Genomic DNA, 274,342 nt, shown 5'->3' with positions numbered 1-274,342 from the left:
AGGCCTGCAAAGAAACTGCGTTTCAGAGGCCTTTGGAAGAGATGTTCCCACTAGGCTGTAAGAGCACTGTGCAGAGCGAGTTCTTTCTTAGCTTCCCAAAGAGCTGGAAGCAAGATGCTGTGGGGCCCAACTCGCCCTTTGGAAAGAAGCCTGCACGTTGTGCCTTTCAGCTCTAGGGCAAAGTAGCACACCCAGAGCAGAAGTCCTACTTCAGACAGATCAGGCCTGCAAAGAAACTGCGTTTCACAGGCCTTTGTCAGAGATGTTCCCCGTAGGCTGTAAGAGCACTGTGCAGAGCGAGTTGTTTCTTAGCTTCCCAAAGAGCTGGAAGCAAGATGCTGTGGGGCCCAACTCGCCCTTTGGAAAGAAGCCTGCACGTTGTGCCTTTCAGCTCTAGGGCAAAGTAGCACACCCAGAGCAGAAGTCCTACTTCAGACAGATCAGGCCTGCAAAGAAACTGCGTTTCACAGGCCTTTGTCAGAGATGTTCCCCGTAGGCTGTAAGAGCACTGTGCAGAGCGAGTTGTTTCTTAGCTTCCCAAAGAGCTGGAAGCAAGATGCTGTGGGGCCCAACTCGCCCTTCGGAAAGAAGCCTGCACGTTGTGCCTTTCAGCTCTAGGGCAAAGTAGCACACCCAGAGCAGAAGTCCTACTTCAGCCAGATCAGGCCTGCAAAGAAACTGCGTTTCACAGGCCTTTGGAAGAGATGTTCCCGGTAGGCTGTAAGAGCACTGTGCAGAGCGAGTTGTTTCTTAGCTTCCCAAAGAGCTGGAAGCAAGATGCTGTGGGGCCCAACTCGCCCTTTGGAAAGAAGCCTGCACGTTGTGCCTTTCAGCTCTAGGGCAAAGTAGCACGCCCAGAGCAGAAGTCCTACTTCAGCCAGATCAGGCCTGCAAAGAAACTGCGTTTCACAGGCCTTTGGAAGACATGTTCCCGGTAGGCTGTAAGAGCACTGTGCAGAGCAAGTTGTTTCTTAGCTTCCCAAAGAGCTGGAAGCAAGATGCTGTGGGGCCCAACTCGCCCTTTGGAAAGGAGCCTGCACGTTGTGCCTTTCACCTGTAGGGCAAAGTAGCAGACCCAGAGCAGAAGTCCTACTTCACCCAGATCAGGCCTGCAAAGAAACTGCGTTTCACAGGCCTTTGGAAGAGATGTTCCCACTAGGCTGTAAGAGCACTGTGCAGAGCGAGTTGTTTCTTAGCTTCCCAAAGATCTGGAAGCAAGATGCTGTGGGGCCCAACTCGCCCTTTGGAAAGAAGCCTGCACGTTGTGCCTTTCAGCTCTAGGGCAAAGTAGCACACCCAGAGCAGAAGTCCTACTTCAGCCAGATCAGGCCTGCAAAGAAACTGCGTTTCACAGGCCTTTGGAAGAGATGTTCCCACTAGGCTGTAAGAGCACTGTGCAGAGCGAGTTGTTTCTTAGCTTCCCAAAGAGCTGGAAGCAAGATGCTGTGGGGCCCAACTCGCCCTTTGGAAAGAAGCCTGCACGTTGTGCCTTTCAGCTCTAGGGCAAAGTAGCACACCCAGAGCAGAAGTCCTACTTCAGCCAGATCAGGCCTGCAAAGAAACTGCGTTTCACAGGCCTTTGTCAGAGATGTTCCCCGTAGGCTGTAAGAGCACTGTGCAGAGCGAGTTGTTTCTTAGCTTCCCAAAGAGCTGGAAGCAAGATGCTGTGGGGCCCAACTCGCCCTTTGGAAAGAAGCCTGCACGTTGTGCCTTTCAGCTCTAGGGCAAAGTAGCACGCCCAGAGCAGAAGTCCTACTTCAGCCAGATCAGGCCTGCAAAGAAACTGCGTTTCACAGGCCTTTGTCAGAGATGTTCCCCGTAGGCTGTAAGAGCACTGTGCAGAGCGAGTTGTTTCTTAGCTTCCCAAAGAGCTGGAAGCAAGATGCTGTGGGGCCCAACTCGCCCTTTGGAAAGAAGCCTGCACGTTGTGCCTTTCAGCTCTAGGGCAAAGTAGCACGCCCAGAGCAGAAGTCCTACTTCAGCCAGATCAGGCCTGCAAAGAAACTGCGTTTCACAGGCCTTTGTCAGAGATGTTCCCCGTAGGCTGTAAGAGCACTGTGCAGAGCGAGTTGTTTCTTAGCTTCCCAAAGAGCTGGAAGCAAGATGCTGTGGGGCCCAACTCGCCCTTTGGAAAGAAGCCTGCACGTTGTGCCTTTCAGCTCTAGGGCAAAGTAGCACACCCAGAGCAGAAGTCCTACTTCAGCCAGATCAGGCCTGCAAAGAAACTGCGTTTCACTGGCCTTTGGAAGAGATCTTCCCGGTAGGCTGTAAGAGCACTGTGCAGAGCGAGTTGTTTCTTAGCTTCCCAAAGAGCTGGAAGCAAGATGCTGTGGGGCCCAACTCGCCCTTTGGAAAGAAGCCTGCACGTTGTGCCTTTCACCTCTAGGGCAAAGTAGCACACCCAGAGCAGAAGTCCTACTTCAGCCAGATCAGGCCTGCAAAGAAACTGCGTTTCACAGGCCTTTGGAAGAGATGTTCCCGGTAGGCTGTAAGAGCACTGTGCAGAGCGAGTTGTTTCTTAGCTTCCCAAAGAGCTGGAAGCAAGATGCTGTGGGGCCCAACTCGCCCTTTGGAAAGAAGCCTGCACGTTGTGCCTTTCAGCTCTAGGGCAAAGTAGCACACCCAGAGCAGAAGTCCTACTTCAGCCAGATCAGGCCTGCAAAGAAACTGCGTTTCACAGGCCTTTGGAAGAGATGTTCCCCGTAGGCTGTAAGAGCACTGTGCAGAGCGAGTTGTTTCTTAGCTTCCCAAAGAGCTGGAAGCAAGATGCTGTGGGGCCCAACTCGCCCTTTGGAAAGAAGCCTGCACGTTGTGCCTTTCAGCTCTAGGGCAAAGTAGCACACCCAGAGCAGAAGTCCTACTTCAGCCAGCTCAGGCCTGCAAAGAAACTGCGTTGCACAGGCCTTTGGAAGAGATGTTCCCGGTAGGCTGTAAGAGCACTGTGCAGAGCGAGTTGTTTCTTAGCTTCCCAAAGAGCTGGAAGCAAGATGCTGTGGGGCCCAACTCGCCCTTTGGAAAGAAGCCTGCACGTTGTGCCTTTCAGCTCTAGGGCAAAGTAGCACACCCAGAGCAGAAGTCCTACTTCAGCCAGATCGGGCCTGCAAAGAAACTGCGTTTCACAGGCCTTTGGAAGAGATGTTCCCACTAGGCTGTAAGAGCACTGTGCAGAGCGAGTTGTTTCTTAGCTTCCCAAAGAGCTGGAAGCAAGATGCTGTGGGGCCCAACTCGCCCTTTGGAAAGAAGCCTGCAAGTTGCGCCTTTCAGCTCTAGGGCAAAGTAGCACACCCAGAGCAGAAGTCCTACTTCAGCCAGATCAGGCCTGCAAAGAAACTGCGTTTCACAGGCCTTTGGAAGAGATGTTCCCACTAGGCTGTAAGAGCACTGTGCAGAGCGAGTTGTTTCTTAGCTTCCCAAAGAGCTGGAAGCAAGATGCTGTGGGGCCCAACTCGCCCTTTGGAAAGAAGCCTGCATGTTGTGCCTTTCAGCTTTAGGGCAAAGTAGCACACCCAGAGCAGAAGTCCTACTTCAGCCAGATCAGGCCTGCAAAGAAACTGCGTTTCACAGGCCTTTGGAAGAGATGTTCCCCGTAGGCTGTAAGAGCACTGTGCAGAGCGAGTTGTTTCTTAGCTTCCCAAAGAGCTGGAAGCAAGATGCTGTGGGGCCCAACTCGCCCTTTGGAAAGAAGCCTGCACGTTGTGCCTTTCAGCTCTAGGGCAAAGTAGCACACCCAGAGCAGAAGTCCTACTTCAGCCAGATCAGGCCTGCAAAGAAACTGCGTTTCACAGGCCTTTGGAAGAGATGTTCCCCGTAGGCTGTAAGAGCACTGTGCAGAGCGAGTTGTTTCTTAGCTTCCCAAAGAGCTGGAAGCAAGATGCTGTGGGGCCCAACTCGCCCTTTGGAAAGAAGCCTGCACGTTGTGCCTTTCAGCTCTAGGGCAAAGCAGCACACCCAGAGCAGAAGTCCTACTTCAGCCAGATCGGGCCTGCAAAGAAACTGCGTTTCACAGGCCTTTGGAAGAGATCTTCCCACTAGGCTGTAAGAGCACTGTGCAGAGCGAGTTGTTTCTCAGCTTCCCAAAGAGCTGGAAGCAAGATGCTGTGGGGCCCAACTCGCCCTTTGGAAAGAAGCCTGCACGTTGTGCCTTTCAGCTCTAGGGCAAAGTAGCACACCCAGAGCAGAAGTCCTACTTCAGCCAGATCAGGCCTGCAAAGAAACTGCGTTTCACAGGCCTTTGGAAGAGATTTTCCCCGTAGGCTGTAAGAGCGCTGTGCAGAGCGAGTTGTTTCTTAGATTCCCAAAGAGCTGGAAGCAAGATGCTGTGGGGCCCAACTCGCCCTTTGGAAAGAAGCCTGCACGTTGTGCCTTTCAGCTCTAGGGCAAAGTAGCACACCCAGAGCAGAAGTCCTACTTCAGCCAGATCGGGCCTGCAAAGAAACTGCGTTTCACAGGCCTTTGGAAGAGATGTTCCCACTAGGCTGTAAGAGCACTGTGCAGAGCGAGTTGTTTCTTAGCTTCCCAAAGAGCTGGAAGCAAGATGCTATGGGGCCCAACTCGCCCTTTGGAAAGAAGCCTGCACGTTGTGCCTTTCAGCTCTAGGGCAAAGTAGCACACCCAGAGCAGAAGTCCTACTTCAGCCAGATCGGGCCTGCAAAGAAACTGCGTTTCACAGGCCTTTGGAAGAGATGTTCCCACTAGGCTGTAAGAGCACTGTGCAGAGCGAGTTGTTTCTTAGCTTCCCAAAGAGCTGGAAGCAAGATGCTGTGGGGCCCAACTCGCCCTTTGGAAAGAAGCCTGCAAGTTGCGCCATTCAGCTCTAGGGCAAAGTAGCACACCCAGAGCAGAAGTCCTACTTCAGCCAGATCAGGCCTGCAAAGAAACTGCGTTTCAGAGGCCTTTGGAAGAGATGTTCCCACTAGGCTGTAAGAGCACTGTGCAGAGCGAGTTCTTTCTTAGCTTCCCAAAGAGCTGGAAGCAAGATGCTGTGGGGCCCAACTCGCCCTTTGGAAAGAAGCCTGCACGTTGTGCCTTTCAGCTCTAGGGCAAAGTAGCACACCCAGAGCAGAAGTCCTACTTCAGACAGATCAGGCCTGCAAAGAAACTGCGTTTCACAGGCCTTTGTCAGAGATGTTCCCCGTAGGCTGTAAGAGCACTGTGCAGAGCGAGTTGTTTCTTAGCTTCCCAAAGAGCTGGAAGCAAGATGCTGTGGGGCCCAACTCGCCCTTTGGAAAGAAGCCTGCACGTTGTGCCTTTCAGCTCTAGGGCAAAGTAGCACACCCAGAGCAGAAGTCCTACTTCAGACAGATCAGGCCTGCAAAGAAACTGCGTTTCACAGGCCTTTGTCAGAGATGTTCCCCGTAGGCTGTAAGAGCACTGTGCAGAGCGAGTTGTTTCTTAGCTTCCCAAAGAGCTGGAAGCAAGATGCTGTGGGGCCCAACTCGCCCTTCGGAAAGAAGCCTGCACGTTGTGCCTTTCAGCTCTAGGGCAAAGTAGCACACCCAGAGCAGAAGTCCTACTTCAGCCAGATCAGGCCTGCAAAGAAACTGCGTTTCACAGGCCTTTGGAAGAGATGTTCCCGGTAGGCTGTAAGAGCACTGTGCAGAGCGAGTTGTTTCTTAGCTTCCCAAAGAGCTGGAAGCAAGATGCTGTGGGGCCCAACTCGCCCTTTGGAAAGAAGCCTGCACGTTGTGCCTTTCAGCTCTAGGGCAAAGTAGCACGCCCAGAGCAGAAGTCCTACTTCAGCCAGATCAGGCCTGCAAAGAAACTGCGTTTCACAGGCCTTTGGAAGACATGTTCCCGGTAGGCTGTAAGAGCACTGTGCAGAGCAAGTTGTTTCTTAGCTTCCCAAAGAGCTGGAAGCAAGATGCTGTGGGGCCCAACTCGCCCTTTGGAAAGGAGCCTGCACGTTGTGCCTTTCACCTGTAGGGCAAAGTAGCAGACCCAGAGCAGAAGTCCTACTTCACCCAGATCAGGCCTGCAAAGAAACTGCGTTTCACAGGCCTTTGGAAGAGATGTTCCCACTAGGCTGTAAGAGCACTGTGCAGAGCGAGTTGTTTCTTAGCTTCCCAAAGATCTGGAAGCAAGATGCTGTGGGGCCCAACTCGCCCTTTGGAAAGAAGCCTGCACGTTGTGCCTTTCAGCTCTAGGGCAAAGTAGCACACCCAGAGCAGAAGTCCTACTTCAGCCAGATCAGGCCTGCAAAGAAACTGCGTTTCACAGGCCTTTGGAAGAGATGTTCCCACTAGGCTGTAAGAGCACTGTGCAGAGCGAGTTGTTTCTTAGCTTCCCAAAGAGCTGGAAGCAAGATGCTGTGGGGCCCAACTCGCCCTTTGGAAAGAAGCCTGCACGTTGTGCCTTTCAGCTCTAGGGCAAAGTAGCACACCCAGAGCAGAAGTCCTACTTCAGCCAGATCAGGCCTGCAAAGAAACTGCGTTTCACAGGCCTTTGGAAGAGATGTTCCCGGTAGGCTGTAAGAGCACTGTGCAGAGCGAGTTGTTTCTTAGCTTCCCAAAGAGCTGGAAGCAAGATGCTGTGGGGCCCAACTCGCCCTTTGGAAAGAAGCCTGCAAGTTGCGCCATTCAGCTCTAGGGCAAAGTAGCACACCCAGAGCAGAAGTCCTACTTCAGCCAGATCAGGCCTGCAAAGAAACTGCGTTTCAGAGGCCTTTGGAAGAGATGTTCCCACTAGGCTGTAAGAGCACTGTGCAGAGCGAGTTGTTTCTTAGCTTCCCAAAGAGCTGGAAGCAAGATGCTGTGGGGCCCAACTCGCCCTTTGGAAAGAAGCCTGCACGTTGTGCCTTTCAGCTCTAGGGCAAAGTAGCACACCCAGAGCAGAAGTCCTACTTCAGACAGATCAGGCCTGCAAAGAAACTGCGTTTCACAGGCCTTTGTCAGAGATGTTCCCCGTAGGCTGTAAGAGCACTGTGCAGAGCGAGTTGTTTCTTAGCTTCCCAAAGAGCTGGAAGCAAGATGCTGTGGGGCCCAACTCGCCCTTTGGAAAGAAGCCTGCACGTTGTGCCTTTCAGCTCTAGGGCAAAGTAGCACACCCAGAGCAGAAGTCCTACTTCAGCCAGATCAGGCCTGCAAAGAAACTGCGTTTCACAGGCCTTTGTCAGAGATGTTCCCCGTAGGCTGTAAGAGCACTGTGCAGAGCGAGTTGTTTCTTAGCTTCCCAAAGAGCTGGAAGCAAGATGCTGTGGGGCCCAACTCGCCCTTTGGAAAGAAGCCTGCACGTTGTGCCTTTCAGCTCTAGGGCAAAGTAGCACGCCCAGAGCAGAAGTCCTACTTCAGCCAGATCAGGCCTGCAAAGAAACTGCGTTTCACAGGCCTTTGGAAGAGATGTTCCCGGTAGGCTGTAAGAGCACTGTGCAGAGCGAGTTGTTTCTTAGCTTCCCAAAGAGCTGGAAGCAAGATGCTGTGGGGCCCAACTCGCCCTTTGGAAAGAAGCCTGCAAGTTGCGCCATTCAGCTCTAGGGCAAAGTAGCACACCCAGAGCAGAAGTCCTACTTCAGCCAGATCAGGCCTGCAAAGAAACTGCGTTTCAGAGGCCTTTGGAAGAGATGTTCCCACTAGGCTGTAAGAGCACTGTGCAGAGCGAGTTGTTTCTTAGCTTCCCAAAGATCTGGAAGCAAGATGCTGTGGGGCCCAACTCGCCCTTTGGAAAGAAGCCTGCACGTTGTGCCTTTCAGCTCTAGGGCAAAGTAGCACACCCAGAGCAGAAGTCCTACTTCAGCCAGATCAGGCCTGCAAAGAAACTGCGTTTCACAGGCCTTTGGAAGAGATGTTCCCACTAGGCTGTAAGAGCACTGTGCAGAGCGAGTTGTTTCTTAGCTTCCCAAAGAGCTGGAAGCAAGATGCTGTGGGGCCCAACTCGCCCTTTGGAAAGAAGCCTGCACGTTGTGCCTTTCAGCTCTAGGGCAAAGTAGCACACCCAGAGCAGAAGTCCTACTTCAGCCAGATCAGGCCTGCAAAGAAACTGCGTTTCACAGGCCTTTGGAAGAGATGTTCCCGGTAGGCTGTAAGAGCACTGTGCAGAGCGAGTTGTTTCTTAGCTTCCCAAAGAGCTGGAAGCAAGATGCTGTGGGGCCCAACTCGCCCTTTGGAAAGAAGCCTGCAAGTTGCGCCATTCAGCTCTAGGGCAAAGTAGCACACCCAGAGCAGAAGTCCTACTTCAGCCAGATCAGGCCTGCAAAGAAACTGCGTTTCAGAGGCCTTTGGAAGAGATGTTCCCACTAGGCTGTAAGAGCACTGTGCAGAGCGAGTTGTTTCTTAGCTTCCCAAAGAGCTGGAAGCAAGATGCTGTGGGGCCCAACTCGCCCTTTGGAAAGAAGCCTGCACGTTGTGCCTTTCAGCTCTAGGGCAAAGTAGCACACCCAGAGCAGAAGTCCTACTTCAGACAGATCAGGCCTGCAAAGAAACTGCGTTTCACAGGCCTTTGTCAGAGATGTTCCCCGTAGGCTGTAAGAGCACTGTGCAGAGCGAGTTGTTTCTTAGCTTCCCAAAGAGCTGGAAGCAAGATGCTGTGGGGCCCAACTCGCCCTTTGGAAAGAAGCCTGCACGTTGTGCCTTTCAGCTCTAGGGCAAAGTAGCACACCCAGAGCAGAAGTCCTACTTCAGCCAGATCAGGCCTGCAAAGAAACTGCGTTTCACAGGCCTTTGTCAGAGATGTTCCCCGTAGGCTGTAAGAGCACTGTGCAGAGCGAGTTGTTTCTTAGCTTCCCAAAGAGCTGGAAGCAAGATGCTGTGGGGCCCAACTCGCCCTTTGGAAAGAAGCCTGCACGTTGTGCCTTTCAGCTCTAGGGCAAAGTAGCACGCCCAGAGCAGAAGTCCTACTTCAGCCAGATCAGGCCTGCAAAGAAACTGCGTTTCACAGGCCTTTGGAAGAGATGTTCCCGGTAGGCTGTAAGAGCACTGTGCAGAGCGAGTTGTTTCTTAGCTTCCCAAAGAGCTGGAAGCAAGATGCTGTGGGGCCCAACTCGCCCTTTGGAAAGAAGCCTGCAAGTTGCGCCATTCAGCTCTAGGGCAAAGTAGCACACCCAGAGCAGAAGTCCTACTTCAGCCAGATCAGGCCTGCAAAGAAACTGCGTTTCAGAGGCCTTTGGAAGAGATGTTCCCACTAGGCTGTAAGAGCACTGTGCAGAGCGAGTTCTTTCTTAGCTTCCCAAAGAGCTGGAAGCAAGATGCTGTGGGGCCCAACTCGCCCTTTGGAAAGAAGCCTGCACGTTGTGCCTTTCAGCTCTAGGGCAAAGTAGCACACCCAGAGCAGAAGTCCTACTTCAGCCAGATCAGGCCTGCAAAGAAACTGCGTTTCACAGGCCTTTGTCACAGATGTTCCCCGTAGGCTGTAAGAGCACTGTGCAGAGCGAGTTGTTTCTTAGCTTCCCAAAGAGCTGGAAGCAAGATGCTGTGGGGCCCAACTCGCCCTTTGGAAAGAAGCCTGCACGTTGTGCCTTTCAGCTCTAGGGCAAAGTAGCACACCCAGAGCAGAAGTCCTACTTCAGCCAGATCAGGCCTGCAAAGAAACTGCGTTTCACAGGCCTTTGTCAGAGATGTTCCCCGTAGGCTGTAAGAGCACTGTGCAGAGCGAGTTGTTTCTTAGCTTCCCAAAGAGCTGGAAGCAAGATGCTGTGGGGCCCAACTCGCCCTTTGGAAAGAAGCCTGCACGTTGTGCCTTTCAGCTCTAGGGCAAAGTAGCACACCCAGAGCAGAAGTCCTACTTCAGCCAGATCAGGCCTGCAAAGAAACTGCGTTTCACTGGCCTTTGGAAGAGATCTTCCCGGTAGGCTGTAAGAGCACTGTGCAGAGCGAGTTGTTTCTTAGCTTCCCAAAGAGCTGGAAGCAAGATGCTGTGGGGCCCAACTCGCCCTTTGGAAAGAAGCCTGCACGTTGTGCCTTTCACCTCTAGGGCAAAGTAGCACACCCAGAGCAGAAGTCCTACTTCAGCCAGATCAGGCCTGCAAAGAAACTGCGTTTCACAGGCCTTTGGAAGAGATGTTCCCGGTAGGCTGTAAGAGCACTGTGCAGAGCGAGTTGTTTCTTAGCTTCCCAAAGAGCTGGAAGCAAGATGCTGTGGGGCCCAACTCGCCCTTTGGAAAGAAGCCTGCACGTTGTGCCTTTCAGCTCTAGGGCAAAGTAGCACACCCAGAGCAGAAGTCCTACTTCAGCCAGATCAGGCCTGCAAAGAAACTGCGTTTCACAGGCCTTTGGAAGAGATGTTCCCCGTAGGCTGTAAGAGCACTGTGCAGAGCGAGTTGTTTCTTAGCTTCCCAAAGAGCTGGAAGCAAGATGCTGTGGGGCCCAACTCGCCCTTTGGAAAGAAGCCTGCACGTTGTGCCTTTCAGCTCTAGGGCAAAGTAGCACACCCAGAGCAGAAGTCCTACTTCAGCCAGATCAGGCCTGCAAAGAAACTGCGTTGCACAGGCCTTTGGAAGAGATGTTCCCGGTAGGCTGTAAGAGCACTGTGCAGAGCGAGTTGTTTCTTAGCTTCCCAAAGAGCTGGAAGCAAGATGCTGTGGGGCCCAACTCGCCCTTTGGAAAGAAGCCTGCACGTTGTGCCTTTCAGCTCTAGGGCAAAGTAGCACACCCAGAGCAGAAGTCCTACTTCAGCCAGATCGGGCCTGCAAAGAAACTGCGTTTCACAGGCCTTTGGAAGAGATGTTCCCACTAGGCTGTAAGAGCACTGTGCAGAGCGAGTTGTTTCTTAGCTTCCCAAAGAGCTGGAAGCAAGATGCTGTGGGGCCCAACTCGCCCTTTGGAAAGAAGCCTGCAAGTTGCGCCTTTCAGCTCTAGGGCAAAGTAGCACACCCAGAGCAGAAGTCCTACTTCAGCCAGATCAGGCCTGCAAAGAAACTGCGTTTCACAGGCCTTTGGAAGAGATGTTCCCACTAGGCTGTAAGAGCACTGTGCAGAGCGAGTTGTTTCTTAGCTTCCCAAAGAGCTGGAAGCAAGATGCTGTGGGGCCCAACTCGCCCTTTGGAAAGAAGCCTGCACGTTGTGCCTTTCAGCTTTAGGGCAAAGTAGCACACCCAGAGCAGAAGTCCTACTTCAGCCAGATCAGGCCTGCAAAGAAACTGCGTTTCACAGGCCTTTGGAAGAGATGTTCCCCGTAGGCTGTAAGAGCACTGTGCAGAGCGAGTTGTTTCTTAGCTTCCCAAAGAGCTGGAAGCAAGATGCTGTGGGGCCCAACTCGCCCTTTGGAAAGAAGCCTGCACGTTGTGCCTTTCAGCTCTAGGGCAAAGTAGCACACCCAGAGCAGAAGTCCTACTTCAGCCAGATCAGGCCTGCAAAGAAACTGCGTTTCACAGGCCTTTGGAAGAGATGTTCCCCGTAGGCTGTAAGAGCACTGTGCAGAGCGAGTTGTTTCTTAGCTTCCCAAAGAGCTGGAAGCAAGATGCTGTGGGGCCCAACTCGCCCTTTGGAAAGAAGCCTGCACGTTGTGCCTTTCAGCTCTAGGGCAAAGTAGCACACCCAGAGCAGAAGTCCTACTTCAGCCAGATCGGGCCTGCAAAGAAACTGCGTTTCACAGGCCTTTGGAAGAGATGTTCCCACTAGGCTGTAAGAGCACTGTGCAGAGCGAGTTGTTTCTTAGCTTCCCAAAGAGCTGGAAGCAAGATGCTGTGGGGCCCAACTCGCCCTTTGGAAAGAAGCCTGCAAGTTGCGCCATTCAGCTCTAGGGCAAAGTAGCACACCCAGAGCAGAAGTCCTACTTCAGCCAGATCAGGCCTGCAAAGAAACTGCGTTTCAGAGGCCTTTGGAAGAGATGTTCCCACTAGGCTGTAAGAGCACTGTGCAGAGCGAGTTGTTTCTTAGCTTCCCAAAGAGCTGGAAGCAAGATGCTGTGGGGCCCAACTCGCCCTTTGGAAAGAAGCCTGCACGTTGTGCCTTTCAGCTCTAGGGCAAAGTAGCACACCCAGAGCAGAAGTCCTACTTCAGCCAGATCAGGCCTGCAAAGAAACTGCGTTTCACTGGCCTTTGGAAGAGATGTTCCCGGTAGGCTGTAAGAGCACTGTGCAGAGCGAGTTGTTTCTTAGCTTCCCAAAGAGCTGGAAGCAAGATGCTGTGGGGCCCAACTCGCCCTTTGGAAAGAAGCCTGCACGTTGTGCCTTTCACCTCTAGGGCAAAGTAGCACACCCAGAGCAGAAGTCCTACTTCAGCCAGATCAGGCCTGCAAAGAAACTGCGTTTCACAGGCCTTTGGAAGAGATGTTCCCGGTAGGCTGTAAGAGCACTGTGCAGAGCGAGTTGTTTCTTAGCTTCCCAAAGAGCTGGAAGCAAGATGCTGTGGGGCCCAACTCGCCCTTTGGAAAGAAGCCTGCACGTTGTGCCTTTCAGCTCTAGGGCAAAGTAGCACACCCAGAGCAGAAGTCCTACTTCAGCCAGATCAGGCCTGCAAAGAAACTGCGTTTCACAGGCCTTTGGAAGAGATGTTCCCCGTAGGCTGTAAGAGCACTGTGCAGAGCGAGTTGTTTCTTAGCTTCCCAAAGAGCTGGAAGCAAGATGCTGTGGGGCCCAACTCGCCCTTTGGAAAGAAGCCTGCACGTTGTGCCTTTCAGCTCTAGGGCAAAGTAGCACACCCAGAGCAGAAGTCCTACTTCAGCCAGATCAGGCCTGCAAAGAAACTGCGTTGCACAGGCCTTTGGAAGAGATGTTCCCGGTAGGCTGTAAGAGCACTGTGCAGAGCGAGTTGTTTCTTAGCTTCCCAAAGAGCTGGAAGCAAGATGCTGTGGGGCCCAACTCGCCCTTTGGAAAGAAGCCTGCACGTTGTGCCTTTCAGCTCTAGGGCAAAGTAGCACACCCAGAGCAGAAGTCCTACTTCAGCCAGATCGGGCCTGCAAAGAAACTGCGTTTCACAGGCCTTTGGAAGAGATGTTCCCACTAGGCTGTAAGAGCACTGTGCAGAGCGAGTTGTTTCTTAGCTTCCCAAAGAGCTGGAAGCAAGATGCTGTGGGGCCCAACTCGCCCTTTGGAAAGAAGCCTGCAAGTTGCGCCTTTCAGCTCTAGGGCAAAGTAGCACACCCAGAGCAGAAGTCCTACTTCAGCCAGATCAGGCCTGCAAAGAAACTGCGTTTCACAGGCCTTTGGAAGAGATGTTCCCACTAGGCTGTAAGAGCACTGTGCAGAGCGAGTTGTTTCTTAGCTTCCCAAAGAGCTGGAAGCAAGATGCTGTGGGGCCCAACTCGCCCTTTGGAAAGAAGCCTGCACGTTGTGCCTTTCAGCTTTAGGGCAAAGTAGCACACCCAGAGCAGAAGTCCTACTTCAGCCAGATCAGGCCTGCAAAGAAACTGCGTTTCACAGGCCTTTGGAAGAGATGTTCCCCGTAGGCTGTAAGAGCACTGTGCAGAGCGAGTTGTTTCTTAGCTTCCCAAAGAGCTGGAAGCAAGATGCTGTGGGGCCCAACTCGCCCTTTGGAAAGAAGCCTGCACGTTGTGCCTTTCAGCTCTAGGGCAAAGTAGCACACCCAGAGCAGAAGTCCTACTTCAGCCAGATCAGGCCTGCAAAGAAACTGCGTTTCACAGGCCTTTGGAAGAGATGTTCCCCGTAGGCTGTAAGAGCACTGTGCAGAGCGAGTTGTTTCTTAGCTTCCCAAAGAGCTGGAAGCAAGATGCTGTGGGGCCCAACTCGCCCTTTGGAAAGAAGCCTGCACGTTGTGCCTTTCAGCTCTAGGGCAAAGTAGCACACCCAGAGCAGAAGTCCTACTTCAGCCAGATCGGGCCTGCAAAGAAACTGCGTTTCACAGGCCTTTGGAAGAGATGTTCCCACTAGGCTGTAAGAGCACTGTGCAGAGCGAGTTGTTTCTTAGCTTCCCAAAGAGCTGGAAGCAAGATGCTGTGGGGCCCAACTCGCCCTTTGGAAAGAAGCCTGCAAGTTGCGCCATTCAGCTCTAGGGCAAAGTAGCACACCCAGAGCAGAAGTCCTACTTCAGCCAGATCAGGCCTGCAAAGAAACTGCGTTTCAGAGGCCTTTGGAAGAGATGTTCCCACTAGGCTGTAAGAGCACTGTGCAGAGCGAGTTGTTTCTTAGCTTCCCAAAGAGCTGGAAGCAAGATGCTGTGGGGCCCAACTCGCCCTTTGGAAAGAAGCCTGCACGTTGTGCCTTTCAGCTCTAGGGCAAAGTAGCACACCCAGAGCAGAAGTCCTACTTCAGCCAGATCAGGCCTGCAAAGAAACTGCGTTTCACAGGCCTTTGGAAGAGATCTTCCCGGTAGGCTGTAAGAGCGCTGTGCAGAGCGAGTTGTTTCTTAGCTTCCCAAAGAGCTGGAAGCAAGATGCTGTGGGGCCCAACTCGCCCTTTGGAAAGAAGCCTGCACGTTGTGCCTTTCACCTCTAGGGCAAAGTAGCACACCCAGAGCAGAAGTCCTACTTCAGCCAGATCAGGCCTGCAAAGAAACTGCGTTTCACAGGCCTTTGGAAGAGATGTTCCCCATAGGCTGTAAGAGCACTGTGCAGAGCGAGTTGTTTCTTAGCTTCCCAAAGAGCTGGAAGCAAGATGCTGTGGGGTCCAACTCGCCCTTTGGAAAGAAACCTGCACGTTGTGCCTTTCAGCTCTAGGGCAAAGTAGCACACCCAGAGCAGAAGTCCTACTTCAGCCAGATCGGGCCTGCAAAGAAACTGCGTTTCACAGACCTTTGGAAGAGATGTTCCCCGTAGGCTGTAAGAGCACTGTGCAGAGCGAGTTGTTTCTTAGCTTCCCAAAGAGCTGGAAGCAAGATGCTGTGGGGCCCAACTCGCCCTTTGGAAAGAAGCCTGCACGTTGTGCCTTTCAGCTCTAGGGCAAAGTAGCACACCCAGAGCAGAAGTCCTACTTCAGCCAGATCAGGCCTGCAAAGAAACTGCGTTGCACAGGCCTTTGGAAGAGATGTTCCCGGTAGGCTGTAAGAGCACTGTGCAGAGCGAGTTGTTTCTTAGCTTCCCAAAGAGCTGGAAGCAAGATGCTGTGGGGCCCAACTCGCCCTTTGGAAAGGAGCGTGCACGTTGTGCCTTTCACCTCTAGGGCAAAGTAGCAGACCCAGAGCAGAAGTCCTACTTCAGCCAGATCAGGCCTGCAAAGAAACTGCGTTTCACAGGCCTTTGGAAGAGATGTTCCCATTAGGCTGTAAGAGCACTGTGCACAGCGAGTTGTTTCTTAGCTTCCCAAAGAGCTGGAAGCAAGATGCTGTGGGGCCCAACTCGCCCTTTGGAAAGAAGCCTGCACGTTGTGCCTTTCAGCTCTAGGGCAAAGTAGCACACCCAGAGCAGAAGTCCTACTTCAGCCAGATCAGGCCTGCAAAGAAACTGCGTTTCACAGGCCTTTGTCAGAGATGTTCCCCATAGGCTGTAAGAGCACTGTGCAGAGCGAGTTGTTTCTTAGCTTCCCAAAGAGCTGGAAGCAAGATGCTGTGGGGCCCAACACGCCCTTTGGAAAGAAGCCTGCACGTTGTGCCTTTCAGCTCTAGGGCAAAGTAGCACACCCAGAGCAGAAGTCCTACTTCAGCCAGATCGGGCCTGCAAAGAAACTGCGTTTCACAGGCCTTTGGAAGAGATGTTCCCGGAAGGCTGTAAGAGCACTGTGCAGAGCGAGTTGTTTCTTAGCTTCCCAAAGAGCTGGAAGCAAGATGCTGTGGGGCCCAACTCGCCCTTTGGAAAGAAGCCTGCACGTTGTGCCTTTCAGCTCTAGGGCAAAGTAGCACACCCAGAGCAGAAGTCCTACTTCAGCCAGATCAGGCCTGCAAAGAAACTGCGTTTCACTGGCCTTTGGAAGAGATCTTCCCGGTAGGCTGTAAGAGCACTGTGCAGAGCGAGTTGTTTCGTAGCTTCCCAAAGAGCTGGAAGCAAGATGCTGTGGGGCCCAACTCGCCCTTTGGAAAGAAGCCTGCACGTTGTGCCTTTCACCTCTAGGGCAAAGTAGCACACCCAGAGCAGAAGTCCTACTTCAGCCAGATCAGGCCTGCAAAGAAACTGCGTTTCACAGGCCTTTGGAAGAGATGTTCCCCATAGGCTGTAAGAGCACTGTGCAGAGCGAGTTGTTTCTTAGCTTCCCAAAGAGCTGGAAGCAAGATGCTGTGGGGCCCAACTCGCCCTTTGGAAAGAAGCCTGCACGTTGTGCCTTTCAGCTCTAGGGCAAAGTAGCACACCCAGAGCAGAAGTCCTACTTCAGCCAGATCAGGCCTGCAAAGAAACTGCGTTTCACAGGCCTTTGGAAGAGATGTTTCCGGTAGGCTGTAAGAGCACTGTGCAGAGCGAGTTGTTTCTTAGCTTCCCAAAGAGCTGGAAGCAAGATGCTGTGGGGCCCAACTCGCCCTTTGGAAAGAAGCCTGCACGTTGTGCCTTTCAGCTCTAGGGCAAAGTAGCACGCCCAGAGCAGAAGTCCTACTTCAGCCAGATCAGGCCTGCAAAGAAACTGCGTTTCACAGGCCTTTGGAAGAGATGTTCCCACTACACTGTAAGAGCACTGTGAAGAGCGAGTTGTTTCTTAGCTTTCCAAAGAGCTGGAAGCAAGATGCTGTGGGGCCCAACTCGCCCTTTGGAAAGAAGCCTGCACGTTGTGCCTTTCAGCTCTAGGGCAAAGTAGCACACCCAGAGCAGAAGTCCTACTTCAGCCAGATCAGGCCTGCAAAGAAACTGCGTTTCACAGGCCTTTGGAAGACATGTTCCCGGTAGGCTGTAAGAGCACTGTGCAGAGCAAGTTGTTTCTTAGCTTCCCAAAGAGCTGGAAGCAAGATGCTGTGGGGCCCAACTCGCCCTTTGGAAAGGAGCCTGCACGTTGTGCCTTTCACCTGTAGGGCAAAGTAGCAGACCCAGAGCAGAAGTCCTACTTCACCCAGATCAGGCCTGCAAAGAAACTGCGTTTCACAGGCCTTTGGAAGAGATGTTCCCACTAGGCTGTAAGAGCACTGTGCAGAGCGAGTTGTTTCTTAGCTTCCCAAAGATCTGGAAGCAAGATGCTGTGGGGCCCAACTCGCCCTTTGGAAAGAAGCCTGCACGTTGTGCCTTTCAGCTCTAGGGCAAAGTAGCACACCCAGAGCAGAAGTCCTACTTCAGCCAGATCAGGCCTGCAAAGAAACTGCGTTTCACAGGCCTTTGGAAGAGATGTTCCCACTAGGCTGTAAGAGCACTGTGCAGAGCGAGTTGTTTCTTAGCTTCCCAAAGAGCTGGAAGCAAGATGCTGTGGGGCCCAACTCGCCCTTTGGAAAGAAGCCTGCACGTTGTGCCTTTCAGCTCTAGGGCAAAGTAGCACACCCAGAGCAGAAGTCCTACTTCAGCCAGATCAGGCCTGCAAAGAAACTGCGTTTCACAGGCCTTTGGAAGAGATGTTCCCGGTAGGCTGTAAGAGCACTGTGCAGAGCGAGTTGTTTCTTAGCTTCCCAAAGAGCTGGAAGCAAGATGCTGTGGGGCCCAACTCGCCCTTTGGAAAGAAGCCTGCACGTTGTGCCTTTCAGCTCTAGGGCAAAGTAGCACACCCAGAGCAGAAGTCCTACTTCAGCCAGATCGGGCCTGCAAAGAAACTGCGTTTCACAGGCCTTTGGAAGAGATGTTCCCACTAGGCTGTAAGAGCACTGTGCAGAGCGAGTTGTTTCTTAGCTTCCCAAAGAGCTGGAAGCAAGATGCTGTGGGGCCCAACTCGCCCTTTGGAAAGAAGCCTGCACGTTGTGCCTTTCAGCTCTAGGGCAAAGTAGCACACCCAGAGCAGAAGTCCTACTTCAGCCAGATCGGGCCTGCAAAGAAACTGCGTTTCACAGGCCTTTGGAAGAGATGTTCCCACTAGGCTGTAAGAGCACTGTGCAGAGCGAGTTGTTTCTTAGCTTCCCAAAGAGCTGGAAGCAAGATGCTGTGGGGCCCAACTCGCCCTTTGGAAAGAAGCCTGCAAGTTGCGCCATTCAGCTCTAGGGCAAAGTAGCACACCCAGAGCAGAAGTCCTACTTCAGCCAGATCAGGCCTGCAAAGAAACTGCGTTTCAGAGGCCTTTGGAAGAGATGTTCCCACTAGGCTGTAAGAGCACTGTGCAGAGCGAGTTCTTTCTTAGCTTCCCAAAGAGCTGGAAGCAAGATGCTGTGGGGCCCAACTCGCCCTTTGGAAAGAAGCCTGCACGTTGTGCCTTTCAGCTCTAGGGCAAAGTAGCACACCCAGAGCAGAAGTCCTACTTCAGACAGATCAGGCCTGCAAAGAAACTGCGTTTCACAGGCCTTTGTCACAGATGTTCCCCGTAGGCTGTAAGAGCACTGTGCAGAGCGAGTTGTTTCTTAGCTTCCCAAAGAGCTGGAAGCAAGATGCTGTGGGGCCCAACTCGCCCTTTGGAAAGAAGCCTGCACGTTGTGCCTTTCAGCTCTAGGGCAAAGTAGCACACCCAGAGCAGAAGTCCTACTTCAGCCAGATCAGGCCTGCAAAGAAACTGCGTTTCACAGGCCTTTGTCAGAGATGTTCCCCGTAGGCTGTAAGAGCACTGTGCAGAGCGAGTTGTTTCTTAGCTTCCCAAAGAGCTGGAAGCAAGATGCTGTGGGGCCCAACTCGCCCTTTGGAAAGAAGCCTGCACGTTGTGCCTTTCAGCTCTAGGGCAAAGTAGCACACCCAGAGCAGAAGTCCTACTTCAGCCAGATCAGGCCTGCAAAGAAACTGCGTTTCACTGGCCTTTGGAAGAGATCTTCCCGGTAGGCTGTAAGAGCACTGTGCAGAGCGAGTTGTTTCTTAGCTTCCCAAAGAGCTGGAAGCAAGATGCTGTGGGGCCCAACTCGCCCTTTGGAAAGAAGCCTGCACGTTGTGCCTTTCACCTCTAGGGCAAAGTAGCACACCCAGAGCAGAAGTCCTACTTCAGCCAGATCAGGCCTGCAAAGAAACTGCGTTTCACAGGCCTTTGGAAGAGATGTTCCCGGTAGGCTGTAAGAGCACTGTGCAGAGCGAGTTGTTTCTTAGCTTCCCAAAGAGCTGGAAGCAAGATGCTGTGGGGCCCAACTCGCCCTTTGGAAAGAAGCCTGCACGTTGTGCCTTTCAGCTCTAGGGCAAAGTAGCACACCCAGAGCAGAAGTCCTACTTCAGCCAGATCAGGCCTGCAAAGAAACTGCGTTTCACAGGCCTTTGGAAGAGATGTTCCCCGTAGGCTGTAAGAGCACTGTGCAGAGCGAGTTGTTTCTTAGCTTCCCAAAGAGCTGGAAGCAAGATGCTGTGGGGCCCAACTCGCCCTTTGGAAAGAAGCCTGCACGTTGTGCCTTTCAGCTCTAGGGCAAAGTAGCACACCCAGAGCAGAAGTCCTACTTCAGCCAGATCAGGCCTGCAAAGAAACTGCGTTGCACAGGCCTTTGGAAGAGATGTTCCCGGTAGGCTGTAAGAGCACTGTGCAGAGCGAGTTGTTTCTTAGCTTCCCAAAGAGCTGGAAGCAAGATGCTGTGGGGCCCAACTCGCCCTTTGGAAAGAAGCCTGCACGTTGTGCCTTTCAGCTCTAGGGCAAAGTAGCACACCCAGAGCAGAAGTCCTACTTCAGCCAGATCGGGCCTGCAAAGAAACTGCGTTTCACAGGCCTTTGGAAGAGATGTTCCCACTAGGCTGTAAGAGCACTGTGCAGAGCGAGTTGTTTCTTAGCTTCCCAAAGAGCTGGAAGCAAGATGCTGTGGGGCCCAACTCGCCCTTTGGAAAGAAGCCTGCACGTTGCGCCTTTCAGCTCTAGGGCAAAGTAGCACACCCAGAGCAGAAGTCCTACTTCAGCCAGATCAGGCCTGCAAAGAAACTGCGTTTCACAGGCCTATGGAAGAGATGTTCCCACTAGGCTGTAAGAGCACTGTGCAGAGCGAGTTGTTTCTTAGCTTCCCAAAGAGCTGGAAGCAAGATGCTGTGGGGCCCAACTCGCCCTTTGGAAAGAAGCCTGCACGTTGTGCCTTTCAGCTCTAGGGCAAAGTAGCACACCCAGAGCAGAAGTCCTACTTCAGCCAGATCAGGCCTGCAAAGAAACTGCGTTTCACAGGCCTTTGGAAGAGATGTTCCCCGTAGGCTGTAAGAGCACTGTGCAGAGCGAGTTGTTTCTTAGCTTCCCAAAGAGCTGGAAGCAAGATGCTGTGGGGCCCAACTCACCCTTTGGAAAGAAGCCTGCACGTTGTGCCTTTCAGCTCTAGGGCAAAGTAGCACACCCAGAGCAGAAGTCCTACTTCAGCCAGATCAGGCCTGCAAAGAAACTGCGTTTCAGAGGCCTTTGGAAGAGATGTTCCCACTAGGCTGTAAGAGCACTGTGCAGAGCGAGTTCTTTCTTAGCTTCCCAAAGAGCTGGAAGCAAGATGCTGTGGGGCCCAACTCGCCCTTTGGAAAGAAGCCTGCACGTTGTGCCTTTCAGCTCTAGGGCAAAGTAGCACACCCAGAGCAGAAGTCCTACTTCAGACAGATCAGGCCTGCAAAGAAACTGCGTTTCACAGGCCTTTGTCAGAGATGTTCCCCGTAGGCTGTAAGAGCACTGTGCAGAGCGAGTTGTTTCTTAGCTTCCCAAAGAGCTGGAAGCAAGATGCTGTGGGGCCCAACTCGCCCTTTGGAAAGAAGCCTGCACGTTGCGCCTTTCAGCTCTAGGGCAAAGTAGCACACCCAGAGCAGAAGTCCTACTTCAGCCAGATCAGGCCTGCAAAGAAACTGCGTTTCACAGGCCTTTGGAAGAGATGTTCCCCGTAGGCTGTAAGAGCACTGTGCAGAGCGAGTTGTTTCTTAGCTTCCCAAAGAGCTGGAAGCAAGATGCTGTGGGGCCCAACTCGCCCTTTGGAAAGAAGCCTGCACGTTGTGCCTTTCAGCTCTAGGGCAAAGTAGCACACCCAGAGCAGAAGTCCTACTTCAGCCAGATCGGGCCTGCAAAGAAACTGCGTTTCACAGGCCTTTGGAAGAGATGTTCCCACTAGGCTGTAAGAGCACTGTGCAGAGCGAGTTGTTTCTTAGCTTCCCAAAGAGCTGGAAGCAAGATGCTGTGGGGCCCAACTCGCCCTTTGGAAAGAAGCCTGCACGTTGTGCCTTTCAGCTCTAGGGCAAAGTAGCACACCCAGAGCAGAAGTCCTACTTCAGCCAGATCAGGCCTGCAAAGAAACTGCGTTTCACAGGCCTTTGGAAGAGATGTTCCCCGTAGGCTGTAAGAGCACTGTGCAGAGCGAGTTGTTTCTTAGCTTCCCAAAGAGCTGGAAGCAAGATGCTGTGGGGCCCAACTCGCCCTTTGGAAAGAAGCCTGCACGTTGTGCCTTTCAGCTCTAGGGCAAAGTAGCACACCCAGAGCAGAAGTCCTACTTCAGCCAGATCAGGCCTGCAAAGAAACTGCGTTGCACAGGCCTTTGGAAGAGATGTTCCCGGTAGGCTGTAAGAGCACTGTGCAGAGCGAGTTGTTTCTTAGCTTCCCAAAGAGCTGGAAGCAAGATGCTGTGGGGCCCAACTCGCCCTTTGGAAAGAAGCCTGCACGTTGTGCCTTTCAGCTCTAGGGCAAAGTAGCACACCCAGAGCAGAAGTCCTACTTCAGCCAGATCGGGCCTGCAAAGAAACTGCGTTTCACAGGCCTTTGGAAGAGATGTTCCCACTAGGCTGTAAGAGCACTGTGCAGAGCGAGTTGTTTCTTAGCTTCCCAAAGAGCTGGAAGCAAGATGCTGTGGGGCCCAACTCGCCCTTTGGAAAGAAGCCTGCAAGTTGCGCCTTTCAGCTCTAGGGCAAAGTAGCACACCCAGAGCAGAAGTCCTACTTCAGCCAGATCAGGCCTGCAAAGAAACTGCGTTTCACAGGCCTTTGGAAGAGATGTTCCCACTAGGCTGTAAGAGCACTGTGCAGAGCGAGTTGTTTCTTAGCTTCCCAAAGAGCTGGAAGCAAGATGCTGTGGGGCCCAACTCGCCCTTTGGAAAGAAGCCTGCACGTTGTGCCTTTCAGCTTTAGGGCAAAGTAGCACACCCAGAGCAGAAGTCCTACTTCAGCCAGATCAGGCCTGCAAAGAAACTGCGTTTCACAGGCCTTTGGAAGAGATGTTCCCCGTAGGCTGTAAGAGCACTGTGCAGAGCGAGTTGTTTCTTAGCTTCCCAAAGAGCTGGAAGCAAGATGCTGTGGGGCCCAACTCGCCCTTTGGAAAGAAGCCTGCACGTTGTGCCTTTCAGCTCTAGGGCAAAGTAGCACACCCAGAGCAGAAGTCCTACTTCAGCCAGATCAGGCCTGCAAAGAAACTGCGTTTCACAGGCCTTTGGAAGAGATGTTCCCCGTAGGCTGTAAGAGCACTGTGCAGAGCGAGTTGTTTCTTAGCTTCCCAAAGAGCTGGAAGCAAGATGCTGTGGGGCCCAACTCGCCCTTTGGAAAGAAGCCTGCACGTTGTGCCTTTCAGCTCTAGGGCAAAGTAGCACACCCAGAGCAGAAGTCCTACTTCAGCCAGATCGGGCCTGCAAAGAAACTGCGTTTCACAGGCCTTTGGAAGAGATGTTCCCACTAGGCTGTAAGAGCACTGTGCAGAGCGAGTTGTTTCTTAGCTTCCCAAAGAGCTGGAAGCAAGATGCTGTGGGGCCCAACTCGCCCTTTGGAAAGAAGCCTGCAAGTTGCGCCATTCAGCTCTAGGGCAAAGTAGCACACCCAGAGCAGAAGTCCTACTTCAGCCAGATCAGGCCTGCAAAGAAACTGCGTTTCACAGGCCTTTGGAAGAGATGTTCCCGGTAGGCTGTAAGAGCACTGTGCAGAGCGAGTTGTTTCTTAGCTTCCCAAAGAGCTGGAAGCAAGATGCTGTGGGGCCCAACTCGCCCTTTGGAAAGAAGCCTGCACGTTGTGCCTTTCAGCTCTAGGGCAAAGTAGCACACCCAGAGCAGAAGTCCTACTTCAGCCAGATCAGGCCTGCAAAGAAACTGCGTTTCACAGGCCTTTGGAAGAGATGTTCCCCGTAGGCTGTAAGAGCACTGTGCAGAGCGAGTTGTTTCTTAGCTTCCCAAAGAGCTGGAAGCAAGATGCTGTGGGGCCCAACTCACCCTTTGGAAAGAAGCCTGCACGTTGTGCCTTTCAGCTCTAGGGCAAAGTAGCACACCCAGAGCAGAAGTCCTACTTCAGCCAGATCAGGCCTGCAAAGAAACTGCGTTTCAGAGGCCTTTGGAAGAGATGTTCCCACTAGGCTGTAAGAGCACTGTGCAGAGCGAGTTCTTTCTTAGCTTCCCAAAGAGCTGGAAGCAAGATGCTGTGGGGCCCAACTCGCCCTTTGGAAAGAAGCCTGCACGTTGTGCCTTTCAGCTCTAGGGCAAAGTAGCACACCCAGAGCAGAAGTCCTACTTCAGACAGATCAGGCCTGCAAAGAAACTGCGTTTCACAGGCCTTTGTCAGAGATGTTCCCCGTAGGCTGTAAGAGCACTGTGCAGAGCGAGTTGTTTCTTAGCTTCCCAAAGAGCTGGAAGCAAGATGCTGTGGGGCCCAACTCGCCCTTTGGAAAGAAGCCTGCACGTTGCGCCTTTCAGCTCTAGGGCAAAGTAGCACACCCAGAGCAGAAGTCCTACTTCAGCCAGATCAGGCCTGCAAAGAAACTGCGTTTCACAGGCCTTTGGAAGAGATGTTCCCCGTAGGCTGTAAGAGCACTGTGCAGAGCGAGTTGTTTCTTAGCTTCCCAAAGAGCTGGAAGCAAGATGCTGTGGGGCCCAACTCGCCCTTTGGAAAGAAGCCTGCACGTTGTGCCTTTCAGCTCTAGGGCAAAGTAGCACACCCAGAGCAGAAGTCCTACTTCAGCCAGATCAGGCCTGCAAAGAAACTGCGTTTCACAGGCCTTTGGAAGAGATGTTCCCACTAGGCTGTAAGAGCACTGTGCAGAGCGAGTTGTTTCTTAGCTTCCCAAAGAGCTGGAAGCAAGATGCTGTGGGGCCCAACTCGCCCTTTGGAAAGAAGCCTGCACGTTGTGCCTTTCAGCTCTAGGGCAAAGTAGCACACCCAGAGCAGAAGTCCTACTTCAGCCAGATCAGGCCTGCAAAGAAACTGCCTTTCACAGGCCTTTGGAAGAGATGTTCCCCGTAGGCTGTAAGAGCACTGTGCAGAGCGAGTTGTTTCTTAGCTTCCCAAAGAGCTGGAAGCAAGATGCTGTGGGGCCCAACTCGCCCTTTGGAAAGAAGCCTGCACGTTGTGCCTTTCAGCTCTAGGGCAAAGTAGCACACCCAGAGCAGAAGTCCTACTTCAGCCAGATCAGGCCTGCAAAGAAACTGCGTTTCACAGGCCTTTGTCAGAGATGTTCCCGGTAGGCTGTAAGAGCACTGTGCAGAGCGAGTTGTTTCTTAGCTTCCCAAAGAGCTGGAAGCAAGATGCTGTGGGGCCCAACTCGCCCTTTGGAAAGAAGCCTGCACGTTGTGCCTTTCAGCTCTAGGGCAAAGTAGCACACCCAGAGCAGAAGTCCTACTTCAGCCAGATCAGGCCTGCAAAGAAACTGCGTTTCACTGGCCTTTGGAAGAGATCTTCCCGGTAGGCTGTAAGAGCACTGTGCAGAGCGAGTTGTTTCTTAGCTTCCCAAAGAGCTGGAAGCAAGATGCTGTGGGGCCCAACTCGCCCTTTGGAAAGAAGCCTGCACGTTGTGCCTTTCACCTCTAGGGCAAAGTAGCACACCCAGAGCAGAAGTCCTACTTCAGCCAGATCAGGCCTGCAAAGAAACTGCGTTTCACAGGCCTTTGGAAGAGATGTTCCCGGTAGGCTGTAAGAGCACTGTGCAGAGCGAGTTGTTTCTTAGCTTCCCAAAGAGCTGGAAGCAAGATGCTGTGGGGCCCAACTCGCCCTTTGGAAAGAAGCCTGCACGTTGTGCCTTTCAGCTCTAGGGCAAAGTAGCACACCCAGAGCAGAAGTCCTACTTCAGCCAGATCAGGCCTGCAAAGAAACTGCCTTTCACAGGCCTTTGGAAGAGATGTTCCCCGTAGGCTGTAAGAGCACTGTGCAGAGCGAGTTGTTTCTTAGCTTCCCAAAGAGCTGGAAGCAAGATGCTGTGGGGCCCAACTCGCCCTTTGGAAAGAAGCCTGCACGTTGTGCCTTTCAGCTCTAGGGCAAAGTAGCACACCCAGAGCAGAAGTCCTACTTCAGCCAGCTCAGGCCTGCAAAGAAACTGCGTTGCACAGGCCTTTGGAAGAGATGTTCCCGGTAGGCTGTAAGAGCACTGTGCAGAGCGAGTTGTTTCTTAGCTTCCCAAAGAGCTGGAAGCAAGATGCTGTGGGGCCCAACTCGCCCTTTGGAAAGAAGCCTGCACGTTGTGCCTTTCAGCTCTAGGGCAAAGTAGCACACCCAGAGCAGAAGTCCTACTTCAGCCAGATCGGGCCTGCAAAGAAACTGCGTTTCACAGGCCTTTGGAAGAGATGTTCCCACTAGGCTGTAAGAGCACTGTGCAGAGCGAGTTGTTTCTTAGCTTCCCAAAGAGCTGGAAGCAAGATGCTGTGGGGCCCAACTCGCCCTTTGGAAAGAAGCCTGCAAGTTGCGCCTTTCAGCTCTAGGGCAAAGTAGCACACCCAGAGCAGAAGTCCTACTTCAGCCAGATCAGGCCTGCAAAGAAACTGCGTTTCACAGGCCTTTGGAAGAGATGTTCCCACTAGGCTGTAAGAGCACTGTGCAGAGCGAGTTGTTTCTTAGCTTCCCAAAGAGCTGGAAGCAAGATGCTGTGGGGCCCAACTCGCCCTTTGGAAAGAAGCCTGCATGTTGTGCCTTTCAGCTTTAGGGCAAAGTAGCACACCCAGAGCAGAAGTCCTACTTCAGCCAGATCAGGCCTGCAAAGAAACTGCGTTTCACAGGCCTTTGGAAGAGATGTTCCCCGTAGGCTGTAAGAGCACTGTGCAGAGCGAGTTGTTTCTTAGCTTCCCAAAGAGCTGGAAGCAAGATGCTGTGGGGCCCAACTCGCCCTTTGGAAAGAAGCCTGCACGTTGTGCCTTTCAGCTCTAGGGCAAAGTAGCACACCCAGAGCAGAAGTCCTACTTCAGCCAGATCAGGCCTGCAAAGAAACTGCGTTTCACAGGCCTTTGGAAGAGATGTTCCCCGTAGGCTGTAAGAGCACTGTGCAGAGCGAGTTGTTTCTTAGCTTCCCAAAGAGCTGGAAGCAAGATTCTGTGGGGCCCAACTCGCCCTTTGGAAAGAAGCCTCCACGTTGTGCCTTTCAGCTCTAGGGCAAAGCAGCACACCCAGAGCAGAAGTCCTACTTCAGCCAGATCGGGCCTGCAAAGAAACTGCGTTTCACAGGCCTTTGGAAGAGATGTTCCCCGTAGGCTGTAAGAGCACTGTGCAGAGCGAGTTGTTTCTCAGCTTCCCAAAGAGCTGGAAGCAAGATGCTGTGGGGCCCAACTCGCCCTTTGGAAAGAAGCCTGCACGTTGTGCCTTTCAGCTCTAGGGCAAAGTAGCACACCCAGAGCAGAAGTCCTACTTCAGCCAGATCAGGCCTGCAAAGAAACTGCGTTTCACAGGCCTTTGGAAGAGATTTTCCCCGTAGGCTGTAAGAGCGCTGTGCAGAGCGAGTTGTTTCTTAGATTCCCAAAGAGCTGGAAGCAAGATGCTGTGGGGCCCAACTCGCCCTTTGGAAAGAAGCCTGCACGTTGTGCCTTTCAGCTCTAGGGCAAAGTAGCACACCCAGAGCAGAAGTCCTACTTCAGCCAGATCGGGCCTGCAAAGAAACTGCGTTTCACAGGCCTTTGGAAGAGATGTTCCCACTAGGCTGTAAGAGCACTGTGCAGAGCGAGTTGTTTCTTAGCTTCCCAAAGAGCTGGAAGCAAGATGCTGTGGGGCCCAACTCGCCCTTTGGAAAGAAGCCTGCACGTTGTGCCTTTCAGCTCTAGGGCAAAGTAGCACACCCAGAGCAGAAGTCCTACTTCAGCCAGATCGGGCCTGCAAAGAAACTGCGTTTCACAGGCCTTTGGAAGAGATGTTCCCACTAGGCTGTAAGAGCACTGTGCAGAGCGAGTTGTTTCTTAGCTTCCCAAAGAGCTGGAAGCAAGATGCTGTGGGGCCCAACTCGCCCTTTGGAAAGAAGCCTGCAAGTTGCGCCATTCAGCTCTAGGGCAAAGTAGCACACCCAGAGCAGAAGTCCTACTTCAGCCAGATCAGGCCTGCAAAGAAACTGCGTTTCAGAGGCCTTTGGAAGAGATGTTCCCACTAGGCTGTAAGAGCACTGTGCAGAGCGAGTTCTTTCTTAGCTTCCCAAAGAGCTGGAAGCAAGATGCTGTGGGGCCCAACTCGCCCTTTGGAAAGAAGCCTGCACGTTGTGCCTTTCAGCTCTAGGGCAAAGTAGCACACCCAGAGCAGAAGTCCTACTTCAGACAGATCAGGCCTGCAAAGAAACTGCGTTTCACAGGCCTTTGTCAGAGATGTTCCCCGTAGGCTGTAAGAGCACTGTGCAGAGCGAGTTGTTTCTTAGCTTCCCAAAGAGCTGGAAGCAAGATGCTGTGGGGCCCAACTCGCCCTTTGGAAAGAAGCCTGCACGTTGTGCCTTTCAGCTCTAGGGCAAAGTAGCACACCCAGAGCAGAAGTCCTACTTCAGACAGATCAGGCCTGCAAAGAAACTGCGTTTCACAGGCCTTTGTCAGAGATGTTCCCCGTAGGCTGTAAGAGCACTGTGCAGAGCGAGTTGTTTCTTAGCTTCCCAAAGAGCTGGAAGCAAGATGCTGTGGGGCCCAACTCGCCCTTTGGAAAGAAGCCTGCACGTTGCGCCTTTCAGCTCTAGGGCAAAGTAGCACACCCAGAGCAGAAGTCCTACTTCAGCCAGATCAGGCCTGCAAAGAAACTGCGTTTCACAGGCCTTTGGAAGAGATGTTCCCCGTAGGCTGTAAGAGCACTGTGCAGAGCGAGTTGTTTCTTAGCTTCCCAAAGAGCTGGAAGCAAGATGCTGTGGGGCCCAACTCGCCCTTTGGAAAGAAGCCTGCACGTTGTGCCTTTCAGCTCTAGGGCAAAGTAGCACACCCAGAGCAGAAGTCCTACTTCAGCCAGATCAGGCCTGCAAAGAAACTGCGTTTCACAGGCCTTTGTCCGAGATGTTCCCCGTAGGCTGTAAGAGCACTGTGCAGAGCGAGTTGTTTCTTAGCTTCCCAAAGAGCTGGAAGCAAGATGCTGTGGGGCCCAACTCGCCCTTTGGAAAGAAGCCTGCACGTTGTGCCTTTCAGCTCTAGGGCAAAGTAGCACACCCAGAGCAGAAGTCCTACTTCAGCCAGATCAGGCCTGCAAAGAAACTGCGTTTCACTGGCCTTTGGAAGAGATCTTCCCGGTAGGCTGTAAGAGCACTGTGCAGAGCGAGTTGTTTCGTAGCTTCCCAAAGAGCTGGAAGCAAGATGCTGTGGGGCCCAACTCGCCCTTTGGAAAGAAGCCTGCACGTTGTGCCTTTCAGCTCTAGGGCAAAGCAGCACACCCAGAGCAGAAGTCCTACTTCAGCCAGATCAGGCCTGCAAAGAAACTGCGTTTCACAGGCCTTGGGAAGAGATGTTCCCGGTAGGCTGTAAGAGCACTGTGCAGAGCGAGTTGTTTCTTAGCTTCCCAAAGAGCTGGAAGCAAGATGCTGTGGGGCCCAACTCGCCCTTTGGAAAGAAGCCTGCACGTTGTGCCTTTCAGCTCTAGGGCAAAGTAGCACACCCAGAGCAGAAGTCCTACTTCAGCCAGATCAGGCCTGCAAAGAAACTGCGTTTCACAGGCCTTTGGAAGAGATGTTCCCCGTAGGCTGTAAGAGCACTGTGCAGAGCGAGTTGTTTCTTAGCTTCCCAAAGAGCTGGAAGCAAGATGCTGTGGGGCCCAACTCGCCCTTTGGAAAGAAGCCTGCACGTTGTGCCTTTCAGCTCTAGGGCAAAGTAGCACACCCAGAGCAGAAGTCCTACTTCAGCCAGATCAGGCCTGCAAAGAAACTGCGTTGCACAGGCCTTTGGAAGAGATGTTCCCGGTAGGCTGTAAGAGCACTGTGCAGAGCGAGTTGTTTCTTAGCTTCCCAAAGAGCTGGAAGCAAGATGCTGTGGGGCCCAACTCGCCCTTTGGAAAGAAGCCTGCACGTTGTGCCTTTCAGCTCTAGGGCAAAGTAGCACACCCAGAGCAGAAGTCCTACTTCAGCCAGATCGGGCCTGCAAAGAAACTGCGTTTCACAGGCCTTTGGAAGAGATGTTCCCACTAGGCTGTAAGAGCACTGTGCAGAGCGAGTTGTTTCTTAGCTTCCCAAAGAGCTGGAAGCAAGATGCTGTGGGGCCCAACTCGCCCTTTGGAAAGAAGCCTGCACGTTGTGCCTTTCAGCTCTAGGGCAAAGTAGCACACCCAGAGCAGAAGTCCTACTTCAGCCAGATCAGGCCTGCAAAGAAACTGCGTTTCACAGGCCTTTGGAAGAGATGTTCCCGGTAGGCTGTAAGAGCACTGTGCAGAGCGAGTTGTTTCTTAGCTTCCCAAAGAGCTGGAAGCAAGATGCTGTGGGGCCCAACTCGCCCTTTGGAAAGAAGCCTGCACGTTGTGCCTTTCAGCTCTAGGGCAAAGTATCACACCCAGAGCAGAAGTCCTACTTCAGCCAGATGAGGCCTGCAAAGAAACTGCGTTTCACAGGCCTTTGGAAGAGATGTTCCCCGTAGGCTGTAAGAGCACTGTGCAGAGCGAGTTGTTTCTTAGCTTCCCAAAGAGCTGGAAGCAAGATGCTGTGGGGCCCAACTCGCCCTTTGGAAAGAAGCCTGCACGTTGCGCCTTTCAGCTCTAGGGCAAAGTAGTACACCCAGAGCAGAAGTTCTACTTCAGCCAGATCAGGCCTGCAAAGAAACTGCGTTTCACAGGCCTTTGGAAGAGATGTTCCCCGTAGGCTGTAAGAGCGCTGTGCAGAGCGAGTTGTTTCTTAGCTTCCCAAAGAGCTGGAAGCAAGATGCTGTGGGGCCCAACTCGCCCTTTGGAAAGAAGCCTGCACGTTGTGCCTTTCAGCTCTAGGGCAAAGTAGCACGCTGAGAGCAGAAGTCCTACTTCAGCCAGATCAGGCCTGCAAAGAAACTGCGTTTCACAGGCCTTTGGAAGAGATGTTCCCGGTAGGCTGTAAGAGCACTGGGCAGAGCGAGTTGTTTCTTAGCTTCCCAAAGAGCTGGAAGCAAGATGCTGTGGGGCCCAACTCGCCCTTTGGAAAGAAGCCTGCACGTTGTGCCTTTCAGCTCTAGGGCAAAGTAGCACACCCAGAGCAGAAGTCCTACTTCAGCCAGATCAGGCCTGCAAAGAAACTGCGTTTCACAGGCCTTTGGAAGACATGTTCCCGGTAGGCTGTAAGAGCACTGTGCAGAGCGAGTTGTTTCTTAGCTTCCCAAAGAGCTGGAAGCAAGATGCTGTGGGGCCCAACTCGCCCTTTGGAAAGAAGCCTGCACGTTGTGCCTTTCAGCTCTAGGGCAAAGTAGCACACCCAGAGCAGAAGTCCTACTTCAGCCAGATCAGGCCTGCAAAGAAACTGCGTTTCACAGGCCTTTGGAAGAGATGTTCCCCGTAGGCTGTAAGAGCACTGTGCAGAGCGAGTTGTTTCTTAGCTTCCCAAAGAGCTGGAAGCAAGATGCTGTGGGGCCCAACTCGCCCTTTGGAAAGATGCCTGCACGTTGTGCCTTTCAGCTCTAGGGCAAAGTAGCACACCCAGAGCAGAAGTCCTACTTCAGCAAGATCAGGCCTGCAAAGAAACTGCGTTTCACAGGCCTTTGGAAGAGATGTTCCCCGTAGGCTGTAAGAGCACTGTGCAGAGCGAGTTGTTTCTTAGCTTCCCAAAGAGCTGGAAGCAAGATGCTGTGGGGCCCAACTCGCCCTTTGGAAAGAAGCCTGCACGTTGTGCCTTTCAGCTCTAGGGCAAAGCAGCGCACCCAGAGCAGAAGTCCTACTTCAGCCAGATCGGGCCTGCAAAGAAACTGCGTTTCACAGGCCTTTGGAAGAGATGTTCCCACTAGGCTGTAAGAGCACTGTGCAGAGCGAGTTGTTTCTCAGCTTCCCAAAGAGCTGGAAGCAAGATGCTGTGGGGCCCAACTCGCCCTTTGGAAAGAAGCCTGCACGTTGTGCCTTTCAGCTCTAGGGCAAAGTAGCACACCCAGAGCAGAAGTCCTACTTCAGCCAGCTCAGGCCTGCAAAGAAACTGCGTTTCACAGGCCTTTGGAAGAGATGTTCCCGGTAGGCTGTAAGAGCACTGGGCAGAGCGAGTTGTTTCTTAGCTTCCCAAAGAGCTGGAAGCAAGATGCTGTGGGGCCCAACTCGCCCTTTGGAAAGAAGCCTGCACGTTGTGCCTTTCAGCTCTAGAGCAAAGTAGCACACCCAGAGCAGAAGTCCTACTTCAGCCAGATCAGGCCTGCAAAGAAACTGCATTTCACAGGCCTTTGGAAGAGATGTTCCCACTAGGCTGTAAGAGCACTGTGCAGAGCGAGTTGTTTCTTAGCTTCCCAAAGAGCTGGAAGCAAGATGCTGTGGGGCCCAACTCGCCCTTTGGAAAGAAGCCTGCACGTTGCGCCTTTCAGCTCTAGGGCAAAGTAGCACACCCAGAGCAGAAGTCCTACTTCAGCCAGATCAGGCCTGCAAAGAAACTGCGTTTCACAGGCCTTTGGAAGAGATGTTCCCCGTAGGCTGTAAGAGCGCTGTGCAGAGCGAGTTGTTTCTTAGATTCCCAAAGAGCTGGAAGCAAGATGCTGTGGGGCCCAACTCGCCCTTTGGAAAGAAGCCTGCACGTTGTGCCTTTCAGCTCCAGGGCAAAGTAGCACACCCAGAGCAGAAGTCCTACTTCAGCCAGATCAGGCCTGCAAAGAAACTGCGTTTCACAGGCCTTTGGAAGAGATGTTCCCACTAGGCTGTAAGAGCACTGTGCAGAGCGAGTTGTTTCTTAGCTTCCCAAAGAGCTGGAAGCAAGATGCCGTGCGGCCCAACTCGCCCTTTGGAAAGAAGCCTGCACGTTGTGCCTTTCAGCTCTAGGGCAAAGTAGCACACCCAGAGCAGAAGTGCTACTTCAGCCAGATCAGGCCTGCAAAGAAACTGCGTTTCACAGGCCTTTGGAAGTGATGTTCCCACTAGGCTGTAAGAGCACTGTGCAGAGCGAGTTGTTTCTTAGCTTCCCAAATAGCTGGAAGCAAGATGCTGTGGGGCCCAACCCGCCCTTTGGAAAGAAGCCTGCACGTTGTGCCTTTCAGCTCTAGGGCAAAGTAGCACACCCAGAGCAGAAGTGCTACTTCAGCCAGATCAGGCCTGCAAAGAAACTGCGTTTCACAGGCCTTTGGAAGAGATGTTCCCACTAGGCTGTAAGAGCACTGTGCAGAGCGAGTTGTTTCTTAGCTTCCCAAAGAGCTGGAAGCAAGATGCTGTGGGGCCCAACTCGCCCTTTGGAAAGAAGCCTGCACGTTGTGCCTTTCAGCTCTAGGGCAAAGTAGCACACCCAGAGCAGAAGTCCTACTTCAGCCAGATCAGGCCTGCAAAGAAACTGTGTTTCACAGGCCTTTGGAAGAGATGTTCCCACTAGGCTGTAAGAGCACTGTGCAGAGCGAGTTGTTTCTTAGCTTCCCAAAGAGCTGGAAGCAAGATGCTGTGGGGCCCAACTCGCCCTTTGGAAAGAAGCCTGCACGTTGTGCCTTTCAGCTCTAGGGCAAAGTAGCACACCCATAGCAGAAGTCCTACGTCAGCCAGATCAGGCCTGCAAAGAAACTGCGTTTCACAGGCCTTTGGAAGAGATGTTCCCACTAGGCTGTAAGAGCACTGTGCAGAGCGAGTTGTTTCTTAGCTTCCCAAAGAGCTGGAAGCAAGATGCTGTGGGGCCCAACTCGCCCTTTGGAAAGAAGCCTGCACGTTGTGCCTTTCAGCTCTAGGGCAAAGTAGCACACCCAGAGCAGAAGTCCTACTTCAGCCAGATCAGGCCTGCAAAGAAACTGCGTTTCACAGGCCTTTGGAAGAGATGTTCCCGGTAGGCTGTAAGAGCACTGTGCAGAGCGAGTAGTTTCTTAGCTTCCCAAAGAGCTGGAAGCAAGATGCTGTGGGGCCCAACGCGCCCTTTGGAAAGAAGCCCGCACGTTGTGCCTTTCAGCTCTAGGGCAAAGTAGCACACCCAGAGCAGAAGTGCTACTTCAGCCAGATCAGGCCTGCAAAGAAACTGCGTTTCACAGGCCTTTGGAAGACATGTTCCCACTAGGCTGTAAGAGCACTGTGCAGAGCGAGTTGTTTCTTAGCTTCCCAAAGAGCTGGAAGCAAGATGCCGTGCGGCCCAACTCGCCCTTTGGAAAGAAGCCTGCACGTTGTGCCTTTCAGCTCTATGGCAAAGTAGCACACCCAGAGCAGAAGTGCTACTTCAGCCAGATCAGGCCTGCAAAGAAACTGCGTTTCACAGGCCTTTGGAAGTGATGTTCCCAATAGGCTGTAAGAGCACTGTGCAGAGCGAGTTGTTTCTTAGCTTCCCAAAGAGCTGGAAGCAAGATGCTGTGAGGCCCAACTCGCCCTTTGGAAAGAAGCCTGCACGTTGTGCCTTTCAGCTCTAGGGCAAAGTAGCACACCCAGAGCAGAAGTCCTACTTCAGCCAGATCAGGCCTGCAAAGAAACTGCGTCTCACAGGCCTTTGGAAGAGATGTTCCCAATAGGCTGTAAGAGCACTGTGCAGAGCGAGTTGTTTCTTAGCTTCCCAAAGAGCTGGAAGCAAGATGCTGTGGGGCCCAACTCGCCCTTTGGAAAGAAGCCTGCACGTTGTGCCTTTCAGCTCTAGGGCAAAGTAGCACACCCAGAGCAGAAGTGCTACTTCAGCCAGATCAGGCCTGCAAAGAAACTGCGTTTCACAGGCCTTTGGAAGAGATGTTCCCGGTAGGCTGTAAGAGCACTGTGCAGAGCGAGTTGTTTCTTAGCTTCCCAAAGAGCTGGAAGCAAGATGCTGTGGGGCCCAACTCGCCCTTTGGAAAGAAGCCTGCACGTTGTGCCTTTCAGCTCTAGGGCAAAGTAGCACACCCAGAGCAGAAGTGCTACTTCAGCCAGATCAGGCCGGCAAAGAAACTGCGTTTCACAGGCCTTTGGAAGAGATGTTCCCACTAGGCTGTAAGAGCACTGTGCAGAGCGAGTTGTTTCTTAGCTTCCCAAAGAGCTGGAAGCAAGATGCTGTGGGGCCCAACTCGCCCTTTGGAAAGAAGCCTGCACGTTGTGCCTTTCAGCTCTAGGGCAAAGTAGCACACCCAGAGCAGAAGTGCTACTTCAGCCAGATCAGGCCTGCAAAGAAACTGCGTTTCACAGGCCTTTGGAAGACATGTTCTCAGTAGGCTGTAAGAGCACTGTGCAGAGCGAGTTGTTTCTTAGCTTCCCAAAGAGCTGGAAGCAAGATGCCGTGGGGCCCAACTCGCCCTTTGGAAAGAAGCCTGCACGTTGTGCCTTTCAGCTCTAGGGCAAAGTAGCACACCCAGAGCAGAAGTGCTACTTCAGCCAGATCAGGCCGGCAAAGAAACTGCGTTTCACAGGCCTTTGGAAGAGATGTTCCCACTAGGCTGTAAGAGCACTGTGCAGAGCGAGTTGTTTCTTAGCTTCCCAAAGAGCTGGAAGCAAGATGCTGTGGGGCCCAACTCGCCCTTTGCAAAGAAGCCTGCACGTTGTGCCTTTCAGCTCTAGGGCAAAGTAGCACACCCAGAGCAGAAGTGCTACTTCAGCCAGATCAGGCCTGCAAAGAAACTGCGTCTCACAGGCCTTTGGAAGTGATGTTCCCAATAGGCTGTAAGAGCACTGTGCAGAGCGAGTTGTTTCTTAGCTTCCCAAAGAGCTGGAAGCAAGATGCTGTGAGGCCCAACTCGCCCTTTGGAAAGAAGCCTGCACGTTTTGCCTTTCAGCTCTAGGGCAAAGTAGCACACCCAGAGCAGAAGTCCTACTTCAGCCAGATCAGGCCTGCAAAGAAACTGCGTTTCACAGGCCTTTGGAAGAGATGTTCCCACTAGGCTGTAAGAGCACTGTGCAGAGCGAGTTGTTTCTTAGCTTCCCAAAGAGCTGGAAGCAAGATGCTGTGGGGCCCAACTCGCCCTTTGGAAAGAAGCCTGCACGTTGTGCCTTTCAGCTCTAGGGCAAAGTAGCACACCCAGAGCAGAAGTGCTACTTCAGCCAGATCAGGCCTGCAAAGAAACTGCGTTTCACAGGCCTTTGGAAGAGATGTTCCTGGTAGGCTGTAAGAGCACTGTGCAGAGCGAGTTGTTTCTTAGCTTCCCAAAGAGCTGGAAGCAAGATGCTGTGGGGCCCAACTCGCCCTTTGGAAAGAAGCCTGCACGTTGTGCCTTTCAGCTCTAGGGCAAAGTAGCACACCCAGAGCAGAAGTGCTACTTCAGCCAGATCAGGCCTGCAAAGAAACTGCGTTTCACAGGCCTTTGGTAGAGATGTTCCTGGTAGGCTGTAAGAGCACTGTGCAGAGCGAGTTTTTTCTTAGCTTCCCAAAGAGCTGGAAGCAAGATGCTGTGAGGCCCAACTAGCCCTTTGGAAAGAAGCCTGCACGTTGTGCCTTTCAGCTCTAGGGCAAAGTAGCACACCCAGAGCAGAAGTCCTACTTCAGCCAGATAAGGCCTGCAAAGAAACTGCGTTTCACAGGCCTTTGGAAGTGATGTTCCCACTAGGCTGTAAGAGAACTGTGCAGAGCGAGTTGTTTCTTAGCTTCCCAAAGAGCTGGAAGCAAGATGCTGTGGGGCCCAACTCGCCCTTTGGAAAGAAGCCTGCACGTTGTGCCTTTCAGCTCTAGGGCAAAGTAGCACACCCAGAGCAGAAGTGCTACTTCAGCCAGATCAGGCCTGCAAAGAAACTGTGTTTCACAGGCCTTTGGAAGAGATGTTCCCACTAGGCTGTAAGAGCACTGTGCAGAGCGAGTTGTTTCTTAGCTTCCCAAAGAGCTGGAAGCAAGATGCTGTGGGGCCCAACTCGCCCTTTGGAAAGAAGCCTGCACGTTGTGCCTTTCAGCTCTAGGGCAAAGTAGCACACCAAGAGCAGAAGTCCTACTTCAGCCAGATCAGGCCTGCAAAGAAACTGCGTTTCACAGGCCTTTGGAAGAGATGTTCCCACTAGGCTGTAAGAGCACTGTGCAGAGCGAGTTGTTTATTAGCTTCCCAAAGAGCTTTAAGCAAGATGCTGTGGGGCCCAACTCGCCCTTTGGAAAGAAGCCTGCACGTTGTGCCTTTCAGCTCTAGGGCAAACTAGCACACCCAGAGCAGAAGTCCTACTTCAGCCAGATCAGGCCTGCAAAGAAACTACGTTTCACAGGCCTTTGGAAGACATGTTCCCGGTAGGCTGTAAGAGCACTGTGCAGAGCGAGTTGTTTCTTAGCTTCCCAAAGAGCTGGAAGCAAGATGCTGTGGGGCCCAACTCGCCCTTTGGAAAGAAGCCAGCACGTTGTGCCTTTCAGCTCTAGGGCAAAGTAGCACACCCAGAGCAGAAGTCCTACTTCAGCCAAATCAGGCCTGCAAAGAAACTGCGTTTCACAGGCCTTTGGAAGAGATGTTCCCGGTAGGCTGTAAGAGCACTGTGCAGAGCGAGTAGTTTCTTAGCTTCCCAAAGAGCTGGAAGCAAGATGCTGTGGGGCCCAACGCGCCCTTTGGAAAGAAGCCCGCACGTTGTGCCTTTCAGCTCTAGGGCAAAGTAGCACACCCAGAGCAGAAGTGCTACTTCAGCCAGATCAGGCCTGCAAAGAAACTGCGTTTCACAGGCCTTTGGAAGAGATGTTCCCGGTCGGCTGTAAGAGCACTGTGCAGAGCGAGTTGTTTATTAGCTTCCCAAAGAGCTGGAAGCAAGATGCTGTGGGGCCCAACTCGCCCTTTGGAAAGAAGCCTGCACGTTGTGCCTTTCAGCTCTAGGGCCAAGTAGCACACCCAGAGCAGAAGTCCTACTTCAGCCAGATCAGGCCTGCAAAGAAACTGCGTTTCACAGGCCTTTGTAAGAGATGTTCCCGGTAGGCTGTAAGAGCACTGTGCAGAGCGAGTAGTTTCTTGGCTTCCCAAAGAGCTGGAAGCAAGATGCTGTGAGGCCCAACGCGCCGTTTGGAAAGAAGCCTGCACGTTGTGCCTTTCAGCTCTAGGGCAAGGTAGCACACCCAGAGCAGAAGTGCTACTTCAGCCAGATCAGGCCTGCAAAGAAACTGCGTTTCACAGGCCTTTGGAAGAGATGTTCCCGGTAGGCTGTAAGAGCACTGTGCAGAGCGAGTTGTTTCTTAGCTTCCCAAAGAGCTGGAAGCAAGATGCTGTGGGGCCCAACTCGCCCTTTGGAAAGAAGCCTGCACGTTGTGCCTTTCAGCTCTAGGGCAAAGTAGCACACCCAGAGCAGAAGTGCTACTTCAGCCAGATCAGGCCTGCAAAGAAACTGCATTTCACAGGCCTTTGGAAGAGATGTTCCCACTAGGCTGTAAGAGCACTGTGCAGAGCGAGTTGTTTTTTAGCTTCCCAAAGAGCTGGAAGCAAGATGCCGTGGGGCCCAACTCGCCCTTTGGAAAGAAGCCTGCACGTTGTGCCTTTCAGCTCTAGGGCAAAGTAGCACACCCAGAGCAGAAGTGCTACTTCAGCCAGATCAGGCCTGCAAAGAAACTGCGTTTCACAGGCCTTTGGAAGAGATGTTCCCGGTAGGCTGTAAGAGCACTGTGCAGAGCGAGTTGTTTCTTAGCTTCCCAAAGAGCTGGAAGCAAGATGCTGTGGGGCCCAACTCGCCCTTTGGAAAGAAGCCTGCACGTTGTGCCTTTCAGCTCTAGGGCAAAGTAGCACACCCAGAGCAGAAGTCCTACTTCACCCAGATCACGCCTGCAAAGAAACTGCGTTTCACAGGCCTTTGGAAGAGATGTTCCCACTAGGCTGTAAGAGCACTGTGCAGAGCGAGTTGTTTCTTAGCTTCCCAAAGAGCTGGAAGCAAGATGCTGTAGGGCCCAACTCGCCCTTCGGAAAGAAGCCTGCACGTTGTGCCTTTCAGCTCTAGGGCAAAGTAGCACACCCAGAGCAGAAGTGCTACTTCAGCCAGATCAGGCCTGCAAAGAAACTGCGTTTCACAGGCCTTTGGAAGTGATGTTCCCACTAGGCTGTAAGAGCACTGTGCAGAGCGAGTTGTTTCTTAGCTTCCCAAATAGCTGGAAGCAAGATGCTGTGGGGCCCAACCCGCCCTTTGGAAAGAAGCCTGCACGTTGTGCCTTTCAGCTCTAGGGCAAAGTAGCACACCCATAGCAGAAGTGCTACTTCAGCCAGATCAGGCCTGCAAAGAAACTGCGTTTCACAGGCCTTTGGAAGAGATGTTCCCACTAGGCTGTAAGAGCACTGTGCAGAGCGAGTTGTTTCTTAGCTTCCCAAAGAGCTGGAAGCAAGATGCTGTGGGGCCCAACTCGCCCTTTGGAAAGAAGCCTGCACGTTGTGCCTTTCAGCTCTAGGGCAAAGTAGCACACCCAGAGCAGAAGTCCTACTTCAGCCAAATCAGGCCTGCAAAGAAACTGCGTCTCACAGGCCTTTGGAAGAGATGTTCCCACTAGGCTGTAAGAGCACTGTGCAGAGCGAGTTGTTTCTTAGCTTCCCAAAGAGCTGGAAGCAAGATGCTGTGGGGCCCAACTCGCCCTTTGGAAAGAAGCCTGCACGTTGTGCCTTTCAGCTCTAGGGCAAAGTAGCACACCCAGAGCAGAAGTGCTACTTCAGCCAGATCAGGCCTTCAAAGAAACTGCGTTTCACAGGCCTTTGGAAGACATGTTCCCAATAGGCTGTAAGAGCACTGTGCAGAGCGAGTTGTTTCTTAGCTTCCCAAAGAGCTGGAAGCAAGATGCTGTGGGGCCCAACTCGCCCTTTGGAAAGAAGCCTGCACGTTGTGCCTTTCAGCTCCAGGGCAAAGTAGCACACCCAGAGCAGAAGTCCTACTTCAGCCAGATCAGGCCTGCAAAGAAACTGCGTTTCACAGGCCTTTGGAAGAGATGTTCCCACTAGGCTGTAAGAGCACTGTGCAGAGCGAGTTGTTTCTTAGCTTCCCAAAGAGCTGGAAGCAAGATGCCGTGCGGCCCAACTCGCCCTTTGGAAAGAAGCCTGCACGTTGTGCCTTTCAGCTCTAGGGCAAAGTAGCACACCCAGAGCAGAAGTGCTACTTCAGCCAGATCAGGCCTGCAAAGAAACTGCGTTTCACAGGCCTTTGGAAGTGATGTTCCCACTAGGCTGTAAGAGCACTGTGCAGAGCGAGTTGTTTCTTAGCTTCCCAAATAGCTGGAAGCAAGATGCTGTGGGGCCCAACCCGCCCTTTGGAAAGAAGCCTGCACGTTGTGCCTTTCAGCTCTAGGGCAAAGTAGCACACCCAGAGCAGAAGTGCTACTTCAGCCAGATCAGGCCTGCAAAGAAACTGCGTTTCACAGGCCTTTGGAAGAGATGTTCCCACTAGGCTGTAAGAGCACTGTGCAGAGCGAGTTGTTTCTTAGCTTCCCAAAGAGCTGGAAGCAAGATGCTGTGGGGCCCAACTCGCCCTTTGGAAAGAAGCCTGCACGTTGTGCCTTTCAGCTCTAGGGCAAAGTAGCACACCCAGAGCAGAAGTCCTACTTCAGCCAGATCAGGCCTGCAAAGAAACTGTGTTTCACAGGCCTTTGGAAGAGATGTTCCCACTAGGCTGTAAGAGCACTGTGCAGAGCGAGTTGTTTCTTAGCTTCCCAAAGAGCTGGAAGCAAGATGCTGTGGGGCCCAACTCGCCCTTTGGAAAGAAGCCTGCACGTTGTGCCTTTCAGCTCTAGGGCAAAGTAGCACACCCATAGCAGAAGTCCTACGTCAGCCAGATCAGGCCTGCAAAGAAACTGCGTTTCACAGGCCTTTGGAAGAGATGTTCCCACTAGGCTGTAAGAGCACTGTGCAGAGCGAGTTGTTTCTTAGCTTCCCAAAGAGCTGGAAGCAAGATGCTGTGGGGCCCAACTCGCCCTTTGGAAAGAAGCCTGCACGTTGTGCCTTTCAGCTCTAGGGCAAAGTAGCACACCCAGAGCAGAAGTCCTACTTCAGCCAGATCAGGCCTGCAAAGAAACTGCGTTTCACAGGCCTTTGGAAGAGATGTTCCCGGTAGGCTGTAAGAGCACTGTGCAGAGCGAGTAGTTTCTTAGCTTCCCAAAGAGCTGGAAGCAAGATGCTGTGGGGCCCAACGCGCCCTTTGGAAAGAAGCCCGCACGTTGTGCCTTTCAGCTCTAGGGCAAAGTAGCACACCCAGAGCAGAAGTGCTACTTCAGCCAGATCAGGCCTGCAAAGAAACTGCGTTTCACAGGCCTTTGGAAGAGATGTTCCCGGTAGGCTGTAAGAGCACTGTGCAGAGCGAGTTGTTTCTTAGCTTCCCAAAGAGCTGGAAGCAAGATGCTGTGGGGCCCAACTCGCCCTTTGGAAAGAAGCCTGCACGTTGTGCCTTTCAGCTCTAGGGCCAAGTAGCACACCCAGAGCAGAAGTGCTACTTCAGCCAGATCAGGCCTGCAAAGAAACTGCGTTTCACAGGCCTTTGGAAGAGATGTTCCCACTAGGCTGTAAGAGCACTGTGCAGAGCGAGTTGTTTCTTAGCTTCCCAAAGAGCTGGAAGCAAGATGCTGTGGGGCCCAACTCGCCCTTTGGAAAGAAGCCTGCACGTTGTGCCTTTCAGCTCTAGGGCAAAGTAGCACACCCAGAGCAGAAGTGCTACTTCAGCCAGATCAGGCCTGCAAAGAAACTGCGTTTCACAGGCCTTTGGAAGAGATGTTCCCACTAGGCTGTAAGAGCACTGTGCAGAGCGAGTTGTTTCTTAGCTTCCCAAAGAGCTGGAAGCAAGATGCTGTGGGGCCCAACTCGCCCTTTGGAAAGAAGCCTGCACGTTGTGCCTTTCAGCTCTAGGGCAAAGTAGCACACCCAGAGCAGAAGTGCTACTTCAGCCAGATCAGGCCTGCAAAGAAACTGCGTTTCACAGGCCTTTGGAAGAGATGTTCCCGGTAGGCTGTAAGAGCACTGTGCAGAGCGAGTAGTTTCTTAGCTTCCCAAAGAGCTGGAAGCAAGATGCTGTGGGGCCCAACGCGCCCTTTGGAAAGAAGCCCGCACGTTGTGCCTTTCAGCTCTAGGGCAAAGTAGCACACCCAGAGCAGAAGTGCTACTTCAGCCAGATCAGGCCTGCAAAGAAACTGCGTTTCACAGGCCTTTGGAAGAGATGTTCCTGGTAGGCTGTAAGAGCACTGTGCAGAGCGAGTTGTTTCTTAGCTTCCCAAAGAGCTGGAAGCAAGATGCTGTGAGGCCCAACTAGCCCTTTGGAAAGAAGCCTGCACGTTGTGCCTTTCAGCTCTAGGGCAAAGTAGCACACCCAGAGCAGAAGTGCTACTTCAGCCAGATCAGGCCTGCAAAGAAACTGCGTTTCACAGGCCTTTGGAAGAGATGTTCCTGGTAGGCTGTAAGAGCACTGTGCAGAGCGAGTTGTTTCTTAGCTTCCCAAAGAGCTGGAAGCAAGATGCTGTGAGGCCCAACTAGCCCTTTGGAAAGAAGCCTGCACGTTGTGCCTTTCAGCTCTAGGGCAAAGTAGCACACCCAGAGCAGAAGTGCTACTTCAGCCAGATCAGGCCTGCAAAGAAACTGCGTTTCACAGGCCTTTGGAAGAGATGTTCCCACTAGGCTGTAAGAGCACTGTGCAGAGCGAGTTGTTTCTTAGCTTCCCAAAGAGCTGGAAGCAAGATGCTGTGGGGCCCAACGCGCCCTTTGGAAAGAAGCCTGCACGTTGTGCCTTTCAGCTCTAGGGCAAAGTAGCACACCCAGAGCAGAAGTCCTACTTCAGCCAGATCAGGCCTGCAAAGAAACTGCGTTTCACAGGCCTTTGGAAGACATGTTCCCACTAGGCTGTAAGAGCACTGTGCAGAGCGAGTTGTTTCTTAGCTTCCCAAAGAGCTGGAAGCAAGATGCTGTGGGGCCCAACTCGAGCTTTGGAAAGAAGCCTGCACGTTGTGCCTTTCAGCTCTAGGGCAAAGTAGCACACCCAGAGCAGAAGTCCTACTTCAGCCAGATCAGGCCTGCAAAGAAACTGCGTTTCACAGGCCTTTGGAAGAGATGTTCCCGGTAGGCTGTAAGAGCACTGTGCAGAGCGAGTTGTTTCTTAGCTTCCCAAAGAGCTGGAAGCAAGATGCTGTGGGGCCCAACTCGAGCTTTGGAAAGAAGCCTGCACGTTGTGCCTTTCAGCTCTAGGGCAAAGTAGCACACCCAGAGCAGAAGTCCTACTTCAGCCAGATCAGGCCTGCAAAGAAACTGCGTCTCACAGGCCTTTGGAAGAGATGTTCCCGGTAGGCTGTAAGAGCACTGTGCAGAGCGAGTTGTTTCTTAGCTTCCCAAAGAGCTGGAAGCAAGATGCCGTGGGGCCCAACTCGCCCTTTGGAAAGAAGCCTGCACGTTGTGCCTTTCAGCTCTAGGGCAAAGTAGCACACCCAGAGCAGAAGTGCTACTTCAGCCAGATCAGGCCTGCAAAGAAACTGCGTTTCACAGGCCTTTGGAAGAGATGTTCCCGGTAGGCTGTAAGAGCACTGTGCAGAGCGAGTTGTTTCTTAGCTTCCCAAAGAGCTGGAAGCAAGATGCTGTGGGGCCCAACTAGCCCTTTGGAAAGAACCCTGCACGTTGTGCCTTTCAGCTCTAGGGCAAAGTAGCACACCCAGAGCAGAAGTCCTACTTCAGCCAGATCAGGCCTGCAAAGAAACTGCGTTTCACAGGCCTTTGGAAGAGATGTTCCCACTAGGCTGTAAGAGCACTGTGCAGAGCGAGTTGTTTCTTAGCTTCCCAAAGAGCTGGAAGCAAGATGCTGTGGGGCGCAACTCGCCCTTTGGAAAGAAGCCAGCACGTTGTGCCTTTCAGCTCTAGGGCAAAGTAGCACACCCAGAGCAGAAGTGCTACTTCAGCCAGATCAGGCCTGCAAAGAAACTGCGTTTCACAGGCCTTTGGAAGAGATGTTCCCACTAGGCTGTAAGAGCACAGTGCAGAGCGAGTTGTTTCTTAGCTTCCCAAAGAGCTGGAAGCAAGATGCCGTGCGGCCCAACTCGCCCTTTGGAAAGAAGCCTGCACGTTGTGCCTTTCAGCTCTATGGCAAAGTAGCACACCCAGAGCAGAAGTGCTACTTCAGCCAGATCAGGCCTGCAAAGAAACTGCGTTTCACAGGCCTTTGGAAGTGATGTTCCCAATAGGCTGTAAGAGCACTGTGCAGAGCGAGTTGTTTCTTAGCTTCCCAAAGAGCTGGAAGCAAGATGCTGTGAGGCCCAACTCGCCCTTTGGAAAGAAGCCTGCACGTTGTGCCTTTCAGCTCTAGGGCAAAGTAGCACACCCAGAGCAGAAGTCCTACTTCAGCCAGATCAGGCCTGCAAAGAAACTGCGTCTCACAGGCCTTTGGAAGAGATGTTCCCAATAGGCTGTAAGAGCACTGTGCAGAGCGAGTTGTTTCTTAGCTTCCCAAAGAGCTGGAAGCAAGATGCTGTGGGGCCCAACTCGCCCTTTGGAAAGAAGCCTGCACGTTGTGCCTTTCAGCTCTAGGGCAAAGTAGCACACCCAGAGCAGAAGTGCTACTTCAGCCAGATCAGGCCTGCAAAGAAACTGCGTTTCACAGGCCTTTGGAAGAGATGTTCCCGGTAGGCTGTAAGAGCACTGTGCAGAGCGAGTTGTTTCTTAGCTTCCCAAAGAGCTGGAAGCAAGATGCTGTGGGGCCCAACTCGCCCTTTGGAAAGAAGCCTGCACGTTGTGCCTTTCAGCTCTAGGGCAAAGTAGCACACCCAGAGCAGAAGTGCTACTTCAGCCAGATCAGGCCGGCAAAGAAACTGCGTTTCACAGGCCTTTGGAAGAGATGTTCCCACTAGGCTGTAAGAGCACTGTGCAGAGCGAGTTGTTTCTTAGCTTCCCAAAGAGCTGGAAGCAAGATGCTGTGGGGCCCAACTCGCCCTTTGGAAAGAAGCCTGCACGTTGTGCCTTTCAGCTCTAGGGCAAAGTAGCACACCCAGAGCAGAAGTGCTACTTCAGCCAGATCAGGCCTGCAAAGAAACTGCGTTTCACAGGCCTTTGGAAGACATGTTCTCAGTAGGCTGTAAGAGCACTGTGCAGAGCGAGTTGTTTCTTAGCTTCCCAAAGAGCTGGAAGCAAGATGCCGTGGGGCCCAACTCGCCCTTTGGAAAGAAGCCTGCACGTTGTGCCTTTCAGCTCTAGGGCAAAGTAGCACACCCAGAGCAGAAGTGCTACTTCAGCCAGATCAGGCCGGCAAAGAAACTGCGTTTCACAGGCCTTTGGAAGAGATGTTCCCACTAGGCTGTAAGAGCACTGTGCAGAGCGAGTTGTTTCTTAGCTTCCCAAAGAGCTGGAAGCAAGATGCTGTGGGGCCCAACTCGCCCTTTGCAAAGAAGCCTGCACGTTGTGCCTTTCAGCTCTAGGGCAAAGTAGCACACCCAGAGCAGAAGTGCTACTTCAGCCAGATCAGGCCTGCAAAGAAACTGCGTCTCACAGGCCTTTGGAAGTGATGTTCCCAATAGGCTGTAAGAGCACTGTGCAGAGCGAGTTGTTTCTTAGCTTCCCAAAGAGCTGGAAGCAAGATGCTGTGAGGCCCAACTCGCCCTTTGGAAAGAAGCCTGCACGTTGTGCCTTTCAGCTCTAGGGCAAAGTAGCACACCCAGAGCAGAAGTCCTACTTCAGCCAGATCAGGCCTGCAGAGAAACTGCGTTTCACAGGCCTTTGGAAGAGATGTTCCCACTAGGCTGTAAGAGCACTGTGCAGAGCGAGTTGTTTCTTAGCTTCCCAAAGAGCTGGAAGCAAGATGCTGTGGGGCCCAACTCGCCCTTTGGAAAGAAGCCTGCACGTTGTGCCTTTCAGCTCTAGGGCAAAGTAGCACACCCAGAGCAGAAGTGCTACTTCAGCCAGATCAGGCCTGCAAAGAAACTGCGTTTCACAGGCCTTTGGAAGAGATGTTCCTGGTAGGCTGTAAGAGCACTGTGCAGAGCGAGTTGTTTCTTAGCTTCCCAAAGAGCTGGAAGCAAGATGCTGTGGGGCCCAACTCGCCCTTTGGAAAGAAGCCTGCACGTTGTGCCTTTCAGCTCTAGGGCAAAGTAGCACACCCAGAGCAGAAGTGCTACTTCAGCCAGATCAGGCCTGCAAAGAAACTGCGTTTCACAGGCCTTTGGAAGAGATGTTCCTGGTAGGCTGTAAGAGCACTGTGCAGAGCGAGTTGTTTCTTAGCTTCCCAAAGAGCTGGAAGCAAGATGCTGTGAGGCCCAACTAGCCCTTTGGAAAGAAGCCTGCACGTTGTGCCTTTCAGCTCTAGGGCAAAGTAGCACACCCAGAGCAGAAGTCCTACTTCAGCCAGATAAGGCCTGCAAAGAAACTGCGTTTCACAGGCCTTTGGAAGTGATGTTCCCACTAGGCTGTAAGAGAACTGTGCAGAGCGAGTTGTTTCTTAGCTTCCCAAAGAGCTGGAAGCAAGATGCTGTGGGGCCCAACTCGCCCTTTGGAAAGAAGCCTGCACGTTGTGCCTTTCAGCTCTAGGGCAAAGTAGCACACCCAGAGCAGAAGTCCTACTTCAGCCAGATCAGGCCTGCAAAGAAACTGTGTTTCACAGGCCTTTGGAAGAGATGTTCCCACTAGGCTGTAAGAGCACTGTGCAGAGCGAGTTGTTTCTTAGCTTCCCAAAGAGCTGGAAGCAAGATGCTGTGGGGCCCAACTCGCCCTTTGGAAAGAAGCCTGCACGTTGTGCCTTTCAGCTCTAGGGCAAAGTAGCACACCAAGAGCAGAAGTCCTACTTCAGCCAGATCAGGCCTGCAAAGAAACTGCGTTTCACAGGCCTTTGGAAGAGATGTTCCCACTAGGCTGTAAGAGCACTGTGCAGAGCGAGTTGTTTCTTAGCTTCCCAAAGAGCTGGAAGCAAGATGCTGTGGGGCCCAACTCGAGCTTTGGAAAGAAGCCTGCACGTTGTGCCTTTCAGCTCTAGGGCAAAGTAGCACACCCAGAGCAGAAGTCCTACTTCAGCCAGATCAGGCCTGCAAAGAAACTGCGTTTCACAGGCCTTTGGAAGAGATGTTCCCGGTAGGCTGTAAGAGCACTGTGCAGAGCGAGTTGTTTCTTAGCTTCCCAAAGAGCTGGAAGCAAGATGCCGTGGGGCCCAACTCGCCCTTTGGAAAGAAGCCTGCACGTTGTACCTTTCAGCTCTAGGGCAAAGTAGCACACCCAGAGCAGAAGTGCTACTTCAGCCAGATCAGGCCTGCAAAGAAACTGCGTTTCACAGGCCTTTGGAAGTGATGTTCCCACTAGGCTGTAAGAGCACTGTGCAGAGCGAGTTGTTTCTTAGCTTCCCAAAGAGCTGGAAGCAAGATGCTGTGGGGCCCAACTCGCCCTTTGGAAAGAAGCCTGCACGTTGTGCCTTTCAGCTCTATGGCAAAGTAGCACACCCAGAGCAGAAGTGCTACTTCAGCCAGATCAGGCCTGCAAAGAGACTGCGTTTCACAGGCCTTTGGAAGAGATGTTCCCACTAGGCTGTAAGAGCGCTGTGCAGAGCGAGTTGTTTCTTAGCTTCCCAAAGAGCTGGAAGCAAGATGCTGTGGGGCCCAACTCGCCCTTTGGAAAGAAGCCTGCACGTTGTGCCTTTCAGCACTAGGGCAAAGTAGCACACCCAGAGCAGAAGTCCTACTTCAGCCAGACCAGGCCTGCAAAGAAACTGCGTTTCACAGGCCTTTGGAAGAGATGCTCCCACTAGGCTGTAAGAGCACTGTGCAGAGCGAGTTGTTTCTTAGCTTCCCAAAGAGCTGGAAGCAAGATGCTGTGGGGCCCAACTCGCCCTTTGGAAAGAAGCCTGCACGTTGTGCCTTTCAGCTCTAGGGCAAAGTAGCACACCCAGAGCAGAAGTGCTACTTCAGCCAGATCAGGCCTGCAAAGAAACTGCGTTTCACAGGCCTTTGGAAGACATGTTCTCAGTAGGCTGTAAGAGCACTGTGCAGAGCGAGTTGTTTCTTAGCTTCCCAAAGAGCTGGAAGCAAGATGCCGTGGGGCCCAACTCGCCCTTTGGAAAGAAGCCTGCTCGTTGTGCCTTTCAGCTCTAGGGCAAAGTAGCACACCCAGAGCAGAAGTGCTACTTCAGCCAGATCAGGCCGGCAAAGAAACTGCGTTTCACAGGCCTTTGGAAGAGATGTTCCCACTAGGCTGTAAGAGCACTGTGCAGAGCGAGTTGTTTCTTAGCTTCCCAAAGAGCTGGAAGCAAGATGCTGTGGGGCCCAACTCGCCCTTTGCAAAGAAGCCTGCACGTTGTGCCTTTCAGCTCTAGGGCAAAGTAGCACACCCAGAGCAGAAGTGCTACTTCAGCCAGATCAGGCCTGCAAAGAAACTGCGTCTCACAGGCCTTTGGAAGTGATGTTCCCAATAGGCTGTAAGAGCACTGTGCAGAGCGAGTTGTTTCTTAGCTTCCCAAAGAGCTGGAAGCAAGATGCTGTGAGGCCCAACTCACCCTTTGGAAAGAAGCCTGCACGTTTTGCCTTTCAGCTCTAGGGCAAAGTAGCACACCCAGAGCAGAAGTCCTACTTCAGCCAGATCAGGCCTGCAAAGAAACTGCGTTTCACAGGCCTTTGGAAGAGATGTTCCCACTAGGCTGTAAGAGCACTGTGCAGAGCGAGTTGTTTCTTAGCTTCCCAAAGAGCTGGAAGCAAGATGCTGTGGGGCCCAACTCGCCCTTTGGAAAGAAGCCTGCACGTTGTGCCTTTCAGCTCTAGGGCAAAGTAGCACACCCAGAGCAGAAGTGCTACTTCAGCCAGATCAGGCCTGCAAAGAAACTGCGTTTCACAGGCCTTTGGAAGAGATGTTCCTGGTAGGCTGTAAGAGCACTGTGCAGAGCGAGTTGTTTCTTAGCTTCCCAAAGAGCTGGAAGCAAGATGCTGTGGGGCCCAACTCGCCCTTTGGAAAGAAGCCTGCACGTTGTGCCTTTCAGCTCTAGGGCAAAGTAGCACACCCAGAGCAGAAGTCCTACTTCAGCCAGATCAGGCCGGCAAAGAAACTGCGTTTCACAGGCCTTTGGAAGAGATGTTCCCACTAGGCTGTAAGAGCACTGTGCAGAGCGAGTTGTTTCTTAGCTTCCCAAAGAGCTGGAAGCAAGATGCTGTGGGGCGCAACTCGCCCTTTGGAAAGAAGCCTGCACGTTGTGCCTTTCAGCTCTAGGGCAAAGTAGCACACCCAGAGCAGAAGTGCTACTTCAGCCAGATCAGGCCTGCAAAGAAACTGCGTTTCACAGGCCTTTGGAAGACATGTTCTCAGTAGGCTGTAAGAGCACTGTGCAGAGCGAGTTGTTTCTTAGCTTCCCAAAGAGCTGGAAGCAAGATGCCGTGGGGCCCAACTCGCCCTTTGGAAAGAAGCCTGCTCGTTGTGCCTTTCAGCTCTAGGGCAAAGTAGCACACCCAGAGCAGAAGTCCTACTTCAGCCAGATCAGGCCGGCAAAGAAACTGCGTTTCACAGGCCTTTGGAAGAGATGTTCCCACTAGGCTGTAAGAGCACTGTGCAGAGCGAGTTGTTTCTTAGCTTCCCAAAGAGCTGGAAGCAAGATGCTGTGGGGCCCAACTCGCCCTTTGCAAAGAAGCCTGCACGTTGTGCCTTTCAGCTCTAGGGCAAAGTAGCACACCCAGAGCAGAAGTGCTACTTCAGCCAGATCAGGCCTGCAAAGAAACTGCGTCTCACAGGCCTTTGGAAGTGATGTTCCCAATAGGCTGTAAGAGCACTGTGCAGAGCGAGTTGTTTCTTAGCTTCCCAAAGAGCTGGAAGCAAGATGCTGTGAGGCCCAACTCACCCTTTGGAAAGAAGCCTGCACGTTTTGCCTTTCAGCTCTAGGGCAAAGTAGCACACCCAGAGCAGAAGTCCTACTTCAGCCAGATCAGGCCTGCAAAGAAACTGCGTTTCACAGGCCTTTGGAAGAGATGTTCCCACTAGGCTGTAAGAGCACTGTGCAGAGCGAGTTGTTTCTTAGCTTCCCAAAGAGCTGGAAGCAAGATGCTGTGGGGCCCAACTCGCCCTTTGGAAAGAAGCCTGCACGTTGTGCCTTTCAGCTCTAGGGCAAAGTAGCACACCCAGAGCAGAAGTGCTACTTCAGCCAGATCAGGCCTGTAAAGAAACTGCGTTTCACAGGCCTTTGGAAGAGATGTTCCTGGTAGGCTGTAAGAGCACTGTGCAGAGCGAGTTGTTTCTTAGCTTCCCAAAGAGCTGGAAGCAAGATGCTGTGGGGCCCAACTCGCCCTTTGGAAAGAAGCCTGCACGTTGTGCCTTTCAGCTCTAGGGCAAAGTAGCACACCCAGAGCAGAAGTGCTACTTCAGCCAGATCAGGCCTGCAAAGAAACTGCGTTTCACAGGCCTTTGGAAGAGATGTTCCTGGTAGGCTGTAAGAGCACTGTGCAGAGCGAGTTGTTTCTTAGCTTCCCAAAGAGCTGGAAGCAAGATGCTGTGAGGCCCAACTAGCCCTTTGGAAAGAAGCCTGCACGTTGTGCCTTTCAGCTCTAGGGCAAAGTAGCACACCCAGAGCAGAAGTCCTACTTCAGCCAGATAAGGCCTGCAAAGAAACTGCGTTTCACAGGCCTTTGGAAGTGATGTTCCCACTAGGCTGTAAGAGAACTGTGCAGAGCGAGTTGTTTCTTAGCTTCCCAAAGAGCTGGAAGCAAGATGCTGTGGGGCCCAACTCGCCCTTTGGAAAGAAGCCTGCACGTTGTGCCTTTCAGCTCTATGGCAAAGTAGCACACCCAGAGCAGAAGTGCTACTTCAGCCAGATCAGGCCTGCAAAGAGACTGCGTTTCACAGGCCTTTGGAAGAGATGTTCCCACTAGGCTGTAAGAGCACTGTGCAGAGCGAGTTGTTTCTTAGCTTCCCAAAGAGCTGGAAGCAAGATGCTGTGGGGCCCAACTCGCCCTTTGGAAAGAAGCCTGCACGTTGTGCCTTTCAGCACTAGGGCAAAGTAGCACACCCAGAGCAGAAGTCCTACTTCAGCCAGACCAGGCCTGCAAAGAAACTGCGTTTCACAGGCCTTTGGAAGAGATGTTCCCACTAGGCTGTAAGAGCACTGTGCAGAGCGAGTTGTTTCTTAGCTTCCCAAAGAGCTGGAAGCAAGATGCTGTGGGGCCCAACTCGCCCTTTGGAAAGAAGCCAGCACGTTGTGCCTTTCAGCTCTAGGGCAAAGTAGCACACCCAGAGCAGAAGTCCTACTTCAGCCATATCAGGCCTGCAAAGAAACTGCGTTTCACAGGCCTTTGGAAGAGATGTTCCCGGTAGGCTGTAAGAGCACTGTGCAGAGCGAGTAGTTTCTTAGCTTCCCAAAGAGCTGGAAGCAAGATGCTGTGGGGCCCAACGCGCCCTTTGGAAAGAAGCCTGCACGTTGTGCCTTTCAGCTCTAGGGCAAAGTAGCACACCCAGAGCAGAAGTGCTACTTCAGCCAGATCAGGCCTGCAAAGAAACTGCGTTTCACAGGCCTTTGGAAGAGATGTTCCCGGTAGGCTGTAAGAGCACTGTGCAGAGCGAGTTGTTTCTTAGCTTCCCAAAGAGCTGGAAGCAAGATGCTGTGGGGCCCAACTCGCCCTTTGGAAAGAAGCCTGCACGTTGTGCCTTTCAGCTCTAGGGCAAAGTAGCACACCCAGAGCAGAAGTGCTACTTCAGCCAGATCAGGCCTGCAAAGAAACTGCATTTCACAGGCCTTTGGAAGAGATGTTCCCACTAGGCTGTAAGAGCACTGTGCAGAGCGAGTTGTTTCTTAGCTTCCCAAAGAGCTGGAAGCAAGATGCTGTGGGGCCCAACTCGCCCTTTGGAAAGAAGCCTGCACGTTGTGCCTTTCAGCTCTAGGGCAAAGTAGCACACCCAGAGCAGAAGTCCTACTTCAGCCAGATCAGGCCGGCAAAGAAACTGCGTTTCACAGGCCTTTGGAAGAGATGTTCCCACTAGGCTGTAAGAGCACTGTGCAGAGCGAGTTGTTTCTTAGCTTCCCAAAGAGCTGGAAGCAAGATGCTGTGGGGCCCAACTCGCCCTTTGGAAAGAAGCCTGCACGTTGTGCCTTTCAGCTCTAGGGCAAAGTAGCACACCCAGAGCAGAAGTCCTACTTCAGCCAGATCAGGCCTGCAAAGAAACTGCGTTTCACAGGCCTTTGGAAGAGATGTTCCCGGTAGGCTGTAAGAGCACTGTGCAGAGCGAGTTGTTTCTTAGCTTCCCAAAGAGCTGGAAGCAAGATGCTGTGGGGCCCAACTCGCTCTTTGGAAAGAAGCCTGCGCGTTCTGCCTTTCAGCTCTAGGGCAATGGAGCACACCCAGAGCAGAAGTGCTACTTCAGCCAGATCAGGCCTGCAAAGAAACTGCGTTTCACAGGCCTTTGGAAGAGATGTTCCCGGTAGGCTGTAAGAGCACTGTGCAGAGCGACTTGTTTCTTAGCTTCCCAAAGAGCTGGAAGCAAGATGCTGTTGGTCCCAACTCGCCCTTTGGAAAGAAGCCTGCACGTTGTGCCTTTCAGCTCTAGGGCAATGTAGCACACCCAGAGCAGAAGTTCTACTTCACCCAGATCAGTTCTGCATAGAAACTGCGTTTCACAGGATTTGTAAGAGATGTTCCCGGTAGGCTGTAAGAGCACTGTGCAGAGCGAGTTGTTTCTTATCTGCCCAAGGAGCTGGAAGCTGGACGCTGAGGGACTTGTGTCCCCTTGTAGAAACAAGGCAGAACTTTGTTCCTTGCAGCTCTAGGCCCATGTAGGCACGGCAGAGCAGAAGTTCTTCTTCCGCGAGATCAGGCCTGGAAGAAACTGCGTTTCACAGGCCTTTTTAAGACTCGTTCCCTGCAGGCTGCAAAACACCAGTGCAAAGCAAGTTGTTTCTTAGCTGCCCAAAGAGCTGGAAGTCCCACGCTGTGGGGCCTGTCTGCCCGTGAGGACACAAGGCAGGACTTTGTGCCTTGCAGCTCTAGGCCCATGTAGGACACGGCAGCGCAGAAGTTCGCCTTCAGCGAGATCAGCCCTGGGAAGAAACTGCGTTTCACAGGCCTTTGTGAGACATGTTCCAGGGAGGCTGGAAGAGCCCTGTGCAGAGCAAGTTGTTTCTTAGCTGCCCAAGAGCTGGAAGCAGGTTGCTGAGTGACTAGTCTCCCCTTGGGGAAACAAGGCAGAACTTTGTGCCTTGCAGCTCTAGGGCCATGTAGGACACGGCAGAGCAGAAGTACTACTTCAGCCATATCAGGGCTGGGAAGAAACTGCCTTTCACAGTCCTTTGTAAGACATGTTCCCGGTAGGGTGTAAGAGCCCTATGCAGAGCGAGTTGTTTCTTAGCTTCCCAAAGAGCTGGAAGCAAGATGCTGTGGGGCCCAACTCGCCCTTTGGAAAGAAGCCTGCACGTTGTGCCTTTCAGCTCTAGGGCAATGTAGCACACCCAGAGCAGAAGTCCTACTTCAGCCAGATCAGGCCTGCCAATAAACTGCATTTCACAGACCTTGGTAACAGATGTTCCAGGTAGGTTGTAAGAACACTGGGCAGAGCCAGTAGTTTCTTAGCTACCCAAAGAGCTGGAAGCAAGATGCTTTGGGGCCTCTCTACCCCTTTGCAAGGAAGCCAGCACTTTGGGCATGGCAGCTCTATGCCAATGCAGCACACCCAGTGCAGAAGTTCTGCTTCAGTCAGATCAGGCCTACCAAGAAATTGCGTTTCACAGGCCTTTGTAAGATATCTTGCCGGTAGGCTGTAAAACACCAATGCAGAGCGAGTTGTTGCCTAGCTGCACAAAGAGCTGGTAGCTGGATGCTGAGGGTCTAGTCTCCCCTTGGGGAAGCAAGGCAGGACTTTGTGCCTTGGAGCTCTAGGCCCATGTAGGACACGGCAGAGCAGAAGTTCTACTTCAGCAAGATAAGTCCTGGGAAGAAACTGCATTTCGCAGGCCTTTGTAAGACTCGATCCCTGTAGGCTGTAAAACACCAGTGCAGAGCAAGTTGTTTCTCAGCTGTCCAAAGAGCTGGAAGCCCCATGCTGTGGGGCCTGTCTGCCCTTGAGGACGCAAGGCAGGAACTTGTGCCTTGCAGCTCTAGGCCCATGTAGGACAGGGCAGAGCAGAAGTTCTACTTCAGCAAGATCAGGCCTGGGAAGAAACTGCGTTACACAGGCCTTTGTAAGACTCGTTCCCTGTAGGCTGTAAAACACCGGTGCACAGCAAGTTGTTTCTTAACTGCCCAAAGAGCTGGAAGCCCCACGCAGTGGGGCCTGTCTCCCCTTGGGGAAACAAGGCTGGACTTTGTGCCTTGCAGCTCTAGGCCCATGTAGGACACGGCAGAGCAGAAGTACTACTTCAGCCATATCAGGGCTGGGAAGAAACTGCCTTTCACAGGCCTTTGTAAGACATGTGCCCAGTAGGGTGTAAGAGCCCTATGCAGAGCGAGTTGTTTCTTAGCTTCCCAAAGAGCTGGAAGCAAGATGCTGTGGGGCCCAACTCGCCCTTTGGAAAGAAGCCTGCGCGTTCTGCCTTTCAGCTCTAGGGCAATGGAGCACACCCAGAGCAGAAGTGCTACTTCAGCCAGATCAGGCCTGCAAAGAAACTGCGTTTCACAGGCCTTTGGAAGAGATGTTCCCGGTAGGCTGTAAGAGCACTGTGCAGAGCGACTTGTTTCTTAGCTTCCCAAAGAGCTGGAAGCAAGATGCTGTGGGTCCCAACTCGCCCTTTGGAAAGAAGCCTGCACGTTGTGCCTTTCAGCTCTAGGGCAATGTAGCACACCCAGAGCAGAAGTTCTACTTCACCCAGATCAGTTCTGCATAGAAACTGCGTTTCACAGGATTTGTAAGAGATGTTCCCGGTAGGCTGTAAGAGCACTGTGCAGAGCGAGTTGTTTCTTATCTGCCCAAGGAGCTGGAAGCTGGACGCTGAGGGACTTGTGTCCCCTTGTAGAAACAAGGCAGAACTTTGTTCCTTGCAGCTCTAGGCCCATGTAGGCACGGCAGAGCAGAAGTTCTTCTTCCGCGAGATCAGGCCTGGAAGAAACTGCGTTTCACAGGCCTTTTTAAGACTCGTTCCCTGCAGGCTGCAAAACACCAGTGCAAAGCAAGTTGTTTCTTAGCTGCCCAAAGAGCTGGAAGTCCCACGCTGTGGGGCCTGTCTGCCCGTGAGGACACAAGGCAGGACTTTGTGCCTTGCAGCTCTAGGCCCATGTAGGACATGGCAGCGCAGAAGTTCGCCTTCAGCGAGATCAGCCCTGGGAAGAAACTGCGTTTCACAGGCCTTTGTGAGACATGTTCCAGGGAGGCTGGAAGAGCCCTGTGCAGAGCAAGTTGTTTCTTAGCTGCCCAAGAGCTGGAAGCAGGTTGCTGAGTGACTAGTCTCCCCTTGGGGAAACAAGGCAGAACTTTGTGCCTTGCAGCTCTAGGGCCATGTAGGACACGGCAGAGCAGAAGTACTACTTCAGCCATATCAGGGCTGGGAAGAAACTGCCTTTCACAGTCCTTTGTAAGACATGTTCGCGGTAGGGTGTAAGAGCCCTATGCAGAGCGAGTTGTTTCTTAGCTTCCCAAAGAGCTGGAAGCAAGATGCTGTGGGGCCCAACTCGCCCTTTGGAAAGAAGCCTGCGCGTTCTGCCTTTCAGCTCTAGGGCAATGGAGCACACCCAGAGCAGAAGTTCTACTTCAGCCAGATCAGGCCTGCAAAGAAACTGCGTTTCACAGGCCTTTGCAAGAGATGTTCCCGGTCGGCTGTAAGAGCACTGTGCAGAGCGAGTTGTTTCTTAGCTTCCCAAAGAGCTGGAAGCAAGATGCCGTGGGGCCCAACTCGCCCTTTGGAAAGAAGCCTGCACGTTGTGCCTTTCAGCTCTAGGGCAAAGTAGCACACCCAGAGCAGAAGTGCTACTTCAGCCAGATCAGGCCTGCAAAGAAACTGCGTTTCACAGGCCTTTGGAAGAGATGTTCCCGGTAGGCTGTAAGAGCACTGTGCAGAGCGAGTTGTTTCTTAGCTTCCCAAAGAGCTGGAAGCAAGATGCTGTGGGGCCCAACTCGCCCTTTGGAAAGAAGCCTGCACGTTGTGCCTTTCAGCTCTAGGGCAAAGTAGCACACCCAGAGCAGAAGTCCTACTTCAGCCAGATCAGGCCGGCAAAGAAACTGCGTTTCACAGGCCTTTGGAAGAGATGTTCCCACTAGGCTGTAAGAGCACTGTGCAGAGCGAGTTGTTTCTTAGCTTCCCAAAGAGCTGGAAGCAAGATGCTGTGGGGCGCAACTCGCCCTTTGGAAAGAAGCCTGCACGTTGTGCCTTTCAGCTCTAGGGCAAAGTAGCACACCCAGAGCAGAAGTGCTACTTCAGCCAGATCAGGCCTGCAAAGAAACTGCGTTTCACAGGCCTTTGGAAGACATGTTCTCAGTAGGCTGTAAGAGCACTGTGCAGAGCGAGTTGTTTCTTAGCTTCCCAAAGAGCTGGAAGCAAGATGCCGTGGGGCCCAACTCGCCCTTTGGAAAGAAGCCTGCTCGTTGTGCCTTTCAGCTCTAGGGCAAAGTAGCACACCCAGAGCAGAAGTCCTACTTCAGCCAGATCAGGCCGGCAAAGAAACTGCGTTTCACAGGCCTTTGGAAGAGATGTTCCCACTAGGCTGTAAGAGCACTGTGCAGAGCGAGTTGTTTCTTAGCTTCCCAAAGAGCTGGAAGCAAGATGCTGTGGGGCCCAACTCGCCCTTTGCAAAGAAGCCTGCACGTTGTGCCTTTCAGCTCTAGGGCAAAGTAGCACACCCAGAGCAGAAGTGCTACTTCAGCCAGATCAGGCCTGCAAAGAAACTGCGTCTCACAGGCCTTTGGAAGTGATGTTCCCAATAGGCTGTAAGAGCACTGTGCAGAGCGAGTTGTTTCTTAGCTTCCCAAAGAGCTGGAAGCAAGATGCTGTGAGGCCCAACTCACCCTTTGGAAAGAAGCCTGCACGTTTTGCCTTTCAGCTCTAGGGCAAAGTAGCACACCCAGAGCAGAAGTCCTACTTCAGCCAGATCAGGCCTGCAAAGAAACTGCGTTTCACAGGCCTTTGGAAGAGATGTTCCCACTAGGCTGTAAGAGCACTGTGCAGAGCGAGTTGTTTCTTAGCTTCCCAAAGAGCTGGAAGCAAGATGCTGTGGGGCCCAACTCGCCCTTTGGAAAGAAGCCTGCACGTTGTGCCTTTCAGCTCTAGGGCAAAGTAGCACACCCAGAGCAGAAGTGCTACTTCAGCCAGATCAGGCCTGTAAAGAAACTGCGTTTCACAGGCCTTTGGAAGAGATGTTCCTGGTAGGCTGTAAGAGCACTGTGCAGAGCGAGTTGTTTCTTAGCTTCCCAAAGAGCTGGAAGCAAGATGCTGTGGGGCCCAACTCGCCCTTTGGAAAGAAGCCTGCACGTTGTGCCTTTCAGCTCTAGGGCAAAGTAGCACACCCAGAGCAGAAGTGCTACTTCAGCCAGATCAGGCCTGCAAAGAAACTGCGTTTCACAGGCCTTTGGAAGAGATGTTCCTGGTAGGCTGTAAGAGCACTGTGCAGAGCGAGTTGTTTCTTAGCTTCCCAAAGAGCTGGAAGCAAGATGCTGTGAGGCCCAACTAGCCCTTTGGAAAGAAGCCTGCACGTTGTGCCTTTCAGCTCTAGGGCAAAGTAGCACACCCAGAGCAGAAGTCCTACTTCAGCCAGATAAGGCCTGCAAAGAAACTGCGTTTCACAGGCCTTTGGAAGTGATGTTCCCACTAGGCTGTAAGAGAACTGTGCAGAGCGAGTTGTTTCTTAGCTTCCCAAAGAGCTGGAAGCAAGATGCTGTGGGGCCCAACTCGCCCTTTGGAAAGAAGCCTGCACGTTGTGCCTTTCAGCTCTATGGCAAAGTAGCACACCCAGAGCAGAAGTGCTACTTCAGCCAGATCAGGCCTGCAAAGAGACTGCGTTTCACAGGCCTTTGGAAGAGATGTTCCCACTAGGCTGTAAGAGCACTGTGCAGAGCGAGTTGTTTCTTAGCTTCCCAAAGAGCTGGAAGCAAGATGCTGTGGGGCCCAACTCGCCCTTTGGAAAGAAGCCTGCACGTTGTGCCTTTCAGCACTAGGGCAAAGTAGCACACCCAGAGCAGAAGTCCTACTTCAGCCAGACCAGGCCTGCAAAGAAACTGCGTTTCACAGGCCTTTGGAAGAGATGTTCCCACTAGGCTGTAAGAGCACTGTGCAGAGCGAGTTGTTTCTTAGCTTCCCAAAGAGCTGGAAGCAAGATGCTGTGGGGCCCAACTCGCCCTTTGGAAAGAAGCCAGCACGTTGTGCCTTTCAGCTCTAGGGCAAAGTAGCACACCCAGAGCAGAAGTCCTACTTCAGCCATATCAGGCCTGCAAAGAAACTGCGTTTCACAGGCCTTTGGAAGAGATGTTCCCGGTAGGCTGTAAGAGCACTGTGCAGAGCGAGTAGTTTCTTAGCTTCCCAAAGAGCTGGAAGCAAGATGCTGTGGGGCCCAACGCGCCCTTTGGAAAGAAGCCTGCACGTTGTGCCTTTCAGCTCTAGGGCAAAGTAGCACACCCAGAGCAGAAGTGCTACTTCAGCCAGATCAGGCCTGCAAAGAAACTGCGTTTCACAGGCCTTTGGAAGAGATGTTCCCGGTAGGCTGTAAGAGCACTGTGCAGAGCGAGTTGTTTCTTAGCTTCCCAAAGAGCTGGAAGCAAGATGCTGTGGGGCCCAACTCGCCCTTTGGAAAGAAGCCTGCACGTTGTGCCTTTCAGCTCTAGGGCAAAGTAGCACACCCAGAGCAGAAGTGCTACTTCAGCCAGATCAGGCCTGCAAAGAAACTGCATTTCACAGGCCTTTGGAAGAGATGTTCCCACTAGGCTGTAAGAGCACTGTGCAGAGCGAGTTGTTTCTTAGCTTCCCAAAGAGCTGGAAGCAAGATGCTGTGGGGCCCAACTCGCCCTTTGGAAAGAAGCCTGCACGTTGTGCCTTTCAGCTCTAGGGCAAAGTAGCACACCCAGAGCAGAAGTCCTACTTCAGCCAGATCAGGCCGGCAAAGAAACTGCGTTTCACAGGCCTTTGGAAGAGATGTTCCCACTAGGCTGTAAGAGCACTGTGCAGAGCGAGTTGTTTCTTAGCTTCCCAAAGAGCTGGAAGCAAGATGCTGTGGGGCCCAACTCGCCCTTTGGAAAGAAGCCTGCACGTTGTGCCTTTCAGCTCTAGGGCAAAGTAGCACACCCAGAGCAGAAGTCCTACTTCAGCCAGATCAGGCCTGCAAAGAAACTGCGTTTCACAGGCCTTTGGAAGAGATGTTCCCGGTAGGCTGTAAGAGCACTGTGCAGAGCGAGTTGTTTCTTAGCTTCCCAAAGAGCTGGAAGCAAGATGCTGTGGGGCCCAACTCGCTCTTTGGAAAGAAGCCTGCGCGTTCTGCCTTTCAGCTCTAGGGCAATGGAGCACACCCAGAGCAGAAGTGCTACTTCAGCCAGATCAGGCCTGCAAAGAAACTGCGTTTCACAGGCCTTTGGAAGAGATGTTCCCGGTAGGCTGTAAGAGCACTGTGCAGAGCGACTTGTTTCTTAGCTTCCCAAAGAGCTGGAAGCAAGATGCTGTGGGTCCCAACTCGCCCTTTGGAAAGAAGCCTGCACGTTGTGCCTTTCAGCTCTAGGGCAATGTAGCACACCCAGAGCAGAAGTTCTACTTCACCCAGATCAGTTCTGCATAGAAACTGCGTTTCACAGGATTTGTAAGAGATGTTCCCGGTAGGCTGTAAGAGCACTGTGCAGAGCGAGTTGTTTCTTATCTGCCCAAGGAGCTGGAAGCTGGACGCTGAGGGACTTGTGTCCCCTTGTAGAAACAAGGCAGAACTTTGTTCCTTGCAGCTCTAGGCCCATGTAGGCACGGCAGAGCAGAAGTTCTTCTTCCGCGAGATCAGGCCTGGAAGAAACTGCGTTTCACAGGCCTTTTTAAGACTCGTTCCCTGCAGGCTGCAAAACACCAGTGCAAAGCAAGTTGTTTCTTAGCTGCCCAAAGAGCTGGAAGTCCCACGCTGTGGGGCCTGTCTGCCCGTGAGGACACAAGGCAGGACTTTGTGCCTTGCAGCTCTAGGCCCATGTAGGACACGGCAGCGCAGAAGTTCGCCTTCAGCGAGATCAGCCCTGGGAAGAAACTGCGTTTCACAGGCCTTTGTGAGACATGTTCCAGGGAGGCTGGAAGAGCCCTGTGCAGAGCAAGTTGTTTCTTAGCTGCCCAAGAGCTGGAAGCAGGTTGCTGAGTGACTAGTCTCCCCTTGGGGAAACAAGGCAGAACTTTGTGCCTTGCAGCTCTAGGGCCATGTAGGACACGGCAGAGCAGAAGTACTACTTCAGCCATATCAGGGCTGGGAAGAAACTGCCTTTCACAGTCCTTTGTAAGACATGTTCCCGGTAGGGTGTAAGAGCCCTATGCAGAGCGAGTTGTTTCTTAGCTTCCCAAAGAGCTGGAAGCAAGATGCTGTGGGGCCCAACTCGCCCTTTGGAAAGAAGCCTGCACGTTGTGCCTTTCAGCTCTAGGGCAATGTAGCACACCCAGAGCAGAAGTCCTACTTCAGCCAGATCAGGCCTGCCAATAAACTGCATTTCACAGACCTTGGTAACAGATGTTCCAGGTAGGTTGTAAGAACACTGGGCAGAGCCAGTAGTTTCTTAGCTACCCAAAGAGCTGGAAGCAAGATGCTTTGGGGCCTCTCTACCCCTTTGCAAGGAAGCCAGCACTTTGGGCATGGCAGCTCTATGCCAATGCAGCACACCCAGTGCAGAAGTTCTGCTTCAGTCAGATCAGGCCTACCAAGAAATTGCGTTTCACAGGCCTTTGTAAGATATCTTGCCGGTAGGCTGTAAAACACCAATGCAGAGCGAGTTGTTGCCTAGCTGCACAAAGAGCTGGTAGCTGGATGCTGAGGGTCTAGTCTCCCCTTGGGGAAGCAAGGCAGGACTTTGTGCCTTGGAGCTCTAGGCCCATGTAGGACACGGCAGAGCAGAAGTTCTACTTCAGCAAGATAAGTCCTGGGAAGAAACTGCATTTCGCAGGCCTTTGTAAGACTCGATCCCTGTAGGCTGTAAAACACCAGTGCAGAGCAAGTTGTTTCTCAGCTGTCCAAAGAGCTGGAAGCCCCATGCTGTGGGGCCTGTCTGCCCTTGAGGACGCAAGGCAGGAACTTGTGCCTTGCAGCTCTAGGCCCATGTAGGACAGGGCAGAGCAGAAGTTCTACTTCAGCAAGATCAGGCCTGGGAAGAAACTGCGTTACACAGGCCTTTGTAAGACTCGTTCCCTGTAGGCTGTAAAACACCGGTGCACAGCAAGTTGTTTCTTAACTGCCCAAAGAGCTGGAAGCCCCACGCAGTGGGGCCTGTCTCCCCTTGGGGAAACAAGGCTGGACTTTGTGCCTTGCAGCTCTAGGCCCATGTAGGACATGGCAGAGCAGAAGTACTACTTCAGCCATATCAGGGCTGGGAAGAAACTGCCTTTCACAGGCCTTTGTAAGACATGTGCCCAGTAGGGTGTAAGAGCCCTATGCAGAGCGAGTTGTTTCTTAGCTTCCCAAAGAGCTGGAAGCAAGATGCTGTGGGGCCCAACTCGCCCTTTGGAAAGAAGCCTGCACGTTGTGCCTTTCAGCTCTAGGGCAAAGTAGCACACCCAGAGCAGAAGTGCTACTTCAGCCAGATCAGGCCTGCAAAGAAACTGCATTTCACAGGCCTTTGGAAGAGATGTTCCCACTAGGCTGTAAGAGCACTGTGCAGAGCGAGTTGTTTCTTAGCTTCCCAAAGAGCTGGAAGCAAGATGCTGTGGGGCCCAACTCGCCCTTTGGAAAGAAGCCTGCACGTTGTGCCTTTCAGCTCTAGGGCAAAGTAGCACACCCAGAGCAGAAGTCCTACTTCAGCCAGATCAGGCCGGCAAAGAAACTGCGTTTCACAGGCCTTTGGAAGAGATGTTCCCACTAGGCTGTAAGAGCACTGTGCAGAGCGAGTTGTTTCTTAGCTTCCCAAAGAGCTGGAAGCAAGATGCTGTGGGGCCCAACTCGCCCTTTGGAAAGAAGCCTGCACGTTGTGCCTTTCAGCTCTAGGGCAAAGTAGCACACCCAGAGCAGAAGTCCTACTTCAGCCAGATCAGGCCTGCAAAGAAACTGCGTTTCACAGGCCTTTGGAAGAGATGTTCCCGGTAGGCTGTAAGAGCACTGTGCAGAGCGAGTTGTTTCTTAGCTTCCCAAAGAGCTGGAAGCAAGATGCTGTGGGGCCCAACTCGCTCTTTGGAAAGAAGCCTGCGCGTTCTGCCTTTCAGCTCTAGGGCAATGGAGCACACCCAGAGCAGAAGTGCTACTTCAGCCAGATCAGGCCTGCAAAGAAACTGCGTTTCACAGGCCTTTGGAAGAGATGTTCCCGGTAGGCTGTAAGAGCACTGTGCAGAGCGACTTGTTTCTTAGCTTCCCAAAGAGCTGGAAGCAAGATGCTGTGGGTCCCAACTCGCCCTTTGGAAAGAAGCCTGCACGTTGTGCCTTTCAGCTCTAGGGCAATGTAGCACACCCAGAGCAGAAGTTCTACTTCACCCAGATCAGTTCTGCATAGAAACTGCGTTTCACAGGATTTGTAAGAGATGTTCCCGGTAGGCTGTAAGAGCACTGTGCAGAGCGAGTTGTTTCTTATCTGCCCAAGGAGCTGGAAGCTGGACGCTGAGGGACTTGTGTCCCCTTGTAGAAACAAGGCAGAACTTTGTTCCTTGCAGCTCTAGGCCCATGTAGGCACGGCAGAGCAGAAGTTCTTCTTCCGCGAGATCAGGCCTGGAAGAAACTGCGTTTCACAGGCCTTTTTAAGACTCGTTCCCTGCAGGCTGCAAAACACCAGTGCAAAGCAAGTTGTTTCTTAGCTGCCCAAAGAGCTGGAAGTCCCACGCTGTGGGGCCTGTCTGCCCGTGAGGACACAAGGCAGGACTTTGTGCCTTGCAGCTCTAGGCCCATGTAGGACACGGCAGCGCAGAAGTTCGCCTTCAGCGAGATCAGCCCTGGGAAGAAACTGCGTTTCACAGGCCTTTGTGAGACATGTTCCAGGGAGGCTGGAAGAGCCCTGTGCAGAGCAAGTTGTTTCTTAGCTGCCCAAGAGCTGGAAGCAGGTTGCTGAGTGACTAGTCTCCCCTTGGGGAAACAAGGCAGAACTTTGTGCCTTGCAGCTCTAGGGCCATGTAGGACACGGCAGAGCAGAAGTACTACTTCAGCCATATCAGGGCTGGGAAGAAACTGCCTTTCACAGTCCTTTGTAAGACATGTTCCCGGTAGGGTGTAAGAGCCCTATGCAGAGCGAGTTGTTTCTTAGCTTCCCAAAGAGCTGGAAGCAAGATGCTGTGGGGCCCAACTCGCCCTTTGGAAAGAAGCCTGCACGTTGTGCCTTTCAGCTCTAGGGCAATGTAGCACACCCAGAGCAGAAGTCCTACTTCAGCCAGATCAGGCCTGCCAATAAACTGCATTTCACAGACCTTGGTAACAGATGTTCCAGGTAGGTTGTAAGAACACTGGGCAGAGCCAGTAGTTTCTTAGCTACCCAAAGAGCTGGAAGCAAGATGCTTTGGGGCCTCTCTACCCCTTTGCAAGGAAGCCAGCACTTTGGGCATGGCAGCTCTATGCCAATGCAGCACACCCAGTGCAGAAGTTCTGCTTCAGTCAGATCAGGCCTACCAAGAAATTGCGTTTCACAGGCCTTTGTAAGATATCTTGCCGGTAGGCTGTAAAACACCAATGCAGAGCGAGTTGTTGCCTAGCTGCACAAAGAGCTGGTAGCTGGATGCTGAGGGTCTAGTCTCCCCTTGGGGAAGCAAGGCAGGACTTTGTGCCTTGGAGCTCTAGGCCCATGTAGGACACGGCAGAGCAGAAGTTCTACTTCAGCAAGATAAGTCCTGGGAAGAAACTGCATTTCGCAGGCCTTTGTAAGACTCGATCCCTGTAGGCTGTAAAACACCAGTGCAGAGCAAGTTGTTTCTCAGCTGTCCAAAGAGCTGGAAGCCCCATGCTGTGGGGCCTGTCTGCCCTTGAGGACGCAAGGCAGGAACTTGTGCCTTGCAGCTCTAGGCCCATGTAGGACAGGGCAGAGCAGAAGTTCTACTTCAGCAAGATCAGGCCTGGGAAGAAACTGCGTTACACAGGCCTTTGTAAGACTCGTTCCCTGTAGGCTGTAAAACACCGGTGCACAGCAAGTTGTTTCTTAACTGCCCAAAGAGCTGGAAGCCCCACGCAGTGGGGCCTGTCTCCCCTTGGGGAAACAAGGCTGGACTTTGTGCCTTGCAGCTCTAGGCCCATGTAGGACATGGCAGAGCAGAAGTACTACTTCAGCCATATCAGGGCTGGGAAGAAACTGCCTTTCACAGGCCTTTGTAAGACATGTGCCCAGTAGGGTGTAAGAGCCCTATGCAGAGCGAGTTGTTTCTTAGCTTCCCAAAGAGCTGGAAGCAAGATGCTGTGGGGCCCAACTCGCCCTTTGGAAAGAAGCCTGCGCGTTCTGCCTTTCAGCTCTAGGGCAATGGAGCACACCCAGAGCAGAAGTGCTACTTCAGCCAGATCAGGCCTGCAAAGAAACTGCGTTTCACAGGCCTTTGGAAGAGATGTTCCCGGTAGGCTGTAAGAGCACTGTGCAGAGCGACTTGTTTCTTAGCTTCCCAAAGAGCTGGAAGCAAGATGCTGTGGGTCCCAACTCGCCCTTTGGAAAGAAGCCTGCACGTTGTGCCTTTCAGCTCTAGGGCAATGTAGCACACCCAGAGCAGAAGTTCTACTTCACCCAGATCAGTTCTGCATAGAAACTGCGTTTCACAGGATTTGTAAGAGATGTTCCCGGTAGGCTGTAAGAGCACTGTGCAGAGCGAGTTGTTTCTTATCTGCCCAAGGAGCTGGAAGCTGGACGCTGAGGGACTTGTGTCCCCTTGTAGAAACAAGGCAGAACTTTGTTCCTTGCAGCTCTAGGCCCATGTAGGCACGGCAGAGCAGAAGTTCTTCTTCCGCGAGATCAGGCCTGGAAGAAACTGCGTTTCACAGGCCTTTTTAAGACTCGTTCCCTGCAGGCTGCAAAACACCAGTGCAAAGCAAGTTGTTTCTTAGCTGCCCAAAGAGCTGGAAGTCCCACGCTGTGGGGCCTGTCTGCCCGTGAGGACACAAGGCAGGACTTTGTGCCTTGCAGCTCTAGGCCCATGTAGGACATGGCAGCGCAGAAGTTCGCCTTCAGCGAGATCAGCCCTGGGAAGAAACTGCGTTTCACAGGCCTTTGTGAGACATGTTCCAGGGAGGCTGGAAGAGCCCTGTGCAGAGCAAGTTGTTTCTTAGCTGCCCAAGAGCTGGAAGCAGGTTGCTGAGTGACTAGTCTCCCCTTGGGGAAACAAGGCAGAACTTTGTGCCTTGCAGCTCTAGGGCCATGTAGGACACGGCAGAGCAGAAGTACTACTTCAGCCATATCAGGGCTGGGAAGAAACTGCCTTTCACAGTCCTTTGTAAGACATGTTCGCGGTAGGGTGTAAGAGCCCTATGCAGAGCGAGTTGTTTCTTAGCTTCCCAAAGAGCTGGAAGCAAGATGCTGTGGGGCCCAACTCGCCCTTTGGAAAGAAGCCTGCGCGTTCTGCCTTTCAGCTCTAGGGCAATGGAGCACACCCAGAGCAGAAGTTCTACTTCAGCCAGATCAGGCCTGCAAAGAAACTGCATTTCACAGGCCTTTGCAAGAGATGTTCCCGGTCGGCTGTAAGAGCACTGTGCAGAGCGAGTTGTTTCTTAGCTTCCCAAAGAGCTGGAAGCAAGATGCCGTGGGGCCCAACTCGCCCTTTGGAAAGAAGCCTGCACGTTGTGCCTTTCAGCTCTAGGGCAAAGTAGCACACCCAGAGCAGAAGTGCTACTTCAGCCAGATCAGGCCGGCAAAGAAACTGCGTTTCACAGGCCTTTGGAAGAGATGTTCCCGGTAGGCTGTAAGAGCACTGTGCAGAGCGAGTTGTTTCTTAGCTTCCCAAAGAGCTGGAAGCAAGATGCTGTGGGGCCCAACTCGCCCTTTGGAAAGAAGCCTGCACGTTGTGCCTTTCAGCTCTAGGGCAAAGTAGCACACCCAGAGCAGAAGTCCTACTTCAGCCAGATCACGCCTGCAAAGAAACTGCGTTTCACAGGCCTTTGGAAGAGATGTTCCCACTAGGCTGTAAGAGCACTGTGCAGAGCGAGTTGTTTCTTAGCTTCCCAAAGAGCTGGAAGCAAGATGCTGTGGGGCCCAACTCGCCCTTTGGAAAGAAGCCTGCACGTTGTGCCTTTCAGCTCTAGGGCAAAGTAGCACACCCAGAGCAGAAGTCCTACTTCACCCAGATCAGGCCTGCAAAGAAACTGCGTTTCAAAGGCCTTTGGAAGTGATGTTCCCCGTAGGCTGTAAGAGCACTGTGCAGAGCGAGTTGTTTATTAGCTTCCCAAAGAGCTTTAAGCAAGATGCTGTGGGGCCCAACTCGCCCTTTGGAAAGAAGCCTGCACGTTGTGCCTTTCAGCTCTAGGGCAAACTAGCACACCCAGAGCAGAAGTCCTACTTCAGCCAGATCAGGCCTGCAAAGAAACTGCGTTTCACAGGCCTTTGGAAGACATGTTCCCGGTAGGCTGTAAGAGCCCTGTGCAGAGCGAGTTGTTTCTTAGCTTCCCAAAGAGCTGGAAGCAAGATGCTGTGGGGCCCAACTCGCCCTTTGGAAAGAAGCCAGCACGTTGTGCCTTTCAGCTCTAGGGCAAAGTAGCACACCCAGAGCAGAAGTCCTACTTCAGCCATATCAGGCCTGCAAAGAAACTGCGTTTCACAGGCCTTTGGAAGAGATGTTCCCGGTAGGCTGCAAGAGCACTGTGCAGAGCGAGTAGTTTCTTAGCTTCCCAAAGAGCTGGAAGCAAGATGCTGTGGGGCCCAACGCGCCCTTTGGAAAGAAGCCTGCACGTTGTGCCTTTCAGCTCTAGGGCAAAGTAGCACACCCAGAGCAGAAGTGCTACTTCAGCCAGATCAGGCCTGCAAAGAAACTGCGTTTCACAGGCCTTTGGAAGAGATGTTCCCGGTAGGCTGTAAGAGCACTGTGCAGAGCGAGTTGTTTCTTAGCTTCCCAAAGAGCTGGAAGCAAGATGCTGTGGGGCCCAACTCGCCCTTTGGAAAGAAGCCTGCACGTTGTGCCTTTCAGCTCTAGGGCAAAGTAGCACACCCAGAGCAGAAGTCCTACTTCAGCCAGATCAGGCCTGCAAAGAAACTGCATTTCACAGGCCTTTGGAAGAGATGTTCCCACTAGGCTGTAAGAGCACTGTGCAGAGCGAGTTGTTTCTTAGCTTCCCAAAGAGCTGGAAGCAAGATGCTGTGGGGCCCAACTCGCCCTTTGGAAAGAAGCCTGCACGTTGTGCCTTTCAGCTCTAGGGCAATGGAGCACAGCCAGAGCAGAAGTCCTACTTCAGCCAGATCAGGCCTGCAAAGAAACTGCGTTTCACAGTCCTTTGTAAGACATGTTCCTGGTAGGCTGTAAGAGCCCTATGCAGAGCGAGTTGTTTCTTAGCTGCCGAAACAGCTGGATGCTAGACTTGAGGGACTTGTCTACCCTTGTGGAATCAAGGCAGGAGTTTGTGCCTTGCAGCTCTAGCGCCATGTAGGACCCGGCAGAGCAGAAGTTCTACTTCAGCCAGATCAGGGCTGGGAAGAAACTGCGTTTCACAGGCCTTTGTAAGACTCGTTCCCTGTAGGCTGTAAAACACCAGTGCAGAGCAAGTTGTTTCTTAGCTGCCCAAAAAGGTGGAAGCCCCACGCTGTGGGGCCTGTCTGCCCTTGAGGAGTCAAGGCAGGACTTTGAGCCTTGCAACTCTAGGCCGATGTAGGACACGGCATAGCAGCAGTTCTACCTCAGCGAGATAAGCCCTGCAAGGAAACTGTATTTCTCAGGCCTTTGCAAGAGATGTTCCCGGTTGGCTGTAAGAGAGGTCTGCAGAGCGAGTTGTTTCTTAGCTTACCAAAGAGCTGGAAGCAAGATGCTTTGGGGCCCAACTCGCCCTTTGGAAAGAAGACTGTGGGTTGTGCCTTTCAGCTCCAGGGCAATGTAGCACACCCAGAGCAGAATTTCTACTTCAGCCAGATGAGGCCTGCAAAGAAACTGCGTTTCACAGGCCTTTGTAAGAGATGTTCCCGGTAGGCTGTAAGAGCCCTGTGCAGAGCGAGTTGTTTCTTAGCTTCCCAAAGAGCTGGAAGCAAGATGCTTTGGGGCCCAACTCGCTCTTTGGAAAGAAGACTGCGGGAAGTGCCTTTCAGCTCTAGGGCAATGTAGCACACCCAAAGCAGAAGTCCTACTTGAGCCAGATGAGGCCGGCAAAGAAACTGCGTTACACAGGCCTTTGGAAGGGATGTTCCCGGTAGGCTGTAAGAGCATTGAGCAGAGCGAGTTGTTACTTAGCTTCCCAAAGAGCTGGAAGCAAGATGCCGTGGGGCCCAACTCGCCCTTTGGAAAGAAGCCTGCACGTTGTGCCTTTCAGCTCTAGGGCAATGTAGCACACCCAGAGCAGAAGTCCTACTTCAGCCAGATGAGGCCGGCAATGAAACTGTGTTTCACAGGCCTTTGGAAGAGATGTTCCCGGTAGGCTGTAAGAGAGGTGTGTAGAGCGAGTTGTTCCTTAGCTTCCCAAAGTGCTGGAAGCAAGATGCTGTGGGACCCAACTCGCTCTTTGGAAAGAAGCCTGCACGTTGTGCCTTTCAGCTCTAGGGCAATGTAGCACACCCAGAGCAGAAGTCCTACTTCAGCCAGATCAGGCCTGCCAATAAACTGCATTTCACAGACCTTGGTAACAGATGTTCCAGGTAGGTTGTAAGAACACTGGGCAGAGCCAGTAGTTTCTTAGCTACCCAAAGAGCTGGAAGCAAGATGCTTTGGGGCCTCTCTACCCCTTTGCAAGGAAGCCAGCACTTTGGGCATGGCAGCTCTATGCCAATGCAGCACACCCAGTGCAGAAGTTCTGCTTCAGTCAGATCAGGCCTACCAAGAAATTGCGTTTCACAGGCCTTTGTAAGATATCTTGCCGGTAGGCTGTAAAACACCAATGCAGAGCGAGTTGTTGCCTAGCTGCACAAAGAGCTGGTAGCTGGATGCTGAGGGTCTAGTCTCCCCTTGGGGAAGCAAGGCAGGACTTTGTGCCTTGGAGCTCTAGGCCCATGTAGGACACGGCAGAGCAGAAGTTCTACTTCAGCAAGATAAGTCCTGGGAAGAAACTGCATTTCGCAGGCCTTTGTAAGACTCGATCCCTGTAGGCTGTAAAACACCAGTGCAGAGCAAGTTGTTTCTCAGCTGTCCAAAGAGCTGGAAGCCCCATGCTGTGGGGCCTGTCTGCCCTTGAGGACGCAAGGCAGGAACTTGTGCCTTGCAGCTCTAGGCCCATGTAGGACAGGGCAGAGCAGAAGTTCTACTTCAGCAAGATCAGGCCTGGGAAGAAACTGCGTTACACAGGCCTTTGTAAGACTCGTTCCCTGTAGGCTGTAAAACACCGGTGCACAGCAAGTTGTTTCTTAACTGCCCAAAGAGCTGGAAGCCCCACGCAGTGGGGCCTGTCTCCCCTTGGGGAAACAAGGCTGGACTTTGTGCCTTGCAGCTCTAGGCCCATGTAGGACACGGCAGAGCAGAAGTACTACTTCAGCCATATCAGGGCTGGGAAGAAACTGCCTTTCACAGGCCTTTGTAAGACATGTGCCCAGTAGGGTGTAAGAGCCCTATGCAGAGCGAGTTGTTTCTTAGCTTCCCAAAGAGCTGGAAGCAAGATGCTGTGGGGCCCAACTCGCCCTTTGGAAAGAAGCCTGCGCGTTCTGCCTTTCAGCTCTAGGGCAATGGAGCACACCCAGAGCAGAAGTGCTACTTCAGCCAGATCAGGCCTGCAAAGAAACTGCGTTTCACAGGCCTTTGGAAGAGATGTTCCCGGTAGGCTGTAAGAGCACTGTGCAGAGCGACTTGTTTCTTAGCTTCCCAAAGAGCTGGAAGCAAGATGCTGTGGGTCCCAACTCGCCCTTTGGAAAGAAGCCTGCACGTTGTGCCTTTCAGCTCTAGGGCAATGTAGCACACCCAGAGCAGAAGTTCTACTTCACCCAGATCAGTTCTGCATAGAAACTGCGTTTCACAGGATTTGTAAGAGATGTTCCCGGTAGGCTGTAAGAGCACTGTGCAGAGCGAGTTGTTTCTTATCTGCCCAAGGAGCTGGAAGCTGGACGCTGAGGGACTTGTGTCCCCTTGTAGAAACAAGGCAGAACTTTGTTCCTTGCAGCTCTAGGCCCATGTAGGCACGGCAGAGCAGAAGTTCTTCTTCCGCGAGATCAGGCCTGGAAGAAACTGCGTTTCACAGGCCTTTTTAAGACTCGTTCCCTGCAGGCTGCAAAACACCAGTGCAAAGCAAGTTGTTTCTTAGCTGCCCAAAGAGCTGGAAGTCCCACGCTGTGGGGCCTGTCTGCCCGTGAGGACACAAGGCAGGACTTTGTGCCTTGCAGCTCTAGGCCCATGTAGGACACGGCAGCGCAGAAGTTCGCCTTCAGCGAGATCAGCCCTGGGAAGAAACTGCGTTTCACAGGCCTTTGTGAGACATGTTCCAGGGAGGCTGGAAGAGCCCTGTGCAGAGCAAGTTGTTTCTTAGCTGCCCAAGAGCTGGAAGCAGGTTGCTGAGTGACTAGTCTCCCCTTGGGGAAACAAGGCAGAACTTTGTGCCTTGCAGCTCTAGGGCCATGTAGGACACGGCAGAGCAGAAGTACTACTTCAGCCATATCAGGGCTGGGAAGAAACTGCCTTTCACAGTCCTTTGTAAGACATGTTCCCGGTAGGGTGTAAGAGCCCTATGCAGAGCGAGTTATTTCTTAGCTTCCCAAAGAGCTGGAAGCAAGATGCTGTGGGGCCACACTCGTCCTTTGGAAAGAAGCCTGCGCGTTGTGCCTTTCAGCTCTAGGGCAATGGAGCACACCCAGAGCAGAAGTTCTACTTCAGCCAGATCAGGCCTGCAAAGAAACTGCGTTTCACAGGCCTTTGCAAGAGATGTTCCCGGTCGGCTGTAAGAGCACTGTGCAGAGCGAGTTGTTTCTTAGCTTCCCAAAGAGCTGGAAGCAAGATGCCGTGGGGCCCAACTCGCCCTTTGGAAAGAAGCCTGCACGTTGTGCCTTTCAGCTCTAGGGCTATGTAGCACACCCAGAGCAGAAGTCCTACTTCAGCCAGATGAGGCCGGCAATGAAACTGTGTTTCACAGGCCTTTGGAAGAGATGTTCCCGGTAGGCTGTAAGAGAGGTGTGTAGAGCGAGTTGTTCCTTAGCTTCCCAAAGTGCTGGAAGCAAGATGCTGTGGGACCCAACTCGCTCTTTGGAAAGAAGCCTGCACGTTGTGCCTTTCAGCTCTAGGGCAATGTAGCACACCCAGAGCAGAAGTCCTACTTCAGCCAGATCAGGCCTGCCAATAAACTGCATTTCACAGACCTTGGTAACAGATGTTCCAGGTAGGTTGTAAGAACACTGGGCAGAGCCAGTAGTTTCTTAGCTACCCAAAGAGCTGGAAGCAAGATGCTTTGGGGCCTCTCTACCCCTTTGCAAGGAAGCCAGCACTTTGGGCATGGCAGCTCTATGCCAATGCAGCACACCCAGTGCAGAAGTTCTGCTTCAGTCAGATCAGGCCTACCAAGAAATTGCGTTTCACAGGCCTTTGTAAGATATCTTGCCGGTAGGCTGTAAAACACCAATGCAGAGCGAGTTGTTGCCTAGCTGCACAAAGAGCTGGTAGCTGGATGCTGAGGGTCTAGTCTCCCCTTGGGGAAGCAAGGCAGGACTTTGTGCCTTGGAGCTCTAGGCCCATGTAGGACACGGCAGAGCAGAAGTTCTACTTCAGCAAGATAAGTCCTGGGAAGAAACTGCATTTCGCAGGCCTTTGTAAGACTCGATCCCTGTAGGCTGTAAAACACCAGTGCAGAGCAAGTTGTTTCTCAGCTGTCCAAAGAGCTGGAAGCCCCATGCTGTGGGGCCTGTCTGCCCTTGAGGACGCAAGGCAGGAACTTGTGCCTTGCAGCTCTAGGCCCATGTAGGACAGGGCAGAGCAGAAGTTCTACTTCAGCAAGATCAGGCCTGGGAAGAAACTGCGTTACACAGGCCTTTGTAAGACTCGTTCCCTGTAGGCTGTAAAACACCGGTGCACAGCAAGTTGTTTCTTAACTGCCCAAAGAGCTGGAAGCCCCACGCAGTGGGGCCTGTCTCCCCTTGGGGAAACAAGGCTGGACTTTGTGCCTTGCAGCTCTAGGCCCATGTAGGACACGGCAGAGCAGAAGTACTACTTCAGCCATATCAGGGCTGGGAAGAAACTGCCTTTCACAGGCCTTTGTAAGACATGTGCCCAGTAGGGTGTAAGAGCCCTATGCAGAGCGAGTTGTTTCTTAGCTTCCCAAAGAGCTGGAAGCAAGATGCTGTGGGGCCCAACTCGCCCTTTGGAAAGAAGCCTGCGCGTTCTGCCTTTCAGCTCTAGGGCAATGGAGCACACCCAGAGCAGAAGTGCTACTTCAGCCAGATCAGGCCTGCAAAGAAACTGCGTTTCACAGGCCTTTGGAAGAGATGTTCCCGGTAGGCTGTAAGAGCACTGTGCAGAGCGACTTGTTTCTTAGCTTCCCAAAGAGCTGGAAGCAAGATGCTGTGGGTCCCAACTCGCCCTTTGGAAAGAAGCCTGCACGTTGTGCCTTTCAGCTCTAGGGCAATGTAGCACACCCAGAGCAGAAGTTCTACTTCACCCAGATCAGTTCTGCATAGAAACTGCGTTTCACAGGATTTGTAAGAGATGTTCCCGGTAGGCTGTAAGAGCACTGTGCAGAGCGAGTTGTTTCTTATCTGCCCAAGGAGCTGGAAGCTGGACGCTGAGGGACTTGTGTCCCCTTGTAGAAACAAGGCAGAACTTTGTTCCTTGCAGCTCTAGGCCCATGTAGGCACGGCAGAGCAGAAGTTCTTCTTCCGCGAGATCAGGCCTGGAAGAAACTGCGTTTCACAGGCCTTTTTAAGACTCGTTCCCTGCAGGCTGCAAAACACCAGTGCAAAGCAAGTTGTTTCTTAGCTGCCCAAAGAGCTGGAAGTCCCACGCTGTGGGGCCTGTCTGCCCGTGAGGACACAAGGCAGGACTTTGTGCCTTGCAGCTCTAGGCCCATGTAGGACACGGCAGCGCAGAAGTTCGCCTTCAGCGAGATCAGCCCTGGGAAGAAACTGCGTTTCACAGGCCTTTGTGAGACATGTTCCAGGGAGGCTGGAAGAGCCCTGTGCAGAGCAAGTTGTTTCTTAGCTGCCCAAGAGCTGGAAGCAGGTTGCTGAGTGACTAGTCTCCCCTTGGGGAAACAAGGCAGAACTTTGTGCCTTGCAGCTCTAGGGCCATGTAGGACACGGCAGAGCAGAAGTACTACTTCAGCCATATCAGGGCTGGGAAGAAACTGCCTTTCACAGTCCTTTGTAAGACATGTTCCCGGTAGGGTGTAAGAGCCCTATGCAGAGCGAGTTATTTCTTAGCTTCCCAAAGAGCTGGAAGCAAGATGCTGTGGGGCCACACTCGTCCTTTGGAAAGAAGCCTGCGCGTTGTGCCTTTCAGCTCTAGGGCAATGGAGCACACCCAGAGCAGAAGTTCTACTTCAGCCAGATCAGGCCTGCAAAGAAACTGCGTTTCACAGGCCTTTGCAAGAGATGTTCCCGGTCGGCTGTAAGAGCACTGTGCAGAGCGAGTTGTTTCTTAGCTTCCCAAAGAGCTGGAAGCAAGATGCCGTGGGGCCCAACTCGCCCTTTGGAAAGAAGCCTGCACGTTGTGCCTTTCAGCTCTAGGGCTATGTAGCACACCCAGAGCAGAAGTCCTACTTCAGCCAGATGAGGCCGGCAATGAAACTGTGTTTCACAGGCCTTTGGAAGAGATGTTCCCGGTAGGCTGTAAGAGAGGTGTGTAGAGCGAGTTGTTCCTTAGCTTCCCAAAGTGCTGGAAGCAAGATGCTGTGGGACCCAACTCGCTCTTTGGAAAGAAGCCTGCACGTTGTGCCTTTCAGCTCTAGGGCAATGTAGCACACCCAGAGCAGAAGTCCTACTTCAGCCAGATCAGGCCTGCCAATAAACTGCATTTCACAGACCTTGGTAACAGATGTTCCAGGTAGGTTGTAAGAACACTGGGCAGAGCCAGTAGTTTCTTAGCTACCCAAAGAGCTGGAAGCAAGATGCTTTGGGGCCTCTCTACCCCTTTGCAAGGAAGCCAGCACTTTGGGCATGGCAGCTCTATGCCAATGCAGCACACCCAGTGCAGAAGTTCTGCTTCAGTCAGATCAGGCCTACCAAGAAATTGCGTTTCACAGGCCTTTGTAAGATATCTTGCCGGTAGGCTGTAAAACACCAATGCAGAGCGAGTTGTTGCCTAGCTGCACAAAGAGCTGGTAGCTGGATGCTGAGGGTCTAGTCTCCCCTTGGGGAAGCAAGGCAGGACTTTGTGCCTTGGAGCTCTAGGCCCATGTAGGACACGGCAGAGCAGAAGTTCTACTTCAGCAAGATAAGTCCTGGGAAGAAACTGCATTTCGCAGGCCTTTGTAAGACTCGATCCCTGTAGGCTGTAAAACACCAGTGCAGAGCAAGTTGTTTCTCAGCTGTCCAAAGAGCTGGAAGCCCCATGCTGTGGGGCCTGTCTGCCCTTGAGGACGCAAGGCAGGAACTTGTGCCTTGCAGCTCTAGGCCCATGTAGGACAGGGCAGAGCAGAAGTTCTACTTCAGCAAGATCAGGCCTGGGAAGAAACTGCGTTACACAGGCCTTTGTAAGACTCGTTCCCTGTAGGCTGTAAAACACCGGTGCACAGCAAGTTGTTTCTTAACTGCCCAAAGAGCTGGAAGCCCCACGCAGTGGGGCCTGTCTCCCCTTGGGGAAACAAGGCTGGACTTTGTGCCTTGCAGCTCTAGGCCCATGTAGGACACGGCAGAGCAGAAGTACTACTTCAGCCATATCAGGGCTGGGAAGAAACTGCCTTTCACAGGCCTTTGTAAGACATGTGCCCAGTAGGGTGTAAGAGCCCTATGCAGAGCGAGTTGTTTCTTAGCTTCCCAAAGAGCTGGAAGCAAGATGCTGTGGGGCCCAACTCGCCCTTTGGAAAGAAGCCTGCGCGTTCTGCCTTTCAGCTCTAGGGCAATGGAGCACACCCAGAGCAGAAGTGCTACTTCAGCCAGATCAGGCCTGCAAAGAAACTGCGTTTCACAGGCCTTTGGAAGAGATGTTCCCGGTAGGCTGTAAGAGCACTGTGCAGAGCGACTTGTTTCTTAGCTTCCCAAAGAGCTGGAAGCAAGATGCTGTGGGTCCCAACTCGCCCTTTGGAAAGAAGCCTGCACGTTGTGCCTTTCAGCTCTAGGGCAATGTAGCACACCCAGAGCAGAAGTTCTACTTCACCCAGATCAGTTCTGCATAGAAACTGCGTTTCACAGGATTTGTAAGAGATGTTCCCGGTAGGCTGTAAGAGCACTGTGCAGAGCGAGTTGTTTCTTATCTGCCCAAGGAGCTGGAAGCTGGACGCTGAGGGACTTGTGTCCCCTTGTAGAAACAAGGCAGAACTTTGTTCCTTGCAGCTCTAGGCCCATGTAGGCACGGCAGAGCAGAAGTTCTTCTTCCGCGAGATCAGGCCTGGAAGAAACTGCGTTTCACAGGCCTTTTTAAGACTCGTTCCCTGCAGGCTGCAAAACACCAGTGCAAAGCAAGTTGTTTCTTAGCTGCCCAAAGAGCTGGAAGTCCCACGCTGTGGGGCCTGTCTGCCCGTGAGGACACAAGGCAGGACTTTGTGCCTTGCAGCTCTAGGCCCATGTAGGACACGGCAGCGCAGAAGTTCGCCTTCAGCGAGATCAGCCCTGGGAAGAAACTGCGTTTCACAGGCCTTTGTGAGACATGTTCCAGGGAGGCTGGAAGAGCCCTGTGCAGAGCAAGTTGTTTCTTAGCTGCCCAAGAGCTGGAAGCAGGTTGCTGAGTGACTAGTCTCCCCTTGGGGAAACAAGGCAGAACTTTGTGCCTTGCAGCTCTAGGGCCATGTAGGACACGGCAGAGCAGAAGTACTACTTCAGCCATATCAGGGCTGGGAAGAAACTGCCTTTCACAGTCCTTTGTAAGACATGTTCGCGGTAGGGTGTAAGAGCCCTATGCAGAGCGAGTTGTTTCTTAGCTTCCCAAAGAGCTGGAAGCAAGATGCTGTGGGGCCACACTCGTCCTTTGGAAAGAAGCCTGCGCGTTCTGCCTTTCAGCTCTAGGGCAATGGAGCACACCCAGAGCAGAAGTTCTACTTCAGCCAGATCAGGCCTGCAAAGAAACTGCGTTTCACAGGCCTTTGCAAGAGATGTTCCCGGTCGGCTGTAAGAGCACTGTGCAGAGCGAGTTGTTTCTTAGCTTCCCAAAGAGCTGGAAGCAAGATGCCGTGGGGCCCAACTCGCCCTTTGGAAAGAAGCCTGCACGTTGTGCCTTTCAGCTCTAGGGCTATGTAGCACACCCAGAGCAGAAGTCCTACTTCAGCCAGATGAGGCCGGCAATGAAACTGTGTTTCACAGGCCTTTGGAAGAGATGTTCCCGGTAGGCTGTAAGAGAGGTGTGTAGAGCGAGTTGTTCCTTAGCTTCCCAAAGTGCTGGAAGCAAGATGCTGTGGGACCCAACTCGCTCTTTGGAAAGAAGCCTGCACGTTGTGCCTTTCAGCTCTAGGGCAATGTAGCACACCCAGAGCAGAAGTCCTACTTCAGCCAGATCAGGCCTGCCAATAAACTGCATTTCACAGACCTTGGTAACAGATGTTCCAGGTAGGTTGTAAGAACACTGGGCAGAGCCAGTAGTTTCTTAGCTACCCAAAGAGCTGGAAGCAAGATGCTTTGGGGCCTCTCTACCCCTTTGCAAGGAAGCCAGCACTTTGGGCATGGCAGCTCTATGCCAATGCAGCACACCCAGTGCAGAAGTTCTGCTTCAGTCAGATCAGGCCTACCAAGAAATTGCGTTTCACAGGCCTTTGTAAGATATCTTGCCGGTAGGCTGTAAAACACCAATGCAGAGCGAGTTGTTGCCTAGCTGCACAAAGAGCTGGTAGCTGGATGCTGAGGGTCTAGTCTCCCCTTGGGGAAGCAAGGCAGGACTTTGTGCCTTGGAGCTCTAGGCCCATGTAGGACACGGCAGAGCAGAAGTTCTACTTCAGCAAGATAAGTCCTGGGAAGAAACTGCATTTCGCAGGCCTTTGTAAGACTCGATCCCTGTAGGCTGTAAAACACCAGTGCAGAGCAAGTTGTTTCTCAGCTGTCCAAAGAGCTGGAAGCCCCATGCTGTGGGGCCTGTCTGCCCTTGAGGACGCAAGGCAGGAACTTGTGCCTTGCAGCTCTAGGCCCATGTAGGACAGGGCAGAGCAGAAGTTCTACTTCAGCAAGATCAGGCCTGGGAAGAAACTGCGTTACACAGGCCTTTGTAAGACTCGTTCCCTGTAGGCTGTAAAACACCGGTGCACAGCAAGTTGTTTCTTAACTGCCCAAAGAGCTGGAAGCCCCACGCAGTGGGGCCTGTCTCCCCTTGGGGAAACAAGGCTGGACTTTGTGCCTTGCAGCTCTAGGCCCATGTAGGACACGGCAGAGCAGAAGTACTACTTCAGCCATATCAGGGCTGGGAAGAAACTGCCTTTCACAGGCCTTTGTAAGACATGTGCCCAGTAGGGTGTAAGAGCCCTATGCAGAGCGAGTTGTTTCTTAGCTTCCCAAAGAGCTGGAAGCAAGATGCTGTGGGGCCCAACTCGCCCTTTGGAAAGAAGCCTGCGCGTTCTGCCTTTCAGCTCTAGGGCAATGGAGCACACCCAGAGCAGAAGTGCTACTTCAGCCAGATCAGGCCTGCAAAGAAACTGCGTTTCACAGGCCTTTGGAAGAGATGTTCCCGGTAGGCTGTAAGAGCACTGTGCAGAGCGACTTGTTTCTTAGCTTCCCAAAGAGCTGGAAGCAAGATGCTGTGGGTCCCAACTCGCCCTTTGGAAAGAAGCCTGCACGTTGTGCCTTTCAGCTCTAGGGCAATGTAGCACACCCAGAGCAGAAGTTCTACTTCACCCAGATCAGTTCTGCATAGAAACTGCGTTTCACAGGATTTGTAAGAGATGTTCCCGGTAGGCTGTAAGAGCACTGTGCAGAGCGAGTTGTTTCTTATCTGCCCAAGGAGCTGGAAGCTGGACGCTGAGGGACTTGTGTCCCCTTGTAGAAACAAGGCAGAACTTTGTTCCTTGCAGCTCTAGGCCCATGTAGGCACGGCAGAGCAGAAGTTCTTCTTCCGCGAGATCAGGCCTGGAAGAAACTGCGTTTCACAGGCCTTTTTAAGACTCGTTCCCTGCAGGCTGCAAAACACCAGTGCAAAGCAAGTTGTTTCTTAGCTGCCCAAAGAGCTGGAAGTCCCACGCTGTGGGGCCTGTCTGCCCGTGAGGACACAAGGCAGGACTTTGTGCCTTGCAGCTCTAGGCCCATGTAGGACACGGCAGCGCAGAAGTTCGCCTTCAGCGAGATCAGCCCTGGGAAGAAACTGCGTTTCACAGGCCTTTGTGAGACATGTTCCAGGGAGGCTGGAAGAGCCCTGTGCAGAGCAAGTTGTTTCTTAGCTGCCCAAGAGCTGGAAGCAGGTTGCTGAGTGACTAGTCTCCCCTTGGGGAAACAAGGCAGAACTTTGTGCCTTGCAGCTCTAGGGCCATGTAGGACACGGCAGAGCAGAAGTACTACTTCAGCCATATCAGGGCTGGGAAGAAACTGCCTTTCACAGTCCTTTGTAAGACATGTTCCCGGTAGGGTGTAAGAGCCCTATGCAGAGCGAGTTATTTCTTAGCTTCCCAAAGAGCTGGAAGCAAGATGCTGTGGGGCCACACTCGTCCTTTGGAAAGAAGCCTGCGCGTTGTGCCTTTCAGCTCTAGGGCAATGGAGCACACCCAGAGCAGAAGTTCTACTTCAGCCAGATCAGGCCTGCAAAGAAACTGCGTTTCACAGGCCTTTGCAAGAGATGTTCCCGGTCGGCTGTAAGAGCACTGTGCAGAGCGAGTTGTTTCTTAGCTTCCCAAAGAGCTGGAAGCAAGATGCCGTGGGGCCCAACTCGCCCTTTGGAAAGAAGCCTGCACGTTGTGCCTTTCAGCTCTAGGGCTATGTAGCACACCCAGAGCAGAAGTCCTACTTCAGCCAGATGAGGCCGGCAATGAAACTGTGTTTCACAGGCCTTTGGAAGAGATGTTCCCGGTAGGCTGTAAGAGAGGTGTGTAGAGCGAGTTGTTCCTTAGCTTCCCAAAGTGCTGGAAGCAAGATGCTGTGGGACCCAACTCGCTCTTTGGAAAGAAGCCTGCACGTTGTGCCTTTCAGCTCTAGGGCAATGTAGCACACCCAGAGCAGAAGTCCTACTTCAGCCAGATCAGGCCTGCCAATAAACTGCATTTCACAGACCTTGGTAACAGATGTTCCAGGTAGGTTGTAAGAACACTGGGCAGAGCCAGTAGTTTCTTAGCTACCCAAAGAGCTGGAAGCAAGATGCTTTGGGGCCTCTCTACCCCTTTGCAAGGAAGCCAGCACTTTGGGCATGGCAGCTCTATGCCAATGCAGCACACCCAGTGCAGAAGTTCTGCTTCAGTCAGATCAGGCCTACCAAGAAATTGCGTTTCACAGGCCTTTGTAAGATATCTTGCCGGTAGGCTGTAAAACACCAATGCAGAGCGAGTTGTTGCCTAGCTGCACAAAGAGCTGGTAGCTGGATGCTGAGGGTCTAGTCTCCCCTTGGGGAAGCAAGGCAGGACTTTGTGCCTTGGAGCTCTAGGCCCATGTAGGACACGGCAGAGCAGAAGTTCTACTTCAGCAAGATAAGTCCTGGGAAGAAACTGCATTTCGCAGGCCTTTGTAAGACTCGATCCCTGTAGGCTGTAAAACACCAGTGCAGAGCAAGTTGTTTCTCAGCTGTCCAAAGAGCTGGAAGCCCCATGCTGTGGGGCCTGTCTGCCCTTGAGGACGCAAGGCAGGAACTTGTGCCTTGCAGCTCTAGGCCCATGTAGGACAGGGCAGAGCAGAAGTTCTACTTCAGCAAGATCAGGCCTGGGAAGAAACTGCGTTACACAGGCCTTTGTAAGACTCGTTCCCTGTAGGCTGTAAAACACCGGTGCACAGCAAGTTGTTTCTTAACTGCCCAAAGAGCTGGAAGCCCCACGCAGTGGGGCCTGTCTCCCCTTGGGGAAACAAGGCTGGACTTTGTGCCTTGCAGCTCTAGGCCCATGTAGGACACGGCAGAGCAGAAGTACTACTTCAGCCATATCAGGGCTGGGAAGAAACTGCCTTTCACAGGCCTTTGTAAGACATGTGCCCAGTAGGGTGTAAGAGCCCTATGCAGAGCGAGTTGTTTCTTAGCTTCCCAAAGAGCTGGAAGCAAGATGCTGTGGGGCCCAACTCGCCCTTTGGAAAGAAGCCTGCGCGTTCTGCCTTTCAGCTCTAGGGCAATGGAGCACACCCAGAGCAGAAGTGCTACTTCAGCCAGATCAGGCCTGCAAAGAAACTGCGTTTCACAGGCCTTTGGAAGAGATGTTCCCGGTAGGCTGTAAGAGCACTGTGCAGAGCGACTTGTTTCTTAGCTTCCCAAAGAGCTGGAAGCAAGATGCTGTGGGTCCCAACTCGCCCTTTGGAAAGAAGCCTGCACGTTGTGCCTTTCAGCTCTAGGGCAATGTAGCACACCCAGAGCAGAAGTTCTACTTCACCCAGATCAGTTCTGCATAGAAACTGCGTTTCACAGGATTTGTAAGAGATGTTCCCGGTAGGCTGTAAGAGCACTGTGCAGAGCGAGTTGTTTCTTATCTGCCCAAGGAGCTGGAAGCTGGACGCTGAGGGACTTGTGTCCCCTTGTAGAAACAAGGCAGAACTTTGTTCCTTGCAGCTCTAGGCCCATGTAGGCACGGCAGAGCAGAAGTTCTTCTTCCGCGAGATCAGGCCTGGAAGAAACTGCGTTTCACAGGCCTTTTTAAGACTCGTTCCCTGCAGGCTGCAAAACACCAGTGCAAAGCAAGTTGTTTCTTAGCTGCCCAAAGAGCTGGAAGTCCCACGCTGTGGGGCCTGTCTGCCCGTGAGGACACAAGGCAGGACTTTGTGCCTTGCAGCTCTAGGCCCATGTAGGACACGGCAGCGCAGAAGTTCGCCTTCAGCGAGATCAGCCCTGGGAAGAAACTGCGTTTCACAGGCCTTTGTGAGACATGTTCCAGGGAGGCTGGAAGAGCCCTGTGCAGAGCAAGTTGTTTCTTAGCTGCCCAAGAGCTGGAAGCAGGTTGCTGAGTGACTAGTCTCCCCTTGGGGAAACAAGGCAGAACTTTGTGCCTTGCAGCTCTAGGGCCATGTAGGACACGGCAGAGCAGAAGTACTACTTCAGCCATATCAGGGCTGGGAAGAAACTGCCTTTCACAGTCCTTTGTAAGACATGTTCCCGGTAGGGTGTAAGAGCCCTATGCAGAGCGAGTTATTTCTTAGCTTCCCAAAGAGCTGGAAGCAAGATGCTGTGGGGCCACACTCGTCCTTTGGAAAGAAGCCTGCGCGTTGTGCCTTTCAGCTCTAGGGCAATGGAGCACACCCAGAGCAGAAGTTCTACTTCAGCCAGATCAGGCCTGCAAAGAAACTGCGTTTCACAGGCCTTTGCAAGAGATGTTCCCGGTCGGCTGTAAGAGCACTGTGCAGAGCGAGTTGTTTCTTAGCTTCCCAAAGAGCTGGAAGCAAGATGCCGTGGGGCCCAACTCGCCCTTTGGAAAGAAGCCTGCACGTTGTGCCTTTCAGCTCTAGGGCTATGTAGCACACCCAGAGCAGAAGTCCTACTTCAGCCAGATGAGGCCGGCAATGAAACTGTGTTTCACAGGCCTTTGGAAGAGATGTTCCCGGTAGGCTGTAAGAGAGGTGTGTAGAGCGAGTTGTTCCTTAGCTTCCCAAAGTGCTGGAAGCAAGATGCTGTGGGACCCAACTCGCTCTTTGGAAAGAAGCCTGCACGTTGTGCCTTTCAGCTCTAGGGCAATGTAGCACACCCAGAGCAGAAGTCCTACTTCAGCCAGATCAGGCCTGCCAATAAACTGCATTTCACAGACCTTGGTAACAGATGTTCCAGGTAGGTTGTAAGAACACTGGGCAGAGCCAGTAGTTTCTTAGCTACCCAAAGAGCTGGAAGCAAGATGCTTTGGGGCCTCTCTACCCCTTTGCAAGGAAGCCAGCACTTTGGGCATGGCAGCTCTATGCCAATGCAGCACACCCAGTGCAGAAGTTCTGCTTCAGTCAGATCAGGCCTACCAAGAAATTGCGTTTCACAGGCCTTTGTAAGATATCTTGCCGGTAGGCTGTAAAACACCAATGCAGAGCGAGTTGTTGCCTAGCTGCACAAAGAGCTGGTAGCTGGATGCTGAGGGTCTAGTCTCCCCTTGGGGAAGCAAGGCAGGACTTTGTGCCTTGGAGCTCTAGGCCCATGTAGGACACGGCAGAGCAGAAGTTCTACTTCAGCAAGATAAGTCCTGGGAAGAAACTGCATTTCGCAGGCCTTTGTAAGACTCGATCCCTGTAGGCTGTAAAACACCAGTGCAGAGCAAGTTGTTTCTCAGCTGTCCAAAGAGCTGGAAGCCCCATGCTGTGGGGCCTGTCTGCCCTTGAGGACGCAAGGCAGGAACTTGTGCCTTGCAGCTCTAGGCCCATGTAGGACAGGGCAGAGCAGAAGTTCTACTTCAGCAAGATCAGGCCTGGGAAGAAACTGCGTTACACAGGCCTTTGTAAGACTCGTTCCCTGTAGGCTGTAAAACACCGGTGCACAGCAAGTTGTTTCTTAACTGCCCAAAGAGCTGGAAGCCCCACGCAGTGGGGCCTGTCTCCCCTTGGGGAAACAAGGCTGGACTTTGTGCCTTGCAGCTCTAGGCCCATGTAGGACACGGCAGAGCAGAAGTACTACTTCAGCCATATCAGGGCTGGGAAGAAACTGCCTTTCACAGGCCTTTGTAAGACATGTGCCCAGTAGGGTGTAAGAGCCCTATGCAGAGCGAGTTGTTTCTTAGCTTCCCAAAGAGCTGGAAGCAAGATGCTGTGGGGCCCAACTCGCCCTTTGGAAAGAAGCCTGCGCGTTCTGCCTTTCAGCTCTAGGGCAATGGAGCACACCCAGAGCAGAAGTGCTACTTCAGCCAGATCAGGCCTGCAAAGAAACTGCGTTTCACAGGCCTTTGGAAGAGATGTTCCCGGTAGGCTGTAAGAGCACTGTGCAGAGCGACTTGTTTCTTAGCTTCCCAAAGAGCTGGAAGCAAGATGCTGTGGGTCCCAACTCGCCCTTTGGAAAGAAGCCTGCACGTTGTGCCTTTCAGCTCTAGGGCAATGTAGCACACCCAGAGCAGAAGTTCTACTTCACCCAGATCAGTTCTGCATAGAAACTGCGTTTCACAGGATTTGTAAGAGATGTTCCCGGTAGGCTGTAAGAGCACTGTGCAGAGCGAGTTGTTTCTTATCTGCCCAAGGAGCTGGAAGCTGGACGCTGAGGGACTTGTGTCCCCTTGTAGAAACAAGGCAGAACTTTGTTCCTTGCAGCTCTAGGCCCATGTAGGCACGGCAGAGCAGAAGTTCTTCTTCCGCGAGATCAGGCCTGGAAGAAACTGCGTTTCACAGGCCTTTTTAAGACTCGTTCCCTGCAGGCTGCAAAACACCAGTGCAAAGCAAGTTGTTTCTTAGCTGCCCAAAGAGCTGGAAGTCCCACGCTGTGGGGCCTGTCTGCCCGTGAGGACACAAGGCAGGACTTTGTGCCTTGCAGCTCTAGGCCCATGTAGGACACGGCAGCGCAGAAGTTCGCCTTCAGCGAGATCAGCCCTGGGAAGAAACTGCGTTTCACAGGCCTTTGTGAGACATGTTCCAGGGAGGCTGGAAGAGCCCTGTGCAGAGCAAGTTGTTTCTTAGCTGCCCAAGAGCTGGAAGCAGGTTGCTGAGTGACTAGTCTCCCCTTGGGGAAACAAGGCAGAACTTTGTGCCTTGCAGCTCTAGGGCCATGTAGGACACGGCAGAGCAGAAGTACTACTTCAGCCATATCAGGGCTGGGAAGAAACTGCCTTTCACAGTCCTTTGTAAGACATGTTCCCGGTAGGGTGTAAGAGCCCTATGCAGAGCGAGTTATTTCTTAGCTTCCCAAAGAGCTGGAAGCAAGATGCTGTGGGGCCACACTCGTCCTTTGGAAAGAAGCCTGCGCGTTGTGCCTTTCAGCTCTAGGGCAATGGAGCACACCCAGAGCAGAAGTTCTACTTCAGCCAGATCAGGCCTGCAAAGAAACTGCGTTTCACAGGCCTTTGCAAGAGATGTTCCCGGTCGGCTGTAAGAGCACTGTGCAGAGCGAGTTGTTTCTTAGCTTCCCAAAGAGCTGGAAGCAAGATGCCGTGGGGCCCAACTCGCCCTTTGGAAAGAAGCCTGCACGTTGTGCCTTTCAGCTCTAGGGCTATGTAGCACACCCAGAGCAGAAGTCCTACTTCAGCCAGATGAGGCCGGCAATGAAACTGTGTTTCACAGGCCTTTGGAAGAGATGTTCCCGGTAGGCTGTAAGAGAGGTGTGTAGAGCGAGTTGTTCCTTAGCTTCCCAAAGTGCTGGAAGCAAGATGCTGTGGGACCCAACTCGCTCTTTGGAAAGAAGCCTGCACGTTGTGCCTTTCAGCTCTAGGGCAATGTAGCACACCCAGAGCAGAAGTCCTACTTCAGCCAGATCAGGCCTGCCAATAAACTGCATTTCACAGACCTTGGTAACAGATGTTCCAGGTAGGTTGTAAGAACACTGGGCAGAGCCAGTAGTTTCTTAGCTACCCAAAGAGCTGGAAGCAAGATGCTTTGGGGCCTCTCTACCCCTTTGCAAGGAAGCCAGCACTTTGGGCATGGCAGCTCTATGCCAATGCAGCACACCCAGTGCAGAAGTTCTGCTTCAGTCAGATCAGGCCTACCAAGAAATTGCGTTTCACAGGCCTTTGTAAGATATCTTGCCGGTAGGCTGTAAAACACCAATGCAGAGCGAGTTGTTGCCTAGCTGCACAAAGAGCTGGTAGCTGGATGCTGAGGGTCTAGTCTCCCCTTGGGGAAGCAAGGCAGGACTTTGTGCCTTGGAGCTCTAGGCCCATGTAGGACACGGCAGAGCAGAAGTTCTACTTCAGCAAGATAAGTCCTGGGAAGAAACTGCATTTCGCAGGCCTTTGTAAGACTCGATCCCTGTAGGCTGTAAAACACCAGTGCAGAGCAAGTTGTTTCTCAGCTGTCCAAAGAGCTGGAAGCCCCATGCTGTGGGGCCTGTCTGCCCTTGAGGACGCAAGGCAGGAACTTGTGCCTTGCAGCTCTAGGCCCATGTAGGACAGGGCAGAGCAGAAGTTCTACTTCAGCAAGATCAGGCCTGGGAAGAAACTGCGTTACACAGGCCTTTGTAAGACTCGTTCCCTGTAGGCTGTAAAACACCGGTGCACAGCAAGTTGTTTCTTAACTGCCCAAAGAGCTGGAAGCCCCACGCAGTGGGGCCTGTCTCCCCTTGGGGAAACAAGGCTGGACTTTGTGCCTTGCAGCTCTAGGCCCATGTAGGACACGGCAGAGCAGAAGTACTACTTCAGCCATATCAGGGCTGGGAAGAAACTGCCTTTCACAGGCCTTTGTAAGACATGTGCCCAGTAGGGTGTAAGAGCCCTATGCAGAGCGAGTTGTTTCTTAGCTTCCCAAAGAGCTGGAAGCAAGATGCTGTGGGGCCCAACTCGCCCTTTGGAAAGAAGCCTGCGCGTTCTGCCTTTCAGCTCTAGGGCAATGGAGCACACCCAGAGCAGAAGTGCTACTTCAGCCAGATCAGGCCTGCAAAGAAACTGCGTTTCACAGGCCTTTGGAAGAGATGTTCCCGGTAGGCTGTAAGAGCACTGTGCAGAGCGACTTGTTTCTTAGCTTCCCAAAGAGCTGGAAGCAAGATGCTGTGGGTCCCAACTCGCCCTTTGGAAAGAAGCCTGCACGTTGTGCCTTTCAGCTCTAGGGCAATGTAGCACACCCAGAGCAGAAGTTCTACTTCACCCAGATCAGTTCTGCATAGAAACTGCGTTTCACAGGATTTGTAAGAGATGTTCCCGGTAGGCTGTAAGAGCACTGTGCAGAGCGAGTTGTTTCTTATCTGCCCAAGGAGCTGGAAGCTGGACGCTGAGGGACTTGTGTCCCCTTGTAGAAACAAGGCAGAACTTTGTTCCTTGCAGCTCTAGGCCCATGTAGGCACGGCAGAGCAGAAGTTCTTCTTCCGCGAGATCAGGCCTGGAAGAAACTGCGTTTCACAGGCCTTTTTAAGACTCGTTCCCTGCAGGCTGCAAAACACCAGTGCAAAGCAAGTTGTTTCTTAGCTGCCCAAAGAGCTGGAAGTCCCACGCTGTGGGGCCTGTCTGCCCGTGAGGACACAAGGCAGGACTTTGTGCCTTGCAGCTCTAGGCCCATGTAGGACACGGCAGCGCAGAAGTTCGCCTTCAGCGAGATCAGCCCTGGGAAGAAACTGCGTTTCACAGGCCTTTGTGAGACATGTTCCAGGGAGGCTGGAAGAGCCCTGTGCAGAGCAAGTTGTTTCTTAGCTGCCCAAGAGCTGGAAGCAGGTTGCTGAGTGACTAGTCTCCCCTTGGGGAAACAAGGCAGAACTTTGTGCCTTGCAGCTCTAGGGCCATGTAGGACACGGCAGAGCAGAAGTACTACTTCAGCCATATCAAGGCTGGGAAGAAACTGCCTTTCACAGTCCTTTGTAAGACATGTTCGCGGTAGGGTGTAAGAGCCCTATGCAGAGCGAGTTGTTTCTTAGCTTCCCAAAGAGCTGGAAGCAAGATGCTGTGGGGCCCAACTCGCCCTTTGGAAAGAAGCCTGCGCGTTCTGCCTTTCAGCTCTAGGGCAATGGAGCACACCCAGAGCAGAAGTGCTACTTCAGCCACATCAGGCCTGCAAAGAAACTGCGTTTCACAGGCCTTTGGAAGAGATGTTCCCGGTAGGCTGTAAGAGCACTGTGCAGAGCGACTTGTTTCTTAGCTTCCCAAAGAGCTGGAAGCAAGATGCTGTGGGTCCCAACTCGCCCTTTGGAAAGAAGCCTGCACGTTGTGCCTTTCAGCTCTAGGGCAATGTAGCACACCCAGAGCAGAAGTTCTACTTCTCCCAGATCAGTTCTGCATAGAAACTGCGTTTCACAGGATTTGTAAGAGATGTTCCCGGTAGGCTGTAAGAGCACTGTGCAGAGCGAGTTGTTTCTTATCTGCCCAAGGAGCTGGAAGCTGGACGCTGAGGGACTTGTGTCCCCTTGTAGAAACAAGGCAGAACTTTGTTCCTTGCAGCTCTAGGCCCATGTAGGCACGGCAGAGCAGAAGTTCTTCTTCCGCGAGATCAGGCCTGGAAGAAACTGCGTTTCACAGGCCTTTTTAAGACTCGTTCCCTGCAGGCTGCAAAACACCAGTGCAAAGCAAGTTGTTTCTTAGCTGCCCAAAGAGCTGGAAGTCCCACGCTGTGGGGCCTGTCTGCCCGTGAGGACACAAGGCAGGACTTTGTGCCTTGCAGCTCTAGGCCCATGTAGGACACGGCAGTGCAGAAGTTCGCCTTCAGCGAGATCAGCCCTGGGAAGAAACTGCGTTTCACAGGCCTTTGTGAGACATGTTCCATGGAGGCTGGAAGAGCCCTGTGCAGAGCAAGTTGTTTCTTAGCTGCCCAAGAGCTGGAAGCAGGTTGCTGAGTGACTAGTCTCCCCTTGGGGAAACAAGGCAGAACTTTGTGCCTTGCAGCTCTAGGGCCATGTAGGACACGGCAGAGCAGAAGTACTACTTCAGCCATATCAGGGCTGGGAAGAAACTGCCTTTCACAGTCCTTTGTAAGACATGTTCCCGGTAGGGTGTAAGAGCCCTATGCAGAGCGAGTTATTTCTTAGCTTCCCAAAGAGCTGGAAGCAAGATGCTGTGGGGCCACACTCGTCCTTTGGAAAGAAGCCTGCGCGTTGTGCCTTTCAGCTCTAGGGCAATGGAGCACACCCAGAGCAGAAGTTCTACTTCAGCCAGATCAGGCCTGCAAAGAAACTGCGTTTCACAGGCCTTTGCAAGAGATGTTCCCGGTCGGCTGTAAGAGCACTGTGCAGAGCGAGTTGTTTCTTAGCTTCCCAAAGAGCTGGAAGCAAGATGCTGTGGGGCCCAACTCGCCCTTTGGAAATAAGTCTGCACGTTGTGCCTTTCAGCTCTACGGCAAAGTAGCACACTCCGGGTAGAAGTCCTACTTCAGCCACATCAAGCCTGCAAAGAAACTGCGTTTCACATGCCTTTGGAAGGGATGTTCCCGGTAGGCTGTAAGAGCATTGAGCAGAGCGAGTTGTTTCTTAGCTTCCCAAAGAGCTGGAAGCAAGATGCTGTGGGGCCCAACTCGCCCTTTGGAAAGAAGCCTGCACGTTGTGCCTTTCAGCTCTAGGGCAAAGTAGCACAGCCAGAGCAGAAGTCCTACTTCAGCCAGATCAGGCCTGCAAAGAAACTGCGTTTCACAGGCCTTTGGAAGAGATGTTCCCGGTAGGCTGTAAGTGCACTGTGCAGAGCGAGTTGTTTCTTAGGTTCCCAAAGAGCTGGAAGCAAGATGCTGTGGGGCCCAACTCGCCCTTTGGAAATAAGTCTGCATGTTGTGCCTTTCAGCTCTACGGCAAAGTAGCACACTCCGGGTAGAAGTCCTACTTCAGCCACATCAAGCCTGCAAAGAAACTGCGTTTCACAGGCCTTTGGAAGAGATGTTCCCGGTAGGCTGTAAGAGCACTGTGCAGAGCGAGTTGTTTCTTAGCTTCCCAAAGAGCTGGAAGCAAGATGCTGTGGGGCCCAACTCGCCCTTTGGAAAGAAGGCTGCACGTTGTGCCTTTCAGCTCTAGGGCAAAGTAGCACACCCAGAGCAGAAGTCCTACTTCAGCCAGATCAGGCCTGCAAAGAAACTGCGTTTCACAGGCCTTTGCAAGAGATGTTCCCGGTCGGCTGTAAGAGCACTGTGCAGAGCGAGTTGTTTCTTAGCTTCCCAAAGAGCTGGAAGCAAGATGCTGTGGGGCCCAACTCGCCCTTTGGAAAGAAGCCTGCACGTTGTGACTTTCAGCTCTAGGGCAATGTAGCATACCCAGAGCAGAAGTCCTACTTCAGCCAGATCAGGCCTGCAAAGAAACTGCATTTCACAGGCCTTTGGAAGGGATGTTCCCAGTAGGCTGTAAGAGCATTGAGCAGAGCGAGTTGTTTCTTAGCTTCCCAAAGAGCTGGAAGCAAGATGCTGTGGGGCCCAACTCACCCTTTGGAAAGAAGCCTGCACGTTGTGCCTTTCAGCTCTAGGGCAATGTAGCACACCCAGAGCAGAAGTCCTACTTGAGCCAGATCAGGCCTGCAAAGAAACTGCGTTTCACAGGCCTTTGGAAGGGATGTTCCCGGTAGGCTGTAAGAGCATTGAGCAGAGCGAGTTGTGTTTAGCTTCCCAAAGAGCTGGAAGCAAGATGCTGTGGGGCCCAACTCGCCCTTTGGAAAGAAGCCTGCACGTTGTGCCTTTCAGCTCTAGGGCAATGGAGCACAGCCAGAGCAGAAGTCCTACTTCAGCCAGATCAGGCCTGCAAAGAAACTGCGTTTCACAGGCCTTTGGAAGAGATGCTCCCGGTAGGCTGTAAGAGCACTGTGCAGAGCGAGTTGTTTCTTAGCTTCCCAAAGTGCTGGAAGCAAGATGCTGTGGGACCCAACTCGCTCTTTGGAAAGAAGCCTGCACGTTGTGCCTTTCAGCTCTAGGGCAATGTAGCACACCCAGTGCAGAAGTTCTACTTCACCCAGATCAGTTCTGCATAGAAACTGCGTTTCACAGGATTTGTAAGAGATGTTCCCGGTAGGCTGTAAGAGCACTGTGCAGAGCGAGTTGTTTCTTATCTGCCCAAGGAGCTGGAAGCTGGACGCTGAGGGACTTGTGTCCCCTTGTAGAAACAAGGCAGAACTTTGTTCCTTGCAGCTCTAGGCCCATGTAGGCACGGCAGAGCAGAAGTTCTTCTTCCGCGAGATCAGGCCTGGAAGAAACTGCGTTTCACAGGCCTTTTTAAGACTCGTTCCCTGCAGGCTGCAAAACACCAGTGCAAAGCAAGTTGTTTCTTAGCTGCCCAAAGAGCTGGAAGTCCCACGCTGTGGGGCCTGTCTGCCCGTGAGGACACAAGGCCGGACTTTGTGCCTTGCAGCTCTAGGCCCATGTAGGACACAGCAGCGCAGAAGTTCGCCTTCAGCGAGATCAGCCCTGGGAAGAAACTGCGTTTCACAGGCCTTTGTGAGACATGTTCCAGGGAGGCTGGAAGAGTCCTGTGCAGAGCAAGTTGTTTCTTAGCTGCCCAAGAGCTGGAAGCAGGTTGCTGAGTGACTAGTCTCCCCATGGGGAAACAAGGCAGAACTTTGTGCCTTGCAGCTCTAGGGCCATGTAGGACACGGTAGAGCAGAAGTACTACTTCAGCCATATCAGGGCTGGGAAGAAACTGCCTTTCACAGTCCTTTGTAAGACATGTTCCCGGTAGGGTGTAAGAGCCCTATGCAGAGCGAGTTATTTCTTAGCTTCCCAAAGAGCTGGAAGCAAGATGCTGTGGGTCCCAACTCGCCCTTTGGAAAGAAGCCTGCACGTTGTGCCTTTCAGCTCTAGGGCAATGTAGCACACCCAGAGCAGAAGTTCTACTTCTCCCAGATCAGTTCTGCATAGAAACTGCGTTTCACAGGATTTGTAAGAGATGTTCCCGGTAGGCTGTAAGAGCACTGTGCAGAGCGAGTTGTTTCTTATCTGCCCAAGGAGCTGGAAGCTGGACGCTGAGGGACTTGTGTCCCCTTGTAGAAACAAGGCAGAACTTTGTTCCTTGCAGCTCTAGGCCCATGTAGGCACGGCAGAGCAGAAGTTCTTCTTCCGCGAGATCAGGCCTGGAAGAAACTGCGTTTCACAGGCCTTTTTAAGACTCGTTCCCTGCAGGCTGCAAAACACCAGTGCAAAGCAAGTTGTTTCTTAGCTGCCCAAAGAGCTGGAAGTCCCACGCTGTGGGGCCTGTCTGCCCGTGAGGACACAAGGCAGGACTTTGTGCCTTGCAGCTCTAGGCCCATGTAGGACACGGCAGTGCAGAAGTTCGCCTTCAGCGAGATCAGCCCTGGGAAGAAACTGCGTTTCACAGGCCTTTGTGAGACATGTTCCAGGGAGGCTGGAAGAGCCCTGTGCAGAGCAAGTTGTTTCTTAGCTGCCCAAGAGCTGGAAGCAGGTTGCTGAGTGACTAGTCTCCCCTTGGGGAAACAAGGCAGAACTTTGTGCCTTGCAGCTCTAGGGCCATGTAGGACACGGCAGAGCAGAAGTACTACTTCAGCCATATCAGGGCTGGGAAGAAACTGCCTTTCACAGTCCTTTGTAAGACATGTTCCCGGTAGGGTGTAAGAGCCCTATGCAGAGCGAGTTATTTCTTAGCTTCCCAAAGAGCTGGAAGCAAGATGCTGTGGGGCCACACTCGTCCTTTGGAAAGAAGCCTGCGCGTTGTGCCTTTCAGCTCTAGGGCAATGGAGCACACCCAGAGCAGAAGTTCTACTTCAGCCAGATCAGGCCTGCAAAGAAACTGCGTTTCACAGGCCTTTGCAAGAGATGTTCCCGGTCGGCTGTAAGAGCACTGTGCAGAGCGAGTTGTTTCTTAGCTTCCCAAAGAGCTGGAAGCAAGATGCTGTGGGGCCCAACTCGCCCTTTGGAAATAAGTCTGCACGTTGTGCCTTTCAGCTCTACGGCAAAGTAGCACACTCCGGGTAGAAGTCCTACTTCAGCCACATCAAGCCTGCAAAGAAACTGCGTTTCACATGCCTTTGGAAGGGATGTTCCCGGTAGGCTGTAAGAGCATTGAGCAGAGCGAGTTGTTTCTTAGCTTCCCAAAGAGCTGGAAGCAAGATGCTGTGGGGCCCAACTCGCCCTTTGGAAAGAAGCCTGCACGTTGTGCCTTTCAGCTCTAGGGCAAAGTAGCACAGCCAGAGCAGAAGTCCTACTTCAGCCAGATCAGGCCTGCAAAGAAACTGCGTTTCACAGGCCTTTGGAAGAGATGTTCCCGGTAGGCTGTAAGTGCACTGTGCAGAGCGAGTTGTTTCTTAGGTTCCCAAAGAGCTGGAAGCAAGATGCTGTGGGGCCCAACTCGCCCTTTGGAAATAAGTCTGCATGTTGTGCCTTTCAGCTCTACGGCAAAGTAGCACACTCCGGGTAGAAGTCCTACTTCAGCCACATCAAGCCTGCAAAGAAACTGCGTTTCACAGGCCTTTGGAAGAGATGTTCCCGGTAGGCTGTAAGAGCACTGTGCAGAGCGAGTTGTTTCTTAGCTTCCCAAAGAGCTGGAAGCAAGATGCTGTGGGGCCCAACTCGCCCTTTGGAAAGAAGGCTGCACGTTGTGCCTTTCAGCTCTAGGGCAAAGTAGCACACCCAGAGCAGAAGTCCTACTTCAGCCAGATCAGGCCTGCAAAGAAACTGCGTTTCACAGGCCTTTGCAAGAGATGTTCCCGGTCGGCTGTAAGAGCACTGTGCAGAGCGAGTTGTTTCTTAGCTTCCCAAAGAGCTGGAAGCAAGATGCTGTGGGGCCCAACTCGCCCTTTGGAAAGAAGCCTGCACGTTGTGACTTTCAGCTCTAGGGCAATGTAGCATACCCAGAGCAGAAGTCCTACTTCAGCCAGATCAGGCCTGCAAAGAAACTGCATTTCACAGGCCTTTGGAAGGGATGTTCCCAGTAGGCTGTAAGAGCATTGAGCAGAGCGAGTTGTTTCTTAGCTTCCCAAAGAGCTGGAAGCAAGATGCTGTGGGGCCCAACTCACCCTTTGGAAAGAAGCCTGCACGTTGTGCCTTTCAGCTCTAGGGCAATGTAGCACACCCAGAGCAGAAGTCCTACTTGAGCCAGATCAGGCCTGCAAAGAAACTGCGTTTCACAGGCCTTTGGAAGGGATGTTCCCGGTAGGCTGTAAGAGCATTGAGCAGAGCGAGTTGTGTTTAGCTTCCCAAAGAGCTGGAAGCAAGATGCTGTGGGGCCCAACTCGCCCTTTGGAAAGAAGCCTGCACGTTGTGCCTTTCAGCTCTAGGGCAATGGAGCACAGCCAGAGCAGAAGTCCTACTTCAGCCAGATCAGGCCTGCAAAGAAACTGCGTTTCACAGGCCTTTGGAAGAGATGCTCCCGGTAGGCTGTAAGAGCACTGTGCAGAGCGAGTTGTTTCTTAGCTTCCCAAAGTGCTGGAAGCAAGATGCTGTGGGACCCAACTCGCTCTTTGGAAAGAAGCCTGCACGTTGTGCCTTTCAGCTCTAGGGCAATGTAGCACACCCAGTGCAGAAGTTCTACTTCACCCAGATCAGTTCTGCATAGAAACTGCGTTTCACAGGATTTGTAAGAGATGTTCCCGGTAGGCTGTAAGAGCACTGTGCAGAGCGAGTTGTTTCTTATCTGCCCAAGGAGCTGGAAGCTGGACGCTGAGGGACTTGTGTCCCCTTGTAGAAACAAGGCAGAACTTTGTTCCTTGCAGCTCTAGGCCCATGTAGGCACGGCAGAGCAGAAGTTCTTCTTCCGCGAGATCAGGCCTGGAAGAAACTGCGTTTCACAGGCCTTTTTAAGACTCGTTCCCTGCAGGCTGCAAAACACCAGTGCAAAGCAAGTTGTTTCTTAGCTGCCCAAAGAGCTGGAAGTCCCACGCTGTGGGGCCTGTCTGCCCGTGAGGACACAAGGCCGGACTTTGTGCCTTGCAGCTCTAGGCCCATGTAGGACACAGCAGCGCAGAAGTTCGCCTTCAGCGAGATCAGCCCTGGGAAGAAACTGCGTTTCACAGGCCTTTGTGAGACATGTTCCAGGGAGGCTGGAAGAGTCCTGTGCAGAGCAAGTTGTTTCTTAGCTGCCCAAGAGCTGGAAGCAGGTTGCTGAGTGACTAGTCTCCCCATGGGGAAACAAGGCAGAACTTTGTGCCTTGCAGCTCTAGGGCCATGTAGGACACGGTAGAGCAGAAGTACTACTTCAGCCATATCAGGGCTGGGAAGAAACTGCCTTTCACAGTCCTTTGTAAGACATGTTCCCGGTAGGGTGTAAGAGCCCTATGCAGAGCGAGTTATTTCTTAGCTTCCCAAAGAGCTGGAAGCAAGATGCTGTGGGTCCCAACTCGCCCTTTGGAAAGAAGCCTGCACGTTGTGCCTTTCAGCTCTAGGGCAATGTAGCACACCCAGAGCAGAAGTTCTACTTCTCCCAGATCAGTTCTGCATAGAAACTGCGTTTCACAGGATTTGTAAGAGATGTTCCCGGTAGGCTGTAAGAGCACTGTGCAGAGCGAGTTGTTTCTTATCTGCCCAAGGAGCTGGAAGCTGGACGCTGAGGGACTTGTGTCCCCTTGTAGAAACAAGGCAGAACTTTGTTCCTTGCAGCTCTAGGCCCATGTAGGCACGGCAGAGCAGAAGTTCTTCTTCCGCGAGATCAGGCCTGGAAGAAACTGCGTTTCACAGGCCTTTTTAAGACTCGTTCCCTGCAGGCTGCAAAACACCAGTGCAAAGCAAGTTGTTTCTTAGCTGCCCAAAGAGCTGGAAGTCCCACGCTGTGGGGCCTGTCTGCCCGTGAGGACACAAGGCAGGACTTTGTGCCTTGCAGCTCTAGGCCCATGTAGGACACGGCAGTGCAGAAGTTCGCCTTCAGCGAGATCAGCCCTGGGAAGAAACTGCGTTTCACAGGCCTTTGTGAGACATGTTCCAGGGAGGCTGGAAGAGCCCTGTGCAGAGCAAGTTGTTTCTTAGCTGCCCAAGAGCTGGAAGCAGGTTGCTGAGTGACTAGTCTCCCCTTGGGGAAACAAGGCAGAACTTTGTGCCTTGCAGCTCTAGGGCCATGTAGGACACGGCAGAGCAGAAGTACTACTTCAGCCATATCAGGGCTGGGAAGAAACTGCCTTTCACAGTCCTTTGTAAGACATGTTCCCGGTAGGGTGTAAGAGCCCTATGCAGAGCGAGTTATTTCTTAGCTTCCCAAAGAGCTGGAAGCAAGATGCTGTGGGGCCACACTCGTCCTTTGGAAAGAAGCCTGCGCGTTGTGCCTTTCAGCTCTAGGGCAATGGAGCACACCCAGAGCAGAAGTTCTACTTCAGCCAGATCAGGCCTGCAAAGAAACTGCGTTTCACAGGCCTTTGCAAGAGATGTTCCCGGTCGGCTGTAAGAGCACTGTGCAGAGCGAGTTGTTTCTTAGCTTCCCAAAGAGCTGGAAGCAAGATGCTGTGGGGCCCAACTCGCCCTTTGGAAATAAGTCTGCACGTTGTGCCTTTCAGCTCTACGGCAAAGTAGCACACTCCGGGTAGAAGTCCTACTTCAGCCACATCAAGCCTGCAAAGAAACTGCGTTTCACATGCCTTTGGAAGGGATGTTCCCGGTAGGCTGTAAGAGCATTGAGCAGAGCGAGTTGTTTCTTAGCTTCCCAAAGAGCTGGAAGCAAGATGCTGTGGGGCCCAACTCGCCCTTTGGAAAGAAGCCTGCACGTTGTGCCTTTCAGCTCTAGGGCAAAGTAGCACAGCCAGAGCAGAAGTCCTACTTCAGCCAGATCAGGCCTGCAAAGAAACTGCGTTTCACAGGCCTTTGGAAGAGATGTTCCCGGTAGGCTGTAAGTGCACTGTGCAGAGCGAGTTGTTTCTTAGGTTCCCAAAGAGCTGGAAGCAAGATGCTGTGGGGCCCAACTCGCCCTTTGGAAATAAGTCTGCATGTTGTGCCTTTCAGCTCTACGGCAAAGTAGCACACTCCGGGTAGAAGTCCTACTTCAGCCACATCAAGCCTGCAAAGAAACTGCGTTTCACAGGCCTTTGGAAGAGATGTTCCCGGTAGGCTGTAAGAGCACTGTGCAGAGCGAGTTGTTTCTTAGCTTCCCAAAGAGCTGGAAGCAAGATGCTGTGGGGCCCAACTCGCCCTTTGGAAAGAAGGCTGCACGTTGTGCCTTTCAGCTCTAGGGCAAAGTAGCACACCCAGAGCAGAAGTCCTACTTCAGCCAGATCAGGCCTGCAAAGAAACTGCGTTTCACAGGCCTTTGCAAGAGATGTTCCCGGTCGGCTGTAAGAGCACTGTGCAGAGCGAGTTGTTTCTTAGCTTCCCAAAGAGCTGGAAGCAAGATGCTGTGGGGCCCAACTCGCCCTTTGGAAAGAAGCCTGCACGTTGTGACTTTCAGCACTAGGGCAATGTAGCATACCCAGAGCAGAAGTCCTACTTCAGCCAGATCAGGCCTGCAAAGAAACTGCATTTCACAGGCCTTTGGAAGGGATGTTCCCAGTAGGCTGTAAGAGCATTGAGCAGAGCGAGTTGTTTCTTAGCTTCCCAAAGAGCTGGAAGCAAGATGCTGTGGGGCCCAACTCACCCTTTGGAAAGAAGCCTGCACGTTGTGCCTTTCAGCTCTAGGGCAATGTAGCACACCCAGAGCAGAAGTCCTACTTGAGCCAGATCAGGCCTGCAAAGAAACTGCGTTTCACAGGCCTTTGGAAGGGATGTTCCCGGTAGGCTGTAAGAGCATTGAGCAGAGCGAGTTGTGTTTAGCTTCCCAAAGAGCTGGAAGCAAGATGCTGTGGGGCCCAACTCGCCCTTTGGAAAGAAGCCTGCACGTTGTGCCTTTCAGCTCTAGGGCAATGGAGCACAGCCAGAGCAGAAGTCCTACTTCAGCCAGATCAGGCCTGCAAAGAAACTGCGTTTCACAGGCCTTTGGAAGAGATGCTCCCGGTAGGCTGTAAGAGCACTGTGCAGAGCGAGTTGTTTCTTAGCTTCCCAAAGTGCTGGAAGCAAGATGCTGTGGGACCCAACTCGCTCTTTGGAAAGAAGCCTGCACGTTGTGCCTTTCAGCTCTAGGGCAATGTAGCACACCCAGTGCAGAAGTTCTACTTCACCCAGATCAGTTCTGCATAGAAACTGCGTTTCACAGGATTTGTAAGAGATGTTCCCGGTAGGCTGTAAGAGCACTGTGCAGAGCGAGTTGTTTCTTATCTGCCCAAGGAGCTGGAAGCTGGACGCTGAGGGACTTGTGTCCCCTTGTAGAAACAAGGCAGAACTTTGTTCCTTGCAGCTCTAGGCCCATGTAGGCACGGCAGAGCAGAAGTTCTTCTTCCGCGAGATCAGGCCTGGAAGAAACTGCGTTTCACAGGCCTTTTTAAGACTCGTTCCCTGCAGGCTGCAAAACACCAGTGCAAAGCAAGTTGTTTCTTAGCTGCCCAAAGAGCTGGAAGTCCCACGCTGTGGGGCCTGTCTGCCCGTGAGGACACAAGGCCGGACTTTGTGCCTTGCAGCTCTAGGCCCATGTAGGACACAGCAGCGCAGAAGTTCGCCTTCAGCGAGATCAGCCCTGGGAAGAAACTGCGTTTCACAGGCCTTTGTGAGACATGTTCCAGGGAGGCTGGAAGAGTCCTGTGCAGAGCAAGTTGTTTCTTAGCTGCCCAAGAGCTGGAAGCAGGTTGCTGAGTGACTAGTCTCCCCATGGGGAAACAAGGCAGAACTTTGTGCCTTGCAGCTCTAGGGCCATGTAGGACACGGTAGAGCAGAAGTACTACTTCAGCCATATCAGGGCTGGGAAGAAACTGCCTTTCACAGTCCTTTGTAAGACATGTTCCCGGTAGGGTGTAAGAGCCCTATGCAGAGCGAGTTATTTCTTAGCTTCCCAAAGAGCTGGAAGCAAGATGCTGTGGGGCCACACTTGTCCTTTGGAAAGAAGCCTGCGCGTTGTGCCTTTCAGCTCTAGGGCAATGGAGCACACCCAGAGCAGAAGTCCTACTTCAGCCAGATCAGGCCTGCAAAGAAACTGCGTTTCACAGGCCTTTGGAAGAGATGTTCCCGGTAGGCTGTAAGAGCACTGAGCAGAGCGAGTTGTTTCTTAGCTTCCCAAAGAGCTGGAAGCAAGATGCTGTGAGGCCCAACTCGCCCTTTGGAAAGAAGCCTGCACGTTGTGCCTTTCATCTCTAGGGCAATGTAGCACACCCAGAGCAGAAGTCCTACTTCAGCCAGATCAGGCCTGCAAAGAAACTGCAGTTCACAGGCCTTTGGAAGAGATCTTCCAGGTAGGCTGGAAGAGCCCTGTGCACAGCAAGCTGTTTCTTAGCTGCTCCAAGAGCTGGAAGCTGGACGCTGGGTACTAGTCTCTCCTTGGGGAAACAAGGCAGGACTTTGTGCCTTGCATCTCTAGGGCCATGTTGCACACGGCAGAGCAGAAGTTCTGCTTCAGCCAGATCAGGGCTGGGAAGAAACTGCGTTTCACAGGCCTTTGTAAGACTCGTTCCCTGTAGGCTGTAAAACACCAGTGCAGAGCAAGTTGTTTCTTACCTGCCCAAAGAGCTGGAAGCCCCACGCTGTGGGGCCTGTCTGCCCTTGAGGAGTCAAGGCAGGACTTTGAGCCTTGCAACTCTAGGCCGATGTAGGACACGGCATAGCAGCAGTTCTACCTCAGCGAGATAAGCCCTGCAAGGAAACTGTATTTCTCAGGCCTTTGCAAGAGATGTTCCCGGTTGGCTGTAAGAGAGGTCTGCAGAGCGAGTTGTTTCTTAGCTTCCCAAAGAACTGGAAGCAAGATGCTGTGGGGCCCAACTCGCCCTTTGGAAAGAAGCCTGCACGTTGTGACTTTCCGCTCTAGGGCAATGTAGCATACCCAGAGCAGAAGTCCTACTTCAGCCAGATCAGGCCTGCAAAGAAACTGCATTTCACAGGCCTTTGGAAGGGATGCTCCCGGTAGGCTGTAAGAGCATTGAGCAGAGCGAGTTGTTTCTTAGCTTCCCAAAGAGCTGGAAGCAAGATGCTGTGGGGCCCAACTCACCCTTTGGAAAGAAGCCTGCACGTTGTGCCTTTCAGCTCTAGGGCAATGTAGCACACCCAGAGCAGAAGTCCTACTTGAGCCAGATCAGGCCTGCAAAGAAACTGCGTTTCACAGGCCTTTGGAAGGGATGTTCCCGGTAGGCTGTAAGAGCATTGAGCAGAGCGAGTTGTGTTTAGCTTCCCAAAGAGCTGGAAGCAAGATGCTGTGGGGCCCAACTCGCCCTTTGGAAAGAAGCCTGCACGTTGTGCCTTTCAGCTCTAGGGCAATGGAGCACAGCCAGAGCAGAAGTCCTACTTCAGCCAGATCAGGCCTGCAAAGAAACTGCGTTTCACAGGCCTTTGGAAGAGATGCTCCCGGTAGGCTGTAAGAGCACTGTGCAGAGCGACTTGTTTCTTAGCTTCCCAAAGAGCTGGAAGCAAGATGCTGTGGGTCCCAACTCGCCCTTTGGAAAGAAGCCTGCACGTTGTGCCTTTCAGCTCTAGGGCAATGTAGCACACCCAGAGCAGAAGTTCTACTTCTCCCAGATCAGTTCTGCATAGAAACTGCGTTTCACAGGATTTGTAAGAGATGTTCCCGGTAGGCTGTAAGAGCACTGTGCAGAGCGAGTTGTTTCTTATCTGCCCAAGGAGCTGGAAGCTGGACGCTGAGGGACTTGTGTCCCCTTGTAGAAACAAGGCAGAACTTTGTTCCTTGCAGCTCTAGGCCCATGTAGGCACGGCAGAGCAGAAGTTCTTCTTCCGCGAGATCAGGCCTGGAAGAAACTGCGTTTCACAGGCCTTTTTAAGACTCGTTCCCTGCAGGCTGCAAAACACCAGTGCAAAGCAAGTTGTTTCTTAGCTGCCCAAAGAGCTGGAAGTCCCACGCTGTGGGGCCTGTCTGCCCGTGAGGACACAAGGCAGGACTTTGTGCCTTGCAGCTCTAGGCCCATGTAGGACACGGCAGTGCAGAAGTTCGCCTTCAGCGAGATCAGCCCTGGGAAGAAACTGCGTTTCACAGGCCTTTGTGAGACATGTTCCAGGGAGGCTGGAAGAGCCCTGTGCAGAGCAAGTTGTTTCTTAGCTGCCCAAGAGCTGGAAGCAGGTTGCTGAGTGACTAGTCTCCCCTTGGGGAAACAAGGCAGAACTTTGTGCCTTGCAGCTCTAGGGCCATGTAGGACACGGCAGAGCAGAAGTACTACTTCAGCCATATCAGGGCTGGGAAGAAACTGCCTTTCACAGTCCTTTGTAAGACATGTTCCCGGTAGGGTGTAAGAGCCCTATGCAGAGCGAGTTATTTCTTAGCTTCCCAAAGAGCTGGAAGCAAGATGCTGTGGGGCCACACTCGTCCTTTGGAAAGAAGCCTGCGCGTTGTGCCTTTCAGCTCTAGGGCAATGGAGCACACCCAGAGCAGAAGTTCTACTTCAGCCAGATCAGGCCTGCAAAGAAACTGCGTTTCACAGGCCTTTGCAAGAGATGTTCCCGGTCGGCTGTAAGAGCACTGTGCAGAGCGAGTTGTTTCTTAGCTTCCCAAAGAGCTGGAAGCAAGATGCTGTGGGGCCCAACTCGCCCTTTGGAAATAAGTCTGCATGTTGTGCCTTTCAGCTCTACGGCAAAGTAGCACACTCCGGGTAGAAGTCCTACTTCAGCCACATCAAGCCTGCAAAGAAACTGCGTTTCACATGCCTTTGGAAGGGATGTTCCCGGTAGGCTGTAAGAGCATTGAGCAGAGCGAGTTGTTTCTTAGCTTCCCAAAGAGCTGGAAGCAAGATGCTGTGGGGCCCAACTCGCCCTTTGGAAAGAAGCCTGCACGTTGTGCCTTTCAGCTCTAGGGCAAAGTAGCACACCCAGAGCAGAAGTCCTACTTCACCCAGATCACGCCTGCAAAGAAACTGCGTTTCACAGGCCTTTGGAAGAGATGTTCCCACTAGGCTGTAAGAGCACTGTGCAGAGCGAGTTGTTTCTTAGCTTCCCAAAGAGCTGGAAGCAAGATGCTGTAGGGCCCAACTCGCCCTTCGGAAAGAAGCCTGCACGTTGTGCCTTTCAGCTCTAGGGCAAAGTAGCACACCCAGAGCAGAAGTGCTACTTCAGCCAGATCAGGCCTGCAAAGAAACTGCGTTTCACAGGCCTTTGGAAGTGATGTTCCCACTAGGCTGTAAGAGCACTGTGCAGAGCGAGTTGTTTCTTAGCTTCCCAAATAGCTGGAAGCAAGATGCTGTGGGGCCCAACCCGCCCTTTGGAAAGAAGCCTGCACGTTGTGCCTTTCAGCTCTAGGGCAAAGTAGCACACCCATAGCAGAAGTCCTACGTCAGCCAGATCAGGCCTGCAAAGAAACTGCGTTTCACAGGCCTTTGGAAGAGATGTTCCCACTAGGCTGTAAGAGCACTGTGCAGAGCGAGTTGTTTCTTAGCTTCCCAAAGAGCTGGAAGCAAGATGCTGTGGGGCCCAACTCGCCCTTTGGAAAGAAGCCTGCACGTTGTGCCTTTCAGCTCTAGGGCAAAGTAGCACACCCAGAGCAGAAGTCCTACTTCAGCCAGATCAGGCCTGCAAAGAAACTGCGTCTCACAGGCCTTTGGAAGAGATGTTCCCACTAGGCTGTAAGAGCACTGTGCAGAGCGAGTTGTTTCTTAGCTTCCCAAAGAGCTGGAAGCAAGATGCTGTGGGGCCCAACTCGCCCTTTGGAAAGAAGCCTGCACGTTGTGCCTTTCAGCTCTAGGGCAAAGTAGCACACCCAGAGCAGAAGTGCTACTTCAGCCAGATCAGGCCTTCAAAGAAACTGCGTTTCACAGGCCTTTGGAAGACATGTTCCCAATAGGCTGTAAGAGCACTGTGCAGAGCGAGTTGTTTCTTAGCTTCCCAAAGAGCTGGAAGCAAGATGCTGTGGGGCCCAACTCGCCCTTTGGAAAGAAGCCTGCACGTTGTGCCTTTCAGCTCCAGGGCAAAGTAGCACACCCAGAGCAGAAGTCCTACTTCAGCCAGATCAGGCCTGCAAAGAAACTGCGTTTCACAGGCCTTTGGAAGAGATGTTCCCACTAGGCTGTAAGAGCACTGTGCAGAGCGAGTTGTTTCTTAGCTTCCCAAAGAGCTGGAAGCAAGATGCCGTGCGGCCCAACTCGCCCTTTGGAAAGAAGCCTGCACGTTGTGCCTTTCAGCTCTAGGGCAAAGTAGCACACCCAGAGCAGAAGTGCTACTTCAGCCAGATCAGGCCTGCAAAGAAACTGCGTTTCACAGGCCTTTGGAAGTGATGTTCCCACTAGGCTGTAAGAGCACTGTGCAGAGCGAGTTGTTTCTTAGCTTCCCAAATAGCTGGAAGCAAGATGCTGTGGGGCCCAACCCGCCCTTTGGAAAGAAGCCTGCACGTTGTGCCTTTCAGCTCTAGGGCAAAGTAGCACACCCAGAGCAGAAGTGCTACTTCAGCCAGATCAGGCCTGCAAAGAAACTGCGTTTCACAGGCCTTTGGAAGAGATGTTCCCACTAGGCTGTAAGAGCACTGTGCAGAGCGAGTTGTTTCTTAGCTTCCCAAAGAGCTGGAAGCAAGATGCTGTGGGGCCCAACTCGCCCTTTGGAAAGAAGCCTGCACGTTGTGCCTTTCAGCTCTAGGGCAAAGTAGCACACCCAGAGCAGAAGTCCTACTTCAGCCAGATCAGGCCTGCAAAGAAACTGTGTTTCACAGGCCTTTGGAAGAGATGTTCCCACTAGGCTGTAAGAGCACTGTGCAGAGCGAGTTGTTTCTTAGCTTCCCAAAGAGCTGGAAGCAAGATGCTGTGGGGCCCAACTCGCCCTTTGGAAAGAAGCCTGCACGTTGTGCCTTTCAGCTCTAGGGCAAAGTAGCACACCCAGAGCAGAAGTCCTACGTCAGCCAGATCAGGCCTGCAAAGAAACTGCGTTTCACAGGCCTTTGGAAGAGATGTTCCCACTAGGCTGTAAGAGCACTGTGCAGAGCGAGTTGTTTCTTAGCTTCCCAAAGAGCTGGAAGCAAGATGCTGTGGGGCCCAACTCGCCCTTTGGAAAGAAGCCTGCACGTTGTGCCTTTCAGCTCTAGGGCAAAGTAGCACACCCAGAGCAGAAGTCCTACTTCAGCCAGATCAGGCCTGCAAAGAAACTGCGTTTCACAGGCCTTTGGAAGAGATGTTCCCGGTAGGCTGTAAGAGCACTGTGCAGAGCGAGTAGTTTCTTAGCTTCCCAAAGAGCTGGAAGCAAGATGCTGTGGGGCCCAACGCGCCCTTTGGAAAGAAGCCCGCACGTTGTGCCTTTCAGCTCTAGGGCAAAGTAGCACACCCAGAGCAGAAGTGCTACTTCAGCCAGATCAGGCCTGCAAAGAAACTGCGTTTCACAGGCCTTTGGAAGAGATGTTCCCGGTAGGCTGTAAGAGCACTGTGCAGAGCGAGTTGTTTCTTAGCTTCCCAAAGAGCTGGAAGCAAGATGCTGTGGGGCCCAACTCGCCCTTTGGAAAGAAGCCTGCACGTTGTGCCTTTCAGCTCTAGGGCCAAGTAGCACACCCAGAGCAGAAGTGCTACTTCAGCCAGATCAGGCCTGCAAAGAAACTGCGTTTCACAGGCCTTTGGAAGAGATGTTCCCACTAGGCTGTAAGAGCACTGTGCAGAGCGAGTTGTTTCTTAGCTTCCCAAAGAGCTGGAAGCAAGATGCTGTGGGGCCCAACTCGCCCTTTGGAAAGAAGCCTGCACGTTGTGCCTTTCAGCTCTAGGGCAAAGTAGCACACCCAGAGCAGAAGTGCTACTTCAGCCAGATCAGGCCTGCAAAGAAACTGCGTTTCACAGGCCTTTGGAAGAGATGTTCCCACTAGGCTGTAAGAGCACTGTGCAGAGCGAGTTGTTTCTTAGCTTCCCAAAGAGCTGGAAGCAAGATGCTGTGGGGCCCAACTCGCCCTTTGGAAAGAAGCCTGCACGTTGTGCCTTTCAGCTCTAGGGCAAAGTAGCACACCCAGAGCAGAAGTGCTACTTCAGCCAGATCAGGCCTGCAAAGAAACTGCGTTTCACAGGCCTTTGGAAGAGATGTTCCCGGTAGGCTGTAAGAGCACTGTGCAGAGCGAGTAGTTTCTTAGCTTCCCAAAGAGCTGGAAGCAAGATGCTGTGGGGCCCAACGCGCCCTTTGGAAAGAAGCCCGCACGTTGTGCCTTTCAGCTCTAGGGCAAAGTAGCACACCCAGAGCAGAAGTGCTACTTCAGCCAGATCAGGCCTGCAAAGAAACTGCGTTTCACAGGCCTTTGGAAGAGATGTTCCTGGTAGGCTGTAAGAGCACTGTGCAGAGCGAGTTGTTTCTTAGCTTCCCAAAGAGCTGGAAGCAAGATGCTGTGAGGCCCAACTAGCCCTTTGGAAAGAAGCCTGCACGTTGTGCCTTTCAGCTCTAGGGCAAAGTAGCACACCCAGAGCAGAAGTGCTACTTCAGCCAGATCAGGCCTGCAAAGAAACTGCGTTTCCCAGGCCTTTGGAAGAGATGTTCCTGGTAGGCTGTAAGAGCACTGTGCAGAGCGAGTTGTTTCTTAGCTTCCCAAAGAGCTGGAAGCAAGATGCTGTGAGGCCCAACTAGCCCTTTGGAAAGAAGCCTGCACGTTGTGCCTTTCAGCTCTAGGGCAAAGTAGCACACCCAGAGCAGAAGTGCTACTTCAGCCAGATCAGGCCTGCAAAGAAACTGCGTTTCACAGGCCTTTGGAAGAGATGTTCCCACTAGGCTGTAAGAGCACTGTGCAGAGCGAGTTGTTTCTTAGCTTCCCAAAGAGCTGGAAGCAAGATGCTGTGGGGCCCAACGCGCCCTTTGGAAAGAAGCCTGCACGTTGTGCCTTTCAGCTCTAGGGCAAAGTAGCACACCCAGAGCAGAAGTCCTACTTCAGCCAGATCAGGCCTGCAAAGAAACTGCGTTTCACAGGCCTTTGGAAGACATGTTCCCACTAGGCTGTAAGAGCACTGTGCAGAGCGAGTTGTTTCTTAGCTTCCCAAAGAGCTGGAAGCAAGATGCTGTGGGGCCCAACTCGAGCTTTGGAAAGAAGCCTGCACGTTGTGCCTTTCAGCTCTAGGGCAAAGTAGCACACCCAGAGCAGAAGTCCTACTTCAGCCAGATCAGGCCTGCAAAGAAACTGCGTTTCACAGGCCTTTGGAAGAGATGTTCCCGGTAGGCTGTAAGAGCACTGTGCAGAGCGAGTTGTTTCTTAGCTTCCCAAAGAGCTGGAAGCAAGATGCTGTGGGGCCCAACTCGAGCTTTGGAAAGAAGCCTGCACGTTGTGCCTTTCAGCTCTAGGGCAAAGTAGCACACCCAGAGCAGAAGTCCTACTTCAGCCAGATCAGGCCTGCAAAGAAACTGCGTCTCACAGGCCTTTGGAAGAGATGTTCCCGGTAGGCTGTAAGAGCACTGTGCAGAGCGAGTTGTTTCTTAGCTTCCCAAAGAGCTGGAAGCAAGATGCCGTGGGGCCCAACTCGCCCTTTGGAAAGAAGCCTGCACGTTGTGCCTTTCAGCTCTAGGGCAAAGTAGCACACCCAGAGCAGAAGTGCTACTTCAGCCAGATCAGGCCTGCAAAGAAACTGCGTTTCACAGGCCTTTGGAAGAGATGTTCCCGGTAGGCTGTAAGAGCACTGTGCAGAGCGAGTTGTTTCTTAGCTTCCCAAAGAGCTGGAAGCAAGATGCTGTGGGGCCCAACTAGCCCTTTGGAAAGAAGCCTGCACGTTGTGCCTTTCAGCTCTAGGGCAAAGTAGCACACCCAGAGCAGAAGTCCTACTTCAGCCAGATCAGGCCTGCAAAGAAACTGCGTTTCACAGGCCTTTGGAAGAGATGTTCCCACTAGGCTGTAAGAGCACTGTGCAGAGCGAGTTGTTTCTTAGCTTCCCAAAGAGCTGGAAGCAAGATGCTGTGGGGCGCAACTCGCCCTTTGGAAAGAAGCCAGCACGTTGTGCCTTTCAGCTCTAGGGCAAAGTAGCACACCCAGAGCAGAAGTGCTACTTCAGCCAGATCAGGCCTGCAAAGAAACTGCGTTTCACAGGCCTTTGGAAGAGATGTTCCCACTAGGCTGTAAGAGCACAGTGCAGAGCGAGTTGTTTCTTAGCTTCCCAAAGAGCTGGAAGCAAGATGCCGTGCGGCCCAACTCGCCCTTTGGAAAGAAGCCTGCACGTTGTGCCTTTCAGCTCTATGGCAAAGTAGCACACCCAGAGCAGAAGTGCTACTTCAGCCAGATCAGGCCTGCAAAGAAACTGCGTTTCACAGGCCTTTGGAAGTGATGTTCCCAATAGGCTGTAAGAGCACTGTGCAGAGCGAGTTGTTTCTTAGCTTCCCAAAGAGCTGGAAGCAAGATGCTGTGAGGCCCAACTCGCCCTTTGGAAAGAAGCCTGCACGTTGTGCCTTTCAGCTCTAGGGCAAAGTAGCACACCCAGAGCAGAAGTCCTACTTCAGCCAGATCAGGCCTGCAAAGAAACTGCGTCTCACAGGCCTTTGGAAGAGATGTTCCCAATAGGCTGTAAGAGCACTGTGCAGAGCGAGTTGTTTCTTAGCTTCCCAAAGAGCTGGAAGCAAGATGCTGTGGGGCCCAACTCGCCCTTTGGAAAGAAGCCTGCACGTTGTGCCTTTCAGCTCTAGGGCAAAGTAGCACACCCAGAGCAGAAGTGCTACTTCAGCCAGATCAGGCCTGCAAAGAAACTGCGTTTCACAGGCCTTTGGAAGAGATGTTCCCGGTAGGCTGTAAGAGCACTGTGCAGAGCGAGTTGTTTCTTAGCTTCCCAAAGAGCTGGAAGCAAGATGCTGTGGGGCCCAACTCGCCCTTTGGAAAGAAGCCTGCACGTTGTGCCTTTCAGCTCTAGGGCAAAGTAGCACACCCAGAGCAGAAGTGCTACTTCAGCCAGATCAGGCCGGCAAAGAAACTGCGTTTCACAGGCCTTTGGAAGAGATGTTCCCACTAGGCTGTAAGAGCACTGTGCAGAGCGAGTTGTTTCTTAGCTTCCCAAAGAGCTGGAAGCAAGATGCTGTGGGGCCCAACTCGCCCTTTGGAAAGAAGCCTGCACGTTGTGCCTTTCAGCTCTAGGGCAAAGTAGCACACCCAGAGCAGAAGTGCTACTTCAGCCAGATCAGGCCTGCAAAGAAACTGCGTTTCACAGGCCTTTGGAAGACATGTTCTCAGTAGGCTGTAAGAGCACTGTGCAGAGCGAGTTGTTTCTTAGCTTCCCAAAGAGCTGGAAGCAAGATGCCGTGGGGCCCAACTCGCCCTTTGGAAAGAAGCCTGCACGTTGTGCCTTTCAGCTCTAGGGCAAAGTAGCACACCCAGAGCAGAAGTGCTACTTCAGCCAGATCAGGCCGGCAAAGAAACTGCGTTTCACAGGCCTTTGGAAGAGATGTTCCCACTAGGCTGTAAGAGCACTGTGCAGAGCGAGTTGTTTCTTAGCTTCCCAAAGAGCTGGAAGCAAGATGCTGTGGGGCCCAACTCGCCCTTTGCAAAGAAGCCTGCACGTTGTGCCTTTCAGCTCTAGGGCAAAGTAGCACACCCAGAGCAGAAGTGCTACTTCAGCCAGATCAGGCCTGCAAAGAAACTGCGTCTCACAGGCCTTTGGAAGTGATGTTCCCAATAGGCTGTAAGAGCACTGTGCAGAGCGAGTTGTTTCTTAGCTTCCCAAAGAGCTGGAAGCAAGATGCTGTGAGGCCCAACTCACCCTTTGGAAAGAAGCCTGCACGTTTTGCCTTTCAGCTCTAGGGCAAAGTAGCACACCCAGAGCAGAAGTCCTACTTCAGCCAGATCAGGCCTGCAAAGAAACTGCGTTTCACAGGCCTTTGGAAGAGATGTTCCCACTAGGCTGTAAGAGCACTGTGCAGAGCGAGTTGTTTCTTAGCTTCCCAAAGAGCTGGAAGCAAGATGCTGTGGGGCCCAACTCGCCCTTTGGAAAGAAGCCTGCACGTTGTGCCTTTCAGCTCTAGGGCAAAGTAGCACACCCAGAGCAGAAGTGCTACTTCAGCCAGATCAGGCCTGCAAAGAAACTGCGTTTCACAGGCCTTTGGAAGAGATGTTCCTGGTAGGCTGTAAGAGCACTGTGCAGAGCGAGTTGTTTCTTAGCTTCCCAAAGAGCTGGAAGCAAGATGCTGTGGGGCCCAACTCGCCCTTTGGAAAGAAGCCTGCACGTTGTGCCTTTCAGCTCTAGGGCAAAGTAGCACACCCAGAGCAGAAGTGCTACTTCAGCCAGATCAGGCCTGCAAAGAAACTGCGTTTCACAGGCCTTTGGAAGAGATGTTCCTGGTAGGCTGTAAGAGCACTGTGCAGAGCGAGTTGTTTCTTAGCTTCCCAAAGAGCTGGAAGCAAGATGCTGTGAGGCCCAACTAGCCCTTTGGAAAGAAGCCTGCACGTTGTGCCTTTCAGCTCTAGGGCAAAGTAGCACACCCAGAGCAGAAGTCCTACTTCAGCCAGATAAGGCCTGCAAAGAAACTGCGTTTCACAGGCCTTTGGAAGTGATGTTCCCACTAGGCTGTAAGAGAACTGTGCAGAGCGAGTTGTTTCTTAGCTTCCCAAAGAGCTGGAAGCAAGATGCTGTGGGGCCCAACTCGCCCTTTGGAAAGAAGCCTGCACGTTGTGCCTTTCAGCTCTAGGGCAAAGTAGCACACCCAGAGCAGAAGTCCTACTTCAGCCAGATCAGGCCTGCAAAGAAACTGTGTTTCACAGGCCTTTGGAAGAGATGTTCCCACTAGGCTGTAAGAGCACTGTGCAGAGCGAGTTGTTTCTTAGCTTCCCAAAGAGCTGGAAGCAAGATGCTGTGGGGCCCAACTCGCCCTTTGGAAAGAAGCCTGCACGTTGTGCCTTTCAGCTCTATGGCAAAGTAGCACACCCAGAGCAGAAGTGCTACTTCAGCCAGATCAGGCCTGCAAAGAGACTGCGTTTCACAGGCCTTTGGAAGAGATGTTCCCACAAGGCTGTAAGAGCGCTGTGCAGAGCGAGTTGTTTCTTAGCTTCCCAAAGAGCTGGAAGCAAGATGCTGTGGGGCCCAACTCGCCCTTTGGAAAGAAGCCTGCACGTTGTGCCTTTCAGCTCTAGGGCAAAGTAGCACACCCAGAGCAGAAGTGCTACTTCAGCCAGATCAGGCCTGCAAAGAAACTGCGTTTCACAGGCCTTTGGAAGAGATGTTCCCAATAGGCTGTAAGAGCACTGTGCAGAGCGAGTTGTTTCTTAGCTTCCCAAAGAGCTGGAAGCAAGATGCTGTGAGGCCCAACTCACCCTTTGGAAAGAAGCCTGCACGTTTTGCCTTTCAGCTCTAGGGCAAAGTAGCACACCCAGAGCAGAAGTCCTACTTCAGCCAGATCAGGCCTGCAAAGAAACTGCGTTTCACAGGCCTTTGGAAGAGATGTTCCCACTAGGCTGTAAGAGCACTGTGCAGAGCGAGTTGTTTCTTAGCTTCCCAAAGAGCTGGAAGCAAGATGCTGTGGGGCCCAACTCGCCCTTTGGAAAGAAGCCTGCACGTTGTGCCTTTCAGCTCTAGGGCAAAGTAGCACACCCAGAGCAGAAGTGCTACTTCAGCCAGATCAGGCCTGCAAAGAAACTGCGTTTCACAGGCCTTTGGAAGAGATGTTCCTGGTAGGCTGTAAGAGCACTGTGCAGAGCGAGTTGTTTCTTAGCTTCCCAAAGAGCTGGAAGCAAGATGCTGTGGGGCCCAACTCGCCCTTTGGAAAGAAGCCTGCACGTTGTGCCTTTCAGCTCTAGGGCAAAGTAGCACACCCAGAGCAGAAGTGCTACTTCAGCCAGATCAGGCCTGCAAAGAAACTGCGTTTCACAGGCCTTTGGAAGAGATGTTCCTGGTAGGCTGTAAGAGCACTGTGCAGAGCGAGTTGTTTCTTAGCTTCCCAAAGAGCTGGAAGCAAGATGCTGTGGGGCCCAACTCGCCCTTTGGAAAGAAGCCTGCACGTTGTGCCTTTCAGCTCTAGGGCAAAGTAGCACACCCAGAGCAGAAGTGCTACTTCAGCCAGATCAGGCCTGCAAAGAAACTGCGTTTCACAGGCCTTTGGAAGAGATGTTCCTGGTAGGCTGTAAGAGCACTGTGCAGAGCGAGTTGTTTCTTAGCTTCCCAAAGAGCTGGAAGCAAGATGCTGTGAGGCCCAACTAGCCCTTTGGAAAGAAGCCTGCACGTTGTGCCTTTCAGCTCTAGGGCAAAGTAGCACACCCAGAGCAGAAGTCCTACTTCAGCCAGATAAGGCCTGCAAAGAAACTGCGTTTCACAGGCCTTTGGAAGTGATGTTCCCACTAGGCTGTAAGAGAACTGTGCAGAGCGAGTTGTTTCTTAGCTTCCCAAAGAGCTGGAAGCAAGATGCTGTGGGGCCCAACTCGCCCTTTGGAAAGAAGCCTGCACGTTGTGCCTTTCAGCTCTAGGGCAAAGTAGCACACCCAGAGCAGAAGTCCTACTTCAGCCAGATCAGGCCTGCAAAGAAACTGTGTTTCACAGGCCTTTGGAAGAGATGTTCCCACTAGGCTGTAAGAGCACTGTGCAGAGCGAGTTGTTTCTTAGCTTCCCAAAGAGCTGGAAGCAAGATGCTGTGGGGCCCAACTCGCCCTTTGGAAAGAAGCCTGCACGTTGTGCCTTTCAGCTCTATGGCAAAGTAGCACACCCAGAGCAGAAGTGCTACTTCAGCCAGATCAGGCCTGCAAAGAGACTGCGTTTCACAGGCCTTTGGAAGAGATGTTCCCACAAGGCTGTAAGAGCGCTGTGCAGAGCGAGTTGTTTCTTAGCTTCCCAAAGAGCTGGAAGCAAGATGCTGTGGGGCCCAACTCGCCCTTTGGAAAGAAGCCTGCACGTTGTGCCTTTCAGCTCTAGGGCAAAGTAGCACACCCAGAGCAGAAGTGCTACTTCAGCCAGATCAGGCCTGCAAAGAAACTGCGTTTCACAGGCCTTTGGAAGAGATGTTCCCAATAGGCTGTAAGAGCACTGTGCAGAGCGAGTTGTTTCTTAGCTTCCCAAAGAGCTGGAAGCAAGATGCTGTGAGGCCCAACTCACCCTTTGGAAAGAAGCCTGCACGTTTTGCCTTTCAGCTCTAGGGCAAAGTAGCACACCCAGAGCAGAAGTCCTACTTCAGCCAGATCAGGCCTGCAAAGAAACTGCGTTTCACAGGCCTTTGGAAGAGATGTTCCCACTAGGCTGTAAGAGCACTGTGCAGAGCGAGTTGTTTCTTAGCTTCCCAAAGAGCTGGAAGCAAGATGCTGTGGGGCCCAACTCGCCCTTTGGAAAGAAGCCTGCACGTTGTGCCTTTCAGCTCTAGGGCAAAGTAGCACACCCAGAGCAGAAGTGCTACTTCAGCCAGATCAGGCCTGCAAAGAAACTGCGTTTCACAGGCCTTTGGAAGAGATGTTCCTGGTAGGCTGTAAGAGCACTGTGCAGAGCGAGTTGTTTCTTAGCTTCCCAAAGAGCTGGAAGCAAGATGCTGTGGGGCCCAACTCGCCCTTTGGAAAGAAGCCTGCACGTTGTGCCTTTCAGCTCTAGGGCAAAGTAGCACACCCAGAGCAGAAGTGCTACTTCAGCCAGATCAGGCCTGCAAAGAAACTGCGTTTCACAGGCCTTTGGAAGAGATGTTCCTGGTAGGCTGTAAGAGCACTGTGCAGAGCGAGTTGTTTCTTAGCTTCCCAAAGAGCTGGAAGCAAGATGCTGTGAGGCCCAACTAGCCCTTTGGAAAGAAGCCTGCACGTTGTGCCTTTCAGCTCTAGGGCAAAGTAGCACACCCAGAGCAGAAGTCCTACTTCAGCCAGATAAGGCCTGCAAAGAAACTGCGTTTCACAGGCCTTTGGAAGTGATGTTCCCACTAGGCTGTAAGAGAACTGTGCAGAGCGAGTTGTTTCTTAGCTTCCCAAAGAGCTGGAAGCAAGATGCTGTGGGGCCCAACTCGCCCTTTGGAAAGAAGCCTGCACGTTGTGCCTTTCAGCTCTAGGGCAAAGTAGCACACCCAGAGCAGAAGTCCTACTTCAGCCAGATCAGGCCTGCAAAGAAACTGTGTTTCACAGGCCTTTGGAAGAGATGTTCCCACTAGGCTGTAAGAGCACTGTGCAGAGCGAGTTGTTTCTTAGCTTCCCAAAGAGCTGGAAGCAAGATGCTGTGGGGCCCAACTCGCCCTTTGGAAAGAAGCCTGCACGTTGTGCCTTTCAGCTCTAGGGCAAAGTAGCACACCAAGAGCAGAAGTCCTACTTCAGCCAGATCAGGCCTGCAAAGAAACTGCGTTTCACAGGCCTTTGGAAGAGATGTTCCCACTAGGCTGTAAGAGCACTGTGCAGAGCGAGTTGTTTCTTAGCTTCCCAAAGAGCTGGAAGCAAGATGCTGTGGGGCCCAACTCGAGCTTTGGAAAGAAGCCTGCACGTTGTGCCTTTCAGCTCTAGGGCAAAGTAGCACACCCAGAGCAGAAGTCCTACTTCAGCCAGATCAGGCCTGCAAAGAAACTGCGTTTCACAGGCCTTTGGAAGAGATGTTCCCGGTAGGCTGTAAGAGCACTGTGCAGAGCGAGTTGTTTCTTAGCTTCCCAAAGAGCTGGAAGCAAGATGCCGTGGGGCCCAACTCGCCCTTTGGAAAGAAGCCTGCACGTTGTACCTTTCAGCTCTAGGGCAAAGTAGCACACCCAGAGCAGAAGTGCTACTTCAGCCAGATCAGGCCTGCAAAGAAACTGCGTTTCACAGGCCTTTGGAAGTGATGTTCCCACTAGGCTGTAAGAGCACTGTGCAGAGCGAGTTGTTTCTTAGCTTCCCAAAGAGCTGGAAGCAAGATGCTGTGGGGCCCAACTCGCCCTTTGGAAAGAAGCCTGCACGTTGTGCCTTTCAGCTCTATGGCAAAGTAGCACACCCAGAGCAGAAGTGCTACTTCAGCCAGATCAGGCCTGCAAAGAGACTGCGTTTCACAGGCCTTTGGAAGAGATGTTCCCACTAGGCTGTAAGAGCGCTGTGCAGAGCGAGTTGTTTCTTAGCTTCCCAAAGAGCTGGAAGCAAGATGCTGTGGGGCCCAACTCGCCCTTTGGAAAGAAGCCTGCACGTTGTGCCTTTCAGCACTAGGGCAAAGTAGCACACCCAGAGCAGAAGTCCTACTTCAGCCAGACCAGGCCTGCAAAGAAACTGCGTTTCACAGGCCTTTGGAAGAGATGCTCCCACTAGGCTGTAAGAGCACTGTGCAGAGCGAGTTGTTTCTTAGCTTCCCAAAGAGCTGGAAGCAAGATGCTGTGGGGCCCAACTCGCCCTTTGGAAAGAAGCCTGCACGTTGTGCCTTTCAGCTCTAGGGCAAAGTAGCACACCCAGAGCAGAAGTGCTACTTCAGCCAGATCAGGCCTGCAAAGAAACTGCGTTTCACAGGCCTTTGGAAGACATGTTCCCACTAGGCTGTAAGAGCACTGTGCAGAGCGAGTTGTTTCTTAGCTTCCCAAAGAGCTGGAAGCAAGATGCTGTGGGGCCCAACTCGCCCTTTGGAAAGAAGCCTGCACGTTGTGCCTTTCAGCTCTAGGGCAAAGTAGCACACCCAGAGCAGAAGTCCTACTTCAGCCAGATCAGGCCTGCAAAGAAACTGTGTTTCACAGGCCTTTGGAAGAGATGTTCCCACTAGGCTGTAAGAGCACTGTGCAGAGCGAGTTGTTTCTTAGCTTCCCAAAGAGCTGGAAGCAAGATGCTGTGGGGCCCAACTCGCCCTTTGGAAAGAAGCCTGCACGTTGTGCCTTTCAGCTCTAGGGCAAAGTAGCACACCCAGAGCAGAAGTCCTACGTCAGCCAGATCAGGCCTGCAAAGAAACTGCGTTTCACAGGCCTTTGGAAGAGATGTTCCCACTAGGCTGTAAGAGCACTGTGCAGAGCGAGTTGTTTCTTAGCTTCCCAAAGAGCTGGAAGCAAGATGCTGTGGGGCCCAACTCGCCCTTTGGAAAGAAGCCTGCACGTTGTGCCTTTAAGCTCTAGGGCAAAGTAGCACACCCAGAGCAGAAGTCCTACTTCAGCCAGATCAGGCCTGCAAAGAAACTGCGTTTCACAGGCCTTTGGAAGAGATGTTCCCGGTAGGCTGTAAGAGCACTGTGCAGAGCGAGTAGTTTCTTAGCTTCCCAAAGAGCTGGAAGCAAGATGCTGTGGGGCCCAACTCGCCCTTTGGAAAGAAGCCCGCACGTTGTGCCTTTCAGCTCTAGGGCAAAGTAGCACACCCAGAGCAGAAGTGCTACTTCAGCCAGATCAGGCCTGCAAAGAAACTGCGTTTCACAGGCCTTTGGAAGAGATGTTCCCGGTAGGCTGTAAGAGCACTGTGCAGAGCGAGTTGTTTCTTAGCTTCCCAAAGAGCTGGAAGCAAGATGCTGTGGGGCCCAACTCGCCCTTTGGAAAGAAGCCTGCACGTTGTGCCTTTCAGCTCTAGGGCCAAGTAGCACACCCAGAGCAGAAGTGCTACTTCAGCCAGATCAGGCCTGCAAAGAAACTGCGTTTCACAGGCCTTTGGAAGAGATGTTCCCACTAGGCTGTAAGAGCACTGTGCAGAGCGAGTTGTTTCTTAGCTTCCCAAAGAGCTGGAAGCAAGATGCTGTGGGGCCCAACTCGCCCTTTGGAAAGAAGCCTGCACGTTGTGCCTTTCAGCTCTAGGGCAAAGTAGCACACCCAGAGCAGAAGTGCTACTTCAGCCAGATCAGGCCTGCAAAGAAACTGCGTCTCACAGGCCTTTGGAAGAGATGTTCCCACTAGGCTGTAAGAGCACTGTGCAGAGCGAGTTGTTTCTTAGCTTCCCAAAGAGCTGGAAGCAAGATGCTGTGGGGCCCAACTCGCCCTTTGGAAAGAAGCCTGCACGTTGTGCCTTTCAGCTCTAGGGCAAAGTAGCACACCCAGAGCAGAAGTGCTACTTCAGCCAGATCAGGCCTGCAAAGAAACTGCGTTTCACAGGCCTTTGGAAGAGATGTTCCCGGTAGGCTGTAAGAGCACTGTGCAGAGCGAGTAGTTTCTTAGCTTCCCAAAGAGCTGGAAGCAAGATGCTGTGGGGCCCAACGCGCCCTTTGGAAAGAAGCCCGCACGTTGTGCCTTTCAGCTCTAGGGCAAAGTAGCACACCCAGAGCAGAAGTGCTACTTCAGCCAGATCAGGCCTGCAAAGAAACTGCGTTTCACAGGCCTTTGGAAGAGATGTTCCTGGTAGGCTGTAAGAGCACTGTGCAGAGTGAGTTGTTTCTTAGCTTCCCAAAGAGCTGGAAGCAAGATGCTGTGAGGCCCAACTAGCCCTTTGGAAAGAAGCCTGCACGTTGTGCCTTTCAGCTCTAGGGCAAAGTAGCACACCCAGAGCAGAAGTGCTACTTCAGCCAGATCAGGCCTGCAAAGAAACTGCGTTTCACAGGCCTTTGGAAGAGATGTTCCTGGTAGGCTGTAAGAGCACTGTGCAGAGCGAGTTGTTTCTTAGCTTCCCAAAGAGCTGGAAGCAAGATGCTGTGAGGCCCAACTAGCCCTTTGGAAAGAAGCCTGCACGTTGTGCCTTTCAGCTCTAGGGCAAAGTAGCACACCCAGAGCAGAAGTGCTACTTCAGCCAGATCAGGCCTGCAAAGAAACTGCGTTTCACAGGCCTTTGGAAGAGATGTTCCCACTAGGCTGTAAGAGCACTGTGCAGAGCGAGTTGTTTCTTAGCTTCCCAAAGAGCTGGAAGCAAGATGCTGTGGGGCCCAACGCGCCCTTTGGAAAGAAGCCTGCACGTTGTGCCTTTCAGCTCTAGGGCAAAGTAGCACACCCAGAGCAGAAGTCCTACTTCAGCCAGATCAGGCCTGCAAAGAAACTGCGTTTCACAGGCCTTTGGAAGACATGTTCCCACTAGGCTGTAAGAGCACTGTGCAGAGCGAGTTGTTTCTTAGCTTCCCAAAGAGCTGGAAGCAAGATGCTGTGGGGCCCAACTCGAGCTTTGGAAAGAAGCCTGCACGTTGTGCCTTTCAGCTCTAGGGCAAAGTAGCACACCCAGAGCAGAAGTCCTACTTCAGCCAGATCAGGCCTGCAAAGAAACTGCGTTTCACAGGCCTTTGGAAGAGATGTTCCCGGTAGGCTGTAAGAGCACTGTGCAGAGCGAGTTGTTTCTTAGCTTCCCAAAGAGCTGGAAGCAAGATGCTGTGGGGCCCAACTCGAGCTTTGGAAAGAAGCCTGCACGTTGTGCCTTTCAGCTCTAGGGCAAAGTAGCACACCCAGAGCAGAAGTCCTACTTCAGCCAGATCAGGCCTGCAAAGAAACTGCGTCTCACAGGCCTTTGGAAGAGATGTTCCCGGTAGGCTGTAAGAGCACTGTGCAGAGCGAGTTGTTTCTTAGCTTCCCAAAGAGCTGGAAGCAAGATGCCGTGGGGCCCAACTCGCCCTTTGGAAAGAAGCCTGCACGTTGTGCCTTTCAGCTCTAGGGCAAAGTAGCACACCCAGAGCAGAAGTGCTACTTCAGCCAGATCAGGCCTGCAAAGAAACTGCGTTTCACAGGCCTTTGGAAGAGATGTTCCCGGTAGGCTGTAAGAGCACTGTGCAGAGCGAGTTGTTTCTTAGCTTCCCAAAGAGCTGGAAGCAAGATGCTGTGGGGCCCAACTAGCCCTTTGGAAAGAAGCCTGCACGTTGTGCCTTTCAGCTCTAGGGCAAAGTAGCACACCCAGAGCAGAAGTCCTACTTCAGCCAGATCAGGCCTGCAAAGAAACTGCGTTTCACAGGCCTTTGGAAGAGATGTTCCCACTAGGCTGTAAGAGCACTGTGCAGAGCGAGTTGTTTCTTAGCTTCCCAAAGAGCTGGAAGCAAGATGCTGTGGGGCGCAACTCGCCCTTTGGAAAGAAGCCAGCACGTTGTGCCTTTCAGCTCTAGGGCAAAGTAGCACACCCAGAGCAGAAGTGCTACTTCAGCCAGATCAGGCCTGCAAAGAAACTGCGTTTCACAGGCCTTTGGAAGAGATGTTCCCACTAGGCTGTAAGAGCACAGTGCAGAGCGAGTTGTTTCTTAGCTTCCCAAAGAGCTGGAAGCAAGATGCCGTGCGGCCCAACTCGCCCTTTGGAAAGAAGCCTGCACGTTGTGCCTTTCAGCTCTAGGGCAATGTAGCACACCCAGAGCAGAAGTTCTACTTCACCCAGATCAGTTCTGCATAGAAACTGCGTTTCACAGGATTTGTAAGAGATGTTCCCGGTAGGCTGTAAGAGCACTGTGCAGAGCGAGTTGTTTCTTATCTGCCCAAGGAGCTGGAAGCTGGACGCTGAGGGACTTGTGTCCCCTTGTAGAAACAAGGCAGAACTTTGTTCCTTGCAGCTCTAGGCCCATGTAGGCACGGCAGAGCAGAAGTTCTTCTTCCGCGAGATCAGGCCTGGAAGAAACTGCGTTTCACAGGCCTTTTTAAGACTCGTTCCCTGCAGGCTGCAAAACACCAGTGCAAAGCAAGTTGTTTCTTAGCTGCCCAAAGAGCTGGAAGTCCCACGCTGTGGGGCCTGTCTGCCCGTGAGGACACAAGGCAGGACTTTGTGCCTTGCAGCTCTAGGCCCATGTAGGACACGGCAGCGCAGAAGTTCGCCTTCAGCGAGATCAGCCCTGGGAAGAAACTGCGTTTCACAGGCCTTTGTGAGACATGTTCCAGGGAGGCTGGAAGAGCCCTGTGCAGAGCAAGTTGTTTCTTAGCTGCCCAAGAGCTGGAAGCAGGTTGCTGAGTGACTAGTCTCCCCTTGGGGAAACAAGGCAGAACTTTGTGCCTTGCAGCTCTAGGGCCATGTAGGACACGGCAGAGCAGAAGTACTACTTCAGCCATATCAGGGCTGGGAAGAAACTGCCTTTCACAGTCCTTTGTAAGACATGTTCCCGGTAGGGTGTAAGAGCCCTATGCAGAGCGAGTTATTTCTTAGCTTCCCAAAGAGCTGGAAGCAAGATGCTGTGGGGCCACACTCGTCCTTTGGAAAGAAGCCTGCGCGTTGTGCCTTTCAGCTCTAGGGCAATGGAGCACACCCAGAGCAGAAGTTCTACTTCAGCCAGATCAGGCCTGCAAAGAAACTGCGTTTCACAGGCCTTTGCAAGAGATGTTCCCGGTCGGCTGTAAGAGCACTGTGCAGAGCGAGTTGTTTCTTAGCTTCCCAAAGAGCTGGAAGCAAGATGCCGTGGGGCCCAACTCGCCCTTTGGAAAGAAGCCTGCACGTTGTGCCTTTCAGCTCTAGGGCTATGTAGCACACCCAGAGCAGAAGTCCTACTTCAGCCAGATGAGGCCGGCAATGAAACTGTGTTTCACAGGCCTTTGGAAGAGATGTTCCCGGTAGGCTGTAAGAGAGGTGTGTAGAGCGAGTTGTTCCTTAGCTTCCCAAAGTGCTGGAAGCAAGATGCTGTGGGACCCAACTCGCTCTTTGGAAAGAAGCCTGCACGTTGTGCCTTTCAGCTCTAGGGCAATGTAGCACACCCAGAGCAGAAGTCCTACTTCAGCCAGATCAGGCCTGCCAATAAACTGCATTTCACAGACCTTGGTAACAGATGTTCCAGGTAGGTTGTAAGAACACTGGGCAGAGCCAGTAGTTTCTTAGCTACCCAAAGAGCTGGAAGCAAGATGCTTTGGGGCCTCTCTACCCCTTTGCAAGGAAGCCAGCACTTTGGGCATGGCAGCTCTATGCCAATGCAGCACACCCAGTGCAGAAGTTCTGCTTCAGTCAGATCAGGCCTACCAAGAAATTGCGTTTCACAGGCCTTTGTAAGATATCTTGCCGGTAGGCTGTAAAACACCAATGCAGAGCGAGTTGTTGCCTAGCTGCACAAAGAGCTGGTAGCTGGATGCTGAGGGTCTAGTCTCCCCTTGGGGAAGCAAGGCAGGACTTTGTGCCTTGGAGCTCTAGGCCCATGTAGGACACGGCAGAGCAGAAGTTCTACTTCAGCAAGATAAGTCCTGGGAAGAAACTGCATTTCACAGGCCTTTGTAAGACATGTGCCCAGTAGGGTGTAAGAGCCCTATGCAGAGCGAGTTGTTTCTTAGCTTCCCAAAGAGCTGGAAGCAAGATGCTGTGGGGCCCAACTCGCCCTTTGGAAAGAAGCCTGCGCGTTCTGCCTTTCAGCTCTAGGGCAATGGAGCACACCCAGAGCAGAAGTGCTACTTCAGCCAGATCAGGCCTGCAAAGAAACTGCGTTTCACAGGCCTTTGGAAGAGATGTTCCCGGTAGGCTGTAAGAGCACTGTGCAGAGCGACTTGTTTCTTAGCTTCCCAAAGAGCTGGAAGCAAGATGCTGTGGGTCCCAACTCGCCCTTTGGAAAGAAGCCTGCACGTTGTGCCTTTCAGCTCTAGGGCAATGTAGCACACCCAGAGCAGAAGTTCTACTTCACCCAGATCAGTTCTGCATAGAAACTGCGTTTCACAGGATTTGTAAGAGATGTTCCCGGTAGGCTGTAAGAGCACTGTGCAGAGCGAGTTGTTTCTTATCTGCCCAAGGAGCTGGAAGCTGGACGCTGAGGGACTTGTGTCCCCTTGTAGAAACAAGGCAGAACTTTGTTCCTTGCAGCTCTAGGCCCATGTAGGCACGGCAGAGCAGAAGTTCTTCTTCCGCGAGATCAGGCCTGGAAGAAACTGCGTTTCACAGGCCTTTTTAAGACTCGTTCCCTGCAGGCTGCAAAACACCAGTGCAAAGCAAGTTGTTTCTTAGCTGCCCAAAGAGCTGGAAGTCCCACGCTGTGGGGCCTGTCTGCCCGTGAGGACACAAGGCAGGACTTTGTGCCTTGCAGCTCTAGGCCCATGTAGGACACGGCAGCGCAGAAGTTCGCCTTCAGCGAGATCAGCCCTGGGAAGAAACTGCGTTTCACAGGCCTTTGTGAGACATGTTCCAGGGAGGCTGGAAGAGCCCTGTGCAGAGCAAGTTGTTTCTTAGCTGCCCAAGAGCTGGAAGCAGGTTGCTGAGTGACTAGTCTCCCCTTGGGGAAACAAGGCAGAACTTTGTGCCTTGCAGCTCTAGGGCCATGTAGGACACGGCAGAGCAGAAGTACTACTTCAGCCATATCAGGGCTGGGAAGAAACTGCCTTTCACAGTCCTTTGTAAGACATGTTCCCGGTAGGGTGTAAGAGCCCTATGCAGAGCGAGTTATTTCTTAGCTTCCCAAAGAGCTGGAAGCAAGATGCTGTGGGGCCACACTCGTCCTTTGGAAAGAAGCCTGCGCGTTGTGCCTTTCAGCTCTAGGGCAATGGAGCACACCCAGAGCAGAAGTTCTACTTCAGCCAGATCAGGCCTGCAAAGAAACTGCGTTTCACAGGCCTTTGCAAGAGATGTTCCCGGTCGGCTGTAAGAGCACTGTGCAGAGCGAGTTGTTTCTTAGCTTCCCAAAGAGCTGGAAGCAAGATGCCGTGGGGCCCAACTCGCCCTTTGGAAAGAAGCCTGCACGTTGTGCCTTTCAGCTCTAGGGCTATGTAGCACACCCAGAGCAGAAGTCCTACTTCAGCCAGATGAGGCCGGCAATGAAACTGTGTTTCACAGGCCTTTGGAAGAGATGTTCCCGGTAGGCTGTAAGAGAGGTGTGTAGAGCGAGTTGTTCCTTAGCTTCCCAAAGTGCTGGAAGCAAGATGCTGTGGGACCCAACTCGCTCTTTGGAAAGAAGCCTGCACGTTGTGCCTTTCAGCTCTAGGGCAATGTAGCACACCCAGAGCAGAAGTCCTACTTCAGCCAGATCAGGCCTGCCAATAAACTGCATTTCACAGACCTTGGTAACAGATGTTCCAGGTAGGTTGTAAGAACACTGGGCAGAGCCAGTAGTTTCTTAGCTACCCAAAGAGCTGGAAGCAAGATGCTTTGGGGCCTCTCTACCCCTTTGCAAGGAAGCCAGCACTTTGGGCATGGCAGCTCTATGCCAATGCAGCACACCCAGTGCAGAAGTTCTGCTTCAGTCAGATCAGGCCTACCAAGAAATTGCGTTTCACAGGCCTTTGTAAGATATCTTGCCGGTAGGCTGTAAAACACCAATGCAGAGCGAGTTGTTGCCTAGCTGCACAAAGAGCTGGTAGCTGGATGCTGAGGGTCTAGTCTCCCCTTGGGGAAGCAAGGCAGGACTTTGTGCCTTGGAGCTCTAGGCCCATGTAGGACACGGCAGAGCAGAAGTTCTACTTCAGCAAGATAAGTCCTGGGAAGAAACTGCATTTCGCAGGCCTTTGTAAGACTCGATCCCTGTAGGCTGTAAAACACCAGTGCAGAGCAAGTTGTTTCTCAGCTGTCCAAAGAGCTGGAAGCCCCATGCTGTGGGGCCTGTCTGCCCTTGAGGACGCAAGGCAGGAACTTGTGCCTTGCAGCTCTAGGCCCATGTAGGACAGGGCAGAGCAGAAGTTCTACTTCAGCAAGATCAGGCCTGGGAAGAAACTGCGTTACACAGGCCTTTGTAAGACTCGTTCCCTGTAGGCTGTAAAACACCGGTGCACAGCAAGTTGTTTCTTAACTGCCCAAAGAGCTGGAAGCCCCACGCAGTGGGGCCTGTCTCCCCTTGGGGAAACAAGGCTGGACTTTGTGCCTTGCAGCTCTAGGCCCATGTAGGACACGGCAGAGCAGAAGTACTACTTCAGCCATATCAGGGCTGGGAAGAAACTGCCTTTCACAGGCCTTTGTAAGACATGTGCCCAGTAGGGTGTAAGAGCCCTATGCAGAGCGAGTTGTTTCTTAGCTTCCCAAAGAGCTGGAAGCAAGATGCTGTGGGGCCCAACTCGCCCTTTGGAAAGAAGCCTGCGCGTTCTGCCTTTCAGCTCTAGGGCAATGGAGCACACCCAGAGCAGAAGTGCTACTTCAGCCAGATCAGGCCTGCAAAGAAACTGCGTTTCACAGGCCTTTGGAAGAGATGTTCCCGGTAGGCTGTAAGAGCACTGTGCAGAGCGACTTGTTTCTTAGCTTCCCAAAGAGCTGGAAGCAAGATGCTGTGGGTCCCAACTCGCCCTTTGGAAAGAAGCCTGCACGTTGTGCCTTTCAGCTCTAGGGCAATGTAGCACACCCAGAGCAGAAGTTCTACTTCACCCAGATCAGTTCTGCATAGAAACTGCGTTTCACAGGATTTGTAAGAGATGTTCCCGGTAGGCTGTAAGAGCACTGTGCAGAGCGAGTTGTTTCTTATCTGCCCAAGGAGCTGGAAGCTGGACGCTGAGGGACTTGTGTCCCCTTGTAGAAACAAGGCAGAACTTTGTTCCTTGCAGCTCTAGGCCCATGTAGGCACGGCAGAGCAGAAGTTCTTCTTCCGCGAGATCAGGCCTGGAAGAAACTGCGTTTCACAGGCCTTTTTAAGACTCGTTCCCTGCAGGCTGCAAAACACCAGTGCAAAGCAAGTTGTTTCTTAGCTGCCCAAAGAGCTGGAAGTCCCACGCTGTGGGGCCTGTCTGCCCGTGAGGACACAAGGCAGGACTTTGTGCCTTGCAGCTCTAGGCCCATGTAGGACACGGCAGCGCAGAAGTTCGCCTTCAGCGAGATCAGCCCTGGGAAGAAACTGCGTTTCACAGGCCTTTGTGAGACATGTTCCAGGGAGGCTGGAAGAGCCCTGTGCAGAGCAAGTTGTTTCTTAGCTGCCCAAGAGCTGGAAGCAGGTTGCTGAGTGACTAGTCTCCCCTTGGGGAAACAAGGCAGAACTTTGTGCCTTGCAGCTCTAGGGCCATGTAGGACACGGCAGAGCAGAAGTACTACTTCAGCCATATCAGGGCTGGGAAGAAACTGCCTTTCACAGTCCTTTGTAAGACATGTTCCCGGTAGGGTGTAAGAGCCCTATGCAGAGCGAGTTATTTCTTAGCTTCCCAAAGAGCTGGAAGCAAGATGCTGTGGGGCCACACTCGTCCTTTGGAAAGAAGCCTGCGCGTTGTGCCTTTCAGCTCTAGGGCAATGGAGCACACCCAGAGCAGAAGTTCTACTTCAGCCAGATCAGGCCTGCAAAGAAACTGCGTTTCACAGGCCTTTGCAAGAGATGTTCCCGGTCGGCTGTAAGAGCACTGTGCAGAGCGAGTTGTTTCTTAGCTTCCCAAAGAGCTGGAAGCAAGATGCCGTGGGGCCCAACTCGCCCTTTGGAAAGAAGCCTGCACGTTGTGCCTTTCAGCTCTAGGGCTATGTAGCACACCCAGAGCAGAAGTCCTACTTCAGCCAGATGAGGCCGGCAATGAAACTGTGTTTCACAGGCCTTTGGAAGAGATGTTCCCGGTAGGCTGTAAGAGAGGTGTGTAGAGCGAGTTGTTCCTTAGCTTCCCAAAGTGCTGGAAGCAAGATGCTGTGGGACCCAACTCGCTCTTTGGAAAGAAGCCTGCACGTTGTGCCTTTCAGCTCTAGGGCAATGTAGCACACCCAGAGCAGAAGTCCTACTTCAGCCAGATCAGGCCTGCCAATAAACTGCATTTCACAGACCTTGGTAACAGATGTTCCAGGTAGGTTGTAAGAACACTGGGCAGAGCCAGTAGTTTCTTAGCTACCCAAAGAGCTGGAAGCAAGATGCTTTGGGGCCTCTCTACCCCTTTGCAAGGAAGCCAGCACTTTGGGCATGGCAGCTCTATGCCAATGCAGCACACCCAGTGCAGAAGTTCTGCTTCAGTCAGATCAGGCCTACCAAGAAATTGCGTTTCACAGGCCTTTGTAAGATATCTTGCCGGTAGGCTGTAAAACACCAATGCAGAGCGAGTTGTTGCCTAGCTGCACAAAGAGCTGGTAGCTGGATGCTGAGGGTCTAGTCTCCCCTTGGGGAAGCAAGGCAGGACTTTGTGCCTTGGAGCTCTAGGCCCATGTAGGACACGGCAGAGCAGAAGTTCTACTTCAGCAAGATAAGTCCTGGGAAGAAACTGCATTTCGCAGGCCTTTGTAAGACTCGATCCCTGTAGGCTGTAAAACACCAGTGCAGAGCAAGTTGTTTCTCAGCTGTCCAAAGAGCTGGAAGCCCCATGCTGTGGGGCCTGTCTGCCCTTGAGGACGCAAGGCAGGAACTTGTGCCTTGCAGCTCTAGGCCCATGTAGGACAGGGCAGAGCAGAAGTTCTACTTCAGCAAGATCAGGCCTGGGAAGAAACTGCGTTACACAGGCCTTTGTAAGACTCGTTCCCTGTAGGCTGTAAAACACCGGTGCACAGCAAGTTGTTTCTTAACTGCCCAAAGAGCTGGAAGCCCCACGCAGTGGGGCCTGTCTCCCCTTGGGGAAACAAGGCTGGACTTTGTGCCTTGCAGCTCTAGGCCCATGTAGGACACGGCAGAGCAGAAGTACTACTTCAGCCATATCAGGGCTGGGAAGAAACTGCCTTTCACAGGCCTTTGTAAGACATGTGCCCAGTAGGGTGTAAGAGCCCTATGCAGAGCGAGTTGTTTCTTAGCTTCCCAAAGAGCTGGAAGCAAGATGCTGTGGGGCCCAACTCGCCCTTTGGAAAGAAGCCTGCGCGTTCTGCCTTTCAGCTCTAGGGCAATGGAGCACACCCAGAGCAGAAGTGCTACTTCAGCCAGATCAGGCCTGCAAAGAAACTGCGTTTCACAGGCCTTTGGAAGAGATGTTCCCGGTAGGCTGTAAGAGCACTGTGCAGAGCGACTTGTTTCTTAGCTTCCCAAAGAGCTGGAAGCAAGATGCTGTGGGTCCCAACTCGCCCTTTGGAAAGAAGCCTGCACGTTGTGCCTTTCAGCTCTAGGGCAATGTAGCACACCCAGAGCAGAAGTTCTACTTCACCCAGATCAGTTCTGCATAGAAACTGCGTTTCACAGGATTTGTAAGAGATGTTCCCGGTAGGCTGTAAGAGCACTGTGCAGAGCGAGTTGTTTCTTATCTGCCCAAGGAGCTGGAAGCTGGACGCTGAGGGACTTGTGTCCCCTTGTAGAAACAAGGCAGAACTTTGTTCCTTGCAGCTCTAGGCCCATGTAGGCACGGCAGAGCAGAAGTTCTTCTTCCGCGAGATCAGGCCTGGAAGAAACTGCGTTTCACAGGCCTTTTTAAGACTCGTTCCCTGCAGGCTGCAAAACACCAGTGCAAAGCAAGTTGTTTCTTAGCTGCCCAAAGAGCTGGAAGTCCCACGCTGTGGGGCCTGTCTGCCCGTGAGGACACAAGGCAGGACTTTGTGCCTTGCAGCTCTAGGCCCATGTAGGACACGGCAGCGCAGAAGTTCGCCTTCAGCGAGATCAGCCCTGGGAAGAAACTGCGTTTCACAGGCCTTTGTGAGACATGTTCCAGGGAGGCTGGAAGAGCCCTGTGCAGAGCAAGTTGTTTCTTAGCTGCCCAAGAGCTGGAAGCAGGTTGCTGAGTGACTAGTCTCCCCTTGGGGAAACAAGGCAGAACTTTGTGCCTTGCAGCTCTAGGGCCATGTAGGACACGGCAGAGCAGAAGTACTACTTCAGCCATATCAGGGCTGGGAAGAAACTGCCTTTCACAGTCCTTTGTAAGACATGTTCGCGGTAGGGTGTAAGAGCCCTATGCAGAGCGAGTTGTTTCTTAGCTTCCCAAAGAGCTGGAAGCAAGATGCTGTGGGGCCCAACTCGCCCTTTGGAAAGAAGCCTGCGCGTTGTGCCTTTCAGCTCTAGGGCAATGGAGCACACCCAGAGCAGAAGTGCTACTTCAGCCACATCAGGCCTGCAAAGAAACTGCGTTTCACAGGCCTTTGCAAGAGATGTTCCCGGTAGGCTGTAAGAGCACTGTGCAGAGCGACTTGTTTCTTAGCTTCCCAAAGAGCTGGAAGCAAGATGCTGTGGGTCCCAACTCGCCCTTTGGAAAGAAGCCTGCACGTTGTGCCTTTCAGCTCTAGGGCAAAGTAGCACACCCAGAGCAGAAGTCCTACTTCAGCCAGATAAGGCCTGCAAAGAAACTGCGTTTCACAGGCCTTTGGAAGTGATGTTCCCACTAGGCTGTAAGAGAACTGTGCAGAGCGAGTTGTTTCTTAGCTTCCCAAAGAGCTGGAAGCAAGATGCTGTGGGGCCCAACTCGCCCTTTGGAAAGAAGCCTGCACGTTGTGCCTTTCAGCTCTAGGGCAAAGTAGCACACCCAGAGCAGAAGTCCTACTTCAGCCAGATCAGGCCTGCAAAGAAACTGTGTTTCACAGGCCTTTGGAAGAGATGTTCCCACTAGGCTGTAAGAGCACTGTGCAGAGCGAGTTGTTTCTTAGCTTCCCAAAGAGCTGGAAGCAAGATGCTGTGGGGCCCAACTCGCCCTTTGGAAAGAAGCCTGCACGTTGTGCCTTTCAGCTCTATGGCAAAGTAGCACACCCAGAGCAGAAGTGCTACTTCAGCCAGATCAGGCCTGCAAAGAGACTGCGTTTCACAGGCCTTTGGAAGAGATGTTCCCACAAGGCTGTAAGAGCGCTGTGCAGAGCGAGTTGTTTCTTAGCTTCCCAAAGAGCTGGAAGCAAGATGCTGTGGGGCCCAACTCGCCCTTTGGAAAGAAGCCTGCACGTTGTGCCTTTCAGCTCTAGGGCAAAGTAGCACACCCAGAGCAGAAGTGCTACTTCAGCCAGATCAGGCCTGCAAAGAAACTGCGTTTCACAGGCCTTTGGAAGAGATGTTCCCAATAGGCTGTAAGAGCACTGTACAGAGCGAGTTGTTTCTTAGCTTCCCAAAGAGCTGGAAGCAAGATGCTGTGAGGCCCAACTCACCCTTTGGAAAGAAGCCTGCACGTTTTGCCTTTCAGCTCTAGGGCAAAGTAGCACACCCAGAGCAGAAGTCCTACTTCAGCCAGATCAGGCCTGCAAAGAAACTGCGTTTCACAGGCCTTTGGAAGAGATGTTCCCACTAGGCTGTAAGAGCACTGTGCAGAGCGAGTTGTTTCTTAGCTTCCCAAAGAGCTGGAAGCAAGATGCTGTGGGGCCCAACTCGCCCTTTGGAAAGAAGCCTGCACGTTGTGCCTTTCAGCTCTAGGGCAAAGTAGCACACCCAGAGCAGAAGTGCTACTTCAGCCAGATCAGGCCTGCAAAGAAACTGCGTTTCACAGGCCTTTGGAAGAGATGTTCCTGGTAGGCTGTAAGAGCACTGTGCAGAGCGAGTTGTTTCTTAGCTTCCCAAAGAGCTGGAAGCAAGATGCTGTGGGGCCCAACTCGCCCTTTGGAAAGAAGCCTGCACGTTGTGCCTTTCAGCTCTAGGGCAAAGTAGCACACCCAGAGCAGAAGTGCTACTTCAGCCAGATCAGGCCTGCAAAGAAACTGCGTTTCACAGGCCTTTGGAAGAGATGTTCCTGGTAGGCTGTAAGAGCACTGTGCAGAGCGAGTTGTTTCTTAGCTTCCCAAAGAGCTGGAAGCAAGATGCTGTGGGGCCCAACTCGCCCTTTGGAAAGAAGCCTGCACGTTGTGCCTTTCAGCTCTAGGGCAAAGTAGCACACCCAGAGCAGAAGTGCTACTTCAGCCAGATCAGGCCTGCAAAGAAACTGCGTTTCACAGGCCTTTGGAAGAGATGTTCCTGGTAGGCTGTAAGAGCACTGTGCAGAGCGAGTTGTTTCTTAGCTTCCCAAAGAGCTGGAAGCAAGATGCTGTGAGGCCCAACTAGCCCTTTGGAAAGAAGCCTGCACGTTGTGCCTTTCAGCTCTAGGGCAAAGTAGCACACCCAGAGCAGAAGTCCTACTTCAGCCAGATAAGGCCTGCAAAGAAACTGCGTTTCACAGGCCTTTGGAAGTGATGTTCCCACTAGGCTGTAAGAGAACTGTGCAGAGCGAGTTGTTTCTTAGCTTCCCAAAGAGCTGGAAGCAAGATGCTGTGGGGCCCAACTCGCCCTTTGGAAAGAAGCCTGCACGTTGTGCCTTTCAGCTCTAGGGCAAAGTAGCACACCCAGAGCAGAAGTCCTACTTCAGCCAGATCAGGCCTGCAAAGAAACTGTGTTTCACAGGCCTTTGGAAGAGATGTTCCCACTAGGCTGTAAGAGCACTGTGCAGAGCGAGTTGTTTCTTAGCTTCCCAAAGAGCTGGAAGCAAGATGCTGTGGGGCCCAACTCGCCCTTTGGAAAGAAGCCTGCACGTTGTGCCTTTCAGCTCTATGGCAAAGTAGCACACCCAGAGCAGAAGTGCTACTTCAGCCAGATCAGGCCTGCAAAGAGACTGCGTTTCACAGGCCTTTGGAAGAGATGTTCCCACAAGGCTGTAAGAGCGCTGTGCAGAGCGAGTTGTTTCTTAGCTTCCCAAAGAGCTGGAAGCAAGATGCTGTGGGGCCCAACTCGCCCTTTGGAAAGAAGCCTGCACGTTGTGCCTTTCAGCTCTAGGGCAAAGTAGCACACCCAGAGCAGAAGTGCTACTTCAGCCAGATCAGGCCTGCAAAGAAACTGCGTTTCACAGGCCTTTGGAAGAGATGTTCCCAATAGGCTGTAAGAGCACTGTGCAGAGCGAGTTGTTTCTTAGCTTCCCAAAGAGCTGGAAGCAAGATGCTGTGAGGCCCAACTCACCCTTTGGAAAGAAGCCTGCACGTTTTGCCTTTCAGCTCTAGGGCAAAGTAGCACACCCAGAGCAGAAGTCCTACTTCAGCCAGATCAGGCCTGCAAAGAAACTGCGTTTCACAGGCCTTTGGAAGAGATGTTCCCACTAGGCTGTAAGAGCACTGTGCAGAGCGAGTTGTTTCTTAGCTTCCCAAAGAGCTGGAAGCAAGATGCTGTGGGGCCCAACTCGCCCTTTGGAAAGAAGCCTGCACGTTGTGCCTTTCAGCTCTAGGGCAAAGTAGCACACCCAGAGCAGAAGTGCTACTTCAGCCAGATCAGGCCTGCAAAGAAACTGCGTTTCACAGGCCTTTGGAAGAGATGTTCCTGGTAGGCTGTAAGAGCACTGTGCAGAGCGAGTTGTTTCTTAGCTTCCCAAAGAGCTGGAAGCAAGATGCTGTGGGGCCCAACTCGCCCTTTGGAAAGAAGCCTGCACGTTGTGCCTTTCAGCTCTAGGGCAAAGTAGCACACCCAGAGCAGAAGTGCTACTTCAGCCAGATCAGGCCTGCAAAGAAACTGCGTTTCACAGGCCTTTGGAAGAGATGTTCCTGGTAGGCTGTAAGAGCACTGTGCAGAGCGAGTTGTTTCTTAGCTTCCCAAAGAGCTGGAAGCAAGATGCTGTGAGGCCCAACTAGCCCTTTGGAAAGAAGCCTGCACGTTGTGCCTTTCAGCTCTAGGGCAAAGTAGCACACCCAGAGCAGAAGTCCTACTTCAGCCAGATAAGGCCTGCAAAGAAACTGCGTTTCACAGGCCTTTGGAAGTGATGTTCCCACTAGGCTGTAAGAGAACTGTGCAGAGCGAGTTGTTTCTTAGCTTCCCAAAGAGCTGGAAGCAAGATGCTGTGGGGCCCAACTCGCCCTTTGGAAAGAAGCCTGCACGTTGTGCCTTTCAGCTCTAGGGCAAAGTAGCACACCCAGAGCAGAAGTCCTACTTCAGCCAGATCAGGCCTGCAAAGAAACTGTGTTTCACAGGCCTTTGGAAGAGATGTTCCCACTAGGCTGTAAGAGCACTGTGCAGAGCGAGTTGTTTCTTAGCTTCCCAAAGAGCTGGAAGCAAGATGCTGTGGGGCCCAACTCGCCCTTTGGAAAGAAGCCTGCACGTTGTGCCTTTCAGCTCTAGGGCAAAGTAGCACACCAAGAGCAGAAGTCCTACTTCAGCCAGATCAGGCCTGCAAAGAAACTGCGTTTCACAGGCCTTTGGAAGAGATGTTCCCACTAGGCTGTAAGAGCACTGTGCAGAGCGAGTTGTTTCTTAGCTTCCCAAAGAGCTGGAAGCAAGATGCTGTGGGGCCCAACTCGAGCTTTGGAAAGAAGCCTGCACGTTGTGCCTTTCAGCTCTAGGGCAAAGTAGCACACCCAGAGCAGAAGTCCTACTTCAGCCAGATCAGGCCTGCAAAGAAACTGCGTTTCACAGGCCTTTGGAAGAGATGTTCCCGGTAGGCTGTAAGAGCACTGTGCAGAGCGAGTTGTTTCTTAGCTTCCCAAAGAGCTGGAAGCAAGATGCCGTGGGGCCCAACTCGCCCTTTGGAAAGAAGCCTGCACGTTGTACCTTTCAGCTCTAGGGCAAAGTAGCACACCCAGAGCAGAAGTGCTACTTCAGCCAGATCAGGCCTGCAAAGAAACTGCGTTTCACAGGCCTTTGGAAGTGATGTTCCCACTAGGCTGTAAGAGCACTGTGCAGAGCGAGTTGTTTCTTAGCTTCCCAAAGAGCTGGAAGCAAGATGCTGTGGGGCCCAACTCGCCCTTTGGAAAGAAGCCTGCACGTTGTGCCTTTCAGCTCTATGGCAAAGTAGCACACCCAGAGCAGAAGTGCTACTTCAGCCAGATCAGGCCTGCAAAGAGACTGCGTTTCACAGGCCTTTGGAAGAGATGTTCCCACTAGGCTGTAAGAGCGCTGTGCAGAGCGAGTTGTTTCTTAGCTTCCCAAAGAGCTGGAAGCAAGATGCTGTGGGGCCCAACTCGCCCTTTGGAAAGAAGCCTGCACGTTGTGCCTTTCAGCACTAGGGCAAAGTAGCACACCCAGAGCAGAAGTCCTACTTCAGCCAGACCAGGCCTGCAAAGAAACTGCGTTTCACAGGCCTTTGGAAGAGATGCTCCCACTAGGCTGTAAGAGCACTGTGCAGAGCGAGTTGTTTCTTAGCTTCCCAAAGAGCTGGAAGCAAGATGCTGTGGGGCCCAACTCGCCCTTTGGAAAGAAGCCTGCACGTTGTGCCTTTCAGCTCTAGGGCAAAGTAGCACACCCAGAGCAGAAGTGCTACTTCAGCCAGATCAGGCCTGCAAAGAAACTGCGTTTCACAGGCCTTTGGAAGACATGTTCCCACTAGGCTGTAAGAGCACTGTGCAGAGCGAGTTGTTTCTTAGCTTCCCAAAGAGCTGGAAGCAAGATGCTGTGGGGCCCAACTCGCCCTTTGGAAAGAAGCCTGCACGTTGTGCCTTTCAGCTCTAGGGCAAAGTAGCACACCCAGAGCAGAAGTCCTACTTCAGCCAGATCAGGCCTGCAAAGAAACTGTGTTTCACAGGCCTTTGGAAGAGATGTTCCCACTAGGCTGTAAGAGCACTGTGCAGAGCGAGTTGTTTCTTAGCTTCCCAAAGAGCTGGAAGCAAGATGCTGTGGGGCCCAACTCGCCCTTTGGAAAGAAGCCTGCACGTTGTGCCTTTCAGCTCTAGGGCAAAGTAGCACACCCAGAGCAGAAGTCCTACGTCAGCCAGATCAGGCCTGCAAAGAAACTGCGTTTCACAGGCCTTTGGAAGAGATGTTCCCACTAGGCTGTAAGAGCACTGTGCAGAGCGAGTTGTTTCTTAGCTTCCCAAAGAGCTGGAAGCAAGATGCTGTGGGGCCCAACTCGCCCTTTGGAAAGAAGCCTGCACGTTGTGCCTTTAAGCTCTAGGGCAAAGTAGCACACCCAGAGCAGAAGTCCTACTTCAGCCAGATCAGGCCTGCAAAGAAACTGCGTTTCACAGGCCTTTGGAAGAGATGTTCCCGGTAGGCTGTAAGAGCACTGTGCAGAGCGAGTAGTTTCTTAGCTTCCCAAAGAGCTGGAAGCAAGATGCTGTGGGGCCCAACTCGCCCTTTGGAAAGAAGCCCGCACGTTGTGCCTTTCAGCTCTAGGGCAAAGTAGCACACCCAGAGCAGAAGTGCTACTTCAGCCAGATCAGGCCTGCAAAGAAACTGCGTTTCACAGGCCTTTGGAAGAGATGTTCCCGGTAGGCTGTAAGAGCACTGTGCAGAGCGAGTTGTTTCTTAGCTTCCCAAAGAGCTGGAAGCAAGATGCTGTGGGGCCCAACTCGCCCTTTGGAAAGAAGCCTGCACGTTGTGCCTTTCAGCTCTAGGGCCAAGTAGCACACCCAGAGCAGAAGTGCTACTTCAGCCAGATCAGGCCTGCAAAGAAACTGCGTTTCACAGGCCTTTGGAAGAGATGTTCCCACTAGGCTGTAAGAGCACTGTGCAGAGCGAGTTGTTTCTTAGCTTCCCAAAGAGCTGGAAGCAAGATGCTGTGGGGCCCAACTCGCCCTTTGGAAAGAAGCCTGCACGTTGTGCCTTTCAGCTCTAGGGCAAAGTAGCACACCCAGAGCAGAAGTGCTACTTCAGCCAGATCAGGCCTGCAAAGAAACTGCGTCTCACAGGCCTTTGGAAGAGATGTTCCCACTAGGCTGTAAGAGCACTGTGCAGAGCGAGTTGTTTCTTAGCTTCCCAAAGAGCTGGAAGCAAGATGCTGTGGGGCCCAACTCGCCCTTTGGAAAGAAGCCTGCACGTTGTGCCTTTCAGCTCTAGGGCAAAGTAGCACACCCAGAGCAGAAGTGCTACTTCAGCCAGATCAGGCCTGCAAAGAAACTGCGTTTCACAGGCCTTTGGAAGAGATGTTCCCGGTAGGCTGTAAGAGCACTGTGCAGAGCGAGTAGTTTCTTAGCTTCCCAAAGAGCTGGAAGCAAGATGCTGTGGGGCCCAACGCGCCCTTTGGAAAGAAGCCCGCACGTTGTGCCTTTCAGCTCTAGGGCAAAGTAGCACACCCAGAGCAGAAGTGCTACTTCAGCCAGATCAGGCCTGCAAAGAAACTGCGTTTCACAGGCCTTTGGAAGAGATGTTCCTGGTAGGCTGTAAGAGCACTGTGCAGAGTGAGTTGTTTCTTAGCTTCCCAAAGAGCTGGAAGCAAGATGCTGTGAGGCCCAACTAGCCCTTTGGAAAGAAGCCTGCACGTTGTGCCTTTCAGCTCTAGGGCAAAGTAGCACACCCAGAGCAGAAGTGCTACTTCAGCCAGATCAGGCCTGCAAAGAAACTGCGTTTCACAGGCCTTTGGAAGAGATGTTCCTGGTAGGCTGTAAGAGCACTGTGCAGAGCGAGTTGTTTCTTAGCTTCCCAAAGAGCTGGAAGCAAGATGCTGTGAGGCCCAACTAGCCCTTTGGAAAGAAGCCTGCACGTTGTGCCTTTCAGCTCTAGGGCAAAGTAGCACACCCAGAGCAGAAGTGCTACTTCAGCCAGATCAGGCCTGCAAAGAAACTGCGTTTCACAGGCCTTTGGAAGAGATGTTCCCACTAGGCTGTAAGAGCACTGTGCAGAGCGAGTTGTTTCTTAGCTTCCCAAAGAGCTGGAAGCAAGATGCTGTGGGGCCCAACGCGCCCTTTGGAAAGAAGCCTGCACGTTGTGCCTTTCAGCTCTAGGGCAAAGTAGCACACCCAGAGCAGAAGTCCTACTTCAGCCAGATCAGGCCTGCAAAGAAACTGCGTTTCACAGGCCTTTGGAAGACATGTTCCCACTAGGCTGTAAGAGCACTGTGCAGAGCGAGTTGTTTCTTAGCTTCCCAAAGAGCTGGAAGCAAGATGCTGTGGGGCCCAACTCGAGCTTTGGAAAGAAGCCTGCACGTTGTGCCTTTCAGCTCTAGGGCAAAGTAGCACACCCAGAGCAGAAGTCCTACTTCAGCCAGATCAGGCCTGCAAAGAAACTGCGTTTCACAGGCCTTTGGAAGAGATGTTCCCGGTAGGCTGTAAGAGCACTGTGCAGAGCGAGTTGTTTCTTAGCTTCCCAAAGAGCTGGAAGCAAGATGCTGTGGGGCCCAACTCGAGCTTTGGAAAGAAGCCTGCACGTTGTGCCTTTCAGCTCTAGGGCAAAGTAGCACACCCAGAGCAGAAGTCCTACTTCAGCCAGATCAGGCCTGCAAAGAAACTGCGTCTCACAGGCCTTTGGAAGAGATGTTCCCGGTAGGCTGTAAGAGCACTGTGCAGAGCGAGTTGTTTCTTAGCTTCCCAAAGAGCTGGAAGCAAGATGCCGTGGGGCCCAACTCGCCCTTTGGAAAGAAGCCTGCACGTTGTGCCTTTCAGCTCTAGGGCAAAGTAGCACACCCAGAGCAGAAGTGCTACTTCAGCCAGATCAGGCCTGCAAAGAAACTGCGTTTCACAGGCCTTTGGAAGAGATGTTCCCGGTAGGCTGTAAGAGCACTGTGCAGAGCGAGTTGTTTCTTAGCTTCCCAAAGAGCTGGAAGCAAGATGCTGTGGGGCCCAACTAGCCCTTTGGAAAGAAGCCTGCACGTTGTGCCTTTCAGCTCTAGGGCAAAGTAGCACACCCAGAGCAGAAGTCCTACTTCAGCCAGATCAGGCCTGCAAAGAAACTGCGTTTCACAGGCCTTTGGAAGAGATGTTCCCACTAGGCTGTAAGAGCACTGTGCAGAGCGAGTTGTTTCTTAGCTTCCCAAAGAGCTGGAAGCAAGATGCTGTGGGGCGCAACTCGCCCTTTGGAAAGAAGCCAGCACGTTGTGCCTTTCAGCTCTAGGGCAAAGTAGCACACCCAGAGCAGAAGTGCTACTTCAGCCAGATCAGGCCTGCAAAGAAACTGCGTTTCACAGGCCTTTGGAAGAGATGTTCCCACTAGGCTGTAAGAGCACAGTGCAGAGCGAGTTGTTTCTTAGCTTCCCAAAGAGCTGGAAGCAAGATGCCGTGCGGCCCAACTCGCCCTTTGGAAAGAAGCCTGCACGTTGTGCCTTTCAGCTCTAGGGCAATGTAGCACACCCAGAGCAGAAGTTCTACTTCACCCAGATCAGTTCTGCATAGAAACTGCGTTTCACAGGATTTGTAAGAGATGTTCCCGGTAGGCTGTAAGAGCACTGTGCAGAGCGAGTTGTTTCTTATCTGCCCAAGGAGCTGGAAGCTGGACGCTGAGGGACTTGTGTCCCCTTGTAGAAACAAGGCAGAACTTTGTTCCTTGCAGCTCTAGGCCCATGTAGGCACGGCAGAGCAGAAGTTCTTCTTCCGCGAGATCAGGCCTGGAAGAAACTGCGTTTCACAGGCCTTTTTAAGACTCGTTCCCTGCAGGCTGCAAAACACCAGTGCAAAGCAAGTTGTTTCTTAGCTGCCCAAAGAGCTGGAAGTCCCACGCTGTGGGGCCTGTCTGCCCGTGAGGACACAAGGCAGGACTTTGTGCCTTGCAGCTCTAGGCCCATGTAGGACACGGCAGCGCAGAAGTTCGCCTTCAGCGAGATCAGCCCTGGGAAGAAACTGCGTTTCACAGGCCTTTGTGAGACATGTTCCAGGGAGGCTGGAAGAGCCCTGTGCAGAGCAAGTTGTTTCTTAGCTGCCCAAGAGCTGGAAGCAGGTTGCTGAGTGACTAGTCTCCCCTTGGGGAAACAAGGCAGAACTTTGTGCCTTGCAGCTCTAGGGCCATGTAGGACACGGCAGAGCAGAAGTACTACTTCAGCCATATCAGGGCTGGGAAGAAACTGCCTTTCACAGTCCTTTGTAAGACATGTTCCCGGTAGGGTGTAAGAGCCCTATGCAGAGCGAGTTATTTCTTAGCTTCCCAAAGAGCTGGAAGCAAGATGCTGTGGGGCCACACTCGTCCTTTGGAAAGAAGCCTGCGCGTTGTGCCTTTCAGCTCTAGGGCAATGGAGCACACCCAGAGCAGAAGTTCTACTTCAGCCAGATCAGGCCTGCAAAGAAACTGCGTTTCACAGGCCTTTGCAAGAGATGTTCCCGGTCGGCTGTAAGAGCACTGTGCAGAGCGAGTTGTTTCTTAGCTTCCCAAAGAGCTGGAAGCAAGATGCCGTGGGGCCCAACTCGCCCTTTGGAAAGAAGCCTGCACGTTGTGCCTTTCAGCTCTAGGGCTATGTAGCACACCCAGAGCAGAAGTCCTACTTCAGCCAGATGAGGCCGGCAATGAAACTGTGTTTCACAGGCCTTTGGAAGAGATGTTCCCGGTAGGCTGTAAGAGAGGTGTGTAGAGCGAGTTGTTCCTTAGCTTCCCAAAGTGCTGGAAGCAAGATGCTGTGGGACCCAACTCGCTCTTTGGAAAGAAGCCTGCACGTTGTGCCTTTCAGCTCTAGGGCAATGTAGCACACCCAGAGCAGAAGTCCTACTTCAGCCAGATCAGGCCTGCCAATAAACTGCATTTCACAGACCTTGGTAACAGATGTTCCAGGTAGGTTGTAAGAACACTGGGCAGAGCCAGTAGTTTCTTAGCTACCCAAAGAGCTGGAAGCAAGATGCTTTGGGGCCTCTCTACCCCTTTGCAAGGAAGCCAGCACTTTGGGCATGGCAGCTCTATGCCAATGCAGCACACCCAGTGCAGAAGTTCTGCTTCAGTCAGATCAGGCCTACCAAGAAATTGCGTTTCACAGGCCTTTGTAAGATATCTTGCCGGTAGGCTGTAAAACACCAATGCAGAGCGAGTTGTTGCCTAGCTGCACAAAGAGCTGGTAGCTGGATGCTGAGGGTCTAGTCTCCCCTTGGGGAAGCAAGGCAGGACTTTGTGCCTTGGAGCTCTAGGCCCATGTAGGACACGGCAGAGCAGAAGTTCTACTTCAGCAAGATAAGTCCTGGGAAGAAACTGCATTTCACAGGCCTTTGTAAGACATGTGCCCAGTAGGGTGTAAGAGCCCTATGCAGAGCGAGTTGTTTCTTAGCTTCCCAAAGAGCTGGAAGCAAGATGCTGTGGGGCCCAACTCGCCCTTTGGAAAGAAGCCTGCGCGTTCTGCCTTTCAGCTCTAGGGCAATGGAGCACACCCAGAGCAGAAGTGCTACTTCAGCCAGATCAGGCCTGCAAAGAAACTGCGTTTCACAGGCCTTTGGAAGAGATGTTCCCGGTAGGCTGTAAGAGCACTGTGCAGAGCGACTTGTTTCTTAGCTTCCCAAAGAGCTGGAAGCAAGATGCTGTGGGTCCCAACTCGCCCTTTGGAAAGAAGCCTGCACGTTGTGCCTTTCAGCTCTAGGGCAATGTAGCACACCCAGAGCAGAAGTTCTACTTCACCCAGATCAGTTCTGCATAGAAACTGCGTTTCACAGGATTTGTAAGAGATGTTCCCGGTAGGCTGTAAGAGCACTGTGCAGAGCGAGTTGTTTCTTATCTGCCCAAGGAGCTGGAAGCTGGACGCTGAGGGACTTGTGTCCCCTTGTAGAAACAAGGCAGAACTTTGTTCCTTGCAGCTCTAGGCCCATGTAGGCACGGCAGAGCAGAAGTTCTTCTTCCGCGAGATCAGGCCTGGAAGAAACTGCGTTTCACAGGCCTTTTTAAGACTCGTTCCCTGCAGGCTGCAAAACACCAGTGCAAAGCAAGTTGTTTCTTAGCTGCCCAAAGAGCTGGAAGTCCCACGCTGTGGGGCCTGTCTGCCCGTGAGGACACAAGGCAGGACTTTGTGCCTTGCAGCTCTAGGCCCATGTAGGACACGGCAGCGCAGAAGTTCGCCTTCAGCGAGATCAGCCCTGGGAAGAAACTGCGTTTCACAGGCCTTTGTGAGACATGTTCCAGGGAGGCTGGAAGAGCCCTGTGCAGAGCAAGTTGTTTCTTAGCTGCCCAAGAGCTGGAAGCAGGTTGCTGAGTGACTAGTCTCCCCTTGGGGAAACAAGGCAGAACTTTGTGCCTTGCAGCTCTAGGGCCATGTAGGACACGGCAGAGCAGAAGTACTACTTCAGCCATATCAGGGCTGGGAAGAAACTGCCTTTCACAGTCCTTTGTAAGACATGTTCCCGGTAGGGTGTAAGAGCCCTATGCAGAGCGAGTTATTTCTTAGCTTCCCAAAGAGCTGGAAGCAAGATGCTGTGGGGCCACACTCGTCCTTTGGAAAGAAGCCTGCGCGTTGTGCCTTTCAGCTCTAGGGCAATGGAGCACACCCAGAGCAGAAGTTCTACTTCAGCCAGATCAGGCCTGCAAAGAAACTGCGTTTCACAGGCCTTTGCAAGAGATGTTCCCGGTCGGCTGTAAGAGCACTGTGCAGAGCGAGTTGTTTCTTAGCTTCCCAAAGAGCTGGAAGCAAGATGCCGTGGGGCCCAACTCGCCCTTTGGAAAGAAGCCTGCACGTTGTGCCTTTCAGCTCTAGGGCTATGTAGCACACCCAGAGCAGAAGTCCTACTTCAGCCAGATGAGGCCGGCAATGAAACTGTGTTTCACAGGCCTTTGGAAGAGATGTTCCCGGTAGGCTGTAAGAGAGGTGTGTAGAGCGAGTTGTTCCTTAGCTTCCCAAAGTGCTGGAAGCAAGATGCTGTGGGACCCAACTCGCTCTTTGGAAAGAAGCCTGCACGTTGTGCCTTTCAGCTCTAGGGCAATGTAGCACACCCAGAGCAGAAGTCCTACTTCAGCCAGATCAGGCCTGCCAATAAACTGCATTTCACAGACCTTGGTAACAGATGTTCCAGGTAGGTTGTAAGAACACTGGGCAGAGCCAGTAGTTTCTTAGCTACCCAAAGAGCTGGAAGCAAGATGCTTTGGGGCCTCTCTACCCCTTTGCAAGGAAGCCAGCACTTTGGGCATGGCAGCTCTATGCCAATGCAGCACACCCAGTGCAGAAGTTCTGCTTCAGTCAGATCAGGCCTACCAAGAAATTGCGTTTCACAGGCCTTTGTAAGATATCTTGCCGGTAGGCTGTAAAACACCAATGCAGAGCGAGTTGTTGCCTAGCTGCACAAAGAGCTGGTAGCTGGATGCTGAGGGTCTAGTCTCCCCTTGGGGAAGCAAGGCAGGACTTTGTGCCTTGGAGCTCTAGGCCCATGTAGGACACGGCAGAGCAGAAGTTCTACTTCAGCAAGATAAGTCCTGGGAAGAAACTGCATTTCGCAGGCCTTTGTAAGACTCGATCCCTGTAGGCTGTAAAACACCAGTGCAGAGCAAGTTGTTTCTCAGCTGTCCAAAGAGCTGGAAGCCCCATGCTGTGGGGCCTGTCTGCCCTTGAGGACGCAAGGCAGGAACTTGTGCCTTGCAGCTCTAGGCCCATGTAGGACAGGGCAGAGCAGAAGTTCTACTTCAGCAAGATCAGGCCTGGGAAGAAACTGCGTTACACAGGCCTTTGTAAGACTCGTTCCCTGTAGGCTGTAAAACACCGGTGCACAGCAAGTTGTTTCTTAACTGCCCAAAGAGCTGGAAGCCCCACGCAGTGGGGCCTGTCTCCCCTTGGGGAAACAAGGCTGGACTTTGTGCCTTGCAGCTCTAGGCCCATGTAGGACACGGCAGAGCAGAAGTACTACTTCAGCCATATCAGGGCTGGGAAGAAACTGCCTTTCACAGGCCTTTGTAAGACATGTGCCCAGTAGGGTGTAAGAGCCCTATGCAGAGCGAGTTGTTTCTTAGCTTCCCAAAGAGCTGGAAGCAAGATGCTGTGGGGCCCAACTCGCCCTTTGGAAAGAAGCCTGCGCGTTCTGCCTTTCAGCTCTAGGGCAATGGAGCACACCCAGAGCAGAAGTGCTACTTCAGCCAGATCAGGCCTGCAAAGAAACTGCGTTTCACAGGCCTTTGGAAGAGATGTTCCCGGTAGGCTGTAAGAGCACTGTGCAGAGCGACTTGTTTCTTAGCTTCCCAAAGAGCTGGAAGCAAGATGCTGTGGGTCCCAACTCGCCCTTTGGAAAGAAGCCTGCACGTTGTGCCTTTCAGCTCTAGGGCAATGTAGCACACCCAGAGCAGAAGTTCTACTTCACCCAGATCAGTTCTGCATAGAAACTGCGTTTCACAGGATTTGTAAGAGATGTTCCCGGTAGGCTGTAAGAGCACTGTGCAGAGCGAGTTGTTTCTTATCTGCCCAAGGAGCTGGAAGCTGGACGCTGAGGGACTTGTGTCCCCTTGTAGAAACAAGGCAGAACTTTGTTCCTTGCAGCTCTAGGCCCATGTAGGCACGGCAGAGCAGAAGTTCTTCTTCCGCGAGATCAGGCCTGGAAGAAACTGCGTTTCACAGGCCTTTTTAAGACTCGTTCCCTGCAGGCTGCAAAACACCAGTGCAAAGCAAGTTGTTTCTTAGCTGCCCAAAGAGCTGGAAGTCCCACGCTGTGGGGCCTGTCTGCCCGTGAGGACACAAGGCAGGACTTTGTGCCTTGCAGCTCTAGGCCCATGTAGGACACGGCAGCGCAGAAGTTCGCCTTCAGCGAGATCAGCCCTGGGAAGAAACTGCGTTTCACAGGCCTTTGTGAGACATGTTCCAGGGAGGCTGGAAGAGCCCTGTGCAGAGCAAGTTGTTTCTTAGCTGCCCAAGAGCTGGAAGCAGGTTGCTGAGTGACTAGTCTCCCCTTGGGGAAACAAGGCAGAACTTTGTGCCTTGCAGCTCTAGGGCCATGTAGGACACGGCAGAGCAGAAGTACTACTTCAGCCATATCAGGGCTGGGAAGAAACTGCCTTTCACAGTCCTTTGTAAGACATGTTCCCGGTAGGGTGTAAGAGCCCTATGCAGAGCGAGTTATTTCTTAGCTTCCCAAAGAGCTGGAAGCAAGATGCTGTGGGGCCACACTCGTCCTTTGGAAAGAAGCCTGCGCGTTGTGCCTTTCAGCTCTAGGGCAATGGAGCACACCCAGAGCAGAAGTTCTACTTCAGCCAGATCAGGCCTGCAAAGAAACTGCGTTTCACAGGCCTTTGCAAGAGATGTTCCCGGTCGGCTGTAAGAGCACTGTGCAGAGCGAGTTGTTTCTTAGCTTCCCAAAGAGCTGGAAGCAAGATGCCGTGGGGCCCAACTCGCCCTTTGGAAAGAAGCCTGCACGTTGTGCCTTTCAGCTCTAGGGCTATGTAGCACACCCAGAGCAGAAGTCCTACTTCAGCCAGATGAGGCCGGCAATGAAACTGTGTTTCACAGGCCTTTGGAAGAGATGTTCCCGGTAGGCTGTAAGAGAGGTGTGTAGAGCGAGTTGTTCCTTAGCTTCCCAAAGTGCTGGAAGCAAGATGCTGTGGGACCCAACTCGCTCTTTGGAAAGAAGCCTGCACGTTGTGCCTTTCAGCTCTAGGGCAATGTAGCACACCCAGAGCAGAAGTCCTACTTCAGCCAGATCAGGCCTGCCAATAAACTGCATTTCACAGACCTTGGTAACAGATGTTCCAGGTAGGTTGTAAGAACACTGGGCAGAGCCAGTAGTTTCTTAGCTACCCAAAGAGCTGGAAGCAAGATGCTTTGGGGCCTCTCTACCCCTTTGCAAGGAAGCCAGCACTTTGGGCATGGCAGCTCTATGCCAATGCAGCACACCCAGTGCAGAAGTTCTGCTTCAGTCAGATCAGGCCTACCAAGAAATTGCGTTTCACAGGCCTTTGTAAGATATCTTGCCGGTAGGCTGTAAAACACCAATGCAGAGCGAGTTGTTGCCTAGCTGCACAAAGAGCTGGTAGCTGGATGCTGAGGGTCTAGTCTCCCCTTGGGGAAGCAAGGCAGGACTTTGTGCCTTGGAGCTCTAGGCCCATGTAGGACACGGCAGAGCAGAAGTTCTACTTCAGCAAGATAAGTCCTGGGAAGAAACTGCATTTCGCAGGCCTTTGTAAGACTCGATCCCTGTAGGCTGTAAAACACCAGTGCAGAGCAAGTTGTTTCTCAGCTGTCCAAAGAGCTGGAAGCCCCATGCTGTGGGGCCTGTCTGCCCTTGAGGACGCAAGGCAGGAACTTGTGCCTTGCAGCTCTAGGCCCATGTAGGACAGGGCAGAGCAGAAGTTCTACTTCAGCAAGATCAGGCCTGGGAAGAAACTGCGTTACACAGGCCTTTGTAAGACTCGTTCCCTGTAGGCTGTAAAACACCGGTGCACAGCAAGTTGTTTCTTAACTGCCCAAAGAGCTGGAAGCCCCACGCAGTGGGGCCTGTCTCCCCTTGGGGAAACAAGGCTGGACTTTGTGCCTTGCAGCTCTAGGCCCATGTAGGACACGGCAGAGCAGAAGTACTACTTCAGCCATATCAGGGCTGGGAAGAAACTGCCTTTCACAGGCCTTTGTAAGACATGTGCCCAGTAGGGTGTAAGAGCCCTATGCAGAGCGAGTTGTTTCTTAGCTTCCCAAAGAGCTGGAAGCAAGATGCTGTGGGGCCCAACTCGCCCTTTGGAAAGAAGCCTGCGCGTTCTGCCTTTCAGCTCTAGGGCAATGGAGCACACCCAGAGCAGAAGTGCTACTTCAGCCAGATCAGGCCTGCAAAGAAACTGCGTTTCACAGGCCTTTGGAAGAGATGTTCCCGGTAGGCTGTAAGAGCACTGTGCAGAGCGACTTGTTTCTTAGCTTCCCAAAGAGCTGGAAGCAAGATGCTGTGGGTCCCAACTCGCCCTTTGGAAAGAAGCCTGCACGTTGTGCCTTTCAGCTCTAGGGCAATGTAGCACACCCAGAGCAGAAGTTCTACTTCACCCAGATCAGTTCTGCATAGAAACTGCGTTTCACAGGATTTGTAAGAGATGTTCCCGGTAGGCTGTAAGAGCACTGTGCAGAGCGAGTTGTTTCTTATCTGCCCAAGGAGCTGGAAGCTGGACGCTGAGGGACTTGTGTCCCCTTGTAGAAACAAGGCAGAACTTTGTTCCTTGCAGCTCTAGGCCCATGTAGGCACGGCAGAGCAGAAGTTCTTCTTCCGCGAGATCAGGCCTGGAAGAAACTGCGTTTCACAGGCCTTTTTAAGACTCGTTCCCTGCAGGCTGCAAAACACCAGTGCAAAGCAAGTTGTTTCTTAGCTGCCCAAAGAGCTGGAAGTCCCACGCTGTGGGGCCTGTCTGCCCGTGAGGACACAAGGCAGGACTTTGTGCCTTGCAGCTCTAGGCCCATGTAGGACACGGCAGCGCAGAAGTTCGCCTTCAGCGAGATCAGCCCTGGGAAGAAACTGCGTTTCACAGGCCTTTGTGAGACATGTTCCAGGGAGGCTGGAAGAGCCCTGTGCAGAGCAAGTTGTTTCTTAGCTGCCCAAGAGCTGGAAGCAGGTTGCTGAGTGACTAGTCTCCCCTTGGGGAAACAAGGCAGAACTTTGTGCCTTGCAGCTCTAGGGCCATGTAGGACACGGCAGAGCAGAAGTACTACTTCAGCCATATCAGGGCTGGGAAGAAACTGCCTTTCACAGTCCTTTGTAAGACATGTTCGCGGTAGGGTGTAAGAGCCCTATGCAGAGCGAGTTGTTTCTTAGCTTCCCAAAGAGCTGGAAGCAAGATGCTGTGGGGCCCAACTCGCCCTTTGGAAAGAAGCCTGCGCGTTGTGCCTTTCAGCTCTAGGGCAATGGAGCACACCCAGAGCAGAAGTGCTACTTCAGCCACATCAGGCCTGCAAAGAAACTGCGTTTCACAGGCCTTTGCAAGAGATGTTCCCGGTAGGCTGTAAGAGCACTGTGCAGAGCGACTTGTTTCTTAGCTTCCCAAAGAGCTGGAAGCAAGATGCTGTGGGTCCCAACTCGCCCTTTGGAAAGAAGCCTGCACGTTGTGCCTTTCAGCTCTAGGGCAATGTAGCACACCCAGAGCAGAAGTTCTACTTCTCCCAGATCAGTTCTGCATAGAAACTGCGTTTCACAGGATTTGTAAGAGATGTTCCCGGTAGGCTGTAAGAGCACTGTGCAGAGCGAGTTGTTTCTTATCTGCCCAAGGAGCTGGAAGCTGGACGCTGAGGGACTTGTGTCCCCTTGTAGAAACAAGGCAGAACTTTGTTCCTTGCAGCTCTAGGCCCATGTAGGCACGGCAGAGCAGAAGTTCTTCTTCCGCGAGATCAGGCCTGGAAGAAACTGCGTTTCACAGGCCTTTTTAAGACTCGTTCCCTGCAGGCTGCAAAACACCAGTGCAAAGCAAGTTGTTTCTTAGCTGCCCAAAGAGCTGGAAGTCCCACGCTGTGGGGCCTGTCTGCCCGTGAGGACACAAGGCAGGACTTTGTGCCTTGCAGCTCTAGGCCCATGTAGGACACGGCAGTGCAGAAGTTCGCCTTCAGCGAGATCAGCCCTGGGAAGAAACTGCGTTTCACAGGCCTTTGTGAGACATGTTCCAGGGAGGCTGGAAGAGCCCTGTGCAGAGCAAGTTGTTTCTTAGCTGCCCAAGAGCTGGAAGCAGGTTGCTGAGTGACTAGTCTCCCCTTGGGGAAACAAGGCAGAACTTTGTGCCTTGCAGCTCTAGGGCCATGTAGGACACGGCAGAGCAGAAGTACTACTTCAGCCATATCAGGGCTGGGAAGAAACTGCCTTTCACAGTCCTTTGTAAGACATGTTCCCGGTAGGGTGTAAGAGCCCTATGCAGAGCGAGTTATTTCTTAGCTTCCCAAAGAGCTGGAAGCAAGATGCTGTGGGGCCACACTCGTCCTTTGGAAAGAAGCCTGCGCGTTGTGCCTTTCAGCTCTAGGGCAATGGAGCACACCCAGAGCAGAAGTTCTACTTCAGCCAGATCAGGCCTGCAAAGAAACTGCGTTTCACAGGCCTTTGCAAGAGATGTTCCCGGTCGGCTGTAAGAGCACTGTGCAGAGCGAGTTGTTTCTTAGCTTCCCAAAGAGCTGGAAGCAAGATGCTGTGGGGCCCAACTCGCCCTTTGGAAATAAGTCTGCACGTTGTGCCTTTCAGCTCTACGGCAAAGTAGCACACTCCGGGTAGAAGTCCTACTTCAGCCACATCAAGCCTGCAAAGAAACTGCGTTTCACATGCCTTTGGAAGGGATGTTCCCGGTAGGCTGTAAGAGCATTGAGCAGAGCGAGTTGTTTCTTAGCTTCCCAAAGAGCTGGAAGCAAGATGCTGTGGGGCCCAACTCGCCCTTTGGAAAGAAGCCTGCACGTTGTGCCTTTCAGCTCTAGGGCAAAGTAGCACAGCCAGAGCAGAAGTCCTACTTCAGCCAGATCAGGCCTGCAAAGAAACTGCGTTTCACAGGCCTTTGGAAGAGATGTTCCCGGTAGGCTGTAAGTGCACTGTGCAGAGCGAGTTGTTTCTTAGGTTCCCAAAGAGCTGGAAGCAAGATGCTGTGGGGCCCAACTCGCCCTTTGGAAATAAGTCTGCATGTTGTGCCTTTCAGCTCTACGGCAAAGTAGCACACTCCGGGTAGAAGTCCTACTTCAGCCACATCAAGCCTGCAAAGAAACTGCGTTTCACAGGCCTTTGGAAGAGATGTTCCCGGTAGGCTGTAAGAGCACTGTGCAGAGCGAGTTGTTTCTTAGCTTCCCAAAGAGCTGGAAGCAAGATGCTGTGGGGCCCAACTCGCCCTTTGGAAAGAAGGCTGCACGTTGTGCCTTTCAGCTCTAGGGCAAAGTAGCACACCCAGAGCAGAAGTCCTACTTCAGCCAGATCAGGCCTGCAAAGAAACTGCGTTTCACAGGCCTTTGCAAGAGATGTTCCCGGTCGGCTGTAAGAGCACTGTGCAGAGCGAGTTGTTTCTTAGCTTCCCAAAGAGCTGGAAGCAAGATGCTGTGGGGCCCAACTCGCCCTTTGGAAAGAAGCCTGCACGTTGTGACTTTCAGCTCTAGGGCAATGTAGCATACCCAGAGCAGAAGTCCTACTTCAGCCAGATCAGGCCTGCAAAGAAACTGCATTTCACAGGCCTTTGGAAGGGATGTTCCCAGTAGGCTGTAAGAGCATTGAGCAGAGCGAGTTGTTTCTTAGCTTCCCAAAGAGCTGGAAGCAAGATGCTGTGGGGCCCAACTCACCCTTTGGAAAGAAGCCTGCACGTTGTGCCTTTCAGCTCTAGGGCAATGTAGCACACCCAGAGCAGAAGTCCTACTTGAGCCAGATCAGGCCTGCAAAGAAACTGCCTTTCACAGGCCTTTGGAAGGGATGTTCCCGGTAGGCTGTAAGAGCATTGAGCAGAGCGAGTTGTGTTTAGCTTCCCAAAGAGCTGGAAGCAAGATGCTGTGGGGCCCAACTCGCCCTTTGGAAAGAAGCCTGCACGTTGTGCCTTTCAGCTCTAGGGCAATGGAGCACAGCCAGAGCAGAAGTCCTACTTCAGCCAGATCAGGCCTGCAAAGAAACTGCGTTTCACAGGCCTTTGGAAGAGATGCTCCCGGTAGGCTGTAAGAGCACTGTGCAGAGCGAGTTGTTTCTTAGCTTCCCAAAGTGCTGGAAGCAAGATGCTGTGGGACCCAACTCGCTCTTTGGAAAGAAGCCTGCACGTTGTGCCTTTCAGCTCTAGGGCAATGTAGCACACCCAGTGCAGAAGTTCTACTTCACCCAGATCAGTTCTGCATAGAAACTGCGTTTCACAGGATTTGTAAGAGATGTTCCCGGTAGGCTGTAAGAGCACTGTGCAGAGCGAGTTGTTTCTTATCTGCCCAAGGAGCTGGAAGCTGGACGCTGAGGGACTTGTGTCCCCTTGTAGAAACAAGGCAGAACTTTGTTCCTTGCAGCTCTAGGCCCATGTAGGCACGGCAGAGCAGAAGTTCTTCTTCCGCGAGATCAGGCCTGGAAGAAACTGCGTTTCACAGGCCTTTTTAAGACTCGTTCCCTGCAGGCTGCAAAACACCAGTGCAAAGCAAGTTGTTTCTTAGCTGCCCAAAGAGCTGGAAGTCCCACGCTGTGGGGCCTGTCTGCCCGTGAGGACACAAGGCCGGACTTTGTGCCTTGCAGCTCTAGGCCCATGTAGGACACAGCAGCGCAGAAGTTCGCCTTCAGCGAGATCAGCCCTGGGAAGAAACTGCGTTTCACAGGCCTTTGTGAGACATGTTCCAGGGAGGCTGGAAGAGTCCTGTGCAGAGCAAGTTGTTTCTTAGCTGCCCAAGAGCTGGAAGCAGGTTGCTGAGTGACTAGTCTCCCCATGGGGAAACAAGGCAGAACTTTGTGCCTTGCAGCTCTAGGGCCATGTAGGACACGGTAGAGCAGAAGTACTACTTCAGCCATATCAGGGCTGGGAAGAAACTGCCTTTCACAGTCCTTTGTAAGACATGTTCCCGGTAGGGTGTAAGAGCCCTATGCAGAGCGAGTTATTTCTTAGCTTCCCAAAGAGCTGGAAGCAAGATGCTGTGGGTCCCAACTCGCCCTTTGGAAAGAAGCCTGCACGTTGTGCCTTTCAGCTCTAGGGCAATGTAGCACACCCAGAGCAGAAGTTCTACTTCTCCCAGATCAGTTCTGCATAGAAACTGCGTTTCACAGGATTTGTAAGAGATGTTCCCGGTAGGCTGTAAGAGCACTGTGCAGAGCGAGTTGTTTCTTATCTGCCCAAGGAGCTGGAAGCTGGACGCTGAGGGACTTGTGTCCCCTTGTAGAAACAAGGCAGAACTTTGTTCCTTGCAGCTCTAGGCCCATGTAGGCACGGCAGAGCAGAAGTTCTTCTTCCGCGAGATCAGGCCTGGAAGAAACTGCGTTTCACAGGCCTTTTTAAGACTCGTTCCCTGCAGGCTGCAAAACACCAGTGCAAAGCAAGTTGTTTCTTAGCTGCCCAAAGAGCTGGAAGTCCCACGCTGTGGGGCCTGTCTGCCCGTGAGGACACAAGGCAGGACTTTGTGCCTTGCAGCTCTAGGCCCATGTAGGACACGGCAGTGCAGAAGTTCGCCTTCAGCGAGATCAGCCCTGGGAAGAAACTGCGTTTCACAGGCCTTTGTGAGACATGTTCCAGGGAGGCTGGAAGAGCCCTGTGCAGAGCAAGTTGTTTCTTAGCTGCCCAAGAGCTGGAAGCAGGTTGCTGAGTGACTAGTCTCCCCTTGGGGAAACAAGGCAGAACTTTGTGCCTTGCAGCTCTAGGGCCATGTAGGACACGGCAGAGCAGAAGTACTACTTCAGCCATATGAGGGCTGGGAAGAAACTGCCTTTCACAGTCCTTTGTAAGACATGTTCCCGGTAGGGTGTAAGAGCCCTATGCAGAGCGAGTTATTTCTTAGCTTCCCAAAGAGCTGGAAGCAAGATGCTGTGGGGCCACACTCGTCCTTTGGAAAGAAGCCTGCGCGTTGTGCCTTTCAGCTCTAGGGCAATGGAGCACACCCAGAGCAGAAGTTCTACTTCAGCCAGATCAGGCCTGCAAAGAAACTGCGTTTCACAGGCCTTTGCAAGAGATGTTCCCGGTCGGCTGTAAGAGCACTGTGCAGAGCGAGTTGTTTCTTAGCTTCCCAAAGAGCTGGAAGCAAGATGCTGTGGGGCCCAACTCGCCCTTTGGAAATAAGTCTGCACGTTGTGCCTTTCAGCTCTACGGCAAAGTAGCACACTCCGGGTAGAAGTCCTACTTCAGCCACATCAAGCCTGCAAAGAAACTGCGTTTCACATGCCTTTGGAAGGGATGTTCCCGGTAGGCTGTAAGAGCATTGAGCAGAGCGAGTTGTTTCTTAGCTTCCCAAAGAGCTGGAAGCAAGATGCTGTGGGGCCCAACTCGCCCTTTGGAAAGAAGCCTGCACGTTGTGCCTTTCAGCTCTAGGGCAAAGTAGCACAGCCAGAGCAGAAGTCCTACTTCAGCCAGATCAGGCCTGCAAAGAAACTGCGTTTCACAGGCCTTTGGAAGAGATGTTCCCGGTAGGCTGTAAGTGCACTGTGCAGAGCGAGTTGTTTCTTAGGTTCCCAAAGAGCTGGAAGCAAGATGCTGTGGGGCCCAACTCGCCCTTTGGAAATAAGTCTGCATGTTGTGCCTTTCAGCTCTACGGCAAAGTAGCACACTCCGGGTAGAAGTCCTACTTCAGCCACATCAAGCCTGCAAAGAAACTGCGTTTCACAGGCCTTTGGAAGAGATGTTCCCGGTAGGCTGTAAGAGCACTGTGCAGAGCGAGTTGTTTCTTAGCTTCCCAAAGGGCTGGAAGCAAGATGCTGTGGGGCCCAACTCGCCCTTTGGAAAGAAGGCTGCACGTTGTGCCTTTCAGCTCTAGGGCAAAGTAGCACACCCAGAGCAGAAGTCCTACTTCAGCCAGATCAGGCCTGCAAAGAAACTGCGTTTCACAGGCCTTTGCAAGAGATGTTCCCGGTCGGCTGTAAGAGCACTGTGCAGAGCGAGTTGTTTCTTAGCTTCCCAAAGAGCTGGAAGCAAGATGCTGTGGGGCCCAACTCGCCCTTTGGAAAGAAGCCTGCACGTTGTGACTTTCAGCTCTAGGGCAATGTAGCATACCCAGAGCAGAAGTCCTACTTCAGCCAGATCAGGCCTGCAAAGAAACTGCATTTCACAGGCCTTTGGAAGGGATGTTCCCAGTAGGCTGTAAGAGCATTGAGCAGAGCGAGTTGTTTCTTAGCTTCCCAAAGAGCTGGAAGCAAGATGCTGTGGGGCCCAACTCACCCTTTGGAAAGAAGCCTGCACGTTGTGCCTTTCAGCTCTAGGGCAATGTAGCACACCCAGAGCAGAAGTCCTACTTGAGCCAGATCAGGCCTGCAAAGAAACTGCGTTTCACAGGCCTTTGGAAGGGATGTTCCCGGTAGGCTGTAAGAGCATTGAGCAGAGCGAGTTGTGTTTAGCTTCCCAAAGAGCTGGAAGCAAGATGCTGTGGGGCCCAACTCGCCCTTTGGAAAGAAGCCTGCACGTTGTGCCTTTCAGCTCTAGGGCAATGGAGCACAGCCAGAGCAGAAGTCCTACTTCAGCCAGATCAGGCCTGCAAAGAAACTGCGTTTCACAGGCCTTTGGAAGAGATGCTCCCGGTAGGCTGTAAGAGCACTGTGCAGAGCGAGTTGTTTCTTAGCTTCCCAAAGTGCTGGAAGCAAGATGCTGTGGGACCCAACTCGCTCTTTGGAAAGAAGCCTGCACGTTGTGCCTTTCAGCTCTAGGGCAATGTAGCACACCCAGTGCAGAAGTTCTACTTCACCCAGATCAGTTCTGCATAGAAACTGCGTTTCACAGGATTTGTAAGAGATGTTCCCGGTAGGCTGTAAGAGCACTGTGCAGAGCGAGTTGTTTCTTATCTGCCCAAGGAGCTGGAAGCTGGACGCTGAGGGACTTGTGTCCCCTTGTAGAAACAAGGCAGAACTTTGTTCCTTGCAGCTCTAGGCCCATGTAGGCACGGCAGAGCAGAAGTTCTTCTTCCGCGAGATCAGGCCTGGAAGAAACTGCGTTTCACAGGCCTTTTTAAGACTCGTTCCCTGCAGGCTGCAAAACACCAGTGCAAAGCAAGTTGTTTCTTAGCTGCCCAAAGAGCTGGAAGTCCCACGCTGTGGGGCCTGTCTGCCCGTGAGGACACAAGGCCGGACTTTGTGCCTTGCAGCTCTAGGCCCATGTAGGACACAGCAGCGCAGAAGTTCGCCTTCAGCGAGATCAGCCCTGGGAAGAAACTGCGTTTCACAGGCCTTTGTGAGACATGTTCCAGGGAGGCTGGAAGAGTCCTGTGCAGAGCAAGTTGTTTCTTAGCTGCCCAAGAGCTGGAAGCAGGTTGCTGAGTGACTAGTCTCCCCATGGGGAAACAAGGCAGAACTTTGTGCCTTGCAGCTCTAGGGCCATGTAGGACACGGTAGAGCAGAAGTACTACTTCAGCCATATCAGGGCTGGGAAGAAACTGCCTTTCACAGTCCTTTGTAAGACATGTTCCCGGTAGGGTGTAAGAGCCCTATGCAGAGCGAGTTATTTCTTAGCTTCCCAAAGAGCTGGAAGCAAGATGCTGTGGGGCCACACTTGTCCTTTGGAAAGAAGCCTGCGCGTTGTGCCTTTCAGCTCTAGGGCAATGGAGCACACCCAGAGCAGAAGTCCTACTTCAGCCAGATCAGGCCTGCAAAGAAACTGCGTTTCACAGGCCTTTGGAAGAGATGTTCCCGGTAGGCTGTAAGAGCACTGAGCAGAGCGAGTTGTTTCTTAGCTTCCCAAAGAGCTGGAAGCAAGATGCTGTGAGGCCCAACTCGCCCTTTGGAAAGAAGCCTGCACGTTGTGCCTTTCATCTCTAGGGCAATGTAGCACACCCAGAGCAGAAGTCCTACTTCAGCCAGATCAGGCCTGCAAAGAAGCGGCAGTTCACAGGCCTTTGGAAGAGATCTTCCAGGTAGGCTGGAAGAGCCCTGTGCACAGCAAGCTGTTTCTTAGCTGCTCCAAGAGCTGGAAGCTGGACGCTGGGTACTAGTCTCTCCTTGGGGAAACAAGGCAGGACTTTGTGCCTTGCATCTCTAGGGCCATGTTGCACACGGCAGAGCAGAAGTTCTGCTTCAGCCAGATCAGGGCTGGGAAGAAACTGCGTTTCACAGGCCTTTGTAAGACTCGTTCCCTGTAGGCTGTAAAACACCAGTGCAGAGCAAGTTGTTTCTTACCTGCCCAAAGAGCTGGAAGCCCCACGCTGTGGGGCCTGTCTGCCCTTGAGGAGTCAAGGCAGGACTTTGAGCCTTGCAACTCTAGGCCGATGTAGGACACGGCATAGCAGCAGTTCTACCTCAGCGAGATAAGCCCTGCAAGGAAACTGTATTTCTCAGGCCTTTGCAAGAGATGTTCCCGGTTGGCTGTAAGAGAGGTCTGCAGAGCGAGTTGTTTCTTAGCTTCCCAAAGAACTGGAAGCAAGATGCTGTGGGGCCCAACTCGCCCTTTGGAAAGAAGCCTGCACGTTGTGACTTTCCGCTCTAGGGCAATGTAGCATACCCAGAGCAGAAGTCCTACTTCAGCCAGATCAGGCCTGCAAAGAAACTGCATTTCACAGGCCTTTGGAAGGGATGCTCCCGGTAGGCTGTAAGAGCATTGAGCAGAGCGAGTTGTTTCTTAGCTTCCCAAAGAGCTGGAAGCAAGATGCTGTGGGGCCCAACTCACCCTTTGGAAAGAAGCCTGCACGTTGTGCCTTTCAGCTCTAGGGCAATGTAGCACACCCAGAGCAGAAGTCCTACTTGAGCCAGATCAGGCCTGCAAAGAAACTGCGTTTCACAGGCCTTTGGAAGGGATGTTCCCGGTAGGCTGTAAGAGCATTGAGCAGAGCGAGTTGTGTTTAGCTTCCCAAAGAGCTGGAAGCAAGATGCTGTGGGGCCCAACTCGCCCTTTGGAAAGAAGCCTGCACGTTGTGCCTTTCAGCTCTAGGGCAATGGAGCACAGCCAGAGCAGAAGTCCTACTTCAGCCAGATCAGGCCTGCAAAGAAACTGCGTTTCACAGGCCTTTGGAAGAGATGCTCCCGGTAGGCTGTAAGAGCACTGTGCAGAGCGACTTGTTTCTTAGCTTCCCAAAGAGCTGGAAGCAAGATGCTGTGGGTCCCAACTCGCCCTTTGGAAAGAAGCCTGCACGTTGTGCCTTTCAGCTCTAGGGCAATGTAGCACACCCAGAGCAGAAGTTCTACTTCTCCCAGATCAGTTCTGCATAGAAACTGCGTTTCACAGGATTTGTAAGAGATGTTCCCGGTAGGCTGTAAGAGCACTGTGCAGAGCGAGTTGTTTCTTATCTGCCCAAGGAGCTGGAAGCTGGACGCTGAGGGACTTGTGTCCCCTTGTAGAAACAAGGCAGAACTTTGTTCCTTGCAGCTCTAGGCCCATGTAGGCACGGCAGAGCAGAAGTTCTTCTTCCGCGAGATCAGGCCTGGAAGAAACTGCGTTTCACAGGCCTTTTTAAGACTCGTTCCCTGCAGGCTGCAAAACACCAGTGCAAAGCAAGTTGTTTCTTAGCTGCCCAAAGAGCTGGAAGTCCCACGCTGTGGGGCCTGTCTGCCCGTGAGGACACAAGGCAGGACTTTGTGCCTTGCAGCTCTAGGCCCATGTAGGACACGGCAGTGCAGAAGTTCGCCTTCAGCGAGATCAGCCCTGGGAAGAAACTGCGTTTCACAGGCCTTTGTGAGACATGTTCCAGGGAGGCTGGAAGAGCCCTGTGCAGAGCAAGTTGTTTCTTAGCTGCCCAAGAGCTGGAAGCAGGTTGCTGAGTGACTAGTCTCCCCTTGGGGAAACAAGGCAGAACTTTGTGCCTTGCAGCTCTAGGGCCATGTAGGACACGGCAGAGCAGAAGTACTACTTCAGCCATATCAGGGCTGGGAAGAAACTGCCTTTCACAGTCCTTTGTAAGACATGTTCCCGGTAGGGTGTAAGAGCCCTATGCAGAGCGAGTTATTTCTTAGCTTCCCAAAGAGCTGGAAGCAAGATGCTGTGGGGCCACACTCGTCCTTTGGAAAGAAGCCTGCGCGTTGTGCCTTTCAGCTCTAGGGCAATGGAGCACACCCAGAGCAGAAGTTCTACTTCAGCCAGATCAGGCCTGCAAAGAAACTGCGTTTCACAGGCCTTTGCAAGAGATGTTCCCGGTCGGCTGTAAGAGCACTGTGCAGAGCGAGTTGTTTCTTAGCTTCCCAAAGAGCTGGAAGCAAGATGCTGTGGGGCCCAACTCGCCCTTTGGAAATAAGTCTGCATGTTGTGCCTTTCAGCTCTACGGCAAAGTAGCACACTCCGGGTAGAAGTCCTACTTCAGCCACATCAAGCCTGCAAAGAAACTGCGTTTCACATGCCTTTGGAAGGGATGTTCCCGGTAGGCTGTAAGAGCATTGAGCAGAGCGAGTTGTTTCTTAGCTTCCCAAAGAGCTGGAAGCAAGATGCTGTGGGGCCCAACTCGCCCTTTGGAAAGAAGCCTGCACGTTGTGCCTTTCAGCTCTAGGGCAAAGTAGCACACCCAGAGCAGAAGTCCTACTTCACCCAGATCACGCCTGCAAAGAAACTGCGTTTCACAGGCCTTTGGAAGAGATGTTCCCACTAGGCTGTAAGAGCACTGTGCAGAGCGAGTTGTTTCTTAGCTTCCCAAAGAGCTGGAAGCAAGATGCTGTAGGGCCCAACTCGCCCTTCGGAAAGAAGCCTGCACGTTGTGCCTTTCAGCTCTAGGGCAAAGTAGCACACCCAGAGCAGAAGTGCTACTTCAGCCAGATCAGGCCTGCAAAGAAACTGCGTTTCACAGGCCTTTGGAAGTGATGTTCCCACTAGGCTGTAAGAGCACTGTGCAGAGCGAGTTGTTTCTTAGCTTCCCAAATAGCTGGAAGCAAGATGCTGTGGGGCCCAACCCGCCCTTTGGAAAGAAGCCTGCACGTTGTGCCTTTCAGCTCTAGGGCAAAGTAGCACACCCATAGCAGAAGTCCTACGTCAGCCAGATCAGGCCTGCAAAGAAACTGCGTTTCACAGGCCTTTGGAAGAGATGTTCCCACTAGGCTGTAAGAGCACTGTGCAGAGCGAGTTGTTTCTTAGCTTCCCAAAGAGCTGGAAGCAAGATGCTGTGGGGCCCAACTCGCCCTTTGGAAAGAAGCCTGCACGTTGTGCCTTTCAGCTCTAGGGCAAAGTAGCACACCCAGAGCAGAAGTCCTACTTCAGCCAGATCAGGCCTGCAAAGAAACTGCGTCTCACAGGCCTTTGGAAGAGATGTTCCCACTAGGCTGTAAGAGCACTGTGCAGAGCGAGTTGTTTCTTAGCTTCCCAAAGAGCTGGAAGCAAGATGCTGTGGGGCCCAACTCGCCCTTTGGAAAGAAGCCTGCACGTTGTGCCTTTCAGCTCTAGGGCAAAGTAGCACACCCAGAGCAGAAGTGCTACTTCAGCCAGATCAGGCCTTCAAAGAAACTGCGTTTCACAGGCCTTTGGAAGACATGTTCCCAATAGGCTGTAAGAGCACTGTGCAGAGCGAGTTGTTTCTTAGCTTCCCAAAGAGCTGGAAGCAAGATGCTGTGGGGCCCAACTCGCCCTTTGGAAAGAAGCCTGCACGTTGTGCCTTTCAGCTCCAGGGCAAAGTAGCACACCCAGAGCAGAAGTCCTACTTCAGCCAGATCAGGCCTGCAAAGAAACTGCGTTTCACAGGCCTTTGGAAGAGATGTTCCCACTAGGCTGTAAGAGCACTGTGCAGAGCGAGTTGTTTCTTAGCTTCCCAAAGAGCTGGAAGCAAGATGCCGTGCGGCCCAACTCGCCCTTTGGAAAGAAGCCTGCACGTTGTGCCTTTCAGCTCTAGGGCAAAGTAGCACACCCAGAGCAGAAGTGCTACTTCAGCCAGATCAGGCCTGCAAAGAAACTGCGTTTCACAGGCCTTTGGAAGTGATGTTCCCACTAGGCTGTAAGAGCACTGTGCAGAGCGAGTTGTTTCTTAGCTTCCCAAATAGCTGGAAGCAAGATGCTGTGGGGCCCAACCCGCCCTTTGGAAAGAAGCCTGCACGTTGTGCCTTTCAGCTCTAGGGCAAAGTAGCACACCCAGAGCAGAAGTGCTACTTCAGCCAGATCAGGCCTGCAAAGAAACTGCGTTTCACAGGCCTTTGGAAGACATGTTCCCACTAGGCTGTAAGAGCACTGTGCAGAGCGAGTTGTTTCTTAGCTTCCCAAAGAGCTGGAAGCAAGATGCTGTGGGGCCCAACTCGCCCTTTGGAAAGAAGCCTGCACGTTGTGCCTTTCAGCTCTAGGGCAAAGTAGCACACCCAGAGCAGAAGTCCTACTTCAGCCAGATCAGGCCTGCAAAGAAACTGTGTTTCACAGGCCTTTGGAAGAGATGTTCCCACTAGGCTGTAAGAGCACTGTGCAGAGCGAGTTGTTTCTTAGCTTCCCAAAGAGCTGGAAGCAAGATGCTGTGGGGCCCAACTCGCCCTTTGGAAAGAAGCCTGCACGTTGTGCCTTTCAGCTCTAGGGCAAAGTAGCACACCCAGAGCAGAAGTCCTACTTCAGCCAGATCAGGCCTGCAAAGAAACTGCGTTTCACAGGCCTTTGGAAGAGATGTTCCCACTAGGCTGTAAGAGCACTGTGCAGAGCGAGTTGTTTCTTAGCTTCCCAAAGAGCTGGAAGCAAGATGCTGTGGGGCCCAACTCGCCCTTTGGAAAGAAGCCTGCACGTTGTGCCTTTCAGCTCTAGGGCAAAGTAGCACACCCAGAGCAGAAGTCCTACTTCAGCCAGATCAGGCCTGCAAAGAAACTGCGTTTCACAGGCCTTTGGAAGAGATGTTCCCGGTAGGCTGTAAGAGCACTGTGCAGAGCGAGTAGTTTCTTAGCTTCCCAAAGAGCTGGAAGCAAGATGCTGTGGGGCCCAACGCGCCCTTTGGAAAGAAGCCCGCACGTTGTGCCTTTCAGCTCTAGGGCAAAGTAGCACACCCAGAGCAGAAGTGCTACTTCAGCCAGATCAGGCCTGCAAAGAAACTGCGTTTCACAGGCCTTTGGAAGAGATGTTCCCGGTAGGCTGTAAGAGCACTGTGCAGAGCGAGTTGTTTCTTAGCTTCCCAAAGAGCTGGAAGCAAGATGCTGTGGGGCCCAACTCGCCCTTTGGAAAGAAGCCTGCACGTTGTGCCTTTCAGCTCTAGGGCCAAGTAGCACACCCAGAGCAGAAGTGCTACTTCAGCCAGATCAGGCCTGCAAAGAAACTGCGTTTCACAGGCCTTTGGAAGAGATGTTCCCACTAGGCTGTAAGAGCACTGTGCAGAGCGAGTTGTTTCTTAGCTTCCCAAAGAGCTGGAAGCAAGATGCTGTGGGGCCCAACTCGCCCTTTGGAAAGAAGCCTGCACGTTGTGCCTTTCAGCTCTAGGGCAAAGTAGCACACCCAGAGCAGAAGTGCTACTTCAGCCAGATCAGGCCTGCAAAGAAACTGCGTTTCACAGGCCTTTGGAAGAGATGTTCCCACTAGGCTGTAAGAGCACTGTGCAGAGCGAGTTGTTTCTTAGCTTCCCAAAGAGCTGGAAGCAAGATGCTGTGGGGCCCAACTCGCCCTTTGGAAAGAAGCCTGCACGTTGTGCCTTTCAGCTCTAGGGCAAAGTAGCACACCCAGAGCAGAAGTGCTACTTCAGCCAGATCAGGCCTGCAAAGAAACTGCGTTTCACAGGCCTTTGGAAGAGATGTTCCCGGTAGGCTGTAAGAGCACTGTGCAGAGCGAGTAGTTTCTTAGCTTCCCAAAGAGCTGGAAGCAAGATGCTGTGGGGCCCAACGCGCCCTTTGGAAAGAAGCCCGCACGTTGTGCCTTTCAGCTCTAGGGCAAAGTAGCACACCCAGAGCAGAAGTGCTACTTCAGCCAGATCAGGCCTGCAAAGAAACTGCGTTTCACAGGCCTTTGGAAGAGATGTTCCTGGTAGGCTGTAAGAGCACTGTGCAGAGCGAGTTGTTTCTTAGCTTCCCAAAGAGCTGGAAGCAAGATGCTGTGAGGCCCAACTAGCCCTTTGGAAAGAAGCCTGCACGTTGTGCCTTTCAGCTCTAGGGCAAAGTAGCACACCCAGAGCAGAAGTGCTACTTCAGCCAGATCAGGCCTGCAAAGAAACTGCGTTTCACAGGCCTTTGGAAGAGATGTTCCTGGTAGGCTGTAAGAGCACTGTGCAGAGCGAGTTGTTTCTTAGCTTCCCAAAGAGCTGGAAGCAAGATGCTGTGAGGCCCAACTAGCCCTTTGGAAAGAAGCCTGCACGTTGTGCCTTTCAGCTCTAGGGCAAAGTAGCACACCCAGAGCAGAAGTGCTACTTCAGCCAGATCAGGCCTGCAAAGAAACTGCGTTTCACAGGCCTTTGGAAGAGATGTTCCCACTAGGCTGTAAGAGCACTGTGCAGAGCGAGTTGTTTCTTAGCTTCCCAAAGAGCTGGAAGCAAGATGCTGTGGGGCCCAACGCGCCCTTTGGAAAGAAGCCTGCACGTTGTGCCTTTCAGCTCTAGGGCAAAGTAGCACACCCAGAGCAGAAGTCCTACTTCAGCCAGATCAGGCCTGCAAAGAAACTGCGTTTCACAGGCCTTTGGAAGACATGTTCCCACTAGGCTGTAAGAGCACTGTGCAGAGCGAGTTGTTTCTTAGCTTCCCAAAGAGCTGGAAGCAAGATGCTGTGGGGCCCAACTCGAGCTTTGGAAAGAAGCCTGCACGTTGTGCCTTTCAGCTCTAGGGCAAAGTAGCACACCCAGAGCAGAAGTCCTACTTCAGCCAGATCAGGCCTGCAAAGAAACTGCGTTTCACAGGCCTTTGGAAGAGATGTTCCCGGTAGGCTGTAAGAGCACTGTGCAGAGCGAGTTGTTTCTTAGCTTCCCAAAGAGCTGGAAGCAAGATGCTGTGGGGCCCAACTCGAGCTTTGGAAAGAAGCCTGCACGTTGTGCCTTTCAGCTCTAGGGCAAAGTAGCACACCCAGAGCAGAAGTCCTACTTCAGCCAGATCAGGCCTGCAAAGAAACTGCGTCTCACAGGCCTTTGGAAGAGATGTTCCCGGTAGGCTGTAAGAGCACTGTGCAGAGCGAGTTGTTTCTTAGCTTCCCAAAGAGCTGGAAGCAAGATGCCGTGGGGCCCAACTCGCCCTTTGGAAAGAAGCCTGCACGTTGTGCCTTTCAGCTCTAGGGCAAAGTAGCACACCCAGAGCAGAAGTGCTACTTCAGCCAGATCAGGCCTGCAAAGAAACTGCGTTTCACAGGCCTTTGGAAGAGATGTTCCCGGTAGGCTGTAAGAGCACTGTGCAGAGCGAGTTGTTTCTTAGCTTCCCAAAGAGCTGGAAGCAAGATGCTGTGGGGCCCAACTAGCCCTTTGGAAAGAAGCCTGCACGTTGTGCCTTTCAGCTCTAGGGCAAAGTAGCACACCCAGAGCAGAAGTCCTACTTCAGCCAGATCAGGCCTGCAAAGAAACTGCGTTTCACAGGCCTTTGGAAGAGATGTTCCCACTAGGCTGTAAGAGCACTGTGCAGAGCGAGTTGTTTCTTAGCTTCCCAAAGAGCTGGAAGCAAGATGCTGTGGGGCGCAACTCGCCCTTTGGAAAGAAGCCAGCACGTTGTGCCTTTCAGCTCTAGGGCAAAGTAGCACACCCAGAGCAGAAGTGCTACTTCAGCCAGATCAGGCCTGCAAAGAAACTGCGTTTCACAGGCCTTTGGAAGAGATGTTCCCACTAGGCTGTAAGAGCACAGTGCAGAGCGAGTTGTTTCTTAGCTTCCCAAAGAGCTGGAAGCAAGATGCCGTGCGGCCCAACTCGCCCTTTGGAAAGAAGCCTGCACGTTGTGCCTTTCAGCTCTATGGCAAAGTAGCACACCCAGAGCAGAAGTGCTACTTCAGCCAGATCAGGCCTGCAAAGAAACTGCGTTTCACAGGCCTTTGGAAGTGATGTTCCCAATAGGCTGTAAGAGCACTGTGCAGAGCGAGTTGTTTCTTAGCTTCCCAAAGAGCTGGAAGCAAGATGCTGTGAGGCCCAACTCGCCCTTTGGAAAGAAGCCTGCACGTTGTGCCTTTCAGCTCTAGGGCAAAGTAGCACACCCAGAGCAGAAGTCCTACTTCAGCCAGATCAGGCCTGCAAAGAAACTGCGTCTCACAGGCCTTTGGAAGAGATGTTCCCAATAGGCTGTAAGAGCACTGTGCAGAGCGAGTTGTTTCTTAGCTTCCCAAAGAGCTGGAAGCAAGATGCTGTGGGGCCCAACTCGCCCTTTGGAAAGAAGCCTGCACGTTGTGCCTTTCAGCTCTAGGGCAAAGTAGCACACCCAGAGCAGAAGTGCTACTTCAGCCAGATCAGGCCTGCAAAGAAACTGCGTTTCACAGGCCTTTGGAAGAGATGTTCCCGGTAGGCTGTAAGAGCACTGTGCAGAGCGAGTTGTTTCTTAGCTTCCCAAAGAGCTGGAAGCAAGATGCTGTGGGGCCCAACTCGCCCTTTGGAAAGAAGCCTGCACGTTGTGCCTTTCAGCTCTAGGGCAAAGTAGCACACCCAGAGCAGAAGTGCTACTTCAGCCAGATCAGGCCGGCAAAGAAACTGCGTTTCACAGGCCTTTGGAAGAGATGTTCCCACTAGGCTGTAAGAGCACTGTGCAGAGCGAGTTGTTTCTTAGCTTCCCAAAGAGCTGGAAGCAAGATGCTGTGGGGCCCAACTCGCCCTTTGGAAAGAAGCCTGCACGTTGTGCCTTTCAGCTCTAGGGCAAAGTAGCACACCCAGAGCAGAAGTGCTACTTCAGCCAGATCAGGCCTGCAAAGAAACTGCGTTTCACAGGCCTTTGGAAGACATGTTCTCAGTAGGCTGTAAGAGCACTGTGCAGAGCGAGTTGTTTCTTAGCTTCCCAAAGAGCTGGAAGCAAGATGCCGTGGGGCCCAACTCGCCCTTTGGAAAGAAGCCTGCACGTTGTGCCTTTCAGCTCTAGGGCAAAGTAGCACACCCAGAGCAGAAGTGCTACTTCAGCCAGATCAGGCCGGCAAAGAAACTGCGTTTCACAGGCCTTTGGAAGAGATGTTCCCACTAGGCTGTAAGAGCACTGTGCAGAGCGAGTTGTTTCTTAGCTTCCCAAAGAGCTGGAAGCAAGATGCTGTGGGGCCCAACTCGCCCTTTGCAAAGAAGCCTGCACGTTGTGCCTTTCAGCTCTAGGGCAAAGTAGCACACCCAGAGCAGAAGTGCTACTTCAGCCAGATCAGGCCTGCAAAGAAACTGCGTCTCACAGGCCTTTGGAAGTGATGTTCCCAATAGGCTGTAAGAGCACTGTGCAGAGCGAGTTGTTTCTTAGCTTCCCAAAGAGCTGGAAGCAAGATGCTGTGAGGCCCAACTCACCCTTTGGAAAGAAGCCTGCACGTTTTGCCTTTCAGCTCTAGGGCAAAGTAGCACACCCAGAGCAGAAGTCCTACTTCAGCCAGATCAGGCCTGCAAAGAAACTGCGTTTCACAGGCCTTTGGAAGAGATGTTCCCACTAGGCTGTAAGAGCACTGTGCAGAGCGAGTTGTTTCTTAGCTTCCCAAAGAGCTGGAAGCAAGATGCTGTGGGGCCCAACTCGCCCTTTGGAAAGAAGCCTGCACGTTGTGCCTTTCAGCTCTAGGGCAAAGTAGCACACCCAGAGCAGAAGTGCTACTTCAGCCAGATCAGGCCTGCAAAGAAACTGCGTTTCACAGGCCTTTGGAAGAGATGTTCCTGGTAGGCTGTAAGAGCACTGTGCAGAGCGAGTTGTTTCTTAGCTTCCCAAAGAGCTGGAAGCAAGATGCTGTGGGGCCCAACTCGCCCTTTGGAAAGAAGCCTGCACGTTGTGCCTTTCAGCTCTAGGGCAAAGTAGCACACCCAGAGCAGAAGTGCTACTTCAGCCAGATCAGGCCTGCAAAGAAACTGCGTTTCACAGGCCTTTGGAAGAGATGTTCCTGGTAGGCTGTAAGAGCACTGTGCAGAGCGAGTTGTTTCTTAGCTTCCCAAAGAGCTGGAAGCAAGATGCTGTGAGGCCCAACTAGCCCTTTGGAAAGAAGCCTGCACGTTGTGCCTTTCAGCTCTAGGGCAAAGTAGCACACCCAGAGCAGAAGTCCTACTTCAGCCAGATAAGGCCTGCAAAGAAACTGCGTTTCACAGGCCTTTGGAAGTGATGTTCCCACTAGGCTGTAAGAGAACTGTGCAGAGCGAGTTGTTTCTTAGCTTCCCAAAGAGCTGGAAGCAAGATGCTGTGGGGCCCAACTCGCCCTTTGGAAAGAAGCCTGCACGTTGTGCCTTTCAGCTCTAGGGCAAAGTAGCACACCCAGAGCAGAAGTCCTACTTCAGCCAGATCAGGCCTGCAAAGAAACTGTGTTTCACAGGCCTTTGGAAGAGATGTTCCCACTAGGCTGTAAGAGCACTGTGCAGAGCGAGTTGTTTCTTAGCTTCCCAAAGAGCTGGAAGCAAGATGCTGTGGGGCCCAACTCGCCCTTTGGAAAGAAGCCTGCACGTTGTGCCTTTCAGCTCTAGGGCAAAGTAGCACACCAAGAGCAGAAGTCCTACTTCAGCCAGATCAGGCCTGCAAAGAAACTGCGTTTCACAGGCCTTTGGAAGAGATGTTCCCACTAGGCTGTAAGAGCACTGTGCAGAGCGAGTTGTTTCTTAGCTTCCCAAAGAGCTGGAAGCAAGATGCTGTGGGGCCCAACTCGAGCTTTGGAAAGAAGCCTGCACGTTGTGCCTTTCAGCTCTAGGGCAAAGTAGCACACCCAGAGCAGAAGTCCTACTTCAGCCAGATCAGGCCTGCAAAGAAACTGCGTTTCACAGGCCTTTGGAAGAGATGTTCCCGGTAGGCTGTAAGAGCACTGTGCAGAGCGAGTTGTTTCTTAGCTTCCCAAAGAGCTGGAAGCAAGATGCCGTGGGGCCCAACTCGCCCTTTGGAAAGAAGCCTGCACGTTGTACCTTTCAGCTCTAGGGCAAAGTAGCACACCCAGAGCAGAAGTGGTACTTCAGCCAGATCAGGCCTGCAAAGAAACTGCGTTTCACAGGCCTTTGGAAGTGATGTTCCCACTAGGCTGTAAGAGCACTGTGCAGAGCGAGTTGTTTCTTAGCTTCCCAAAGAGCTGGAAGCAAGATGCTGTGGGGCCCAACTCGCCCTTTGGAAAGAAGCCTGCACGTTGTGCCTTTCAGCTCTATGGCAAAGTAGCACACCCAGAGCAGAAGTGCTACTTCAGCCAGATCAGGCCTGCAAAGAGACTGCGTTTCACAGGCCTTTGGAAGAGATGTTCCCACTAGGCTGTAAGAGCGCTGTGCAGAGCGAGTTGTTTCTTAGCTTCCCAAAGAGCTGGAAGCAAGATGCTGTGGGGCCCAACTCGCCCTTTGGAAAGAAGCCTGCACGTTGTGCCTTTCAGCTCTAGGGCAAAGTAGCACACCCAGAGCAGAAGTGCTACTTCAGCCAGATCAGGCCTGCAAAGAAACTGCGTCTCACAGGCCTTTGGAAGTGATGTTCCCAATAGGCTGTAAGAGCACTGTGCAGAGCGAGTTGTTTCTTAGCTTCCCAAAGAGCTGGAAGCAAGATGCTGTGAGGCCCAACTCACCCTTTGGAAAGAAGCCTGCACGTTTTGCCTTTCAGCTCTAGGGCAAAGTAGCACACCCAGAGCAGAAGTCCTACTTCAGCCAGATCAGGCCTGCAAAGAAACTGCGTTTCACAGGCCTTTGGAAGAGATGTTCCCACTAGGCTGTAAGAGCACTGTGCAGAGCGAGTTGTTTCTTAGCTTCCCAAAGAGCTGGAAGCAAGATGCTGTGGGGCCCAACTCGCCCTTTGGAAAGAAGCCTGCACGTTGTGCCTTTCAGCTCTAGGGCAAAGTAGCACACCCAGAGCAGAAGTGCTACTTCAGCCAGATCAGGCCTGCAAAGAAACTGCGTTTCACAGGCCTTTGGAAGAGATGTTCCTGGTAGGCTGTAAGAGCACTGTGCAGAGCGAGTTGTTTCTTAGCTTCCCAAAGAGCTGGAAGCAAGATGCTGTGGGGCCCAACTCGCCCTTTGGAAAGAAGCCTGCACGTTGTGCCTTTCAGCTCTAGGGCAAAGTAGCACACCCAGAGCAGAAGTGCTACTTCAGCCAGATCAGGCCTGCAAAGAAACTGCGTTTCACAGGCCTTTGGAAGAGATGTTCCTGGTAGGCTGTAAGAGCACTGTGCAGAGCGAGTTGTTTCTTAGCTTCCCAAAGAGCTGGAAGCAAGATGCTGTGAGGCCCAACTAGCCCTTTGGAAAGAAGCCTGCACGTTGTGCCTTTCAGCTCTAGGGCAAAGTAGCACACCCAGAGCAGAAGTCCTACTTCAGCCAGATAAGGCCTGCAAAGAAACTGCGTTTCACAGGCCTTTGGAAGTGATGTTCCCACTAGGCTGTAAGAGAACTGTGCAGAGCGAGTTGTTTCTTAGCTTCCCAAAGAGCTGGAAGCAAGATGCTGTGGGGCCCAACTCGCCCTTTGGAAAGAAGCCTGCACGTTGTGCCTTTCAGCTCTAGGGCAAAGTAGCACACCCAGAGCAGAAGTCCTACTTCAGCCAGATCAGGCCTGCAAAGAAACTGTGTTTCACAGGCCTTTGGAAGAGATGTTCCCACTAGGCTGTAAGAGCACTGTGCAGAGCGAGTTGTTTCTTAGCTTCCCAAAGAGCTGGAAGCAAGATGCTGTGGGGCCCAACTCGCCCTTTGGAAAGAAGCCTGCACGTTGTGCCTTTCAGCTCTAGGGCAAAGTAGCACACCAAGAGCAGAAGTCCTACTTCAGCCAGATCAGGCCTGCAAAGAAACTGCGTTTCACAGGCCTTTGGAAGAGATGTTCCCACTAGGCTGTAAGAGCACTGTGCAGAGCGAGTTGTTTCTTAGCTTCCCAAAGAGCTGGAAGCAAGATGCTGTGGGGCCCAACTCGAGCTTTGGAAAGAAGCCTGCACGTTGTGCCTTTCAGCTCTAGGGCAAAGTAGCACACCCAGAGCAGAAGTCCTACTTCAGCCAGATCAGGCCTGCAAAGAAACTGCGTTTCACAGGCCTTTGGAAGAGATGTTCCCGGTAGGCTGTAAGAGCACTGTGCAGAGCGAGTTGTTTCTTAGCTTCCCAAAGAGCTGGAAGCAAGATGCCGTGGGGCCCAACTCGCCCTTTGGAAAGAAGCCTGCACGTTGTACCTTTCAGCTCTAGGGCAAAGTAGCACACCCAGAGCAGAAGTGCTACTTCAGCCAGATCAGGCCTGCAAAGAAACTGCGTTTCACAGGCCTTTGGAAGTGATGTTCCCACTAGGCTGTAAGAGCACTGTGCAGAGCGAGTTGTTTCTTAGCTTCCCAAAGAGCTGGAAGCAAGATGCTGTGGGGCCCAACTCGCCCTTTGGAAAGAAGCCTGCACGTTGTGCCTTTCAGCTCTATGGCAAAGTAGCACACCCAGAGCAGAAGTGCTACTTCAGCCAGATCAGGCCTGCAAAGAGACTGCGTTTCACAGGCCTTTGGAAGAGATGTTCCCACTAGGCTGTAAGAGCGCTGTGCAGAGCGAGTTGTTTCTTAGCTTCCCAAAGAGCTGGAAGCAAGATGCTGTGGGGCCCAACTCGCCCTTTGGAAAGAAGCCTGCACGTTGTGCCTTTCAGCACTAGGGCAAAGTAGCACACCCAGAGCAGAAGTCCTACTTCAGCCAGACCAGGCCTGCAAAGAAACTGCGTTTCACAGGCCTTTGGAAGAGATGCTCCCACTAGGCTGTAAGAGCACTGTGCAGAGCGAGTTGTTTCTTAGCTTCCCAAAGAGCTGGAAGCAAGATGCTGTGGGGCCCAACTCGCCCTTTGGAAAGAAGCCTGCACGTTGTGCCTTTCAGCTCTAGGGCAAAGTAGCACACCCAGAGCAGAAGTGCTACTTCAGCCAGATCAGGCCTGCAAAGAAACTGCGTTTCACAGGCCTTTGGAAGACATGTTCCCACTAGGCTGTAAGAGCACTGTGCAGAGCGAGTTGTTTCTTAGCTTCCCAAAGAGCTGGAAGCAAGATGCTGTGGGGCCCAACTCGCCCTTTGGAAAGAAGCCTGCACGTTGTGCCTTTCAGCTCTAGGGCAAAGTAGCACACCCAGAGCAGAAGTCCTACTTCAGCCAGATCAGGCCTGCAAAGAAACTGTGTTTCACAGGCCTTTGGAAGAGATGTTCCCACTAGGCTGTAAGAGCACTGTGCAGAGCGAGTTGTTTCTTAGCTTCCCAAAGAGCTGGAAGCAAGATGCTGTGGGGCCCAACTCGCCCTTTGGAAAGAAGCCTGCACGTTGTGCCTTTCAGCTCTAGGGCAAAGTAGCACACCCAGAGCAGAAGTCCTACGTCAGCCAGATCAGGCCTGCAAAGAAACTGCGTTTCACAGGCCTTTGGAAGAGATGTTCCCACTAGGCTGTAAGAGCACTGTGCAGAGCGAGTTGTTTCTTAGCTTCCCAAAGAGCTGGAAGCAAGATGCTGTGGGGCCCAACTCGCCCTTTGGAAAGAAGCCTGCACGTTGTGCCTTTCAGCTCTAGGGCAAAGTAGCACACCCAGAGCAGAAGTCCTACTTCAGCCAGATCAGGCCTGCAAAGAAACTGCGTTTCACAGGCCTTTGGAAGAGATGTTCCCGGTAGGCTGTAAGAGCACTGTGCAGAGCGAGTAGTTTCTTAGCTTCCCAAAGAGCTGGAAGCAAGATGCTGTGGGGCCCAACGCGCCCTTTGGAAAGAAGCCCGCACGTTGTGCCTTTCAGCTCTAGGGCAAAGTAGCACACCCAGAGCAGAAGTGCTACTTCAGCCAGATCAGGCCTGCAAAGAAACTGCGTTTCACAGGCCTTTGGAAGAGATGTTCCCGGTAGGCTGTAAGAGCACTGTGCAGAGCGAGTTGTTTCTTAGCTTCCCAAAGAGCTGGAAGCAAGATGCTGTGGGGCCCAACTCGCCCTTTGGAAAGAAGCCTGCACGTTGTGCCTTTCAGCTCTAGGGCCAAGTAGCACACCCAGAGCAGAAGTGCTACTTCAGCCAGATCAGGCCTGCAAAGAAACTGCGTTTCACAGGCCTTTGGAAGAGATGTTCCCACTAGGCTGTAAGAGCACTGTGCAGAGCGAGTTGTTTCTTAGCTTCCCAAAGAGCTGGAAGCAAGATGCTGTGGGGCCCAACTCGCCCTTTGGAAAGAAGCCTGCACGTTGTGCCTTTCAGCTCTAGGGCAAAGTAGCACACCCAGAGCAGAAGTGCTACTTCAGCCAGATCAGGCCTGCAAAGAAACTGCGTTTCACAGGCCTTTGGAAGAGATGTTCCCACTAGGCTGTAAGAGCACTGTGCAGAGCGAGTTGTTTCTTAGCTTCCCAAAGAGCTGGAAGCAAGATGCTGTGGGGCCCAACTCGCCCTTTGGAAAGAAGCCTGCACGTTGTGCCTTTCAGCTCTAGGGCAAAGTAGCACACCCAGAGCAGAAGTGCTACTTCAGCCAGATCAGGCCTGCAAAGAAACTGCGTTTCACAGGCCTTTGGAAGAGATGTTCCCGGTAGGCTGTAAGAGCACTGTGCAGAGCGAGTAGTTTCTTAGCTTCCCAAAGAGCTGGAAGCAAGATGCTGTGGGGCCCAACGCGCCCTTTGGAAAGAAGCCCGCACGTTGTGCCTTTCAGCTCTAGGGCAAAGTAGCACACCCAGAGCAGAAGTGCTACTTCAGCCAGATCAGGCCTGCAAAGAAACTGCGTTTCACAGGCCTTTGGAAGAGATGTTCCTGGTAGGCTGTAAGAGCACTGTGCAGAGCGAGTTGTTTCTTAGCTTCCCAAAGAGCTGGAAGCAAGATGCTGTGAGGCCCAACTAGCCCTTTGGAAAGAAGCCTGCACGTTGTGCCTTTCAGCTCTAGGGCAAAGTAGCACACCCAGAGCAGAAGTGCTACTTCAGCCAGATCAGGCCTGCAAAGAAACTGCGTTTCACAGGCCTTTGGAAGAGATGTTCCTGGTAGGCTGTAAGAGCACTGTGCAGAGCGAGTTGTTTCTTAGCTTCCCAAAGAGCTGGAAGCAAGATGCTGTGAGGCCCAACTAGCCCTTTGGAAAGAAGCCTGCACGTTGTGCCTTTCAGCTCTAGGGCAAAGTAGCACACCCAGAGCAGAAGTGCTACTTCAGCCAGATCAGGCCTGCAAAGAAACTGCGTTTCACAGGCCTTTGGAAGAGATGTTCCCACTAGGCTGTAAGAGCACTGTGCAGAGCGAGTTGTTTCTTAGCTTCCCAAAGAGCTGGAAGCAAGATGCTGTGGGGCCCAACGCGCCCTTTGGAAAGAAGCCTGCACGTTGTGCCTTTCAGCTCTAGGGCAAAGTAGCACACCCAGAGCAGAAGTCCTACTTCAGCCAGATCAGGCCTGCAAAGAAACTGCGTTTCACAGGCCTTTGGAAGACATGTTCCCACTAGGCTGTAAGAGCACTGTGCAGAGCGAGTTGTTTCTTAGCTTCCCAAAGAGCTGGAAGCAAGATGCTGTGGGGCCCAACTCGAGCTTTGGAAAGAAGCCTGCACGTTGTGCCTTTCAGCTCTAGGGCAAAGTAGCACACCCAGAGCAGAAGTCCTACTTCAGCCAGATCAGGCCTGCAAAGAAACTGCGTTTCACAGGCCTTTGGAAGAGATGTTCCCGGTAGGCTGTAAGAGCACTGTGCAGAGCGAGTTGTTTCTTAGCTTCCCAAAGAGCTGGAAGCAAGATGCTGTGGGGCCCAACTCGAGCTTTGGAAAGAAGCCTGCACGTTGTGCCTTTCAGCTCTAGGGCAAAGTAGCACACCCAGAGCAGAAGTCCTACTTCAGCCAGATCAGGCCTGCAAAGAAACTGCGTCTCACAGGCCTTTGGAAGAGATGTTCCCGGTAGGCTGTAAGAGCACTGTGCAGAGCGAGTTGTTTCTTAGCTTCCCAAAGAGCTGGAAGCAAGATGCCGTGGGGCCCAACTCGCCCTTTGGAAAGAAGCCTGCACGTTGTGCCTTTCAGCTCTAGGGCAAAGTAGCACACCCAGAGCAGAAGTGCTACTTCAGCCAGATCAGGCCTGCAAAGAAACTGCGTTTCACAGGCCTTTGGAAGAGATGTTCCCGGTAGGCTGTAAGAGCACTGTGCAGAGCGAGTTGTTTCTTAGCTTCCCAAAGAGCTGGAAGCAAGATGCTGTGGGGCCCAACTAGCCCTTTGGAAAGAAGCCTGCACGTTGTGCCTTTCAGCTCTAGGGCAAAGTAGCACACCCAGAGCAGAAGTCCTACTTCAGCCAGATCAGGCCTGCAAAGAAACTGCGTTTCACAGGCCTTTGGAAGAGATGTTCCCACTAGGCTGTAAGAGCGCTGTGCAGAGCGAGTTGTTTCTTAGCTTCCCAAAGAGCTGGAAGCAAGATGCTGTGGGGCGCAACTCGCCCTTTGGAAAGAAGCCAGCACGTTGTGCCTTTCAGCTCTAGGGCAAAGTAGCACACCCAGAGCAGAAGTGCTACTTCAGCCAGACCAGGCCTGCAAAGAAACTGCGTTTCACAGGCCTTTGGAAGAGATGCTCCCACTAGGCTGTAAGAGCACTGTGCAGAGCGAGTTGTTTCTTAGCTTCCCAAAGAGCTGGAAGCAAGATGCTGTGGGGCCCAACTCGCCCTTTGGAAAGAAGCCTGCACGTTGTGCCTTTCAGCTCTAGGGCAAAGTAGCACACCCAGAGCAGAAGTGCTACTTCAGCCAGATCAGGCCTGCAAAGAAACTGCGTTTCACAGGCCTTTGGAAGACATGTTCCCACTAGGCTGTAAGAGCACTGTGCAGAGCGAGTTGTTTCTTAGCTTCCCAAAGAGCTGGAAGCAAGATGCTGTGGGGCCCAACTCGCCCTTTGGAAAGAAGCCTGCACGTTGTGCCTTTCAGCTCTAGGGCAAAGTAGCACACCCAGAGCAGAAGTCCTACTTCAGCCAGATCAGGCCTGCAAAGAAACTGTGTTTCACAGGCCTTTGGAAGAGATGTTCCCAATAGGCTGTAAGAGCACTGTGCAGAGCGAGTTGTTTCTTAGCTTCCCAAAGAGCTGGAAGCAAGATGCTGTGGGGCCCAACTCGCCCTTTGGAAAGAAGCCTGCACGTTGTGCCTTTCAGCTCTAGGGCAAAGTAGCACACCCAGAGCAGAAGTCCTACGTCAGCCAGATCAGGCCTGCAAAGAAACTGCGTTTCACAGGCCTTTGGAAGAGATGTTCCCACTAGGCTGTAAGAGCACTGTGCAGAGCGAGTTGTTTCTTAGCTTCCCAAAGAGCTGGAAGCAAGATGCTGTGGGGCCCAACTCGCCCTTTGGAAAGAAGCCTGCACGTTGTGCCTTTCAGCTCTAGGGCAAAGTAGCACACCCAGAGCAGAAGTCCTACTTCAGCCAGATCAGGCCTGCAAAGAAACTGCGTTTCACAGGCCTTTGGAAGAGATGTTCCCGGTAGGCTGTAAGAGCACTGTGCAGAGCGAGTAGTTTCTTAGCTTCCCAAAGAGCTGGAAGCAAGATGCTGTGGGGCCCAACGCGCCCTTTGGAAAGAAGCCCGCACGTTGTGCCTTTCAGCTCTAGGGCAAAGTAGCACACCCAGAGCAGAAGTGCTACTTCAGCCAGATCAGGCCTGCAAAGAAACTGCGTTTCACAGGCCTTTGGAAGAGATGTTCCCGGTAGGCTGTAAGAGCACTGTGCAGAGCGAGTTGTTTCTTAGCTTCCCAAAGAGCTGGAAGCAAGATGCTGTGGGGCCCAACTCGCCCTTTGGAAAGAAGCCTGCACGTTGTGCCTTTCAGCTCTAGGGCCAAGTAGCACACCCAGAGCAGAAGTGCTACTTCAGCCAGATCAGGCCTGCAAAGAAACTGCGTTTCACAGGCCTTTGGAAGAGATGTTCCCACTAGGCTGTAAGAGCACTGTGCAGAGCGAGTTGTTTCTTAGCTTCCCAAAGAGCTGGAAGCAAGATGCTGTGGGGCCCAACTCGCCCTTTGGAAAGAAGCCTGCACGTTGTGCCTTTCAGCTCTAGGGCAAAGTAGCACACCCAGAGCAGAAGTGCTACTTCAGCCAGATCAGGCCTGCAAAGAAACTGCGTTTCACAGGCCTTTGGAAGAGATGTTCCCACTAGGCTGTAAGAGCACTGTGCAGAGCGAGTTGTTTCTTAGCTTCCCAAAGAGCTGGAAGCAAGATGCTGTGGGGCCCAACTCGCCCTTTGGAAAGAAGCCTGCACGTTGTGCCTTTCAGCTCTAGGGCAAAGTAGCACACCCAGAGCAGAAGTGCTACTTCAGCCAGATCAGGCCTGCAAAGAAACTGCGTTTCACAGGCCTTTGGAAGAGATGTTCCCGGTAGGCTGTAAGAGCACTGTGCAGAGCGAGTAGTTTCTTAGCTTCCCAAAGAGCTGGAAGCAAGATGCTGTGGGGCCCAACGCGCCCTTTGGAAAGAAGCCCGCACGTTGTGCCTTTCAGCTCTAGGGCAAAGTAGCACACCCAGAGCAGAAGTGCTACTTCAGCCAGATCAGGCCTGCAAAGAAACTGCGTTTCACAGGCCTTTGGAAGAGATGTTCCTGGTAGGCTGTAAGAGCACTGTGCAGAGCGAGTTGTTTCTTAGCTTCCCAAAGAGCTGGAAGCAAGATGCTGTGAGGCCCAACTAGCCCTTTGGAAAGAAGCCTGCACGTTGTGCCTTTCAGCTCTAGGGCAAAGTAGCACACCCAGAGCAGAAGTGCTACTTCAGCCAGATCAGGCCTGCAAAGAAACTGCGTTTCACAGGCCTTTGGAAGAGATGTTCCTGGTAGGCTGTAAGAGCACTGTGCAGAGCGAGTTGTTTCTTAGCTTCCCAAAGAGCTGGAAGCAAGATGCTGTGAGGCCCAACTAGCCCTTTGGAAAGAAGCCTGCACGTTGTGCCTTTCAGCTCTAGGGCAAAGTAGCACACCCAGAGCAGAAGTGCTACTTCAGCCAGATCAGGCCTGCAAAGAAACTGCGTTTCACAGGCCTTTGGAAGAGATGTTCCCACTAGGCTGTAAGAGCACTGTGCAGAGCGAGTTGTTTCTTAGCTTCCCAAAGAGCTGGAAGCAAGATGCTGTGGGGCCCAACGCGCCCTTTGGAAAGAAGCCTGCACGTTGTGCCTTTCAGCTCTAGGGCAAAGTAGCACACCCAGAGCAGAAGTCCTACTTCAGCCAGATCAGGCCTGCAAAGAAACTGCGTTTCACAGGCCTTTGGAAGACATGTTCCCACTAGGCTGTAAGAGCACTGTGCAGAGCGAGTTGTTTCTTAGCTTCCCAAAGAGCTGGAAGCAAGATGCTGTGGGGCCCAACTCGAGCTTTGGAAAGAAGCCTGCACGTTGTGCCTTTCAGCTCTAGGGCAAAGTAGCACACCCAGAGCAGAAGTCCTACTTCAGCCAGATCAGGCCTGCAAAGAAACTGCGTTTCACAGGCCTTTGGAAGAGATGTTCCCGGTAGGCTGTAAGAGCACTGTGCAGAGCGAGTTGTTTCTTAGCTTCCCAAAGAGCTGGAAGCAAGATGCTGTGGGGCCCAACTCGAGCTTTGGAAAGAAGCCTGCACGTTGTGCCTTTCAGCTCTAGGGCAAAGTAGCACACCCAGAGCAGAAGTCCTACTTCAGCCAGATCAGGCCTGCAAAGAAACTGCGTCTCACAGGCCTTTGGAAGAGATGTTCCCGGTAGGCTGTAAGAGCACTGTGCAGAGCGAGTTGTTTCTTAGCTTCCCAAAGAGCTGGAAGCAAGATGCCGTGGGGCCCAACTCGCCCTTTGGAAAGAAGCCTGCACGTTGTGCCTTTCAGCTCTAGGGCAAAGTAGCACACCCAGAGCAGAAGTGCTACTTCAGCCAGATCAGGCCTGCAAAGAAACTGCGTTTCACAGGCCTTTGGAAGAGATGTTCCCGGTAGGCTGTAAGAGCACTGTGCAGAGCGAGTTGTTTCTTAGCTTCCCAAAGAGCTGGAAGCAAGATGCTGTGGGGCCCAACTAGCCCTTTGGAAAGAAGCCTGCACGTTGTGCCTTTCAGCTCTAGGGCAAAGTAGCACACCCAGAGCAGAAGTCCTACTTCAGCCAGATCAGGCCTGCAAAGAAACTGCGTTTCACAGGCCTTTGGAAGAGATGTTCCCACTAGGCTGTAAGAGCACTGTGCAGAGCGAGTTGTTTCTTAGCTTCCCAAAGAGCTGGAAGCAAGATGCTGTGGGGCGCAACTCGCCCTTTGGAAAGAAGCCAGCACGTTGTGCCTTTCAGCTCTAGGGCAAAGTAGCACACCCAGAGCAGAAGTGCTACTTCAGCCAGATCAGGCCTGCAAAGAAACTGCGTTTCACAGGCCTTTGGAAGAGATGTTCCCACTAGGCTGTAAGAGCACAGTGCAGAGCGAGTTGTTTCTTAGCTTCCCAAAGAGCTGGAAGCAAGATGCCGTGCGGCCCAACTCGCCCTTTGGAAAGAAGCCTGCACGTTGTGCCTTTCAGCTCTATGGCAAAGTAGCACACCCAGAGCAGAAGTGCTACTTCAGCCAGATCAGGCCTGCAAAGAAACTGCGTTTCACAGGCCTTTGGAAGTGATGTTCCCAATAGGCTGTAAGAGCACTGTGCAGAGCGAGTTGTTTCTTAGCTTCCCAAAGAGCTGGAAGCAAGATGCTGTGAGGCCCAACTCGCCCTTTGGAAAGAAGCCTGCACGTTGTGCCTTTCAGCTCTAGGGCAAAGTAGCACACCCAGAGCAGAAGTCCTACTTCAGCCAGATCAGGCCTGCAAAGAAACTGCGTCTCACAGGCCTTTGGAAGAGATGTTCCCAATAGGCTGTAAGAGCACTGTGCAGAGCGAGTTGTTTCTTAGCTTCCCAAAGAGCTGGAAGCAAGATGCTGTGGGGCCCAACTCGCCCTTTGGAAAGAAGCCTGCACGTTGTGCCTTTCAGCTCTAGGGCAAAGTAGCACACCCAGAGCAGAAGTGCTACTTCAGCCAGATCAGGCCTGCAAAGAAACTGCGTTTCACAGGCCTTTGGAAGAGATGTTCCCGGTAGGCTGTAAGAGCACTGTGCAGAGCGAGTTGTTTCTTAGCTTCCCAAAGAGCTGGAAGCAAGATGCTGTGGGGCCCAACTCGCCCTTTGGAAAGAAGCCTGCACGTTGTGCCTTTCAGCTCTAGGGCAAAGTAGCACACCCAGAGCAGAAGTGCTACTTCAGCCAGATCAGGCCGGCAAAGAAACTGCGTTTCACAGGCCTTTGGAAGAGATGTTCCCACTAGGCTGTAAGAGCACTGTGCAGAGCGAGTTGTTTCTTAGCTTCCCAAAGAGCTGGAAGCAAGATGCTGTGGGGCCCAACTCGCCCTTTGGAAAGAAGCCTGCACGTTGTGCCTTTCAGCTCTAGGGCAAAGTAGCACACCCAGAGCAGAAGTGCTACTTCAGCCAGATCAGGCCTGCAAAGAAACTGCGTTTCACAGGCCTTTGGAAGACATGTTCTCAGTAGGCTGTAAGAGCACTGTGCAGAGCGAGTTGTTTCTTAGCTTCCCAAAGAGCTGGAAGCAAGATGCCGTGGGGCCCAACTCGCCCTTTGGAAAGAAGCCTGCACGTTGTGCCTTTCAGCTCTAGGGCAAAGTAGCACACCCAGAGCAGAAGTGCTACTTCAGCCAGATCAGGCCGGCAAAGAAACTGCGTTTCACAGGCCTTTGGAAGAGATGTTCCCACTAGGCTGTAAGAGCACTGTGCAGAGCGAGTTGTTTCTTAGCTTCCCAAAGAGCTGGAAGCAAGATGCTGTGGGGCCCAACTCGCCCTTTGCAAAGAAGCCTGCACGTTGTGCCTTTCAGCTCTAGGGCAAAGTAGCACACCCAGAGCAGAAGTGCTACTTCAGCCAGATCAGGCCTGCAAAGAAACTGCGTCTCACAGGCCTTTGGAAGTGATGTTCCCAATAGGCTGTAAGAGCACTGTGCAGAGCGAGTTGTTTCTTAGCTTCCCAAAGAGCTGGAAGCAAGATGCTGTGAGGCCCAACTCACCCTTTGGAAAGAAGCCTGCACGTTTTGCCTTTCAGCTCTAGGGCAAAGTAGCACACCCAGAGCAGAAGTCCTACTTCAGCCAGATCAGGCCTGCAAAGAAACTGCGTTTCACAGGCCTTTGGAAGAGATGTTCCCACTAGGCTGTAAGAGCACTGTGCAGAGCGAGTTGTTTCTTAGCTTCCCAAAGAGCTGGAAGCAAGATGCTGTGGGGCCCAACTCGCCCTTTGGAAAGAAGCCTGCACGTTGTGCCTTTCAGCTCTAGGGCAAAGTAGCACACCCAGAGCAGAAGTGCTACTTCAGCCAGATCAGGCCTGCAAAGAAACTGCGTTTCACAGGCCTTTGGAAGAGATGTTCCTGGTAGGCTGTAAGAGCACTGTGCAGAGCGAGTTGTTTCTTAGCTTCCCAAAGAGCTGGAAGCAAGATGCTGTGGGGCCCAACTCGCCCTTTGGAAAGAAGCCTGCACGTTGTGCCTTTCAGCTCTAGGGCAAAGTAGCACACCCAGAGCAGAAGTGCTACTTCAGCCAGATCAGGCCTGCAAAGAAACTGCGTTTCACAGGCCTTTGGAAGAGATGTTCCTGGTAGGCTGTAAGAGCACTGTGCAGAGCGAGTTGTTTCTTAGCTTCCCAAAGAGCTGGAAGCAAGATGCTGTGAGGCCCAACTAGCCCTTTGGAAAGAAGCCTGCACGTTGTGCCTTTCAGCTCTAGGGCAAAGTAGCACACCCAGAGCAGAAGTCCTACTTCAGCCAGATAAGGCCTGCAAAGAAACTGCGTTTCACAGGCCTTTGGAAGTGATGTTCCCACTAGGCTGTAAGAGAACTGTGCAGAGCGAGTTGTTTCTTAGCTTCCCAAAGAGCTGGAAGCAAGATGCTGTGGGGCCCAACTCGCCCTTTGGAAAGAAGCCTGCACGTTGTGCCTTTCAGCTCTAGGGCAAAGTAGCACACCCAGAGCAGAAGTCCTACTTCAGCCAGATCAGGCCTGCAAAGAAACTGTGTTTCACAGGCCTTTGGAAGAGATGTTCCCACTAGGCTGTAAGAGCACTGTGCAGAGCGAGTTGTTTCTTAGCTTCCCAAAGAGCTGGAAGCAAGATGCTGTGGGGCCCAACTCGCCCTTTGGAAAGAAGCCTGCACGTTGTGCCTTTCAGCTCTAGGGCAAAGTAGCACACCAAGAGCAGAAGTCCTACTTCAGCCAGATCAGGCCTGCAAAGAAACTGCGTTTCACAGGCCTTTGGAAGAGATGTTCCCACTAGGCTGTAAGAGCACTGTGCAGAGCGAGTTGTTTCTTAGCTTCCCAAAGAGCTGGAAGCAAGATGCTGTGGGGCCCAACTCGAGCTTTGGAAAGAAGCCTGCACGTTGTGCCTTTCAGCTCTAGGGCAAAGTAGCACACCCAGAGCAGAAGTCCTACTTCAGCCAGATCAGGCCTGCAAAGAAACTGCGTTTCACAGGCCTTTGGAAGAGATGTTCCCGGTAGGCTGTAAGAGCACTGTGCAGAGCGAGTTGTTTCTTAGCTTCCCAAAGAGCTGGAAGCAAGATGCCGTGGGGCCCAACTCGCCCTTTGGAAAGAAGCCTGCACGTTGTACCTTTCAGCTCTAGGGCAAAGTAGCACACCCAGAGCAGAAGTGCTACTTCAGCCAGATCAGGCCTGCAAAGAAACTGCGTTTCACAGGCCTTTGGAAGTGATGTTCCCACTAGGCTGTAAGAGCACTGTGCAGAGCGAGTTGTTTCTTAGCTTCCCAAAGAGCTGGAAGCAAGATGCTGTGGGGCCCAACTCGCCCTTTGGAAAGAAGCCTGCACGTTGTGCCTTTCAGCTCTATGGCAAAGTAGCACACCCAGAGCAGAAGTGCTACTTCAGCCAGATCAGGCCTGCAAAGAGACTGCGTTTCACAGGCCTTTGGAAGAGATGTTCCCACTAGGCTGTAAGAGCGCTGTGCAGAGCGAGTTGTTTCTTAGCTTCCCAAAGAGCTGGAAGCAAGATGCTGTGGGGCCCAACTCGCCCTTTGGAAAGAAGCCTGCACGTTGTGCCTTTCAGCACTAGGGCAAAGTAGCACACCCAGAGCAGAAGTCCTACTTCAGCCAGACCAGGCCTGCAAAGAAACTGCGTTTCACAGGCCTTTGGAAGAGATGCTCCCACTAGGCTGTAAGAGCACTGTGCAGAGCGAGTTGTTTCTTAGCTTCCCAAAGAGCTGGAAGCAAGATGCTGTGGGGCCCAACTCGCCCTTTGGAAAGAAGCCTGCACGTTGTGCCTTTCAGCTCTAGGGCAAAGTAGCACACCCAGAGCAGAAGTGCTACTTCAGCCAGATCAGGCCTGCAAAGAAACTGCGTTTCACAGGCCTTTGGAAGACATGTTCTCAGTAGGCTGTAAGAGCACTGTGCAGAGCGAGTTGTTTCTTAGCTTCCCAAAGAGCTGGAAGCAAGATGCCGTGGGGCCCAACTCGCCCTTTGGAAAGAAGCCTGCTCGTTGTGCCTTTCAGCTCTAGGGCAAAGTAGCACACCCAGAGCAGAAGTGCTACTTCAGCCAGATCAGGCCGGCAAAGAAACTGCGTTTCACAGGCCTTTGGAAGAGATGTTCCCACTAGGCTGTAAGAGCACTGTGCAGAGCGAGTTGTTTCTTAGCTTCCCAAAGAGCTGGAAGCAAGATGCTGTGGGGCCCAACTCGCCCTTTGCAAAGAAGCCTGCACGTTGTGCCTTTCAGCTCTAGGGCAAAGTAGCACACCCAGAGCAGAAGTGCTACTTCAGCCAGATCAGGCCTGCAAAGAAACTGCGTCTCACAGGCCTTTGGAAGTGATGTTCCCAATAGGCTGTAAGAGCACTGTGCAGAGCGAGTTGTTTCTTAGCTTCCCAAAGAGCTGGAAGCAAGATGCTGTGAGGCCCAACTCACCCTTTGGAAAGAAGCCTGCACGTTTTGCCTTTCAGCTCTAGGGCAAAGTAGCACACCCAGAGCAGAAGTCCTACTTCAGCCAGATCAGGCCTGCAAAGAAACTGCGTTTCACAGGCCTTTGGAAGAGATGTTCCCACTAGGCTGTAAGAGCACTGTGCAGAGCGAGTTGTTTCTTAGCTTCCCAAAGAGCTGGAAGCAAGATGCTGTGGGGCCCAACTCGCCCTTTGGAAAGAAGCCTGCACGTTGTGCCTTTCAGCTCTAGGGCAAAGTAGCACACCCAGAGCAGAAGTGCTACTTCAGCCAGATCAGGCCTGCAAAGAAACTGCGTTTCACAGGCCTTTGGAAGAGATGTTCCTGGTAGGCTGTAAGAGCACTGTGCAGAGCGAGTTGTTTCTTAGCTTCCCAAAGAGCTGGAAGCAAGATGCTGTGGGGCCCAACTCGCCCTTTGGAAAGAAGCCTGCACGTTGTGCCTTTCAGCTCTAGGGCAAAGTAGCACACCCAGAGCAGAAGTGCTACTTCAGCCAGATCAGGCCTGCAAAGAAACTGCGTTTCACAGGCCTTTGGAAGAGATGTTCCTGGTAGGCTGTAAGAGCACTGTGCAGAGCGAGTTGTTTCTTAGCTTCCCAAAGAGCTGGAAGCAAGATGCTGTGAGGCCCAACTAGCCCTTTGGAAAGAAGCCTGCACGTTGTGCCTTTCAGCTCTAGGGCAAAGTAGCACACCCAGAGCAGAAGTCCTACTTCAGCCAGATAAGGCCTGCAAAGAAACTGCGTTTCACAGGCCTTTGGAAGTGATGTTCCCACTAGGCTGTAAGAGAACTGTGCAGAGCGAGTTGTTTCTTAGCTTCCCAAAGAGCTGGAAGCAAGATGCTGTGGGGCCCAACTCGCCCTTTGGAAAGAAGCCTGCACGTTGTGCCTTTCAGCTCTATGGCAAAGTAGCACACCCAGAGCAGAAGTGCTACTTCAGCCAGATCAGGCCTGCAAAGAGACTGCGTTTCACAGGCCTTTGGAAGAGATGTTCCCACTAGGCTGTAAGAGCACTGTGCAGAGCGAGTTGTTTCTTAGCTTCCCAAAGAGCTGGAAGCAAGATGCTGTGGGGCCCAACTCGCCCTTTGGAAAGAAGCCTGCACGTTGTGCCTTTCAGCACTAGGGCAAAGTAGCACACCCAGAGCAGAAGTCCTACTTCAGCCAGACCAGGCCTGCAAAGAAACTGCGTTTCACAGGCCTTTGGAAGAGATGTTCCCACTAGGCTGTAAGAGCACTGTGCAGAGCGAGTTGTTTCTTAGCTTCCCAAAGAGCTGGAAGCAAGATGCTGTGGGGCCCAACTCGCCCTTTGGAAAGAAGCCAGCACGTTGTGCCTTTCAGCTCTAGGGCAAAGTAGCACACCCAGAGCAGAAGTCCTACTTCAGCCATATCAGGCCTGCAAAGAAACTGCGTTTCACAGGCCTTTGGAAGAGATGTTCCCGGTAGGCTGTAAGAGCACTGTGCAGAGCGAGTAGTTTCTTAGCTTCCCAAAGAGCTGGAAGCAAGATGCTGTGGGGCCCAACGCGCCCTTTGGAAAGAAGCCTGCACGTTGTGCCTTTCAGCTCTAGGGCAAAGTAGCACACCCAGAGCAGAAGTGCTACTTCAGCCAGATCAGGCCTGCAAAGAAACTGCGTTTCACAGGCCTTTGGAAGAGATGTTCCCGGTAGGCTGTAAGAGCACTGTGCAGAGCGAGTTGTTTCTTAGCTTCCCAAAGAGCTGGAAGCAAGATGCTGTGGGGCCCAACTCGCCCTTTGGAAAGAAGCCTGCACGTTGTGCCTTTCAGCTCTAGGGCAAAGTAGCACACCCAGAGCAGAAGTGCTACTTCAGCCAGATCAGGCCTGCAAAGAAACTGCATTTCACAGGCCTTTGGAAGAGATGTTCCCACTAGGCTGTAAGAGCACTGTGCAGAGCGAGTTGTTTCTTAGCTTCCCAAAGAGCTGGAAGCAAGATGCTGTGGGGCCCAACTCGCCCTTTGGAAAGAAGCCTGCACGTTGTGCCTTTCAGCTCTAGGGCAAAGTAGCACACCCAGAGCAGAAGTCCTACTTCAGCCAGATCAGGCCGGCAAAGAAACTGCGTTTCACAGGCCTTTGGAAGAGATGTTCCCACTAGGCTGTAAGAGCACTGTGCAGAGCGAGTTGTTTCTTAGCTTCCCAAAGAGCTGGAAGCAAGATGCTGTGGGGCCCAACTCGCCCTTTGGAAAGAAGCCTGCACGTTGTGCCTTTCAGCTCTAGGGCAAAGTAGCACACCCAGAGCAGAAGTCCTACTTCAGCCAGATCAGGCCTGCAAAGAAACTGCGTTTCACAGGCCTTTGGAAGAGATGTTCCCGGTAGGCTGTAAGAGCACTGTGCAGAGCGAGTTGTTTCTTAGCTTCCCAAAGAGCTGGAAGCAAGATGCTGTGGGGCCCAACTCGCTCTTTGGAAAGAAGCCTGCGCGTTCTGCCTTTCAGCTCTAGGGCAATGGAGCACACCCAGAGCAGAAGTGCTACTTCAGCCAGATCAGGCCTGCAAAGAAACTGCGTTTCACAGGCCTTTGGAAGAGATGTTCCCGGTAGGCTGTAAGAGCACTGTGCAGAGCGACTTGTTTCTTAGCTTCCCAAAGAGCTGGAAGCAAGATGCTGTGGGTCCCAACTCGCCCTTTGGAAAGAAGCCTGCACGTTGTGCCTTTCAGCTCTAGGGCAATGTAGCACACCCAGAGCAGAAGTTCTACTTCACCCAGATCAGTTCTGCATAGAAACTGCGTTTCACAGGATTTGTAAGAGATGTTCCCGGTAGGCTGTAAGAGCACTGTGCAGAGCGAGTTGTTTCTTATCTGCCCAAGGAGCTGGAAGCTGGACGCTGAGGGACTTGTGTCCCCTTGTAGAAACAAGGCAGAACTTTGTTCCTTGCAGCTCTAGGCCCATGTAGGCACGGCAGAGCAGAAGTTCTTCTTCCGCGAGATCAGGCCTGGAAGAAACTGCGTTTCACAGGCCTTTTTAAGACTCGTTCCCTGCAGGCTGCAAAACACCAGTGCAAAGCAAGTTGTTTCTTAGCTGCCCAAAGAGCTGGAAGTCCCACGCTGTGGGGCCTGTCTGCCCGTGAGGACACAAGGCAGGACTTTGTGCCTTGCAGCTCTAGGCCCATGTAGGACACGGCAGCGCAGAAGTTCGCCTTCAGCGAGATCAGCCCTGGGAAGAAACTGCGTTTCACAGGCCTTTGTGAGACATGTTCCAGGGAGGCTGGAAGAGCCCTGTGCAGAGCAAGTTGTTTCTTAGCTGCCCAAGAGCTGGAAGCAGGTTGCTGAGTGACTAGTCTCCCCTTGGGGAAACAAGGCAGAACTTTGTGCCTTGCAGCTCTAGGGCCATGTAGGACACGGCAGAGCAGAAGTACTACTTCAGCCATATCAGGGCTGGGAAGAAACTGCCTTTCACAGTCCTTTGTAAGACATGTTCCCGGTAGGGTGTAAGAGCCCTATGCAGAGCGAGTTGTTTCTTAGCTTCCCAAAGAGCTGGAAGCAAGATGCTGTGGGGCCCAACTCGCCCTTTGGAAAGAAGCCTGCACGTTGTGCCTTTCAGCTCTAGGGCAATGTAGCACACCCAGAGCAGAAGTCCTACTTCAGCCAGATCAGGCCTGCCAATAAACTGCATTTCACAGACCTTGGTAACAGATGTTCCAGGTAGGTTGTAAGAACACTGGGCAGAGCCAGTAGTTTCTTAGCTACCCAAAGAGCTGGAAGCAAGATGCTTTGGGGCCTCTCTACCCCTTTGCAAGGAAGCCAGCACTTTGGGCATGGCAGCTCTATGCCAATGCAGCACACCCAGTGCAGAAGTTCTGCTTCAGTCAGATCAGGCCTACCAAGAAATTGCGTTTCACAGGCCTTTGTAAGATATCTTGCCGGTAGGCTGTAAAACACCAATGCAGAGCGAGTTGTTGCCTAGCTGCACAAAGAGCTGGTAGCTGGATGCTGAGGGTCTAGTCTCCCCTTGGGGAAGCAAGGCAGGACTTTGTGCCTTGGAGCTCTAGGCCCATGTAGGACACGGCAGAGCAGAAGTTCTACTTCAGCAAGATAAGTCCTGGGAAGAAACTGCATTTCGCAGGCCTTTGTAAGACTCGATCCCTGTAGGCTGTAAAACACCAGTGCAGAGCAAGTTGTTTCTCAGCTGTCCAAAGAGCTGGAAGCCCCATGCTGTGGGGCCTGTCTGCCCTTGAGGACGCAAGGCAGGAACTTGTGCCTTGCAGCTCTAGGCCCATGTAGGACAGGGCAGAGCAGAAGTTCTACTTCAGCAAGATCAGGCCTGGGAAGAAACTGCGTTACACAGGCCTTTGTAAGACTCGTTCCCTGTAGGCTGTAAAACACCGGTGCACAGCAAGTTGTTTCTTAACTGCCCAAAGAGCTGGAAGCCCCACGCAGTGGGGCCTGTCTCCCCTTGGGGAAACAAGGCTGGACTTTGTGCCTTGCAGCTCTAGGCCCATGTAGGACACGGCAGAGCAGAAGTACTACTTCAGCCATATCAGGGCTGGGAAGAAACTGCCTTTCACAGGCCTTTGTAAGACATGTGCCCAGTAGGGTGTAAGAGCCCTATGCAGAGCGAGTTGTTTCTTAGCTTCCCAAAGAGCTGGAAGCAAGATGCTGTGGGGCCCAACTCGCCCTTTGGAAAGAAGCCTGCGCGTTCTGCCTTTCAGCTCTAGGGCAATGGAGCACACCCAGAGCAGAAGTGCTACTTCAGCCAGATCAGGCCTGCAAAGAAACTGCGTTTCACAGGCCTTTGGAAGAGATGTTCCCGGTAGGCTGTAAGAGCACTGTGCAGAGCGACTTGTTTCTTAGCTTCCCAAAGAGCTGGAAGCAAGATGCTGTGGGTCCCAACTCGCCCTTTGGAAAGAAGCCTGCACGTTGTGCCTTTCAGCTCTAGGGCAATGTAGCACACCCAGAGCAGAAGTTCTACTTCACCCAGATCAGTTCTGCATAGAAACTGCGTTTCACAGGATTTGTAAGAGATGTTCCCGGTAGGCTGTAAGAGCACTGTGCAGAGCGAGTTGTTTCTTATCTGCCCAAGGAGCTGGAAGCTGGACGCTGAGGGACTTGTGTCCCCTTGTAGAAACAAGGCAGAACTTTGTTCCTTGCAGCTCTAGGCCCATGTAGGCACGGCAGAGCAGAAGTTCTTCTTCCGCGAGATCAGGCCTGGAAGAAACTGCGTTTCACAGGCCTTTTTAAGACTCGTTCCCTGCAGGCTGCAAAACACCAGTGCAAAGCAAGTTGTTTCTTAGCTGCCCAAAGAGCTGGAAGTCCCACGCTGTGGGGCCTGTCTGCCCGTGAGGACACAAGGCAGGACTTTGTGCCTTGCAGCTCTAGGCCCATGTAGGACATGGCAGCGCAGAAGTTCGCCTTCAGCGAGATCAGCCCTGGGAAGAAACTGCGTTTCACAGGCCTTTGTGAGACATGTTCCAGGGAGGCTGGAAGAGCCCTGTGCAGAGCAAGTTGTTTCTTAGCTGCCCAAGAGCTGGAAGCAGGTTGCTGAGTGACTAGTCTCCCCTTGGGGAAACAAGGCAGAACTTTGTGCCTTGCAGCTCTAGGGCCATGTAGGACACGGCAGAGCAGAAGTACTACTTCAGCCATATCAGGGCTGGGAAGAAACTGCCTTTCACAGTCCTTTGTAAGACATGTTCGCGGTAGGGTGTAAGAGCCCTATGCAGAGCGAGTTGTTTCTTAGCTTCCCAAAGAGCTGGAAGCAAGATGCTGTGGGGCCCAACTCGCCCTTTGGAAAGAAGCCTGCGCGTTCTGCCTTTCAGCTCTAGGGCAATGGAGCACACCCAGAGCAGAAGTTCTACTTCAGCCAGATCAGGCCTGCAAAGAAACTGCGTTTCACAGGCCTTTGCAAGAGATGTTCCCGGTCGGCTGTAAGAGCACTGTGCAGAGCGAGTTGTTTCTTAGCTTCCCAAAGAGCTGGAAGCAAGATGCCGTGGGGCCCAACTCGCCCTTTGGAAAGAAGCCTGCACGTTGTGCCTTTCAGCTCTAGGGCAAAGTAGCACACCCAGAGCAGAAGTGCTACTTCAGCCAGATCAGGCCTGCAAAGAAACTGCGTTTCACAGGCCTTTGGAAGAGATGTTCCCGGTAGGCTGTAAGAGCACTGTGCAGAGCGAGTTGTTTCTTAGCTTCCCAAAGAGCTGGAAGCAAGATGCTGTGGGGCCCAACTCGCCCTTTGGAAAGAAGCCTGCACGTTGTGCCTTTCAGCTCTAGGGCAAAGTAGCACACCCAGAGCAGAAGTCCTACTTCAGCCAGATCACGCCTGCAAAGAAACTGCGTTTCACAGGCCTTTGGAAGAGATGTTCCCACTAGGCTGTAAGAGCACTGTGCAGAGCGAGTTGTTTCTTAGCTTCCCAAAGAGCTGGAAGCAAGATGCTGTGGGGCCCAACTCGCCCTTTGGAAAGAAGCCTGCACGTTGTGCCTTTCAGCTCTAGGGCAAAGTAGCACACCCAGAGCAGAAGTCCTACTTCACCCAGATCAGGCCTGCAAAGAAACTGCGTTTCAAAGGCCTTTGGAAGTGATGTTCCCCGTAGGCTGTAAGAGCACTGTGCAGAGCCAGTTGTTTATTAGCTTCCCAAAGAGCTTTAAGCAAGATGCTGTGGGGCCCAACTCGCCCTTTGGAAAGAAGCCTGCACGTTGTGCCTTTCAGCTCTAGGGCAAACTAGCACACCCAGAGCAGAAGTCCTACTTCAGCCAGATCAGGCCTGCAAAGAAACTGCGTTTCACAGGCCTTTGGAAGACATGTTCCCGGTAGGCTGTAAGAGCCCTGTGCAGAGCGAGTTGTTTCTTAGCTTCCCAAAGAGCTGGAAGCAAGATGCTGTGGGGCCCAACTCGCCCTTTGGAAAGAAGCCAGCACGTTGTGCCTTTCAGCTCTAGGGCAAAGTAGCACACCCAGAGCAGAAGTCCTACTTCAGCCATATCAGGCCTGCAAAGAAACTGCGTTTCACAGGCCTTTGGAAGAGATGTTCCCGGTAGGCTGCAAGAGCACTGTGCAGAGCGAGTAGTTTCTTAGCTTCCCAAAGAGCTGGAAGCAAGATGCTGTGGGGCCCAACGCGCCCTTTGGAAAGAAGCCTGCACGTTGTGCCTTTCAGCTCTAGGGCAAAGTAGCACACCCAGAGCAGAAGTGCTACTTCAGCCAGATCAGGCCTGCAAAGAAACTGCGTTTCACAGGCCTTTGGAAGAGATGTTCCCGGTAGGCTGTAAGAGCACTGTGCAGAGCGAGTTGTTTCTTAGCTTCCCAAAGAGCTGGAAGCAAGATGCTGTGGGGCCCAACTCGCCCTTTGGAAAGAAGCCTGCACGTTGTGCCTTTCAGCTCTAGGGCAAAGTAGCACACCCAGAGCAGAAGTGCTACTTCAGCCAGATCAGGCCTGCAAAGAAACTGCATTTCACAGGCCTTTGGAAGAGATGTTCCCACTAGGCTGTAAGAGCACTGTGCAGAGCGAGTTGTTTCTTAGCTTCCCAAAGAGCTGGAAGCAAGATGCTGTGGGGCCCAACTCGCCCTTTGGAAAGAAGCCTGCACGTTGTGCCTTTCAGCTCTAGGGCAATGGAGCACAGCCAGAGCAGAAGTCCTACTTCAGCCAGATCAGGCCTGCAAAGAAACTGCGTTTCACAGTCCTTTGTAAGACATGTTCCTGGTAGGCTGTAAGAGCCCTATGCAGAGCGAGTTGTTTCTTAGCTGCCGAAACAGCTGGATGCTAGACTTGAGGGACTTGTCTACCCTTGTGGAATCAAGGCAGGAGTTTGTGCCTTGCAGCTCTAGCGCCATGTAGGACCCGGCAGAGCAGAAGTTCTACTTCAGCCAGATCAGGGCTGGGAAGAAACTGCGTTTCACAGGCCTTTGTAAGACTCGTTCCCTGTAGGCTGTAAAACACCAGTGCAGAGCAAGTTGTTTCTTAGCTGCCCAAAAAGGTGGAAGCCCCACGCTGTGGGGCCTGTCTGCCCTTGAGGAGTCAAGGCAGGACTTTGAGCCTTGCAACTCTAGGCCGATGTAGGACACGGCATAGCAGCAGTTCTACCTCAGCGAGATAAGCCCTGCAAGGAAACTGTATTTCTCAGGCCTTTGCAAGAGATGTTCCCGGTTGGCTGTAAGAGAGGTCTGCAGAGCGAGTTGTTTCTTAGCTTACCAAAGAGCTGGAAGCAAGATGCTTTGGGGCCCAACTCGCCCTTTGGAAAGAAGACTGTGGGTTGTGCCTTTCAGCTCCAGGGCAATGTAGCACACCCAGAGCAGAATTTCTACTTCAGCCAGATGAGGCCTGCAAAGAAACTGCGTTTCACAGGCCTTTGTAAGAGATGTTCCCGGTAGGCTGTAAGAGCCCTGTGCAGAGCGAGTTGTTTCTTAGCTTCCCAAAGAGCTGGAAGCAAGATGCTTTGGGGCCCAACTCGCTCTTTGGAAAGAAGACTGCGGGAAGTGCCTTTCAGCTCTAGGGCAATGTAGCACACCCAAAGCAGAAGTCCTACTTGAGCCAGATGAGGCCGGCAAAGAAACTGCGTTACACAGGCCTTTGGAAGGGATGTTCCCGGTAGGCTGTAAGAGCATTGAGCAGAGCGAGTTGTTACTTAGCTTCCCAAAGAGCTGGAAGCAAGATGCCGTGGGGCCCAACTCGCCCTTTGGAAAGAAGCCTGCACGTTGTGCCTTTCAGCTCTAGGGCAATGTAGCACACCCAGAGCAGAAGTCCTACTTCAGCCAGATGAGGCCGGCAATGAAACTGTGTTTCACAGGCCTTTGGAAGAGATGTTCCCGGTAGGCTGTAAGAGAGGTGTGTAGAGCGAGTTGTTCCTTAGCTTCCCAAAGTGCTGGAAGCAAGATGCTGTGGGACCCAACTCGCTCTTTGGAAAGAAGCCTGCACGTTGTGCCTTTCAGCTCTAGGGCAATGTAGCACACCCAGAGCAGAAGTCCTACTTCAGCCAGATCAGGCCTGCCAATAAACTGCATTTCACAGACCTTGGTAACAGATGTTCCAGGTAGGTTGTAAGAACACTGGGCAGAGCCAGTAGTTTCTTAGCTACCCAAAGAGCTGGAAGCAAGATGCTTTGGGGCCTCTCTACCCCTTTGCAAGGAAGCCAGCACTTTGGGCATGGCAGCTCTATGCCAATGCAGCACACCCAGTGCAGAAGTTCTGCTTCAGTCAGATCAGGCCTACCAAGAAATTGCGTTTCACAGGCCTTTGTAAGATATCTTGCCGGTAGGCTGTAAAACACCAATGCAGAGCGAGTTGTTGCCTAGCTGCACAAAGAGCTGGTAGCTGGATGCTGAGGGTCTAGTCTCCCCTTGGGGAAGCAAGGCAGGACTTTGTGCCTTGGAGCTCTAGGCCCATGTAGGACACGGCAGAGCAGAAGTTCTACTTCAGCAAGATAAGTCCTGGGAAGAAACTGCATTTCGCAGGCCTTTGTAAGACTCGATCCCTGTAGGCTGTAAAACACCAGTGCAGAGCAAGTTGTTTCTCAGCTGTCCAAAGAGCTGGAAGCCCCATGCTGTGGGGCCTGTCTGCCCTTGAGGACGCAAGGCAGGAACTTGTGCCTTGCAGCTCTAGGCCCATGTAGGACAGGGCAGAGCAGAAGTTCTACTTCAGCAAGATCAGGCCTGGGAAGAAACTGCGTTACACAGGCCTTTGTAAGACTCGTTCCCTGTAGGCTGTAAAACACCGGTGCACAGCAAGTTGTTTCTTAACTGCCCAAAGAGCTGGAAGCCCCACGCAGTGGGGCCTGTCTCCCCTTGGGGAAACAAGGCTGGACTTTGTGCCTTGCAGCTCTAGGCCCATGTAGGACACGGCAGAGCAGAAGTACTACTTCAGCCATATCAGGGCTGGGAAGAAACTGCCTTTCACAGGCCTTTGTAAGACATGTGCCCAGTAGGGTGTAAGAGCCCTATGCAGAGCGAGTTGTTTCTTAGCTTCCCAAAGAGCTGGAAGCAAGATGCTGTGGGGCCCAACTCGCCCTTTGGAAAGAAGCCTGCGCGTTCTGCCTTTCAGCTCTAGGGCAATGGAGCACACCCAGAGCAGAAGTGCTACTTCAGCCAGATCAGGCCTGCAAAGAAACTGCGTTTCACAGGCCTTTGGAAGAGATGTTCCCGGTAGGCTGTAAGAGCACTGTGCAGAGCGACTTGTTTCTTAGCTTCCCAAAGAGCTGGAAGCAAGATGCTGTGGGTCCCAACTCGCCCTTTGGAAAGAAGCCTGCACGTTGTGCCTTTCAGCTCTAGGGCAATGTAGCACACCCAGAGCAGAAGTTCTACTTCACCCAGATCAGTTCTGCATAGAAACTGCGTTTCACAGGATTTGTAAGAGATGTTCCCGGTAGGCTGTAAGAGCACTGTGCAGAGCGAGTTGTTTCTTATCTGCCCAAGGAGCTGGAAGCTGGACGCTGAGGGACTTGTGTCCCCTTGTAGAAACAAGGCAGAACTTTGTTCCTTGCAGCTCTAGGCCCATGTAGGCACGGCAGAGCAGAAGTTCTTCTTCCGCGAGATCAGGCCTGGAAGAAACTGCGTTTCACAGGCCTTTTTAAGACTCGTTCCCTGCAGGCTGCAAAACACCAGTGCAAAGCAAGTTGTTTCTTAGCTGCCCAAAGAGCTGGAAGTCCCACGCTGTGGGGCCTGTCTGCCCGTGAGGACACAAGGCAGGACTTTGTGCCTTGCAGCTCTAGGCCCATGTAGGACACGGCAGCGCAGAAGTTCGCCTTCAGCGAGATCAGCCCTGGGAAGAAACTGCGTTTCACAGGCCTTTGTGAGACATGTTCCAGGGAGGCTGGAAGAGCCCTGTGCAGAGCAAGTTGTTTCTTAGCTGCCCAAGAGCTGGAAGCAGGTTGCTGAGTGACTAGTCTCCCCTTGGGGAAACAAGGCAGAACTTTGTGCCTTGCAGCTCTAGGGCCATGTAGGACACGGCAGAGCAGAAGTACTACTTCAGCCATATCAGGGCTGGGAAGAAACTGCCTTTCACAGTCCTTTGTAAGACATGTTCCCGGTAGGGTGTAAGAGCCCTATGCAGAGCGAGTTATTTCTTAGCTTCCCAAAGAGCTGGAAGCAAGATGCTGTGGGGCCACACTCGTCCTTTGGAAAGAAGCCTGCGCGTTGTGCCTTTCAGCTCTAGGGCAATGGAGCACACCCAGAGCAGAAGTTCTACTTCAGCCAGATCAGGCCTGCAAAGAAACTGCGTTTCACAGGCCTTTGCAAGAGATGTTCCCGGTCGGCTGTAAGAGCACTGTGCAGAGCGAGTTGTTTCTTAGCTTCCCAAAGAGCTGGAAGCAAGATGCCGTGGGGCCCAACTCGCCCTTTGGAAAGAAGCCTGCACGTTGTGCCTTTCAGCTCTAGGGCTATGTAGCACACCCAGAGCAGAAGTCCTACTTCAGCCAGATGAGGCCGGCAATGAAACTGTGTTTCACAGGCCTTTGGAAGAGATGTTCCCGGTAGGCTGTAAGAGAGGTGTGTAGAGCGAGTTGTTCCTTAGCTTCCCAAAGTGCTGGAAGCAAGATGCTGTGGGACCCAACTCGCTCTTTGGAAAGAAGCCTGCACGTTGTGCCTTTCAGCTCTAGGGCAATGTAGCACACCCAGAGCAGAAGTCCTACTTCAGCCAGATCAGGCCTGCCAATAAACTGCATTTCACAGACCTTGGTAACAGATGTTCCAGGTAGGTTGTAAGAACACTGGGCAGAGCCAGTAGTTTCTTAGCTACCCAAAGAGCTGGAAGCAAGATGCTTTGGGGCCTCTCTACCCCTTTGCAAGGAAGCCAGCACTTTGGGCATGGCAGCTCTATGCCAATGCAGCACACCCAGTGCAGAAGTTCTGCTTCAGTCAGATCAGGCCTACCAAGAAATTGCGTTTCACAGGCCTTTGTAAGATATCTTGCCGGTAGGCTGTAAAACACCAATGCAGAGCGAGTTGTTGCCTAGCTGCACAAAGAGCTGGTAGCTGGATGCTGAGGGTCTAGTCTCCCCTTGGGGAAGCAAGGCAGGACTTTGTGCCTTGGAGCTCTAGGCCCATGTAGGACACGGCAGAGCAGAAGTTCTACTTCAGCAAGATAAGTCCTGGGAAGAAACTGCATTTCGCAGGCCTTTGTAAGACTCGATCCCTGTAGGCTGTAAAACACCAGTGCAGAGCAAGTTGTTTCTCAGCTGTCCAAAGAGCTGGAAGCCCCATGCTGTGGGGCCTGTCTGCCCTTGAGGACGCAAGGCAGGAACTTGTGCCTTGCAGCTCTAGGCCCATGTAGGACAGGGCAGAGCAGAAGTTCTACTTCAGCAAGATCAGGCCTGGGAAGAAACTGCGTTACACAGGCCTTTGTAAGACTCGTTCCCTGTAGGCTGTAAAACACCGGTGCACAGCAAGTTGTTTCTTAACTGCCCAAAGAGCTGGAAGCCCCACGCAGTGGGGCCTGTCTCCCCTTGGGGAAACAAGGCTGGACTTTGTGCCTTGCAGCTCTAGGCCCATGTAGGACACGGCAGAGCAGAAGTACTACTTCAGCCATATCAGGGCTGGGAAGAAACTGCCTTTCACAGGCCTTTGTAAGACATGTGCCCAGTAGGGTGTAAGAGCCCTATGCAGAGCGAGTTGTTTCTTAGCTTCCCAAAGAGCTGGAAGCAAGATGCTGTGGGGCCCAACTCGCCCTTTGGAAAGAAGCCTGCGCGTTCTGCCTTTCAGCTCTAGGGCAATGGAGCACACCCAGAGCAGAAGTGCTACTTCAGCCAGATCAGGCCTGCAAAGAAACTGCGTTTCACAGGCCTTTGGAAGAGATGTTCCCGGTAGGCTGTAAGAGCACTGTGCAGAGCGACTTGTTTCTTAGCTTCCCAAAGAGCTGGAAGCAAGATGCTGTGGGTCCCAACTCGCCCTTTGGAAAGAAGCCTGCACGTTGTGCCTTTCAGCTCTAGGGCAATGTAGCACACCCAGAGCAGAAGTTCTACTTCACCCAGATCAGTTCTGCATAGAAACTGCGTTTCACAGGATTTGTAAGAGATGTTCCCGGTAGGCTGTAAGAGCACTGTGCAGAGCGAGTTGTTTCTTATCTGCCCAAGGAGCTGGAAGCTGGACGCTGAGGGACTTGTGTCCCCTTGTAGAAACAAGGCAGAACTTTGTTCCTTGCAGCTCTAGGCCCATGTAGGCACGGCAGAGCAGAAGTTCTTCTTCCGCGAGATCAGGCCTGGAAGAAACTGCGTTTCACAGGCCTTTTTAAGACTCGTTCCCTGCAGGCTGCAAAACACCAGTGCAAAGCAAGTTGTTTCTTAGCTGCCCAAAGAGCTGGAAGTCCCACGCTGTGGGGCCTGTCTGCCCGTGAGGACACAAGGCAGGACTTTGTGCCTTGCAGCTCTAGGCCCATGTAGGACACGGCAGCGCAGAAGTTCGCCTTCAGCGAGATCAGCCCTGGGAAGAAACTGCGTTTCACAGGCCTTTGTGAGACATGTTCCAGGGAGGCTGGAAGAGCCCTGTGCAGAGCAAGTTGTTTCTTAGCTGCCCAAGAGCTGGAAGCAGGTTGCTGAGTGACTAGTCTCCCCTTGGGGAAACAAGGCAGAACTTTGTGCCTTGCAGCTCTAGGGCCATGTAGGACACGGCAGAGCAGAAGTACTACTTCAGCCATATCAGGGCTGGGAAGAAACTGCCTTTCACAGTCCTTTGTAAGACATGTTCCCGGTAGGGTGTAAGAGCCCTATGCAGAGCGAGTTATTTCTTAGCTTCCCAAAGAGCTGGAAGCAAGATGCTGTGGGGCCACACTCGTCCTTTGGAAAGAAGCCTGCGCGTTGTGCCTTTCAGCTCTAGGGCAATGGAGCACACCCAGAGCAGAAGTTCTACTTCAGCCAGATCAGGCCTGCAAAGAAACTGCGTTTCACAGGCCTTTGGAAGAGATGTTCCCACTAGGCTGTAAGAGCACTGTGCAGAGCGAGTTGTTTCTTAGCTTCCCAAAGAGCTGGAAGCAAGATGCCGTGGGGCCCAACTCGCCCTTTGGAAAGAAGCCTGCACGTTGTGCCTTTCAGCTCTAGGGCTATGTAGCACACCCAGAGCAGAAGTCCTACTTCAGCCAGATGAGGCCGGCAATGAAACTGTGTTTCACAGGCCTTTGGAAGAGATGTTCCCGGTAGGCTGTAAGAGAGGTGTGTAGAGCGAGTTGTTCCTTAGCTTCCCAAAGTGCTGGAAGCAAGATGCTGTGGGACCCAACTCGCTCTTTGGAAAGAAGCCTGCACGTTGTGCCTTTCAGCTCTAGGGCAATGTAGCACACCCAGAGCAGAAGTCCTACTTCAGCCAGATCAGGCCTGCCAATAAACTGCATTTCACAGACCTTGGTAACAGATGTTCCAGGTAGGTTGTAAGAACACTGGGCAGAGCCAGTAGTTTCTTAGCTACCCAAAGAGCTGGAAGCAAGATGCTTTGGGGCCTCTCTACCCCTTTGCAAGGAAGCCAGCACTTTGGGCATGGCAGCTCTATGCCAATGCAGCACACCCAGTGCAGAAGTTCTGCTTCAGTCAGATCAGGCCTACCAAGAAATTGCGTTTCACAGGCCTTTGTAAGATATCTTGCCGGTAGGCTGTAAAACACCAATGCAGAGCGAGTTGTTGCCTAGCTGCACAAAGAGCTGGTAGCTGGATGCTGAGGGTCTAGTCTCCCCTTGGGGAAGCAAGGCAGGACTTTGTGCCTTGGAGCTCTAGGCCCATGTAGGACACGGCAGAGCAGAAGTTCTACTTCAGCAAGATAAGTCCTGGGAAGAAACTGCATTTCGCAGGCCTTTGTAAGACTCGATCCCTGTAGGCTGTAAAACACCAGTGCAGAGCAAGTTGTTTCTCAGCTGTCCAAAGAGCTGGAAGCCCCATGCTGTGGGGCCTGTCTGCCCTTGAGGACGCAAGGCAGGAACTTGTGCCTTGCAGCTCTAGGCCCATGTAGGACAGGGCAGAGCAGAAGTTCTACTTCAGCAAGATCAGGCCTGGGAAGAAACTGCGTTACACAGGCCTTTGTAAGACTCGTTCCCTGTAGGCTGTAAAACACCGGTGCACAGCAAGTTGTTTCTTAACTGCCCAAAGAGCTGGAAGCCCCACGCAGTGGGGCCTGTCTCCCCTTGGGGAAACAAGGCTGGACTTTGTGCCTTGCAGCTCTAGGCCCATGTAGGACACGGCAGAGCAGAAGTACTACTTCAGCCATATCAGGGCTGGGAAGAAACTGCCTTTCACAGGCCTTTGTAAGACATGTGCCCAGTAGGGTGTAAGAGCCCTATGCAGAGCGAGTTGTTTCTTAGCTTCCCAAAGAGCTGGAAGCAAGATGCTGTGGGGCCCAACTCGCCCTTTGGAAAGAAGCCTGCGCGTTCTGCCTTTCAGCTCTAGGGCAATGGAGCACACCCAGAGCAGAAGTGCTACTTCAGCCAGATCAGGCCTGCAAAGAAACTGCGTTTCACAGGCCTTTGGAAGAGATGTTCCCGGTAGGCTGTAAGAGCACTGTGCAGAGCGACTTGTTTCTTAGCTTCCCAAAGAGCTGGAAGCAAGATGCTGTGGGTCCCAACTCGCCCTTTGGAAAGAAGCCTGCACGTTGTGCCTTTCAGCTCTAGGGCAATGTAGCACACCCAGAGCAGAAGTTCTACTTCACCCAGATCAGTTCTGCATAGAAACTGCGTTTCACAGGATTTGTAAGAGATGTTCCCGGTAGGCTGTAAGAGCACTGTGCAGAGCGAGTTGTTTCTTATCTGCCCAAGGAGCTGGAAGCTGGACGCTGAGGGACTTGTGTCCCCTTGTAGAAACAAGGCAGAACTTTGTTCCTTGCAGCTCTAGGCCCATGTAGGCACGGCAGAGCAGAAGTTCTTCTTCCGCGAGATCAGGCCTGGAAGAAACTGCGTTTCACAGGCCTTTTTAAGACTCGTTCCCTGCAGGCTGCAAAACACCAGTGCAAAGCAAGTTGTTTCTTAGCTGCCCAAAGAGCTGGAAGTCCCACGCTGTGGGGCCTGTCTGCCCGTGAGGACACAAGGCAGGACTTTGTGCCTTGCAGCTCTAGGCCCATGTAGGACACGGCAGCGCAGAAGTTCGCCTTCAGCGAGATCAGCCCTGGGAAGAAACTGCGTTTCACAGGCCTTTGTGAGACATGTTCCAGGGAGGCTGGAAGAGCCCTGTGCAGAGCAAGTTGTTTCTTAGCTGCCCAAGAGCTGGAAGCAGGTTGCTGAGTGACTAGTCTCCCCTTGGGGAAACAAGGCAGAACTTTGTGCCTTGCAGCTCTAGGGCCATGTAGGACACGGCAGAGCAGAAGTACTACTTCAGCCATATCAGGGCTGGGAAGAAACTGCCTTTCACAGTCCTTTGTAAGACATGTTCCCGGTAGGGTGTAAGAGCCCTATGCAGAGCGAGTTATTTCTTAGCTTCCCAAAGAGCTGGAAGCAAGATGCTGTGGGGCCACACTCGTCCTTTGGAAAGAAGCCTGCGCGTTGTGCCTTTCAGCTCTAGGGCAATGGAGCACACCCAGAGCAGAAGTTCTACTTCAGCCAGATCAGGCCTGCAAAGAAACTGCGTTTCACAGGCCTTTGCAAGAGATGTTCCCGGTCGGCTGTAAGAGCACTGTGCAGAGCGAGTTGTTTCTTAGCTTCCCAAAGAGCTGGAAGCAAGATGCCGTGGGGCCCAACTCGCCCTTTGGAAAGAAGCCTGCACGTTGTGCCTTTCAGCTCTAGGGCTATGTAGCACACCCAGAGCAGAAGTCCTACTTCAGCCAGATGAGGCCGGCAATGAAACTGTGTTTCACAGGCCTTTGGAAGAGATGTTCCCGGTAGGCTGTAAGAGAGGTGTGTAGAGCGAGTTGTTCCTTAGCTTCCCAAAGTGCTGGAAGCAAGATGCTGTGGGACCCAACTCGCTCTTTGGAAAGAAGCCTGCACGTTGTGCCTTTCAGCTCTAGGGCAATGTAGCACACCCAGAGCAGAAGTCCTACTTCAGCCAGATCAGGCCTGCCAATAAACTGCATTTCACAGACCTTGGTAACAGATGTTCCAGGTAGGTTGTAAGAACACTGGGCAGAGCCAGTAGTTTCTTAGCTACCCAAAGAGCTGGAAGCAAGATGCTTTGGGGCCTCTCTACCCCTTTGCAAGGAAGCCAGCACTTTGGGCATGGCAGCTCTATGCCAATGCAGCACACCCAGTGCAGAAGTTCTGCTTCAGTCAGATCAGGCCTACCAAGAAATTGCGTTTCACAGGCCTTTGTAAGATATCTTGCCGGTAGGCTGTAAAACACCAATGCAGAGCGAGTTGTTGCCTAGCTGCACAAAGAGCTGGTAGCTGGATGCTGAGGGTCTAGTCTCCCCTTGGGGAAGCAAGGCAGGACTTTGTGCCTTGGAGCTCTAGGCCCATGTAGGACACGGCAGAGCAGAAGTTCTACTTCAGCAAGATAAGTCCTGGGAAGAAACTGCATTTCGCAGGCCTTTGTAAGACTCGATCCCTGTAGGCTGTAAAACACCAGTGCAGAGCAAGTTGTTTCTCAGCTGTCCAAAGAGCTGGAAGCCCCATGCTGTGGGGCCTGTCTGCCCTTGAGGACGCAAGGCAGGAACTTGTGCCTTGCAGCTCTAGGCCCATGTAGGACAGGGCAGAGCAGAAGTTCTACTTCAGCAAGATCAGGCCTGGGAAGAAACTGCGTTACACAGGCCTTTGTAAGACTCGTTCCCTGTAGGCTGTAAAACACCGGTGCACAGCAAGTTGTTTCTTAACTGCCCAAAGAGCTGGAAGCCCCACGCAGTGGGGCCTGTCTCCCCTTGGGGAAACAAGGCTGGACTTTGTGCCTTGCAGCTCTAGGCCCATGTAGGACACGGCAGAGCAGAAGTACTACTTCAGCCATATCAGGGCTGGGAAGAAACTGCCTTTCACAGGCCTTTGTAAGACATGTGCCCAGTAGGGTGTAAGAGCCCTATGCAGAGCGAGTTGTTTCTTAGCTTCCCAAAGAGCTGGAAGCAAGATGCTGTGGGGCCCAACTCGCCCTTTGGAAAGAAGCCTGCGCGTTCTGCCTTTCAGCTCTAGGGCAATGGAGCACACCCAGAGCAGAAGTGCTACTTCAGCCAGATCAGGCCTGCAAAGAAACTGCGTTTCACAGGCCTTTGGAAGAGATGTTCCCGGTAGGCTGTAAGAGCACTGTGCAGAGCGACTTGTTTCTTAGCTTCCCAAAGAGCTGGAAGCAAGATGCTGTGGGTCCCAACTCGCCCTTTGGAAAGAAGCCTGCACGTTGTGCCTTTCAGCTCTAGGGCAATGTAGCACACCCAGAGCAGAAGTTCTACTTCACCCAGATCAGTTCTGCATAGAAACTGCGTTTCACAGGATTTGTAAGAGATGTTCCCGGTAGGCTGTAAGAGCACTGTGCAGAGCGAGTTGTTTCTTATCTGCCCAAGGAGCTGGAAGCTGGACGCTGAGGGACTTGTGTCCCCTTGTAGAAACAAGGCAGAACTTTGTTCCTTGCAGCTCTAGGCCCATGTAGGCACGGCAGAGCAGAAGTTCTTCTTCCGCGAGATCAGGCCTGGAAGAAACTGCGTTTCACAGGCCTTTTTAAGACTCGTTCCCTGCAGGCTGCAAAACACCAGTGCAAAGCAAGTTGTTTCTTAGCTGCCCAAAGAGCTGGAAGTCCCACGCTGTGGGGCCTGTCTGCCCGTGAGGACACAAGGCAGGACTTTGTGCCTTGCAGCTCTAGGCCCATGTAGGACACGGCAGCGCAGAAGTTCGCCTTCAGCGAGATCAGCCCTGGGAAGAAACTGCGTTTCACAGGCCTTTGTGAGACATGTTCCAGGGAGGCTGGAAGAGCCCTGTGCAGAGCAAGTTGTTTCTTAGCTGCCCAAGAGCTGGAAGCAGGTTGCTGAGTGACTAGTCTCCCCTTGGGGAAACAAGGCAGAACTTTGTGCCTTGCAGCTCTAGGGCCATGTAGGACACGGCAGAGCAGAAGTACTACTTCAGCCATATCAGGGCTGGGAAGAAACTGCCTTTCACAGTCCTTTGTAAGACATGTTCCCGGTAGGGTGTAAGAGCCCTATGCAGAGCGAGTTATTTCTTAGCTTCCCAAAGAGCTGGAAGCAAGATGCTGTGGGGCCACACTCGTCCTTTGGAAAGAAGCCTGCGCGTTGTGCCTTTCAGCTCTAGGGCAATGGAGCACACCCAGAGCAGAAGTTCTACTTCAGCCAGATCAGGCCTGCAAAGAAACTGCGTTTCACAGGCCTTTGCAAGAGATGTTCCCGGTCGGCTGTAAGAGCACTGTGCAGAGCGAGTTGTTTCTTAGCTTCCCAAAGAGCTGGAAGCAAGATGCCGTGGGGCCCAACTCGCCCTTTGGAAAGAAGCCTGCACGTTGTGCCTTTCAGCTCTAGGGCTATGTAGCACACCCAGAGCAGAAGTCCTACTTCAGCCAGATGAGGCCGGCAATGAAACTGTGTTTCACAGGCCTTTGGAAGAGATGTTCCCGGTAGGCTGTAAGAGAGGTGTGTAGAGCGAGTTGTTCCTTAGCTTCCCAAAGTGCTGGAAGCAAGATGCTGTGGGACCCAACTCGCTCTTTGGAAAGAAGCCTGCACGTTGTGCCTTTCAGCTCTAGGGCAATGTAGCACACCCAGAGCAGAAGTCCTACTTCAGCCAGATCAGGCCTGCCAATAAACTGCATTTCACAGACCTTGGTAACAGATGTTCCAGGTAGGTTGTAAGAACACTGGGCAGAGCCAGTAGTTTCTTAGCTACCCAAAGAGCTGGAAGCAAGATGCTTTGGGGCCTCTCTACCCCTTTGCAAGGAAGCCAGCACTTTGGGCATGGCAGCTCTATGCCAATGCAGCACACCCAGTGCAGAAGTTCTGCTTCAGTCAGATCAGGCCTACCAAGAAATTGCGTTTCACAGGCCTTTGTAAGATATCTTGCCGGTAGGCTGTAAAACACCAATGCAGAGCGAGTTGTTGCCTAGCTGCACAAAGAGCTGGTAGCTGGATGCTGAGGGTCTAGTCTCCCCTTGGGGAAGCAAGGCAGGACTTTGTGCCTTGGAGCTCTAGGCCCATGTAGGACACGGCAGAGCAGAAGTTCTACTTCAGCAAGATAAGTCCTGGGAAGAAACTGCATTTCGCAGGCCTTTGTAAGACTCGATCCCTGTAGGCTGTAAAACACCAGTGCAGAGCAAGTTGTTTCTCAGCTGTCCAAAGAGCTGGAAGCCCCATGCTGTGGGGCCTGTCTGCCCTTGAGGACGCAAGGCAGGAACTTGTGCCTTGCAGCTCTAGGCCCATGTAGGACAGGGCAGAGCAGAAGTTCTACTTCAGCAAGATCAGGCCTGGGAAGAAACTGCGTTACACAGGCCTTTGTAAGACTCGTTCCCTGTAGGCTGTAAAACACCGGTGCACAGCAAGTTGTTTCTTAACTGCCCAAAGAGCTGGAAGCCCCACGCAGTGGGGCCTGTCTCCCCTTGGGGAAACAAGGCTGGACTTTGTGCCTTGCAGCTCTAGGCCCATGTAGGACACGGCAGAGCAGAAGTACTACTTCAGCCATATCAGGGCTGGGAAGAAACTGCCTTTCACAGGCCTTTGTAAGACATGTGCCCAGTAGGGTGTAAGAGCCCTATGCAGAGCGAGTTGTTTCTTAGCTTCCCAAAGAGCTGGAAGCAAGATGCTGTGGGGCCCAACTCGCCCTTTGGAAAGAAGCCTGCGCGTTCTGCCTTTCAGCTCTAGGGCAATGGAGCACACCCAGAGCAGAAGTGCTACTTCAGCCAGATCAGGCCTGCAAAGAAACTGCGTTTCACAGGCCTTTGGAAGAGATGTTCCCGGTAGGCTGTAAGAGCACTGTGCAGAGCGACTTGTTTCTTAGCTTCCCAAAGAGCTGGAAGCAAGATGCTGTGGGTCCCAACTCGCCCTTTGGAAAGAAGCCTGCACGTTGTGCCTTTCAGCTCTAGGGCAATGTAGCACACCCAGAGCAGAAGTTCTACTTCACCCAGATCAGTTCTGCATAGAAACTGCGTTTCACAGGATTTGTAAGAGATGTTCCCGGTAGGCTGTAAGAGCACTGTGCAGAGCGAGTTGTTTCTTATCTGCCCAAGGAGCTGGAAGCTGGACGCTGAGGGACTTGTGTCCCCTTGTAGAAACAAGGCAGAACTTTGTTCCTTGCAGCTCTAGGCCCATGTAGGCACGGCAGAGCAGAAGTTCTTCTTCCGCGAGATCAGGCCTGGAAGAAACTGCGTTTCACAGGCCTTTTTAAGACTCGTTCCCTGCAGGCTGCAAAACACCAGTGCAAAGCAAGTTGTTTCTTAGCTGCCCAAAGAGCTGGAAGTCCCACGCTGTGGGGCCTGTCTGCCCGTGAGGACACAAGGCAGGACTTTGTGCCTTGCAGCTCTAGGCCCATGTAGGACACGGCAGCGCAGAAGTTCGCCTTCAGCGAGATCAGCCCTGGGAAGAAACTGCGTTTCACAGGCCTTTGTGAGACATGTTCCAGGGAGGCTGGAAGAGCCCTGTGCAGAGCAAGTTGTTTCTTAGCTGCCCAAGAGCTGGAAGCAGGTTGCTGAGTGACTAGTCTCCCCTTGGGGAAACAAGGCAGAACTTTGTGCCTTGCAGCTCTAGGGCCATGTAGGACACGGCAGAGCAGAAGTACTACTTCAGCCATATCAGGGCTGGGAAGAAACTGCCTTTCACAGTCCTTTGTAAGACATGTTCCCGGTAGGGTGTAAGAGCCCTATGCAGAGCGAGTTATTTCTTAGCTTCCCAAAGAGCTGGAAGCAAGATGCTGTGGGGCCACACTCGTCCTTTGGAAAGAAGCCTGCGCGTTGTGCCTTTCAGCTCTAGGGCAATGGAGCACACCCAGAGCAGAAGTTCTACTTCAGCCAGATCAGGCCTGCAAAGAAACTGCGTTTCACAGGCCTTTGCAAGAGATGTTCCCGGTCGGCTGTAAGAGCACTGTGCAGAGCGAGTTGTTTCTTAGCTTCCCAAAGAGCTGGAAGCAAGATGCCGTGGGGCCCAACTCGCCCTTTGGAAAGAAGCCTGCACGTTGTGCCTTTCAGCTCTAGGGCTATGTAGCACACCCAGAGCAGAAGTCCTACTTCAGCCAGATGAGGCCGGCAATGAAACTGTGTTTCACAGGCCTTTGGAAGAGATGTTCCCGGTAGGCTGTAAGAGAGGTGTGTAGAGCGAGTTGTTCCTTAGCTTCCCAAAGTGCTGGAAGCAAGATGCTGTGGGACCCAACTCGCTCTTTGGAAAGAAGCCTGCACGTTGTGCCTTTCAGCTCTAGGGCAATGTAGCACACCCAGAGCAGAAGTCCTACTTCAGCCAGATCAGGCCTGCCAATAAACTGCATTTCACAGACCTTGGTAACAGATGTTCCAGGTAGGTTGTAAGAACACTGGGCAGAGCCAGTAGTTTCTTAGCTACCCAAAGAGCTGGAAGCAAGATGCTTTGGGGCCTCTCTACCCCTTTGCAAGGAAGCCAGCACTTTGGGCATGGCAGCTCTATGCCAATGCAGCACACCCAGTGCAGAAGTTCTGCTTCAGTCAGATCAGGCCTACCAAGAAATTGCGTTTCACAGGCCTTTGTAAGATATCTTGCCGGTAGGCTGTAAAACACCAATGCAGAGCGAGTTGTTGCCTAGCTGCACAAAGAGCTGGTAGCTGGATGCTGAGGGTCTAGTCTCCCCTTGGGGAAGCAAGGCAGGACTTTGTGCCTTGGAGCTCTAGGCCCATGTAGGACACGGCAGAGCAGAAGTTCTACTTCAGCAAGATAAGTCCTGGGAAGAAACTGCATTTCGCAGGCCTTTGTAAGACTCGATCCCTGTAGGCTGTAAAACACCAGTGCAGAGCAAGTTGTTTCTCAGCTGTCCAAAGAGCTGGAAGCCCCATGCTGTGGGGCCTGTCTGCCCTTGAGGACGCAAGGCAGGAACTTGTGCCTTGCAGCTCTAGGCCCATGTAGGACAGGGCAGAGCAGAAGTTCTACTTCAGCAAGATCAGGCCTGGGAAGAAACTGCGTTACACAGGCCTTTGTAAGACTCGTTCCCTGTAGGCTGTAAAACACCGGTGCACAGCAAGTTGTTTCTTAACTGCCCAAAGAGCTGGAAGCCCCACGCAGTGGGGCCTGTCTCCCCTTGGGGAAACAAGGCTGGACTTTGTGCCTTGCAGCTCTAGGCCCATGTAGGACACGGCAGAGCAGAAGTACTACTTCAGCCATATCAGGGCTGGGAAGAAACTGCCTTTCACAGGCCTTTGTAAGACATGTGCCCAGTAGGGTGTAAGAGCCCTATGCAGAGCGAGTTGTTTCTTAGCTTCCCAAAGAGCTGGAAGCAAGATGCTGTGGGGCCCAACTCGCCCTTTGGAAAGAAGCCTGCGCGTTCTGCCTTTCAGCTCTAGGGCAATGGAGCACACCCAGAGCAGAAGTGCTACTTCAGCCAGATCAGGCCTGCAAAGAAACTGCGTTTCACAGGCCTTTGGAAGAGATGTTCCCGGTAGGCTGTAAGAGCACTGTGCAGAGCGACTTGTTTCTTAGCTTCCCAAAGAGCTGGAAGCAAGATGCTGTGGGTCCCAACTCGCCCTTTGGAAAGAAGCCTGCACGTTGTGCCTTTCAGCTCTAGGGCAATGTAGCACACCCAGAGCAGAAGTTCTACTTCACCCAGATCAGTTCTGCATAGAAACTGCGTTTCACAGGATTTGTAAGAGATGTTCCCGGTAGGCTGTAAGAGCACTGTGCAGAGCGAGTTGTTTCTTATCTGCCCAAGGAGCTGGAAGCTGGACGCTGAGGGACTTGTGTCCCCTTGTAGAAACAAGGCAGAACTTTGTTCCTTGCAGCTCTAGGCCCATGTAGGCACGGCAGAGCAGAAGTTCTTCTTCCGCGAGATCAGGCCTGGAAGAAACTGCGTTTCACAGGCCTTTTTAAGACTCGTTCCCTGCAGGCTGCAAAACACCAGTGCAAAGCAAGTTGTTTCTTAGCTGCCCAAAGAGCTGGAAGTCCCACGCTGTGGGGCCTGTCTGCCCGTGAGGACACAAGGCAGGACTTTGTGCCTTGCAGCTCTAGGCCCATGTAGGACACGGCAGCGCAGAAGTTCGCCTTCAGCGAGATCAGCCCTGGGAAGAAACTGCGTTTCACAGGCCTTTGTGAGACATGTTCCAGGGAGGCTGGAAGAGCCCTGTGCAGAGCAAGTTGTTTCTTAGCTGCCCAAGAGCTGGAAGCAGGTTGCTGAGTGACTAGTCTCCCCTTGGGGAAACAAGGCAGAACTTTGTGCCTTGCAGCTCTAGGGCCATGTAGGACACGGCAGAGCAGAAGTACTACTTCAGCCATATCAGGGCTGGGAAGAAACTGCCTTTCACAGTCCTTTGTAAGACATGTTCGCGGTAGGGTGTAAGAGCCCTATGCAGAGCGAGTTGTTTCTTAGCTTCCCAAAGAGCTGGAAGCAAGATGCTGTGGGGCCCAACTCGCCCTTTGGAAAGAAGCCTGCGCGTTCTGCCTTTCAGCTCTAGGGCAATGGAGCACACCCAGAGCAGAAGTGCTACTTCAGCCACATCAGGCCTGCAAAGAAACTGCGTTTCACAGGCCTTTGGAAGAGATGTTCCCGGTAGGCTGTAAGAGCACTGTGCAGAGCGACTTGTTTCTTAGCTTCCCAAAGAGCTGGAAGCAAGATGCTGTGGGTCCCAACTCGCCCTTTGGAAAGAAGCCTGCACGTTGTGCCTTTCAGCTCTAGGGCAATGTAGCACACCCAGAGCAGAAGTTCTACTTCTCCCAGATCAGTTCTGCATAGAAACTGCGTTTCACAGGATTTGTAAGAGATGTTCCCGGTAGGCTGTAAGAGCACTGTGCAGAGCGAGTTGTTTCTTATCTGCCCAAGGAGCTGGAAGCTGGACGCTGAGGGACTTGTGTCCCCTTGTAGAAACAAGGCAGAACTTTGTTCCTTGCAGCTCTAGGCCCATGTAGGCACGGCAGAGCAGAAGTTCTTCTTCCGCGAGATCAGGCCTGGAAGAAACTGCGTTTCACAGGCCTTTTTAAGACTCGTTCCCTGCAGGCTGCAAAACACCAGTGCAAAGCAAGTTGTTTCTTAGCTGCCCAAAGAGCTGGAAGTCCCACGCTGTGGGGCCTGTCTGCCCGTGAGGACACAAGGCAGGACTTTGTGCCTTGCAGCTCTAGGCCCATGTAGGACACGGCAGTGCAGAAGTTCGCCTTCAGCGAGATCAGCCCTGGGAAGAAACTGCGTTTCACAGGCCTTTGTGAGACATGTTCCAGGGAGGCTGGAAGAGCCCTGTGCAGAGCAAGTTGTTTCTTAGCTGCCCAAGAGCTGGAAGCAGGTTGCTGAGTGACTAGTCTCCCCTTGGGGAAACAAGGCAGAACTTTGTGCCTTGCAGCTCTAGGGCCATGTAGGACACGGCAGAGCAGAAGTACTACTTCAGCCATATCAGGGCTGGGAAGAAACTGCCTTTCACAGTCCTTTGTAAGACATGTTCCCGGTAGGGTGTAAGAGCCCTATGCAGAGCGAGTTATTTCTTAGCTTCCCAAAGAGCTGGAAGCAAGATGCTGTGGGGCCACACTCGTCCTTTGGAAAGAAGCCTGCGCGTTGTGCCTTTCAGCTCTAGGGCAATGGAGCACACCCAGAGCAGAAGTTCTACTTCAGCCAGATCAGGCCTGCAAAGAAACTGCGTTTCACAGGCCTTTGCAAGAGATGTTCCCGGTCGGCTGTAAGAGCACTGTGCAGAGCGAGTTGTTTCTTAGCTTCCCAAAGAGCTGGAAGCAAGATGCTGTGGGGCCCAACTCGCCCTTTGGAAATAAGTCTGCACGTTGTGCCTTTCAGCTCTACGGCAAAGTAGCACACTCCGGGTAGAAGTCCTACTTCAGCCACATCAAGCCTGCAAAGAAACTGCGTTTCACATGCCTTTGGAAGGGATGTTCCCGGTAGGCTGTAAGAGCATTGAGCAGAGCGAGTTGTTTCTTAGCTTCCCAAAGAGCTGGAAGCAAGATGCTGTGGGGCCCAACTCGCCCTTTGGAAAGAAGCCTGCACGTTGTGCCTTTCAGCTCTAGGGCAAAGTAGCACAGCCAGAGCAGAAGTCCTACTTCAGCCAGATCAGGCCTGCAAAGAAACTGCGTTTCACAGGCCTTTGGAAGAGATGTTCCCGGTAGGCTGTAAGTGCACTGTGCAGAGCGAGTTGTTTCTTAGGTTCCCAAAGAGCTGGAAGCAAGATGCTGTGGGGCCCAACTCGCCCTTTGGAAATAAGTCTGCATGTTGTGCCTTTCAGCTCTACGGCAAAGAAGCACACTCCGGGTAGAAGTCCTACTTCAGCCACATCAAGCCTGCAAAGAAACTGCGTTTCACAGGCCTTTGGAAGAGATGTTCCCGGTAGGCTGTAAGAGCACTGTGCAGAGCGAGTTGTTTCTTAGCTTCCCAAAGAGCTGGAAGCAAGATGCTGTGGGGCCCAACTCGCCCTTTGGAAAGAAGCCTGCACGTTGTGCCTTTCAGCTCTAGGGCAAAGTAGCACACCCAGAGCAGAAGTCCTACTTCAGCCAGATCAGGCCTGCAAAGAAACTGCGTTTCACAGGCCTTTGCAAGAGATGTTCCCGGTCGGCTGTAAGAGCACTGTGCAGAGCGAGTTGTTTCTTAGCTTCCCAAAGAGCTGGAAGCAAGATGCTGTGGGGCCCAACTCGCCCTTTGGAAAGAAGCCTGCACGTTGTGACTTTCAGCTCTAGGGCAATGTAGCATACCCAGAGCAGAAGTCCTACTTCAGCCAGATCAGGCCTGCAAAGAAACTGCATTTCACAGGCCTTTGGAAGGGATGTTCCCAGTAGGCTGTAAGAGCATTGAGCAGAGCGAGTTGTTTCTTAGCTTCCCAAAGAGCTGGAAGCAAGATGCTGTGGGGCCCAACTCACCCTTTGGAAAGAAGCCTGCACGTTGTGCCTTTCAGCTCTAGGGCAATGTAGCACACCCAGAGCAGAAGTCCTACTTGAGCCAGATCAGGCCTGCAAAGAAACTGCGTTTCACAGGCCTTTGGAAGGGATGTTCCCGGTAGGCTGTAAGAGCATTGAGCAGAGCGAGTTGTGTTTAGCTTCCCAAAGAGCTGGAAGCAAGATGCTGTGGGGCCCAACTCGCCCTTTGGAAAGAAGCCTGCACGTTGTGCCTTTCAGCTCTAGGGCAATGGAGCACAGCCAGAGCAGAAGTCCTACTTCAGCCAGATCAGGCCTGCAAAGAAACTGCGTTTCACAGGCCTTTGGAAGAGATGCTCCCGGTAGGCTGTAAGAGCACTGTGCAGAGCGAGTTGTTTCTTAGCTTCCCAAAGTGCTGGAAGCAAGATGCTGTGGGACCCAACTCGCTCTTTGGAAAGAAGCCTGCACGTTGTGCCTTTCAGCTCTAGGGCAATGTAGCACACCCAGTGCAGAAGTTCTACTTCACCCAGATCAGTTCTGCATAGAAACTGCGTTTCACAGGATTTGTAAGAGATGTTCCCGGTAGGCTGTAAGAGCACTGTGCAGAGCGAGTTGTTTCTTATCTGCCCAAGGAGCTGGAAGCTGGACGCTGAGGGACTTGTGTCCCCTTGTAGAAACAAGGCAGAACTTTGTTCCTTGCAGCTCTAGGCCCATGTAGGCACGGCAGAGCAGAAGTTCTTCTTCCGCGAGATCAGGCCTGGAAGAAACTGCGTTTCACAGGCCTTTTTAAGACTCGTTCCCTGCAGGCTGCAAAACACCAGTGCAAAGCAAGTTGTTTCTTAGCTGCCCAAAGAGCTGGAAGTCCCACGCTGTGGGGCCTGTCTGCCCGTGAGGACACAAGGCCGGACTTTGTGCCTTGCAGCTCTAGGCCCATGTAGGACACGGCAGCGCAGAAGTTCGCCTTCAGCGAGATCAGCCCTGGGAAGAAACTGCGTTTCACAGGCCTTTGTGAGACATGTTCCAGGGAGGCTGGAAGAGTCCTGTGCAGAGCAAGTTGTTTCTTAGCTGCCCAAGAGCTGGAAGCAGGTTGCTGAGTGACTAGTCTCCCCATGGGGAAACAAGGCAGAACTTTGTGCCTTGCAGCTCTAGGGCCATGTAGGACACGGTAGAGCAGAAGTACTACTTCAGCCATATCAGGGCTGGGAAGAAACTGCCTTTCACAGTCCTTTGTAAGACATGTTCCCGGTAGGGTGTAAGAGCCCTATGCAGAGCGAGTTATTTCTTAGCTTCCCAAAGAGCTGGAAGCAAGATGCTGTGGGTCCCAACTCGCCCTTTGGAAAGAAGCCTGCACGTTGTGCCTTTCAGCTCTAGGGCAATGTAGCACACCCAGAGCAGAAGTTCTACTTCTCCCAGATCAGTTCTGCATAGAAACTGCGTTTCACAGGATTTGTAAGAGATGTTCCCGGTAGGCTGTAAGAGCACTGTGCAGAGCGAGTTGTTTCTTATCTGCCCAAGGAGCTGGAAGCTGGACGCTGAGGGACTTGTGTCCCCTTGTAGAAACAAGGCAGAACTTTGTTCCTTGCAGCTCTAGGCCCATGTAGGCACGGCAGAGCAGAAGTTCTTCTTCCGCGAGATCAGGCCTGGAAGAAACTGCGTTTCACAGGCCTTTTTAAGACTCGTTCCCTGCAGGCTGCAAAACACCAGTGCAAAGCAAGTTGTTTCTTAGCTGCCCAAAGAGCTGGAAGTCCCACGCTGTGGGGCCTGTCTGCCCGTGAGGACACAAGGCAGGACTTTGTGCCTTGCAGCTCTAGGCCCATGTAGGACACGGCAGTGCAGAAGTTCGCCTTCAGCGAGATCAGCCCTGGGAAGAAACTGCGTTTCACAGGCCTTTGTGAGACATGTTCCAGGGAGGCTGGAAGAGCCCTGTGCAGAGCAAGTTGTTTCTTAGCTGCCCAAGAGCTGGAAGCAGGTTGCTGAGTGACTAGTCTCCCCTTGGGGAAACAAGGCAGAACTTTGTGCCTTGCAGCTCTAGGGCCATGTAGGACACGGCAGAGCAGAAGTACTACTTCAGCCATATCAGGGCTGGGAAGAAACTGCCTTTCACAGTCCTTTGTAAGACATGTTCCCGGTAGGGTGTAAGAGCCCTATGCAGAGCGAGTTATTTCTTAGCTTCCCAAAGAGCTGGAAGCAAGATGCTGTGGGGCCACACTCGTCCTTTGGAAAGAAGCCTGCGCGTTGTGCCTTTCAGCTCTAGGGCAATGGAGCACACCCAGAGCAGAAGTTCTACTTCAGCCAGATCAGGCCTGCAAAGAAACTGCGTTTCACAGGCCTTTGCAAGAGATGTTCCCGGTCGGCTGTAAGAGCACTGTGCAGAGCGAGTTGTTTCTTAGCTTCCCAAAGAGCTGGAAGCAAGATGCCGTGGGGCCCAACTCGCCCTTTGGAAAGAAGCCTGCACGTTGTGCCTTTCAGCTCTAGGGCTATGTAGCACACCCAGAGCAGAAGTCCTACTTCAGCCAGATGAGGCCGGCAATGAAACTGTGTTTCACAGGCCTTTGGAAGAGATGTTCCCGGTAGGCTGTAAGAGAGGTGTGTAGAGCGAGTTGTTCCTTAGCTTCCCAAAGTGCTGGAAGCAAGATGCTGTGGGACCCAACTCGCTCTTTGGAAAGAAGCCTGCACGTTGTGCCTTTCAGCTCTAGGGCAATGTAGCACACCCAGAGCAGAAGTCCTACTTCAGCCAGATCAGGCCTGCCAATAAACTGCATTTCACAGACCTTGGTAACAGATGTTCCAGGTAGGTTGTAAGAACACTGGGCAGAGCCAGTAGTTTCTTAGCTACCCAAAGAGCTGGAAGCAAGATGCTTTGGGGCCTCTCTACCCCTTTGCAAGGAAGCCAGCACTTTGGGCATGGCAGCTCTATGCCAATGCAGCACACCCAGTGCAGAAGTTCTGCTTCAGTCAGATCAGGCCTACCAAGAAATTGCGTTTCACAGGCCTTTGTAAGATATCTTGCCGGTAGGCTGTAAAACACCAATGCAGAGCGAGTTGTTGCCTAGCTGCACAAAGAGCTGGTAGCTGGATGCTGAGGGTCTAGTCTCCCCTTGGGGAAGCAAGGCAGGACTTTGTGCCTTGGAGCTCTAGGCCCATGTAGGACACGGCAGAGCAGAAGTTCTACTTCAGCAAGATAAGTCCTGGGAAGAAACTGCATTTCGCAGGCCTTTGTAAGACTCGATCCCTGTAGGCTGTAAAACACCAGTGCAGAGCAAGTTGTTTCTCAGCTGTCCAAAGAGCTGGAAGCCCCATGCTGTGGGGCCTGTCTGCCCTTGAGGACGCAAGGCAGGAACTTGTGCCTTGCAGCTCTAGGCCCATGTAGGACAGGGCAGAGCAGAAGTTCTACTTCAGCAAGATCAGGCCTGGGAAGAAACTGCGTTACACAGGCCTTTGTAAGACTCGTTCCCTGTAGGCTGTAAAACACCGGTGCACAGCAAGTTGTTTCTTAACTGCCCAAAGAGCTGGAAGCCCCACGCAGTGGGGCCTGTCTCCCCTTGGGGAAACAAGGCTGGACTTTGTGCCTTGCAGCTCTAGGCCCATGTAGGACACGGCAGAGCAGAAGTACTACTTCAGCCATATCAGGGCTGGGAAGAAACTGCCTTTCACAGGCCTTTGTAAGACATGTGCCCAGTAGGGTGTAAGAGCCCTATGCAGAGCGAGTTGTTTCTTAGCTTCCCAAAGAGCTGGAAGCAAGATGCTGTGGGGCCCAACTCGCCCTTTGGAAAGAAGCCTGCGCGTTCTGCCTTTCAGCTCTAGGGCAATGGAGCACACCCAGAGCAGAAGTGCTACTTCAGCCAGATCAGGCCTGCAAAGAAACTGCGTTTCACAGGCCTTTGGAAGAGATGTTCCCGGTAGGCTGTAAGAGCACTGTGCAGAGCGACTTGTTTCTTAGCTTCCCAAAGAGCTGGAAGCAAGATGCTGTGGGTCCCAACTCGCCCTTTGGAAAGAAGCCTGCACGTTGTGCCTTTCAGCTCTAGGGCAATGTAGCACACCCAGAGCAGAAGTTCTACTTCACCCAGATCAGTTCTGCATAGAAACTGCGTTTCACAGGATTTGTAAGAGATGTTCCCGGTAGGCTGTAAGAGCACTGTGCAGAGCGAGTTGTTTCTTATCTGCCCAAGGAGCTGGAAGCTGGACGCTGAGGGACTTGTGTCCCCTTGTAGAAACAAGGCAGAACTTTGTTCCTTGCAGCTCTAGGCCCATGTAGGCACGGCAGAGCAGAAGTTCTTCTTCCGCGAGATCAGGCCTGGAAGAAACTGCGTTTCACAGGCCTTTTTAAGACTCGTTCCCTGCAGGCTGCAAAACACCAGTGCAAAGCAAGTTGTTTCTTAGCTGCCCAAAGAGCTGGAAGTCCCACGCTGTGGGGCCTGTCTGCCCGTGAGGACACAAGGCAGGACTTTGTGCCTTGCAGCTCTAGGCCCATGTAGGACACGGCAGCGCAGAAGTTCGCCTTCAGCGAGATCAGCCCTGGGAAGAAACTGCGTTTCACAGGCCTTTGTGAGACATGTTCCAGGGAGGCTGGAAGAGCCCTGTGCAGAGCAAGTTGTTTCTTAGCTGCCCAAGAGCTGGAAGCAGGTTGCTGAGTGACTAGTCTCCCCTTGGGGAAACAAGGCAGAACTTTGTGCCTTGCAGCTCTAGGGCCATGTAGGACACGGCAGAGCAGAAGTACTACTTCAGCCATATCAGGGCTGGGAAGAAACTGCCTTTCACAGTCCTTTGTAAGACATGTTCCCGGTAGGGTGTAAGAGCCCTATGCAGAGCGAGTTATTTCTTAGCTTCCCAAAGAGCTGGAAGCAAGATGCTGTGGGGCCACACTCGTCCTTTGGAAAGAAGCCTGCGCGTTGTGCCTTTCAGCTCTAGGGCAATGGAGCACACCCAGAGCAGAAGTTCTACTTCAGCCAGATCAGGCCTGCAAAGAAACTGCGTTTCACAGGCCTTTGCAAGAGATGTTCCCGGTCGGCTGTAAGAGCACTGTGCAGAGCGAGTTGTTTCTTAGCTTCCCAAAGAGCTGGAAGCAAGATGCCGTGGGGCCCAACTCGCCCTTTGGAAAGAAGCCTGCACGTTGTGCCTTTCAGCTCTAGGGCTATGTAGCACACCCAGAGCAGAAGTCCTACTTCAGCCAGATGAGGCCGGCAATGAAACTGTGTTTCACAGGCCTTTGGAAGAGATGTTCCCGGTAGGCTGTAAGAGAGGTGTGTAGAGCGAGTTGTTCCTTAGCTTCCCAAAGTGCTGGAAGCAAGATGCTGTGGGACCCAACTCGCTCTTTGGAAAGAAGCCTGCACGTTGTGCCTTTCAGCTCTAGGGCAATGTAGCACACCCAGAGCAGAAGTCCTACTTCAGCCAGATCAGGCCTGCCAATAAACTGCATTTCACAGACCTTGGTAACAGATGTTCCAGGTAGGTTGTAAGAACACTGGGCAGAGCCAGTAGTTTCTTAGCTACCCAAAGAGCTGGAAGCAAGATGCTTTGGGGCCTCTCTACCCCTTTGCAAGGAAGCCAGCACTTTGGGCATGGCAGCTCTATGCCAATGCAGCACACCCAGTGCAGAAGTTCTGCTTCAGTCAGATCAGGCCTACCAAGAAATTGCGTTTCACAGGCCTTTGTAAGATATCTTGCCGGTAGGCTGTAAAACACCAATGCAGAGCGAGTTGTTGCCTAGCTGCACAAAGAGCTGGTAGCTGGATGCTGAGGGTCTAGTCTCCCCTTGGGGAAGCAAGGCAGGACTTTGTGCCTTGGAGCTCTAGGCCCATGTAGGACACGGCAGAGCAGAAGTTCTACTTCAGCAAGATAAGTCCTGGGAAGAAACTGCATTTCGCAGGCCTTTGTAAGACTCGATCCCTGTAGGCTGTAAAACACCAGTGCAGAGCAAGTTGTTTCTCAGCTGTCCAAAGAGCTGGAAGCCCCATGCTGTGGGGCCTGTCTGCCCTTGAGGACGCAAGGCAGGAACTTGTGCCTTGCAGCTCTAGGCCCATGTAGGACAGGGCAGAGCAGAAGTTCTACTTCAGCAAGATCAGGCCTGGGAAGAAACTGCGTTACACAGGCCTTTGTAAGACTCGTTCCCTGTAGGCTGTAAAACACCGGTGCACAGCAAGTTGTTTCTTAACTGCCCAAAGAGCTGGAAGCCCCACGCAGTGGGGCCTGTCTCCCCTTGGGGAAACAAGGCTGGACTTTGTGCCTTGCAGCTCTAGGCCCATGTAGGACACGGCAGAGCAGAAGTACTACTTCAGCCATATCAGGGCTGGGAAGAAACTGCCTTTCACAGGCCTTTGTAAGACATGTGCCCAGTAGGGTGTAAGAGCCCTATGCAGAGCGAGTTGTTTCTTAGCTTCCCAAAGAGCTGGAAGCAAGATGCTGTGGGGCCCAACTCGCCCTTTGGAAAGAAGCCTGCGCGTTCTGCCTTTCAGCTCTAGGGCAATGGAGCACACCCAGAGCAGAAGTGCTACTTCAGCCAGATCAGGCCTGCAAAGAAACTGCGTTTCACAGGCCTTTGGAAGAGATGTTCCCGGTAGGCTGTAAGAGCACTGTGCAGAGCGACTTGTTTCTTAGCTTCCCAAAGAGCTGGAAGCAAGATGCTGTGGGTCCCAACTCGCCCTTTGGAAAGAAGCCTGCACGTTGTGCCTTTCAGCTCTAGGGCAATGTAGCACACCCAGAGCAGAAGTTCTACTTCACCCAGATCAGTTCTGCATAGAAACTGCGTTTCACAGGATTTGTAAGAGATGTTCCCGGTAGGCTGTAAGAGCACTGTGCAGAGCGAGTTGTTTCTTATCTGCCCAAGGAGCTGGAAGCTGGACGCTGAGGGACTTGTGTCCCCTTGTAGAAACAAGGCAGAACTTTGTTCCTTGCAGCTCTAGGCCCATGTAGGCACGGCAGAGCAGAAGTTCTTCTTCCGCGAGATCAGGCCTGGAAGAAACTGCGTTTCACAGGCCTTTTTAAGACTCGTTCCCTGCAGGCTGCAAAACACCAGTGCAAAGCAAGTTGTTTCTTAGCTGCCCAAAGAGCTGGAAGTCCCACGCTGTGGGGCCTGTCTGCCCGTGAGGACACAAGGCAGGACTTTGTGCCTTGCAGCTCTAGGCCCATGTAGGACACGGCAGCGCAGAAGTTCGCCTTCAGCGAGATCAGCCCTGGGAAGAAACTGCGTTTCACAGGCCTTTGTGAGACATGTTCCAGGGAGGCTGGAAGAGCCCTGTGCAGAGCAAGTTGTTTCTTAGCTGCCCAAGAGCTGGAAGCAGGTTGCTGAGTGACTAGTCTCCCCTTGGGGAAACAAGGCAGAACTTTGTGCCTTGCAGCTCTAGGGCCATGTAGGACACGGCAGAGCAGAAGTACTACTTCAGCCATATCAGGGCTGGGAAGAAACTGCCTTTCACAGTCCTTTGTAAGACATGTTCGCGGTAGGGTGTAAGAGCCCTATGCAGAGCGAGTTGTTTCTTAGCTTCCCAAAGAGCTGGAAGCAAGATGCTGTGGGGCCCAACTCGCCCTTTGGAAAGAAGCCTGCGCGTTCTGCCTTTCAGCTCTAGGGCAATGGAGCACACCCAGAGCAGAAGTCCTACTTCAGCCACATCAGGCCTGCAAAGAAACTGCGTTTCACAGGCCTTTGGAAGAGATGTTCCCGGTAGGCTGTAAGAGCACTGTGCAGAGCGACTTGTTTCTTAGCTTCCCAAAGAGCTGGAAGCAAGATGCTGTGGGTCCCAACTCGCCCTTTGGAAAGAAGCCTGCACGTTGTGCCTTTCAGCTCTAGGGCAATGTAGCACACCCAGAGCAGAAGTTCTACTTCTCCCAGATCAGTTCTGCATAGAAACTGCGTTTCACAGGATTTGTAAGAGATGTTCCCGGTAGGCTGTAAGAGCACTGTGCAGAGCGAGTTGTTTCTTATCTGCCCAAGGAGCTGGAAGCTGGACGCTGAGGGACTTGTGTCCCCTTGTAGAAACAAGGCAGAACTTTGTTCCTTGCAGCTCTAGGCCCATGTAGGCACGGCAGAGCAGAAGTTCTTCTTCCGCGAGATCAGGCCTGGAAGAAACTGCGTTTCACAGGCCTTTTTAAGACTCGTTCCCTGCAGGCTGCAAAACACCAGTGCAAAGCAAGTTGTTTCTTAGCTGCCCAAAGAGCTGGAAGTCCCACGCTGTGGGGCCTGTCTGCCCGTGAGGACACAAGGCAGGACTTTGTGCCTTGCAGCTCTAGGCCCATGTAGGACACGGCAGTGCAGAAGTTCGCCTTCAGCGAGATCAGCCCTGGGAAGAAACTGCGTTTCACAGGCCTTTGTGAGACATGTTCCAGGGAGGCTGGAAGAGCCCTGTGCAGAGCAAGTTGTTTCTTAGCTGCCCAAGAGCTGGAAGCAGGTTGCTGAGTGACTAGTCTCCCCTTGGGGAAACAAGGCAGAACTTTGTGCCTTGCAGCTCTAGGGCCATGTAGGACACGGCAGAGCAGAAGTACTACTTCAGCCATATCAGGGCTGGGAAGAAACTGCCTTTCACAGTCCTTTGTAAGACATGTTCCCGGTAGGGTGTAAGAGCCCTATGCAGAGCGAGTTATTTCTTAGCTTCCCAAAGAGCTGGAAGCAAGATGCTGTGGGGCCACACTCGTCCTTTGGAAAGAAGCCTGCGCGTTGTGCCTTTCAGCTCTAGGGCAATGGAGCACACCCAGAGCAGAAGTTCTACTTCAGCCAGATCAGGCCTGCAAAGAAACTGCGTTTCACAGGCCTTTGCAAGAGATGTTCCCGGTCGGCTGTAAGAGCACTGTGCAGAGCGAGTTGTTTCTTAGCTTCCCAAAGAGCTGGAAGCAAGATGCTGTGGGGCCCAACTCGCCCTTTGGAAATAAGTCTGCACGTTGTGCCTTTCAGCTCTACGGCAAAGTAGCACACTCCGGGTAGAAGTCCTACTTCAGCCACATCAAGCCTGCAAAGAAACTGCGTTTCACATGCCTTTGGAAGGGATGTTCCCGGTAGGCTGTAAGAGCATTGAGCAGAGCGAGTTGTTTCTTAGCTTCCCAAAGAGCTGGAAGCAAGATGCTGTGGGGCCCAACTCGCCCTTTGGAAAGAAGCCTGCACGTTGTGCCTTTCAGCTCTAGGGCAAAGTAGCACAGCCAGAGCAGAAGTCCTACTTCAGCCAGATCAGGCCTGCAAAGAAACTGCGTTTCACAGGCCTTTGGAAGAGATGTTCCCGGTAGGCTGTAAGTGCACTGTGCAGAGCGAGTTGTTTCTTAGGTTCCCAAAGAGCTGGAAGCAAGATGCTGTGGGGCCCAACTCGCCCTTTGGAAATAAGTCTGCATGTTGTGCCTTTCAGCTCTACGGCAAAGTAGCACACTCCGGGTAGAAGTCCTACTTCAGCCACATCAAGCCTGCAAAGAAACTGCGTTTCACAGGCCTTTGGAAGAGATGTTCCCGGTAGGCTGTAAGAGCACTGTGCAGAGCGAGTTGTTTCTTAGCTTCCCAAAGAGCTGGAAGCAAGATGCTGTGGGGCCCAACTCGCCCTTTGGAAAGAAGGCTGCACGTTGTGCCTTTCAGCTCTAGGGCAAAGTAGCACACCCAGAGCAGAAGTCCTACTTCAGCCAGATCAGGCCTGCAAAGAAACTGCGTTTCACAGGCCTTTGCAAGAGATGTTCCCGGTCGGCTGTAAGAGCACTGTGCAGAGCGAGTTGTTTCTTAGCTTCCCAAAGAGCTGGAAGCAAGATGCTGTGGGGCCCAACTCGCCCTTTGGAAAGAAGCCTGCACGTTGTGACTTTCAGCTCTAGGGCAATGTAGCATACCCAGAGCAGAAGTCCTACTTCAGCCAGATCAGGCCTGCAAAGAAACTGCATTTCACAGGCCTTTGGAAGGGATGTTCCCAGTAGGCTGTAAGAGCATTGAGCAGAGCGAGTTGTTTCTTAGCTTCCCAAAGAGCTGGAAGCAAGATGCTGTGGGGCCCAACTCACCCTTTGGAAAGAAGCCTGCACGTTGTGCCTTTCAGCTCTAGGGCAATGTAGCACACCCAGAGCAGAAGTCCTACTTGAGCCAGATCAGGCCTGCAAAGAAACTGCGTTTCACAGGCCTTTGGAAGGGATGTTCCCGGTAGGCTGTAAGAGCATTGAGCAGAGCGAGTTGTGTTTAGCTTCCCAAAGAGCTGGAAGCAAGATGCTGTGGGGCCCAACTCGCCCTTTGGAAAGAAGCCTGCACGTTGTGCCTTTCAGCTCTAGGGCAATGGAGCACAGCCAGAGCAGAAGTCCTACTTCAGCCAGATCAGGCCTGCAAAGAAACTGCGTTTCACAGGCCTTTGGAAGAGATGCTCCCGGTAGGCTGTAAGAGCACTGTGCAGAGCGAGTTGTTTCTTAGCTTCCCAAAGTGCTGGAAGCAAGATGCTGTGGGACCCAACTCGCTCTTTGGAAAGAAGCCTGCACGTTGTGCCTTTCAGCTCTAGGGCAATGTAGCACACCCAGTGCAGAAGTTCTACTTCACCCAGATCAGTTCTGCATAGAAACTGCGTTTCACAGGATTTGTAAGAGATGTTCCCGGTAGGCTGTAAGAGCACTGTGCAGAGCGAGTTGTTTCTTATCTGCCCAAGGAGCTGGAAGCTGGACGCTGAGGGACTTGTGTCCCCTTGTAGAAACAAGGCAGAACTTTGTTCCTTGCAGCTCTAGGCCCATGTAGGCACGGCAGAGCAGAAGTTCTTCTTCCGCGAGATCAGGCCTGGAAGAAACTGCGTTTCACAGGCCTTTTTAAGACTCGTTCCCTGCAGGCTGCAAAACACCAGTGCAAAGCAAGTTGTTTCTTAGCTGCCCAAAGAGCTGGAAGTCCCACGCTGTGGGGCCTGTCTGCCCGTGAGGACACAAGGCCGGACTTTGTGCCTTGCAGCTCTAGGCCCATGTAGGACACGGCAGCGCAGAAGTTCGCCTTCAGCGAGATCAGCCCTGGGAAGAAACTGCGTTTCACAGGCCTTTGTGAGACATGTTCCAGGGAGGCTGGAAGAGTCCTGTGCAGAGCAAGTTGTTTCTTAGCTGCCCAAGAGCTGGAAGCAGGTTGCTGAGTGACTAGTCTCCCCATGGGGAAACAAGGCAGAACTTTGTGCCTTGCAGCTCTAGGGCCATGTAGGACACGGTAGAGCAGAAGTACTACTTCAGCCATATCAGGGCTGGGAAGAAACTGCCTTTCACAGTCCTTTGTAAGACATGTTCCCGGTAGGGTGTAAGAGCCCTATGCAGAGCGAGTTATTTCTTAGCTTCCCAAAGAGCTGGAAGCAAGATGCTGTGGGTCCCAACTCGCCCTTTGGAAAGAAGCCTGCACGTTGTGCCTTTCAGCTCTAGGGCAATGTAGCACACCCAGAGCAGAAGTTCTACTTCTCCCAGATCAGTTCTGCATAGAAACTGCGTTTCACAGGATTTGTAAGAGATGTTCCCGGTAGGCTGTAAGAGCACTGTGCAGAGCGAGTTGTTTCTTATCTGCCCAAGGAGCTGGAAGCTGGACGCTGAGGGACTTGTGTCCCCTTGTAGAAACAAGGCAGAACTTTGTTCCTTGCAGCTCTAGGCCCATGTAGGCACGGCAGAGCAGAAGTTCTTCTTCCGCGAGATCAGGCCTGGAAGAAACTGCGTTTCACAGGCCTTTTTAAGACTCGTTCCCTGCAGGCTGCAAAACACCAGTGCAAAGCAAGTTGTTTCTTAGCTGCCCAAAGAGCTGGAAGTCCCACGCTGTGGGGCCTGTCTGCCCGTGAGGACACAAGGCAGGACTTTGTGCCTTGCAGCTCTAGGCCCATGTAGGACACGGCAGTGCAGAAGTTCGCCTTCAGCGAGATCAGCCCTGGGAAGAAACTGCGTTTCACAGGCCTTTGTGAGACATGTTCCAGGGAGGCTGGAAGAGCCCTGTGCAGAGCAAGTTGTTTCTTAGCTGCCCAAGAGCTGGAAGCAGGTTGCTGAGTGACTAGTCTCCCCTTGGGGAAACAAGGCAGAACTTTGTGCCTTGCAGCTCTAGGGCCATGTAGGACACGGCAGAGCAGAAGTACTACTTCAGCCATATCAGGGCTGGGAAGAAACTGCCTTTCACAGTCCTTTGTAAGACATGTTCCCGGTAGGGTGTAAGAGCCCTATGCAGAGCGAGTTATTTCTTAGCTTCCCAAAGAGCTGGAAGCAAGATGCTGTGGGGCCACACTCGTCCTTTGGAAAGAAGCCTGCGCGTTGTGCCTTTCAGCTCTAGGGCAATGGAGCACACCCAGAGCAGAAGTTCTACTTCAGCCAGATCAGGCCTGCAAAGAAACTGCGTTTCACAGGCCTTTGCAAGAGATGTTCCCGGTCGGCTGTAAGAGCACTGTGCAGAGCGAGTTGTTTCTTAGCTTCCCAAAGAGCTGGAAGCAAGATGCTGTGGGGCCCAACTCGCCCTTTGGAAATAAGTCTGCACGTTGTGCCTTTCAGCTCTACGGCAAAGTAGCACACTCCGGGTAGAAGTCCTACTTCAGCCACATCAAGCCTGCAAAGAAACTGCGTTTCACATGCCTTTGGAAGGGATGTTCCCGGTAGGCTGTAAGAGCATTGAGCAGAGCGAGTTGTTTCTTAGCTTCCCAAAGAGCTGGAAGCAAGATGCTGTGGGGCCCAACTCGCCCTTTGGAAAGAAGCCTGCACGTTGTGCCTTTCAGCTCTAGGGCAAAGTAGCACAGCCAGAGCAGAAGTCCTACTTCAGCCAGATCAGGCCTGCAAAGAAACTGCGTTTCACAGGCCTTTGGAAGAGATGTTCCCGGTAGGCTGTAAGTGCACTGTGCAGAGCGAGTTGTTTCTTAGGTTCCCAAAGAGCTGGAAGCAAGATGCTGTGGGGCCCAACTCGCCCTTTGGAAATAAGTCTGCATGTTGTGCCTTTCAGCTCTACGGCAAAGTAGCACACTCCGGGTAGAAGTCCTACTTCAGCCACATCAAGCCTGCAAAGAAACTGCGTTTCACAGGCCTTTGGAAGAGATGTTCCCGGTAGGCTGTAAGAGCACTGTGCAGAGCGAGTTGTTTCTTAGCTTCCCAAAGAGCTGGAAGCAAGATGCTGTGGGGCCCAACTCGCCCTTTGGAAAGAAGGCTGCACGTTGTGCCTTTCAGCTCTAGGGCAAAGTAGCACACCCAGAGCAGAAGTCCTACTTCAGCCAGATCAGGCCTGCAAAGAAACTGCGTTTCACAGGCCTTTGCAAGAGATGTTCCCGGTCGGCTGTAAGAGCACTGTGCAGAGCGAGTTGTTTCTTAGCTTCCCAAAGAGCTGGAAGCAAGATGCTGTGGGGCCCAACTCGCCCTTTGGAAAGAAGCCTGCACGTTGTGACTTTCAGCTCTAGGGCAATGTAGCATACCCAGAGCAGAAGTCCTACTTCAGCCAGATCAGGCCTGCAAAGAAACTGCATTTCACAGGCCTTTGGAAGGGATGTTCCCAGTAGGCTGTAAGAGCATTGAGCAGAGCGAGTTGTTTCTTAGCTTCCCAAAGAGCTGGAAGCAAGATGCTGTGGGGCCCAACTCACCCTTTGGAAAGAAGCCTGCACGTTGTGCCTTTCAGCTCTAGGGCAATGTAGCACACCCAGAGCAGAAGTCCTACTTGAGCCAGATCAGGCCTGCAAAGAAACTGCGTTTCACAGGCCTTTGGAAGGGATGTTCCCGGTAGGCTGTAAGAGCATTGAGCAGAGCGAGTTGTGTTTAGCTTCCCAAAGAGCTGGAAGCAAGATGCTGTGGGGCCCAACTCGCCCTTTGGAAAGAAGCCTGCACGTTGTGCCTTTCAGCTCTAGGGCAATGGAGCACAGCCAGAGCAGAAGTCCTACTTCAGCCAGATCAGGCCTGCAAAGAAACTGCGTTTCACAGGCCTTTGGAAGAGATGCTCCCGGTAGGCTGTAAGAGCACTGTGCAGAGCGAGTTGTTTCTTAGCTTCCCAAAGTGCTGGAAGCAAGATGCTGTGGGACCCAACTCGCTCTTTGGAAAGAAGCCTGCACGTTGTGCCTTTCAGCTCTAGGGCAATGTAGCACACCCAGTGCAGAAGTTCTACTTCACCCAGATCAGTTCTGCATAGAAACTGCGTTTCACAGGATTTGTAAGAGATGTTCCCGGTAGGCTGTAAGAGCACTGTGCAGAGCGAGTTGTTTCTTATCTGCCCAAGGAGCTGGAAGCTGGACGCTGAGGGACTTGTGTCCCCTTGTAGAAACAAGGCAGAACTTTGTTCCTTGCAGCTCTAGGCCCATGTAGGCACGGCAGAGCAGAAGTTCTTCTTCCGCGAGATCAGGCCTGGAAGAAACTGCGTTTCACAGGCCTTTTTAAGACTCGTTCCCTGCAGGCTGCAAAACACCAGTGCAAAGCAAGTTGTTTCTTAGCTGCCCAAAGAGCTGGAAGTCCCACGCTGTGGGGCCTGTCTGCCCGTGAGGACACAAGGCAGGACTTTGTGCCTTGCAGCTCTAGGCCCATGTAGGACACAGCAGCGCAGAAGTTCGCCTTCAGCGAGATCAGCCCTGGGAAGAAACTGCGTTTCACAGGCCTTTGTGAGACATGTTCCAGGGAGGCTGGAAGAGTCCTGTGCAGAGCAAGTTGTTTCTTAGCTGCCCAAGAGCTGGAAGCAGGTTGCTGAGTGACTAGTCTCCCCATGGGGAAACAAGGCAGAACTTTGTGCCTTGCAGCTCTAGGGCCATGTAGGACACGGTAGAGCAGAAGTACTACTTCAGCCATATCAGGGCTGGGAAGAAACTGCCTTTCACAGTCCTTTGTAAGACATGTTCCCGGTAGGGTGTAAGAGCCCTATGCAGAGCGAGTTATTTCTTAGCTTCCCAAAGAGCTGGAAGCAAGATGCTGTGGGGCCACACTTGTCCTTTGGAAAGAAGCCTGCGCGTTGTGCCTTTCAGCTCTAGGGCAATGGAGCACACCCAGAGCAGAAGTCCTACTTCAGCCAGATCAGGCCTGCAAAGAAACTGCGTTTCACAGGCCTTTGGAAGAGATGTTCCCGGTAGGCTGTAAGAGCACTGAGCAGAGCGAGTTGTTTCTTAGCTTCCCAAAGAGCTGGAAGCAAGATGCTGTGAGGCCCAACTCGCCCTTTGGAAAGAAGCCTGCACGTTGTGCCTTTCATCTCTAGGGCAATGTAGCACACCCAGAGCAGAAGTCCTACTTCAGCCAGATCAGGCCTGCAAAGAAACTGCAGTTCACAGGCCTTTGGAAGAGATCTTCCAGGTAGGCTGGAAGAGCCCTGTGCACAGCAAGCTGTTTCTTAGCTGCTCCAAGAGCTGGAAGCTGGACGCTGGGTACTAGTCTCTCCTTGGGGAAACAAGGCAGGACTTTGTGCCTTGCATCTCTAGGGCCATGTTGCACACGGCAGAGCAGAAGTTCTGCTTCAGCCAGATCAGGGCTGGGAAGAAACTGCGTTTCACAGGCCTTTGTAAGACTCGTTCCCTGTAGGCTGTAAAACACCAGTGCAGAGCAAGTTGTTTCTTACCTGCCCAAAGAGCTGGAAGCCCCACGCTGTGGGGCCTGTCTGCCCTTGAGGAGTCAAGGCAGGACTTTGAGCCTTGCAACTCTAGGCCGATGTAGGACACGGCATAGCAGCAGTTCTACCTCAGCGAGATAAGCCCTGCAAGGAAACTGTATTTCTCAGGCCTTTGCAAGAGATGTTCCCGGTTGGCTGTAAGAGAGGTCTGCAGAGCGAGTTGTTTCTTAGCTTCCCAAAGAACTGGAAGCAAGATGCTGTGGGGCCCAACTCGCCCTTTGGAAAGAAGCCTGCACGTTGTGACTTTCCGCTCTAGGGCAATGTAGCATACCCAGAGCAGAAGTCCTACTTCAGCCAGATCAGGCCTGCAAAGAAACTGCATTTCACAGGCCTTTGGAAGGGATGCTCCCGGTAGGCTGTAAGAGCATTGAGCAGAGCGAGTTGTTTCTTAGCTTCCCAAAGAGCTGGAAGCAAGATGCTGTGGGGCCCAACTCACCCTTTGGAAAGAAGCCTGCACGTTGTGCCTTTCAGCTCTAGGGCAATGTAGCACACCCAGAGCAGAAGTCCTACTTGAGCCAGATCAGGCCTGCAAAGAAACTGCGTTTCACAGGCCTTTGGAAGGGATGTTCCCGGTAGGCTGTAAGAGCATTGAGCAGAGCGAGTTGTGTTTAGCTTCCCAAAGAGCTGGAAGCAAGATGCTGTGGGGCCCAACTCGCCCTTTGGAAAGAAGCCTGCACGTTGTGCCTTTCAGCTCTAGGGCAATGGAGCACAGCCAGAGCAGAAGTCCTACTTCAGCCAGATCAGGCCTGCAAAGAAACTGCGTTTCACAGGCCTTTGGAAGAGATGCTCCCGGTAGGCTGTAAGAGCACTGTGCAGAGCGACTTGTTTCTTAGCTTCCCAAAGAGCTGGAAGCAAGATGCTGTGGGTCCCAACTCGCCCTTTGGAAAGAAGCCTGCACGTTGTGCCTTTCAGCTCTAGGGCAATGTAGCACACCCAGAGCAGAAGTTCTACTTCTCCCAGATCAGTTCTGCATAGAAACTGCGTTTCACAGGATTTGTAAGAGATGTTCCCGGTAGGCTGTAAGAGCACTGTGCAGAGCGAGTTGTTTCTTATCTGCCCAAGGAGCTGGAAGCTGGACGCTGAGGGACTTGTGTCCCCTTGTAGAAACAAGGCAGAACTTTGTTCCTTGCAGCTCTAGGCCCATGTAGGCACGGCAGAGCAGAAGTTCTTCTTCCGCGAGATCAGGCCTGGAAGAAACTGCGTTTCACAGGCCTTTTTAAGACTCGTTCCCTGCAGGCTGCAAAACACCAGTGCAAAGCAAGTTGTTTCTTAGCTGCCCAAAGAGCTGGAAGTCCCACGCTGTGGGGCCTGTCTGCCCGTGAGGACACAAGGCAGGACTTTGTGCCTTGCAGCTCTAGGCCCATGTAGGACACGGCAGTGCAGAAGTTCGCCTTCAGCGAGATCAGCCCTGGGAAGAAACTGCGTTTCACAGGCCTTTGTGAGACATGTTCCAGGGAGGCTGGAAGAGCCCTGTGCAGAGCAAGTTGTTTCTTAGCTGCCCAAGAGCTGGAAGCAGGTTGCTGAGTGACTAGTCTCCCCTTGGGGAAACAAGGCAGAACTTTGTGCCTTGCAGCTCTAGGGCCATGTAGGACACGGCAGAGCAGAAGTACTACTTCAGCCATATCAGGGCTGGGAAGAAACTGCCTTTCACAGTCCTTTGTAAGACATGTTCCCGGTAGGGTGTAAGAGCCCTATGCAGAGCGAGTTATTTCTTAGCTTCCCAAAGAGCTGGAAGCAAGATGCTGTGGGGCCACACTCGTCCTTTGGAAAGAAGCCTGCGCGTTGTGCCTTTCAGCTCTAGGGCAATGGAGCACACCCAGAGCAGAAGTCCTACTTCAGCCAGATCAGGCCTGCAAAGAAACTGCGTTTCACAGGCCTTTGCAAGAGATGTTCCCGGTCGGCTGTAAGAGCACTGTGCAGAGCGAGTTGTTTCTTAGCTTCCCAAAGAGCTGGAAGCAAGATGCTGTGGGGCCCAACTCGCCCTTTGGAAATAAGTCTGCATGTTGTGCCTTTCAGCTCTACGGCAAAGTAGCACACTCCGGGTAGAAGTCCTACTTCAGCCACATCAAGCCTGCAAAGAAACTGCGTTTCACATGCCTTTGGAAGGGATGTTCCCGGTAGGCTGTAAGAGCATTGAGCAGAGCGAGTTGTTTCTTAGCTTCCCAAAGAGCTGGAAGCAAGATGCTGTGGGGCCCAACTCGCCCTTTGGAAAGAAGCCTGCACGTTGTGCCTTTCAGCTCTAGGGCAAAGTAGCACAGCCAGAGCAGAAGTCCTACTTCAGCCAGATCAGGCCTGCAAAGAAACTGCGTTTCACAGGCCTTTGGAAGAGATGTTCCCGGTAGGCTGTAAGTGCACTGTGCAGAGCGAGTTGTTTCTTAGGTTCCCAAAGAGCTGGAAGCAAGATGCTGTGGGGCCCAACTCGCCCTTTGGAAATAAGTCTGCATGTTGTGCCTTTCAGCTCTACGGCAAAGTAGCACACTCCGGGTAGAAGTCCTACTTCAGCCACATCAAGCCTGCAAAGAAACTGCGTTTCACAGGCCTTTGGAAGAGATGTTCCCGGTAGGCTGTAAGAGCACTGTGCAGAGCGAGTTGTTTCTTAGCTTCCCAAAGAGCTGGAAGCAAGATGCTGTGGGGCCCAACTCGCCCTTTGGAAAGAAGGCTGCACGTTGTGCCTTTCAGCTCTAGGGCAAAGTAGCACACCCAGAGCAGAAGTCCTACTTCAGCCAGATCAGGCCGGCAAAGAAACTGCGTTTCACAGGCCTTTGGAAGAGATGTTCCCACTAGGCTGTAAGAGCACTGTGCAGAGCGAGTTGTTTCTTAGCTTCCCAAAGAGCTGGAAGCAAGATGCTGTGGGGCGCAACTCGCCCTTTGGAAAGAAGCCTGCACGTTGTGCCTTTCAGCTCTAGGGCAAAGTAGCACACCCAGAGCAGAAGTGCTACTTCAGCCAGATCAGGCCTGCAAAGAAACTGCGTTTCACAGGCCTTTGGAAGACATGTTCTCAGTAGGCTGTAAGAGCACTGTGCAGAGCGAGTTGTTTCTTAGCTTCCCAAAGAGCTGGAAGCAAGATGCCGTGGGGCCCAACTCGCCCTTTGGAAAGAAGCCTGCTCGTTGTGCCTTTCAGCTCTAGGGCAAAGTAGCACACCCAGAGCAGAAGTCCTACTTCAGCCAGATCAGGCCGGCAAAGAAACTGCGTTTCACAGGCCTATGGAAGAGATGTTCCCACTAGGCTGTAAGAGCACTGTGCAGAGCGAGTTGTTTCTTAGCTTCCCAAAGAGCTGGAAGCAAGATGCTGTGGGGCCCAACTCGCCCTTTGCAAAGAAGCCTGCACGTTGTGCCTTTCAGCTCTAGGGCAAAGTAGCACACCCAGAGCAGAAGTGCTACTTCAGCCAGATCAGGCCTGCAAAGAAACTGCGTCTCACAGGCCTTTGGAAGTGATGTTCCCAATAGGCTGTAAGAGCACTGTGCAGAGCGAGTTGTTTCTTAGCTTCCCAAAGAGCTGGAAGCAAGATGCTGTGAGGCCCAACTCACCCTTTGGAAAGAAGCCTGCACGTTTTGCCTTTCAGCTCTAGGGCAAAGTAGCACACCCAGAGCAGAAGTCCTACTTCAGCCAGATCAGGCCTGCAAAGAAACTGCGTTTCACAGGCCTTTGGAAGAGATGTTCCCACTAGGCTGTAAGAGCACTGTGCAGAGCGAGTTGTTTCTTAGCTTCCCAAAGAGCTGGAAGCAAGATGCTGTGGGGCCCAACTCGCCCTTTGGAAAGAAGCCTGCACGTTGTGCCTTTCAGCTCTAGGGCAAAGTAGCACACCCAGAGCAGAAGTGCTACTTCAGCCAGATCAGGCCTGTAAAGAAACTGCGTTTCACAGGCCTTTGGAAGAGATGTTCCTGGTAGGCTGTAAGAGCACTGTGCAGAGCGAGTTGTTTCTTAGCTTCCCAAAGAGCTGGAAGCAAGATGCTGTGGGGCCCAACTCGCCCTTTGGAAAGAAGCCTGCACGTTGTGCCTTTCAGCTCTAGGGCAAAGTAGCACACCCAGAGCAGAAGTGCTACTTCAGCCAGATCAGGCCTGCAAAGAAACTGCGTTTCACAGGCCTTTGGAAGAGATGTTCCTGGTAGGCTGTAAGAGCACTGTGCAGAGCGAGTTGTTTCTTAGCTTCCCAAAGAGCTGGAAGCAAGATGCTGTGAGGCCCAACTAGCCCTTTGGAAAGAAGCCTGCACGTTGTGCCTTTCAGCTCTAGGGCAAAGTAGCACACCCAGAGCAGAAGTCCTACTTCAGCCAGATAAGGCCTGCAAAGAAACTGCGTTTCACAGGCCTTTGGAAGTGATGTTCCCACTAGGCTGTAAGAGAACTGTGCAGAGCGAGTTGTTTCTTAGCTTCCCAAAGAGCTGGAAGCAAGATGCTGTGGGGCCCAACTCGCCCTTTGGAAAGAAGCCTGCACGTTGTGCCTTTCAGCTCTATGGCAAAGTAGCACACCCAGAGCAGAAGTGCTACTTCAGCCAGATCAGGCCTGCAAAGAGACTGCGTTTCACAGGCCTTTGGAAGAGATGTTCCCACTAGGCTGTAAGAGCACTGTGCAGAGCGAGTTGTTTCTTAGCTTCCCAAAGAGCTGGAAGCAAGATGCTGTGGGGCCCAACTCGCCCTTTGGAAAGAAGCCTGCACGTTGTGCCTTTCAGCACTAGGGCAAAGTAGCACACCCAGAGCAGAAGTCCTACTTCAGCCAGACCAGGCCTGCAAAGAAACTGCGTTTCACAGGCCTTTGGAAGAGATGTTCCCACTAGGCTGTAAGAGCACTGTGCAGAGCGAGTTGTTTCTTAGCTTCCCAAAGAGCTGGAAGCAAGATGCTGTGGGGCCCAACTCGCCCTTTGGAAAGAAGCCAGCACGTTGTGCCTTTCAGCTCTAGGGCAAAGTAGCACACCCAGAGCAGAAGTCCTACTTCAGCCATATCAGGCCGGCAAAGAAACTGCGTTTCACAGGCCTTTGGAAGAGATGTTCCCGGTAGGCTGTAAGAGCACTGTGCAGAGCGAGTAGTTTCTTAGCTTCCCAAAGAGCTGGAAGCAAGATGCTGTGGGGCCCAACGCGCCCTTTGGAAAGAAGCCTGCACGTTGTGCCTTTCAGCTCTAGGGCAAAGTAGCACACCCAGAGCAGAAGTGCTACTTCAGCCAGATCAGGCCTGCAAAGAAACTGCGTTTCACAGGCCTTTGGAAGAGATGTTCCCGGTAGGCTGTAAGAGCACTGTGCAGAGCGAGTTGTTTCTTAGCTTCCCAAAGAGCTGGAAGCAAGATGCTGTGGGGCCCAACTCGCCCTTTGGAAAGAAGCCTGCACGTTGTGCCTTTCAGCTCTAGGGCAAAGTAGCACACCCAGAGCAGAAGTGCTACTTCAGCCAGATCAGGCCTGCAAAGAAACTGCATTTCACAGGCCTTTGGAAGAGATGTTCCCACTAGGCTGTAAGAGCACTGTGCAGAGCGAGTTGTTTCTTAGCTTCCCAAAGAGCTGGAAGCAAGATGCTGTGGGGCCCAACTCGCCCTTTGGAAAGAAGCCTGCACGTTGTGCCTTTCAGCTCTAGGGCAAAGTAGCACACCCAGAGCAGAAGTCCTACTTCAGCCAGATCAGGCCTGCAAAGAAACTGCGTTTCACAGGCCTTTGGAAGAGATGTTCCCACTAGGCTGTAAGAGCACTGTGCAGAGCGAGTTGTTTCTTAGCTTCCCAAAGAGCTGGAAGCAAGATGCTGTGGGGCCCAACTCGCCCTTTGGAAAGAAGCCTGCACGTTGTGCCTTTCAGCTCTAGGGCAAAGTAGCACACCCAGAGCAGAAGTCCTACTTCAGCCAGATCAGGCCTGCAAAGAAACTGCGTTTCACAGGCCTTTGGAAGAGATGTTCCCGGTAGGCTGTAAGAGCACTGTGCAGAGCGAGTTGTTTCTTAGCTTCCCAAAGAGCTGGAAGCAAGATGCTGTGGGGCCCAACTCGCCCTTTGGAAAGAAGCCTGCGCGTTCTGCCTTTCAGCTCTAGGGCAATGGAGCACACCCAGAGCAGAAGTGCTACTTCAGCCAGATCAGGCCTGCAAAGAAACTGCGTTTCACAGGCCTTTGGAAGAGATGTTCCCGGTAGGCTGTAAGAGCACTGTGCAGAGCGACTTGTTTCTTAGCTTCCCAAAGAGCTGGAAGCAAGATGCTGTGGGTCCCAACTCGCCCTTTGGAAAGAAGCCTGCACGTTGTGCCTTTCAGCTCTAGGGCAATGTAGCACACCCAGAGCAGAAGTTCTACTTCACCCAGATCAGTTCTGCATAGAAACTGCGTTTCACAGGATTTGTAAGAGATGTTCCCGGTAGGCTGTAAGAGCACTGTGCAGAGCGAGTTGTTTCTTATCTGCCCAAGGAGCTGGAAGCTGGACGCTGAGGGACTTGTGTCCCCTTGTAGAAACAAGGCAGAACTTTGTTCCTTGCAGCTCTAGGCCCATGTAGGCACGGCAGAGCAGAAGTTCTTCTTCCGCGAGATCAGGCCTGGAAGAAACTGCGTTTCACAGGCCTTTTTAAGACTCGTTCCCTGCAGGCTGCAAAACACCAGTGCAAAGCAAGTTGTTTCTTAGCTGCCCAAAGAGCTGGAAGTCCCACGCTGTGGGGCCTGTCTGCCCGTGAGGACACAAGGCAGGACTTTGTGCCTTGCAGCTCTAGGCCCATGTAGGACACGGCAGCGCAGAAGTTCGCCTTCAGCGAGATCAGCCCTGGGAAGAAACTGCGTTTCACAGGCCTTTGTGAGACATGTTCCAGGGAGGCTGGAAGAGCCCTGTGCAGAGCAAGTTGTTTCTTAGCTGCCCAAGAGCTGGAAGCAGGTTGCTGAGTGACTAGTCTCCCCTTGGGGAAACAAGGCAGAACTTTGTGCCTTGCAGCTCTAGGGCCATGTAGGACACGGCAGAGCAGAAGTACTACTTCAGCCATATCAGGGCTGGGAAGAAACTGCCTTTCACAGTCCTTTGTAAGACATGTTCCCGGTAGGGTGTAAGAGCCCTATGCAGAGCGAGTTGTTTCTTAGCTTCCCAAAGAGCTGGAAGCAAGATGCTGTGGGGCCCAACTCGCCCTTTGGAAAGAAGCCTGCACGTTGTGCCTTTCAGCTCTAGGGCAATGTAGCACACCCAGAGCAGAAGTCCTACTTCAGCCAGATCAGGCCTGCCAATAAACTGCATTTCACAGACCTTGGTAACAGATGTTCCAGGTAGGTTGTAAGAACACTGGGCAGAGCCAGTAGTTTCTTAGCTACCCAAAGAGCTGGAAGCAAGATGCTTTGGGGCCTCTCTACCCCTTTGCAAGGAAGCCAGCACTTTGGGCATGGCAGCTCTATGCCAATGCAGCACACCCAGTGCAGAAGTTCTGCTTCAGTCAGATCAGGCCTACCAAGAAATTGCGTTTCACAGGCCTTTGTAAGATATCTTGCCGGTAGGCTGTAAAACACCAATGCAGAGCGAGTTGTTGCCTAGCTGCACAAAGAGCTGGTAGCTGGATGCTGAGGGTCTAGTCTCCCCTTGGGGAAGCAAGGCAGGACTTTGTGCCTTGGAGCTCTAGGCCCATGTAGGACACGGCAGAGCAGAAGTTCTACTTCAGCAAGATAAGTCCTGGGAAGAAACTGCATTTCGCAGGCCTTTGTAAGACTCGATCCCTGTAGGCTGTAAAACACCAGTGCAGAGCAAGTTGTTTCTCAGCTGTCCAAAGAGCTGGAAGCCCCATGCTGTGGGGCCTGTCTGCCCTTGAGGACGCAAGGCAGGAACTTGTGCCTTGCAGCTCTAGGCCCATGTAGGACAGGGCAGAGCAGAAGTTCTACTTCAGCAAGATCAGGCCTGGGAAGAAACTGCGTTACACAGGCCTTTGTAAGACTCGTTCCCTGTAGGCTGTAAAACACCGGTGCACAGCAAGTTGTTTCTTAACTGCCCAAAGAGCTGGAAGCCCCACGCAGTGGGGCCTGTCTCCCCTTGGGGAAACAAGGCTGGACTTTGTGCCTTGCAGCTCTAGGCCCATGTAGGACACGGCAGAGCAGAAGTACTACTTCAGCCATATCAGGGCTGGGAAGAAACTGCCTTTCACAGGCCTTTGTAAGACATGTGCCCAGTAGGGTGTAAGAGCCCTATGCAGAGCGAGTTGTTTCTTAGCTTCCCAAAGAGCTGGAAGCAAGATGCTGTGGGGCCCAACTCGCCCTTTGGAAAGAAGCCTGCGCGTTCTGCCTTTCAGCTCTAGGGCAATGGAGCACACCCAGAGCAGAAGTGCTACTTCAGCCAGATCAGGCCTGCAAAGAAACTGCGTTTCACAGGCCTTTGGAAGAGATGTTCCCGGTAGGCTGTAAGAGCACTGTGCAGAGCGACTTGTTTCTTAGCTTCCCAAAGAGCTGGAAGCAAGATGCTGTGGGTCCCAACTCGCCCTTTGGAAAGAAGCCTGCACGTTGTGCCTTTCAGCTCTAGGGCAATGTAGCACACCCAGAGCAGAAGTTCTACTTCACCCAGATCAGTTCTGCATAGAAACTGCGTTTCACAGGATTTGTAAGAGATGTTCCCGGTAGGCTGTAAGAGCACTGTGCAGAGCGAGTTGTTTCTTATCTGCCCAAGGAGCTGGAAGCTGGACGCTGAGGGACTTGTGTCCCCTTGTAGAAACAAGGCAGAACTTTGTTCCTTGCAGCTCTAGGCCCATGTAGGCACGGCAGAGCAGAAGTTCTTCTTCCGCGAGATCAGGCCTGGAAGAAACTGCGTTTCACAGGCCTTTTTAAGACTCGTTCCCTGCAGGCTGCAAAACACCAGTGCAAAGCAAGTTGTTTCTTAGCTGCCCAAAGAGCTGGAAGTCCCACGCTGTGGGGCCTGTCTGCCCGTGAGGACACAAGGCAGGACTTTGTGCCTTGCAGCTCTAGGCCCATGTAGGACATGGCAGCGCAGAAGTTCGCCTTCAGCGAGATCAGCCCTGGGAAGAAACTGCGTTTCACAGGCCTTTGTGAGACATGTTCCAGGGAGGCTGGAAGAGCCCTGTGCAGAGCAAGTTGTTTCTTAGCTGCCCAAGAGCTGGAAGCAGGTTGCTGAGTGACTAGTCTCCCCTTGGGGAAACAAGGCAGAACTTTGTGCCTTGCAGCTCTAGGGCCATGTAGGACACGGCAGAGCAGAAGTACTACTTCAGCCATATCAGGGCTGGGAAGAAACTGCCTTTCACAGTCCTTTGTAAGACATGTTCGCGGTAGGGTGTAAGAGCCCTATGCAGAGCGACTTGTTTCTTAGCTTCCCAAAGAGCTGGAAGCAAGATGCTGTGGGGCCCAACTCGCCCTTTGGAAAGAAGCCTGCGCGTTCTGCCTTTCAGCTCTAGGGCAATGGAGCACACCCAGAGCAGAAGTTCTACTTCAGCCAGATCAGGCCTGCAAAGAAACTGCGTTTCACAGGCCTTTGCAAGAGATGTTCCCGGTCGGCTGTAAGAGCACTGTGCAGAGCGAGTTGTTTCTTAGCTTCCCAAAGAGCTGGAAGCAAGATGCCGTGGGGCCCAACTCGCCCTTTGGAAAGAAGCCTGCACGTTGTGCCTTTCAGCTCTAGGGCAAAGTAGCACACCCAGAGCAGAAGTGCTACTTCAGCCAGATCAGGCCTGCAAAGAAACTGCGTTTCACAGGCCTTTGGAAGAGATGTTCCCGGTAGGCTGTAAGAGCACTGTGCAGAGCGAGTTGTTTCTTAGCTTCCCAAAGAGCTGGAAGCAAGATGCTGTGGGGCCCAACTCGCCCTTTGGAAAGAAGCCTGCACGTTGTGCCTTTCAGCTCTAGGGCAAAGTAGCACACCCAGAGCAGAAGTCCTACTTCAGCCAGATCACGCCTGCAAAGAAACTGCGTTTCACAGGCCTTTGGAAGAGATGTTCCCACTAGGCTGTAAGAGCACTGTGCAGAGCGAGTTGTTTCTTAGCTTCCCAAAGAGCTGGAAGCAAGATGCTGTGGGGCCCAACTCGCCCTTTGGAAAGAAGCCTGCACGTTGTGCCTTTCAGCTCTAGGGCAAAGTAGCACACCCAGAGCAGAAGTCCTACTTCACCCAGATCAGGCCTGCAAAGAAACTGCGTTTCAAAGGCCTTTGGAAGTGATGTTCCCCGTAGGCTGTAAGAGCACTGTGCAGAGCGAGTTGTTTATTAGCTTCCCAAAGAGCTTTAAGCAAGATGCTGTGGGGCCCAACTCGCCCTTTGGAAAGAAGCCTGCACGTTGTGCCTTTCAGCTCTAGGGCAAACTAGCACACCCAGAGCAGAAGTCCTACTTCAGCCAGATCAGGCCTGCAAAGAAACTGCGTTTCACAGGCCTTTGGAAGACATGTTCCCGGTAGGCTGTAAGAGCCCTGTGCAGAGCGAGTTGTTTCTTAGCTTCCCAAAGAGCTGGAAGCAAGATGCTGTGGGGCCCAACTCGCCCTTTGGAAAGAAGCCAGCACGTTGTGCCTTTCAGCTCTAGGGCAAAGTAGCACACCCAGAGCAGAAGTCCTACTTCAGCCATATCAGGCCTGCAAAGAAACTGCGTTTCACAGGCCTTTGGAAGAGATGTTCCCGGTAGGCTGTAAGAGCACTGTGCAGAGCGAGTAGTTTCTTAGCTTCCCAAAGAGCTGGAAGCAAGATGCTGTGGGGCCCAACGCGCCCTTTGGAAAGAAGCCTGCACGTTGTGCCTTTCAGCTCTAGGGCAAAGTAGCACACCCAGAGCAGAAGTGCTACTTCAGCCAGATCAGGCCTGCAAAGAAACTGCGTTTCACAGGCCTTTGGAAGAGATGTTCCCGGTAGGCTGTAAGAGCACTGTGCAGAGCGAGTTGTTTCTTAGCTTCCCAAAGAGCTGGAAGCAAGATGCTGTGGGGCCCAACTCGCCCCTTGGAAAGAAGCCTGCACGTTGTGCCTTTCAGCTCTAGGGCAAAGTAGCACACCCAGAGCAGAAGTGCTACTTCAGCCAGATCAGGCCTGCAAAGAAACTGCATTTCACAGGCCTTTGGAAGAGATGTTCCCACTAGGCTGTAAGAGCACTGTGCAGAGCGAGTTGTTTCTTAGCTTCCCAAAGAGCTGGAAGCAAGATGCTGTGGGGCCCAACTCGCCCTTTGGAAAGAAGCCTGCACGTTGTGCCTTTCAGCTCTAGGGCAATGGAGCACAGCCAGAGCAGAAGTCCTACTTCAGCCAGATCAGGCCTGCAAAGAAACTGCGTTTCACAGTCCTTTGTAAGACATGTTCCTGGTAGGCTGTAAGAGCCCTATGCAGAGCGAGTTGTTTCTTACCTGCCGAAACAGCTGGATGCTAGACTTGAGGGACTTGTCTACCCTTGTGGAATCAAGGCAGGAGTTTGTGCCTTGCAGCTCTAGCGCCATGTAGGACCCGGCAGAGCAGAAGTTCTACTTCAGCCAGATCAGGGCTGGGAAGAAACTGCGTTTCACAGGCCTTTGTAAGACTCGTTCCCTGTAGGCTGTAAAACACCAGTGCAGAGCAAGTTGTTTCTTAGCTGCCCAAAAAGGTGGAAGCCCCACGCTGTGGGGCCTGTCTGCCCTTGAGGAGTCAAGGCAGGACTTTGAGCCTTGCAACTCTAGGCCGATGTAGGACACGGCATAGCAGCAGTTCTACCTCAGCGAGATAAGCCCTGCAAGGAAACTGTATTTCTCAGGCCTTTGCAAGAGATGTTCCCGGTTGGCTGTAAGAGAGGTCTGCAGAGCGAGTTGTTTCTTAGCTTACCAAAGAGCTGGAAGCAAGATGCTTTGGGGCCCAACTCGCCCTTTGGAAAGAAGACTGTGGGTTGTGCCTTTCAGCTCCAGGGCAATGTAGCACACCCAGAGCAGAATTTCTACTTCAGCCAGATGAGGCCTGCAAAGAAACTGCGTTTCACAGGCCTTTGTAAGAGATGTTCCCGGTAGGCTGTAAGAGCCCTGTGCAGAGCGAGTTGTTTCTTAGCTTCCCAAAGAGCTGGAAGCAAGATGCTTTGGGGCCCAACTCGCTCTTTGGAAAGAAGACTGCGGGAAGTGCCTTTCAGCTCTAGGGCAATGTAGCACACCCAAAGCAGAAGTCCTACTTGAGCCAGATGAGGCCGGCAAAGAAACTGCGTTACACAGGCCTTTGGAAGGGATGTTCCCGGTAGGCTGTAAGAGCATTGAGCAGAGCGAGTTGTTACTTAGCTTCCCAAAGAGCTGGAAGCAAGATGCCGTGGGGCCCAACTCGCCCTTTGGAAAGAAGCCTGCACGTTGTGCCTTTCAGCTCTAGGGCAATGTAGCACACCCAGAGCAGAAGTCCTACTTCAGCCAGATGAGGCCGGCAATGAAACTGTGTTTCACAGGCCTTTGGAAGAGATGTTCCCGGTAGGCTGTAAGAGAGGTGTGTAGAGCGAGTTGTTCCTTAGCTTCCCAAAGTGCTGGAAGCAAGATGCTGTGGGACCCAACTCGCTCTTTGGAAAGAAGCCTGCACGTTGTGCCTTTCAGCTCTAGGGCAATGTAGCACACCCAGAGCAGAAGTCCTACTTCAGCCAGATCAGGCCTGCCAATAAACTGCATTTCACAGACCTTGGTAACAGATGTTCCAGGTAGGTTGTAAGAACACTGGGCAGAGCCAGTAGTTTCTTAGCTACCCAAAGAGCTGGAAGCAAGATGCTTTGGGGCCTCTCTACCCCTTTGCAAGGAAGCCAGCACTTTGGGCATGGCAGCTCTATGCCAATGCAGCACACCCAGTGCAGAAGTTCTGCTTCAGTCAGATCAGGCCTACCAAGAAATTGCGTTTCACAGGCCTTTGTAAGATATCTTGCCGGTAGGCTGTAAAACACCAATGCAGAGCGAGTTGTTGCCTAGCTGCACAAAGAGCTGGTAGCTGGATGCTGAGGGTCTAGTCTCCCCTTGGGGAAGCAAGGCAGGACTTTGTGCCTTGGAGCTCTAGGCCCATGTAGGACACGGCAGAGCAGAAGTTCTACTTCAGCAAGATAAGTCCTGGGAAGAAACTGCATTTCGCAGGCCTTTGTAAGACTCGATCCCTGTAGGCTGTAAAACACCAGTGCAGAGCAAGTTGTTTCTCAGCTGTCCAAAGAGCTGGAAGCCCCATGCTGTGGGGCCTGTCTGCCCTTGAGGACGCAAGGCAGGAACTTGTGCCTTGCAGCTCTAGGCCCATGTAGGACAGGGCAGAGCAGAAGTTCTACTTCAGCAAGATCAGGCCTGGGAAGAAACTGCGTTACACAGGCCTTTGTAAGACTCGTTCCCTGTAGGCTGTAAAACACCGGTGCACAGCAAGTTGTTTCTTAACTGCCCAAAGAGCTGGAAGCCCCACGCAGTGGGGCCTGTCTCCCCTTGGGGAAACAAGGCTGGACTTTGTGCCTTGCAGCTCTAGGCCCATGTAGGACACGGCAGAGCAGAAGTACTACTTCAGCCATATCAGGGCTGGGAAGAAACTGCCTTTCACAGGCCTTTGTAAGACATGTGCCCAGTAGGGTGTAAGAGCCCTATGCAGAGCGAGTTGTTTCTTAGCTTCCCAAAGAGCTGGAAGCAAGATGCTGTGGGGCCCAACTCGCCCTTTGGAAAGAAGCCTGCGCGTTCTGCCTTTCAGCTCTAGGGCAATGGAGCACACCCAGAGCAGAAGTGCTACTTCAGCCAGATCAGGCCTGCAAAGAAACTGCGTTTCACAGGCCTTTGGAAGAGATGTTCCCGGTAGGCTGTAAGAGCACTGTGCAGAGCGACTTGTTTCTTAGCTTCCCAAAGAGCTGGAAGCAAGATGCTGTGGGTCCCAACTCGCCCTTTGGAAAGAAGCCTGCACGTTGTGCCTTTCAGCTCTAGGGCAATGTAGCACACCCAGAGCAGAAGTTCTACTTCACCCAGATCAGTTCTGCATAGAAACTGCGTTTCACAGGATTTGTAAGAGATGTTCCCGGTAGGCTGTAAGAGCACTGTGCAGAGCGAGTTGTTTCTTATCTGCCCAAGGAGCTGGAAGCTGGACGCTGAGGGACTTGTGTCCCCTTGTAGAAACAAGGCAGAACTTTGTTCCTTGCAGCTCTAGGCCCATGTAGGCACGGCAGAGCAGAAGTTCTTCTTCCGCGAGATCAGGCCTGGAAGAAACTGCGTTTCACAGGCCTTTTTAAGACTCGTTCCCTGCAGGCTGCAAAACACCAGTGCAAAGCAAGTTGTTTCTTAGCTGCCCAAAGAGCTGGAAGTCCCACGCTGTGGGGCCTGTCTGCCCGTGAGGACACAAGGCAGGACTTTGTGCCTTGCAGCTCTAGGCCCATGTAGGACACGGCAGCGCAGAAGTTCGCCTTCAGCGAGATCAGCCCTGGGAAGAAACTGCGTTTCACAGGCCTTTGTGAGACATGTTCCAGGGAGGCTGGAAGAGCCCTGTGCAGAGCAAGTTGTTTCTTAGCTGCCCAAGAGCTGGAAGCAGGTTGCTGAGTGACTAGTCTCCCCTTGGGGAAACAAGGCAGAACTTTGTGCCTTGCAGCTCTAGGGCCATGTAGGACACGGCAGAGCAGAAGTACTACTTCAGCCATATCAGGGCTGGGAAGAAACTGCCTTTCACAGTCCTTTGTAAGACATGTTCCCGGTAGGGTGTAAGAGCCCTATGCAGAGCGAGTTATTTCTTAGCTTCCCAAAGAGCTGGAAGCAAGATGCTGTGGGGCCACACTCGTCCTTTGGAAAGAAGCCTGCGCGTTGTGCCTTTCAGCTCTAGGGCAATGGAGCACACCCAGAGCAGAAGTTCTACTTCAGCCAGATCAGGCCTGCAAAGAAACTGCGTTTCACAGGCCTTTGCAAGAGATGTTCCCGGTCGGCTGTAAGAGCACTGTGCAGAGCGAGTTGTTTCTTAGCTTCCCAAAGAGCTGGAAGCAAGATGCCGTGGGGCCCAACTCGCCCTTTGGAAAGAAGCCTGCACGTTGTGCCTTTCAGCTCTAGGGCTATGTAGCACACCCAGAGCAGAAGTCCTACTTCAGCCAGATGAGGCCGGCAATGAAACTGTGTTTCACAGGCCTTTGGAAGAGATGTTCCCGGTAGGCTGTAAGAGAGGTGTGTAGAGCGAGTTGTTCCTTAGCTTCCCAAAGTGCTGGAAGCAAGATGCTGTGGGACCCAACTCGCTCTTTGGAAAGAAGCCTGCACGTTGTGCCTTTCAGCTCTAGGGCAATGTAGCACACCCAGAGCAGAAGTCCTACTTCAGCCAGATCAGGCCTGCCAATAAACTGCATTTCACAGACCTTGGTAACAGATGTTCCAGGTAGGTTGTAAGAACACTGGGCAGAGCCAGTAGTTTCTTAGCTACCCAAAGAGCTGGAAGCAAGATGCTTTGGGGCCTCTCTACCCCTTTGCAAGGAAGCCAGCACTTTGGGCATGGCAGCTCTATGCCAATGCAGCACACCCAGTGCAGAAGTTCTGCTTCAGTCAGATCAGGCCTACCAAGAAATTGCGTTTCACAGGCCTTTGTAAGATATCTTGCCGGTAGGCTGTAAAACACCAATGCAGAGCGAGTTGTTGCCTAGCTGCACAAAGAGCTGGTAGCTGGATGCTGAGGGTCTAGTCTCCCCTTGGGGAAGCAAGGCAGGACTTTGTGCCTTGGAGCTCTAGGCCCATGTAGGACACGGCAGAGCAGAAGTTCTACTTCAGCAAGATAAGTCCTGGGAAGAAACTGCATTTCGCAGGCCTTTGTAAGACTCGATCCCTGTAGGCTGTAAAACACCAGTGCAGAGCAAGTTGTTTCTCAGCTGTCCAAAGAGCTGGAAGCCCCATGCTGTGGGGCCTGTCTGCCCTTGAGGACGCAAGGCAGGAACTTGTGCCTTGCAGCTCTAGGCCCATGTAGGACAGGGCAGAGCAGAAGTTCTACTTCAGCAAGATCAGGCCTGGGAAGAAACTGCGTTACACAGGCCTTTGTAAGACTCGTTCCCTGTAGGCTGTAAAACACCGGTGCACAGCAAGTTGTTTCTTAACTGCCCAAAGAGCTGGAAGCCCCACGCAGTGGGGCCTGTCTCCCCTTGGGGAAACAAGGCTGGACTTTGTGCCTTGCAGCTCTAGGCCCATGTAGGACACGGCAGAGCAGAAGTACTACTTCAGCCATATCAGGGCTGGGAAGAAACTGCCTTTCACAGGCCTTTGTAAGACATGTGCCCAGTAGGGTGTAAGAGCCCTATGCAGAGCGAGTTGTTTCTTAGCTTCCCAAAGAGCTGGAAGCAAGATGCTGTGGGGCCCAACTCGCCCTTTGGAAAGAAGCCTGCGCGTTCTGCCTTTCAGCTCTAGGGCAATGGAGCACACCCAGAGCAGAAGTGCTACTTCAGCCAGATCAGGCCTGCAAAGAAACTGCGTTTCACAGGCCTTTGGAAGAGATGTTCCCGGTAGGCTGTAAGAGCACTGTGCAGAGCGACTTGTTTCTTAGCTTCCCAAAGAGCTGGAAGCAAGATGCTGTGGGTCCCAACTCGCCCTTTGGAAAGAAGCCTGCACGTTGTGCCTTTCAGCTCTAGGGCAATGTAGCACACCCAGAGCAGAAGTTCTACTTCACCCAGATCAGTTCTGCATAGAAACTGCGTTTCACAGGATTTGTAAGAGATGTTCCCGGTAGGCTGTAAGAGCACTGTGCAGAGCGAGTTGTTTCTTATCTGCCCAAGGAGCTGGAAGCTGGACGCTGAGGGACTTGTGTCCCCTTGTAGAAACAAGGCAGAACTTTGTTCCTTGCAGCTCTAGGCCCATGTAGGCACGGCAGAGCAGAAGTTCTTCTTCCGCGAGATCAGGCCTGGAAGAAACTGCGTTTCACAGGCCTTTTTAAGACTCGTTCCCTGCAGGCTGCAAAACACCAGTGCAAAGCAAGTTGTTTCTTAGCTGCCCAAAGAGCTGGAAGTCCCACGCTGTGGGGCCTGTCTGCCCGTGAGGACACAAGGCAGGACTTTGTGCCTTGCAGCTCTAGGCCCATGTAGGACACGGCAGCGCAGAAGTTCGCCTTCAGCGAGATCAGCCCTGGGAAGAAACTGCGTTTCACAGGCCTTTGTGAGACATGTTCCAGGGAGGCTGGAAGAGCCCTGTGCAGAGCAAGTTGTTTCTTAGCTGCCCAAGAGCTGGAAGCAGGTTGCTGAGTGACTAGTCTCCCCTTGGGGAAACAAGGCAGAACTTTGTGCCTTGCAGCTCTAGGGCCATGTAGGACACGGCAGAGCAGAAGTACTACTTCAGCCATATCAGGGCTGGGAAGAAACTGCCTTTCACAGTCCTTTGTAAGACATGTTCCCGGTAGGGTGTAAGAGCCCTATGCAGAGCGAGTTATTTCTTAGCTTCCCAAAGAGCTGGAAGCAAGATGCTGTGGGGCCACACTCGTCCTTTGGAAAGAAGCCTGCGCGTTGTGCCTTTCAGCTCTAGGGCAATGGAGCACACCCAGAGCAGAAGTTCTACTTCAGCCAGATCAGGCCTGCAAAGAAACTGCGTTTCACAGGCCTTTGCAAGAGATGTTCCCGGTCGGCTGTAAGAGCACTGTGCAGAGCGAGTTGTTTCTTAGCTTCCCAAAGTGCTGGAAGCAAGATGCTGTGGGACCCAACTCGCTCTTTGGAAAGAAGCCTGCACGTTGTGCCTTTCACCTCTAGGGCAATGTAGCACACCCAGAGCAGAAGTCCTACTTCAGCCAGATCAGGCCTGCCAATAAACTGCATTTCACAGACCTTGGTAACAGATGTTCCAGGTAGGTTGTAAGAACACTGGGCAGAGCCAGTAGTTTCTTAGCTACCCAAAGAGCTGGAAGCAAGATGCTTTGGGGCCTCTCTACCCCTTTGCAAGGAAGCCAGCACTTTGGGCATGGCAGCTCTATGCCAATGCAGCACACCCAGTGCAGAAGTTCTGCTTCAGTCAGATCAGGCCTACCAAGAAATTGCGTTTCACAGGCCTTTGTAAGATATCTTGCCGGTAGGCTGTAAAACACCAATGCAGAGCGAGTTGTTGCCTAGCTGCACAAAGAGCTGGTAGCTGGATGCTGAGGGTCTAGTCTCCCCTTGGGGAAGCAAGGCAGGACTTTGTGCCTTGGAGCTCTAGGCCCATGTAGGACACGGCAGAGCAGAAGTTCTACTTCAGCAAGATAAGTCCTGGGAAGAAACTGCATTTCGCAGGCCTTTGTAAGACTCGATCCCTGTAGGCTGTAAAACACCAGTGCAGAGCAAGTTGTTTCTCAGCTGTCCAAAGAGCTGGAAGCCCCATGCTGTGGGGCCTGTCTGCCCTTGAGGACGCAAGGCAGGAACTTGTGCCTTGCAGCTCTAGGCCCATGTAGGACAGGGCAGAGCAGAAGTTCTACTTCAGCAAGATCAGGCCTGGGAAGAAACTGCGTTACACAGGCCTTTGTAAGACTCGTTCCCTGTAGGCTGTAAAACACCGGTGCACAGCAAGTTGTTTCTTAACTGCCCAAAGAGCTGGAAGCCCCACGCAGTGGGGCCTGTCTCCCCTTGGGGAAACAAGGCTGGACTTTGTGCCTTGCAGCTCTAGGCCCATGTAGGACACGGCAGAGCAGAAGTACTACTTCAGCCATATCAGGGCTGGGAAGAAACTGCCTTTCACAGGCCTTTGTAAGACATGTGCCCAGTAGGGTGTAAGAGCCCTATGCAGAGCGAGTTGTTTCTTAGCTTCCCAAAGAGCTGGAAGCAAGATGCTGTGGGGCCCAACTCGCCCTTTGGAAAGAAGCCTGCGCGTTCTGCCTTTCAGCTCTAGGGCAATGGAGCACACCCAGAGCAGAAGTGCTACTTCAGCCAGATCAGGCCTGCAAAGAAACTGCGTTTCACAGGCCTTTGGAAGAGATGTTCCCGGTAGGCTGTAAGAGCACTGTGCAGAGCGACTTGTTTCTTAGCTTCCCAAAGAGCTGGAAGCAAGATGCTGTGGGTCCCAACTCGCCCTTTGGAAAGAAGCCTGCACGTTGTGCCTTTCAGCTCTAGGGCAATGTAGCACACCCAGAGCAGAAGTTCTACTTCACCCAGATCAGTTCTGCATAGAAACTGCGTTTCACAGGATTTGTAAGAGATGTTCCCGGTAGGCTGTAAGAGCACTGTGCAGAGCGAGTTGTTTCTTATCTGCCCAAGGAGCTGGAAGCTGGACGCTGAGGGACTTGTGTCCCCTTGTAGAAACAAGGCAGAACTTTGTTCCTTGCAGCTCTAGGCCCATGTAGGCACGGCAGAGCAGAAGTTCTTCTTCCGCGAGATCAGGCCTGGAAGAAACTGCGTTTCACAGGCCTTTTTAAGACTCGTTCCCTGCAGGCTGCAAAACACCAGTGCAAAGCAAGTTGTTTCTTAGCTGCCCAAAGAGCTGGAAGTCCCACGCTGTGGGGCCTGTCTGCCCGTGAGGACACAAGGCAGGACTTTGTGCCTTGCAGCTCTAGGCCCATGTAGGACATGGCAGCGCAGAAGTTCGCCTTCAGCGAGATCAGCCCTGGGAAGAAACTGCGTTTCACAGGCCTTTGTGAGACATGTTCCAGGGAGGCTGGAAGAGCCCTGTGCAGAGCAAGTTGTTTCTTAGCTGCCCAAGAGCTGGAAGCAGGTTGCTGAGTGACTAGTCTCCCCTTGGGGAAACAAGGCAGAACTTTGTGCCTTGCAGCTCTAGGGCCATGTAGGACACGGCAGAGCAGAAGTACTACTTCAGCCATATCAGGGCTGGGAAGAAACTGCCTTTCACAGTCCTTTGTAAGACATGTTCGCGGTAGGGTGTAAGAGCCCTATGCAGAGCGAGTTGTTTCTTAGCTTCCCAAAGAGCTGGAAGCAAGATGCTGTGGGGCCCAACTCGCCCTTTGGAAAGAAGCCTGCGCGTTCTGCCTTTCAGCTCTAGGGCAATGGAGCACACCCAGAGCAGAAGTTCTACTTCAGCCAGATCAGGCCTGCAAAGAAACTGCGTTTCACAGGCCTTTGCAAGAGATGTTCCCGGTCGGCTGTAAGAGCACTGTGCAGAGCGAGTTGTTTCTTAGCTTCCCAAAGAGCTGGAAGCAAGATGCCGTGGGGCCCAACTCGCCCTTTGGAAAGAAGCCTGCACGTTGTGCCTTTCAGCTCTAGGGCAAAGTAGCACACCCAGAGCAGAAGTGCTACTTCAGCCAGATCAGGCCTGCAAAGAAACTGCGTTTCACAGGCCTTTGGAAGAGATGTTCCCGGTAGGCTGTAAGAGCACTGTGCAGAGCGAGTTGTTTCTTAGCTTCCCAAAGAGCTGGAAGCAAGATGCTGTGGGGCCCAACTCGCCCTTTGGAAAGAAGCCTGCACGTTGTGCCTTTCAGCTCTATGGCAAAGTAGCACACCCAGAGCAGAAGTGCTACTTCAGCCAGATCAGGCCTGCAAAGAGACTGCGTTTCACAGGCCTTTGGAAGAGATGTTCCCACTAGGCTGTAAGAGCACTGTGCAGAGCGAGTTGTTTCTTAGCTTCCCAAAGAGCTGGAAGCAAGATGCTGTGGGGCCCAACTCGCCCTTTGGAAAGAAGCCTGCACGTTGTGCCTTTCAGCACTAGGGCAAAGTAGCACACCCAGAGCAGAAGTCCTACTTCAGCCAGACCAGGCCTGCAAAGAAACTGCGTTTCACAGGCCTTTGGAAGAGATGTTCCCACTAGGCTGTAAGAGCACTGTGCAGAGCGAGTTGTTTCTTAGCTTCCCAAAGAGCTGGAAGCAAGATGCTGTGGGGCCCAACTCGCCCTTTGGAAAGAAGCCAGCACGTTGTGCCTTTCAGCTCTAGGGCAAAGTAGCACACCCAGAGCAGAAGTCCTACTTCAGCCATATCAGGCCGGCAAAGAAACTGCGTTTCACAGGCCTTTGGAAGAGATGTTCCCGGTAGGCTGTAAGAGCACTGTGCAGAGCGAGTAGTTTCTTAGCTTCCCAAAGAGCTGGAAGCAAGATGCTGTGGGGCCCAACGCGCCCTTTGGAAAGAAGCCTGCACGTTGTGCCTTTCAGCTCTAGGGCAAAGTAGCACACCCAGAGCAGAAGTGCTACTTCAGCCAGATCAGGCCTGCAAAGAAACTGCGTTTCACAGGCCTTTGGAAGAGATGTTCCCGGTAGGCTGTAAGAGCACTGTGCAGAGCGAGTTGTTTCTTAGCTTCCCAAAGAGCTGGAAGCAAGATGCTGTGGGGCCCAACTCGCCCTTTGGAAAGAAGCCTGCACGTTGTGCCTTTCAGCTCTAGGGCAAAGTAGCACACCCAGAGCAGAAGTGCTACTTCAGCCAGATCAGGCCTGCAAAGAAACTGCATTTCACAGGCCTTTGGAAGAGATGTTCCCACTAGGCTGTAAGAGCACTGTGCAGAGCGAGTTGTTTCTTAGCTTCCCAAAGAGCTGGAAGCAAGATGCTGTGGGGCCCAACTCGCCCTTTGGAAAGAAGCCTGCACGTTGTGCCTTTCAGCTCTAGGGCAAAGTAGCACACCCAGAGCAGAAGTCCTACTTCAGCCAGATCAGGCCTGCAAAGAAACTGCGTTTCACAGGCCTTTGGAAGAGATGTTCCCACTAGGCTGTAAGAGCACTGTGCAGAGCGAGTTGTTTCTTAGCTTCCCAAAGAGCTGGAAGCAAGATGCTGTGGGGCCCAACTCGCCCTTTGGAAAGAAGCCTGCACGTTGTGCCTTTCAGCTCTAGGGCAAAGTAGCACACCCAGAGCAGAAGTCCTACTTCAGCCAGATCAGGCCTGCAAAGAAACTGCGTTTCACAGGCCTTTGGAAGAGATGTTCCCGGTAGGCTGTAAGAGCACTGTGCAGAGCGAGTTGTTTCTTAGCTTCCCAAAGAGCTGGAAGCAAGATGCTGTGGGGCCCAACTCGCCCTTTGGAAAGAAGCCTGCGCGTTCTGCCTTTCAGCTCTAGGGCAATGGAGCACACCCAGAGCAGAAGTGCTACTTCAGCCAGATCAGGCCTGCAAAGAAACTGCGTTTCACAGGCCTTTGGAAGAGATGTTCCCGGTAGGCTGTAAGAGCACTGTGCAGAGCGACTTGTTTCTTAGCTTCCCAAAGAGCTGGAAGCAAGATGCTGTGGGTCCCAACTCGCCCTTTGGAAAGAAGCCTGCACGTTGTGCCTTTCAGCTCTAGGGCAATGTAGCACACCCAGAGCAGAAGTTCTACTTCACCCAGATCAGTTCTGCATAGAAACTGCGTTTCACAGGATTTGTAAGAGATGTTCCCGGTAGGCTGTAAGAGCACTGTGCAGAGCGAGTTGTTTCTTATCTGCCCAAGGAGCTGGAAGCTGGACGCTGAGGGACTTGTGTCCCCTTGTAGAAACAAGGCAGAACTTTGTTCCTTGCAGCTCTAGGCCCATGTAGGCACGGCAGAGCAGAAGTTCTTCTTCCGCGAGATCAGGCCTGGAAGAAACTGCGTTTCACAGGCCTTTTTAAGACTCGTTCCCTGCAGGCTGCAAAACACCAGTGCAAAGCAAGTTGTTTCTTAGCTGCCCAAAGAGCTGGAAGTCCCACGCTGTGGGGCCTGTCTGCCCGTGAGGACACAAGGCAGGACTTTGTGCCTTGCAGCTCTAGGCCCATGTAGGACACGGCAGCGCAGAAGTTCGCCTTCAGCGAGATCAGCCCTGGGAAGAAACTGCGTTTCACAGGCCTTTGTGAGACATGTTCCAGGGAGGCTGGAAGAGCCCTGTGCAGAGCAAGTTGTTTCTTAGCTGCCCAAGAGCTGGAAGCAGGTTGCTGAGTGACTAGTCTCCCCTTGGGGAAACAAGGCAGAACTTTGTGCCTTGCAGCTCTAGGGCCATGTAGGACACGGCAGAGCAGAAGTACTACTTCAGCCATATCAGGGCTGGGAAGAAACTGCCTTTCACAGTCCTTTGTAAGACATGTTCCCGGTAGGGTGTAAGAGCCCTATGCAGAGCGAGTTGTTTCTTAGCTTCCCAAAGAGCTGGAAGCAAGATGCTGTGGGGCCCAACTCGCCCTTTGGAAAGAAGCCTGCACGTTGTGCCTTTCAGCTCTAGGGCAATGTAGCACACCCAGAGCAGAAGTCCTACTTCAGCCAGATCAGGCCTGCCAATAAACTGCATTTCACAGACCTTGGTAACAGATGTTCCAGGTAGGTTGTAAGAACACTGGGCAGAGCCAGTAGTTTCTTAGCTACCCAAAGAGCTGGAAGCAAGATGCTTTGGGGCCTCTCTACCCCTTTGCAAGGAAGCCAGCACTTTGGGCATGGCAGCTCTATGCCAATGCAGCACACCCAGTGCAGAAGTTCTGCTTCAGTCAGATCAGGCCTACCAAGAAATTGCGTTTCACAGGCCTTTGTAAGATATCTTGCCGGTAGGCTGTAAAACACCAATGCAGAGCGAGTTGTTGCCTAGCTGCACAAAGAGCTGGTAGCTGGATGCTGAGGGTCTAGTCTCCCCTTGGGGAAGCAAGGCAGGACTTTGTGCCTTGGAGCTCTAGGCCCATGTAGGACACGGCAGAGCAGAAGTTCTACTTCAGCAAGATAAGTCCTGGGAAGAAACTGCATTTCGCAGGCCTTTGTAAGACTCGATCCCTGTAGGCTGTAAAACACCAGTGCAGAGCAAGTTGTTTCTCAGCTGTCCAAAGAGCTGGAAGCCCCATGCTGTGGGGCCTGTCTGCCCTTGAGGACGCAAGGCAGGAACTTGTGCCTTGCAGCTCTAGGCCCATGTAGGACAGGGCAGAGCAGAAGTTCTACTTCAGCAAGATCAGGCCTGGGAAGAAACTGCGTTACACAGGCCTTTGTAAGACTCGTTCCCTGTAGGCTGTAAAACACCGGTGCACAGCAAGTTGTTTCTTAACTGCCCAAAGAGCTGGAAGCCCCACGCAGTGGGGCCTGTCTCCCCTTGGGGAAACAAGGCTGGACTTTGTGCCTTGCAGCTCTAGGCCCATGTAGGACACGGCAGAGCAGAAGTACTACTTCAGCCATATCAGGGCTGGGAAGAAACTGCCTTTCACAGGCCTTTGTAAGACATGTGCCCAGTAGGGTGTAAGAGCCCTATGCAGAGCGAGTTGTTTCTTAGCTTCCCAAAGAGCTGGAAGCAAGATGCTGTGGGGCCCAACTCGCCCTTTGGAAAGAAGCCTGCGCGTTCTGCCTTTCAGCTCTAGGGCAATGGAGCACACCCAGAGCAGAAGTGCTACTTCAGCCAGATCAGGCCTGCAAAGAAACTGCGTTTCACAGGCCTTTGGAAGAGATGTTCCCGGTAGGCTGTAAGAGCACTGTGCAGAGCGACTTGTTTCTTAGCTTCCCAAAGAGCTGGAAGCAAGATGCTGTGGGTCCCAACTCGCCCTTTGGAAAGAAGCCTGCACGTTGTGCCTTTCAGCTCTAGGGCAATGTAGCACACCCAGAGCAGAAGTTCTACTTCACCCAGATCAGTTCTGCATAGAAACTGCGTTTCACAGGATTTGTAAGAGATGTTCCCGGTAGGCTGTAAGAGCACTGTGCAGAGCGAGTTGTTTCTTATCTGCCCAAGGAGCTGGAAGCTGGACGCTGAGGGACTTGTGTCCCCTTGTAGAAACAAGGCAGAACTTTGTTCCTTGCAGCTCTAGGCCCATGTAGGCACGGCAGAGCAGAAGTTCTTCTTCCGCGAGATCAGGCCTGGAAGAAACTGCGTTTCACAGGCCTTTTTAAGACTCGTTCCCTGCAGGCTGCAAAACACCAGTGCAAAGCAAGTTGTTTCTTAGCTGCCCAAAGAGCTGGAAGTCCCACGCTGTGGGGCCTGTCTGCCCGTGAGGACACAAGGCAGGACTTTGTGCCTTGCAGCTCTAGGCCCATGTAGGACATGGCAGCGCAGAAGTTCGCCTTCAGCGAGATCAGCCCTGGGAAGAAACTGCGTTTCACAGGCCTTTGTGAGACATGTTCCAGGGAGGCTGGAAGAGCCCTGTGCAGAGCAAGTTGTTTCTTAGCTGCCCAAGAGCTGGAAGCAGGTTGCTGAGTGACTAGTCTCCCCTTGGGGAAACAAGGCAGAACTTTGTGCCTTGCAGCTCTAGGGCCATGTAGGACACGGCAGAGCAGAAGTACTACTTCAGCCATATCAGGGCTGGGAAGAAACTGCCTTTCACAGTCCTTTGTAAGACATGTTCGCGGTAGGGTGTAAGAGCCCTATGCAGAGCGAGTTGTTTCTTAGCTTCCCAAAGAGCTGGAAGCAAGATGCTGTGGGGCCCAACTCGCCCTTTGGAAAGAAGCCTGCGCGTTCTGCCTTTCAGCTCTAGGGCAATGGAGCACACCCAGAGCAGAAGTTCTACTTCAGCCAGATCAGGCCTGCAAAGAAACTGCGTTTCACAGGCCTTTGCAAGAGATGTTCCCGGTCGGCTGTAAGAGCACTGTGCAGAGCGAGTTGTTTCTTAGCTTCCCAAAGAGCTGGAAGCAAGATGCCGTGGGGCCCAACTCGCCCTTTGGAAAGAAGCCTGCACGTTGTGCCTTTCAGCTCTAGGGCAAAGTAGCACACCCAGAGCAGAAGTGCTACTTCAGCCAGATCAGGCCTGCAAAGAAACTGCGTTTCACAGGCCTTTGGAAGAGATGTTCCCGGTAGGCTGTAAGAGCACTGTGCAGAGCGAGTTGTTTCTTAGCTTCCCAAAGAGCTGGAAGCAAGATGCTGTGGGGCCCAACTCGCCCTTTGGAAAGAAGCCTGCACGTTGTGCCCTTCAGCTCTAGGGCAAAGTAGCACACCCAGAGCAGAAGTCCTACTTCAGCCAGATCACGCCTGCAAAGAAACTGCGTTTCACAGGCCTTTGGAAGAGATGTTCCCACTAGGCTGTAAGAGCACTGTGCAGAGCGAGTTGTTTCTTAGCTTCCCAAAGAGCTGGAAGCAAGATGCTGTGGGGCCCAACTCGCCCTTTGGAAAGAAGCCTGCACGTTGTGCCTTTCAGCTCTAGGGCAAAGTAGCACACCCAGAGCAGAAGTCCTACTTCACCCAGATCAGGCCTGCAAAGAAACTGCGTTTCAAAGGCCTTTGGAAGTGATGTTCCCCGTAGGCTGTAAGAGCACTGTGCAGAGCGAGTTGTTTATTAGCTTCCCAAAGAGCTTTAAGCAAGATGCTGTGGGGCCCAACTCGCCCTTTGGAAAGAAGCCTGCACGTTGTGCCTTTCAGCTCTAGGGCAAACTAGCACACCCAGAGCAGAAGTCCTACTTCAGCCAGATCAGGCCTGCAAAGAAACTGCGTTTCACAGGCCTTTGGAAGACATGTTCCCGGTAGGCTGTAAGAGCCCTGTGCAGAGCGAGTTGTTTCTTAGCTTCCCAAAGAGCTGGAAGCAAGATGCTGTGGGGCCCAACTCGCCCTTTGGAAAGAAGCCAGCACGTTGTGCCTTTCAGCTCTAGGGCAAAGTAGCACACCCAGAGCAGAAGTCCTACTTCAGCCATATCAGGCCTGCAAAGAAACTGCGTTTCACAGGCCTTTGGAAGAGATGTTCCCGGTAGGCTGTAAGAGCACTGTGCAGAGCGAGTAGTTTCTTAGCTTCCCAAAGAGCTGGAAGCAAGATGCTGTGGGGCCCAACGCGCCCTTTGGAAAGAAGCCTGCACGTTGTGCCTTTCAGCTCTAGGGCAAAGTAGCACACCCAGAGCAGAAGTGCTACTTCAGCCAGATCAGGCCTGCAAAGAAACTGCGTTTCACAGGCCTTTGGAAGAGATGTTCCCGGTAGGCTGTAAGAGCACTGTGCAGAGCGAGTTGTTTCTTAGCTTCCCAAAGAGCTGGAAGCAAGATGCTGTGGGGCCCAACTCGCCCCTTGGAAAGAAGCCTGCACGTTGTGCCTTTCAGCTCTAGGGCAAAGTAGCACACCCAGAGCAGAAGTGCTACTTCAGCCAGATCAGGCCTGCAAAGAAACTGCATTTCACAGGCCTTTGGAAGAGATGTTCCCACTAGGCTGTAAGAGCACTGTGCAGAGCGAGTTGTTTCTTAGCTTCCCAAAGAGCTGGAAGCAAGATGCTGTGGGGCCCAACTCGCCCTTTGGAAAGAAGCCTGCACGTTGTGCCTTTCAGCTCTAGGGCAATGGAGCACAGCCAGAGCAGAAGTCCTACTTCAGCCAGATCAGGCCTGCAAAGAAACTGCGTTTCACAGTCCTTTGTAAGACATGTTCCTGGTAGGCTGTAAGAGCCCTATGCAGAGCGAGTTGTTTCTTAGCTGCCGAAACAGCTGGATGCTAGACTTGAGGGACTTGTCTACCCTTGTGGAATCAAGGCAGGAGTTTGTGCCTTGCAGCTCTAGCGCCATGTAGGACCCGGCAGAGCAGAAGTTCTACTTCAGCCAGATCAGGGCTGGGAAGAAACTGCGTTTCACAGGCCTTTGTAAGACTCGTTCCCTGTAGGCTGTAAAACACCAGTGCAGAGCAAGTTGTTTCTTAGCTGCCCAAAAAGGTGGAAGCCCCACGCTGTGGGGCCTGTCTGCCCTTGAGGAGTCAAGGCAGGACTTTGAGCCTTGCAACTCTAGGCCGATGTAGGACACGGCATAGCAGCAGTTCTACCTCAGCGAGATAAGCCCTGCAAGGAAACTGTATTTCTCAGGCCTTTGCAAGAGATGTTCCCGGTTGGCTGTAAGAGAGGTCTGCAGAGCGAGTTGTTTCTTAGCTTACCAAAGAGCTGGAAGCAAGATGCTTTGGGGCCCAACTCGCCCTTTGGAAAGAAGACTGTGGGTTGTGCCTTTCAGCTCCAGGGCAATGTAGCACACCCAGAGCAGAATTTCTACTTCAGCCAGATGAGGCCTGCAAAGAAACTGCGTTTCACAGGCCTTTGTAAGAGATGTTCCCGGTAGGCTGTAAGAGCCCTGTGCAGAGCGAGTTGTTTCTTAGCTTCCCAAAGAGCTGGAAGCAAGATGCTTTGGGGCCCAACTCGCTCTTTGGAAAGAAGACTGCGGGAAGTGCCTTTCAGCTCTAGGGCAATGTAGCACACCCAAAGCAGAAGTCCTACTTGAGCCAGATGAGGCCGGCAAAGAAACTGCGTTACACAGGCCTTTGGAAGGGATGTTCCCGGTAGGCTGTAAGAGCATTGAGCAGAGCGAGTTGTTACTTAGCTTCCCAAAGAGCTGGAAGCAAGATGCCGTGGGGCCCAACTCGCCCTTTGGAAAGAAGCCTGCACGTTGTGCCTTTCAGCTCTAGGGCAATGTAGCACACCCAGAGCAGAAGTCCTACTTCAGCCAGATGAGGCCGGCAATGAAACTGTGTTTCACAGGCCTTTGGAAGAGATGTTCCCGGTAGGCTGTAAGAGAGGTGTGTAGAGCGAGTTGTTCCTTAGCTTCCCAAAGTGCTGGAAGCAAGATGCTGTGGGACCCAACTCGCTCTTTGGAAAGAAGCCTGCACGTTGTGCCTTTCAGCTCTAGGGCAATGTAGCACACCCAGAGCAGAAGTCCTACTTCAGCCAGATCAGGCCTGCCAATAAACTGCATTTCACAGACCTTGGTAACAGATGTTCCAGGTAGGTTGTAAGAACACTGGGCAGAGCCAGTAGTTTCTTAGCTACCCAAAGAGCTGGAAGCAAGATGCTTTGGGGCCTCTCTACCCCTTTGCAAGGAAGCCAGCACTTTGGGCATGGCAGCTCTATGCCAATGCAGCACACCCAGTGCAGAAGTTCTGCTTCAGTCAGATCAGGCCTACCAAGAAATTGCGTTTCACAGGCCTTTGTAAGATATCTTGCCGGTAGGCTGTAAAACACCAATGCAGAGCGAGTTGTTGCCTAGCTGCACAAAGAGCTGGTAGCTGGATGCTGAGGGTCTAGTCTCCCCTTGGGGAAGCAAGGCAGGACTTTGTGCCTTGGAGCTCTAGGCCCATGTAGGACACGGCAGAGCAGAAGTTCTACTTCAGCAAGATAAGTCCTGGGAAGAAACTGCATTTCGCAGGCCTTTGTAAGACTCGATCCCTGTAGGCTGTAAAACACCAGTGCAGAGCAAGTTGTTTCTCAGCTGTCCAAAGAGCTGGAAGCCCCATGCTGTGGGGCCTGTCTGCCCTTGAGGACGCAAGGCAGGAACTTGTGCCTTGCAGCTCTAGGCCCATGTAGGACAGGGCAGAGCAGAAGTTCTACTTCAGCAAGATCAGGCCTGGGAAGAAACTGCGTTACACAGGCCTTTGTAAGACTCGTTCCCTGTAGGCTGTAAAACACCGGTGCACAGCAAGTTGTTTCTTAACTGCCCAAAGAGCTGGAAGCCCCACGCAGTGGGGCCTGTCTCCCCTTGGGGAAACAAGGCTGGACTTTGTGCCTTGCAGCTCTAGGCCCATGTAGGACACGGCAGAGCAGAAGTACTACTTCAGCCATATCAGGGCTGGGAAGAAACTGCCTTTCACAGGCCTTTGTAAGACATGTGCCCAGTAGGGTGTAAGAGCCCTATGCAGAGCGAGTTGTTTCTTAGCTTCCCAAAGAGCTGGAAGCAAGATGCTGTGGGGCCCAACTCGCCCTTTGGAAAGAAGCCTGCGCGTTCTGCCTTTCAGCTCTAGGGCAATGGAGCACACCCAGAGCAGAAGTGCTACTTCAGCCAGATCAGGCCTGCAAAGAAACTGCGTTTCACAGGCCTTTGGAAGAGATGTTCCCGGTAGGCTGTAAGAGCACTGTGCAGAGCGACTTGTTTCTTAGCTTCCCAAAGAGCTGGAAGCAAGATGCTGTGGGTCCCAACTCGCCCTTTGGAAAGAAGCCTGCACGTTGTGCCTTTCAGCTCTAGGGCAATGTAGCACACCCAGAGCAGAAGTTCTACTTCACCCAGATCAGTTCTGCATAGAAACTGCGTTTCACAGGATTTGTAAGAGATGTTCCCGGTAGGCTGTAAGAGCACTGTGCAGAGCGAGTTGTTTCTTATCTGCCCAAGGAGCTGGAAGCTGGACGCTGAGGGACTTGTGTCCCCTTGTAGAAACAAGGCAGAACTTTGTTCCTTGCAGCTCTAGGCCCATGTAGGCACGGCAGAGCAGAAGTTCTTCTTCCGCGAGATCAGGCCTGGAAGAAACTGCGTTTCACAGGCCTTTTTAAGACTCGTTCCCTGCAGGCTGCAAAACACCAGTGCAAAGCAAGTTGTTTCTTAGCTGCCCAAAGAGCTGGAAGTCCCACGCTGTGGGGCCTGTCTGCCCGTGAGGACACAAGGCAGGACTTTGTGCCTTGCAGCTCTAGGCCCATGTAGGACACGGCAGCGCAGAAGTTCGCCTTCAGCGAGATCAGCCCTGGGAAGAAACTGCGTTTCACAGGCCTTTGTGAGACATGTTCCAGGGAGGCTGGAAGAGCCCTGTGCAGAGCAAGTTGTTTCTTAGCTGCCCAAGAGCTGGAAGCAGGTTGCTGAGTGACTAGTCTCCCCTTGGGGAAACAAGGCAGAACTTTGTGCCTTGCAGCTCTAGGGCCATGTAGGACACGGCAGAGCAGAAGTACTACTTCAGCCATATCAGGGCTGGGAAGAAACTGCCTTTCACAGTCCTTTGTAAGACATGTTCCCGGTAGGGTGTAAGAGCCCTATGCAGAGCGAGTTATTTCTTAGCTTCCCAAAGAGCTGGAAGCAAGATGCTGTGGGGCCACACTCGTCCTTTGGAAAGAAGCCTGCGCGTTGTGCCTTTCAGCTCTAGGGCAATGGAGCACACCCAGAGCAGAAGTTCTACTTCAGCCAGATCAGGCCTGCAAAGAAACTGCGTTTCACAGGCCTTTGCAAGAGATGTTCCCGGTCGGCTGTAAGAGCACTGTGCAGAGCGAGTTGTTTCTTAGCTTCCCAAAGAGCTGGAAGCAAGATGCCGTGGGGCCCAACTCGCCCTTTGGAAAGAAGCCTGCACGTTGTGCCTTTCAGCTCTAGGGCTATGTAGCACACCCAGAGCAGAAGTCCTACTTCAGCCAGATGAGGCCGGCAATGAAACTGTGTTTCACAGGCCTTTGGAAGAGATGTTCCCGGTAGGCTGTAAGAGAGGTGTGTAGAGCGAGTTGTTCCTTAGCTTCCCAAAGTGCTGGAAGCAAGATGCTGTGGGACCCAACTCGCTCTTTGGAAAGAAGCCTGCACGTTGTGCCTTTCAGCTCTAGGGCAATGTAGCACACCCAGAGCAGAAGTCCTACTTCAGCCAGATCAGGCCTGCCAATAAACTGCATTTCACAGACCTTGGTAACAGATGTTCCAGGTAGGTTGTAAGAACACTGGGCAGAGCCAGTAGTTTCTTAGCTACCCAAAGAGCTGGAAGCAAGATGCTTTGGGGCCTCTCTACCCCTTTGCAAGGAAGCCAGCACTTTGGGCATGGCAGCTCTATGCCAATGCAGCACACCCAGTGCAGAAGTTCTGCTTCAGTCAGATCAGGCCTACCAAGAAATTGCGTTTCACAGGCCTTTGTAAGATATCTTGCCGGTAGGCTGTAAAACACCAATGCAGAGCGAGTTGTTGCCTAGCTGCACAAAGAGCTGGTAGCTGGATGCTGAGGGTCTAGTCTCCCCTTGGGGAAGCAAGGCAGGACTTTGTGCCTTGGAGCTCTAGGCCCATGTAGGACACGGCAGAGCAGAAGTTCTACTTCAGCAAGATAAGTCCTGGGAAGAAACTGCATTTCGCAGGCCTTTGTAAGACTCGATCCCTGTAGGCTGTAAAACACCAGTGCAGAGCAAGTTGTTTCTCAGCTGTCCAAAGAGCTGGAAGCCCCATGCTGTGGGGCCTGTCTGCCCTTGAGGACGCAAGGCAGGAACTTGTGCCTTGCAGCTCTAGGCCCATGTAGGACAGGGCAGAGCAGAAGTTCTACTTCAGCAAGATCAGGCCTGGGAAGAAACTGCGTTACACAGGCCTTTGTAAGACTCGTTCCCTGTAGGCTGTAAAACACCGGTGCACAGCAAGTTGTTTCTTAACTGCCCAAAGAGCTGGAAGCCCCACGCAGTGGGGCCTGTCTCCCCTTGGGGAAACAAGGCTGGACTTTGTGCCTTGCAGCTCTAGGCCCATGTAGGACACGGCAGAGCAGAAGTACTACTTCAGCCATATCAGGGCTGGGAAGAAACTGCCTTTCACAGGCCTTTGTAAGACATGTGCCCAGTAGGGTGTAAGAGCCCTATGCAGAGCGAGTTGTTTCTTAGCTTCCCAAAGAGCTGGAAGCAAGATGCTGTGGGGCCCAACTCGCCCTTTGGAAAGAAGCCTGCGCGTTCTGCCTTTCAGCTCTAGGGCAATGGAGCACACCCAGAGCAGAAGTGCTACTTCAGCCAGATCAGGCCTGCAAAGAAACTGCGTTTCACAGGCCTTTGGAAGAGATGTTCCCGGTAGGCTGTAAGAGCACTGTGCAGAGCGACTTGTTTCTTAGCTTCCCAAAGAGCTGGAAGCAAGATGCTGTGGGTCCCAACTCGCCCTTTGGAAAGAAGCCTGCACGTTGTGCCTTTCAGCTCTAGGGCAATGTAGCACACCCAGAGCAGAAGTTCTACTTCACCCAGATCAGTTCTGCATAGAAACTGCGTTTCACAGGATTTGTAAGAGATGTTCCCGGTAGGCTGTAAGAGCACTGTGCAGAGCGAGTTGTTTCTTATCTGCCCAAGGAGCTGGAAGCTGGACGCTGAGGGACTTGTGTCCCCTTGTAGAAACAAGGCAGAACTTTGTTCCTTGCAGCTCTAGGCCCATGTAGGCACGGCAGAGCAGAAGTTCTTCTTCCGCGAGATCAGGCCTGGAAGAAACTGCGTTTCACAGGCCTTTTTAAGACTCGTTCCCTGCAGGCTGCAAAACACCAGTGCAAAGCAAGTTGTTTCTTAGCTGCCCAAAGAGCTGGAAGTCCCACGCTGTGGGGCCTGTCTGCCCGTGAGGACACAAGGCAGGACTTTGTGCCTTGCAGCTCTAGGCCCATGTAGGACACGGCAGCGCAGAAGTTCGCCTTCAGCGAGATCAGCCCTGGGAAGAAACTGCGTTTCACAGGCCTTTGTGAGACATGTTCCAGGGAGGCTGGAAGAGCCCTGTGCAGAGCAAGTTGTTTCTTAGCTGCCCAAGAGCTGGAAGCAGGTTGCTGAGTGACTAGTCTCCCCTTGGGGAAACAAGGCAGAACTTTGTGCCTTGCAGCTCTAGGGCCATGTAGGACACGGCAGAGCAGAAGTACTACTTCAGCCATATCAGGGCTGGGAAGAAACTGCCTTTCACAGTCCTTTGTAAGACATGTTCCCGGTAGGGTGTAAGAGCCCTATGCAGAGCGAGTTATTTCTTAGCTTCCCAAAGAGCTGGAAGCAAGATGCTGTGGGGCCACACTCGTCCTTTGGAAAGAAGCCTGCGCGTTGTGCCTTTCAGCTCTAGGGCAATGGAGCACACCCAGAGCAGAAGTTCTACTTCAGCCAGATCAGGCCTGCAAAGAAACTGCGTTTCACAGGCCTTTGCAAGAGATGTTCCCGGTCGGCTGTAAGAGCACTGTGCAGAGCGAGTTGTTTCTTAGCTTCCCAAAGAGCTGGAAGCAAGATGCCGTGGGGCCCAACTCGCCCTTTGGAAAGAAGCCTGCACGTTGTGCCTTTCAGCTCTAGGGCTATGTAGCACACCCAGAGCAGAAGTCCTACTTCAGCCAGATGAGGCCGGCAATGAAACTGTGTTTCACAGGCCTTTGGAAGAGATGTTCCCGGTAGGCTGTAAGAGAGGTGTGTAGAGCGAGTTGTTCCTTAGCTTCCCAAAGTGCTGGAAGCAAGATGCTGTGGGACCCAACTCGCTCTTTGGAAAGAAGCCTGCACGTTGTGCCTTTCAGCTCTAGGGCAATGTAGCACACCCAGAGCAGAAGTCCTACTTCAGCCAGATCAGGCCTGCCAATAAACTGCATTTCACAGACCTTGGTAACAGATGTTCCAGGTAGGTTGTAAGAACACTGGGCAGAGCCAGTAGTTTCTTAGCTACCCAAAGAGCTGGAAGCAAGATGCTTTGGGGCCTCTCTACCCCTTTGCAAGGAAGCCAGCACTTTGGGCATGGCAGCTCTATGCCAATGCAGCACACCCAGTGCAGAAGTTCTGCTTCAGTCAGATCAGGCCTACCAAGAAATTGCGTTTCACAGGCCTTTGTAAGATATCTTGCCGGTAGGCTGTAAAACACCAATGCAGAGCGAGTTGTTGCCTAGCTGCACAAAGAGCTGGTAGCTGGATGCTGAGGGTCTAGTCTCCCCTTGGGGAAGCAAGGCAGGACTTTGTGCCTTGGAGCTCTAGGCCCATGTAGGACACGGCAGAGCAGAAGTTCTACTTCAGCAAGATAAGTCCTGGGAAGAAACTGCATTTCGCAGGCCTTTGTAAGACTCGATCCCTGTAGGCTGTAAAACACCAGTGCAGAGCAAGTTGTTTCTCAGCTGTCCAAAGAGCTGGAAGCCCCATGCTGTGGGGCCTGTCTGCCCTTGAGGACGCAAGGCAGGAACTTGTGCCTTGCAGCTCTAGGCCCATGTAGGACAGGGCAGAGCAGAAGTTCTACTTCAGCAAGATCAGGCCTGGGAAGAAACTGCGTTACACAGGCCTTTGTAAGACTCGTTCCCTGTAGGCTGTAAAACACCGGTGCACAGCAAGTTGTTTCTTAACTGCCCAAAGAGCTGGAAGCCCCACGCAGTGGGGCCTGTCTCCCCTTGGGGAAACAAGGCTGGACTTTGTGCCTTGCAGCTCTAGGCCCATGTAGGACACGGCAGAGCAGAAGTACTACTTCAGCCATATCAGGGCTGGGAAGAAACTGCCTTTCACAGGCCTTTGTAAGACATGTGCCCAGTAGGGTGTAAGAGCCCTATGCAGAGCGAGTTGTTTCTTAGCTTCCCAAAGAGCTGGAAGCAAGATGCTGTGGGGCCCAACTCGCCCTTTGGAAAGAAGCCTGCGCGTTCTGCCTTTCAGCTCTAGGGCAATGGAGCACACCCAGAGCAGAAGTGCTACTTCAGCCAGATCAGGCCTGCAAAGAAACTGCGTTTCACAGGCCTTTGGAAGAGATGTTCCCGGTAGGCTGTAAGAGCACTGTGCAGAGCGACTTGTTTCTTAGCTTCCCAAAGAGCTGGAAGCAAGATGCTGTGGGTCCCAACTCGCCCTTTGGAAAGAAGCCTGCACGTTGTGCCTTTCAGCTCTAGGGCAATGTAGCACACCCAGAGCAGAAGTTCTACTTCACCCAGATCAGTTCTGCATAGAAACTGCGTTTCACAGGATTTGTAAGAGATGTTCCCGGTAGGCTGTAAGAGCACTGTGCAGAGCGAGTTGTTTCTTATCTGCCCAAGGAGCTGGAAGCTGGACGCTGAGGGACTTGTGTCCCCTTGTAGAAACAAGGCAGAACTTTGTTCCTTGCAGCTCTAGGCCCATGTAGGCACGGCAGAGCAGAAGTTCTTCTTCCGCGAGATCAGGCCTGGAAGAAACTGCGTTTCACAGGCCTTTTTAAGACTCGTTCCCTGCAGGCTGCAAAACACCAGTGCAAAGCAAGTTGTTTCTTAGCTGCCCAAAGAGCTGGAAGTCCCACGCTGTGGGGCCTGTCTGCCCGTGAGGACACAAGGCAGGACTTTGTGCCTTGCAGCTCTAGGCCCATGTAGGACACGGCAGCGCAGAAGTTCGCCTTCAGCGAGATCAGCCCTGGGAAGAAACTGCGTTTCACAGGCCTTTGTGAGACATGTTCCAGGGAGGCTGGAAGAGCCCTGTGCAGAGCAAGTTGTTTCTTAGCTGCCCAAGAGCTGGAAGCAGGTTGCTGAGTGACTAGTCTCCCCTTGGGGAAACAAGGCAGAACTTTGTGCCTTGCAGCTCTAGGGCCATGTAGGACACGGCAGAGCAGAAGTACTACTTCAGCCATATCAGGGCTGGGAAGAAACTGCCTTTCACAGTCCTTTGTAAGACATGTTCCCGGTAGGGTGTAAGAGCCCTATGCAGAGCGAGTTATTTCTTAGCTTCCCAAAGAGCTGGAAGCAAGATGCTGTGGGGCCACACTCGTCCTTTGGAAAGAAGCCTGCGCGTTGTGCCTTTCAGCTCTAGGGCAATGGAGCACACCCAGAGCAGAAGTTCTACTTCAGCCAGATCAGGCCTGCAAAGAAACTGCGTTTCACAGGCCTTTGCAAGAGATGTTCCCGGTCGGCTGTAAGAGCACTGTGCAGAGCGAGTTGTTTCTTAGCTTCCCAAAGTGCTGGAAGCAAGATGCTGTGGGACCCAACTCGCTCTTTGGAAAGAAGCCTGCACGTTGTGCCTTTCACCTCTAGGGCAATGTAGCACACCCAGAGCAGAAGTCCTACTTCAGCCAGATCAGGCCTGCCAATAAACTGCATTTCACAGACCTTGGTAACAGATGTTCCAGGTAGGTTGTAAGAACACTGGGCAGAGCCAGTAGTTTCTTAGCTACCCAAAGAGCTGGAAGCAAGATGCTTTGGGGCCTCTCTACCCCTTTGCAAGGAAGCCAGCACTTTGGGCATGGCAGCTCTATGCCAATGCAGCACACCCAGTGCAGAAGTTCTGCTTCAGTCAGATCAGGCCTACCAAGAAATTGCGTTTCACAGGCCTTTGTAAGATATCTTGCCGGTAGGCTGTAAAACACCAATGCAGAGCGAGTTGTTGCCTAGCTGCACAAAGAGCTGGTAGCTGGATGCTGAGGGTCTAGTCTCCCCTTGGGGAAGCAAGGCAGGACTTTGTGCCTTGGAGCTCTAGGCCCATGTAGGACACGGCAGAGCAGAAGTTCTACTTCAGCAAGATAAGTCCTGGGAAGAAACTGCATTTCGCAGGCCTTTGTAAGACTCGATCCCTGTAGGCTGTAAAACACCAGTGCAGAGCAAGTTGTTTCTCAGCTGTCCAAAGAGCTGGAAGCCCCATGCTGTGGGGCCTGTCTGCCCTTGAGGACGCAAGGCAGGAACTTGTGCCTTGCAGCTCTAGGCCCATGTAGGACAGGGCAGAGCAGAAGTTCTACTTCAGCAAGATCAGGCCTGGGAAGAAACTGCGTTACACAGGCCTTTGTAAGACTCGTTCCCTGTAGGCTGTAAAACACCGGTGCACAGCAAGTTGTTTCTTAACTGCCCAAAGAGCTGGAAGCCCCACGCAGTGGGGCCTGTCTCCCCTTGGGGAAACAAGGCTGGACTTTGTGCCTTGCAGCTCTAGGCCCATGTAGGACACGGCAGAGCAGAAGTACTACTTCAGCCATATCAGGGCTGGGAAGAAACTGCCTTTCACAGGCCTTTGTAAGACATGTGCCCAGTAGGGTGTAAGAGCCCTATGCAGAGCGAGTTGTTTCTTAGCTTCCCAAAGAGCTGGAAGCAAGATGCTGTGGGGCCCAACTCGCCCTTTGGAAAGAAGCCTGCGCGTTCTGCCTTTCAGCTCTAGGGCAATGGAGCACACCCAGAGCAGAAGTGCTACTTCAGCCAGATCAGGCCTGCAAAGAAACTGCGTTTCACAGGCCTTTGGAAGAGATGTTCCCGGTAGGCTGTAAGAGCACTGTGCAGAGCGACTTGTTTCTTAGCTTCCCAAAGAGCTGGAAGCAAGATGCTGTGGGTCCCAACTCGCCCTTTGGAAAGAAGCCTGCACGTTGTGCCTTTCAGCTCTAGGGCAATGTAGCACACCCAGAGCAGAAGTTCTACTTCACCCAGATCAGTTCTGCATAGAAACTGCGTTTCACAGGATTTGTAAGAGATGTTCCCGGTAGGCTGTAAGAGCACTGTGCAGAGCGAGTTGTTTCTTATCTGCCCAAGGAGCTGGAAGCTGGACGCTGAGGGACTTGTGTCCCCTTGTAGAAACAAGGCAGAACTTTGTTCCTTGCAGCTCTAGGCCCATGTAGGCACGGCAGAGCAGAAGTTCTTCTTCCGCGAGATCAGGCCTGGAAGAAACTGCGTTTCACAGGCCTTTTTAAGACTCGTTCCCTGCAGGCTGCAAAACACCAGTGCAAAGCAAGTTGTTTCTTAGCTGCCCAAAGAGCTGGAAGTCCCACGCTGTGGGGCCTGTCTGCCCGTGAGGACACAAGGCAGGACTTTGTGCCTTGCAGCTCTAGGCCCATGTAGGACACGGCAGCGCAGAAGTTCGCCTTCAGCGAGATCAGCCCTGGGAAGAAACTGCGTTTCACAGGCCTTTGTGAGACATGTTCCAGGGAGGCTGGAAGAGCCCTGTGCAGAGCAAGTTGTTTCTTAGCTGCCCAAGAGCTGGAAGCAGGTTGCTGAGTGACTAGTCTCCCCTTGGGGAAACAAGGCAGAACTTTGTGCCTTGCAGCTCTAGGGCCATGTAGGACACGGCAGAGCAGAAGTACTACTTCAGCCATATCAGGGCTGGGAAGAAACTGCCTTTCACAGTCCTTTGTAAGACATGTTCCCGGTAGGGTGTAAGAGCCCTATGCAGAGCGAGTTATTTCTTAGCTTCCCAAAGAGCTGGAAGCAAGATGCTGTGGGGCCACACTCGTCCTTTGGAAAGAAGCCTGCGCGTTGTGCCTTTCAGCTCTAGGGCAATGGAGCACACCCAGAGCAGAAGTTCTACTTCAGCCAGATCAGGCCTGCAAAGAAACTGCGTTTCACAGGCCTTTGCAAGAGATGTTCCCGGTCGGCTGTAAGAGCACTGTGCAGAGCGAGTTGTTTCTTAGCTTCCCAAAGAGCTGGAAGCAAGATGCCGTGGGGCCCAACTCGCCCTTTGGAAAGAAGCCTGCACGTTGTGCCTTTCAGCTCTAGGGCTATGTAGCACACCCAGAGCAGAAGTCCTACTTCAGCCAGATGAGGCCGGCAATGAAACTGTGTTTCACAGGCCTTTGGAAGAGATGTTCCCGGTAGGCTGTAAGAGAGGTGTGTAGAGCGAGTTGTTCCTTAGCTTCCCAAAGTGCTGGAAGCAAGATGCTGTGGGACCCAACTCGCTCTTTGGAAAGAAGCCTGCACGTTGTGCCTTTCAGCTCTAGGGCAATGTAGCACACCCAGAGCAGAAGTCCTACTTCAGCCAGATCAGGCCTGCCAATAAACTGCATTTCACAGACCTTGGTAACAGATGTTCCAGGTAGGTTGTAAGAACACTGGGCAGAGCCAGTAGTTTCTTAGCTACCCAAAGAGCTGGAAGCAAGATGCTTTGGGGCCTCTCTACCCCTTTGCAAGGAAGCCAGCACTTTGGGCATGGCAGCTCTATGCCAATGCAGCACACCCAGTGCAGAAGTTCTGCTTCAGTCAGATCAGGCCTACCAAGAAATTGCGTTTCACAGGCCTTTGTAAGATATCTTGCCGGTAGGCTGTAAAACACCAATGCAGAGCGAGTTGTTGCCTAGCTGCACAAAGAGCTGGTAGCTGGATGCTGAGGGTCTAGTCTCCCCTTGGGGAAGCAAGGCAGGACTTTGTGCCTTGGAGCTCTAGGCCCATGTAGGACACGGCAGAGCAGAAGTTCTACTTCAGCAAGATAAGTCCTGGGAAGAAACTGCATTTCGCAGGCCTTTGTAAGACTCGATCCCTGTAGGCTGTAAAACACCAGTGCAGAGCAAGTTGTTTCTCAGCTGTCCAAAGAGCTGGAAGCCCCATGCTGTGGGGCCTGTCTGCCCTTGAGGACGCAAGGCAGGAACTTGTGCCTTGCAGCTCTAGGCCCATGTAGGACAGGGCAGAGCAGAAGTTCTACTTCAGCAAGATCAGGCCTGGGAAGAAACTGCGTTACACAGGCCTTTGTAAGACTCGTTCCCTGTAGGCTGTAAAACACCGGTGCACAGCAAGTTGTTTCTTAACTGCCCAAAGAGCTGGAAGCCCCACGCAGTGGGGCCTGTCTCCCCTTGGGGAAACAAGGCTGGACTTTGTGCCTTGCAGCTCTAGGCCCATGTAGGACACGGCAGAGCAGAAGTACTACTTCAGCCATATCAGGGCTGGGAAGAAACTGCCTTTCACAGGCCTTTGTAAGACATGTGCCCAGTAGGGTGTAAGAGCCCTATGCAGAGCGAGTTGTTTCTTAGCTTCCCAAAGAGCTGGAAGCAAGATGCTGTGGGGCCCAACTCGCCCTTTGGAAAGAAGCCTGCGCGTTCTGCCTTTCAGCTCTAGGGCAATGGAGCACACCCAGAGCAGAAGTGCTACTTCAGCCAGATCAGGCCTGCAAAGAAACTGCGTTTCACAGGCCTTTGGAAGAGATGTTCCCGGTAGGCTGTAAGAGCACTGTGCAGAGCGACTTGTTTCTTAGCTTCCCAAAGAGCTGGAAGCAAGATGCTGTGGGTCCCAACTCGCCCTTTGGAAAGAAGCCTGCACGTTGTGCCTTTCAGCTCTAGGGCAATGTAGCACACCCAGAGCAGAAGTTCTACTTCACCCAGATCAGTTCTGCATAGAAACTGCGTTTCACAGGATTTGTAAGAGATGTTCCCGGTAGGCTGTAAGAGCACTGTGCAGAGCGAGTTGTTTCTTATCTGCCCAAGGAGCTGGAAGCTGGACGCTGAGGGACTTGTGTCCCCTTGTAGAAACAAGGCAGAACTTTGTTCCTTGCAGCTCTAGGCCCATGTAGGCACGGCAGAGCAGAAGTTCTTCTTCCGCGAGATCAGGCCTGGAAGAAACTGCGTTTCACAGGCCTTTTTAAGACTCGTTCCCTGCAGGCTGCAAAACACCAGTGCAAAGCAAGTTGTTTCTTAGCTGCCCAAAGAGCTGGAAGTCCCACGCTGTGGGGCCTGTCTGCCCGTGAGGACACAAGGCAGGACTTTGTGCCTTGCAGCTCTAGGCCCATGTAGGACACGGCAGCGCAGAAGTTCGCCTTCAGCGAGATCAGCCCTGGGAAGAAACTGCGTTTCACAGGCCTTTGTGAGACATGTTCCAGGGAGGCTGGAAGAGCCCTGTGCAGAGCAAGTTGTTTCTTAGCTGCCCAAGAGCTGGAAGCAGGTTGCTGAGTGACTAGTCTCCCCTTGGGGAAACAAGGCAGAACTTTGTGCCTTGCAGCTCTAGGGCCATGTAGGACACGGCAGAGCAGAAGTACTACTTCAGCCATATCAGGGCTGGGAAGAAACTGCCTTTCACAGTCCTTTGTAAGACATGTTCCCGGTAGGGTGTAAGAGCCCTATGCAGAGCGAGTTATTTCTTAGCTTCCCAAAGAGCTGGAAGCAAGATGCTGTGGGGCCACACTCGTCCTTTGGAAAGAAGCCTGCGCGTTGTGCCTTTCAGCTCTAGGGCAATGGAGCACACCCAGAGCAGAAGTTCTACTTCAGCCAGATCAGGCCTGCAAAGAAACTGCGTTTCACAGGCCTTTGCAAGAGATGTTCCCGGTCGGCTGTAAGAGCACTGTGCAGAGCGAGTTGTTTCTTAGCTTCCCAAAGAGCTGGAAGCAAGATGCCGTGGGGCCCAACTCGCCCTTTGGAAAGAAGCCTGCACGTTGTGCCTTTCAGCTCTAGGGCTATGTAGCACACCCAGAGCAGAAGTCCTACTTCAGCCAGATGAGGCCGGCAATGAAACTGTGTTTCACAGGCCTTTGGAAGAGATGTTCCCGGTAGGCTGTAAGAGAGGTGTGTAGAGCGAGTTGTTCCTTAGCTTCCCAAAGTGCTGGAAGCAAGATGCTGTGGGACCCAACTCGCTCTTTGGAAAGAAGCCTGCACGTTGTGCCTTTCAGCTCTAGGGCAATGTAGCACACCCAGAGCAGAAGTCCTACTTCAGCCAGATCAGGCCTGCCAATAAACTGCATTTCACAGACCTTGGTAACAGATGTTCCAGGTAGGTTGTAAGAACACTGGGCAGAGCCAGTAGTTTCTTAGCTACCCAAAGAGCTGGAAGCAAGATGCTTTGGGGCCTCTCTACCCCTTTGCAAGGAAGCCAGCACTTTGGGCATGGCAGCTCTATGCCAATGCAGCACACCCAGTGCAGAAGTTCTGCTTCAGTCAGATCAGGCCTACCAAGAAATTGCGTTTCACAGGCCTTTGTAAGATATCTTGCCGGTAGGCTGTAAAACACCAATGCAGAGCGAGTTGTTGCCTAGCTGCACAAAGAGCTGGTAGCTGGATGCTGAGGGTCTAGTCTCCCCTTGGGGAAGCAAGGCAGGACTTTGTGCCTTGGAGCTCTAGGCCCATGTAGGACACGGCAGAGCAGAAGTTCTACTTCAGCAAGATAAGTCCTGGGAAGAAACTGCATTTCGCAGGCCTTTGTAAGACTCGATCCCTGTAGGCTGTAAAACACCAGTGCAGAGCAAGTTGTTTCTCAGCTGTCCAAAGAGCTGGAAGCCCCATGCTGTGGGGCCTGTCTGCCCTTGAGGACGCAAGGCAGGAACTTGTGCCTTGCAGCTCTAGGCCCATGTAGGACAGGGCAGAGCAGAAGTTCTACTTCAGCAAGATCAGGCCTGGGAAGAAACTGCGTTACACAGGCCTTTGTAAGACTCGTTCCCTGTAGGCTGTAAAACACCGGTGCACAGCAAGTTGTTTCTTAACTGCCCAAAGAGCTGGAAGCCCCACGCAGTGGGGCCTGTCTCCCCTTGGGGAAACAAGGCTGGACTTTGTGCCTTGCAGCTCTAGGCCCATGTAGGACACGGCAGAGCAGAAGTACTACTTCAGCCATATCAGGGCTGGGAAGAAACTGCCTTTCACAGGCCTTTGTAAGACATGTGCCCAGTAGGGTGTAAGAGCCCTATGCAGAGCGAGTTGTTTCTTAGCTTCCCAAAGAGCTGGAAGCAAGATGCTGTGGGGCCCAACTCGCCCTTTGGAAAGAAGCCTGCGCGTTCTGCCTTTCAGCTCTAGGGCAATGGAGCACACCCAGAGCAGAAGTGCTACTTCAGCCAGATCAGGCCTGCAAAGAAACTGCGTTTCACAGGCCTTTGGAAGAGATGTTCCCGGTAGGCTGTAAGAGCACTGTGCAGAGCGACTTGTTTCTTAGCTTCCCAAAGAGCTGGAAGCAAGATGCTGTGGGTCCCAACTCGCCCTTTGGAAAGAAGCCTGCACGTTGTGCCTTTCAGCTCTAGGGCAATGTAGCACACCCAGAGCAGAAGTTCTACTTCACCCAGATCAGTTCTGCATAGAAACTGCGTTTCACAGGATTTGTAAGAGATGTTCCCGGTAGGCTGTAAGAGCACTGTGCAGAGCGAGTTGTTTCTTATCTGCCCAAGGAGCTGGAAGCTGGACGCTGAGGGACTTGTGTCCCCTTGTAGAAACAAGGCAGAACTTTGTTCCTTGCAGCTCTAGGCCCATGTAGGCACGGCAGAGCAGAAGTTCTTCTTCCGCGAGATCAGGCCTGGAAGAAACTGCGTTTCACAGGCCTTTTTAAGACTCGTTCCCTGCAGGCTGCAAAACACCAGTGCAAAGCAAGTTGTTTCTTAGCTGCCCAAAGAGCTGGAAGTCCCACGCTGTGGGGCCTGTCTGCCCGTGAGGACACAAGGCCGGACTTTGTGCCTTGCAGCTCTAGGCCCATGTAGGACACAGCAGCGCAGAAGTTCGCCTTCAGCGAGATCAGCCCTGGGAAGAAACTGCGTTTCACAGGCCTTTGTGAGACATGTTCCAGGGAGGCTGGAAGAGTCCTGTGCAGAGCAAGTTGTTTCTTAGCTGCCCAAGAGCTGGAAGCAGGTTGCTGAGTGACTAGTCTCCCCATGGGGAAACAAGGCAGAACTTTGTGCCTTGCAGCTCTAGGGCCATGTAGGACACGGTAGAGCAGAAGTACTACTTCAGCCATATCAGGGCTGGGAAGAAACTGCCTTTCACAGTCCTTTGTAAGACATGTTCCCGGTAGGGTGTAAGAGCCCTATGCAGAGCGAGTTATTTCTTAGCTTCCCAAAGAGCTGGAAGCAAGATGCTGTGGGGCCACACTTGTCCTTTGGAAAGAAGCCTGCGCGTTGTGCCTTTCAGCTCTAGGGCAATGGAGCACACCCAGAGCAGAAGTCCTACTTCAGCCAGATCAGGCCTGCAAAGAAACTGCGTTTCACAGGCCTTTGGAAGAGATGTTCCCGGTAGGCTGTAAGAGCACTGAGCAGAGCGAGTTGTTTCTTAGCTTCCCAAAGAGCTGGAAGCAAGATGCTGTGAGGCCCAACTCGCCCTTTGGAAAGAAGCCTGCACGTTGTGCCTTTCATCTCTAGGGCAATGTAGCACACCCAGAGCAGAAGTCCTACTTCAGCCAGATCAGGCCTGCAAAGAAACTGCAGTTCACAGGCCTTTGGAAGAGATCTTCCAGGTAGGCTGGAAGAGCCCTGTGCACAGCAAGCTGTTTCTTAGCTGCTCCAAGAGCTGGAAGCTGGACGCTGGGTACTAGTCTCTCCTTGGGGAAACAAGGCAGGACTTTGTGCCTTGCATCTCTAGGGCCATGTTGCACACGGCAGAGCAGAAGTTCTGCTTCAGCCAGATCAGGGCTGGGAAGAAACTGCGTTTCACAGGCCTTTGTAAGACTCGTTCCCTGTAGGCTGTAAAACACCAGTGCAGAGCAAGTTGTTTCTTACCTGCCCAAAGAGCTGGAAGCCCCACGCTGTGGGGCCTGTCTGCCCTTGAGGAGTCAAGGCAGGACTTTGAGCCTTGCAACTCTAGGCCGATGTAGGACACGGCATAGCAGCAGTTCTACCTCAGCGAGATAAGCCCTGCAAGGAAACTGTATTTCTCAGGCCTTTGCAAGAGATGTTCCCGGTTGGCTGTAAGAGAGGTCTGCAGAGCGAGTTGTTTCTTAGCTTCCCAAAGAACTGGAAGCAAGATGCTGTGGGGCCCAACTCGCCCTTTGGAAAGAAGCCTGCACGTTGTGACTTTCCGCTCTAGGGCAATGTAGCATACCCAGAGCAGAAGTCCTACTTCAGCCAGATCAGGCCTGCAAAGAAACTGCATTTCACAGGCCTTTGGAAGGGATGCTCCCGGTAGGCTGTAAGAGCATTGAGCAGAGCGAGTTGTTTCTTAGCTTCCCAAAGAGCTGGAAGCAAGATGCTGTGGGGCCCAACTCACCCTTTGGAAAGAAGCCTGCACGTTGTGCCTTTCAGCTCTAGGGCAATGTAGCACACCCAGAGCAGAAGTCCTACTTGAGCCAGATCAGGCCTGCAAAGAAACTGCGTTTCACAGGCCTTTGGAAGGGATGTTCCCGGTAGGCTGTAAGAGCATTGAGCAGAGCGAGTTGTGTTTAGCTTCCCAAAGAGCTGGAAGCAAGATGCTGTGGGGCCCAACTCGCCCTTTGGAAAGAAGCCTGCACGTTGTGCCTTTCAGCTCTAGGGCAATGGAGCACAGCCAGAGCAGAAGTCCTACTTCAGCCAGATCAGGCCTGCAAAGAAACTGCGTTTCACAGGCCTTTGGAAGAGATGCTCCCGGTAGGCTGTAAGAGCACTGTGCAGAGCGACTTGTTTCTTAGCTTCCCAAAGAGCTGGAAGCAAGATGCTGTGGGTCCCAACTCGCCCTTTGGAAAGAAGCCTGCACGTTGTGCCTTTCAGCTCTAGGGCAATGTAGCACACCCAGAGCAGAAGTTCTACTTCTCCCAGATCAGTTCTGCATAGAAACTGCGTTTCACAGGATTTGTAAGAGATGTTCCCGGTAGGCTGTAAGAGCACTGTGCAGAGCGAGTTGTTTCTTATCTGCCCAAGGAGCTGGAAGCTGGACGCTGAGGGACTTGTGTCCCCTTGTAGAAACAAGGCAGAACTTTGTTCCTTGCAGCTCTAGGCCCATGTAGGCACGGCAGAGCAGAAGTTCTTCTTCCGCGAGATCAGGCCTGGAAGAAACTGCGTTTCACAGGCCTTTTTAAGACTCGTTCCCTGCAGGCTGCAAAACACCAGTGCAAAGCAAGTTGTTTCTTAGCTGCCCAAAGAGCTGGAAGTCCCACGCTGTGGGGCCTGTCTGCCCGTGAGGACACAAGGCAGGACTTTGTGCCTTGCAGCTCTAGGCCCATGTAGGACACGGCAGTGCAGAAGTTCGCCTTCAGCGAGATCAGCCCTGGGAAGAAACTGCGTTTCACAGGCCTTTGTGAGACATGTTCCAGGGAGGCTGGAAGAGCCCTGTGCAGAGCAAGTTGTTTCTTAGCTGCCCAAGAGCTGGAAGCAGGTTGCTGAGTGACTAGTCTCCCCTTGGGGAAACAAGGCAGAACTTTGTGCCTTGCAGCTCTAGGGCCATGTAGGACACGGCAGAGCAGAAGTACTACTTCAGCCATATCAGGGCTGGGAAGAAACTGCCTTTCACAGTCCTTTGTAAGACATGTTCCCGGTAGGGTGTAAGAGCCCTATGCAGAGCGAGTTATTTCTTAGCTTCCCAAAGAGCTGGAAGCAAGATGCTGTGGGGCCACACTCGTCCTTTGGAAAGAAGCCTGCGCGTTGTGCCTTTCAGCTCTAGGGCAATGGAGCACACCCAGAGCAGAAGTTCTACTTCAGCCAGATCAGGCCTGCAAAGAAACTGCGTTTCACAGGCCTTTGCAAGAGATGTTCCCGGTCGGCTGTAAGAGCACTGTGCAGAGCGAGTTGTTTCTTAGCTTCCCAAAGAGCTGGAAGCAAGATGCTGTGGGGCCCAACTCGCCCTTTGGAAATAAGTCTGCATGTTGTGCCTTTCAGCTCTACGGCAAAGTAGCACACTCCGGGTAGAAGTCCTACTTCAGCCACATCAAGCCTGCAAAGAAACTGCGTTTCACATGCCTTTGGAAGGGATGTTCCCGGTAGGCTGTAAGAGCATTGAGCAGAGCGAGTTGTTTCTTAGCTTCCCAAAGAGCTGGAAGCAAGATGCTGTGGGGCCCAACTCGCCCTTTGGAAAGAAGCCTGCACGTTGTGCCTTTCAGCTCTAGGGCAAAGTAGCACAGCCAGAGCAGAAGTCCTACTTCAGCCAGATCAGGCCTGCAAAGAAACTGCGTTTCACAGGCCTTTGGAAGAGATGTTCCCGGTAGGCTGTAAGTGCACTGTGCAGAGCGAGTTGTTTCTTAGGTTCCCAAAGAGCTGGAAGCAAGATGCTGTGGGGCCCAACTCGCCCTTTGGAAATAAGTCTGCATGTTGTGCCTTTCAGCTCTACGGCAAAGTAGCACACTCCGGGTAGAAGTCCTACTTCAGCCACATCAAGCCTGCAAAGAAACTGCGTTTCACAGGCCTTTGGAAGAGATGTTCCCGGTAGGCTGTAAGAGCACTGTGCAGAGCGAGTTGTTTCTTAGCTTCCCAAAGAGCTGGAAGCAAGATGCTGTGGGGCCCAACTCGCCCTTTGGAAAGAAGGCTGCACGTTGTGCCTTTCAGCTCTAGGGCAAAGTAGCACACCCAGAGCAGAAGTCCTACTTCAGCCAGATCAGGCCGGCAAAGAAACTGCGTTTCACAGGCCTTTGGAAGAGATGTTCCCACTAGGCTGTAAGAGCACTGTGCAGAGCGAGTTGTTTCTTAGCTTCCCAAAGAGCTGGAAGCAAGATGCTGGGGGCGCAACTCGCCCTTTGGAAAGAAGCCTGCACGTTGTGCCTTTCAGCTCTAGGGCAAAGTAGCACACCCAGAGCAGAAGTGCTACTTCAGCCAGATCAGGCCTGCAAAGAAACTGCGTTTCACAGGCCTTTGGAAGACATGTTCTCAGTAGGCTGTAAGAGCACTGTGCAGAGCGAGTTGTTTCTTAGCTTCCCAAAGAGCTGGAAGCAAGATGCCGTGGGGCCCAACTCGCCCTTTGGAAAGAAGCCTGCTCGTTGTGCCTTTCAGCTCTAGGGCAAAGTAGCACACCCAGAGCAGAAGTCCTACTTCAGCCAGATCAGGCCGGCAAAGAAACTGCGTTTCACAGGCCTTTGGAAGAGATGTTCCCACTAGGCTGTAAGAGCACTGTGCAGAGCGAGTTGTTTCTTAGCTTCCCAAAGAGCTGGAAGCAAGATGCTGTGGGGCCCAACTCGCCCTTTGCAAAGAAGCCTGCACGTTGTGCCTTTCAGCTCTAGGGCAAAGTAGCACACCCAGAGCAGAAGTGCTACTTCAGCCAGATCAGGCCTGCAAAGAAACTGCGTCTCACAGGCCTTTGGAAGTGATGTTCCCAATAGGCTGTAAGAGCACTGTGCAGAGCGAGTTGTTTCTTAGCTTCCCAAAGAGCTGGAAGCAAGATGCTGTGAGGCCCAACTCACCCTTTGGAAAGAAGCCTGCACGTTTTGCCTTTCAGCTCTAGGGCAAAGTAGCACACCCAGAGCAGAAGTCCTACTTCAGCCAGATCAGGCCTGCAAAGAAACTGCGTTTCACAGGCCTTTGGAAGAGATGTTCCCACTAGGCTGTAAGAGCACTGTGCAGAGCGAGTTGTTTCTTAGCTTCCCAAAGAGCTGGAAGCAAGATGCTGTGGGGCCCAACTCGCCCTTTGGAAAGAAGCCTGCACGTTGTGCCTTTCAGCTCTAGGGCAAAGTAGCACACCCAGAGCAGAAGTGCTACTTCAGCCAGATCAGGCCTGTAAAGAAACTGCGTTTCACAGGCCTTTGGAAGAGATGTTCCTGGTAGGCTGTAAGAGCACTGTGCAGAGCGAGTTGTTTCTTAGCTTCCCAAAGAGCTGGAAGCAAGATGCTGTGGGGCCCAACTCGCCCTTTGGAAAGAAGCCTGCACGTTGTGCCTTTCAGCTCTAGGGCAAAGTAGCACACCCAGAGCAGAAGTGCTACTTCAGCCAGATCAGGCCTGCAAAGAAACTGCGTTTCACAGGCCTTTGGAAGAGATGTTCCTGGTAGGCTGTAAGAGCACTGTGCAGAGCGAGTTGTTTCTTAGCTTCCCAAAGAGCTGGAAGCAAGATGCTGTGAGGCCCAACTAGCCCTTTGGAAAGAAGCCTGCACGTTGTGCCTTTCAGCTCTAGGGCAAAGTAGCACACCCAGAGCAGAAGTCCTACTTCAGCCAGATAAGGCCTGCAAAGAAACTGCGTTTCACAGGCCTTTGGAAGTGATGTTCCCACTAGGCTGTAAGAGAACTGTGCAGAGCGAGTTGTTTCTTAGCTTCCCAAAGAGCTGGAAGCAAGATGCTGTGGGGCCCAACTCGCCCTTTGGAAAGAAGCCTGCACGTTGTGCCTTTCAGCTCTATGGCAAAGTAGCACACCCAGAGCAGAAGTGCTACTTCAGCCAGATCAGGCCTGCAAAGAGACTGCGTTTCACAGGCCTTTGGAAGAGATGTTCCCACTAGGCTGTAAGAGCACTGTGCAGAGCGAGTTGTTTCTTAGCTTCCCAAAGAGCTGGAAGCAAGATGCTGTGGGGCCCAACTCGCCCTTTGGAAAGAAGCCTGCACGTTGTGCCTTTCAGCACTAGGGCAAAGTAGCACACCCAGAGCAGAAGTCCTACTTCAGCCAGACCAGGCCTGCAAAGAAACTGCGTTTCACAGGCCTTTGGAAGAGATGTTCCCACTAGGCTGTAAGAGCACTGTGCAGAGCGAGTTGTTTCTTAGCTTCCCAAAGAGCTGGAAGCAAGATGCTGTGGGGCCCAACTCGCCCTTTGGAAAGAAGCCAGCACGTTGTGCCTTTCAGCTCTAGGGCAAAGTAGCACACCCAGAGCAGAAGTCCTACTTCAGCCATATCAGGCCTGCAAAGAAACTGCGTTTCACAGGGCTTTGGAAGAGATGTTCCCGGTAGGCTGTAAGAGCACTGTGCAGAGCGAGTAGTTTCTTAGCTTCCCAAAGAGCTGGAAGCAAGATGCTGTGGGGCCCAACGCGCCCTTTGGAAAGAAGCCTGCACGTTGTGCCTTTCAGCTCTAGGGCAAAGTAGCACACCCAGAGCAGAAGTGCTACTTCAGCCAGATCAGGCCTGCAAAGAAACTGCGTTTCACAGGCCTTTGGAAGAGATGTTCCCGGTAGGCTGTAAGAGCACTGTGCAGAGCGAGTTGTTTCTTAGCTTCCCAAAGAGCTGGAAGCAAGATGCTGTGGGGCCCAACTCGCCCTTTGGAAAGAAGCCTGCACGTTGTGCCTTTCAGCTCTAGGGCAAAGTAGCACACCCAGAGCAGAAGTCCTACTTCAGCCAGATCAGGCCGGCAAAGAAACTGCGTTTCACAGGCCTTTGGAAGAGATGTTCCCACTAGGCTGTAAGAGCACTGTGCAGAGCGAGTTGTTTCTTAGCTTCCCAAAGAGCTGGAAGCAAGATGCTGTGGGGCCCAACTCGCCCTTTGGAAAGAAGCCTGCACGTTGTGCCTTTCAGCTCTAGGGCAAAGTAGCACACCCAGAGCAGAAGTCCTACTTCAGCCAGATCAGGCCTGCAAAGAAACTGCGTTTCACAGGCCTTTGGAAGAGATGTTCCCGGTAGGCTGTAAGAGCACTGTGCAGAGCGAGTTGTTTCTTAGCTTCCCAAAGAGCTGGAAGCAAGATGCTGTGGGGCCCAACTCGCCCTTTGGAAAGAAGCCTGCGCGTTCTGCCTTTCAGCTCTAGGGCAATAGAGCACACCCAGAGCAGAAGTGCTACTTCAGCCAGATCAGGCCTGCAAAGAAACTGCGTTTCACAGGCCTTTGGAAGAGATGTTCCCGGTAGGCTGTAAGAGCACTGTGCAGAGCGACTTGTTTCTTAGCTTCCCAAAGAGCTGGAAGCAAGATGCTGTGGGTCCCAACTCGCCCTTTGGAAAGAAGCCTGCACGTTGTGCCTTTCAGCTCTAGGGCAATGTAGCACACCCAGAGCAGAAGTTCTACTTCACCCAGATCAGTTCTGCATAGAAACTGCGTTTCACAGGATTTGTAAGAGATGTTCCCGGTAGGCTGTAAGAGCACTGTGCAGAGCGAGTTGTTTCTTATCTGCCCAAGGAGCTGGAAGCTGGACGCTGAGGGACTTGTGTCCCCTTGTAGAAACAAGGCAGAACTTTGTTCCTTGCAGCTCTAGGCCCATGTAGGCACGGCAGAGCAGAAGTTCTTCTTCCGCGAGATCAGGCCTGGAAGAAACTGCGTTTCACAGGCCTTTTTAAGACTCGTTCCCTGCAGGCTGCAAAACACCAGTGCAAAGCAAGTTGTTTCTTAGCTGCCCAAAGAGCTGGAAGTCCCACGCTGTGGGGCCTGTCTGCCCGTGAGGACACAAGGCAGGACTTTGTGCCTTGCAGCTCTAGGCCCATGTAGGACACGGCAGCGCAGAAGTTCGCCTTCAGCGAGATCAGCCTTGGGAAGAAACTGCGTTTCACAGGCCTTTGTGAGACATGTTCCAGGGAGGCTGGAAGAGCCCTGTGCAGAGCAAGTTGTTTCTTAGCTGCCCAAGAGCTGGAAGCAGGTTGCTGAGTGACTAGTCTCCCCTTGGGGAAACAAGGCAGAACTTTGTGCCTTGCAGCTCTAGGGCCATGTAGGACACGGCAGAGCAGAAGTACTACTTCAGCCATATCAGGGCTGGGAAGAAACTGCCTTTCACAGTCCTTTGTAAGACATGTTCGCGGTAGGGTGTAAGAGCCCTATGCAGAGCGAGTTGTTTCTTAGCTTCCCAAAGAGCTGGAAGCAAGATGCTGTGGGGCCCAACTCGCCCTTTGGAAAGAAGCCTGCGCGTTCTGCCTTTCAGCTCTAGGGCAATGGAGCACACCCAGAGCAGAAGTTCTACTTCAGCCAGATCAGGCCTGCAAAGAAACTGCGTTTCACAGGCCTTTGCAAGAGATGTTCCCGGTCGGCTGTAAGAGCACTGTGCAGAGCGAGTTGTTTCTTAGCTTCCCAAAGAGCTGGAAGCAAGATGCCGTGGGGCCCAACTCGCCCTTTGGAAAGAAGCCTGCACGTTGTGCCTTTCAGCTCTAGGGCAAAGTAGCACACCCAGAGCAGAAGTGCTACTTCAGCCAGATCAGGCCTGCAAAGAAACTGCGTTTCACAGGCCTTTGGAAGAGATGTTCCCGGTAGGCTGTAAGAGCACTGTGCAGAGCGAGTTGTTTCTTAGCTTCCCAAAGAGCTGGAAGCAAGATGCTGTGGGGCCCAACTCGCCCTTTGGAAAGAAGCCTGCACGTTGTGCCTTTCAGCTCTAGGGCAAAGTAGCACACCCAGAGCAGAAGTCCTACTTCAGCCAGATCACGCCTGCAAAGAAACTGCGTTTCACAGGCCTTTGGAAGAGATGTTCCCACTAGGCTGTAAGAGCACTGTGCAGAGCGAGTTGTTTCTTAGCTTCCCAAAGAGCTGGAAGCAAGATGCTGTGGGGCCCAACTCGCCCTTTGGAAAGAAGCCTGCACGTTGTGCCTTTCAGCTCTAGGGCAAAGTAGCACACCCAGAGCAGAAGTCCTACTTCACCCAGATCAGGCCTGCAAAGAAACTGCGTTTCAAAGGCCTTTGGAAGTGATGTTCCCCGTAGGCTGTAAGAGCACTGTGCAGAGCGAGTTGTTTATTAGCTTCCCAAAGAGCTTTAAGCAAGATGCTGTGGGGCCCAACTCGCCCTTTGGAAAGAAGCCTGCACGTTGTGCCTTTCAGCTCTAGGGCAAACTAGCACACCCAGAGCAGAAGTCCTACTTCAGCCAGATCAGGCCTGCAAAGAAACTGCGTTTCACAGGCCTTTGGAAGACATGTTCCCGGTAGGCTGTAAGAGCCCTGTGCAGAGCGAGTTGTTTCTTAGCTTCCCAAAGAGCTGGAAGCAAGATGCTGTGGGGCCCAACTCGCCCTTTGGAAAGAAGCCAGCACGTTGTGCCTTTCAGCTCTAGGGCAAAGTAGCACACCCAGAGCAGAAGTCCTACTTCAGCCATATCAGGCCTGCAAAGAAACTGCGTTTCACAGGCCTTTGGAAGAGATGTTCCCGGTAGGCTGTAAGAGCACTGTGCAGAGCGAGTAGTTTCTTAGCTTCCCAAAGAGCTGGAAGCAAGATGCTGTGGGGCCCAACGCGCCCTTTGGAAAGAAGCCTGCACGTTGTGCCTTTCAGCTCTAGGGCAAAGTAGCACACCCAGAGCAGAAGTGCTACTTCAGCCAGATCAGGCCTGCAAAGAAACTGCGTTTCACAGGCCTTTGGAAGAGATGTTCCCGGTAGGCTGTAAGAGCACTGTGCAGAGCGAGTTGTTTCTTAGCTTCCCAAAGAGCTGGAAGCAAGATGCTGTGGGGCCCAACTCGCCCCTTGGAAAGAAGCCTGCACGTTGTGCCTTTCAGCTCTAGGGCAAAGTAGCACACCCAGAGCAGAAGTGCTACTTCAGCCAGATCAGGCCTGCAAAGAAACTGCATTTCACAGGCCTTTGGAAGAGATGTTCCCACTAGGCTGTAAGAGCACTGTGCAGAGCGAGTTGTTTCTTAGCTTCCCAAAGAGCTGGAAGCAAGATGCTGTGGGGCCCAACTCGCCCTTTGGAAAGAAGCCTGCACGTTGTGCCTTTCAGCTCTAGGGCAATGGAGCACAGCCAGAGCAGAAGTCCTACTTCAGCCAGATCAGGCCTGCAAAGAAACTGCGTTTCACAGTCCTTTGTAAGACATGTTCCTGGTAGGCTGTAAGAGCCCTATGCAGAGCGAGTTGTTTCTTAGCTGCCGAAACAGCTGGATGCTAGACTTGAGGGACTTGTCTACCCTTGTGGAATCAAGGCAGGAGTTTGTGCCTTGCAGCTCTAGCGCCATGTAGGACCCGGCAGAGCAGAAGTTCTACTTCAGCCAGATCAGGGCTGGGAAGAAACTGCGTTTCACAGGCCTTTGTAAGACTCGTTCCCTGTAGGCTGTAAAACACCAGTGCAGAGCAAGTTGTTTCTTAGCTGCCCAAAAAGGTGGAAGCCCCACGCTGTGGGGCCTGTCTGCCCTTGAGGAGTCAAGGCAGGACTTTGAGCCTTGCAACTCTAGGCCGATGTAGGACACGGCATAGCAGCAGTTCTACCTCAGCGAGATAAGCCCTGCAAGGAAACTGTATTTCTCAGGCCTTTGCAAGAGATGTTCCCGGTTGGCTGTAAGAGAGGTCTGCAGAGCGAGTTGTTTCTTAGCTTACCAAAGAGCTGGAAGCAAGATGCTTTGGGGCCCAACTCGCCCTTTGGAAAGAAGACTGTGGGTTGTGCCTTTCAGCTCCAGGGCAATGTAGCACACCCAGAGCAGAATTTCTACTTCAGCCAGATGAGGCCTGCAAAGAAACTGCGTTTCACAGGCCTTTGTAAGAGATGTTCCCGGTAGGCTGTAAGAGCCCTGTGCAGAGCGAGTTGTTTCTTAGCTTCCCAAAGAGCTGGAAGCAAGATGCTTTGGGGCCCAACTCGCTCTTTGGAAAGAAGACTGCGGGAAGTGCCTTTCAGCTCTAGGGCAATGTAGCACACCCAAAGCAGAAGTCCTACTTGAGCCAGATGAGGCCGGCAAAGAAACTGCGTTACACAGGCCTTTGGAAGGGATGTTCCCGGTAGGCTGTAAGAGCATTGAGCAGAGCGAGTTGTTACTTAGCTTCCCAAAGAGCTGGAAGCAAGATGCCGTGGGGCCCAACTCGCCCTTTGGAAAGAAGCCTGCACGTTGTGCCTTTCAGCTCTAGGGCAATGTAGCACACCCAGAGCAGAAGTCCTACTTCAGCCAGATGAGGCCGGCAATGAAACTGTGTTTCACAGGCCTTTGGAAGAGATGTTCCCGGTAGGCTGTAAGAGAGGTGTGTAGAGCGAGTTGTTCCTTAGCTTCCCAAAGTGCTGGAAGCAAGATGCTGTGGGACCCAACTCGCTCTTTGGAAAGAAGCCTGCACGTTGTGCCTTTCAGCTCTAGGGCAATGTAGCACACCCAGAGCAGAAGTCCTACTTCAGCCAGATCAGGCCTGCCAATAAACTGCATTTCACAGACCTTGGTAACAGATGTTCCAGGTAGGTTGTAAGAACACTGGGCAGAGCCAGTAGTTTCTTAGCTACCCAAAGAGCTGGAAGCAAGATGCTTTGGGGCCTCTCTACCCCTTTGCAAGGAAGCCAGCACTTTGGGCATGGCAGCTCTATGCCAATGCAGCACACCCAGTGCAGAAGTTCTGCTTCAGTCAGATCAGGCCTACCAAGAAATTGCGTTTCACAGGCCTTTGTAAGATATCTTGCCGGTAGGCTGTAAAACACCAATGCAGAGCGAGTTGTTGCCTAGCTGCACAAAGAGCTGGTAGCTGGATGCTGAGGGTCTAGTCTCCCCTTGGGGAAGCAAGGCAGGACTTTGTGCTTTGGAGCTCTAGGCCCATGTAGGACACGGCAGAGCAGAAGTTCTACTTCAGCAAGATAAGTCCTGGGAAGAAACTGCATTTCGCAGGCCTTTGTAAGACTCGATCCCTGTAGGCTGTAAAACACCAGTGCAGAGCAAGTTGTTTCTCAGCTGTCCAAAGAGCTGGAAGCCCCATGCTGTGGGGCCTGTCTGCCCTTGAGGACGCAAGGCAGGAACTTGTGCCTTGCAGCTCTAGGCCCATGTAGGACAGGGCAGAGCAGAAGTTCTACTTCAGCAAGATCAGGCCTGGGAAGAAACTGCGTTACACAGGCCTTTGTAAGACTCGTTCCCTGTAGGCTGTAAAACACCGGTGCACAGCAAGTTGTTTCTTAACTGCCCAAAGAGCTGGAAGCCCCACGCAGTGGGGCCTGTCTCCCCTTGGGGAAACAAGGCTGGACTTTGTGCCTTGCAGCTCTAGGCCCATGTAGGACACGGCAGAGCAGAAGTACTACTTCAGCCATATCAGGGCTGGGAAGAAACTGCCTTTCACAGGCCTTTGTAAGACATGTGCCCAGTAGGGTGTAAGAGCCCTATGCAGAGCGAGTTGTTTCTTAGCTTCCCAAAGAGCTGGAAGCAAGATGCTGTGGGGCCCAACTCGCCCTTTGGAAAGAAGCCTGCGCGTTCTGCCTTTCAGCTCTAGGGCAATGGAGCACACCCAGAGCAGAAGTGCTACTTCAGCCAGATCAGGCCTGCAAAGAAACTGCGTTTCACAGGCCTTTGGAAGAGATGTTCCCGGTAGGCTGTAAGAGCACTGTGCAGAGCGACTTGTTTCTTAGCTTCCCAAAGAGCTGGAAGCAAGATGCTGTGGGTCCCAACTCGCCCTTTGGAAAGAAGCCTGCACGTTGTGCCTTTCAGCTCTAGGGCAATGTAGCACACCCAGAGCAGAAGTTCTACTTCACCCAGATCAGTTCTGCATAGAAACTGCGTTTCACAGGATTTGTAAGAGATGTTCCCGGTAGGCTGTAAGAGCACTGTGCAGAGCGAGTTGTTTCTTATCTGCCCAAGGAGCTGGAAGCTGGACGCTGAGGGACTTGTGTCCCCTTGTAGAAACAAGGCAGAACTTTGTTCCTTGCAGCTCTAGGCCCATGTAGGCACGGCAGAGCAGAAGTTCTTCTTCCGCGAGATCAGGCCTGGAAGAAACTGCGTTTCACAGGCCTTTTTAAGACTCGTTCCCTGCAGGCTGCAAAACACCAGTGCAAAGCAAGTTGTTTCTTAGCTGCCCAAAGAGCTGGAAGTCCCACGCTGTGGGGCCTGTCTGCCCGTGAGGACACAAGGCAGGACTTTGTGCCTTGCAGCTCTAGGCCCATGTAGGACACGGCAGCGCAGAAGTTCGCCTTCAGCGAGATCAGCCCTGGGAAGAAACTGCGTTTCACAGGCCTTTGTGAGACATGTTCCAGGGAGGCTGGAAGAGCCCTGTGCAGAGCAAGTTGTTTCTTAGCTGCCCAAGAGCTGGAAGCAGGTTGCTGAGTGACTAGTCTCCCCTTGGGGAAACAAGGCAGAACTTTGTGCCTTGCAGCTCTAGGGCCATGTAGGACACGGCAGAGCAGAAGTACTACTTCAGCCATATCAGGGCTGGGAAGAAACTGCCTTTCACAGTCCTTTGTAAGACATGTTCCCGGTAGGGTGTAAGAGCCCTATGCAGAGCGAGTTGTTTCTTAGCTTCCCAAAGAGCTGGAAGCAAGATGCTGTGGGGCCACACTCGTCCTTTGGAAAGAAGCCTGCGCGTTGTGCCTTTCAGCTCTAGGGCAATGGAGCACACCCAGAGCAGAAGTTCTACTTCAGCCAGATCAGGCCTGCAAAGAAACTGCGTTTCACAGGCCTTTGCAAGAGATGTTCCCGGTCGGCTGTAAGAGCACTGTGCAGAGCGAGTTGTTTCTTAGCTTCCCAAAGAGCTGGAAGCAAGATGCCGTGGGGCCCAACTCGCCCTTTGGAAAGAAGCCTGCACGTTGTGCCTTTCAGCTCTAGGGCTATGTAGCACACCCAGAGCAGAAGTCCTACTTCAGCCAGATGAGGCCGGCAATGAAACTGTGTTTCACAGGCCTTTGGAAGAGATGTTCCCGGTAGGCTGTAAGAGAGGTGTGTAGAGCGAGTTGTTCCTTAGCTTCCCAAAGTGCTGGAAGCAAGATGCTGTGGGACCCAACTCGCTCTTTGGAAAGAAGCCTGCACGTTGTGCCTTTCAGCTCTAGGGCAATGTAGCACACCCAGAGCAGAAGTCCTACTTCAGCCAGATCAGGCCTGCCAATAAACTGCATTTCACAGACCTTGGTAACAGATGTTCCAGGTAGGTTGTAAGAACACTGGGCAGAGCCAGTAGTTTCTTAGCTACCCAAAGAGCTGGAAGCAAGATGCTTTGGGGCCTCTCTACCCCTTTGCAAGGAAGCCAGCACTTTGGGCATGGCAGCTCTATGCCAATGCAGCACACCCAGTGCAGAAGTTCTGCTTCAGTCAGATCAGGCCTACCAAGAAATTGCGTTTCACAGGCCTTTGTAAGATATCTTGCCGGTAGGCTGTAAAACACCAATGCAGAGCGAGTTGTTGCCTAGCTGCACAAAGAGCTGGTAGCTGGATGCTGAGGGTCTAGTCTCCCCTTGGGGAAGCAAGGCAGGACTTTGTGCCTTGGAGCTCTAGGCCCATGTAGGACACGGCAGAGCAGAAGTTCTACTTCAGCAAGATAAGTCCTGGGAAGAAACTGCATTTCGCAGGCCTTTGTAAGACTCGATCCCTGTAGGCTGTAAAACACCAGTGCAGAGCAAGTTGTTTCTCAGCTGTCCAAAGAGCTGGAAGCCCCATGCTGTGGGGCCTGTCTGCCCTTGAGGACGCAAGGCAGGAACTTGTGCCTTGCAGCTCTAGGCCCATGTAGGACAGGGCAGAGCAGAAGTTCTACTTCAGCAAGATCAGGCCTGGGAAGAAACTGCGTTACACAGGCCTTTGTAAGACTCGTTCCCTGTAGGCTGTAAAACACCGGTGCACAGCAAGTTGTTTCTTAACTGCCCAAAGAGCTGGAAGCCCCACGCAGTGGGGCCTGTCTCCCCTTGGGGAAACAAGGCTGGACTTTGTGCCTTGCAGCTCTAGGCCCATGTAGGACACGGCAGAGCAGAAGTACTACTTCAGCCATATCAGGGCTGGGAAGAAACTGCCTTTCACAGGCCTTTGTAAGACATGTGCCCAGTAGGGTGTAAGAGCCCTATGCAGAGCGAGTTGTTTCTTAGCTTCCCAAAGAGCTGGAAGCAAGATGCTGTGGGGCCCAACTCGCCCTTTGGAAAGAAGCCTGCGCGTTCTGCCTTTCAGCTCTAGGGCAATGGAGCACACCCAGAGCAGAAGTGCTACTTCAGCCAGATCAGGCCTGCAAAGAAACTGCGTTTCACAGGCCTTTGGAAGAG

This window comes from Equus caballus, chromosome 14, assembly GCF_041296265.1.
Source record: "Equus caballus isolate H_3958 breed thoroughbred chromosome 14, TB-T2T, whole genome shotgun sequence".
NCBI classification, from domain to species: Eukaryota; Metazoa; Chordata; class Mammalia; order Perissodactyla; family Equidae; genus Equus; species Equus caballus.
Note: the sequence above shows the minus strand (reverse complement) of the source record.